The sequence below is a fragment of the Nyctibius grandis genome, chromosome 1, assembly GCF_013368605.1.
Source record: "Nyctibius grandis isolate bNycGra1 chromosome 1, bNycGra1.pri, whole genome shotgun sequence".
Taxonomy (NCBI): Eukaryota; Metazoa; Chordata; class Aves; order Nyctibiiformes; family Nyctibiidae; genus Nyctibius; species Nyctibius grandis.
This window is the reverse complement of record NC_090658.1, coordinates 27542803-27831160: the sequence shown is the minus strand read 5'-3', so window position 1 is coordinate 27831160 and position 288358 is coordinate 27542803. Positions and strand designations below refer to the sequence as shown.

Below are 288358 nucleotides of genomic sequence, written 5' to 3'. Positions count from 1 at the left end.
GGGTCAAGAGTAGAACTTCTGCCTTAGATTTTCTGCGGGCTGATTTTAGCCTGTTTAAGAGGCTGGTGGACAGAGTCCCTTGGGAGTCGGTCCTGAAGGGCAAAGGAGTCCAGGAAGGCTGGACATGCTTCAAAAGGGAATCGTTAAATATTCAGGAACAGGCTGTCCCGGTGTGTAGGAAGACAAGCCGTCAGGGAAAAAGAGCGGCCTGGTTAAACAGAGAACTTAGACTAGAACTTAAGGAAAAAAAGAGAACCTATTTGCTCTGGAAGAAGGATCAGGTAACTTGTGAGGTCTATAGGGATGTTGCTAGGTCATGTAGGGAGAAGATTATAAGGGCCAAAGCCCACTTAGAGCTTGATTTGGCTGCTATGGTCAAAGATAACAAAAAAAGTTTCTACGAATACATTAACAGCAAAAGGAGGGTCAAGGAGAGCCTCCACCACTTGCTGAATGAGGAGGGTAGTGTAGTGTCAGGGGATGAGGAAAAGGCAGAGGTGCTCAATGCCTTCTTTGCCTCGGTCTTTAATGTCAGGACCGGTTGTCCTCAGGAGACTCAGCCCCCAGAGCCTGAAGTTAGGGATGGGGGGCTGTGTGAAGCTCCTGTAATCCAGGAGGAGATGGTTAGTGACCTGCTGTGCCAACTGGACACCCACAAGGCTATGGGCCCGCATGGGATTCACCGCAGAGTAATGAAGGAACTGGCAAATGAACTTGCCAAACCACTCTCTATTATCTACCTGCAGTCCTGGTTAACTGGAGAAGTTCCAGCTGACTGGAAATTAGCAAATGTAACGCCCATCTACAAGAAGGGTCGGAAGGATGATCCAGAGAGCTATAGGCCTGTCAGCCTGACCTCGGTGCCAGGCAAAGTGATGGAACAGATCATCCTGAGTGCCATTACATGGCACATGCAGGACAATCGGGGCATCAGGGCCAGCCAACACGGATTCATGAAACGCAGGTCCTGCTTGACCAACCTGGTCTCCTTCTACGACCAAGTGACCCGCTTAGTAGATGAGGGCGGGGCTGTGGATGTAGTCTATCTAGACTTCAGTAAGGCATTCGACACTGTCTCCCACAGCATCCTCCTAGACAAACTGGCTGCCCAGGGCTTGGATGGGTGGACTCTTCAATGGGTTAAAAACTGGCTGGATGGCCGAGCCCAGAGAGTGGTGGTGAATGGGTCAAAGTCCAGCTGGCGGCCGGTCACTAGCGGTGTTCTTCAGGGCTCAGTTCTGGGGCCGATGCTGTTCAATATCTTTACAGATGATCTAGACGTAGGGATTGAGTGCACCCTCAGTAAATTTGCAGATGACACCAAGATGGGTGGCAGTGTCGATCTGCTGGAGGGTAGGAAGGCCCTTCAGAGGGATTTGGACAGGTTAGATAGATGGGCCGAGACCAACGGCATGACGTTCAACAAGAACAAGTGACGGGCCTTACACTTCGGCCACAACAACCCCATGCAGCGCTACAGGCTGGGGGAAGAGTGGTTAGAGAGCGGCCCGGCGGAAAGAGACCTGGGAGTGCTGATCGACAGCCGGCTAAACATGAGCCAGCAGTGTGCCCAGGTGGCCAAGAAGGCCAATGGCATCCTGGCCTCTATTAGGAATAGTGTAGCCAGCCGGTCTAGGGAAGTGATCGTCCCTCTGTACTCAGCACTGGTGAGGCCGCACCTTGAGTACTGTGTCAAGTTCTGGGCCCCACACTTCAAGAAAGATGTTGAGGTGTTGGAGCGAGTCCAGAGGAGGGCGACCAAGCTGGTGAAGGGTCTGGAGGGTCTGACCGACGAGGAATGGCTGAGGGAGCTGGGGTTGTTTAGCCTGGAGAAGAGGAGGCTCCGAGGTGACCTTATTGCAGTCTACAACTACCTGAAGGGAGGTTGTAGCAGAGTGGGAGTCGGCCTCTTCTCCCAGGCAACTAGCGATAGGACAAGAGGACATAGCCTCAAGCTTCGCCAGGGGAGGTTCAGGTTAGACATTAGAAGCATTTCTTTTCAGAAAGGGTCATTAGACATTGGAATGGGCTGCCCAGGGAGGTGGTGGAGTCACCATCTCTGGATGTGTTTAAGAAAAGACTGGACATGGCACTTAGTGCCATGGTCTAGTTGACATGGTGGTGTCAGGGCAATGGTTGGACTCGATGATCCCTGAGGTCTCTTCCAACCTGATTGATTCTGTGATTCTGTGACCTGACAGGGTACTTGTGTTCTTCTTTTGAGCTGTTCTGACTTACATGAATTATGGAAATAAATTGATAGTGTCTCACTACATTCCTCCTTATTAAGTGTTGAAATACGAGACAGTAACAAAAATATGTTGATTAGCAAGGTTACATTATACATCAGCACCACTTCAAAACAACTAGTATTGTTTGAACTAATCATAATACTTAAAAAAAGAAATAATCCTGGTACAGTACATAAAGCTTAAGTCTTCACCATCTGTTTCTATAATATTGGAATAAGACCTATAAAAAGCAACTTTCTGCAAAAAATGTATGTTTGTCGTTCTGAGAAAACTACAACAGAAAACAATGACCCTCACAGATCATGTCGTAAACATATCAGAGATCAACAGCAGAGCTCAAAAATGTCCAATTTAAAAACAAACAAACAATAAAAACCACAAACAAAAAACCAAACCATACCACACAGAACAGTTAAGGCAAGACAATGATCTAATGCTAACTACATTTCATCTTGCAATGCATAAATTGACGGTTTGTAAAAGTCAAGAGAGGAACTCTTCTTCCTCCATGCTTCCTTTATTTTTAGATCTTGCTTGTTCGTTTGAAGTAACAAACCCTACCAGAGGCAGAAATTGAGACTAGGTGGATCAGTAAACTGGTAAAATCAGGTGTGTTGTAGTAAACTTTTTCCTCAAACCCACACGGCATTTACTCACACCTGTAAACCAATCTTATCTTGTTGCATGAAGATAATAAATGCTTTCATTCTGTTGTTAAACAACATTCATTGTATTCTGATTTCAGCTCTCCAGCCACATTTATTTTATAGAACAGAAACACAGAAAGCAATCCTCCCACCATCATTGCATATAAGTAAAGGAAGAAAATTACTTAAGCTATTTAACAAATTCCTACAAAACCAGCTTGTGCTCATTATGCAGACATTTCAGGGCTTTGGTGTCTCTTTTTATTTAATTTATTTTCAGTTAATAATCCAGAGTGCACTTGAATGAACACCTCAGGCTAATGAAGGTCATCACCTCCTGGTCTGTTTCTGATTGAATACACAAGTACTTGTAGAGCTACTCTTCAACATCAAAGTATGCAGAATAATAGTTGGTTGGACCCAAAGTAAAATTGTTGATTTTAAAGTAACAATGAAGAAGACAAAGTTAATATCTGCCTTGCAGCTCAGAGTAAATACCTGACCTACAGGTCCTAGCATTATCTGGTACAGAAAGATCTTACACCGGATCCAGTCAGCAATATTTTCAGTGATTGTCCAGTGAGCGTGGAAGTACATAAAAACCTTTCCCTTTTAATGTTACTGGAATGCTGATTGAAACTTGAAAGCTAGGGAACACACACACACAAAAAAAACACACACAAATGAAGTCAGACAGTTTGTATTCAGCACCTTTCCAGAAACAAGCCCTGAAATGGCGAAGTCATTAGGCAAATCAATCCCAATGCACACATCAGATTCCCTACTGCAGACAGCTCTCCTGTTTGGGGTCTACAAATCGTAGAACAATTCTTTCTAAATTGCTGTTGCTCTAGGTTAGATACATCTCCAAGATCTTTGGCCCAGTAATTCATTATAAGTTGCATTAGAACCACATGCTGGAAGGTTTGAACATTGCTTTGTATTTTCAGAGTAGCTAAATAGGTGCATGTACATGGCCATTACATAGCTAAATAAAAAATTATGTCCCTGGTTTGGGAGATATATTAAACTGAAGTTGGAGCATAATTATTTGGGTTCTAAAAACACTACATTACATAACCTTATAAGCCACTGAGAAAGATGTCATGGCTATGACAAAGTAAACTAAGCATAAGCACATTTGGAGCTTTAGTGAGGAATTTGGGTACACCTTACTACATCAGAGAAAAACAGGACTTCTGCAGTGCTGTACAACTATAGCAAAAATATTATTCAAAGATGTTTTTCCTCTTGAAGGAAACTAGTTTGCTTAGAAGGCAATGCTAAAGCATGTAGGTGATGAAGCTTGTGCTTCACTCACAGCAGACTTGAACTCTTCTATATGATAAGTTGCCCATAAGTTCAAAGTATATGCTTTACGGTTTGAAAAGAACTTTGACAATCCAATTGAGTAAAGCAACTAAACATGTGCCAATGCATAGAACTGAAGCTTGAAAGCTTTACCATACAATTTCCAAACACTATTGGGGTTTTATCCTGAAATACAGTCATCGCACCTTCCCTAGCTTTTTGGTATCTCTCTCTTCCTCGAAAAAACCCAGGGCAGCATCTGGACCCCGTGCAGAAGGGAGATTTGAGCACCTCCAAATAGGCTCCACAATAACCGCCGTGCTGAGCAGAGAATTGCACACACAACACACAGCTGTCCACGGCTGAACCACAAGGAAATGCCTGGAAAGTCATTTAGATACCACCCTGCCATGCTCTGCTCTCAGGATGCTGCAGAGAGCCACCTCCACCAAGGAGCCACAGGGCCCATACTTTACTTTTTCCAAGAGCCAAGCAAAGCTCATTCCCTTCTTGCAAATCACAGCCAGAGATCTATAACCTCATTTTACCCAATAGTCCCAGAAAAAGAGTATCCTCTCAAGAAGCAGAAACCCCAGGAACAGGTCCCATCTCTGCGCAGGAGGAGGAAGTCAAACCCAAATCTTTGCCATCCTGCAGGAACATCCCAGTCACAGGGTCTGCTGTTAGAGGCATTTCCACCTGCTCTTGGGGTATTGCAGCAAGATCAACTGAGCCATGCAGGAAGCACCAGTGTTGCTAGTGAGCTAGAGGATAATTCCTACTCCCGAAGTACAGTTACAAAAAATATTACTCAAAAATAGAAGCAGGTACTGACAGAAAACACATATCATTACAAAGCCATTGTTCCAGTGGCAATTATTTGCCTGAACACATTTGTGATCTGAGGTGTCTATAAGCATCTTGGCACACATTACAAAAAGAGGTGAACAATGCATTTTGACTTGGGAAAAAAATCAGCAGCAGATTGTCGAACTACAAATAGATCAGCTTTGTTTAGGACAACCTGAGAAAAATGTTAACAGTTACTGATTGCTTCCTGATATTGGTGACTAACAACCCACATGGTTCCAACCCTATATGCTTTATTACTGAGTGGCAAATAAACATTCAATGCGCAGGTCCCCTCATCACACAATATCTTATTATTCTCTTCAGAAGGAGAATGATAAACACTGAATGAAACTGAGTAAAAGCTTCACAGAATGACAAGAATTAATTTCATTTTTTTATCCACCAAAACCTACTAGATTAGGTCTACTTTTAGATAGGAAACTGTATGCCAGCACTGGAATCAGATTGCCTTATCCCATCAGACTTAGAGTTTAAAGTGAAAATGAGCCAACTCTGGCTTCTGTTTCCAAAATAGATTACAATGTTCAGTTGTCTGATGCTGTTTCTTCCATCTTTTGGATATCAGCTAGGCAATTTACACCCAGTTCCTCACTGCAAGCAATTTTCCACTACTTACATCTTTGCCATTTTAGATGCAGCTTCCCTGACTTATGCCAGTATGTTAACAGAATCAGGCTGCTACACTACAATAACGCAAATGTTGCTTTGCTGTGTTCTGCATCCCCCAAAATACCATTGCATAGTTGCATAGAGTTTACTTATATTGTATATATACACACACATACATATACACACAAACACACCTATATATGCCTTCTGAGTATTTTTATGCAGTAATTAGTTGTATCTTGCCAATACTGGTGAAATTTGTGCCAAGCATACCATGTGTGTTTGGCATTTTGTAACATGACTAGCCCATCGTTGGCAGTCAGAGAGAGAGAGAGAGAGATTGATACTAAAGGTCATTTTTATTTATGTCAGACACAGGATGTTTCAGAAGCTTTTATGGAGCAGCTACATCTGTGCTCTCTGTGGGTTGGATGCACTCCATACATACTGCTGGAGGATAGAAAAAGCAGATTGTACAAGAGGGAAGAACTATCCTGGGCTTCATTGGAAGCTGACTACACTAAATGCTCCACCTAACCCAGCCTTTTCACAGCATCCCAGGCAGCGGGGCTGTGCAGATCACAGACATTCCTCATTGAGGGCCAAAGGTTGTTTTTTATTATCAGTTTTAATCTAATAGAAAGGTTTCACGGCATTTATTTCCTCTATAGCAAAATTAATTCTACTTGCAAAGCTTCCTCCCCCTCAGAGGGAAATAAGATGTAGGCTTGGAAGCCCAAATCCGCAATGATATTTAAGTGCCTGAGGAACTGTGCCAGAGTGTCTGGCAGGGGAAGCTAAAGAGACTTCGTTTTAAAAGGGGATATAGGAGAGACAGACTGAAACCTCAGGAGAATGATGCACTTCTTTTATCTACTGTGGGGGGAGCTGTTAAGTTGCAAAGCAAACTTTTCTGTTCTTGCTCATTTGTGTGCTTTAACCCATCATTAGTGCCATCTCCACTTGTATTTGAGACTGGCCTTTGCTGCAACTGGCATCAAGTTAGTCACAGATGCTATTTCCATGACATCAACGTCAGTGCAGTGGGAGCTGGACAGAGATAAATACAATTTGTGTGATCACATGAACAGTCATCTTCAAGTTCCTTGCCCTGCAGGACTAATAAAAATATTCTTTGCGAAAGGTACTAATATTCATCTTGCTTAAAAACAAGACACAGAAACAGAAGAAAATATTTTGAAAACCTGTGTTACTGATTATTTCATACAGCCTGTGTATTTTGTCATTAAACTGTTATTTTCTATAATTATTTCTTAACATTTTGCATTACCCATTTTATTAATTTCCTCATGTGTCTCTTTTGGGACAAATGGTATTCTCAGCTGTATTTGTGAAAACATGTAGCTAAGGAAATTACCCTGATCTTGCAGCACTACAATAGAGGACAATTTGGCGCTCTGTCTAAGGCATTATAGCTAAAGCCTGACACAATGATGGAACTGCATCAGCACATGAAGGCTGCTTAACACAAGGTACACTCCAATATGACATTTCTAATCTGCAGGTTATAACTTCACTCTAATAGTGTGTACCTTATTCAAGATAAAAGAACAAAACATTTGGTGCTTTAACACCCTTATTACAGCTGAGTTAGTCCTTACAGAAATGCTAGAAAAATAGACATTATTAGCCTCATTCTGTTGAAAAGGAACAGCTTCTAGATGTCGATGTTAACATCTAGATACATGGAGAAGACAGCACTGGAGAGCAATGAGAACACCTCAAAAAAAAAAAAAAGAAAGAAAAAATAAGTTACCTAACTTCTTTCTCATTATTTTGGAATTCAACTAAAAATTAAGTGTAGTCCAAAGCAATCTCTAAAATTAGCTTGTTAATCATCTAAACAAAAAAAAGAGTTACAAATTGAAAGATGATTCGTATTTTCCATTTTTTAGATTTGACCCTGCCCTAGCAAAGATTACTCCTGCTCAGAGTAGACTTTTACAGTAGAGCAATGGAAAGCATTCAAATGCTGGTAATGTCTCCCATATTTGTATTCCTAAAAGCTCTGCATACAGAAGTCTTTTAAAAACAGAGAGATTCATCTGAAAATATTTTAGGGGTCTAGGAGCTAAAAGATATTTCTTCAATTCTTTGTATTGCTTTCTCAAATAAATGCACATTATTAGAATCTGACATTCGTTTATCCAATTTGAAGAAGGAAGGTTTAGGAAACGTATGCTAGAACAAGCGAGTAGTAGTTCTTGTGCATGTGTTTTAAAAGCACGCAAAACCCCTTTCACTCTAGTGCCTGATGTGTTTAGGGAAATATTAGACATAATTTATCTGCCATAAGTTCTTCACTAAACAGGCTCATGCTGTGAGGATTTCCATGGCAACTACTTAAAGTGACATAAGCGTTCATTTTTGAAATTGAGAGCCCAGGGACATGGTTAGCTACAGTAATAGTACCATGTAAACCACCTAAACAGAGATCTTTTGTTCAGGGCCAAGTAAACTAACTTTCCTTTTCCTTTATGGGAACCAACTTCAGAATGATTCTCTAAGTTTAAAAAAAAAAACTTAATGTTTTCTATCAAATTTTTTACAAGAAACAATAATGCATTTACATATACACATATAGCTGAAGTAATGAGTTCCTTAAATTACCTAGTATACAGTACATCAGGTAGCCTATAGAAAGTCTACATGAAGAAGATTGTACCAGGGTCAACCCAAAGAGGCACAAAACCAGATTTTGTAGAACATTTCCAAGTCTATCGAAATTCACCTGCAAAGAGATTCCAAAGAGATGACAAGTGCTCAACGGTCATTAAAATATTTTAAAAATAAGTACTCACCAGTATATTGAAGCTGCTACACCAAATTGAACTTCTGGCATGATATACCATTAAAAAAGGGAACTTAAATTAATAAGCATTGCTCCAAAGTAAAGAAGAAACAAAAAAACAATCTGATACCTGCCTTAGAAAAACCACAAAACTGGAGCATCCAGATCCTTTATACCTGTTTCCCTTCCCTCCAGGTGCAGTCTTGATTTTACCAGGCAAGAGTTAGGGGCAGGAATTAAGCACACTCTGCCAATCCCAACCTGCAGACTCTTTAGAGATCACAACCAGCCGGCATAGATGCAATCCAAGGTAATTTATAATGGGATGAGACTGATGATAGGGAACAAGTCCTAAAACCACTTGGCCCCAGCTAACTCTTCTCAGCCCTGGTCTTCATGGCGATTGCTTGATCCAGCTGAATGTATTCATCTCACAGAGCTGATGGCTGATACCTTTACTCATCAGCTAAAGTCATACTTTAAAAGCTCTCCTTCTGCAGTATAGTGCAGTTGATATAGATTATTAAAGCTAGCTTGAAAAATAGTTTGCTTTTATGCAGTCATCTGAAAGAGAGAATTTTATATCAACTCAAGTAAAGCTCCACAGAATACGTAGTTTTTATATTCTCTTTAATTCTCACATCTATTTCCAACCTCCATTAAAACTGCATAACATTAATTTATTCAGGAAAGCTTAAGAGTCTCCTGTGGGAAGTTTTCTCCATTAAGCTGATATTACTGTCACTTCATGGAAGGCCTGAACAGATGTCTTTTTTTTTCCTATAAGGGTTATTATTCAGAGCTATGCTCGCAGAGACAGTTTCTTACAGTAAAAGTGCCTGGAAATAAATGTTCTCTGTGATATAACATCTCATCTCCTTATCCTCTGACTGGTCAACAATGACAAAAACATATTGTTCATTTTAAAGGACATTCAAGGACTCATTCATGAAAGACATAATAATGGTGGAGAAATGTATCAAGGAAGAGCAATGAGTCAGACTGTCAGCAGCCACGTCATCTGGAGGAAGCCACATACATCCAGGCTGCACATGAACTCCTTGAACAACTCTACTCTGCCTATTTTTAGCACTGAAATATACTTTAACTTTTACTCTCCTGGGAAAAAGGAAGATGGCAAGGTTCAAAGGGACTTGTCCCAGGATTGCAGAGATAGGCAGCAGAGCCTTTGCTATGGGTGCCCTTCAAATGGGACAAAGGAAAGGATGAGCTGAGCTAGAGAACAAAGGCAGAGTTAATGCACGAATTCCTATACCTGCTTATCAGCTAATGTTCTGAAAGCAGGGACTGGGCACAGAAACAACTCCATTGCCAGAGCTGAGTGGGGAGGGGATATTTATCCTTGCTGCCCCCCACAGCATATGTCACTGCCTCTCAACCTGGGCACTGGAGAATGGCATATCCTCCTTGTCTTTATTTGTTCCCACTGAGTTCGTTAAGTGCTTTTCTTCACCAGGGATGAAAATATTGCATTCCTGAACGTGCTCTGTGTACGTTTTTTACTGCATTCACTACCACATACAGCTACAAATTATGTGGATAAGACACAGTGTGGTCTCGTGTGGCTTGGATAGACATTGCTATTGCTGCATGCTCAGAGGAGGTTTTGTTTAGGATTCCCTGTCTTCTGGGAGAAAGCTAACCCTCTCTCTGCTTAGACTTGTGCTGTTGCTGGAGGCCAGGAAGGAAAAGAAAAGCTGCACAGAAGGCAAATCCCTCTGTATTTGAGGGATCAATAAATCAAATACTCTATGATGTAAAGCTCCCATGCTCAGCAAGGCACTGTAAAAACGTAGACTGAGACAATCTGTTTCGCTGAGGCTTGTAGGCTAAATAGCAAGCTAGAGAAAGGGAGCTACACAACAAGCAGAGAAAGGCATCTGACAAAAGCCTCATTAGCCCTCCATTTCCTTCACCCACAGCATATGTTTGTTTCTTCTCAGAGCTGGCATTTCCGAAGGTCTGTATCCTCGGTACTTATCCTAAGTATCCAGCAGTGAGAAACAAAGACTGCATTTTTTAACTCTGAGTTAAAAAGTTACTGTGTTAAAACTTTGCTTCTCTAATCACTCCATGTTGTGAAAATTCAGGTGCCGGGCTGAGAAAAAGACATCTAGAGTAGAACAGAGATAACTAAAAAAAAGATTCCTGCCACTTTCATTGCTTTTGTACCAAGATATTACCTCTTGATGTGTAAACATCAAATTAGCAATATCCTCAGGGTGAGCAGTAATATAGCAATCAAATAATACCTTCCAGCTATATAGCAACAACTATGTGCTTTCCTGTCCTACTGTCTTTTCCTCAGTATTTGGCTCACTGTGCACTGAGTATACTTAAAATATCCCTATGCTGTAGGCACTATTAAATTCCAGTTATTCCATCCCTTTGTACTAACTTCATAACTTTGAAGCTTATCAGCACTTGTGCTTCCATTTTATAGAGAGATCTGTATGCCACGACTGGCGGCAGTAACATGGGAGTCAGTGAGCCAAAATCATAGAATCATAGAATGGTTTGGGTTGGAAGGGACCTTAAAGATCATCTAGTTCCACCCCCCCGGCATGGGCAGGGACACCTTCCACTAGACCACATTGCTCAAGGCCCCATCATGCTATCTAGCTGAAGATAGCTCAGTATATCTACATAATATCCAAACATGGCTCTCTCACACATTCCACTGGAATCTGCTACAGGGAATTTGAAATCTGGCATTATCCAAACCAGTTTCAAAATAATCCTAATATTTCTTAGCATTAAAAAATAACTTTTATGTATGGCAATTTTCTTTTTTTACCCATATTGCTACTTTAATCAGATCAGTTTCTGCAATATTACTGTCCTGTCACTACCTCACACCTTAATATCCTTCACAATCTGAGTACGTACTTTATCAGCAGTTTAGATATTGTCTAGGGGATCTTAACTCCCATTGCAAAAAGGAAACTACTCACATTTTGGAACTGTGAGCATGGCAGAAGTTCATTCAGTAGATTGTCTTGGATTACCCTGTGATTCAGGATGCATCTCTGTTGCTGAACAGGCAGGTGCTTGAAGGGAGACTGAGAGCTATTCCCGGTCTCATCCCGCCACTCTGCCTGGGGTGTACCAGCTAGCACCCTTCAAAATTAGGGAGTACTTTGAGGGAAGAGCACTCCTAAGGACCGCTCCCTGCAGTAAGAATGAGATTACAGGTTTGTCTCCCTCCTACCTTTGCAAGCCTCTGGCATTACCCCACCATGGTTTGCATTCTTCATCACTCCTGGCATACCCTCATATCACATCCCACACCATAAAACATGTGGTACAAGCTCCTCAAGTGCACCACGTCCTCTCAGTAAACACACTATCTTTTAGGAGCTTCTCATTTAGACCATCTTGTTTTCCAGTCAAAACAAGCTTGCATTATTATTACCCACAGCTCATTTCCTACTTCACCCAGAACCACACATCTATGCATTTATCCTCTTTCTACAATGTATAAATTTACCTGACTATGCTAATATGCATAGCCACATTTGAATGAATATTTACAATGAAAATGTTGTTTCAGTGATGTGTTCCCTGTTCTCTGAGTTCAATCAAGCAAAAACTCAATGGATGTCAACAGAGTCAGTTGGGATTTTCATCTGTATAAACAGGAGCAGGATCTGACAGCCATACAAATTACATCTGTTCCATTGCAGCCATCTGTAATTCAATCTCCAAAATATTAATCAAGTTTATCTGATGTGATTCTTCCTCCATCATCAGCTCATGCTGCTTATTGCTTCTTGGTCTGTTACCCTTACACATTAATAGATTTTTATTCCCCTTAATATTTATGCCTTTACTTTAAGAGAGATTGAGTTAGATTTATTGGACAACATTTTAGTGATCAATACCACATTACCTGTACTTCCCCCCCCCCCCCCCCCGCTTTTAATAGAAGCTTTGATTTCTTTAAGTAGTTTATTTCTGCTGAAATTCACAAAAACACTACCTGCTTTGAGATCTGACAGAAATGGCTATACTATAAAGTCTTGAGAACCTGTTGATACTTAAGTTTTTCTATGGTAAAGTACTGCAGTTGCACTATCACATCATTTTACCTTACTGTCTTCTTCAGGGATGACTGGCTGTCCCACTTTTTTTCTGTGCATTTTTTCAGCTGTACTTTATATTATTTTTTCCTAGAATTAATAAACCATATAAACATAAGAATCAGAACATATGCATCTAGAGCTCTCCCCCTCTCACATCACACTATATCAAAACACTTCTACAGTCCAATCTCGGCTACTGAATCCACCTAAATATATATGGGTTTGTTTCACCACAATTTAAATTTGCAAATTCCAGATATTATGTGATTTTGAAAAAACTCCATTGAGATTCCTGAAAGTATATTTTTTCCAATTCTTGTTAGATCTCATTAACTATTCTAAACAATATTTCAATAGAAGCAAAGAAAATGATACAGGTGTTTTATATTTTTAATAAATATCCTTGACTTCCCTCTAGTTTGACCTGGAACAGTCCACCTTGTTTGATCTTTGGGTCTTACTGATGCTATGTATGGTATATGGAAATCTCTGTTTTTCTTAAAGAATCTTTTTATATTTTTTAGTCTTCTCATTACCCAGCATAGAACAGTGTACCAAAATAACAGTAATTTTTCCACAAAAATACATAGTGTATAAGTCTACAATTGCTTGAATGGGTTAACAACAACTAACACTGTGTCGAGCCAATATAATTTCCTTCTAGAAACATGGCAAATAAAGGAGAAATAGTAACTGTCATATTTTGACCCCACTAAGGCCCTAGACACTGGTTCACATAGGAGAGGAACAAATCAAGAAAGTATTGTCTAGGTGAAAATACTCTGTTGAACTTCAAGCGATACTTAAAGCTAGTTGAATAATACTGCAGAGAATTGTTAGCTGTTGACTGGCAAAATGTTCTTGCGTTCAGTGCTGTATAAATCACAGTAATCTGGATGATGTAATAGACAGCATAGGAATTTAAAACACATACAAACCCAAACCAGGTAAAATTACAGTATCCTGGAGGTCAAGCTAAGAATTCAAAACTTTCTTGGTACATTTGTAGAAAGTTCTAAAAACAACAGAGTGAAATTCAGTGGGGACAACTGAACAACAATAAACACACATAAGCACAAAGAAATCAACTGCATAAAAACATGGACAACAACTTGCTATGTGAATGTTCTACTGGAAAACATCTGAAGGTTATTGTGGATCACAAGATGAAAATGGATCATCAGCAGGGCATTAGAAAGGAAAGAACAGACTGTACTGAGATGCACAAACTCCTGAAGGAATTCCTTCCAGTCTATGGAGGACTCACAAGGATGCAGGTAAAGTCTTGCTTTCAGTTGTGAGTAACACATCTCAGGAGGGAAGTAGGCAATACATAGTTATGTCCACTCACAAACAACCACTCTGCAAAAAAGTCAGTCTAGGTTTTTTGATTAATATGCAACATCTGAGTACTTTCTCCACTACGATGGAAGAGATACTTGTTCATGAGTCTTCATATAAAGTTTATGTGTTAAATTTCTCAAAGCAGAGCACCTTCCAAAGATTCCCACAATTTCTTATGCTTTTTTTAAAACCCCAAATTTGTACTTTTAGATTTTAAAAACTTGTATATATGAGCTTTGGGAGAAAAAAAATAATTAGACACAGGCTAATTCTCCACATGAATGTTGATTTTAAGTACAGCTTAAGTACTTAAAGAGATTAGTAAAGCAGTGTCTCTGTATCAGGTGCTTATTCTTTTTGTCATTCTTCAAATGGAGATTTCAAATTAGAAAGACTTGACCTATTCATCCCCTGATACAGATACCAAGGAAGTCGTAACAGACAAGAAGAGAGCTGTTTCTACCCAACATGCTCAAGCAAAAGTCAAGAATCTTAAATGAAAATTACCTCAAAGTGGCCAAAGGACAGCCAGTGTTAATACTGAATTATAATAAAATCTCAGTAAAAGTTTTCTACTTCTAGCACTGCAGCTCAAGAGGACACAAATTACTGTGTCATTTCCCAGAAGGCACTTTAGCCTTCTTTTTAAAGGAATTCTAAAACCTTGTAAACTCCAGACAAGACTTTTTATATTTGGCCACTGCTCTGCAAATATTAAGGGTGCCTAGATATTTAAATATTTTTAGGCATGTTGATTTGACATACAGCAAGACGTAAATTATCTAATTTTGGCCTCACTATTTGGCCCCAAATTTTTGTTAAAGTAAATCTAAAGTAATGCCAGGTAAACATACAGGAATTGGTACTGATTTCAATAGCAGGAAGCTATATCAGAATACGTTTCCTAAACAAAGGACATATTTACAAAAGTTTTGTTGTATCTGGCACAATGTCTATTATCTAAGATGGAACAAGTTGCCTTCTGCAAAAATTTAAGAGTTTACTCCTTAAGAGTCAATATTGCTACTTTCAGATACTAAAAATCCTAATCACAAAACTGATTTAAAAATCATATTTTGTAAAAATAAAAAAGTATTCAAGATTTCCATTTTTACCCATCTACTTTAAGGATTAACCTATCTCATTTACAAACTTTACAGCGTTATCTCAAGAGTTAGAGATATCTACACAGCAGGAAATATGCTGGAATTTATCCCTCCCTCCCTCACTGTCTCGCTGCCAAGTATATGACTGAAGAAGAGCCGACAATCCTGGTTATCAGAATTAAAATAACAAATTGGGTGTCCAGGGTTCGAGACCATAATCTAGCCAAGATGTTGCTCCTTCCCTTTCCTCGTATTTGTAACAGTATCTGTTCCCTCTGTCTTCATAGTGAGTAGCAAAGTTGAAGAAATGAGGCAATTTTCCCTTTTTTTTTACTTATCTGTGTGGCCTCTTGCCTAACTACCTGCCTGCCACCCAGTACACGTAGCACACGAAGCCCATTTTGACAAGATGTGGACTGCTACCTTGTTATTTTTCATGGAAACAAGAGAAGGAATTTTCAAATTGCAGTGAGGGGGGATGATTACAGAAGGCACTCTTTGTAACTGCTGCCAGTTTGCAGAACTTGGGTTAGTAGAAGACAGACAAATGTATGAAATATGTTTCATCATTGAGCTCTTCTGCCTTTTCCTTATTAGTAATTAGCATGAGTAGCAGAATGTGTGCACTTCCTCAATGGAAGTAATTACTGTGTAAAGGGACAGAAGTTTTCAAACGAAAGCTTAAAAGACATCAAAATGACACAGGCCTTCTGAGTGATTTCTAGAGGGACAATTTTTTCCACTCTCATTCAAAAAAAAATCGTAACTGTATAATATTTTTTTTACCACAGTCTCTATTGATAAAAGACAACATTATAGTGACTGGGCATCCTTCCACACTGGACCAAAATTCCTGTACTGTCATGATGAACTATCACAGAAGTAACAGATATCCAGCACTGCTGTCCAGATCTTAAAGCATTTTTGCTGTCACTGATGAGTTATGTTTTCCAACTTTACTCTTGTTGATACACCCCAATATCTGTTGGAGGGACACCACAGCAGGGCATAAGCAATCCAAGAGATTCCTGGAAGGCATTGATGAAACTACCTTCTCCAAGTGATAGAGGAGCCAACAAGGAGAGGTGCTATGCTGGACCTTGTTCTCACCAACAAGGAGGGGCTGGTGGGGAATGTGAAGCTCAAGGGCAGCCCTGGCTGCAGTGACCATGAAATAATGGAGTTCAAGATCAAGCTTAAGGCTGTTCAAGCTTAGGGCAGCAAGGAGGGTACACAGCAAGCTCACCACCCTGGACTTCAGGAGAGCAGACTTTGGCCTCTTCAGGGACCTGCTTGGTAGAGTACCACAGGATAAAGCCCTGGAGGGAAGAGGGGCCCAAGAAAGCTGGTTAATATTCAAGGATCACCTCCTCCAACCTCAGGAGCAACGCATACCAACAAAGAGGAAGGCAGGTAAAAACGCCAGGAGGATAGCGTTTGGATAAACATGGATGAACAAGGAGCTCATGGACAAACAGACACAAAAAGTAAGCCTACAGAGTGTGGAAGCAAGGGCAGGTAGCCTGGCAGGAATACAGAGAAATTGTCTGAGCAGCCAGGGATCAGGTTAGGAAAGCTAAAGTCCTGATAAAATTAAATCTGGCCAGGGACATCAAGGGCAACAAGAAAAGCTTCTATAGGTACACCAGTGATAAAAGGAAGACTAGGGAAAACGTGGGCCCTGTTTGGAAGGAAATGGGAGACCTGGTTACCTGGGATATGGAGAAGGCTGAGGTACTCAACGACTTTTTTGCCTCAGTCTTCACCAGCAAGTGTTCAAGCCACACTGCCCAAGTTGCAGAAGGCAAAGGCAGGGACTAGGAGAATGAAGAACCACCTACTGTAAAAGAAGATCATGGGACTGTGCATGTGCACAAGGCCATGGGACTGTGAATGTGCATGTTCAAGACCATCCTGAAGGAACCTGAAGGTGCACAAGTCATAGAATCATAGAATGGTTTGGGTCGGAAGGGACCTTAAAGATCATCTAGTTCCAACACCCCTGCCATGGGCAGGGGCACCTTCCACTAGACCAGCTTGCTCAAAGCCCCATCCAACCTGGCCTTGAACACTGCCAAGGAGGGGGCATCCACAACTTTTCTGGGCAACCTGTTCCAGTTCTAGAGAAGTTTCAGAAACAGAGATGACAACATGATACCCAAATGCAGTCAAATATATCTGCTATTTTAAAATAGTCTAAGACTAAACAATCTCCTTAAAGCCATAGAAACAGTTGTTCAACACCATGTGCCAGGGAAACATGCTAATAAATCCAGCATTTCACCTATGGCTCAGGATCACAAATTTGAGTGATGAAGGACTTTTTGGTTTTGATAATGTGTTTTGTGTTCAGGAAGGAAGGGTAAAGCAAGAGAACTTGTGGTTCAGCATGGAGGAGACTGGGATGGGTATGCCTTGCCCCCAGAGTATGTGTGCTACACACTGAAAGAGAGCTTCAGATACGAGGTCTATCAATATCATAATTGGACACGACTCACTGATTTCATTTTGAAAAGGGCCAAAAAAAGCTAGGTACTTAATTCCCATGGAGGTCTTTGGGGAAAGAACCTCAGTATCATTGGACAAAGATCAGCTTAAAACAGATCATTTGTAAGTGGGAACAGTTTTTAGAGTAAGCTGTTGTTGAATGGTCATAGCAGATAATCGGGTTTGTGGGGCAGGGTCTCTGGCTTCAGAGTACAATTAATCTATAAATATCATTTGAGAGATGGACCATTTGCAAAATTACTCATCTGCCTCCTCATGGATGACCAGGCAAGTTATCTTTTTTTACTCTGTGTAATTAAATCGGTTAACTGGAAACTGAGTGATTCATGCTTCATACAGAAAATTTTATCACATAGTTCACCACTGATTTTTTTCCCTCCCATTCTTCTACAAAGAATTTGACAAAGCTGGACTTAGTGGATCCTTCAGCTTTTAGTTCTGTTCATAAAAAAAGCGCATGGATCAGATCTCCTGTTCAATCACCCAGCACTTACTATTGATATTTCCCAGGTAACATTAACAGCTATATGAATTCTTAGCCTTTCTGCACCTCTGCATAATGCTATATCAGGCACACTCCACAAGCTCTGGAAAGGTCTCCTTAACTACATTTGTTTTCTGGAAGGGGATTGTTCTATTAATCACAGGGACAGTTGGGCTCATGTTTTGTACTATTGTCCTGCCTGACACTGCTTTCTTTGGCTTTCATAGCAAAACATTCATTATTGCTAATGTCCAGGGAATACCTGGTATGACAGGACTTCTGTAGTGTCCAAGTGTCTCCTGGAAAAATAGCATGGTCCTGAAAGAATCCCTGTCTGCTCTATGAGTTCCCTTCCTGAGATCCTTCCAGCCTTTTTCTTCCTGCTGGTGTCTGAAAATAAACTAAATAAATGCTTCTTCCTGAAAGCACCATATGTTTGCAGCACCCACTAGAGTGTGCCTGCATAAATGTGTGTGTGTGTATAGTCCCTACCTTATACCTTAGTCAATGTATCTGACTCAAATTTTGCCATTTCAGAAGATGACAGTTAACTCCTGTTGGAGAATCTGGGGACTCCAAGTGCGTAATAAAACAGGTACAAATTAGGACAGGTCAGACCGAAGCTTTAACTATGAACACTTGTCCTGGTTTGGCCTAAACCAGGCCGATTTTCCTTTCAGTGGTTTTTACTTTCAGCTAAGTCTCCTCTAAGTAACTGTACTTTCTGAAACTAACTCCATGTTTTGCAGACAGTGTCTGCTTCCAGGACTGATAACGCTCGAAGTTTGTAGTTATCACTGAGGCACCGGTAGGGATGTTATGCAGAAAGGCTCTTGCTGTACTTAGTCTTAGAGAAACCAAGGTCACTGATGAATTCCTCACTGCTTATGAGTGAAGAGCCGAAGGGGGGTCGCAGCTGCAGGGGGGAGCAGACAGGGCAGGTGACCCAAAATTGACCAACGAGGGTATTCCATCCCATACACGTCATTCTCGGTATAAAGCGGGGGGATCACGAGGGTCTCGCTCTCTTTTCTGCTATGGCCGGTGTCCAAGGAGGACTCCGACTGTTTTCCTGCTGCCCCCGATCCCGATCTGTGCATCCCTGAATCCAGCTCTCGACCGTCGCTAGGCCCAGCCTGGGCCTTCCCGGAGCCTGCCCTGCAGTGTCGGTGGTGATGTTGCCGACATCGGGGGAGCTCGATCTTGGTTTTGTATATATATTTGTATATATTTGATTATTCCAATATTATTATTATACTTTTTTTTCATTATTATAGGTTTATTAAAACTGTTTTAACTTTCCAACCCGTAAGTCTCTCTCCCTTTTCCCTTTCCCTTTCCCTTCGGGTCGGGGCGGGAGGGTTAACAGAGAGCGTCTGCCGCAGGTTTAGTGGCCGGCCCAGCTTTAAACCGTGACAACACTGAGACAGCATCTCTCCCTCTGCTCTCCGGTTCTCTGACAAGTGTTTGCAGAGATCCAACCTATATACCATTTCAGAAAAAAATTAAAGAGGTGAGGAAAAACAATCATTTCAATGTTAACAAAGCCAAGTATCCATCCCTGGGAGGGATGAACTCCTTAAGTTGCTTGCTAACTGCCATGTTTCTAAGGAAGCAAACAGTAAATAACATGACAATATGGAGAGTCTCTTGGTGGAGCCTATAGAAGTGGCACACCCAGTATTAGCTTAGCTCAGAAGAGAGGAGTTGGAAACAATCACAGACTCTTAGCTTTCAGTTGAAAGGAGTGTTCTTTAAAGGTAGCTTCTTAGCCAGACCTCTCAATCTTAAATATTAATAATTTTACCACCACACCTCTTCCCACCCAGCATCATAGACTATAAATTGTCTCAGCATGTAGAGTGTATTTTGTAGGTGTTGGAAGTTACTGTTGTGGATTCCAAGCACAGAGTATCTGTTCCTTCAGCAAGAAATACTACAACAGACTTTAACTTGCCATACGACATGCTGCAGTGGATTTCCTATACTGTCCTGTAAAGACACTCTGTACTTCCTGAGTGAGCAGAGTTCCCTCCTAAATAAGAAAAAACAGCTGAGAGGAGATAAGAGTACGCCACAGATAACATTGCCAAACTTGCAAAAGACTGACTGATTAAACAGCCAGATTTTGGAAAAACCCAGGGACCTTGAGAATAGGACTTTAAAAATAAATCTTCAGACTTACCTACAATACATGACAGTTTTACATCATCCCATAAAAGATGTCCTTCCTTTCAATGAGACATAAAGTTTATAGGAAGAGAGCATGTCTTTTATTAGAGCAACACAGATAAACTCTGCTTGCTCTTCAAAGTAGGGTCCTTCTCTCAGTTCCTTCTGTCCACACTCCTCTCCCTCTATATCTCACTAGTCACATTCATAAACTATCAGATGTGCCAGGCACACCTCTTGCCTAGGTCCCATGTCATATCCCTGTGACCCTAGAACATAATTTTATTGGAGACAACAGTGGAGGCCATGCTGGCATGCCATTGCTTCTAATGGCACATCAGAGGCAGAGCACACCATAACATAACCCTGTGCAAGATGAGAGACAGGCAAACATGCATGTCAGCAAGAATCCCACGTAGCTGATCATGGGAGGCCAGCAGCCCATGGCATCCTTCACAACACTGGTAGCACAAAAATAAGAGAGAGATGAGGATCCTCAGCACCATCCGATTTGATGTACTGTTCCACTCTTGTGTGCTGAACTACAAATGCAGACAGAGCCCAAGGGAACTAATTAGTTTCCTTCAGAAGAGAGCTGGGGAATGAACTAACATATCCACAGGTTTGTATAAACAGGGAACTAGGAACCAGGTCAGGAAGCTGTGTTATATGACAGTACAGATATACCCATCGTCATCTGTTTTTGCAATGATATCCACTGCTGCTGTAAGGAAACAGCAACTTACAGCTGTTGGTAGCATCATTTTTTAAAGAACAGATTATGTACTAAACACTCCCTCTTTCTTTCTTATCTACCCCCACTACATCAATAAAAAAGACATAACAATTTAGTCAGATCTTGGATAGCTATGGATGGGATACAAAGGCACAAGGGATACTGCAGCAAAGGAGGAGCAAGGCACTACTGATGTGGGATTTCTTAGGAAAAAAAGTTAAAAGTAAACAAACCAGTTTGACCTAGATCCTTCTGTGAGAAGAACATTTTAAAACTGTCAATTGAATGCTACTAATATTGGAAATTGGAAACAAAATCCCTGTAAAAATTGTGGCTGGACTCAAGCATGGTGGGAGCTGAAGAATAAGGAACCATCAAGTAAATTACAGGAATCCCCACTGTGTTGCAACTGGAAGTCTGATGAGCAAGGCTGTCAAGAAGAAATTATTAATGCCATATGCAATTCACATTGTTTTATTTAATCTGGCAATACACCAGTGTATAACCAGAACAGTCTCGATCCTTACGTATTTTTGTTGCTTGTCCACCTGGTGTACAGGTCCAAGAAGATACCACCTTCCCTGCAAGCTTTGTTTCTCCTGGATCTTCAGTCATGTTTACAACAGCAATGCAACTATCTCTATCTTACAACTACTGTTATAAGCAACAAAAAACTGTTGTGTATTAATAGTTTTATTACACAATAACACTGTATTGACCCAGATTAACTCCTTATACATTTTCCCTACTGTTTAAAGGGTTTGAAAACTTTATATTCATGTGGTATTTATTTTCTCTATGGTACCAAAGTTTCATTTACTACACACAGAGCTAATTTCTGGAGAGCTAACACCACTCATTTGTTCCTTGCTACTGCTAATTTGTTCCTTGCTATTGCTAATTTGTTCCTTATCTTTCCAGAGCCCATAAGAGCACCCGTAATGTAGGAAAACACTGTACTTCTTCTCCTCAAGTCTCATTTTATTTGTTTTACTGTCTAATAAACATGATTATCACATTATTCTTCAAGTTGAGACATTTACCACATATTCACATTTTTAAAATAATTAGCTTTTTAGAAAGAGATGCACATAATCCACAAGCTGTAAAAGCTTGATGTATACTGAATATAAAGAGTCTTGGAAGATAAATTACAATGATTCATACTCCTCAATATAAATGCAGAAAACCCCACTAATATGAACTGTAAATGTTATTGAAGTATGAACTGAAGCAGTCCTATATAATTATTGTATATATGACAGGCAGAGACAGTCATGTCATGCGTTCTTAGAAAAGAGTGATCCCCTCAGGCCAAAGAGGGAACTGGCTTCTGAATTTGAGGCTTTTCCAAGGCCAAGTGACTTTTTTTTCCCCTATCAGGCACTGAAAGTCTTTTTTAGATTTAGCCCTACTTCTAGATGAAATCCAATCACACAAACACAAAGGCACAGAAATAAGCTTACTGTGAGGGAAGTTAGTTAACAATTAGATACCTGGAAGCCTCTGTTTAATAGTTGTATCAATGTATTTGATCATCTTGAAGTGTTTCATAAAACCTCAGAGGAGAGGTGAAGGACTTAAGAGTTTGTCTCCACAAAATGGCAGGCATTCTTGTAAAGTATTTAAGCCAAATTTTCAACAAAACTAGTGGGAGTTAAAGGCTCCCACCAGCTCCCAGAAAAGCTCAGCATCTTTCAGTAAACCATAAATGAGCAAGAGCATAAAATATCTTCCTTATACTGTATTTCAATGCTTTTAGAAGAGAGTTAAATATAGGCATATTGACTAGATAGAATAAGAAACGCGTGTTACCTCTGCCAGTGGTATGAAGACTGTCGGTTTGGCAGCTTCTAAGAGTATAATTTTGTGCATAGGCTTTTATCAAGAAAGTTTCCTATTCTAGATCAACAGTGGAAACGCTACACAGAAATACATGTAGTTGACAGCATCTCTGCACTTTCTTACCTGTGTGACTCATCTCTTAAAACAGAAGATATTTGATGCCTGTGAGATCCTCGGACTTTCTGCTCTGAATTTTCAGCTAGTATGCCAAATGCAACTAGTGTCAAACATACAATGGCTGCTTCTGAGACCATTAAGGTCTACTCAAATGATCACTAACTTTCAGCCAATAGTTTTCACTGAAGCTGTTGGGTCTTTTACTTCTTTCCTGAGCAGATAAAGCTATTACCAGTTTGTATAACACAGGAGTGGTCAGGACCCTCAATAAGGTAGCACAATTTATAGGGTTCTTGTGTAGAAATAGATGTGAAGGCATGATCCTAGCCACCAACAGTTCCCAAATCTAGGGCCCTAATTCTCCTGTCTATGTTTGCATGAGTCATAGCTCATCCCACTCTGGAGTTGACAATATATGTATTTCTGTAAGGTACTACATGTAATACACATAAGTATATGAAAAGGACAACCTGTGTAGGAAAAGAAGGGGAACAAGAAAATGCATAATTTTCCATCCATTTCCTTATATATTTTAATTATCAGAAAGAAGATGAAGTGTCAACCTTCCCCATCTGCCTCTCCACCCATTATTATCTGTTTTCAGCTCCTCGGACAAATCAGGGTTGGGGAAGGTTGTTTTTGAAGTGGTCAAAGTCTTTGGGGTTTTTTGCGGAGGCAATTACTCTCAAACTAAAATGCCATTGAAAGAAGCCTACAAATATTGAGCTGTTTATTTTCCCTTTCTGTTGATTAAAGTATGAGCTCATTTTTTACTCAGCTTCTTCCATACTCTTAATAAACTCATGCCCTGTGGTACTGGTGACTTTTACAAATCAACTTCTCAACTACCCATCAATCTTTACACAGAGCATTAATTTTTTATTGTTCTTGTTCTGGTAGTAATGATTTTCACTTCCTCTGCCGATTTTTTTAATCAAAAGTAATTTACAGCACTCTTCACCAAGATGAGCCTTTGCCAATTCTAAATACATCATATGTGTGTTCTCTGCCACTTGGTCAAATCACAAATTTGACTTACATGTTTTGCTGGCTTTAAATCAAGCCATATGAGGTAATAAATAAAAATGGTCCTGTAGGAATTTCCTTAACTATTTATACATAAAGAAAAAATATCAATCTTGACACAAAATGACACAAAATATATCCTTTAAGTAATTTAAAATTCTGTTTTTTCTGTAAAGTGTTTTTGCAGGTAATTTTATTATGCTTAATTGTATGAAATAGCCTTTTAAAATAATATATCTTATAATGCTTTGATCTGAAGTCTCATTAAAAAAGGAGGTTTCTTAACACATCCATATGATTTGTCACTATTTATGAAACAATCACTTTGGAAGTTATTATATTGATTATTAATAAACTTATAAGCTGTTCAGAATCAGTATGAGCCAAGGCAAACACCTACCTGGCTTTTCCTGTATGATCTATTTTACAAGAAGCAGTTCTGAAGTTCTCCAAGACCTCACGTAACAGGTGATAAGCTTTGCCAAAGATTTTCCTTTTAACATCGGCATAAGCCTCACTTTCATTTCTCTGCTGTGCAATATAGATAGGACTATTTCATATTTAACACACTGTTTTGTGTGCTTTTAAGCTCCTAAGATCCTTGGATAGTGATAGCCTTTTACTATAGGCATTGTATAGTATTTCTGATTACATCCAGTAGGAATGATAGTAAAATTATAAAAATAATACCTAGTGGATCTTCTCAGCAATAATTTATAACCATTTGCTAAATGCTCAGTGAATAATTTCCAACTCTTTTTATACATTGCTGCAACCAAAAAGTCAGCTGGTTATACCCATCTGTGAATTTTCCATGAATGTGCTTTGTAACATTGTTAATGCTTAAACATCCAGTCAATATTTGTTAACTTTTCTAAACTTAATATTTAGATTGTGTATACTCGAAATTTTTTGTATCTTGGAAGTTTTTCAGAGCTGAAAGCAAGAAATCATCTCATCCCTTAGCAGAGACATTGTAAAAATGCCTGGTTTTGTCCATCTCCGTGCTGTTTAAGAAATAGGCTGATAAGATCACAGACAGTAAGTGCTTCTTCCTTCAGACCCTGTTGCCAAAAAGCTTCAGTCTACAGGAGAGGGTTTCTTCTGGCAGCGTGTAATCTTTGAATTTTGAACAAGCTTGACATTTATATTACATAATTAGGAGTAACACTTATCTTGCTATGCTGCTTTTCCCATACGATACAAAAATCCACCATCAGAGACTGAAAGTTCATGACACTGTTATACATTTAACAGCCCATCTCCACGGAAGTATATTTTCCCCTTCTCATTTGTGTTATACAGTTATTGATTTTTATTATGGGGAATATTGCCAGATGGAGTAACGGAGGAACTGGAGTGAAAAGGTGTGTGGGAGAGGAAAGGGTGCAGGGGTGAGTTATCAGTTCCAAGGTGCAACATGAGGACACAGATTAGGCACATGACTGAAAGCCGTATTTGAAAAAGAAAAAACAAAGTGATTAAAAAAGTAAAGAACAGCCTACACTATAGTTCTTTTTTGGCTGCACACCATTTTTCTGAACCGCAGGCCCCTTTAATTGCTTGATTCAACAGAAATGGAAAAGGAGAGCAAAGCTGCAGCTAGGGTTGTAAGACCTACAGATCTATATGCTGCCTCAAGCAGCAGCTGAAACCATACTGCTATCAATCATTCATCAGGAGCAAAAAAAATACAGGCCCCATATCGTTATAATTCATGTGGAAGAATCTTTATGAAACTATGAGGACCTGCCACCAGAGTTATCTAGTTGCCTCTGTGGTATATTAGAATATATTTATTTCAAAACTCTGCACAGATTTGCTATCAGGATGGTTATACATAATACTAATATTCCAGTATTGTATTGAACATCCAAACATGCTAAGCCATATTGCAGATGCCAGTGTCTCTTGGAAAGAAGGTTCTTATGAGTAAGAATATGATGTTCAGAGAGATCACAAGAGCCCACTGCCTCTCCTATCTGCAGTACAGACATCTTGGGACCAGGTAAACATTACCCAGTCTTTTCAGCTGCTAAAGAGCTCTCACACTTACACTGTGACGACAATATTGGGTATCTATTAAGCAAGAGCTCTGTGAAGCATAAATCCTGGGAGAAGAGATAGGAATGCAAATTAGCTTGTTCAAAAAGAGTCAAGAGCCAAAGGTCTCAATTATTCCTTAAAAAATAATAAATTACGTCCATGGTCAGTTCTGTTAAAAAACTGCTGTTGTCAAAGTATTACACCAAGGTCACAATTCAGGCAATCTCAGCTTTTAAATTCTCCCTGAATGCAGAAAAGGTAGTTTAGGTATAACCTTGATGTGCAGAAAACGTATTTCTAATGAGCCCTTCTGTCTGCATACAGCCCACTAAATAAAGACATGAATAAAAAAATATTTTTTTATCAGAAAATAGAGTGGAATTAAATGGAATTTGGTTTTGGAGGGCTAAAAGTTTTTCACACATTCAGGACTTAAAGTGAAAAAAAAAAGTAATTTCAAAAGCTGAGATAGAAGCATTTTATTAACATCAGCTGTCTTTTTTTCACGGCATACAAGGAAAGACAGTAGGACTATTTTTAAGATAAAATAGTCAATCTAGCTTCCTTTAATGTTCTCAAAACACTAGCAGGATCTTCAATGATATTAAATGCTAGGGGAATTATATATTTTAGGGCTTGCCTGTGCATAGAAAATGCTTTATTCACATCCATTAGTATTGATGCAATCACAGTTGGAACAGAAGATTAAAAAAGTCATACCCAGGAAAAACTTTTGTGCCAGGAAAAAAACTGTGTGCAGACCAAACCTTCAGTATATGGTACTTATGAAGTCTCATCAGTGGTTATTTAACTTTTTTTTAGAAAAATAAATTGAAGTAAATGCATCTGCATGAAGACCTTGGTCCTAAAAGTCACCCTCATCTTTGAGAAAGCCACCTTCAGGTCTCACTGATATGTGAAGACACTATTACAGGAAGATAATGATTTTCATTAAGTGGTTATATACTCTCAGTATCAGAAGGACTGTTACAACATCCTGCTTTAATATCTTCCTCCCTACCATCTATCAGTATTTGGCAGCTTAAATGATGAAGTATGTGATTTGGAGTCTGCTGGCATCTAGAGAGACAACATAGCATAGCTAAGTATATAAATATTTAGGGAAACTGAAGTAGTAACACCGAGCTTTCTGAAACTGGTAGAGGTAAATAAAAACTAATGATCTAATAAATAATGGGAAAGCAAACTCAGGGGCACCCTATAGTTTGCTGCAGTATACAGAGGCTAGCAAGATCACAGACAGATCCAGACCAGCTGAAGGCCTTAGAAGAATCAAGGTGAACTTCCAGAGATCCTCTGGGGGTTTCTCTGCAGAGAAACAAATGTGGGAGTGCACGAGCCACAGCCCTGAGATGTGCACAGGGCTCAGTAGGGTGCAAACCCACGGAGCTGAATGCTGGCAGGTGGCCTTGTGCCCTAGGGACTACTGTGCATTCTGGGAATTCCAGATACTTGCCCGTGCCTCACCCTTGTTTCTCCTCTTGCCAAAAAAAGGGGAGAGGGAAAAAGGAATACGGCATTTTGGTTAATGGCTTTTGTGTGATGCTCTGGTAGGAAGGAGCACTTAAAAGAAATAAGAACCTGTCAAGTCTCTTACACTGAATAGTGCCCAGAGTCTCACAGGGCAGAAGAAAAGAGGCTTGAGAAGTCTGCATTAGCCAAAGTCTAATTTAGAAAGGGGAACTAGAAAAATCAATGGAATTATGGGTGGAACCAATAGCAGAAAACAGAAAATAGACTACAATAAGCAATCAGTGAGCCAGCACTTAGAAAAGCACATTATAGTACTTTCACCACAATGACCTGAGGAGGGACTCACAGAGAAAGTACTGGAATGATCAGAAGGGTGTACAATCCCTCCATAAACAAAGTAAATGAGGAAAAAAACACACAATTATTCCTCTCTTGGGCACCTACAGAAAACAAAGCAAACCAAAACAGCAGGGAACAAATAAAAAAGATGCAAAATTGCCTGTGAAAGCCGTGATGACCTCAGACTATGACTAGCCTCAGCGAACACCTGCTGTGTGGATTGCTTGGGCTTCTATTAAAAATTCAATTAATGTAAACAGTTGTAATAATGGAACAAAAACTAAACAGTAGTTATGTACAGCCAAGCCACAGTCCAATAATCCTGTTTCCTTTCTCAAGCGAAAGTCTAATAAAAACAACAAAATACTCAGAGCATCTGCTTGGACAGGAAGGGCTCATGGTGTAGCAAAGTGAGACAGGATGTGCAAGTGCTCGGTCACTGCATTTGGAGAGCACAGGCTTCAAACCCGCAGTCCAGAGACACACATATGAACAAAAAGCCACCTTTTACTCTGAGGCAGCTGCGGTTGGAACACAGTTGTGTGTCCTATACTCTTGCAACATCTAGCTGCCACAAGTATTTAGTGCATTTTTGGCAACAGGTAGGTACAGATGTCTTAGACTGCAGCAAGGGTCCAATCTCTTCCGGCAAGCCCTAAACAGGAGAGGCAGGCATTGCCTCTCTATATTCATTCACATTCCTGAATTTCTCTCCTACTCTAGGGATATTCAGCTGAGACAGATCTTCCTGCAATGACCTCTTCTTTTCTGGTCTTTTGCAGACAGAGCTCTGAAATAGGACATCAGGGGAGGCATTAACATCCCAGAGGAAACTATTTACAAGACTAAAGAACTCGAGATTAAAAAAACCCTCACTCCATAAATCTCCAAGGCAAACATGAGCTCCTCTTTGCCCTCTCTTCACAAAATACATGCAAACAAATCAACTCAAAACATAACCCTGCTTTACTCTGGGCATTAGCACAGGAGGAGGAACATACCAGACACAACCCAGCCAACCAACCAGATATCTCAGACATCTGTCACGTTGCATGGTCCAGCAGAAGGTGATCAGAACAGTTCAAGAGGCTTCTAGAAGTAAAATCTGTGAAAAATTCAAGCTATCCATAATTTTTTTTCAAAAATATAAATATTAGCTGTTGGTAGCAAAGCATAGTTTTCTAAAAAAAGATACCTTTATCTTTTCAATTCATCATGTAAACAAACTAATTCAAGGCAAAGACGCACTTAACCTGCAAAAATAAAACAAAACAGAGACAATGTTCTTTGTTTGCGTTCACAGCCCTCAGTGTGGTTTGGAGTTAAGTTTACATGGGCTTATGTTGGTGTGGTTGAAGGAAAAAAAGCAAGCTTGTCATTAAAAGAGTGTATCAAATAATAAAGCTCACATGACTGGGAACAGGATTGCTCAATTTCTGTGTTGCCCAAAATGAAGTATTCAACAGAAAACACAGCAAGAAATCAGCCATGCCACAAAAGCGCGAGACATGAGTATTATTTCTACTTATCACTATGGCTTCTGCCCCTACTCACTAGCTCCTTTAACTCAAAAAACAGAGTTACCGTATCTGTCATGGGATTAATAACTACATCAATCACATTGGAGCTTAAACTCAATTTGCTAATTTAGAGGCCAAACAGGCTCATGAGGCAAAGTCTCCCCAGCATCTCCACTGGCAGTTCTGCAGGCAGAATCTCTAGAACATCAGGGTGAATTTCATAATGCTCAGCGCTGGCACCCTTTGCAGAGCCCATGAAGCCATGACAGCTTATTTAGGGCCTGTGGGAGACAGCCTTACTGAAGCCCAAAAACAGTGCTTACTGCTTCAGAGGGTTCCCAGGGCAGGAAAGAAAAGATTGTCTCTCTGTCCTCCCCTATATCCAGGCACAAACTAAGAAGAAGAAGAAGAAAAAAAAGCCTAAGAGCAAGCCCAAACCCACCGGATTATCATGTACGTTCTATGATATATATATTTTTATAATTTAATTTCCTTATGCATTGCAACTATGCAATGTATGTGATGAAACTTAAACCAACTTGGGTCACTGTCACCCCATCTCTCTCCCACAATCAAACACATTTCAATTAAGAGGACAATTTGACATTCAAAAACTTTAACTGGGATTTATGTGCACAAAATTAATCCTATTGATTGGTGCCATGCAGGCTCTTCTGTAACTTCCTGTGTTAATTAGGGTCACCCATTTAGTGTCAATACTGGAAGAAATGGAAAAGAAATATGACAAATGTGGCTGTTTTTTACACGTCTTAACACTTGCTCTTCCTAACACTCCTGGGTAGTATATTTCTTCACAACTACTTCTAAGTCAGCAATATTGGGAGAAGAAAGAAGAATATTAGGAATATAGTAGGGCATCAATGTTACAAAATGTTCTAGGTGCCATCCCATAGATTTTTTTACGTATTCTATAAATACATATGTGCATGCTTCTCCAATGACTCACCAAAACCAATAAGAACGGCATTTTGCGTCTAAACTTTTCCCAAGATTAATTTTAAACGGTTGAGCAGTAAATATAAATATATGCTGAGCCTAGTTCTGAAGTTATTGTTGCGAATTTACATCCAGGATCTTGGTTGGCCAATGACACATTTCAGTTGAATTGTAAACATGCTCCATTTGGCCTGATGCTATCCAAAGATAGCTGTGAGTAACTGGAAAAAGTTTTGAGAAATCTTGTGTAAGCTGTGGCTTTCTTGCACGTATGGAAGTTGCATCAAGATTTACCATAGCACTTTATATCTAAAATATAATGAGACAACAACAGTTCAAAGAAAGTCAGAATCGCTGCAGGTGAAAACATCCTGTTAAACCTGATAAACTTTTGCAGGATGATGCAAACTTGTCTATTAGCAGACAACTTCTGTAACAGTTCTGAAATGTGCCATGAAAGACAAATGCTGCTGTACACTTTAGGCACAGGTTATGCTAACCATTCAGTCTAATCTTTCTGTTGCTGTTACGTTAAATATACTACTGTTAGCTCAAATTTACTGAGCAATTTCCTTTTGCTGAATCTCAAAAACATCTCAAGAATTAAATCCATACAGAAGCACTGAGCTCCAACTACCTTAGGGGCACAGCATGGACCCTGCATGCATAACATTGCGTAATAAAGATTACACAGAGCAAATTCCCACCTTCAAAGCATCATAGGCAAGACACTGTAAAAATACTGTAATTTATAAAGGTTCCAATGAAGGATCCTCCCAAAACCATGTCACGATCCTTAATTAGTTGACTAGTGAAAGATGCAAAATTAAATGGACCAGAGCACAAATAAAAATGGAGCTCTAGGAAGAAAGGGCAGGCAAATTGTTGTCTACTAAATGCTGCTTTCCCACATGAAGGGTGGTCTGGAGGTCAAGAGCCAAGTGACTTGGGTGTACCACTGTTTACATCTGGTTGATAGCCTGAATGTTGCTTGCTTATCTCATGCGCAGCTTCATGGGTCTTTGCCAATACAAGCCCTCTGGACATCACAGCAGGGAGGGTAAAGCATGGGGTACTCCCCATGATGAAGTAGCCTAAGAACCTCTTTCCCTGGCTTTTCACAGCTGTTAAGCTACCAAATTAACAGGCTTTGGAAGTTCCAAACATCCTAGAGAACTGCAGAAAGGTTTTGTAAAGGTGAAATCATCATTTTCTTATTCTCTTCTTCAAGACAGAGGTCTTAATTCACATTATATGGCATAAATCAACTTGTCAAGTTTTGTTTGTATTTCAAAATGATTTGTTTCTATTCAAGAATTTCTTCTGGTTTTCTGACAGCTGTGATATAATAATAAAAAATATAATTCTTCACATCACAGATGAAATAAGTAAGAAGTACTGTGATAAATGCTTTGAAAATAAAGAATCCTTTTCTTATTTCCTCTGACAACTCAAGAACAAGGGGATATTCCAGAAGACAACATACCTGAAATTAATGTGTAAGTACAAATTATTTTACAAGGTGTAGACATGCCTGTAAAACTCATTTCTACTAGATAGCTTCAGTTATGTCTAGACTTCCTATAAGTCTTAAGTCCATGCCCCAGTTCATACTTAAATTGAACTGTTTGGAGATAGGACCATATCCAGGCAAATGGTGTCTGCTACCCAATAGAACAAAAAGAATAAAGTGAGTGGCTTAGAAAGATTCCCTGGGAATCTAGTATTTTAATGGACAAAAGGAAAAAAAGTTTAATTAATGACAATTTAAAAAGATGTTACAACATTAAACATTCTGTTTCAGGAAACAGTCTGGTACATCTGATGAGGGAGCGCAAGACTTTCTCTCTTACCTGGCTCCTTAGCTATAGAGTCCTTCCTTGCGATACAACTTATCCTTCCTTGCGATACAACTGTTGATAGCACTTGTAGAAAGAAAGTACTGAACAGACACATACAAAGACTAATGGATGTTAATGCACTTCAAAAGGAAGTCAGATGCCTAAACACTTTCACAAATGTGACCCCAATCATTACGCTGTACTTGTTGACTAATGAATACTGATCTACAGATCTAGTATCCAGAATAAAAGAAACCACTTGTTGGTGTAGGACCGGTTATCACTGAATGAGACTGAACGAAAGCAAGAACAAAATTAATGGTTTTATTCTATATGGGTTTTGCTGGAGACCTAAAACCACTACAGTTAGGTCTTGCATGCTATGGCAATGCTTTATCTAAGCAAATATTTCACTAGTCACCCCTCTCAACAGTTTGAAGGAGTCCATCATACTCACTATGACTCATAATTTGCATATAAATATACCACATCCTGAAGTTTCACTGTACTTCCTCTGCAGCTCACTTCACAGACTCTTGGCTAGAAAACAGCTCAATTTATCAACTGACTGTGGGCAGTAGGCTTTGAGCAAGAACAACAACAACGATGATGATGAAGCCAGGAAAAGCTCCAGAACTGCAGCAATGATTAAAATGACAAGTGGACGTTATACAGTTTTGATAATTCTTGACCCTGTGCTTGGCAGTGGAATTGCTTTGAGCATCTTTTGAGCTTTTATAGGAATAGTTGGAGATCAAGCACCATATATCTATTCAGCATAACTGTTGCTGATGTCTTACTGATGATTAGTCTGTTATTTCATATGCCGTACTATCTGAAAAGAAAATATTGGATTTCCAAAGAACTTCTCTGCAGTTTTAATCTATTCATGTTGGCACTGAACAGGACAGGGAGTATTGTATTTCTCCCTGTCATCACAGTAGATTGGTTATTTAAAGTGGTTGGTCTGCCTCACCAGTTGAATAAAATATCAATACTTTGTGCTATAAAAATAGCAGTTACGGTCTGGCTTACTGCTGTGCTGCTGAACCTCCATGTTGTTGCCATGAAAGCTTTTCATTATGACAAATCTTGTCAAAATTGCATACCTGATCAGTAAGATACAAGCAGCAGTTGTATGGCTTAAAACTTCAATTTGTTCTTGATTTCTTTGCTGCTTTTTAGGCAATTTCTTCAGTATTTTCTGCATTATCTTCAAACTGAAGCAGTTGGCTGAAAGCAACACAGTCTGAAGAGCCATGAAGTGCTAATAGGTGGTGTTTTTTGCTCATTGTAATATATATATCACCTGCTTTTTTCCCTGCTATTGTTTGTTCTGATTGGCACTGTGGAAAGCATTAGAAAAACTGTTGATATTGTAGCCACGTAGTCACCTTATTCCATGCTTCAATTGCCTTTACATACCTAAACAATGTGCCTGAACAGGTATGTATTGCTTTTAAAGTCCAGATTTCATAAATAGATGCAAAAAATAAAAAACCCCTACACGTACTTAGAAAGACTCCTGTAACAGATGAAAATGAGAGTTCAGCAAGAAATGTAGAACAAAGACTGCAGTCTCTCAAAGCATTAATATTATGACAGTAGGACTACTTCAGAACTGTGTTTGCATCCCTCTGTTACTCCTGATTTTTATTTACTAAATTAAAAGGATGCTTTTGGGTTTTGGATACAATACAGCATCATGGATATATGTGTGATTTGGATACAATAAGGCATCATGGCCCCGCATCTCAAGAAAGAGGAGCATGAGGGAATCCTTGGTTAACATTTATAGTTTTTTTCCAGTAGGTAAAACTTTGGACAAGTCAAGTGGCCTCAGAGTTTTGAATTGCCTTCACTTGATTTTGTATGTATTCAGCTAATGCTTTGTTTGATTTTCTGGTACATTAAGGTTTCAGATTAAATCCGAGTTGCCCAGACTTTGAGACTAGTCAGGACAAACACCACTGTAGTCACTAGAGAGAGACAATAGCACATCCAGATGGTGATACATATCGTGGAGAAGTCGACCTGTCTCCTTAGACTGCTTCTCTCCACCTACTGATTACAGGGGAAATCTAGCATGACTCAATTCTTCATACAGAGACCTTAGCTAAATTGCTGATAGTACGTAGAGTGAATGAGAGTGTAAATGTTATTACTGCTGAAGTCCCAATCTCAGAAGGACTCAGTTTTCGTTTAACAGGAGTGGAAAAATCTTTTTAGAAGAGCTAAGCACTCTACAGTGTACCACTGTAGGTACTGAAAATCTATCCAATTGTCTCTGCCCCAAATACTTTTCTATCTTTCTTTGACAAATCCAAGTGCAGAAAACGAAACCTGTCTCTCAGGAAGCCAATGGAAGTTTTGCAATTATCTTCAATGAAGTCAGAATTTCATTTATGAAATAGAAGTATGAGATGAAAACCAAGGTATAAGAAATAGGTTTTGAGAAGCACTTTCAATAATGTAGTTTACATGCTTGACATACAAAATGAAAGGCTGGTCCAAGCACAGGACATATATCAAAAGAGACACTGAGGTATGAAGCAGAAGACAGAATAATAAAGTGAGAGCAGAGGCAAACAGATGGAGCACTGGCAGAAAAAAGAGGAGCAGGGCTTTGAAGTCATGGGACCACTCCAGACTGACAGTCAAAGACTGAGATCAGAAACTGGCTTCTCATACTGTAAATTCTGCCTTGGTTACCAGAAAAGAACATAAAATCAAATTTCCATGACTTGATTATCAAAATCTAGAATCAAGCCAAATTTCTTAATCCAAATTTGTTTCTTTGTATCTAGTGCAGAATGAACAATGTACTGAGAACGTAATGAATAGCAGATTGTGAGAAGTCAGGTCCGAGTCCATTGTTTACATTATTACCCAATCTCTAGAAAACAGCTAAATAGCAAGACCAGTTTCTCCTAGGGAGCATATATCATGTTATGAGTTATCATCTTCTTTGAATCATGCAGAAAATAAGCCGGGAGTATATCTTTATTGGTATCACTAGCTGATCCAGCTATGGTTTCACAGTATTTTCCTAAAGCAGCAGTTCCATTCTGTTAGCATTGATTAACCTCATATTAACTCAGTATTAACCTGGTATTAAATCAGAATTCTCATACGTTTCATTTAAAGATCACAGTGTTTCAATTTTTTATATGGCTGAACTCTTCCTGCCTTCATAGACATTAGAAATCATGTATCACCTCCTCCTTTAGTGATAGTCAACATTGCAAAGTCAATGAAGCAATGTTAAATTATATCAGTTATGAAGCTGGCCAAGGTTCAAAGTTAATTTAAAATTTCTAAGCTATCACCGAGCAGGCAATAGATGTGCAGCTGAAAGCATTACCACAAAAAATGCCAGCAGTAGGAGAAATATAGTTCACCTGCTTATTCTAGATCTAAATAAGTGAACTTAATGACTAGGGATGGTAAGAACAACATCAAACTTCTAGGTGTTCTTCTTCAAACGGTCATGGAAAAATAATTTAACTCTGCTTTTTTTTTAGGCTTTTTTTTTTTAAATGAGCATTGCTGCCTTAAGGGGTTTTTGTAAAATCAGTTCCTTGATAGGCTACTAGATGGACAGTGGTAGCAGACCACCAGTAATTCTTATCAGAGAGGCTTATTGTGGATATATTCAGAATTACCATCCAGTTGCAATTTTCATTTAAAAATTCCAGAAGGAAAGGCTATGCCATATTGCTACAAAAGGCTGATCTGATCTTCTTCCAACTGAATAAAATCTACCTTATGCTGATATCACAAGATTAGAGTCAGGCCCAATGCTTTAAAGGGAGAAGCTGTTTAAAAATCCTGATTAAAGCACATTGGGTTTTTATGGTTAATTTCATACCCTGCAAATGTTCAGAGCCACATGTTCAGCGCCACAGCTGAGTTCCTTAAGCCCTTCGCTTGTGTGTGGAATTAGCCCCTTCCTTTTGGGCTAAAGCAATAGTGCCGTAACATTTAATTTCATCTCATGCTATTTTTGGTAGCCAGGCACAGAGCAGAGAGAACCAAGCACTATTTTCATTTGCTGTTATCTTGTACACTACACAGTGGCATGAAGCTAACCAAAGTACAACTGATGGTATGGAATCTTCTAATATAAATTGGAAGGAGTATTTTAAACTGTTAAGAACTCCTCCAGTATGCCATCCCTGTATTTTTGGCTGTCAGCTGGAACAGAGTAAGATGCAGTGGGCATTGTTCCAAGAAGTCTGGTAACCACTGATCTGGGTTTATTGCAATTCTTGTACGTTATGAGAGTTCTCCGCCAAACACCTGTCCAAATATGTTTTCCTCACTAAATGGGTTCTTATTCTTAGCGTGCTAAGAATGTTTCTTCTCTGTAGTTGGGCGTAACTGTGCAAAATTAAAACTCACTCAACCTATCTGGGACAAAGTAGTTTTCCTGTGAATATAGATTACGACCATACATTCTGAATCACTATCACAACAGTCAATGACAGGTGCTCCAGTTATACTTAAGGATATGCCTACACTTCCTGCATTTTTTCCCTGCAAAGGGATGAACCAGCTACATTCATTGGTCCTGGTCAAGAAACGAGGAAATTTGCATGCATGTTTTTTTTGCAACATTGATTAATCTAAAACAGTAATGGAAAATATTTGTGTCCTGCTGTCAATCTATTTTGGAAGTGTCTTACACTTGCTTTGCCTTCTTATGACCTAATGCTATGAATACGAGACTCAAAAGCCAGAAAGAATAAAGACTTTTAACTGCAACACAATCCTCAGAGTTCTGAATTAATTATAAGCTTTTTACTTAACTGAGAAAGGAAGAAAGATTTCTGGGATGCAAGTTCAACTATCCTTAAAATTACATCTTTGCAAGCAGTTTGCTTCTACGACCAGGGAGTGCAGACGTGTGCTTGTGTTGCACGCAAAAGTAGTTTGCAGCTAATCCACATCTGCTCATTTGTGAGCACCCTGCAGCCTAGCCAGGATTTACAGCAGCCAAAAAGCTGCAGTGGGAGCTACTGATCCACAGAGTACGGATGGAGAAGAGGACCACTAGTTACAGCAAAGGCAAGCATCTGAGGTAAGCATAAACAGTCTTAGCATCTGAGACGCTAGATTTAGGGCCAAATAGCACTTTCCAGCTCTTGAGCCCAACTGCATGTGAGCCAGTGACATCGGGACTCCTTGTCATCATGAGATTCAGATGTACACCAGTGTCACAGGGAAAAGGAACACCAGGCAATGTGGCACTGCTAAGCTCAACTTACTAAGTGGACCAAGCGAGGGATAAGCTTTGGCTAGAAAAGCTTTACACACACACACACAAACCAAGACCCACTCCAGCTACCACTTGAGTGGGTTGGCTCAGTCTCACCTGGAGGAAGCATGACACCCACTGCAACCAGATCCAGTGTCAGGCTCTGTTCAGCGGCTCTGCACCACCAAGTAACAGTTTCGCCTTGGGTCCTCCTTCTTCTACACAGTGTTGGATGTCTGCATAGCAACATTTCCCTTGATCTCAAATATTGGTCAGTTTTATAGCCAGGATTTGGCACAGGCTGCCAATCAAATCACTACCCAGCAATATCACTGTCTATCTTTCCAGCGGTTTCAAATAATGCACTTGTATAACATGTTGATCCATGGCTCATGCCAAGGCTCAATACACTCAGTTCTTGTTTGCATTTTCTTGTCAGCTATTACTCATTATACTCAACTGTGGATCAAAGCATGGTCATGAAGGTACAGCGACAACCAACCTGGCCCCTTTTTCCTCTTGATCTTCCCTCTGACAGTCCCTCCTCCTCATGGAGGAATCGTTCAGAGAAGCAAACCAGAAAACCTGAACAAAGATGTTCCTGCAACACGCTCTGGACAGAGCTCAATTCCTTTTGTCTAGATACACCTTAGACATCCAGACTCTACTCAGAATGCCTGTGCAAACAATCAAATAGCAGACAATCCACCTATTCCAAAAGCAAGTTCCTACGTGAATCCGACCGGACAATACCCTGAGAAAGGTTTTCTAATTTGGCCCTGCTTTGAGTGGGGGATTGGACCAGATGCCCTCCAGAGGTCCTTTCCAATCTACAAGGTCCTTTCCAAACTGTTTTTCTACGATCCGCTGACATGATCTCCCTTCAACACAAGCTATTTGTTGTTGGCTTTACTGTTTACATCCTTTCAATAAGAAAGCCCTGAGGCAACCCTGAGGCAATCTGCATGTACCAAGAAGAAAGAGAAATCCTCAGCTGGAAAAGGCGTCAGGAGAGCGTACAGGGTAGAAGCCAGCTTTTGAAGAATATGTTTTCAGGGCACCTATTCATTGTAATAATTGAAGGTGTCATAGATAATAAAAATATTGGTTCTTGCTACTGGCCTAACAACCCTTTTTCTCTTTAGGGTTGCATTCAGGAACTGTAACATGTTGATTCAATGCTGCAACATATGGAAAAAAAAGCTGTGTTGATGTAATGCAAAAACAATCCATTGATCATCCTGACACCTAACAAATAACTTTTCCTCTTTAATCTGGAAATGGTGGCTGTTGCATGTGTTACTAAATCATGCTATTGCTATTCTACAAACAGTCTTTATTGCTCGGCTTTAGGTTTTGGGTGTTTTTCTTTTCCACTGACACATATTTCCAGCTTTCTCCTTCCAGGTGCCATTGTGACCTTTCCTTTACAGGGGAATGTGGGTAGAGCCAGATGAGCTACCTACAGTGTACAGTTCACACATTTGTTATTATCTACAGCTCACATGATACAAGAGAGTAAGAAAAAGTCCTTTCCCCAAAGACTAGACAGGATAAAACCAGCACGACCTAAAGAGACTATCAATTCAGAGCTGGGAATCCTGCTGGGATAAGAAAACAGTACTTAATAGATTTCAGTTCAGAAGATGACCTTTCAGCTGACTATGCTGGCCTTCCTCATCAAATATCAGTGAGATATTACATTGATTGAAGTACTTCTTAACAATCTCCCTTCTTGCAAATGATCCATGTGCAGATTTTCTATTAATTAGTTATCTGTTGCTTTTTTGAGATATTAAAAAAATTACTTCTAGGAATATAAATCAGACCATAGATTCCTTGAGAAATACTTGCCATATCATTTTACTATGTATTCACCATTTATGCTTATTACAGCTATGCAGCTGCCATGTTATCTAATCTACACATCTTACTCAGCAAAACCCAAATATTTTCCATGGGACATTCAGCTCTGTGACCTGAACCACAACTCCTTTTCATTTCTCATTACCAGGTTTCCTTCCCACATGGAAGAAAGAACCAAGGCAAAAGTCCAGAGTATGCATCTGAACCTGGAGTTCATGTTCACAACTCCCATTTAGATAGAGTTGTATCCTTTTTACCAGCATTAAATACAACTTTCAAGTCAGTTCCCTGCAACAACCACAGACTAGTCACCATTTTAAAAATAAGTATTTGCCAAGAGTTGCCAGTGCAGTTGTGTGAGTAGCATTAACATCACCAAAGACATTCAACCAGATTCTAATTAAAAATGTGATTTAATGTTTTTACCACCTTTTTTGTTTCCTTTTTAAAACATCCATATGTTTGACATTTTGTTCGTAGGAATATTCACAGAAATGAATTCTGGGTCCATGGCTGAGATGATACATAAGGAGATTAAATTTTTTTTTCAAGTGTAAGGCACTTTTAAAGGTTCATTTGAGCAAATGGATGTAAACACAAATAGCTACATTGGTTAGGGAAATTGTTTATCTAATTAACTTTGCATTCAGGTGCTACAGTATTTCTTTTTCTCTTGGTAAGGCTGGATTTCACAGCAGTGTATTGCCCCAGCAGTCCAGTGAAGAAGCTATACCACAGCTTCCTCTGACACTGTGCATGCAGAGTGAGGGACACACAGACCAACTGTTTAAGTAAATATTATTTAGAAGCCTTTGAAATGTAGAAGCAAAATAAACATAAGCAGGGAACTTTACAAATGGAATAGTTACCTACTTGAAAAGGATCTTTTTTCTCTCGCACTCCCACATACAATTTCATTGATTTCTGTGAGACTAATTGTATGCATCTGGGTTGCAAGAACCTCTGACAGACAAACACTGAGCAAACAAAATGGGTGCCTAAACTGCAGTTTTGCATTCAAAGCCAGTTATGTCTCTGCTTGCCATTCACCATGATTATTATTGTTTGCTTTGAATGTTTACTGCATTTGAAATATGTTTGAACAGCCTTGTTCTTAGTAGTTCTAAAATGGTTCTTATAATGGATTACCAAATTATTAATTCAAAGTGTCGTTGTAAATCAGCCACAGAAAACAGCACATTCCATAATTATGCATTTTGCAGAGCCTTAGTGAAAAAAATAAAAGGTAACTGGAAAAAAGGCTTTTCATTGCTTCTTTTACCTTACTTATCCACCTCTTTTAACTATATTTTCCATACTTGATCCAAAACTACAAAACTACTATGCAGGAAGAAAATGATCAGCAGACTGTCAATTCTCATATCTTGATTACTACAGTGACTAAATTTTTTATACCCACGTTCCCAGAGCTCAGGGATTATATGAAAAATTTAACAAACTTTTTGAAGTGAATGGAGAGAGTGGAGAGGCTTGAGAATATGCCTCACGCATTCCCTCACGTTTCAGAGCGCTGAATGCTTTTTGAAAAAAAGTAATGATTTTTACTGAGCCTCGAGGGATTTTTAGAAGTGTAAGTCCATTCTGACATTTTTTTTTTCTTACAGGAGTTTGATTAGCTGTTCTTCACACAACAGAAGTCAGCTATTTAAAATGCTACAGGGTGGGTCCTTAATGTGGTAAAGAGCCCAGCTCTTGTGGTGTTACACACTGGAAAGACCACTTTTTCCATTCCAGACAGAGGAATGAAATTGCCTGCATTACAGAACATTTTGCTGAAGCAACAGACCCTTTTTGACTGGTTTGTAATGGACTTTGAAGAGTGATTCGTCACAGGCCAGGACATAAGGCAGGCATAAAGTGCTGCCCACTTCTATTAGCGGCCCATGGGGTCTACAAGGAATATCTTGGTGCAGGAACAGCCAGGCCAAAACTCCTGAAGTAACCGTAAATGCATCAGATTTTGAAAAACTTTCTTCTAAAGCAGGGGGCCAGGGCAGGAAGGGCTACCAGTGTTACTGAAAACCCCATTATAAATCAGCTACCCCTGTAGCATAGCCAGAAAATGTCTGTCATCAGCTCTGGAGATTTTACCAGAGTGCTGATTCCCGTGCTTCTGTGTTACAAACAGCAGCCGACAAAGTCCTGACCAGCCATCCTGAGTGACCCACCCGAGGCACGCTCAGACACTGGCCACCACAGCAGCTCACCTGGAGGGTGGCCATTTCAGGGCGGCCATTCCTAGCTAGCCATTTTAGGGCTCCCTGCCGTCAGAGCTGTTCCCAGCTGGAAGCAGGGTGGTGAGAGGTCACGTTTCCCGCTGCCTTCCCTTTCCATTTCAACATACTGATGTGCCCCACAACATGTGCCATGCGGTGTGATGGCCTGCAACCAGGTAATCAGCTCGGAGTGCTCCTAGATACCTCATCAGATGAAGAGTCCAGCTACGTGCAGCTCTCACTGGGCCTGTATTTCTTACAGCAACAGAATGCTTTCAATTTTCCCATGATCAATACCTTTAGGTTACGTACCTGTAACTGCAACTATCATGTAGTTAAATTTATTTCAGGATACAGGAGTCTATTTGCATAGGAGCCTGCACATACAGCATATACTTGGAAAATCACCAGCGTTTTATCAATAAGGCAGCTATAACTATTTCTCAAAATAAAGTAGTCTTTGAGTGGAAGGGGGCACTTGATACTTTATTCTACTTTTAATAAAAAAGTGACTTTAAAAATAAAATTAAAAGATATCATGGGATAATTCAGGTTGGAAGGCACCTCAGACAAAAATCCAATGAACTGTTTGAGGATTTGAATTTTTGTTTGCCACTGCAATGAATATTAAAAGAAAAGCTTTATTTTTCCTATTTCATGTCTTTAAAATTCTCATTTTCTTGCAATAAGACAGGAGATATATATACAGAAGCTTACCAAAATAAAAAAAAAGCAAAATGTTAGGAGCATAGCCTGTATGTGTAAACTCAGCACTTTGCTAGGACAAGCCATTCCTTGCTTGCCAAACATACTCTGCTGAACAAAAGCTGTCTTTAAGTAAGACTCCTGTAATTTAGTGAAGAGATAATGCCGTGTTATTCAATAATAAACATCTCCCTCACATTGTCAACAAACACAGCAAAGACAAGACATTCATTTGCAAAGGGGGAAATATTCCTGCTGTGACAGAATGATTACCATGTTGTTACTGTCATTGTGTGAAATAATTGATTTGGAGACAATACTAAGTGGTGGGGGGAGAGAAGATCTCCAGCACAAAAAAGAAATACTCTTTGCCTTAGAGTAACAGCACTCATTCATGCTTCTGCCTTTCTGGTAGAAGACTGTTCCCAGTCGTTGAAATAGAAACATTTATTGGTGCTTACCAATAATAAACATTATCAGTTTGCCTTCAAATACTTTACCTTCAAAGTATTTCTTGAGTATTGATTTTCAGAGATTTAAACTGTTTCTTAAAAATGCTTAACCATTTTAATGTAGTCAATAATAAAGGAAGGAGTTCATTACACTAAGACAAAGATATTCATACAGAGTAATCATTACTTAATAAAAATTCTGTGACCTAATGTGTGGATTTGTTATTATGCATTTAATAATACCATGGGTCTTTACGGAATGCTAAAAAAGCAATTTTTGCAAAAGCCTTTGCCCCAAAGACCTTATAGTCTCGATCAACCAATTTAATGATATTCCTTGTATATCTAAAGATGGGGATAAGATGTTCAAATATTGGAATGAAACTATGTGGAATTAAGTGCATCCATCCACTTGCAGGCCGGTGGTATTTCCATGGACTAAGTTTAGGACCACATAAGACCTCTGGATTTAAAACTTAGAAAAGTAGAAAATTTGATGGGATTGTTTCATTTAATATTTTTATCTCATTAGCTTTTTGTCTACTTTTGTCTTTAGAGGAGTGTTAGAAATAAGAGATTATGAGATCTTGCATATTGTGACAACTCTATTTCTAAGGACGTGCTTCAGCTCAAGCTTGTAAACTCCTGGCTAATATCATGTCCTGGAAAAACAATTTTATGTAACATAAAAATATCTAAAAAGTTATACTTTTACCAACAGAACCAGTGCTGGGTGCAAGTTACTCATATTAAAGGCATTTTTTGACTACAAAACAAGATTTTTACCATTTTCCTAAGTTTCAGACAGTGCCTAAACTGAATTAATTAAATTCCTTTTTCTTTTTCATACAGTTTGGTTTGGTTTTAGAAGCCCATTCTTTCATATTTGTGATACAGAAGTCTTCTGAAATCAAGAAATAAATGGGGTTAGTTTCACACAGCTAGGAAAATAGCTGAATGCCTCTAGGAGAACTTAGCCTGATCCTACCCCTTCCCTCCAATTTTTCCATGCAAAGTGTAGGAAGCGCAGTAGAGGAGGAGATGACAAGCAGTTTGGCAGTCACTGTGTGTATCACCCTTGAAGTTACACTGTTTGCCCCTTAAACATCTATGAACAAAGGATAGTCTCTTGCTGAAGGTGATTTCCAGAGTGCCTATTAATTAATTCCTTTCTGTACTATCTCAGAAGCTGACAAAGAAAGATTTTTTTTTTTTCCCTGATGTGGGTTGTACACAGCCTATGTGCATCTTTGTTGCTTTCTTCTTGGATTTTTGTTGCAGTATTTTCTAAAAAATGAAACAAACTCCAAATTTAATTAAGAAAATAGCAATCCAAATGAATTGCAGCAAATTCAACGGCAGTGACAAATGTAGCATGCACTCTTGAGTAAAGTTATCCAACTTTGCATATTACCTTAAATTTTTTTTTGGCTACTGAGATGTCATTGAAAAATGTCCTCGTAGACATTTCATTTAATGTATCGTATAATGGATTAATTACTGTTCTATAATTTGATTTCATTTATATCCTCAAGTTTTAAACAACAGTAGAGTAAGAATACAGTGAAAAAATAGATATCAATTTGTCCAATGGCTTTTACTACACAATTTCTTTATTATTTTGGGATCCACATGGCCTAAAAGTTAGTTCCTGGAAAATACTGAAAGAAGTTCATGAAAGTCCTTCACTTTAATTCATTGTATGCAATGGTACTTACACATCAGGATTGTTATACCTGCATGGAATAGTCTGCAATACACACAAGCTGACATCTTCATTTAAAAATCCATTTGAAGGCAAGTGAGAAGGCAGATGCTGTTCTCCCTTACATGACACCAGCACAATTCTACTGGAATTCAGAATATTCTGGTGTAAAGGCACAGTCAAAATTCATGCAGAACTCTTGAGCGGCTGCCAAAGTCAGCTTTAGCTGGAAGGCACAGCAGCTCTTTCCCAGAGGCAGCTCTTTCTGACTGCACAGATGTGTCACCAGCAGATGGGCTACGGGATGAGCAGCTGCTCCATCCGCCATGAATGGACAGTATGAAATTTCCTGACTGGACTTCCCTCTGACAGCTGAGGTAGAAGAGTTGCTCTCCAGAACATATACTGGCATTGGTAGGAATATGGGTCCTCTTGCTCTTTTCTAGCCCTGTGAAGGTCCAAGGAAGCATAGGGACCCCAGCTGCTAGGAACTGATTACTCTGACCTAACAAGCAACACAGGTTAAACACACAAAACACATCACTACTGCAACCCTACTTGTCCTCAAAAATAAGACAACCTCTGTAAAAAATGAGAAATTTATTTAAATTTCCCACATACTCAAGTACTAAAATATGATATTCCATAACCAATCTTTGGTGATTACCACATCAAGCTTGTCTCTCCACAACATGTCTCCATTATGCTCTTGCTAATAGAGCAGGGGAAACAGCATGATCTGTTCTCAGTCTCTCTTTGCCTTGGTAAAATCTCTAATCATTTTTGTCATTACACACAAAAGTAATTTCAGGTGACTGCTTTCCATTTGCTAAGAAATGTCACAAGGGCTTGCCCCATACCCTACCTGCCCTGTCAATTCAAATTTGCTATATTAACAACACTCAACTATGGACCTCTTCTAGAACTCATCAAGGGACTGTGGGTACTTTGTCTATGGATACAAACATCGGTCAGCTAGCATGGGCAGCCAGGGCAGGCTACAGAAGAGCAAAGTACCGTGGCACATTCCACAGCAAGGAAGCTGATGGTCAAAATTTAATATTTGATCTAACCGTGGTACCTTTTTTTTTACATATTGCCCTGCAAAGCAAAGAGGAGTGTGTTGCAGAAATCAGAACCCAAAGACGGAATGCCATCATTATCATGATGACATTACAGCGTTACAGCAAATGCTGCAATTACAGCAAAGCCAGGACCTGGGAAAAGATCTTTTCATTCTTCTTGATCACAGCTACAAATTGAGCATCTAGAAACTGTCTAAAAGCTAATAAGGTTCCTAAAGGGTGAAGCAGAATAAACAGCTGCACTGGGACTGTTTAGCCTAGAGAAGAGAAGTCTCAGGGCATATCTTATCAATGTATATATAAATTCTTGAAGGGAGGGTGCAAAGAAGATGGAGCCAGGCTCTTTTCAGTGGTTCCCAGATACAGGACAAGAGGCAGTGGGCACAAACTGAAACACAGGAACATTTCCCTATGAACATTAGGAAACACTTTTTTACTGCAAGGGTGACTAAGCACTGGCACAGGCTGCACAGTGAGGTTGTGGAGTCTCCCTCCTTGGGGATATTCAAAAGCTGTCTGGCCATGGTCCTTGGCAACTGGCTGTAGGTGGCCCTGCTTGAGCAGAGGGTTGGTCAAGATGACCTCCAGAGGTCCCTTCCAACCTCAACCCTTCTGTGATCCTGTGATAAATGCTAATATAAAATGCTAATGCAAACCATAGCTATTTTACTGATTGTGATACCACAACTTCATGTCAATTCAACTTCTGTTTGTTTGTGCTAATTGATATTCCTGTCTTGTTCAGATATTAGGTTACTCATGCAGTCTGGGCAGATATGAAACTTGATGTCTTCAGTACAGTAGAGATATTGCCCTCTCTCCACTAATACAAGGAATCCTGATGAACTGTCCCCTCTAGGGAAAGGAGCAGTTCATCCAAGCTGTCCCTTGGAATTACACCAGAGCACCCCATCCACTCTCCAGTTAGAAACTCCACCCACAGCCAGTCTGTGTTGACAATGGACCTGGAAGCTCTTTCCAGCTCTAAGAGTTCATTAATTCCCTTACCACTCTCCTGTGCCATATCTGAGCCTCAAAAACAGGTAAAACAGAACCAACTGCAACAGGCATTCCTACTAACCCTCATGCTGTTAGAAAGAGATAAAAATTAACTAATTTAAAAGCACACTTAGAAGTAAAGAAAAGCCTTTACAAGCAGCTGGCACCCCTTTCCTACAAATACAGACATAATGCCCAAAGCTATATTTTCATGCAAGACATAACCAACCATTGCCATTTATTCCCCACCTTATCCAGGAAGGTCACTGGTTTCACGGAGACAAAAACTTCATTCATATTTTAAGCTCATCAAAATTCTAATTTTGAAATTTAGCAAGAGCCTGTTGAGAATGAGGTTATATTCCATCCATTGCAAATTATCCACAAACTGTCATGAGACTGCGTTACAATGGGCTCTCATATCCAGCTATTTTTTAGTCCTTGAGTCTGTTTCTGCAATGCAGTCTATGCTGTGATGATGACATTTTTAACAGCATCCTTGTGCATTCTTCAAGATGACTGGCATTGCAAACCCCAGTTTCTTTCTGCTCATCCAAGGAGATGTATCATTTCAGGAAGCACGATTTTCACAACAGTAAATCAACTTACTTAATTTTAAATTGAAATGTATTGCTAAAAAGAATTACTTTCAAGGAGCTGAAAGTTCAGTCCCCTTCCCATTCACTGAAAACAGAGTTCACTTGTTTCCTCTTTCATGAGCATGACAGTCAAGCCATGACACTGCATGTCACACTGCACAGTGGCCATTGCATGATGACTCAGATACTGCCAGTGGCCCTCTGCCTCCTTCAGAAGTTGAGAGTTTACTGTCAGCAAGTGAGACTTCCCCTCTGTTATGCTTTTGGGAAGGAGTTTGTCCTAAAGACAAAACAATGAAAGTGATACAGAGAGATCCTAATGTTCCCTTCTTGACCATGTTTGTACAGCATCACAATTATTCATGACAAAAGAGACCCCAGGAAGATGTTTTACCCATCTTTCTCAAAAACCTCTCTTACCCTCTACCAGAACATTCCTAAGTGGCTATAGGAGTACCTATAATCCAGTTTTGAAGGAAGCAGAGATCACTACCTGCAGCTACACTAGTTATTTTAAGTAACACTTGCCACTTCTTAGTGGCAAGAGCATATCTTGAGTAAGCACTTGGAAAGGGAAGACAAAGCCCTTTCTAGCTGGCATCCCCACCTCTGAAAGCTCTGAACAGAAGAGAGCAGTTTGAGACACTCTGATTTCTGGATGAGGTGAAAAATGAGGTGAGCCTCTTCAGGAGAGCTGTCTCTTCATAAGAAAGACTACATGCACAACTGCTAAAAGGTAAGAGCACAAAGAGAACAGTCACCCTTACTAACACACTTATGGTAGCTGCACATGCAAACACTTACTGAGATACTGCTTTTCTAATACAAAATAGAAGAAAATACAAATTTGAATATGATTCAAATACAAGATAAAAATGTATTTGAATCATAATCTTTAGATTTAAAAAAAAAACTTTAATAGGAACATAAGATCCCAGAGAAAAGACACCTGGCTCCAGATTCTCTCTACAGGAAGTGATAAACCAGAGAGCTTGAAGTTAATACATTGCAATTGTTTGCTTTTATGGAAATATTAGGACATATTCCAGACTTTTAGCTACACCTGTGAAAAGAAACCTAAGACACAAAGTTACACAGCCTCATGCACCACTCTTGCATCACCGTTTGCTACAGTTTGGAAATACTGGATGAAAAAAATCAAAATAAAGTTTGAAGTAAAGAACAGCCCAGAAATGTGTACCAATTACTTCTGGCAATAATTCTGAAGATGGGACATTTCATGATGGAGATGCCACATTTTCTTTTTATTGTTAAAAAATACTATTCTGCTTTCTGGTTCAGTAAGCTACTTCAAGGTAACTTGCTAGAACAGGAGGAATGCATTAAAATACAGCTTTAATCTAGCAAAAAATCCCAGAGCAAAAGTTAAAGTCAGAAGAAAAACTACAGTTGCTGTAAGTATCTAACTGGAAATACAGAATACAACCCAGATGAGAAAGTAAGTCAGCAAATTCCTGGTATGATCTTCAGCTGGTGAACAGGAAACATATTAACATTGAAATAAAAAAGATTCATTGATTTACAGCTGCTGAGAGTCAGCTGTAGATCTGACATGATAGACAAGTCTGATGGTATAAAATGGAGTCAGAGCTCTGTGCTGATAAAACCATAGAGACAGGAGTTGTTTTAAGCAGCAAAATCCAGATTGATTGTACCTAGTCCCTGACAAAGGATCTAGAGCTTGGATCATTTAAAATTGGACTGGGGCATTATCTATTGAAACCTAGTAGTAATTTATTCCTACCTTAACTAGTTTTCTGATTTCTAAACAGGAGTCTTTTAAGGGGAAGTATTCTTAGCAGAATACCTTGAGTATGGATACATTACTGTGGGTTCTACAAAAGCCCCATTCCCAGGTGACAGCCCAGAGTGAGTCCTTTTAGTCTACCTTCTCATTAACAAGTTCCTTATGGATACGAGGAAGCACAGGTCCCTGATCCCCACTGTAGTCACTGGGAGTTTTGCCTTGATCAAGGCCTATACCCTTCATATGAGCTGCATGGTTGGGGACAGTTTGTGGGAGACTCTTACTCTCATTAAATGACCATTCAAATTCCAAATACAAGCAGACAAAAGCAGATGTCTGTTTGGGCTGTCCTTACACATCTTTCTCTGGTAGCTGATTCTTTCCAACATCTCTCTTCTGTTTTGCATGTCTAGACCAGAAAGCACCCTTAACACCTGTAGCACAGTTTTTTCGGGGTTGCACTGAATTAATAGAAAAAATGATGACATGAGGAAGATGAGACCTTGCATAAGGACAATTTCCAGTTACCTGCTGCCAATTGCAGTAATGTGAAGTTCAAGCAAAACAGTCACCGCTCCGTCACCTCTGTGGCAGGGTGGCCTCTGCTGCAGGAACAACTCAACTGTTGATGATGTGCAAACTAGCAATAGTTTGCTCCAAAGGTGGTAAAGGCCTGAGCCATAGCCAGGCCATGAACTCCTCTAGTTTCAAACTGTTCTCTGAAACCCACAAAGGAGCAGAGTGACACAGCGAGCATCGATGCATATGAGCTTGGAACACAATCATGTGATTAATATATGAATAGCAGGTGGCTTTTCCAAGACTCATTTATCAAGGAACAAAGAAAGTTGCGGGTACAAGGAGTCTCATGCATACCTTTCCCATCACATGAAATTTGATTATGAGCCAATCACTTTATTCCAGAAATACGACAGCCTAAGTGAGTCTTCTTTGTGCTCTACCCGCTAGGCAGCATAGCTGCATGGCAGTGATCTCCCCTTGAGCTGGGACACCTCTCAAGGTTGCTGCTCGAAGCACAGAGACCTTTTACCAATGGCAGATCTTTGGTAAGTGACTGATAGCATCCTGAATTAATACTAATTAAACATTATTAATCCATGGAACTATTAATATTATTATAAACTTTGTATAGATCATTCCATTAGACATAAACTGTTGACCAAGACTGAGACTAACATTGGATCTAACCACACCTAAGCTCCACCAGGGAGTTTAGAAAGCAAGGGGGTCCATTCTGAACCTTGTGACTCAATGGGAGGGCCTTCCTTACCCTTCTGCACCTCCGGTCTCTGTGTGAATCATTCTAACTCGAGTCTAACTCAATTTTCCTTTGTACATTTCTTCCAGGCAGTAATTATTAATCAAGTGTACCTTGCCATCGAATCTTGTTAAACCACCGTCGCATTTACCATTGAACTTTGTTAACTCACTGTCTTACATCAATAAAATATATTGTTGAAACATATTGCTACTTCTCTCTTTTGAATAAGGTGCATTCCACTCATTCGTAACAACGCAGCAGATAGTGAATCATAGCTATTTGTCCAAAACAGTTAGAAGAATGAGCACTAAGGTCAGATTACTTTCATATGCTGGGTTTAAAATTGTCATGGTTCAGCAGCAAGTATTCGGAATAGTAAATACACTCTCTGGAAGGAGAGGCCATCTCAGGCTACACTTGTGTGCACTAATGAAGAAGAATCTTAAAGCATGCACTGAAGATCTCTAGTTGAGACTGTATCAGTCTGAAATCCCCTGCTAGGCTTTCAGGCACAGAAGATACCAGAATGCACAATTCCACTGTTGGGTTACAGAATTGCTGATGATAAAGCCTCTAAACAGAACAATGAGCAACACATATATTTGAACAGGTTTTGTTGTCTATTTTTATTTTCTGCTGTCTCCCTGATAACTAAGGTGATTACCTTCAGGAATAACACATACGGACTAAAAAAGATATCAGTCACATGAATGACCAGACACCAACAGGGAAAAGATTAACACAATCTAATCCAATTACTCCTGAAAACACAATATGCAATAGACCTATATGAAAAATAACAATTGGAATTAGTTGCCGGCTGGGGTTAAACCACGACATCCATAAAGGACACTCTTCAATATAACCACAGCCAAATGTTAGTCTGCTTCATTTGGTCTTAATTTCCCAGTTCAGAGTCACTATATAAACCCTGCCTGTTAAACTAACCAATTCTCCTAAGACTGGCTGTTTCATTTTTATAAGATCAACAAGATTTTAAGTATTCTTGGGAGCTGCTCTCAGGAGTTAATTATAGGGTAAGGAAATGGGAACATGCAGGCGTATGGCCTTCAGAGTCTGGCACAAAGAAGTATTCACTTACTATCAAAAAAAAAACAGCTGAAGATTTGATGTCCCTGGACTTTAAAAAAAAAAATATAGAGAGATATATATATATATATGAAAACTAGAAATCCAGATAATCCATTTATTCAGTCAGGTAGTTTGTCTTCTTTCATGAGATATCAATAAATAACAAACATCTAGTGAGATGGGAATTCAGTGAGCTCAGCCTACTCCTTAACTTCACAGGTGGTGTACCCAGTAGCACATAGACAGATGACGAGGTCAGCGACTAGGACAAGTCGCTACTTTTTCCGCAGAATGAAATGACACAAAAATGACAAAATTTTGACAGAATTATACTGTGCCTCTCAGGATACCCCCTCAAAGCCATTTCAGTTGTTCTGGTAGGAAACTTGGGAATGCTGGTGTTCAGACTTCCCCATTCACTGGTGTCAGACTGGCATCTCTCCTCTTCATTCACTGCCTTTAAGAATTTAATTGTTCCCATTTTAACATTTTGTATGGGGCTGTCACAAGCACTCAAGCATTAACCCTTACCCCAGCACTGAAAGTGGCTATGTAGACTGTGAGCTCTGTGGTTTTAACTCTGCCTGGCTTCAGACTGCAGTTCATGCTGGGATGTCAGATGTCCCCTCCTCATCCCACATGATATGATAGCCCAAGCTGCTTCACTCATCCATTAGATCTTGTCTTTTAAAGAAACCCTTGGAGGGGTGAGGATCAATGAACATTTGCAGTAAACTTAACAGTCCTCAAGTATTACAAAACTACTGTTGAAGAAGAAAGGAGTTAGGCCAAATCTAAGTGCTTTTAAAAGCACACCCTTGAAAGAAAAGAATACATATCTCTGCTTGCAAAATAGAAACTCCATTTAACAATCCCATCAAAAATTACAACTTTGCTTATTCCAGGAAGAAAAGGCAGAATGGCAAAGCTCTCAAAATATATTCAAAATGGTAAAGCCAAACCCCCTGTGAGATACTGAAATCCTGTGTTGCCAGTAAAGTGCTAATGGGAAGTGGTTCTTTCCCATGTGGATAACTTTAATAGCTGACTGTGCAAGGAGTATTAAAGCACCTAGGAATTAAATGCTGAACAACTTAGAAATTACACAAAGAAATGGAGAACCCCTGAAGGAGAGCTTTCCAAGAGACTGCACCACCAAAATCTCTCAGTAGTGCTAGAAGCAACACGTTTAACCCTTAGTTTGGTGGCATTTTCTACGCTGCGTACCAGAAAGCAACAACTCCACCTGAACTTTGGTAAGATTGGGATGGAAATCATACCTTAGTGATGTAGAAGACTGCAAGTCTTTTGATATGTGTGTGGGGGAGGGGAGTAAGGTTGAAGACTGATCATTTTACAGTCCTTATAAATCACTTCATTGTTGCTCTCATCAACATATTTCCACTTAAGGGAAAATAAGCAGTTCCTCTCTGCTTTTGAGCCTCTGACAAAGTACACATTTTTGTATGCTTTTGTAATCAATTTACCCATGAAAGTTCAGATCAGACACAACATCTGGTTTGCAGCAAAATTTTCCTTTCCAAAAGAAAAACTGAATTAGTCTATTATGAATCATTCAACAGTATTGATATTACTGATATGAGCTGATATAAATGTCATAAAACTACCAGACAGTAAACACAACACTAATAAGAGAAGGGGATCTAACTTTAACAATTTTTAAAAATTATTTTCATGAATGTTTGGCATTCTCAATTTTTCTGCCATCTCACCTGAATTTACACGGAGCCATCCCTTTCTTTCTAGCCCAGTATATTTTCCATTTGGTATCTCACTCCTAGACTGTATCAAATGGCTAGAAAGGGATAACTTCCTCTGCCTAAAGAGGTGACCTCACACTGCATAATCTTTACTTAGCATAGCCCAAAGAGAGAGAAAAGTGTTTTGGATGGAGAAGGTAATTCCCACCAGAAGATCCCCCTGAAACAAGTGTTAACTGAATCTGTCCCCTAGATCATACAGCGTACAACTCTCACACATGCAAGGTGATGAACAGTTTTCAAACCCCAGTGGGCAATGGGGTCACTCACCGTAATGTAGTTTTTATCACTTATTATCTGGACAATGTATTCTGCAAATTCATTTGCTGTGTGGTTTTGGTGAAAAGTTTGCAGTTTGTGCTGCACTGGAGACCAGGTGTCTGGGTAGTGAGTCAGCAAATGATAGGTCAAGTTCAAAAGCTTTGTCCAAATACAGCTACTAAGCATTAAAAATCACAGTTATTGATCTGAATTATTTCAGATTAGAGCTAGGTCACACAGAAACACAGTATCAGAGCAAGGAGCTCTTAAGTTTGCCAGAGCACATGGGCCCGCTGAGACCAGTAATGTCCATTCCCAGAACCCTCCTACCTTGCTTGAATTGAGAAAGAGAAATGCCCCAAATAAGCTTTTTTTCTTTCCTTAGTCCTATAAAAAGCTGATTCTCTGGGTGTAATTTTACCAGCTTTGGCTTTCATTTCAGGGCTTAGAATAATACTGTCTTGTCTGCATAGGCAGCCTCTGTTTCATAAAATAACGGCAGCAAAAAATCAACAGGCTCTCAAGCCCAAAGTTTAAAAAAACTCTTGGTAACGTCCCCTTTCTTCTTTGCCTTCCACTTCCCAAAAGAATCATTCACTTAATGAACAAATCATAAGCTTTTTTTAAAAAAATCAGATGGTAGGTTTTGATCTCCTCTGATTTTAAAAATATTCAGAAGCCAGAAGTACACATGGGAGCAGGAGATCTTCCCTCATCATGGGAATTCTTGTAGCAAGGGGCAGAACCATGACTGGTGATGGAGGTGCGAAATGAGTAACGCTCCCCAGCAGCAGCTCTAAATCTTATTATATTGAGGAATGTGAGGTGACTAGAAAGAGGGCAGAAGTTACTGCCAGAGGGACTTTGCAACACAGGTGCAAACCAAATTACTGCAAACAGCAGTATGAAGTTCATTAGCAATAGTAATAACGGATTGGCCTTTCCCATAGCATGCCATGGAGCACATGCTGCATGAAGCAGTGCTAATAGGAAAAGTAACAGCACAATGAACTTCTCATAAATGCACTCCACTCTGATCCAGGCACACAGGAAAGAAATTCATTGCTGACTGTATTCCAAGTTTGGGCAAGATCTAGAGAGTATCTGCCAAGATACATTTAGCTGAAAGCTAGAGGTTTGGTGGAGCAGACAGTATCAACTTCCAGCAATGTGCAGGACTCCGCATTTATATTTGTATTAATATACAAATATGTATTTGCATTTGGAAAAAAACAGCTGGTGATTTTTGATTTTTGTATTTTTAACCTGCTTGTAAATAGATACATTTAGTTTTTGTGCGTTTCATTTCTTGCATTTAAGTGCAAGCAAGCATTGAAGTGAGGCACAAATTAAAAGCAGGAGGGGGCTCATAAGAATGTATGTCACTTGAAGCTTGTTTTACTGAACGTTAGCAGGACTTAAGCTGTAATGTGCTTGTTTCCTTTTGACATCGAAAACATGCCAGCACTTCTACTGCTAAGTGCCATAATGAACTGGCCTTCTATTTATTTTTTAAATTATTTTTATCATGCACACTAGATGGTGCTCAAGTTAAAAAATGAGTGGCAACTTCAATAAACTTTTCAGAAGATTAGCAAAATACATGTTCTTTCTTTGCAGTACTTAAAACAAGAAATCAGGAAAACTGTCTATTTACCTGAGTCTCTTCCTGACTGCTGATCATCACATGTTTTACTAAAATTGTATTTCACTGGCTTTATTCATAATCACTACTGATTTTTTGTTGCATATTTATGAAATTTTTGCAGTCACTTATAGCAGCCTGCATTATTGAGAGCTGAATGAATTACGTGAATATAAGTACACAGCTACAAACAACATGGAAATACATTTTATCAGCCATCAGAAATTCAATGTCTGTGTTCATGACAGTACTGGATTGTGAAAACATTTGAAAATAGAATTATGTCTTTCTCAGTGATCATATTGGATTAACCTATTACTTTATGGAAAAGCTATCATGTTACTTGACATTTCAAACAGATAAACTGTACCAAGTATGTCACTGACCTTTATCTTAGCTGCAGTCTGAGTTTTGAGCAAATCAGGTTCTTTTCAGGCAGCAGAGAGAGAAAGGACTAAGCAATTCAGAGTTTGACACTGTTTAATACGTGTCCAGTCCTGGCTAAAGACTGATAGACCCTCCTGAATTGGCAGTGATTGAACACAAGTGGTCACAATCAGACACAGATGAGAACACAAAATTGGTGAGGAGCAGACACTGACAGCAATGCTGGATTGGTCACAGGCAGAGATACATGCAGACATCAAATCAGTCAGAAATATATAGATGCTTGAATCTGGCTGATGACATCGCATTGATTAATTTGAGATCTTTTCTACTTTTTCAATACTTTAATAGGTCCTTTTGGAAAGTTATTTATTTCTGCAAGGTTAATAATTCCTTAGGTAAACCCAGAGGCTAACCTGGGCTGCGGTCCTCTTCCAGATCTAGCTGTGCAGCTGAAGATGCTACTGACCTGAGCCATTTGTCTTCTGTGGCCATCAGAAGTTCTTCTCTACTCCCCTCCCTCCTTGTTAGCAGATTCACATGAATTCTCTTTCTTTCATTTCAGAAAATACCACACAGTTAAGCCTAGTTTTCAATCTAACTTTGAAGCAGAAAACAGTGGAGTCCATGCTATTCTGTCTGCTGAGAGAGGGCAGAACCCCCCAGCAGAGGATTAGTAGCAAGTAGCTGTTCCAGGGTGACATCTTTAGTCAGCATGGCTGTTTGCAAAGTGAACACCAACCCTACAGCTTTAGCCCAGTCCAGCTACTAGCTCCAGTTTTGGAAAAATTATGACAAATTATTCCAGAATTGCAAATCAATGGTCTAGGGAAAAGGAGGTAGGAAGCAAATTTAATTGAATTTTACAGTACTCACAAATCCCCCTAAATGTTTGCACAAAACCTGAAAGTGATCTTGATTCTTTTTATCCAACACCTGCTGCTCTGTCACAGTTCAGCATTAAAAAACAAATTACTCCAATCTGCTGGAAATAACAAAAGGCAAGAGAGTGTCAAGTGCTGTTTGCACAAAAAGAACTATGCAATAAAGAAGTCCATAAAATCATGAGCAAAGTTCACCTTTATCCTCTACAAATAACATTTCAACTTCCCTGTGTGTGTATAATGAAAAAAGCAATGTTTCATCACATACAACCATCCTCTACCTTTCAGCGTATTATCCTATCTTTTTTTTTGCCATGAAGTGAAAAGCATTTAGAAAGCTGTGAACAGAAATCAGCATGGATCTAAATGTGGGGAGACCATTAGGAGCTAGTAACCCTCACCCACCCCTTGATTCAGAGAAGAATAATACATCTTTTTCTTCCTCACATCAGGTAACAGCACATGTTCTGTAGAAACTAGTGATGTCCTCTCCTTTGTCCATCGCTAAGAAGACCCCGTATCTACTACCAGCTCTTGAATGTCTTTTTTTTTTAATATCATAGACATTGTCATAAAGCTATAAATCTAAAAAGCATTTTTTAATAATTCCAGGAGGATATTAGCACTAACCTAAAGAGCTTACAGCTTAGCCTACAATCCTACTTCAGGATTCTTTGTTGCCTTCAAGAAGATTTGCACAGATGCAGGAGTTTGACCAGAAGGCCATTTCTAGAAGCGTCATGCGACTTTACAGAGATTAATTCTACAGTTCTTATGGTGAACGTGGGATTCTTTCAGAACACAGACAGGATGAACTGATCTGCTCAGGAAATAATTTCTCTGTTTATGCAACTCCACAGTGTTATATACTGTCACCAGATTTGAACATCCAGAGAACTGAATGGTTAAATGGGAGGTTTTTGGATAGTCTGTTCGATTCTCTCCCAGGCACGAGAGAGAATTAATGGCAGAGTAAAGCCTCCTCTTTCATTGAGGATTTTACCCATAAGGAAACAGAGGGTCGGAGTACACTGTTGCAGATAGCACTTTGCTGGGTAGTCAGGCTGAGTGTCTCTGACTTTGTGATGCGCACCAACAAGTTTACACACTGGTTTTAGAACAGTATGCGTAGATTGGCCCAGATGGGCAGAAGGCTGAAATCAAATCAGCAAAATGAAAAGAGCTAGTGAATGAGATTTTCTCAAATGAACTATTTAAAAATAATAAGCAACTGCAATTGGTTCTCATTAGTGCATCATGGGAAGATGGAGAAAATCCAGAGCTAGGCAGCAACTTCATTTATGTTCTTCTACTGAAATCTTTCAAATTTAGTCCACACAAGCAGTAAACAGAAGAAAGCTACTCAGCATTCAAGTGGCAGGTCTAATTACAGGCTGGCAAGGCATGTGTAATAGGTACAGTCAAGCCAAACCCTAGAGAAGAACTCCTCTAAGCCTTAAGGAAGGGTAAAAAAGCCAAACATATTAAGATTGCAAGTCTGCAGCAAGCCCCAGTCTTTGGAAGGGACAGTACAAAACCACTGACTCCAAATATCTGAGAAACTGGGCAGGTTTAAAATATTAATCTGGACTTGAATTCTGATGATTTGATCAATATGTTATCTAGACTTATTGAGCTGCAAGTCCACATCAAAAGTTCACTGCCCTCACCCCGTCAGGTACAAACTTGTGATGTTGAAGACTATGTCATATTTCAAGTAAGATCTGAGCATACTAGATGAATCTTTATCAGTGAAGAAAAGACCAATGGAAAGGAAGGTAAAAAGGAAAGAGTGATGGAATAAAAATGGCCTTAAACTGGAAAATGAAGAAGGGGTGAGGGAGCAAAAACTTCTAGAGGCTTATAGCATCTTGATTATAATCTTCCTTGACATCATTCTGAAAAGTGACTTAAAATTCAAAGAGATTAGGGTTCAGGGAAGCAAAGTAAACATAACATGGCAGGATTAGGGTGCCTGAGCATTGGTGAAGCAACTTAGAAGGGGAGTGGATCCAAATATGCCATTAGGATCCAAATATGCCATTAAATGAGAGGGCTGGCAGCGTATTCCAGTTATGCAGGAACGGAATGGGAGTATCTCCAGAGGGCTCAGCCACTCTGAACAGTTTATTACACTCCAAACCGTAGCAGTGCCACAGAGCCTGCGTTAGCCACAGAACAAGACCTATTGTGCTATGGGTGACAGCAGCACCAGCCAGACAGGCTGTTCCCGTACTTACAACTTTACAATGAGAAGTATCAGAGTGGTCTGTAGTACCCCGTCCGCAGCCCACACAAAGGGACAGTCATCAGTGATCCAACCTTTCCTTCTCCCAGGCATTCAGCAGCAGCTGAGCCAAACCCACACACACTGGGAAGGGGAGCAGCATCAAGCTCTCCTTTCTTCTGAACATGTACAAGAAGCAGGAGAGCAAGCAGAGACCATAAAAAAGGAGAAAATACTAAGCATACCTTAACTCTGCACGTACAAATTGCAGAATGGCATCTAGTCCACTTGAAAAGGCCAATGAATACTGTGCTTACTGTTACTAATAGGGAAAATAAACAATGGGGCAGGATTAACAAACAGCTAGGACAGAGTCAGGCTCCTGCAAGCAGACCGTGCAACACAACTACCTTATGGATTATATGCATATCCTAAGGATCAAAGGCATTCAGAGTAACTTTTCTTACATTCACTGTCTGAAAAGAGATTAAAATTCTCATGCAAATCTAGACTGAAGGAAAGAAAACAAATATGGAGTCTTTCATCAATACTATAGTCTCTGAATTTCCATTGCATCTCCACCAATAATTTAACTTATTTAAAATTTAGAGAACGAGTAGCTCCTTTTTCCTATATGTGACTACTGGGCAAAGCAAACAGCACAAATGGAGGAGTCTGATGAACACAGCAAAACCAAGTGTAGTGTCCAGGGAACTGGAACGGAAAGGACTGCTTGAAAGAATGATCCTGCAATCATGGACAGTTGTACCCATGTAACAAAAGGAAATCATGTTCAGTGTCCTATTCTGTCTATCTTACTAGTTTTAAGGTTGTACACGCTTTACTTCCTTCTTAGCTTCACAGAAATCCTTGTGAAATTCCTTTGCTATTATTATACAGAATGTTCTTCCATGTGCCTAAGCAGAAGAGACTAGGGAAAGAGCCACTTTTAGCCCAAAGGTGATATGAACTGCTTCCTCCACATTAATGAAACTACTGATTCAGATTACTGAGGAGCAAACCTCCAAAGTAATAACATAGCTAACAAGCAGGGAAAAATAACCCCTACAAACAAATTAGGGAGTCATCATACTCCTCCAGGCTGACAGAGGCCTAGCTTTGGGGAGGAAATTTTGCAGTCATGAATTGCTAAATTGGTAGGAAGAGAATCAGCATCGAAATCTGGCTCTAATCCTTTTCTTCCCGTTCTATTGCCCAAAGCAGTACAGACTAAGATTTATTTTCTGCAGGAGATTTTGTTCCTTACAAGACTCTATAAGCCACTTACAAACAAATGTCCTCATCACGTAATATCAGTGCCAATTCTAGTGCTTAAGGAACATCCCAGCTACACAAAGCGGTCCTTGATTTGAATGTGTATCTCAAAAATTATTGGCCACAGTGCTTTGACTTGGCACCTAGGTTTTATCATCATTTAAATGAGTAATAAAGAGTTTTAATTTCCGTAAAGATCCCTCTGCTTAGCTTATAAGGAACACACATTTAATGTGTGTTATACACAAATAAGGTATATTTGAAGAACCTTTGGTCTTGCCACAGTGGTAACAAGTGGCTGTAACATAACAGGGTCCTAAAGCCCATGGAGGGCTTTTACATTAAGTTGAAATGGTAACAGTCACTCATCTGCTAGTTTTCTGTTGTACAAAACAGCCATAGTGCATCTGACTTCATGGAAATGTGTCATGGTGTCAAACCAGTCTCACAGAAAATGTATTCTCCATTTACAGTGTTTTATGGAAGTTCTGCATATACCAAGGACCAAAACAGAACTCAGCTCCTAGTAAAATGCCCTCTCCAATCACTTCTGCTTTCAAGTAGACAGCACAGACTTTCTTTTTTTTTAAAAAAAAAAAAAAATCTTTCTTTTTTTTTTTTTCTCACTGCTAGTGCAAGGGAAAGAAAAACGCTTTACCTATATGTCCTTCCATTGCCAAGGCTTTGTATGTGTGATCAATACCTTTACAGTGAACTGAAGAATTAAGATACTAAAGTGGTCCCTCAAGTACGTATTTCAACTAGATACGGGAAAGGCTTTACAGTCATACTTTGAAAGTGAGGAGTATCTTGGACCTCCTCCTTTTTGACTGAGACTCCTTGCAAGCCTGGTTAAAGAGATGCCCATTTCCCCAGTTCCCCCAGCAAAGGACTGCTTCCAGAGATTATCCCCTCCTTGATACCAATGCAACTCACCCAGAAGGACTAGTAAATGTAACTCTTCTTGCAAAATAAATCCAAATACCCCAGAAGAACTTGAGTTTTGCTACTTGGAATCTGCACAGGTCTCTTTAGGGAAGGGAGAGAAAAGAAAAAGATAATCCATTCTAATGCACACACTTGAAACAAAACTTAGTGTGTGGACCAAGCAGCACGAATCCACATAAATCCTGCCTTCCCCAAGACAGATTGGGGAATTAGTAGATGGAAAGAGTTGCCTTAAACAAACCTGTGAGGTAGCAGCCGTTACTTCTGTTCAGAAGCCCTTTGTATGATTCTTCTCCGAAAAAAAACCATCTGATTTACTTGGGGAAATTACTTCAGATGTTATTAAGGAAGAGGATTCAGATTATGTCCCATATTCACATAGAAGCCACCAGTTCTAGGTGCTACCAAATTAACAATATGCAAAGTTTTTGACATTAATACCAACCTGCAAAGTTAGATGGGCCAATGCACTGGAGACTGCAATGCACTGTAACTTTTAGTATTTTTTGTGGACTATGAGTCCTTTTGCCTAGCTTTCAGTTCAATCCTAAGAAGTTTTCTAGTATTTCAATGCAATGACCAATACCTCATGTCTGTGTCTCCCTGACTTTTGAGTCTTCTTTCCTCATCCCCATTTCATCTACTTGTGTCTAGCGCAGTTTAAACAGCTCATCAGTTTTCAGTCTCTTCATTATTCAACAGCCTACTGTAAAATAGGATGACAGTGTCAATGCAGAAATTTAACTTCCTGCAAAAAGGGCCAAGAGTCACAAAGTTTGTACACAAAAACACTTTAATGCAAATCAATAGTACTGTGTTTCATTCTAAGGTGATCCACATCCTCAAACACTCAACGTTGAGCTTCCCAGTTTTACTGTTCCCTTGAGAAATTCACTCTTAGTCTAAACAACAGAATTTTTAAAAGACAGCTTTTTAATGCTTCTCTTTTTTATTTAATCAATACTGTATTTCAGTACCAACTGTTAAGTCTTTATGAGCAACAGGAGCATATTCTGCAAATTTGTTGATCACTATATAGTACAACCTCAAAACTCTTATCCAAAACCCATGTATTCCAAAATTAGGTTTCCTCCCTCAACATGCAACATTTGAATAAAAAAGTCCTAACTTACTCCAAAAAATTCCACTGTGCAGTTATATAAACTCAGATCTCTTGACACCCACTCTGGCTTATGAAGACACAGGTTTATATAAAGGACCTTCAAGAGAAAATGAAAAATGAATATTATTTTGCTGAAATTTCCAGAGGATTCTAACACTTCCATTAGCATAGCAGTACACATATATAAAGACACCGTGTCCACTATATTGTACTTTGCAATATAATATTTCTGAAGGACTATAATTGTTCTCTGAACAAGGCTGTGGCATGTTATGCTGTGACTATATCAGAAACTACTACTCAGCCATTCCATTTTATTTAAGCCTTCATAATTAGGAAAGTACCTGTGTTAAAATTATATTTATTAAAAAAAATATATTTTACTTTAGATTAATAAAAAGTGCACGTTCTGTAAGTGGAGATTCTATTTCACAATTTCTACTGCTTGTTCGTTCTTCATTTCATTTTCAATACCAGTTTTTCATAACATGCTTCAAGGTTTGGACTGTAGAGGTGAAGGCTATATTTGCCCTCAATCAAAACACTGGTTTAAAAGATGTTGTTTGCATATCATCAACACATTTCAAGCAGTCTCAAGTATTTCAAAACCTCGTTTTTCCATCCTACAGAACCAAAACTTCCATTACTAAATAGTGGCCTTTAAAAATAATCTGAAAACAATATGCAAAATATTTCAAGAGAGCAGAATCACTATATAGTTGAAAACAGCAACATAGACATTTTAAACGTTAATCTTCCTACTTTTTATATGAGACCTCTGGACACAAAAAGATAATGCATTTTGCATCGTTTTCTAGCCCCGTATTTGTAAGACGATAGGCAGATTTTCAGATAGATTTCTCACTTAGCTACCAGGAAAATAAATCATATTGCAAATGCAGTGCTGATGCTGCCTAGATTCTCTTGCTCCCATCCATGGTAAGTACCAAACTTCTTGTCCTTGCTTCTGAGGTTTATGTTTATACTCAATGTCATTGTTGATGACTGATATACGTTAGCTAGTTTTAAAATAACCGCCTTGGGAAACTGGATAAAAACAGTAATGAGCTCTGATTTGCTGTGGATATTCTGTTACGGTTTACACAGGAATGTGTCATCTTTGTTCACAGCCAGCTGAAAAATCTTTAACTCAACAGAAAGCATGGAATTACATGATATTGTCGTAAGGAGTATCACAATTTCTACAAAAATTTAAATCTTTATGCCCAAACCCAGCAGGAACATGTCATCAGCTAATCTCCCATCAATGCTTTCGGTTGAAATTCACAGGTAAATCCTGTAGCCATCTCTGGAGAACATCTTGCAGGAAAGGTAAGATGCAGAGAGAGCAGGTAGAGACAAAGGTCCAATATGTGGCGTGCAGTTTCTCTGTGCACCGTGTGCATTTTAGGGGAGGGAAAGTCTCTGTGCAGCTGCATGCAAAACAGTTCAGAGTCAAAGCAGAAGTTATTCCAGCCATCAGTCTCCTCCGTGCCTTACCCACCCCAAGGGTTGGCTATTGCAACCTGTGAAATGACTCTGTCAGGCAGGGGCACGGCATTATTTCCAGTGTATCCAGATGAAGCACCTCAGCCTGAAGCTGCAAAGAAGGATTCTTCCTTACCTTGGCTATTTGATGCAAAAGATAATGGTATCAGGCAGCTGGCTGCATGACAAGGAGTCATGTTACCCATCTCTCCCTCTCCTCAGAGGGAAAGAAGAAAAAATTACTTCACATCAGACTATTACGGATACTAATACTTTTGTCAAAAGCAGAAACACACAGAGATTTTACAAAATACTGGCTAGACACCGTAGCACACTGACAAAGAAATAATTTGAGTAGAATCTTAATAAGGCAGGGTAAAAAATCCACCACCTTACAGCTAATGACACTTTGAAAATGAGTCTGCTGTGTGTGATTTCACTGATGCCTGAGGGAGACAAAGCTCTTTCTGTTCATGTTTTTCATACTTTCAGTCAAACAGATTGCTGAATAATCATGTTTTCTTTATTTTAATGGGGGAGGAAGCTATTACACAGAAGGTGTTTCCATATGTCGTAGCTAATAAAGGCAATTCTTACTAATAAGAATAGGTTGTGTCTGCTCAGCTGAGCAGAGATGTATCTGATGAAAAGCCCTCCTGTTGTGAGTTAAAAGCAGATTCCGTGGCTAGACCAGACTCGTAGGGCTGCACATTTCAGTGGCTACTGGAAAGAATTGTAAGCAGATGAATCCCAGGTCTTCTCCAATTGAGTCCAAATCAGGGACATTCACTAGGGTGCTCAGGGCACTAGAAGCACTTCATATCATAATCTCTCCCTCATGTTCACCCTTTTCTTGCTAGTGAAGGACAGTGGACAAGACCTGGATCCACCTCTCCAGAAAATCATCAGCAAGTCCCTTCAGGAGGTCAAGGTGCTTTCTTTTTATAAGAGGCTCTGTGTCACTGTCTCAAGAGCTCAAAATCCTACACAGAGAGTATGGCTAGTTATAGGCTGAGATCACAGATGCTCTTTCAGGCTGAAGCTGTAAATCTTATTGGGGGGAATAATTTTTGGGTGATCACCCAGAGGTATGAGACACCACTAACATCATTGTCTTTCTAACCACACAGCTGAGTGCACATCCACAACTGGATGAGAGCATAACATCTATACTATACTGTTAGAGCTACCTAGTAAAGATAGAGAAAAAAAAGTCTTGAAGCTCATCTCAGCTTACTATGATGTGTTCAGTGTCTGACTACCTCTTAAAAAGCCATACGCAAACCAAACCTACTGAAGGACACAACTTGCCTCAAATAAGCAACATATCCCAAGTAGGTTTACACAGCAGTGCTACACACTGGTTGCCTCTTGATTACAAAGTAGGGCAGATTGTTCACCTGTAAGTACCTGAGTAGAAAAAAGACCTGCCTCTGTTGCCTTTCCCACTTTCAGGGGGACTAACAGTTTCCTACAAGTAGTTTCAAAAGGCACATCATCTCTTCATGGTAAGTATCCACCTGTAGACTTACAAGTATGAATTTCAAAGCATTCTGCAAGACATCTTTTTATCCAGACATATAAAAATGTAGAAATTATTTTGTGGAGAGACATCTCTAATAGGAAATACTCTATTTCTTCACGTTTTCCCGGGAATGGCGTTCTGCTGGTTTTCACTATTCAGAACAGGCTTCAAGAAATGCAAAAAATACCCAAAGAAATAGGTAGATGCTTGCAAATATATAGACAATGGGACCAGTTCCTACACATGCAACTAGTCCAGCTGGATGTTCACTGCCACACATAATACTTTCTAGGATGTTAACCAAAGCTAATATGGCCAGCATTGTGAAAACTGGCCATTAATTATGGGCACTTCCTCATTCGGTCTAAGTTTCAGAACTGCTAAACAACTCCTTGTCCTCATTTCAGGGTCTGGATGCTCAGCAGTTCAGAAAATCAAATCCAAAGTGACTCAAGCCTATACCGAAAAATACAAACACCCAAAGTTTGCAGCTGTTTTTGAAAATGCAAGCCCCTCAAGGCTAAATCCTGCTCTAAAGACACTGCAGTAGTTTTGAAAGCTGCATATTTTTGTATCAAGCCACTCGAAGGCATAGACAAATGTGGTGGGTGGACTCTGCATCCGTACTCCTTCAGTGTGGTCAGTGCAAACAGTCCCTCCCTGACCAGCCAATGCTGATGACTGGGAATGGAGGGAATCGCAGGGCAATCCAGGATAGGCCTGTGCAGCAAACCAGAAGTAGCCCTTGCAGAGATGAGGGAAAACAAGGGCTGCTGTTGGATCCTGCCCAGAACACAGAACCCATCCACAATCTGTCCACACAGTGTTTCTGTCTTGAAGAAATGGAAGGTCCTGTTGTATCTGCATTCACAATTAAACATGATTGCAACATGATTATGGTGCTGATGCTGTTATATCTTCAGTGCGTGATGGTTCCTGGCTCTGTTCGTGCCTGTCTATTGTTCATGAGAGACTTTGTCTTGACAATGATTGGAGAACAAGGTGTTCTGGAAGCTCTTTTCAGCTGTGATCTGGTGAACTTCTTACGGATTTTTCTGTATGGAGGGAAGGAGGAAAAGAGGGAAAGAGGAGAGAGATGACAGAAGAGATGAATCTCAGTCTTTAACAGAAGACTCCTCAAGAGCCAATAACAAACATAAGCAAATACTCTTACCAGAGCAGGAAAGCTAGTTCATGGAAAAGAGACTTGCAGTCAACAAGAGTGAGCCCTGTCCATCAACTGAAGATGCACAGTTGTCTCCAACTAGTAACATAATTGCTCAGTGAAAAGTGAGTTGGCATTAGACTATATTTGGACAGTAACATTTAATTATATGAAATCTTGGGCCAGAATGCTCAAATGGGGAATCCTCACATGTGATATCAATACAGGAATGAAGGACCACAGAAGAACGAACCTCATTAGCACCCAAGTGAATGTGTTACCTCTGCAAAAGTGATGGAGTGGGAGCAACTGTTATTTGCACTATATCAATACTGCAGATAATGGATGTCCCGAATCTCTGGGCTTTTTTTACTAGTGCCTTTCAGGTGCAGTAAATTCACTTTAATTTTAGACTTTTAGATGATAAATCAAACATTTTAACTACAGGCAGCCATGGTTTGTATTGTAATTGTATACTTCCAAGGATAGTTAATTCTGAAACAAAAAGCTTTCTTATGTTCCAACTTCTCTGTCTCTCTACTATTATAAAACAATAACCACAATGCTGAGTGTATCCAGGGCAGAGTATCAGAAAACATAGAAATGACACACACACAGAGTAGGTCAAGAATCATCTGCATTGGCAGAGTCCTGAATATTAGATGTTATCAGAAAATTACCTGTTTTCTGAATTTGCTCAAGTCCAAAATCCCAGCTTTTGTTTAGGTAGTTTTATAAATTACAGAGATTTTGAGCTTATGGAAATAAATTAAAGCAATCTGGGGCCTCTAACACTAAATGAGACCAGGCTTTCTAATTCAAGCTTTCCAAGTGGAAAATGTGACCTGACTACAAACTACAGGGTGATGATGTGTCTACCTGCATCAAGTCTTTGAGATGGTAACTCAAGAAGTGATTTGTCCCTTTCATCTTAATGGGCTGTTGACTCTGAAACTGAAAAATGGTGGCACGTGACATTAAAAATACAGGATCAGCTTAAAATAAATTCTATTGAATACTAAAATCATAATTTGCATATTAAATTTTAAACATGTATTTAGTCACTGGTTGAGTATTCCCCAGGAATGTAAGCTTCCAGTCAAGCAACTGGGGCACAGAAGAGAACATAATCAAAGACAAAACAAAAAGCCAAAAATCAGGAGACTATACTGTGCTCTCAGAGGTCAAAGGGAGCCTGAAAAACACATCTATTTTAGTTAATATATTTAAAAGATGGAGAGAAGTATTCATTTTGGCTGCCTGAAAGCAGGATGTCATCAACATCTCATGGCCTGGAATACCAGATTAGGATTTAGCATCATTCAGTAATAAGCACAGTAAAAGAAAAGGAAACGAACTGCCAGAAAATTAAGTTTAGGCTTTTCACACAATCTCACAGAGGCATAGACTTACTGTTTGAGTACTTACTTTACATGGTCATCATAAATTAGGCCTAAAAAAGATATCCCTCTGATCAACAAGATACCTTCCAGAATGGTAAAATTGTAAAAACGTAACCTGAGACTGGTAGAAACACGTATTTCTAATATAATGAGACAGATAGGTTTTGTAAATTCATGTGACTAGACAATAGCTGTTACCCACATTGATTATTAATGGAGATCATTCCAGCAAAAGCTTACAGAAGTGGATCTCTTTTGATATATTTGTTTGCAATTGTTGTATTTATTTACAGAATGAATGTGGTCATTAATCATTTGAGAAGCCCATGGTTTACAAAAATGTTAGATAATAGTTTGCACTTTTGAATTTTTAATATGGCAACTTCATAAACTGCCAAGAAGTTCCTACTAATGAAAGCGATCTGCAGTTGACACTAAATGTAAGGACAGTAAAGTATTTGTGATTACAATTTGTGATTATAGTGTAAGGACAGTAAAGTCAAGAGATGTAGCTATTCTCATTAAATACTAGTTCAGAACTAGCATGAAAAAAAAGAATAAAAAAGGAGTCATCATCAGCATTACATCAAGCAAACCACAAAAAGAGTCAACTCTTCACTTAGTATAAATGAAAGTAGCTCTATATAGGCTGTCAGAAGAACTAAACTAGTATGCACTCTAAAAAGACAATCCAGTACTTCTATTTAAAAACAGGATTGTGAAAATGGTTCCAGAAATTAGCTTTCTAGGATATAGCTTTTCAGAAATAAAAGTGGAAGAATGGAAATTTCCACTGACTTCATTAAACATAATATTTAAACAAGCATCTCACTAAAAGCCAAAATTGTTCTTTTTACTGCAAAAAAATATAGTGATATAGAGATATAAAATAGAACTGATTCTTTACACTGAAGAATTTAGCATCTAAGTACAGTCAAGCTTTTTGAGAGGCACTGATCAGGTTTTATAATGCTTCGGAGGTTTTTTTAACACTTAAACATGCAGGTTATAATAGTAGCTGATGAAAGGCAGGAAATTCAAAGATAAGGTTGTCGGTCGCCCTTTCACTGGGAGCACTTCCACACACTCTCCTCCCTCCTCCAACAATACAGTGAATTAAGGCCGGAGTCACCTTTAATGTTCAATTTCCTGTCCCTTTTTCAGTTAATACCAGCCATATGTTTTAATTACATAAAGCTTTTATTGGTGATGGCAAGTAAATGGCTTTATATCTGTAGCGTTGATAACATCCGTTGCAATTGTTGTGAAAGAGTAATTGCCGTTTTCCCCGGCTTTTTCCTTTGACTTTTGTACTAGTGCTTGAAGTACAACGCATAACAGACTTCATTTGAAATGTGAATTAAAAAGTATTTTACAGCCTATGCATTGTATTTCTAGTCCTCCTGAGACCAAAGGTATGAGAATGAGTCAAACTTTTAATAGGTGATTGGTATGTAAAGCCCACTGTGCTCATTTTTATGTCAAATGTGATGCACTGCTGCTAATGTAGGAATAACACAGATTCTTTATGTCTGCATGATACTTCAATTAAAAGCTGCAGATAAAGGTACACAAGACTCCTGGCACCTATGGCTGACACACCAGAAGGCTGTGCTGCCATTCAGAGAGACCTAGACAGGCTGGAGAGTTGGGTGGGGAGAAATTTAATGAAATATAACAAGGGCAAGTGTAGAGTCCTGCATCTGGGCAAGAACAACCCCATGTACCAGTATAAGTTGGGGACAGACCTGTTGGAGACCAGCGTAAGGGAAAGGGACCTGGGGGTGCTAGTGGACAGCAGGATGACCATGAGCCAGCAGTGTGCCCTTGTGGCCAAGAAGGCCGATGGCATCCTGGGGTGTATTAGAAGGGGTGTGGTTAGCAGGTCAAGAGAGGTTCTCCTCCCCCTCTACTCTGCCCTGGTGAGGCCGCATCTGGAATATTGTGTCCAGTTCTGGGCCCCTCAGTTCAAGAAGGACAGGGAACTGCTAGAGAGAGTCCAGCGCAGAGCCACCAAGATGATTAAGGGGGTGGAACATCTCCCTTATGAGGAGAGGCTGAGGGAGCTGGGTCTCTTTAGCCTGGAGAAGAGGAGACTGAGGAGTGACCTCATGAATGTTTATAAATATGTAAAGGGCAAGTGTCATGAAGATAGAGCCAGGCTCTTCTCAGTGACATCCATTGACAGGACAAGGGGCAATGGGTACAAGCTGGAACACAGGAGGTTCCACAGAAATATGAGGAAAAACTTCTTTACAGTGAGGGTAACTGAACACTGGAACAGGCTGCCCAGAGAGGTTGTGGAGTCTCCTTCTCTGGAGACATTAAAAATGCGCCTGGATGAGTTCCTGTGTGACATGATCTAGGTAATCCTGCTCCGGCAGGGGGATTGGACTAGATGATCTTTCAAGGTCCCTTCCAATCCCTAACATTCTGTGATTCTGTGAAATACAGAAATGTACATAAGTACCACCCACTGGTAAGACCTATCTTCTCTTCACAAGTTTCATACACAGACTGGCACCTACTGGGTAGAAGTAATAGTTAGGCTGTATAAGGCACTTATGCCATCCTTAAATTTAATCAGGCAAACCATTTCAATGAACCAACACTTTCTCAGGATCTAAGTGAATTCCATGTAACTAATCAACTGGTGAAGCTAAGCACAATCCTGTTATGTCCAGATTTCTCAGGAATAGGCTGGCTAGCTGGTAACAAAATTTCTCATTTGTAAAACTGACTCAAAGATCCCTGCTCTATGCAACGCATTAAAAAAGCAGCAATTTTTAAACTTGAATAAAATAAAGGCAGGCAAGCTTCAGTTGATGTTAGTCAAGAATGTGTTTTTCAAGCCTTTTCTAACAGGAGTTAAAGGCATTACTTGCTTTAGCTCTGTTGATAACAAACATATCTGTCTGTTAATTCTTCTACATATAAACTGTTGTGCACCAGTCTTGCCTCCTCTGCAGTAGACTCAGAGTTGTGATGACTAGAGTGACTTTGGTCTATTCAGTTATACCAACAGTCCTTAAGAAGTAATACTAAATAAATTCAAGTTATGGCAGAAATTTTTACTGTGAGAGAAATTAATTGCACGTAAAGGCTCGCTGAAATTTTAGCACATGGCAAACCTTGTTGCAAAAGTGCATTGAAAGAAACAAACATTTTCCTATGAAGGGCAATCACCCCCAACACACACACACTTTTGAGATGTCCATAATTCCTCTTAAATACCAAGGTCCAGAAGTGCTTTTGATGCTCTGTTTCCACTAAAAATACATTCAGGACCTAATACAAACCTGGCTACAGTTTTAAGCTGAAGGGCATAGTATTATATATCATGCTCTACCTAAATTAGTTTGATATTTTTTCCCGAACCTTTCTTAGACTGATGCCATTTGAGCAACATCCTTATATACAAAGACCTAGTGCTGTGGAAATGTATTATTACCCAATTGTTGCTGGTAGCACGAGACTAGAGGACATAGCCTCAGTCTGCGCCAGGGGAGGTTCAAGTTAGACGCTAGGAAAAATTTCTTCACGGAAAGGATTATCAGGCATTGGAATGGGCTACCTAGGGAGAGGTGGTGGAGTCACCATCCCTGGAGGTGTTTAAGAAAAGACTGGATGTGGCACTTAGTGCCATGGTCTAGTTGACACAGTGGTGTTAGGTCAAAGGTTGGACTCCATGATCCCAGAGGTCTCTTCCAACCTAGTCAATTCTGTGATTCTGTGATTCTGTGAATATGTGCAGGTTGGTAGCAGGTGTAAGAGAACTGATTCCCTGGACAATCATAGTTGAAATTTCCACCTAATCTCTAGATTGGGGTGAAGTATTCTGGTACAACTTGCCAATTGTAAACAGCAACTTATATGTGCTAGGTGCACAAAATACTGCTAACCCTGGAAGAAGGTGGAGTTTTAGACATTAACTACAGCAAGGCAGGATTTTGCATTCTGGCACAAGTTTTATGTGAAATTTGCAATCAGTCTAGCCACCAAGACATTCAGAGAGGAAAAACTAAACTAAAAAAAAAAAAAGGTCTTCTAAACAAAGATTTGTGAAGTTGCTGCTGCTCCAGGGCAATGTAAATTTTATGCAATACAAATTTTCAGTGCAAGCTCAAGGCCAGTTAGCAAAACCAACTAATTAAAAAATAACCATCATTCCTTGGGGGTCATTAGACCTAATTGTCACTCATTTCCCTGAGGGCTTTTGTATCCAGAGGTACACTATAACTATTCAGTGGGTTAAATTACAAGAGGGGGCACTACCTTAGGAGGCTGATAGGCTTTCTATTAATTTCAATGGGCTTTGAAACAAAGTGAAAGGCCAAAGTGTGTGCAATGCTGAGCCTGCTCAAAGATAACTGGGATGAAGCTGCAGGCACAGATCCTTAGAAACCTGTCAGGTTACAGAGAAACTGAACGACTCACAGCACTCCCTGCATTTCTACCTGTGTGGCAATGAGAAGTATTTTATTTAACTATCTATTTGGCTTGCTGGTTTAGACATCCTTTTTTTTTTTACCTTAGCACTTTGAGGCTAAACGTTGTCCATATTCCATTAAAGTTTTAATCTAACCTCAAAATGACAGAAACTAGAATAAATATATATTTGGAAGGCAAAAGTGGGTTGACACTGATATGCCTTTTAAAAATAAGCTCCTTTGTGAAATGTTCATTTATTAAACAAATCTGGAGTTTTAATAAACATCAGGCTACTGGAAAGTAGTTGCCATGAGCCACTTAGTTGCATTATAAAACTCATACAGATGGCAGATAGAGCCATACAACCTTTATAAGGTTAAAGAGGTGCTGCTGTAGATATGCCAACATCACTTAAATGTTTTAAGAGCTTATTTTTCTCCTCCTAGCAAGGAAATGTTTTCCTTTGCTGGTGTTTACCTTCCAATTTGGCATCAATATTTACGGAGCAAAACTCTTCTCAACGAACAATAATTTATAGACACACTAGTTATAAATTACAGTGTCAAATCTTCCTAAGCAGCTTAATACAGTATTTTCAAGCACTGCACCACCTTGAGGGCTTCTCTGATGTTTTGTGTTTCAGAGCAACAGCTTATAGCTACTATGTATATATATAAAGCAATAAAGAATGTTTTTTTGAGCATTTTCTTTACTGCGAGGAAAAACCCAGGTCAAGTGTTTAAAGCACAGACTTCTATGACTGTGTCATGTCTGACCTGTTGCATGGCACAAGCCATCTCTCTGTCTCTTTCTACCTGCTGCTGATTTAAAATCTACTTGGATCAAAATCTCCTTGGAGCAGAAACCATCTCCTTGTGTGCATTTTTAAAGTGCCTAGAACAACAGGAACCTTACCCACTACTGAAATGATTTATATCCAGTTTTACTGCAAACAACTGGCATGGCTTTTGGAAAAATCATCTTGTTCAACAGATTTTTCCATGCTTTCATTTCCCCTGAAAATGGCATATTTCATTAATATTTTAAAGTGGTTTAGGATGCTAGGAGAGAAGGAATTAAAGAAGTGCAAAGTCTTATTTTCAGCATTACTATTCATTTTTCAGTTGAATGCTGGAACTGAGAAAAACTTTTAACCCCTACATTATAAATAGATGCTGTCATACAGCAGTCATCACATGATGACTAAATCTAAATCTTAACAATCAGCAAGGAAATTATCCTCCTAGTTCATCTGTGAGCTTGGTACTCACCACCAAGAGACTAAAGTTACCTACTGTAGATGGCTAGGACAAAAACAATTACACATCGGTTTCGGTGCAACGCTGACTTCTCGCAGAAGCCAGCAGCATGGAGGCCCTACTAGACTTATTTGTGGTAGGCACAGTTTAAGAAAACCCTTGACCTAGTTGGTAGGAATGATGGACACCACAGAGCTCAACAAGCAGCTCAGGACTTGCCCTGCATCTTGAGCAGAGCTTTGTTAACTCAGCAGTGACATGATCTCACTTTTACACACCGCACAGCAGTGACTACAGCAGAGGCATGCTCAGAGCCATGTTCCTCAGACAGGTTTTTCCCTCGAAGAAGGGAGAAAGGCCTGTCTTTGGATTCATGGCGTTTCACCACAGTGTCCAGCTTCATAGAGGGGATTAGAAATGAGAAGACCTAGCAAAGGTAGCTAGGTGCAATGGGTAAAAAGTAAATTATTCATACTCCTTGAAACAAAACAATGGCTCAGGCTTCAACAGACTTGTAACCTGAGCTATGGGAGAGCTGCTTTGCACCTTATCTGAAATTCATTAGCCTCTCCTTAGCTGCCATCAGCTTCAGAGGTTTTAAGGCACAAAGCCTGCTCTATTAAAGAAAGAGTTGCTTAACCTTTCCTCCCCATGAATGCACTACACAAGATCACTGCAAATCTATCAATACATAGGCACCCTGCGAATCCAAGGAGCCAGAAAGCCTACAGCTCACAGGCACAAATGCCAGAAGACCTCAAAGCAACTCCTTTGTTCTTCCTAACTGTAACAGCAGGGTGTGGGTGAATTTCTACACTACATAACTTTATAATCTATCAATAGGAATTTTCATTACCATCTAGTTATCCTGCAGAAGAATGGCCACTTTGTATATTGATTAAACATCATTTGCTATTAGATGAAAATATTACCCACATGGCAGCATATATTTTTTCCTAAGACAGGCAAGAAATTGCAGAGAAGATGCATCAGAGTGGAACGCAATGTTGCCTTCTAGTACTCCCCAAACAGTCTTCATATTAATTCACAATCCCAGCACTATCCCAGACTTCAAGGTGACAAAAATGTTCACAATATACAACTTCTGTTTCTGGCCTTGGGCTACAAGCATTAAGTGCCATTCCCCCAGCAACATTAAATACTGCATTCAAAATTTTCTAAAATATTGTGTTAACTAAATACACTTATCCAAGTTCAAGATAACAGAAAAATTTCTACTTTTGTTGCTGTTTCCAACTTTGACACACTTTAAACACACCATCTTAACTATTTCAGTATTTTATTTATTAGGAGAACTGTTTCAACACAAAACTTTTGGTATGGCTTTTTATTAGTATTTTTCATAGAATCACGGAATGGTTTGGGTTGGAAGATACCGTAAAGATCATCTAATACCAACCCTCGCCCCCCACCATGGGCAGGGACACCTTTCACTAGACCAGGTTGCTCCACTAGACCAGGCTGCTTTTTGTTTGTTTCTTTCTTTACCTTGTTCGATTACTTCAGGGTAGGTTTCATCTGAGGTTTTTGGCCTGGACACTGTGTTTACAGTATTACAGTTTATAATATTACCTGAGGCTCAAAAAAATTGACAATATTTTTCTATCAATTATGCATATACTTTTCCTGGAATAATATACGTACCAATAGAGTATATTTGGATGAGCTTCTTGGCATTCTGGCTACTTGCTATTAAGCAAAGGCTGAACACCAAAATTAATCATTCTTACCAGAAACAGTTGGAGAGCAAAAGTTCCCTCACAAAATCATCCCCTGGGGCTCTGCTCCACACCATCAATCTCTTGCATAATCAGCACTTACTCTACACACAGAAGTGCCCATGCACAATATGGATTAGAAATCTGTACTGTGGCATCAACAGAGGACAGCTTCGCCACAGAAGCTTCGCAATGATTTGTTGCTAATTTCTAAGGTCAGCTTCATTTCAAAGATTGGATTTTCATTTTTTTTTTATAGTTACGTTACCAAAGGTCTATTTCAAGTTCATTTTCTGCCACTCATCCTGCTCTCCACTCTTATGGCCAGCACTTTTCATGTCACTATCTCATAGTGCTTGCTGGACTGCTTAATGAAAAACTGCACAGCAGCCTTAAGAGTAGGTATACATCAATATTACTCAAGTTTACAGACAAAAAGGTGGAGCTACTCAGAGGCTAAGCGATTTGTCTGGTGTCTCACATCAAGCAATAGAGACAACTTAGAAATTTTAAGTGCAGATCTGTGCTTTTTCCAGTATTCTGTCGTATTTTGTGAGGTAAATATTTTAGCCCCTATCCGTAGCACAAGTAAGGAAAACAGCCAGCCACAGCTCCTTAGGTGTTTGACAAGAACTGATAGTTATCTCTGTGACTGTGTTTCACAGTCACAGTCATTACGTTCTCTTCAATATTTTACATTTAAAATGCCTACGTAGTTATTTAGCCAAGCTTTTTCACAAAAAGAGACCAACTAACATTTGTTTTTCCACAGCCTTACTTACATTAATGCCAGATGATCATGCATTTAAAAGATCTTAATGAGTTAAAAAAAAACCTATCAGAGGAAAATAATAAATTATATATAGACTAGCTCAGAATTAAGTCTTCTATCTGCAATTTTAAATGAAGAATCCAACACAGGACAATTTACAAATGAAAGTTAGAGCGCAGTTCTGTGTGAATTTTAAGACTGTGAGGATCACTGACATTATATTTTTGAACATATTCACCACAGTACAGTTTTATCATCTTCTTTGCTATTTAACTTTAACAACAGTGTCTTCACCACAGGACTTACCTAGTTTCTGTATCTGCATTCAATTATTGCTGTGTATTTCTCTGCCTTCAAATGAAATAATTCTTAAACCTGTGTCCAGCTTCTACTAATTACTATTGCTCACATAGCATAGAAATTGTAAAAAGGGAAAAAGATCTGATATTGTGCAGTATTTGAGGATTACAATCATCAATAGCTAAGATATAATGTGATAAACGTCTGTGGTTTAGAAATGGTGAGAATAGACTAATTTTAGCCCTAAACTAGTGTCACTCTAGCCTTGCTATAGGTAACAACTGTATAATTAATCTTATCTTTATCTTGTCTTTGATACAGAAGACTACGCTGGTCTGACAAGTTATCATTTTTATTGTCATTTTATATGTTTCCCAAGGCTTTGAAAGAGAAATTGGCTTCCCATAGAAAGATGCTTCTTTATAGAAAAATTTCTTCTTCTTCAAAACCAAATTGATTTTAGCTCCCACAATAGAAGATGACCAAATATTACAAGATGACACATTCCCACTGAGGATGTGGACTTAGGAAAAAGCTGAGCAGCAAGCTAAGAAAAAGCTAAGCCCTAAGACCTTCAGTTAAAACATCCTGTAAAGAGGACTGGGTACAGCTACACAAATCCTCTGCACAAACACAAGAGACATCTTGTGAAGGAAAATCTTTCAAAATGGCCAAACATACTGCAGGAAATTCAAAATTTGTCAAGAACTGTAAGAAAACAGGTTAAAAAAATTGCATGACATCCCAATTTAATATCTGACATAGAAGTAGTATTACTGACTACTCCAGCTGATGAACTGCAACTGGGAATCAGGCATGCATTTGAGATCTTTACTCAACTGGGTCTGGAAGGTCTAACGAAGTGAATGAGGTTTATGGAAAAGGTAAGTACTTATACAGGAGCTTTCCCACCAACATCTGTGTTTAAGACAATCCTTAATGCACGTACTATCATCCCCATGTTTCATTTAAGTTCCTTTTTTTCCCCCCAAGTTTCCCAAGACAATAAAATTTTGCTAAAAGTCTCATTTCAGAAATTATATTTCCCTTCCCAAATATAAAATGCTCTGGCTACTTCCGCAGCAACTGTCTGAATGTCAGATGACTTGTCAAAGAGAGCGGAGAAGATTGTAAGTGGTTGAGTAACACCTCTAAATGTGTCACTGCTCTTTAGCTGAGTCATGTGAATTAACCACATTCAAGCTCCTACCTAAGATGCAATTGCAAAATACACTTTGGTATCTAAGCCACCATAGAGAGGCAGCATATTTGAATTTCTGCTCACAACAGGGTAGGATCAGACAAGATCATTTTACAAGATCCAACAGTGTGACTCCAGGCCGCAGTAACTAGGTCATTTACAACCATCTGTTCTTAGCCCCAGTCTCCCTGTGGTCATCACCAAAGCTGTTGCACTAATTAATTTTCACCTGCTAATCGGTGGAGACACCTCTGAAACTAACAAATCACCCAGATTCAGTTAACAGCTTCTAGACTCCTGTGGGTGGCATTTCCATGAGATTTTACTACCAATAAAGGTAAAACATTTTCTCTGAAAGAAGATCCCCTGTAAGGCTTCTGACCTGCTCTGTGTACAACAGCACTGTAAAAGAATAAAGTACTCTTCATCTGATTCTTCAGGCAAAGAATAGAAGGTGCATTGACAATTGCCTCCAAATCTCCAACAATATATTTAGACACCTTGTTAATTTTGATATGAGGAGTTAGGCATCTAAATGCTTGGAGATACGGACTTAAAAGAGACTGCTTGAAGTCTCACGGGAAGTCTGTTGTGGAGCAGGGAACTGAATCATGTTTTCCCAAGTCCTAGGTAAGCACTCCAATCACTGCAACATCTTTCCCTTACCAAGTAGCTTTAAACAGGGCTAGTAGTTTACTACAATGTCACTGAAACTTCATCTTAAACTGTGAGAAGATTAATACATAGCTCCAAACTGTAACAGTTGTATTTCATTTGTTCTGAAGATCGATACAGCAAAACTCGTAATACCATATGCTCTTCAAACCTACCAGCTCTAACTAATGGCACAATTTATATTGAACTTCGGGTTTTTTTACATACATGTTTTCCATGTATATATCTATTATTCCTTTTATAAGTTAAAAAAAAAATCACATTCTTGAAATGAGCTGATTTTAGCTTCATGGAATGATCCTGCTTTTAAAAACAAACTTTTTCATTATCACAGTAGTGTTACTTTGACTTAGTAGGTGCTGTAAAATGAGCCAGAGGAAAAACTCACGTAGATAAATAGCGAAAGAAAATATCTGTAGACCCATGAAAGCTGCTCAATGAGAAACAAATGGCAAGAGATTACGATCTAATTTCTATACCACTGGTTGTGGTATCTGTATCACAGTACCTCAGCTAGAGCCCAGAGAAGTATGATTTATAAGGTGTAAACAGTGCGCAGCATTCATGAATAATCCACACTAAACAGGGTCAAAATAACAGCTCACAGAAACTATTATTCATTCTCATGAGCATGTAACAACTTTGAACCATAGCATAGAACTGCTCCTAAATTGCAGCAAGGACAGTTCCTCCCCAAATTCCCCATATGCAGTACTGTCAGTGACTGGATATGGTTGTCAGCTCACCTGTACTCAGCTGCAGCCAATCAATAAGATATTTGCAATCCTATCAGTGAGGATTAGACATAATTCTAAGGGATATATTCTGTAATCCCTGCTTTTCAAGATGTATGACAACTGTATAATACAGCAGAAGTAAAGGAACCAGAAAATTACATCCTGAGAAGCTGATTTTTGGTTAGAGGGTAGTAGCTGGTGCATCACATTCTCAGGCTTGCAGCTGATGCTCCAAGGGTGCAGCCAGGTGTCTTCATGCAGTCGATTACTGGGTCAGGTCTAATGGCCACAGTGCCACGCAGGTAAGAAATGAAAATGCACTATGCCCTGGATCCAAGTATGGTGAAGTTCAAAAACAGGATCCCAATTCAAATCAAATTGCCTCATCTTTAAGAAAAGCAGAGGTCACCCCTGCGTGTATCTTAAAAAGCCTTTTTTTGGCGCACAAATTTTTTTTGCACAGTTGGGGACAACTGAAAAAGAAAGAATAAACACACCTATGAACATTTCTGTGATATGAACTGCACATGTGCAGAGGAAAAAGGAGCAGGGCAGTTAGCACTGGAACTCTGACTTTGATCTAGACCTGCACCTGTGCACTGCATATCAGACCCCGGACACTGGAGACTTACCCCTCCGCTTTTCCCTTTTCTCCCAGCAACATGCTACAAGTGGTAACTCAAACACTCTGCCTCACCTTGTCTAAGCATTGATTAAAACACATGTGGGAGGGAGAAGGGTCAAGGGCAGGTCATTCACAACTCCTAATATTGGGTTTGGTTCACCTACATTTTCAGTTTGTTTTTAAAGGTACAGGTTAGGGTTTACACTGATAAAGCTCCAATGCAGCGAGTGCTAGCAGTATATGCAGGTGCACGAAGGGCTGTGGGCACTAGCATGACTCTTCCCCACTTTTGCAAGAGAACCAGACCACTGATGGCAAGGCAAGACTCAACGTTTTGCTGAAATTGGCTGTCAGCCTCACACTCTCTTCTTTCTCAACATGCAACTCTGATTTTTAAGCTTTTTGTGTGTGCTATGAGACATGCATAAATAAAAATGAGTGGTATCAGGTAATCATCACAGCAGTTGGGATATCCTCACATAGTACCTCAACAAATCAAGGGAAGCTTTTCCTTTTGGAGACAGAACATGAAGTGAAGAATATGAAAATTGCCTGTATAATGCTGCCACAGGGATGCCTCTCAAATCATTTTGTCAGCAAAAAGCAATGTCTGCTGGTCACAGCTACAGGTCACGTTGTAATTTTAGCAGTTGCAGTTAACTCATTCCCAATGGAGTTGCACTTACCGTGAGAAGGTTTCTAACTGCTTCAGCACTGAAAGGAAACAAGCATCGAGTCATTCAACTGCAGTTCTATATGCAAATATGCTTTTTGGCCCATGAAGGGAAAGCATATGGAATCTGCTGCTATAACCCATTCAGCCAAACATTTCCACACATTTCTTATAATGCAAATGCTGAAAAAAATTTTCATTTTCCACACAGTATTTTCGCTGTCCCTATACAAGTATGATCATTAGCATTCATGTTTATTCTGTTACAGACAGAGTACATGTATAGGAACTGTATGCACACTGCATACCTAGAAAAGTTTTAATCAACAGATACATTTCCCTTGACATCCAACAGTTATCTTACTAGTTTTATTCATCAATTATTATTATGTCTTATATAACTCAACAGATATTAAGCTGATGTATTACATTTTTATTAAACTTCTGGAGACCATCATATGAACTGTCCCATTTTTTTCAATTATTATTTAACTCCCAGAATGGTGATTCAGTATAAAGAATTTAATTTCACACAGTATAGTCATTTTCTGCATTAACCTGTAACAGGGCCTGTAATAGAATCCACATCACAGCTAGTCAACAAATGGGGAATGAAACCCAAAAAGCTTCCTTATAGCAAAGGTGATTTAGTACAATGTCCTGAATAAAATTCTTTTATGAGACTTTTGGTTGATCCTAAAGCATGCACTTAGTGCTATAAGAATCCTAGCAGCTAATATCTAAGTATATTAAAAAGAAATAAGGAGACTCCCTTGGTAAGCAGTGATAAATGTAAGGCTCTAAAGAGTGAATTTTCAATGAATTGTGTAAACAGATTTGCACTTTAGAATAAAATCTTGAGCAAGTTATTTCGCAGTAGGGAATGAGAATTCCTTTTTCATTCAAAAAGGGTAAGAATAAAGAAAAATACAAAAATGTTAAATCCAGCAAAGGTCAACATAAAATTATGATGTAATGTCAAGGTAAGTGTTCTTGAACTGTCACCTGGTTTCCTGCCTAGATTAATCCCTGCTGCGAGCCTGTGACTGAACAGAGGTGTGGAAATCCCAACTGAGCTCAACTCACACAGGCATCAAGAAGGTTTTTGAATGGAGAGTGCAGCTTGTCACTACAGGTGAAATAGCAGAACTGGGGACCACTATATTTATTGGCAAAATTCACTGAGCATGCTGATAGGTATTCAGGAAGGGGATCTATATACATATATATATATATTAAAAAAAATAGATCAATCAAGAAGTTAATACGGGTGAGTCATTCATGGCACTAATATGTAGTTATATGCAAACTCACTCTGTCCCTTCCCCGAACTGGCCAGCGGCTGTAAAGGCTGGGGTTCAGCACCGTGCTAATGTGCAGCCTAGCTTTGCAGAGGTCTCTGGGCTTGAGGAGAGGGGAATATGAATGGGAATTATGCTGGCATTTTTCCCCAGATGCACAGATACTGACACACAACAGGGGAGGAAACTGCATTCAAATAGCTACAGCTTCAAAAACAGCTGAAATGTGTGAGGATGCACATTACAACGGATATTGTTGCACATTCCTGTTATGCTCTGAAGAGCAGATCAGCACCTAGAATATGTTCCGATGTAAACTCCAGTCTTTTTCTTTCAATGATACATATGCTCACACCAAATTTTAAGCGTACCTGCAGGCACTGTTGAACTGTGGCCTGAGTGAAGGGCACTGCTCTAAAATCCTAGGGTAACTCCAAGGGTGACCTTGGAAAGCTTACGTTATATATAATTTCCAGAATTATTTTCACTGCTCTGAATACTTAGCTCCCTACTCATCCACTCCTACATGTATCTCGAATCTGTGAGCAATTAGATAAACAACAGTTACCTTTACAGAAATACGACTGCTGCTTAAATTCAGAGGGGGAAAGGATGATAATAATTTCTTTAAAAATATCTTCTCAAACGGTGCTATAGGCAGAAATACATATATTCACCTTATCTATTGATGGATAATAACATTTAGAACACTCATGTGCATCTTTGGCTTGGTTAGCATGAAACAGACTGGCACCTCATTTAGTTTAGCAGCAATAATGTTACATTTTTTGTCTCAGCTAATATCAACTGACAATTGTAGTATAATTTTTTTAGTTAAATGTCTGAGAAAATTTACCCTCTAGACTCCCTACCTGATGTTTTATAGAAATATGCGTCTTAAACCTTAATTCACTGAACAAACAAAAATGTATTAGGACAGAGAAGTGAAAATTGTTATGGATTGTTGCAAAAAAAACATTATACTAAAAATATTTTCCCTTTTGCAGGCTGTAATTATACAGAAAAATATTTTTCCTTTTGTTGTAATTAGCATGCATCTGTCTTCCATGTATTTTTAATGAACAAATACACATGATAAAACAGACCGGATTCTGATGCAGCACAAAACAAGTGCCCTAAAGAACAAGTTGTTACCTTGACTCAAATGGGGTGATTATTTCCGAACTGAGTGTTCTAACATATTTAAACACCTAATGGCTGCAAACTGGCAAAGGATTTTTTTTTTTTCATTCTATGGCAGGACTGGATAAATGGTGTGCTGCTTTTTCACAAACATCTCCTCCCTAGATATCTCTTCCCATTGCAATTATACTGCATTCAACTCTGTCATGGCCGTGCGTCACTATGTGAACTCCTATCACAGGACAGGCTGGCTGCCAGGGACCAGTGTCTATTCCCTCTTCTTCCTTCTTCCCCCAAAGAGCAGAGCATTTAATTGTCATCTTGGGCATCAGTGCATTCCTAGCAGCAGAACCAGGCAGTGCTTTCCACTTTGAGCTGTAAAGGCTGAAGGCAAGTGAGAGCAGAGAGGAGAACAAGCTACACTGTCTCTTCTACATAATATTGGAGTAAAGGTAGAGTGAATCAAAGGATCAAAGGAAAAAGTTAGAAAGAGAAAGCACACCTGAGGTAGGGAAGGAATCAATGGGGATGGGATAGTGACAGGAAAAAAAAAGAAATAAAAAAGGAAAAGCCTTGTGACAGAGAAGGAACGGATCTCATGTGAAATGGAGTTTCAAAGGATAAAAAGTTGCTGTTTCCTATTAGTCATAGTTTTGAAGATTAATGTGAGTGAGGCACTAATACTCCTTGTGTGCTGCTATCACAGAAAGAAGGTGCCTGCATATATACTGGCACCGAACCTACAGGGTTAAGCTCTTGTCAGACTGGGAACGGCTGTACTGGGCTGGCTCAACCCAGGCCAGCCCTCAAGCATTCCTTGCTGCACTGCTTCAGCTCCAGCCAGAGTGACTCAGCATGACATTTTCAGGCACCTCCTTGTCTGAGGGAGTATTAATGAGGTCTAAGTGCCCTATGTTCCCCATACCAGGAGATTTCAAATGTTACTCTCCGAACTTTTAATGATTTGGAGAAGAGCAGCAGATGTAGAGTCCTGAGGACTAAGCTCCTTGTTTACCCACCACCTTGGGTGCGGAGGGGGAGACAATGCAAGTTCTGCCTGGCTGCCTGGCCCAGGTATGGTGTCTGCAGCCATGGGAGTGGGGAGGTGGATTTCCTACGATGGGAACAGGCAGGGCTATCATGGATGAGCCATTTGCAAAGGCAGGACTCATCTCACCATACTTCGATCACCCAGAATTTAAACATCTAGTCTAGGCCAGTTGTCTGGGCTGCCTCTGAGATCAGTCAGGAGAGACAAACACTGTCAGCGTAGGACTCATCCTTTGACAGGCACTTCTCTATAATAATTGAAAAAAAAAATTGAAAATGCTAAAACTTCAAAAGGTTACCAGTCTCACTTTGAGGGTATAATCACTAGGGATTAGTCTGATACTACTAGGCTCTTTGCATCAAACAACTCTCAAAATAGTGAATGCTATCAATCTGGGCTAGATATCAGAACCTTAAGGGCTCATCACCCTCCTACCACTCTCTCTGAAATGTTGCATTCCTCATACAAATGAAAAATGAAGTGCCATATCTAATTGATCTTGAAATAATCACCAAATTGTCATGTACTAGTTATTTTGACTTCCCCAGCTGAATCTACCATAAATGGGACAAAACATGCACATTTTCCTTGGTTAGCTCTATATTTACATATGTTCTTTCTCTTCCCTCATTTTATTATTTACATTTTTGTTCAACTACCAGCTTTTCTGGGCTTGTGAAGTAATCACAGAAGTGAGGAGTAGTTTGGTGTTACTTGCTGTAATAATCCCCTTGCTTAAGCAAGATTTTAAAGGTTTTTAAATAACAGGCCCAGCAACCACAGCTTACAAAAACAGACTGTAACTTCTTGTCTTAGTCTGAATTAAGTCAGGGAATTGCCAGATCTTAAGAGGGGAAGAAAAGAACAGAGGAGCCTCCAGAAAACTAGTGACTCTTCCATGATATCAAGCTCTTGGGAAAAGCAAAAGCTCATTAAATTTTACCAATTATCTGTAAATGAAAGACTGAAAAAGACAATCATCTTAGTTTCTTTTAAAGGAAATCAACTACTAGCCTGGAAAAGATGCTATCTGCTGTATATTTCTCTCTTGTGCACTGTATATTTTTCAATTTCTGAAAATTTTAGAATATAACCTACATTGTGGATGCATTTACATTTTTCTGAATGATCAGAGGTGCCTTAAACTTCATTGCATGTGAACTACAATTAGTAACAATTAAAAGTTCTAATCTTTGCCACAGAGAAGTAGCCCTGACTAAATAAGTCTTATTAGTGAAATACTGACAATATTAGTACGCAAGAGATGCAAAGTTGGGTGTATGTTTTGATGTAACATTGCTTTTCACTGTAACGCAACCTCAAATAATAACATCAAAAACTGTTGTTCAACTAGTGGATCAATAAAATGTACTCAGTGAAGCCTCATTCCCTGCTTAGATTTAATTTCTCTTACCTGGTCTCTTCTGTAGCTATAAAGAAACCATCATCTGAAGCATCAAGCCAATTTTGCCTCTGTCTCTTGATCACTGGAATGGTGCTTGTCTTAATGGCACTTGCACTGGCCTGCAAGGCCTTACCATTAGTCATATGAACATGGGGAGCAGCATGCTGAAATCATAACAAAAAAATGGGAAAGGTATTTGCCTGAGAATAAGCATAATTCTCTTAACTAATTCTCCTATAAAGAGCAGCCTACACACAGCATCTTTCTCAAAAACCAGCTAGTCCTCCTCAACCAGTAGCTGGGGGTCAGATAACACCCTGGGCACATTGACATGTTTTATCCACAGGTCCTAAAGCTCTTCAAAAACTAAATTAACTATTGCTAATGCCATTTTATACAAAGAGAAACAGAGGCATGAATCAATGCCATGAACTAAGCAGTTCTGCAACAAAACCCCATTGATCTTAGGAGAGAATTCACATTTTCTGAGCAAAAAAAACAGCATCCCAAACAATGAATCTTGTTTTTTCATCCAAGTATGGCATTAATGTAATTTTTAAAAAAACATACTTCTCACTTCATAGGTCCTTACTGTCTGTCTTTTTAAGTAAAAGTCACTGCATAAGACAAATGATTTGGTCCTGCTGCTAACCTAAATGGAAGCAGAGTAACAAAGGTTTATATTGCCTTGCTGGTACCATGGTTCTTAGGTTTACTCACCAGTCATTACATATTATGACTGCAATATGTCTGCATTCATTTTAATACAGATAATATTAAACATAAAACGATGCATTAATTTTCCACTAAACCTTTACCTGGAATGACTGTGCAACAAAAGAGCAAGTACTTAGATCTTATGAGAGAAGCTGCCTTCTGATATATGAAAAGGAGAGAGGGAAAATAATGTTTTCTATACCGTCTATAGGAAACATTTTGGAAGAATACCCCTTTACAAATATATTAATTTGAGAAATTTGAATCTTTTTTCCCACATAATTCATTATCAGCAGGACTAACTAATAACATGATTTGATTAAAATAGATATGATAGAAGACATTATACAAAGATGAATGCTTACTCTCTCTCACATGGAGTCAACATCATGTTTTCTTAGGAAGAAGCAATATTTTCATGGTGAAATAATACCAGTATTCAACATTGCTCATAGCATTTTTGTAATATTCCTAAAATGCGCACACAGCTGCACAATTCATTGGAGTACCCTCTAATTAGGGGACCAATTCCACAGTCACTGAGTAAGGAAGGGGCTGGCAGCATCCACAAAGACTAGCAGAACAGAACAGAAAACTGATCTCTTATGTCATAAAAACATAACAGCCAAAAATAATAAACAAGTGCTTCATCTGCACAATTCTTACACTTGTATTCAATGCATTATAGTCACATTATGCCTCAACTTTCAACACACCCCAATCCATACCATTTGCTTCCCCCAGTAGGACAAATTTTATGCATTTGACAAAGAATTCCAGCATTCATTATTTTTGTGCAAATAACTGAACAATCTCCTCTATGATTCCTTAGATCTAATGTAACAAAACCAAACAAGAAGAGCAACAAGACATCAAATCTGAGGGAGTCACAGATAACTTTCTTAGAGCTAAACTATTTTCCTTTGTCTTAGAAACAAATAAGGCTTATGGTGAATTTAGTTGCTGTCACAGATAGTTAGGACTGTAAAGCTATTTTTGTAGTTCCTCTAAATATTTGTCTAAATTTTTCCATTTTTTTTATTCAGTGTCTAGACTGCAGTTTGGTTTTCACACTTTTTTTGTGTTGGCTTTGGTGAGGAGGAAGAAGTAAAGGATGTGCTACTGGAAGTAATTCAGATGTTATTTAGAATAAATTCGGGATAAAATACATAGTTTGGATGAAATTAGAAATTCATGAAAGTATTTGACTGATGATGTCTTAGTGTACAAAATGGATAGTGCTCAAAAAGTGAGTAGGAATTCATGCATGGAAAATGCTGCCATACATCAAATTTCACAGTACATCCAAACTAATTATTTTTATCTGGCAATAGTCAGTGCCATACGTTACACAGGAACATTCAAGGACTCAAAGGGCATTTTTTTGCAGTGCTTCCCCAGTCAGAAATGAGTTTAAGTTATCAAATATAATTGTTTATATCTTTTCACAGACGTCTTTCTAATACACCACTGAATGTTTCCTTTACTCAAGACAGCCAAAAAATGTTCAGGAGACATACAAGGTACAAAAAGTGCATTTCCTATGGCATAAACTCTGAGGAACAGTTAAGCCTCATGGAAAAAGTATGTGGTTTTTCATAATACTTTTTCCCCTGGCAGAGACAGATGTCATTACTAGTTCTGAAATTCTGTTTTGTCTACTTTTATTAGACCCTAACTCTTATTCCAGGCAAGAGATAACATTCCAAAAAATAGTGCAAGGGTTACAATATCATCTCATTTCTGTTGCATCATATTGGTTAGAATTTTCTCTTTTATTTTGCTTCTCCTCCAGTCCTTTCAAGATATTTGAAGAAATTAATTGCATTTCACTTAAGGAAAAAAAAAAAATAAGATCATTGTTCTCCAGTCTGTGTGCTAGAGACCACATTATCTTTAATTTCTAGTTAATCAAAACAATTGAAGTTCTCAAACAATTTAGGAATAGAAAATCAGTTCATTAGTTCCTCTCAAATATTTACCACTGTGTAGAAAAATGAGCATTCAATGCCACTGTCATACTAATATCAACACCAAGATCAAAATAAACTTTCATACAAAGTACTTGTGTTAAATGCTTCTTTTCAATTTTTTTTTTTTTTAAATCCCGCCCCCCCCCGCACACAATTACACTAGGTAGGTTATGAAAGCCTCAGGAATACTACCTGTACTACCACAGAAGCCCTATTCATTCAAAAACCCTGCATGCAGAAAGCTCCAATAATTTCATCATAACACTGCAATTAGCAGCTGGCATTTTGATTTTGACACTGTAATCACTAATAAGCTGTGCTGTGATTTTGCAACAAAACCCCTGGTATTAAGAGTCTGCATACCAGTGGCACATCACATTGACTAAGGGTGCTCTGGTTCAGGCAACATTACATCTAATAAAGATCAGAAATATTTAAGTCAGCACAGAGCTGTCTGGGAAGTGTCACCTGCTGAACAGGAGGTCTCCATGCTGCAGACTGAACACATCCTCAGAGACCTCTGAGACCAAAGGTAATCTTCTCAAGGTCTTCAACAAGGAGGAGTTTATGGGAAGACCATTTGTTATAACGTCTTCACAGCTTCACCTGACCCCTGCTAAAACATTTCTCTGTGGGTACCGTGCTCAGGTATTTCACCCACAGGTTGGATTTTTGAGAGCTGCAGGGGCATGAATTTCCCATTTGCATCCCTAAATGTTAATTTCCCAGTGAGCAACTTAGACACCTCCAACGTTCAATGAATGCAATAGTCCCTTTCACAAAGAAGCTGCATAAGAATGTGTTTCTCTCTGCCAAATCTTCTGGAAGCAGCAGCACTCGTTCAATCAGCTACTTAACTGTAAATATAGGTCTTTCAATACAAGGTGCACCAGGCATAAGGCTTTGTTGTGTCTGAGAAACAGAGGAATTAGCTTTATAGCATCACTCTACACGTGATATGTGCTGTAGTGGGTAGCCACTAGTCCAACAAAGTTTGGATGCTATTCCAAAGACACCCACAAAGACACTCCACAAACACCTTATATTAAAGTGGCAACTTAAGACAGCATCTTTATTATGGAAGGTAAATCTCGTATCTCCTCTAGCTCCCAGATGAATTTCAAGCACAAGGATATTAAGATGCATGTTGGAAAGTCAAGAGAAGAATCCTGTACAAATTCACAAATGGGACTCAGATACCAAATCGCAGACGAGGTTCCTGGCTATAAGTTTCTCAACTTGTACTGCGATATAAATGGCCAAGCATTTATTCATTGAGAGCCACTGAAGAGTCTGAAAAGACATCCAGCTTTGAAATAAATACGTAACACCAATAGGCATTATAAGTGTAAAAACTAATGGTGAATGTTTATGCTGTGGCTGAAAGAATGTTTCACTGGATTATCCTAAATTCCTAAATGGACTTGAATTTATTATCTCTTAAATTCTTCCTCATCCTTTCAAAATGGAAAAAATTCCCATTGCCTTAAATTAGCATTTTTAGAATTTTTGTCGCATCTTTAAATCAAATCAATACAAACAGAGCAAAAGCAGCACACTACATGGAGAAAAAAAATATCACTAGAAGAAATCAGGCATGGTCAGATGATTGGTAATAATCCATATTAATTAGTTCAATATATTTTGCACTGACCTCATTATACAGGATATAGTGTAAAACAAGTGTTGAATTACATTAAGTTTAAATCAGGTATTGATTCTGTTTTGCCACACCTGGAGTGTTCTTACTTGCAAAGGCATTAGCATTATACCTCTAATAAGCATCAAGGTTTGGGAATGGTTTAGTTTACTTATTCATAGAGATTTGAGATGAATGCAAAAATTACAAAACACAGTCTCCACACAGCATGGAGTCACAAACATTGATACTGGCGTGTAGGCACACATCCATTTTGGGTATAGAACTTCATGTAAGAAACCCAAAGGCTATTAAAAAAAAAGATATTTTCAAACAACAGATCATACACAAGAAATTAACCAAACAGTCAACACAAGTATTACTTTTGAAACTCCTGATTTGCTATCAAACCTTTCACAAAACACCTAGAATAGACATAACACTGAAAATCCAAGTCAATGACTTTTCTGTGCAGGGGGAGAGGGGGAGTGGGGAAAAAAAAAAAGACGACAGTTTACTTTCCAAAGCATCTGGGCAAAAATACTACAATATTTATACCCTCTGTATTTCATGGAAGTTACACAAAAGCTGAATAAACCATGTCTTTAAAAGTAGCATTTTTAAGTAAATATTTACTTACAGAAATCAGTGATGAAAGACTAACCTAGGTGCCTATCCACAGAGTAAGAGGAAATTTGTTTCATAGTTAAAAAATAGATAATCCTTGCCCCACCGCCCCAGACCCTTAAAAATTTTTCTAGTTTTTTATTTTTATGAACAAGAATCTGAAACAAAAAATAGGGAGCCACCATTGTATTTAAATACAGAAGAATTCCTGTAACATTCTCAGAAAAACTGCACTTCTTTTTCCTTAGCAAACTATGCTCTATTCCTCATTGGCTTCGATCTTAACATAAATCTGAATCTTCAGAGACAAGATCAGATTTAATGCCTTACTTACATTATTCCACCACCTATAAATGAAACTTAAAAGGAATTCAAATACTTCACCTTGGTAAGACAAAAGCTTTTTTACGTCAAAGCATCGGAGGCAGTATACAGGTTTGCTGCTATACCTCTCACATTCTGACTAAAGATCATGCTTTCACTTTTTACCTGTTACAATATCAACCATAATAGGCAGAAAAAGGAGACTTTATTTCAGAGTAATTATTCAAAAATGGATCTCAGCAGTATTGCTTTACTATGTCCATATTGAATAGATAATCTCATACTGTTTCTAATGCAAGGAACAGTACATTTTCTGGCTTTACTGACATATTCTACCTACTCATTGGAGAGTAAGAAATTTTCCATTACACATTCAGTTATGCTTCAGCTGCAGAGAAGAGTGGACAGATTGTTATAACCTTTTCACACTAAACAGAATACTTATTTTCAATTGTACTTTATTTAAGTGCAATGGACAATTATTGCACACTGACTGCAGAACATAAGTCTGAGTGGTCTGAGTTGTCAGCAGAGAGGTTTGGAGAGGTTCACAATAGAGGAACCTTGAGAACAGAAGTTATTTAAAAATTCTCTTATTTCTTTAAAATTTGGCCATGTTTTGGTATGAGGACACATAATAGGCAAAACCCCCATTTCTTTGTGTCAGTTTTTAGAGCTGGTTTGATACATTAAAGATACAAAAGATACAAAAAGAGACTGACCAAATGTGTTATCTTCAGAGTAAAATCAATAGGAAAAAAATAAACAGAATGAAGAGTGAAGTTTTCACCAGCTTCAGCATTAACCTCTAGCTCTTTTCCTGATACCAATGCAGAATTTAAAAAACATTGAAAAATTTTTCAATCCCTTCCAAAATTTTATAGCAGAGGAATACACTTGAATACCTAAGCATCTTACTTTGAAATGGGTCAATTCAAATCAAATTCACAACAAACAAGGATTACATCACATCCTGTAGAAAACAGAAACATCACTTTTTCTAGACATATCTCTACTATTTCGAAATTTTCTGATTGGTAGTCCTCACCTATTTATTATCCATTTGCACTGGATTATTAATGACTATTGATGGTAAAGGCAATGAACTATATTTACCCTTTGGCCCCTGTTGAATCAAGTATCTGTGTGGGAATTTACAAGTCCCACAAACGCTGCTTTTTTCTTCTGAAAAAAAAGAAGAGGTAATAAACTTGAAGGGACACCCTGAAAACTGTAGGAATAACACCAAACAAGCTCACATTATGTTTTGTTGGGTTTTATTCTAGAATTTCAAAACTTGCCTCAAAAATTGGTCTTTTTCCAAAAGTGGATAGCTCTCCCCCCACATACCTACAGGATAGGCATGAATCATTCCCAGTCAGAGACAGGTTTTCTTTATGTGACTTTTTTTTAAGTCCTTATCTAACTTTTAATAGGACTTTGAAACAGAAAGATACTGATAAAATTTCTCACCCTATAAAAACCCAAGACAGACACTAAATCCATTAAGTTATGCATAAAGCTTTTTAATCTAATTTTTGAAGATGTATCGGTCCATTTAAACATTTCTCTTTTTCTGGAACCCAAAATATCAAACTCAAGGTAACCGGCCTCACAGGAAAGTGATGCAAGAAATTACTCAGTGTATGCCTTGAAGTTTAAATGTGCTCTGACAAATGTGATACACATAAAATGCAAAAGATTTTACCAACATTAATTTGACATAATAAAAAAATCAATTAAACATAACACACAAAATTGTAATTTGATTTTCACCTATTCAAACTGACAGCACTGCTACTTCTTAAGCTATTCAGCCTCACATCTTTTCCAAGGTTTCCCATGAAATGTGGCGGCAGACAGACTCGTTTTATCTCTGCAGTGATACTGGACTTTATAAAAAAGCATGCCAACGGCTTAAGACACTACTATACCCACTTCGTTTTCAAAGGAAAAATCACATCTACAGATAGATTGATACCTATAATCTCCTCTATACTTACCATTATTGTTCTCGTCGTATGGCTGGATGATTCTGGAAAACAAAAGAACCACAGTGTATTAGAGTATTGTCTTTATCCATAAAAGCCCTATTTTCTGATGCTCACCCTGAAGGCTAAGATGCTACTGATCAGAAATGCAGAGATTGGAAAGATTTCTCATGAAACAAGCATAAGAATCATCACTGGTCCTGAAAACATACAGCACACTATAGTATGCTGTTAACTGCACTCATTCTCTTTGCTTAATTATCCTCTTCTGCAAGAAAATATAAAAATGGAACTAATTCATAATTCATGTTTGAAGAAGTGGGTTTTTTCATTTTGCTTTTAACTTATGGCATCATTTAACACAGAGGATTAGCTCTTCAGAAAAAAATACAAATAGTATCAGCATAATTCAGTTACTATTCCCATTTGTAAAAGCTTTATAAAACTAGACAATCCTTTTTCTGAGAATTTTGAGATGGATCCTCAGTTTGAAACTGACAAAGTATATTGAGAAGTGTAACATCCAGAAATCTTAATTATTCTCTCCTATATGATAAATCAGGAGTCAGTCAACTGAACTCAGTTATATTTATATCAAATTGCCAAGGAATCATGACGAGGCCAATAGCTAACAGATTTCTCCCCACTGTTTAAATTAAACTATGTTTGCTTCGCCCCAGCCCCGCCCCAGACAGAAATCTCACCCTCTTTGGATTTAAAATGCTACAGTTGTCATATTACAGCTGTGTTCTCTTTCGAAGATGTATAACTTCGGTAACTAAACATCCTCCTGACCATTTTAAAAAAAAGGGCAAGAAAATTCGTTGCTGATCTATAGGATGCAATATGATGCTACTAGCATTTTCACAGACTTGCTCAAAAATTTGGGTAAGACATCATATCGGCTGTAGTACACAGAGTTCTTAAGGAAGAGACATTTAGCAACACTACATGCAGTTCTGGGTAAAATGTACACAATTCTGCATGAATTGAATCAGCAGAGTCAATTCTGCAAGTGACATAAACATACAATAATTACAATGTTCTTACCTAGGTTCCAAATTGCGATTCTTATGGGTGTCCCAACTGGCATCACTTACACAAAGATTTCCCCAAGGTTTTTGTTATTATTAAAAGTAGTATTATAGATTAAAAAGACACGAGAAAGAAGAGCTGCACATCTCTTTCTGAAAAAATGGTGATTACACTCTCAAACTGTTGTTTCTCTTTCATTTTGGTGAGTCATCTTAACTAGTCTGAAGGTATAGTTCAATCACTGATAGAAACAAAGACAAGCCATTTTAAACATCTCAAAACTATTTAGAAACCTCGATCTGGTATTCAGCAGTAATTCCTGTATCTAGTTTACATTTACATTTGTACAAGTCTTCATCCTTAATCAAATCTAATTTAAAAAAAAATATATATATCAATACACGTATCAATAACTTCCCATTGATGTGTTCTGTAATGTGAAAACCTACCTAAAGCCACCAATATTTTAGTTGTGAGCAACTCTCCCAGCCCCCTTTCCTTATCTTTTTTTCACGCAAAAATTATGATATATAAAAATAGATTTAGGTCACCAGTCCTCCAGGCAAGTTTTAAACTGGTAGAATAAAAATTAAATACTGTGACAGACTATTCCTGATACGTGAATATATTTGGCACTCTTATAAAGTAAGAGAAGATCACAGTAGAGTGAAGAATTCTATAATCTGTTCAATTTTTATCTTCACAGTAAAGTTATTTTTGTTATTACAAGTTTGTTTATTTTTTTGACATCCCAGTGAAATAACATTTCAGGACCTGAATGTTCCTGACAAAACCCAGAGACTGCATTCATGGAGGTATAACCACCTGAATAACTCTTGAGACAAGGACTCATTCCATTTATAAGCCCAGCTACCCAGAAAAAAAACAGCCTATCTCTAAGAGCACAACTGCATTTCATGAGGAAACCTCAACTTAAGCAGAATAATCAGGTTAAACAAAAAGGATGGGGCTTCGTCTCTTGAAATATAGAGAAGATACATTACACAGCACTTCCAGTCACCCCCAAAAAGATCAAAGCAAACAAACAAAAATCCATACTTTTAATACTCAGATACTACAGTAATAAAACCTTCCACTCTTACTCAGAGGTATGCTTTGGGCACAGCTTTATATGCCAAACCTATAAAAACTATGCTTAGCCATGATTGTCCCAAAATACTCAATCACGCTCTCAGTTCCACAGACAACTGAGTGAAAGAGAGAGTATCTCCCTAAAGGGAACTGAGGAACAGACAAATGTACCTGGAGGCTGTTAAACAGCATATTTTTGAAGAATACTTTACAGACGCTCTTAATGCAATGCCATATCCAGGATATTACCATATTGATAACTTATTAATAAAATCAAGAAAAGAAGAAAGATCTGTTGTATTTGAAGGGTAATATCCCTGTGTTATATCGTACAATAAAAACATTCTCCATTTTTTGCATATCTTTTTTTTAGCTTTTATTGCTGTAGATACTGAAATATCATCTAAGTTGCCAAACATCTTTTAGAAAGACCTGAGTACATCCATAAATAAAAAGCTAGGGAAAGAACTGTTTAATAAGTAGACATAGTCAAAAGATTCTAGGATTCAGCAGAGACTACCAATTAAGGCGCTGTCGTTACACAATTTAAACTCTTACATACTCTGGCACCCAAATATTCAGATTTTAGAATTGAGGAGACACTGATTTCTTCCAGAAAATAATTACACCCTGATTTGGCAGGATTCTGACCAATGTTCATGCATGAACACACACCAGCCAATTCTGTCGAAAACTTTGCTTTTAATTAAGGCAGCTAAGGAAGAAAGCCTTTGCTTCCCATTAAAAAGGCAGTCATGCAGCATTCAAAAAGGCGTGTTTTACAAAAGGTCTGCACACCCATGCAACCTCCAATGCAGCCTGAGGGCAACAGAGCTTATTTAAAAACCACAAATGTCTTGGTGTTCAACAGAACAGAAAATAAAACTTTGGATTTTCAGTTTTATCTGCCAAGTTTTAGAACGCCTTAGGGAATTTAAATAATCAGGCTTGAATTTCAGTGAAACTGGCACCAGTGGACACTTGGTTTATAAATGCATGCTTATAGCAAATGATTTTGTGCAAGGCAATAATCCATACTTGCACTTCTTCAGTAGAAAGGGAACTCCAGGATACAGAATGATTCTCCCCTTATGGCCAATGAAGTGCTAGTGAAGTGGATTACTCCACTTTAAACAGAAATGGTCAGACAACATCACTAACAAGGGGTTTTCGTGATCTGATGCGAGTAAATTACAGCAAATGTAACTTCAGTACTGACAAGATGTTTTGAAGTTTTATTATTGTGGACAAATTGACGCACCAATGGCAGAAACTGCCCAAGATGCTCGTATGCTCTTTCCACAACATATTTATTTGAACTCAAATAGAAATGAGTAAGTTGTAAAAAGAAATTTCCTCACATTAGAAAGTGTCTCCCCCTGTTTACAGGCACTAGGTGACTATAAAATTTCCCACTGTAAAACCGTTTAAGGCTAAATCAGAAAAAGCCCACTGCTAACGGATAGTGCCAGCTACAGAACTATTTCAAGTTTATACATTATTCCCCAGCAACACACTTTTGGGTTTTTTTTCCCCTTAAGGGTTCTTCAAGCCAGGACAGAAACCACAACCTTAACAACACTCCAGTCCTTTTCCAGCTATTCATGTGCTACGTTTATATGTGCTATTCTTTAGTTCTGCTGATAGGAAACTTAATTATCTGATATTCATCTTTCTCATTAACACACATTAACAGGATCATCAGCAATACTAGTGGGTGAAAGGTGCCCTTTTCTAAACCTTCCAGAATAAATACTCTTCAAGATAACGTCATTTAGACATGGAAAATAAAGGCAGACATGCAACAGCAGAGGTGTTTAGTCCTAGTAACACTCACAGCTTATCGTGGTGCATGAGACTATAAAGAACCTTTTCACCCAGGACGGTCCACCTTATGAGACAGGCTGAGAAAGGAAGACTGTTTCACTATTTCTTCTCGAGTTATGAATATTTTCATAACCAAAATAATTGTTTTATTCCAACCGGTTTGTGGCCGTGGAACAAGTGACTTTAAGTGTTACTTCAAAAGTATTATTAGAAAAATATATATCTTGTAATCATACTAAGAATGAGTTTGACTTTATTTGAGGAAGACCCTTAGTCTCCCAAGATTGAAATTTGAAACACCAGAGAAACAATATACAGACAACAAAAGCAAAAAAGCACAAAAAACGTACAAAATGCTCACAAGGCATTTTCCCCAGACACAAGAACGTTCCAGTTACACTGCCTAAGCACTTTCTGAAGGTGCCTTCCATATTGCATTATGTAATAAAATTGTTAAGAACTATTGCTCTGTAATCACAGCTTACAAATTAACCAACCTACTTGACAGTAATCATACACAGACGCACTTTAAGTGTGAGCTCCAGATCTCGCATCCAGAACACGTAATTCATGAAGTAATACACTCCTAATCCTGTTATCCAACAGACAGGGTTATCTTTCTGCAACTTTAATTCTTTAAAATAATACTAGGCAAAAGTAGTGATTCCAGGAATTAGGTTCTGGTTATCTGCATTGTGTTTCGAATGTTAACTTGATTATAGTGTTTTCTTATTGTTCACTATTTAAGAGATGATTTATTCTGCCTATTAGAAAAGCCAGTGGCAATTTCATGCCTACATGTTACCTGTATATAAAAAAGAAACACTGATTCAGCAGCAAAAATTGGGCAGTTCACCATGAAGTGCCCTTTCCTCCACCTGCGATCCCACATAGCTAGCTCTTTCTAACCCCTGCTGTTATTAAGAGTTATCAGAGGTACGTGTTACACTGGTGAACACAGAGATACAACGCTATAATCTTTTCATAAGTATTCATTTCCTTACTACAGCAAAATGTAAGTCATGTCTGGCTCACTCAAAGTGGTGCATCAAAGCACGATTGTGATTCTAATCTTGTGGTTCTTCTGAACCAAATGTAGGCAAAGCAGCCTTGTAAGTCCAAAGATACATTTTAAAGGAAAGGAAATAAAAGCAAAAATCCCCTATTCAATTTCTAGTATACTTCCACCCTTGGAAATAACTCACATTTCAGAAGATATAATAGGCCTGAGAACTACAGTTGAATGGATATTGTATTTTGACTTTTGCAAAACAAAAGCGATCACTGTCTATATTTAAAAAATCCACAACACAGTGATATGCTATGCTAATGCTTAGGAACAGTTCCTTCTCAGAGGAAATTCAAGGAAGCATGGTTTTGCAGGAATGGTTTTGCTCCTCCCAAGTCCTCCTGTAACCAAATTCATCATAGAAAAGTCACACTGCTTACCTTTACCCACTGAAAAAATACTCTGCAATTTGAGAAGTCTTCGGACACAGAATGGAAGACTCTTATTTGTAATTAAAGAACTTCAAATACTTGGGAGATAATTGTAATGTGAATTCAATGTAGGCAAATGATGACTGCACATTTATCATTGCAAGATAATAATTTTCTCAACCTTAAGAAATTCTGTGAAAAAAAGATATTTCTCTTCTATTTTTTTTTGGACAAAAACAACACAGATTTAAATATTTTTCTCCTTGCTGATTATTTTTCATGTTAGTTCACAATGTCATTTGCATCACTGGGGTTGGAGAACTGAAGACCAAAGTGGGGAGGGTGGAAATCATCAACTCGTTGTAAATGAACTGAAGGAAAACAATGTTTTACAATTCAAAAATTTAAATAGAAAAAAAAAATGGTTTGAGACATGCAAACATGAGATGTAGTAGCTTATTTCTACATATGATTGACAATGTCAGCAGTAACACCCTGGGGTAATTAAGGCCTGTATCATTTTCCAGCTACGTAATTTGGGATCTGGAAGTTGTCACTAGTTCAGTTCATCATCTCCAGTATCATCATTTGTACCTCTGCAAAAACAAGTGAATATACTGACACAGAAATGCAAGCTTTAGAGTGTTTTAGTTTTCTACTAAATATTTAAAATGATCGCTTCCAATTGGACAGTGAAAATAGACAGAAATTGGCTACTCTTGTGCAAGTTGCAAAAATCAAAGGTAAAAAGGTTGTTAGGTAAATCTCTTTAGAGTCAGAGATGGCTTTAATGACTCTGTATAGAACTATGCGTGACAAGGCTCTTACCATAAACCATTTCATACCATGTTATAAAGAAATATCATGTCATGATATAAAGAAATGCTCTGAGTAATATACATCGGGAAATAACCAAGAGTCATAAACACCATTTTCCTAGTCCTCTGCTTCTCCAGTAAACGGCAGTAATACAACATCAATTTTTCCACTTTCCATGCTCACATTTCCATCAATATCAGCGCACACATTTCAGTAAGAGATCTGTAGCCAAATATTTCAAAACATTTGCTGGCTACACCAAGGACCAAAGCTAGAATGCACATGCCCAAAGTAAATTTCAGAGGAAAAACTGGAACAATATGGCCATGGAACAATATATAACTTTTGTTTCTCACTTTTGGGAAAAGTGGGTATACACAATTCAACATTAATCTCACTTTGTGTTTCAGCACAGAAGAAATGGCAAAAGTGGATTCACACAGTAGCTTGTTTATGACATCTCATTTCTTCTCTTTCAGTTGGAAATCACTGGTTTGCAAAATGAGGTTTATAACAATTTAGGTAGATTTATAGTTTATTAATATGTAAGAGAAAATTCAAGGTTTTATTTTCTAAAGTAATGGATCGCCAGACGGTTTTTGGTATGCATTCCATGCTGCTAGCCTGCCACCACAGTAGAACACCTCCATCTCTGCCAAAAAATAGTATAACAACCATCAGATACCTTTGAGAAAAAAACACAGCTTCCTCCGCTGAGAAATTCCATCCTACAGTGAAAACTCCTTCCTTCTAATATACCTTCACATAGGGTTATGTGAAGTTAATTATAAAGAAGCACATATTAGAACTGTTTTCTCTGTTTCAAGAAAATTTGGGGCAGGAAAGGCTCCAGGTTCCCTGCTTGTCAGTTAGGCAGCTTATATTTTCATGTGTTTGTCAAAGGAAAGTCTCAAATTCCGCATGGAAAAACAGGAGTGAAATATAAGCCTTTCTTCCCTGCTTATCTCCTCAACAACCAATACTATGAGTCATAAGGAGAGAGAGGATTGACCAAAAGAACATCTAAGAGAGAAGGTGCATTTTTTGAGGTCTTTCTCCCTTTGCCAATTGCTCATGTCACTTTCTCATCTTGCTCTGCCAGAGATGTGCAGGTTCCTAGGAAAACTGACCCAAAAAATGCTGTCTCATTCTTAGATACAGCTGCATACTTCAGTATAATGAGGAACAGAAATTTGGCTGTTGAAAGAATCCTCTTGAAGGCATCAGGACATCTCAGCCTGAAATACAGCATTAAAGGTCTGGGAAGGGGAAGAGAAAAGTAGGACCGGGGCTGTTGATTAAAGTAAAATACCTTATGTAAAATACCTTTACCTCATCTTTCCAAATATTATATGGAAAATTATCATCACTCAACCTGCCAAAACAATAGCCTGATGTGTAACTTGACTACTTGGATATACTGTTACTACCAGTTAAGCAGCTTGTGGGTGAAAGTAATTGCTCGCAATGTTTTCAGACACTGTAATTTAAAGATCAGATTCAAAATACCTACAAAGCACTTAACAGCCACACCTAAATCTTCCCATCATCAACTCCAGTCATAAAACCAGATACACATAACATTCTGCAATGCCGTGATTTTCTGAAGGCAGAGTTTTCCCATTTGAAAGAGACTGTCTTCACTGCTGAGAACCATTTAAATATCTTGTGTTGACTTCCTTTTCAGCAGCAATGGAAATTCTGCATCTCAGAACAGTTAAAAGCACCAGCATGCATATTACATGAAAACTCCCCAAAGTACTATGATTTTTTTCCAGAATGGAAAAAAGTTTTCTGGCATTTTTCATTCCATCCTACAGAACGCGAGATTTGCTGTTGTTTGAAAATAAAAGGAAAAACACTTTTCTAAGACCATCCAGAAAAAGTCTTTCTCCTACAGGGAAGGACACAAACAACCACAAGACCTTCTCTCTAGTTACAATACACAATGCTTAATTGTAGAATTTTATTTAGGTCTATGCCTTATACATGGGTTCATGCATACAACTACAAGTATATCTCTCAGACATTACTGACTGACACTCATATCACTTAATAGAAAGGTATCAGAGCACAAACCCCACCAATTAGACACCACCTGGACAGGTTAGATAGATGGGCCGAGACCAACGGCATGAGGTTCAACAAGAACAAGTGTTTGTCTTACACTTTGGCCACAACAACCCCATGCAGTGCTACAGGCTGGGGGAAGAGTGGTTAGAAAGCGGCCCAGTGGAAAGAGACCTGGGGGTGCTGATCGACAGCCAGCTAAACGTGAGCCAGCAGTGTGCCCAGGTGGCCAAGAAGGCCAATGGCATCCTGGCCTCTATTAGGAATAGTGTAGCCAGCCGGTCTAAGGAAGTGATCGTCCCTCTGTACTCAGCACTGGTGAGGCCGCACCTTGAATACTGAGTCCAGTTCTGGGCCCCGCACTTCAAGAAAGATGTTGAGGTGTTGGAGCGAGTCCAGAGGAGGGCGACCAAGCTGGTGAAGGGTCTGGAGGGTCTGACCTATGAGGAACGGCTGAGGGAGCTGGGGTTGTTTAGCCTGGAGAAGAGGAGGCTCAGAGGTGACCTTATTGCAGTCTACAACTACCTGAAGGGAGGTTGTAGTGAAGTGGGAGTTGGCCTCTTCTCCCAGGCAACTAGCGATAGGACAAGAGGACATAGCCTCAAGCTTCGCCAGGGGAGGTTCAGGTTGGACATTAGGAAGAATTTCTTTACAGAAAGGGTTATTAGACATTGGAATGGGCTGCCCAGGGACGTGGTGGAGTCACCATCTCTGGATGTGTTTAAGAAAAGACTGGACATGGCACTTAGTGCCATGGTCTAGTTGACAGGGTGGTGTCAGGGCAACGGTTGGACTCGATGATCCCTGAGGTCTCTTCCAACCTGGTTGATTCTGTGATTTATGAAGATATAAATGTGCTTCCTCATCATTCTCAATAAAGACCGAGCAATAGTAGTCAGAAATGACAGACTCCCTCATCCCTATCAGTTGGACCAGACCCTTGCTGGAGGTGTATCTGTGGAAAAATGAAGGGGGAACTTGTGCTGCATTGGCCAAAATCAAGACTCAAGCCAACGTAAGACCTCCCTAAGAAATGCTAATCATGTTCTTATTTATTACTCTTAAAAGCATTAAACCAAATACTAATGATGTCTCCCATCATCTCCCCCAACTGCCTCATAAAGGTATAAAGAAGTGCCATTTCCATACCACATTGCTTTATTTCTGAGCCAATAATAATTTTGTTAATAACAATTTCTGTCAAAATATGGCACTCAACTCACCTAGGCAGTAAGACTGACTTTAAATATGCCAATCTAAATACATATTTATACAAGCCTCAGTGACATTTACTTGAATGCTGTAAATTATTGTATATCTTAAGTAAACATATTTGTATGGCTTCTTTACAACAACTTTCTAATACTGTTGGAAAAAAGCAAACCTGAACATGCAGACATTTTTATGTCAATAACATTAAGATTATGAAAATAGCAAGAGATAAGACTTAATATAAGCCCATTGTGCTCATTTTTGTTTGCTCATTTCATCAAAGCATGCACTGAAAGACAGAATATATCATCTCCATAGCAGGCTTTCTGGATACTGTTAATTGATACAACGCAATAAATTCAGCAACGATCAATAGTATTTTGAAACCAAAAAAGCTTTTTAGTATATTTATGGTAACACAAAAACTCCAGAGGTTGGCAAAACCTTTCATTGCACAGATAGCATGCCGTGGTCAGTGCAATTACACAGAAACCACCATTTCCCAAGTCAATCTGGTCACTGAGTTTTTGCTGTGTACTGAAGAGAAGCTGGATACATACAGCCCCAAAAACATATTTGATATTTACCCATAACCAGAGAAGGGGTTACATGGCAAATATTAAAGGTAATTGTTTTTAAGTCAAAAGAAACAGAGGACCTGTGCTGTTGAGAATCATTACTACTGGTTTGATTGTTTTAGAGAGTTTGGTCTTCCTTTCATTTTATTTACACTTTGCAGGCTTTTAACTAAGGAGAGGGGCTAGGATAAGAACTGAAATAGCCATTTTTAAATACTGAAATAGACATTTTTACACTAACAAAAAAGTTATTTAGGATATATGCTTTCCAGTAAGTTATGTTTTCACAGAAAATAGATAAGCAGAAATAATTATCTCCTAAAGCAATAACTTACAGTTCTCAATAGTAGTTTTTCAAATTAGATGTTATTTTGTGCAAATTGCCTTAACACAGTCAGCTGTTTGATACAAACTAATCAGTGGAGCTAATGACTGGTTTTACAAATTGTTTACTTTGAAGAGAACATCTGTAGTAAGTGGAAGAACAATTTTACAGACTTCCAAGCATGCCTCCTTACAGGGACATCATTATGATATTTACCTTGAACTTATTGCTACAGGCTCCTCTGCAGTAGAAATGTAACATCATCTTTATTTCCACGTGAAAGTCATTCATCACTCAAAGCTCATACAGAAAGTCCAGTCTAATGGCCAGCATTGGGGGTCGGGGCGGGGGGAAAGCAGCCTTCATTCACAATCCCATGCAGTAACTACCAGACCATCCCCGCAGAACTTCACATTCAAAGATCGCGGTGGAAATGCAGCATTTATGGCTAAGCCAATTAATGGCATCATCTTTTCTTCCAAGTCCCATGGTTGCCATCTTGGTCCACTGAATAGCTTGTGTTGACATGACTGTTACTTGCCTACTGTGTAATGGCTGCTTGCACACTGAGCAAAGTGATCCTCTCTTCCATGTATACTAAATATCCACTTTTTGTCAAAGTATGTAATGATTTTTATCTAGATACTATTAAATGTACAGTAGATATTTTCACTTCAAGATACAAATAGCGTTGGCAATGACAGAAAAGCATGATCATTATGGGATGATGATGGATAATGGATCAAGTCTTTCTTCCTGTATTTGGAATCTTGTTTCTGTTAGCTTGTCTAAAAAGAGAGTCCCTCTTACTTCTACCTCGACCTGTTCTGTGAAGCACGAAAACAGACAGTCACCTCTTTTGTGCAGATTATGTCCTGAACACTATTTCAGAGCCTAACTTCTTTCAGATTTCTAATCTCAACAACCTTATTCAATTACAGAACAAATAAACTAACAGCTTACAGAAATTACATCTCACAAAAAGACAGTTCAGGAAACACATCCATCTCTTTTCAGTGCAAACAAATGATACCCTGCTGGATTCTCCTGTTATTTGTATATGAGGTAAAACTGCTCATAGTTCCAATTGAAAATCTTTGGTTTTTGTAACAATTAAAAGATCAGTAATACAGAGTCACTTTTCAGAACAGAAAATAAAGATTATTTAAGAAAACTTAGCCTTACTCACAAATTTCCATCATTTTATTTTGCAGCTTTATATCTGATTACCATTTGCACCATCCTGTAATGAAGCGGCTGGATACCCCAGGCTTAAAGATCACCTCTGGCGCTGCACAGTGTACAGGAAAAGCCTCTCCTGTACCTCTGTGACACCCCTTTTCCTTCCTCCTCTGCAAGTGGTATAAATGCAGGGACAGTCTCTTTTTAAAGAGCTCCTGCCTTCCACCGGTCCTTACTGCCAGGACTAATTCATTCTTATTTTAACTGACTCTGTAACATGGTCTTGGGACGCAAGACACCAAAAGCTATCTTCTATTACCAATCACACTGTTGAAAATCCAGATTAAGCTGTGTTTAGAATTCACATACTAGCAAAGAGATTGGTTGTAAACCAGCAGGTCCAGTATTTAACAATTCAGCTATATATCAAGTAATTTAGCACAGAGTAATTCAAAAGGTCTTGCATATGCCTGCAAAATATTTCTTCAAATAAAAATGCAATGCAATAAATCAAAATACAGCATTAGTTGCATCCCTCCCTTCACCAAATTTGTTTTATCCCTTTCTTGTCGTTTTATACAGAGATGAAGGATTATTAAGAAAAATGGTAAAAATAATTTAACAGATGGCATTAATATACCCATGTTCAATTAATAAGCACCACCATTCATTGCATTAAGAATCAATGCTATAAATATGCTATTCCTATCTTGCATTTCTCTTGGTCTGTACCCCCTCATTTAATGTCATTTCTTAATACTGTATTCCCTACAGAAAGGTCATGAAACGTTGTTATTTCAGGTCCACAGAAACTTTTGCAGTTCAGAAACTTAAAAAATATTTCTTTCATATTCCTTCACATACCGTCAAGACCATTATGATGGCTGTAGTTTCTTTTTCCCAAAATACTTAGTGAAGAGTGATTGGAGGGTGCAAGCAGTCGTTTTGCACTTGGACTTTGAAGGCTTGATGTTGACCTGATTACATTGGGTTTCACTGCAGGATGAATCTCTGTTTGAGACAAAAGAGAAAGAGATAGAGAGAGAGAGATTGTACATACTTGATTTTCAAAATAAATAAATAAGAGTCTATTCAACATTAAATTTACATTTAAATTTTTAGTGAAAAGACAGGAAGTTTCTTCAGCACGAGTTTGCTTACTAGACCTTGAATAACAATTCAAACGTGAGTCTTCATACCTACAATTCTTCCAAATAAGAAAAATCTATTTTACTTTAGATTACCTAAATTCAATACTATGGTGTAGATGTGCAAGGATTTCAGAGATTAAAGAGATAATATAAATCAATCTGAAACAGGTCTGTGTTTGCATTTTCCTACCATTTTGAGGTTTGCACTGGAGCTACACACCTACAGCTTTTTAAGCAAGCAAATAAAAGCATTTTACTATAGTGAAATCACCTCAATACCTCAAGCTATTCAATATTTTCTGTCACAATAACAAGTTGCAAGGGATCTTCCCAAACACAAGTCACCAGGTGCAAGAAGTCAGGGAGCCAGCCACAGCAGGGTTCTGAAGCTAAAACTACCTCAAAACTGCAGTAGGAACACAAAAATCTGCACAAAAAGACTGCGCTGGGTTCCCCAGGTACTGCCAGACTCCCATACAGAGTCACTGCCAGGAGTCTCAAACATCCCAGAGTATCTAACACGGTTCACAGAGTAGGATTATTTTCGAGAAGGAGGAAGGTGGGTAAGAGGCAGTGAAACACATCTGGCCAGCACACTTCAGGGTGGCAGCTGCTGTGTTTGCCAAAAGCTGATACAGTGGGATGGAAATGTCTCAGTTATCTGCCAGATAAAAGTGGCAAAAGGAAGCCTCTGTAGAGTCTGCTTGGCCTTCACCAGGAATTTGCTGAAGCAATTAACTTATTCCCATCACACATTTGGGTTCAAAATGCCACCACCGTTTATGTCCTCGGACAGACCCAAATTTGCGAGGGAAGCCAGACCGCCCGAGGGCAGGTCCCCAGCCCTCCGACACAGCCACAGGGCACCAGCTGCCGCACGGCGCAGGTTGCGAGGTGCTTGCAGCCCCATTACAGCCAGCCACCTGATTGCCTCACGGAGCAGAAGAGACCTGTGGGCTGAGAACGTGAGGGCAGAGGGGCTGGGAGATGGGTCAGGAGAGTCAACTGTCCAAGGGGAGTAAGAAAAGATGAAAAAAATTAATTTTGCACCCCCTGAAGTGAAAGTGCTCCTTTCTGCTTTTTTTTTTTTTTTTAAATAAAATAAAGTGTAAAAGTTGGGAACATGCAAAATCTGAAGTGAGGCCAGGTATCCAAGGAGGAGGCCCTCCAGCCTCTGCCATTCACCGCTATCACGCAGGAGAAACATAAACCATTGCACAAAGTCAAAGTCCACTGCGATAGCGGATTTTTCCTCTGTCACAAATGCCAACGAAATGTGATATCCGAGCGCCCGCCTGCCCGACCTCCCTCTCTCGCTCCCACAGCAAGTCTTCACATGCAGGTACCCAGTCCACCCACCCCAGCTGGCCACCGGCCGTGGCTGCAGGGAAGGCTGGGGGAGCGCTGCCGTAACAGTCCCTACAACCTTCAAAAGGCAGAAATAGAAAGGCAACATGCCAACCAGTTTCATCAGTATCAAAATGGGTGGAAAGAAGTAGGCTGGCCACAGGGACTTGGGCAGGCTGTACTGGGAACAGCATGCCAGGAGGAGACAGCGCCTACAGTTCTCATGTTTGAAAAGACTTTGCTTAATTGTTAACCACTGGTTTGGTCAGAGCTTGCAACCATACTCTTAAAGCATGAACACCCTCATCCAAGATGCTTCAAGAGGGTCAGATTAGGAAGAGCAGAGAAGGGTAATGCACCAGTAGGTATTAGAATAGCACAGAGCACAGGTAATTGCTTCAGGGCAGTCCTGTAGATTCAGGTGTGTGTGTATGAAGGCCAGTTTGATGTCACCGATCTTCTCCCCAGTTACTTAGATGAAAGCTGTTTACTGCCACGCACTGCAGTACTCATCTGCTTTTCATTTAAAAGAGTTTAGGAACACCAAGCTCCCAGGAGATTTCACAGCATGGCCCGTTTTTCATGCTGTAGAGGACAAGCATCTATTCTGTGTTTTTACTAAAATGGGAACAGAGGCATGCTTAATGTTATGAACACTACTGACTGCTACAGCAAAACTTTCAACTGAACAGAAAGGTTTGCACTCTTTGCTGAAGATTATTGGAATCTGGATTCTAAAACGTTCATTTGGCAATCTTTTCCAATTTTCTGAAGGAAATGATTAATTTTGAGGGCTACCACCACTAAAATATTATGTGATTTGCCAAAGAGCTGCAGCAGCATCCACAATAATCCCAGCAGCTGGATCAACATACGAGAACTGGTAAACTGCTCTGTCTACAGTGCATAGGAGATATGATTTTATATTTTCAGGATGAGCAAACAGTTGAAGAAGGAAACATTTCCTTCCTTTGACTTTTCTTCAGTCTGGAAGTCACTAATCCTCCATTATTTTACAAAAAAAGCTGTCCTTTTTCTGCAGTAGAGAAAGGGAGCAAGACCAAACTCTCCTTTTAAGTTCTAGAAAGGAAACTTAATCAAACAGCCAGGACCACCTTCCAATGGACTGAGTCCTTCCTGTGGAGTCTTTACACAGTACACTCACACATTCCCTACATCTAGACTTGCTTCAAGTATTCGCATGCTTTAGATGAGCACATTCTAACTAGATGCTTCATCACCCCTGAGAGAGGTAATGAGGCATTTCAGGGGTTTTGTCTGAATTATCTTATCCCATCATATTATTGTATTATAGAACAATAATAATTAGGTATCTTTTATTTCCTGCTATTATCCTTATTCTATTGCCTAGTACTTCACTGAAAATCTCCTAGCCACCTGCACCTTCTGCTAACTCAGAAAACTAACTGTAACGTCCAAAAAATCCAAATTATCCCTTTTAGCCACACAACAAATAAACAGTTGGCCAGATTCAGACTATATGTTCATTTCTGAAATACAAATAAAACAGGAATAAGAATCAATACTTGAACAACCTATTAGGAACCTTTATTATAGGACCAGGTTGCAGCTTCAAATAAGTAATTAGCAAAAACAACTTTAAAAACTTCTATTTCCACTAATGTCACTACGGTAAAAAAAAAAATAAATTCAAAGCAAACAAAGAAAAGTCCAAGTCTCCTACTGAGTCACTTAAATAAGCATCCTGGATTCCACAGGTGCTTAAGCAGCTGCACCTCTTTCTCATCTCATCCCCTCAACATGCATCCCAGCTGGAAACGTTAGCCTGGTTTCCTCATAACTAGGAGGTAATATAGGACATTTAATTAGCCAGGGGTTCCCCTTAGGGGGTTTGTTTAGTAAGCACAGTGATGACTGAAGAGATTAGAGGGGATTAGCCCCAGCTCTCTAGAGGACAGGGCCTACTTTTAATGCTTAACCTGCCTCACCTGAGGAACTGGCAACCAAGAAGCAGAACAGGGATAAAGTGAAGCAATGACCCAGGATGTGCAGGGCACTGAAATCCTCTCTGCCTTACCAGTAGGGCTGGAAACAGTCGTGCCCTGAGAGACACAGTTAACTGTATGCCAATAAATGTCTATGGGAATGGCATGGAAGGAATCTTAGAAATAAAATAAATACCTCCTGTATAAACTATGACATGATAGTTAATGCTAAATTTGATGAGAAAAATAATGCAAGCATTACTTATTCACTGGAACATGCAAACAAACGTCCCAAACAAAAAACCATCATAAACTAGATTAAAAAAAACCCCACCAAGCTAAATGGCAACCCAAAAGCCATTTTCTAGCCATCCTCATACACCTAATTCAGATGCGTGTCCATAATTACACTGGGTACGCTTCATAACATATTATTTACCTTCCCCTGTACTGAGATACCTTCACTTCCCATACAGTTAAATGCTAAGCAGACTCTACAGATACCTGGTATATTTTAGCACTGTTAATCTTCTACAAACCCTTCACCTAAGTACACATAATGCTGTCTGACACTGTTCATCCATGTACTCCCACTAAACCTACAGACTTATGCTCCCAGAGGTACCAAGACAACCCCTCACCAACTAAACAACGTGGCACTAAAAACATGCAGTTATCTTCTAAGATTACACACGTGGCCATTTCCTCTTTTGACTACCCAAACAGGTTCAGCCAGATGAACCATCCATCTCCTGCCAGATTGCCCCGCTCACAACCACAGCTCCAAGTCAAAGCTGTCCTTTCCTCATTCACTCGAATGACAACAAATGTAATGCACACAGCTAGGGTGCCTGTAGGAAATTGTCACTGTTTTTTTTTCTTAAACTCCAGGGTAGGAGGAATCAAAATTCAGTGAGAGTGGGCATTAATTCTTCTGAATTCTTCAGTTTTCTGAAGTTTGGGTTTTGTTAAATTCAGTGTTCTAGGAGAACAGTTACAACCACTTTAATAGCTGATTTCTATTTCAGTAAGTCAAGAGACTGTGTTCCAGTACAAAAAAACCTCATTCATTGAAATTTTGAGAAAAACATTTAGACTGAGTTCTGTCCTCAGCTTTACTTCTGTAGAATGGGATTAACAGACTGCACAATTATTCACTGCTGCTCTGATCAATGGATTGATTTCTATATTCATTTGAGGATTAATGTAAAGCATCTGGGGTATCCCATCTCTCAAACGATTACGTAAATATTTAATAGTCAGTGGTGGTTCCTTGCAAAGAGGACTACTTTTTTTTTTTAAATAAGGAATCACAATTACCAGAATTTCTCCTCCCCCTATTATCTTATGCGAGTACCTTCACCTCCTAGCTATGATCTCAGTACAGATTTCATTGTATCTTTTAAAATTATGTCATCAAATTAAGAGATGAGTGTCTCGTTGTGGCTCCAGTCTGCTCCTTTCAAGTACATGGGAGCATTACAAGTGGATTCAAGGGACACAGTAGAGTAGCACTGGGATACTGAGTACCTCAGCTGCTCCTTGAGTGCTTATTTATTTAGACTACCACAGTATTTTTCACATTCTAAATTACATCAGGTTTCACTCTGCCATTTAAAACTAGTATCAGAAGACCTTCTGCCTACATCCTGCAAGTTCAATCATCCAGTTTTGCAACTGATAGCAGACTAGAATTTTTATTAATTTATTAACTTTATAGTTTTCTTTTTACTAGAAGCATCAATCTCTCATTCTATACATACAGAATGTTTAAGTATCAGTAAATACTGAATGTTCAGTTCATTCATTTTATCCTCTGGAGGCAAATACCCACCTAAATACCCAATGATACAGGACAGTGGTTTTCTGGTGCTTTTGATCTTCAGAGGATTTCCAGCAACTTCACAATGTCGATCTGCATCTGAGAATTTTAAAGAATGAAACTCAGTTTAAATATTCTACCATTACAAATATAATTAGGATGCACCAACCATTTTCTGACTTACATTTTTACAACAAATTTCTTTTTTCTTTTTTCTTTTTTCTTTTTAGCACATGTTCTTCTTTCTTTCATCAATGCTCATAATGATAGATATTTAAAGGCAGGCCATGTCCTCATTCATGCAAGTGATGTTATGATTTTTTTTTTTAAGTTATTGTAAGTTCTAACACAAATCTGATTGCATTTTTTGCCTACAAAGTCTTTTTTGGAGACACTCAGCTAGGCAAATGAAACACAGATGAAAATATGAATACTAAAATAAAAGCAACTCTGGTTATTAAAAAGAATTTACATGGAATTCTGCATTGTTTTCTACAAGCTTGTCTGGCCCTAAATGGAGTAATACAGAGGTAAGAAGGATTTAAAGTTGGGACTACTGATTTTGGTCATGTATTACTCGCATGGTATGGTGATTTGTATCATTCTTAATAAGTAAAACAGAACACGTGGGCTGTCATGGCAAGACGAAGCTTAAAAAAACCCCAACCCCTGAAAAAAAACCCTTTACTGTAAACTTTTGAACAATGTAGTCAATTGTAACCACGTATGACAGAGCTCAAAGGTCTCAAAGATAGGAACTTCCTGCAAAGTAAATGAAAATAAGCAGGTCAGTAACTACCTTAATTTGATGCTAAGACTATAAACTCACAACTCAAAAGACACTGTGAATACAGAAGCAGAGCATCTGTCTGAATGCCCTCAACACAGAAGTGTTACTATGAAGAGGTTCATGCTTAAGACAGCAGAGTCAATCAATCTAAGGCAAAAATTCACAAGACACTAGGTTTCATTAAATAGTATCAAAACTACTGGAACTATACTATCTTTTTTCTAAACTACTCAGAATGATTAGGTTATCTGTCTTCCAGAAGCACATAAGTAATCCCCATATAGGGCTTCCGGTACCCCTAGAACACAGGTATTCTGTTTTGTACAAAATTGCATTCAGATGTCGATTGTGTAGATTTAGAATTCCCTCACGTGGAATTACTTTCCACATATACATACATACATACATGTACCCCTTTCTTCATATAGGTTTCACATGTGCATATGCAGATCTGCATTTTCTAACAAGCTTTACAAGAGCTAGGTGTTATAAATAGGTTATAGTAACTGTAATTCCACTTTGGCTGCCCCTTGTGTTTTACCAAAATAGTCCTGTTTGTTTCATTCCAGCACAAGATACGGAGTACATAGGCACATGAAGAGGATAAGACACTATATAGAACAATTTACATTTGAGAAAAAAAAACAAAATTTACAATTTCTTTATGTATTCTATCTAGCTATGTGCAAAAAACTTGTAGGTCATGAAACCACAGCAATGACTAAAGTAAGTATTTCAGTATGTTCGCAGTTTTTAATGCAGCAGACAATGCACAACTTAGTTCAATACATTAAGGAAACTACTTGAAATTCTTACACGTAAGCATAAATGGTAGCTGGTAACTAGGAAGCCCAAAGGTTCAGAGCCGTAACACTGAGTACACAAGGTACTTTTTTATATTACCTTAATTACAAAACATACTGTTCTCAGTGAAAAAAACGCATTGAACCTAGTGCCTGGAATATTTTTAATATTCCACAACACTTGGAATATTTTAAGTGACAGAGTAAAATGATGAGTCTCCACTGTCTCCCTTAGTAAAATAAGCACAGACTATACAGTGAGTATTTTATAGTTACGTTGGGAACGGCAAAGCATCCCCTAAGAAGTAATTAGCAAGAAAATTTTCCATCTACATGTCTTCACTGTAAAAAAAGACATTGAATTATGGTGAGATATTAATATGCTGACTGAGAACACAGACTGCAAAGAGAGCAAAATTTCCATGCTTGAGGCAAAGCATGTTCACCAAAGATACAGAGTGGGTATTCCAAAGCACACCAATCTATTAAAACAGTTAAAAATGTTTAACAGCAGCAAACATTAATCCACAATATGGTAATCCCATGAAAAATATAATACAGCTTATTATCTTTATGCACTACATACAGAAGAACACAAAGTTAGATGTGCATCGCTGACAAGTGTAAAACCATAGAATAAAATTTAGGTAGGAAATTGTCAAAAACAAAATTAAAAAAAAGGTCCTAAAATCAAATATGGGCTTCCACATGAATGCTAAAAATATTAGTAAGATCAGTGAAATAGTGGAAGCTATAAGAAATAAAAATGTATTAAAAAAATTGGAGTATTACATTTGATAGTATATTTTTTCAAACATATCAAAAGCAGAAACTTTGCTAGTGCCTGTAGCAATAGGAGATGATCAAAGTGTGAGGAAAATACAGAAGACAGATCAAGGCATGGCAGAAAAGCTGAATGAATTTTCTGCAGCCATGTTCACTGTAGAAGAACTTAAACAGGCTCACTTCCAAAACCCTTTTATGAGGAAAGTCTGAGAACTGTGTCACATCAAAGTGTCCATAGGAAATGTTTCAAAACAAACTGGTTAATAAATAAAAACTAGTTAGGAGGACCAGCTGAAATTCATTCAAACAAGAAACTGCTGAGCATGTGCACTACTGCTGTTTAACTAATGCTTAAACTGGTCTTGGTTCAAAAGGACAAAAACATGGCAAATGTGATAACATTCTTCAGTAAGTAGGTCTGCAGACTGGCAAAAGGGTTGAACTATTAATAGAGGCGTACAGTTATATATGGAAGCATCAAGGGAGCCAACAAAGACCTTGTAAAAGGAAAACACGTTTAACGTATTCACATTATTCAGTAGTGTGTCCTTGCAACAAGAAGGACAACCGCATACTGGGCCTTACTAGCCCGAGTGCAGCCAGCATGGTGAGGGAGGTAACGCTTCCCCTCTACTCGGCCCTTGTGAAACCACATCCAGACCCTGTGTCAAGTTCTGAGATCCCCACTACAAATGAGATACAGACATACTAGAGAAAGTCCAGCTATTGGAGAGTCTGGTTTGTGGCTGGAGTACAGGATGTACACAGAGAGTCTGAGGGAACTCAGTCTGGTCAGCCTTGAGATGAGAAGGCCAAGGGGAGACCTGATTGCCACCTGTAGCTACCTAGTGGCAGAGCATAGAGAAGACCAAGCCAGACCCTTCTCAGAGGTATGTAGGGATAGGACAACATACTATTGCTGTCTGTGGCAACAGACACAAGCTGAGAGATGGGAAAGTCTTGTTAGATGTAAGGAAAAGATTATTTACTGTGAGGTTGATCAAACACTGGAACAAGAACTCAGAAAAGCCATGGAGTCTCCATCCTGGAGATAAACAAATCTCATCTGGACAAAAGACTCTGAGCACTTGAGCTTTGTGCAGGAGTGGGATTAGAGACCTCCAGAGATCCCTTCCTACCTACACATCCTGTAAACCAGTGACTAAAAGTGTCACAGGTCTGCCAGGATCCTCTGAAGGAATCGTGACACATATACATGCAGCTGATCTGGCATCCAACTTAGCATTTCAATTAGCTTTTAACAAACTGTGTCACCAAAGACCGTTGCTGTCCAGCTGTTACAGGGTAAAAGAGAAGGTTTTTTTTCAGGCATTAGCACCTGATTAAAATTGTCTATCACAGAATCTATGTAATCCCCACAGGATCTGTGCTGTTCAACATACAAAAGATCAGGAAAAGAAGTGATCAGAGTTAAAAGTTTCCTGACATGAAATTACTGAGCATAATCAAAGCTAAAACTGATTGCAAAGGATATCAGTAGCATCAAGCAATAAATGTAAATTAATTCTTAAGGGGTAAAATGACTGTAACATACAGATATAACAATGGATTCTACACCACCACCACGCAGAAGAAAATTCATGGAGTCAGTGTCAACAGCTTTCTAAAAATATCTAGACAATGCTAAAGAGTGGTCACTTAAAAATAAATTAAAATAAGAATATTAGAAATTATGACGTAGGAAAATAGAAAATATGTGACACACTCTAAAATGATAAGAAACCTGTATCTTGAAGTGCATGTAATTTGGGGCACCATACCCCTAAAGAGGATACAGTACAATGAGAAAAACTCCAGGGAACAACATTACGAACCACAATGTGCAATGGATTCTTTATGAAGTTTTAAACAGACCAAGTTCTTAACCTAGAAAAGTGATGACTGTTGTGGGTATGACAGAGGTCAACAAAATCAGGAATGCTATGGAGAAGATGATAGTGAATGATGCCTGATCTTTCAGATTTTAAAGGGGGGTTTTTAATGTTTTCGTTTTTTAAACTAGATTTGTAGGTCTCAAGCTTAGAGACACTTTCATTGGGGAGTTATTTCTCTTTGACATTCCATCATATCTCTATCAAAATTCAGATTATCTAATGAATATGCCGTGGTCTATGCATTCCCTGAATTGTATTCTTAGAAACTTTGGGAAAAAATAGTGTGCTCTTTTAATTATTTTACTGGCTACTAAAATCTGGCACAACCTGTGTTTAAAGATAACAGTAGAGAAAACATTTTCATCCTAGATGCAGCTCAAAGATCTTCCATAACTATCAAAATCAAGGATGTAAAACATTGTTTGTGAACCAATACCCATAAATGTTACCCACTTCAGATGAATGGGTAGTTTTATGTCAGTAAAACACAGGCTGTTATGTTTACAAAGACAAATCAGTAACATTTTGCATATTCTACTTAATTTTCATTGTTTTATAAAACCAGATCGTAACAAGCAAGTACTGTTCCAAACTTGTTATTAAATCTGTAGATTTAAAAGTATGTTAACTTTTCATCATGAACAGCGTACCCATTTCCAGATAACTATATATATATTATACAGATAATATATTACCATCCACTGAAAACATTTTGACAATCACGTCTACACAGACGGAGTATAGCTACTGAAATTTAAATTACTATAAATACTGCATATAGTTATATTGATAAAACTATATCCAAGCGGGGAGGGGGGGGAAACCCTCAAAAATCTTCCTGTGCTGAAGTAATAAGGTTCACAGATGCACGCTCACTGCCATGCATATAGCAACATGCGTGTAAGCTGAAGACAGATCCAATCTTGTCAGTGACTCTCTGGAGAAGAATGCCCACTTTGGTTTCCTCTAATTAAGAGACCTTCCATAGACAGGACAGTTCTGCTTCACTTTCTAAAAACATACAAAACATTTCAAACTAAAAAGAAGGTATTTTGCCTGATTTAGAGCATGGGAATTTCCTTTTACTGAAACAGTTCACCAATTCTGATTATTCCTGAAAATCCATCAGACAAGTTTATTGTCAACAACTTCAGCAAGTTTATTATCTTTAGGCAGAACAAAGTCTGAGATTTCCACGATGGGTTGTGCTCCTAGCAGGAGATGCCATGCCTTCTCAGCCTCCTGGTGACCACCCCTAGATTGAACGAGGATGTAAATGCATCGTCTTCACTACCTCCTGCTGGAATCTGAGCAGGGGTCATGCTATATGTTTCATTAATGAGACAAATCTAACTCCATGCACTAACTGAAGGAAGGAAGAACATAAAATAGGACTTTGTTTTCTGCCAGTGGATGTAATGGGCCGAGGGAGATGATGTGGGTGGAATTACAATAATAAAAACGCTCTGAAATCTAGTTTCACCTAAAAGATGGTTGGGCCTGAAGTTAGCATTCTCAGAAGCTTCCATGCTCCTCCAAGACAAAAGAATTATCTGCAGATGAGTTCAGGTGGAATGCAAAAATCAATTTATTTTATAAGCAAGCTCTGACTGGCTTGTTCAGATTTTCTTTCTCGGAACTGGGAATTAGTTTCATTTACAACCTGGCACTTCAAAAAAACTGCATAAGACCAATAAGACATAAAACCCGGTACGCTGCTGGGGTAAATGCCCTACCATCCTTCTGTCTTTAGATTTTATGGTTTCTGAGTGTTGGTATGGTGCCCACTGCAATATAGTTGTGTAATGCAGTTAAGTTTTCAAGCACTGGTTTGGCACGCACAAAGAGTCAGGCGAGTCTGACAAAGCATCTAAGCAGTCACTAGATACTAGTTTCAGCACACCAACATGGAAAACAAATCCCAAATCAATTCTTGGATGTCCTAACCATCTCATGCCGTATTCACATCATGGGTGACCTGCTACTCTGGCCAGGTTATCTAAGCATGACTGTAACACCTACACAGACATTCATTCAATATTGTAATTACTCAGTGGTATTCAACATATGAAATCATTACTGTTAATTAAATATCTCATTTAAAAATTAAAAAATTTAAAAATTACTTGCATCAAGCTATCCTTAGAAAAGGATTCAAGGCATTCTCAGGAAGAGAAAGCCTATTTAGTTCTAACATTAAACCTACAGATTGCACTGAACACAGGTCACCAGATACTACAGGAACAAACTAGAAAACAATTTTTTTATTTACTTACTTACTAGGCTTTACTGGAGGAAGAATATGACAATGCAGATAGGAGCACTGTACGATTCCACAGAGAGAAAGATTGCCAGAAACAGAATATCTGCATGTGTGTATATATGTGTGTGTGTGTACACACAGAGAAACGTGAGTTAAAATAATTAAATGAGATGTAATCTGGTTTCCGCTATTATAAAATAATTTGAATGTTGTGTTCAAAAAGCATTAACAACTGTGACTTTTTTTTTTCCAATCTATGTTAGGTCTAATCAGGAAGCATCAGCATTCAAAAAGACAAAATTGCAAGGTCCAAATTTTGCTTTAAGCAAAAAGAATAATGAAAGACAGAGACTACGAGGAAAAAAAAAAAATTCTGCTCTCAACGTTAATCTGATGTGGCACTTTTTCATTCAAAGAGGAAGCACTCACAGCACTGCCAGTCTGATACAAGAATTACTATTTCCTGCTGAAAAGCTCAGCTTTTCACTCCTTTGTTTTAAAGCTGAACTGTGTATGTAACACTTGCTCTAGTATAATGATTAACAGTTCGATGAAACTTTTTTTTTACCCTCTATTTTTTCTCTTCCTTAAACAAAAGCTTCATGCTTCTTTTGAATTGAGTTACTGCAGTGAGTGAGAAGAAACAGGCATATGGATAAAAAGATTCAAGTGAACTTCTAAAATTAAATTTTCTCCACGATTCAGCAGAAATCAGTGCCAATTACATCAATTAAAAGGTACAATTAAAATATAATCCTAGTCCAGCCTTAGACACACTTCTTCCATAAATTACAACCCATTTTATTCACACAGTGGACATATGGTTTCCTTAAATCTGAAAGCTGCTCCTGACTTGCACAGCTTTGAAAGACGAACGAAAATGGCCAACAGGATAACCAAATAAATAAGACAAGGACAATGAACAGAAATATTCACCAAGTTCTGGATGATTGCAGAAGTAGGTGAAGAGTTTGTACGTGAAGAATGGCTGGTGTTAAAGTACATAAAGGGAAAATAATTACTCATAACCAGATTGTAAGCCTCCATGGAGTAAAATTCTTATAATCGACACTGACATCATTGGCATCCCAGTTAAATATGCTGGGAAAACATTTAGCGTTAATCTAGGCAACATGGTTATAAAACCAACATCTAATATTCTAAAAAGGTCTCTTCAATTCTAATACAATTGACAGTACGATTAGCCAGCATGGCTCATCTTTGAGTACCAAGTGTCTGCTCCAAGAACTGTGTCTGTGGAAGACCGGGAAACGTAACCAAACAGCAGGAGCAGTAAAACAACGCGCTCAGCACAGATAAAGACCTGCTGAACTATTCAGTGACTTTGCAGCAGAACTTACACACATATGCACATAAAAAGACTTACTGTTGCTACCCACAACTCCTCATAACCTTTTGTCATACTACTAGTGAATTTATCAGTTCTTTATATTTTGGCTATAAAAAAGAACAAGCATAATATAGTTTTTTTTTAAAACTAAAATTTAAAACTGGAACAGACAAAAAAATGATGCAACTATGTAATAATAAACATAGCTATCATCACCACAGTAACAAAGGGCTGTATTACAGGCCAGATTTAAATTCTTATGTATCCTCAGCTCCTTATTCCTTGACCAACCCCAATGAGAAAAAGTAAAGCATGTACAGATCTATACTTTCTGCTCAGTGAAAGAATAAATGAACAATATAAAAGCGAACTTCTTTCACACTGCCTAGTAGGAAGCATGTTTATGCCATGGCATTGATTTCCCCTCCCTGCCCCTAATTTTTTTTTCATGACAATTTTTTGTACATGAATGAGGTAACAGTTATTAATTTTTTAATTCATTTGAAATGCTTCCCCAGCCTGAAATCTTTTCAAGGCAGCGAGACTTTATCCAATGTGTTGGTGATATGCTGAACAAATGAAAAAATGAAAAGCAAAAGTGTATAGACAAGAAATGTTTATTGAAAAAGAAAATAAAATTAAAAGACAAAAATGGGTGGGAAGCACAGCACACAGAACTAAGAATTAAAAAAACATCTTACATTCTGCCTTAATGGCAGCACAGTTAATAGGGACAAAGGGACGTCTTGCTGCCTGCCGCAGCCGGAGGGTATTTTTGCAGACCTGACGGGCCAGTTTTGTCCAACACGTTGTGTGAAGAAAGAAAGCTTGACGTGTTTTCACTGCTGACTTTGGACTTCCAGTGTTACGAACTGGAGTTCCCTGTGTGGCCTGCCGGGACATGTGAGTTCTAACATGGGATTCCTACAAAAACAAACAAAAAATCATACACATACGTCTGAATTACAGCATTAAAATTATTCACAATTTGGATAAATTCACAAGGCTAATCAAATAAAACACGTAAGCACTATACAAAAAAATGGGGCTTACGTATAAAGCTGTAAAACCCAGAGTAAAGAACTTTGTTGTGAGTGGATATATAATGCCATTCTAGATGAGATACTGTACAGTCATATTAACATTTTATAGATAACACACCATTTGATTGACAAGATGACATTTGTCCATAAAAAATGCATGACGTGGATGTTTGTTTATCTAAGACTTAGTCAAATAAAGACATGGCAGGACCTACACACTGTTCTACTTAAGACAGGAAAAGGATTAATAAATTGAGTTTTGTAATAACAAAGTTGAACACATACATAAAAAATAATTCTATTAAATATTCAAATCACAGCAGTCTTGTGAAAGCACCACATTTCATTCGTGGAAAGTTTATCTACACAATCCTACCTCTGTAGGTTGGCTGGAAGACAGTTTATCTTCATCTGTCTGTGTGGGCATTTTCAGGCCACCATATTTCTTCCAATAAATCCAGCAAGATGCACACAATCTACACTGCATATTAGGAGGACCCCAAGAATACCATTGGTGAGACTGCGGAGCTAAGGAGGAGAAAACAGCACAGGTAAACTGGCGCATGCCACATTCAATATAATAAATCCAAATGCTGTAATAGATAGCTTTATGTGGCCATAATATATGGCATTATAAGAGCATTATATGGATAAATATTTAATATATTTGACATGGAAAAAATACAAACTTGAATTTTTTGTTGATTTATTTTTTTACAAAAGCACCCCAGAAGTCAGCTCCAGATGGACATTTTGAAAATGCCTCCCTATTTAATTTCAGACCAGGGACTTCGTATTGCCAAGATGATATTTTCTTCCAGGGGACTACCAAAAAAAAAAACCCTTATAAACACTCCACTATTTCTAGTCTTACCCTGGAAGACAGGCTTATTAAGTTGCCTTTTACTTATTAGAATTACTTAAGAACTGGGTTTTTTGCTCAAGTCATGCAACGCGAGTACTTATAAATCAAGATTCATCTAAGAAAAGGACAAGAACATCTCCTATTGACCTTGTAGATGCGTATGTACCTTTATCTTGTGCGTGTGGAGACTCAGCAGTAAACACTATTTTAACTTTTTTTCTTTTCTTGTAATCTTTCTCAAGAAAACTATTCTTTAAAAAACGTGATTTGAAAAACAACAAAGTATATAACTGGAACTTCCTATGTACAAAATATGGTTTCAATTTAATTGGTGTTTAAGAGACAGGCAGCCATAGCAATGATAACTGAAGAACTCTCATATGGTAGGATTTTTCAATTCTTTCTGTTTCTGGATTTTGTTATATCTACTCTCATGTAACCTATGTTGAAGGCTGCTACTTCAAGTCCAACAAGGACCATGAGAAACACAGAAAATACTACAAAAAAAAAACAACATGCCCTCCCTTTGCTCCCCAACAAAAACAGAGTGGGGGAAACAAACCCAAAACCAAACAAACAAAAACACTCAAAACCCCTGCAGCCTTACAGGAGAACCAGAAATTAATTTGAATTCAGTATTCTGAAGGTAAAGAAATAACATATCAGTGTTATCATATTATATTACTTTATCTTTCTGTACTTTCTGAATGGTTTTAAAAAAATCATAAAGTACTTTTGAATATTGACATTTAATCAATATATTGAAGCCAGCTCTAACTTATTTCTGCCACACAAGTCATTGAAAATTATCCTCTACAGCATGCAAACAAAAGTACAAACATTTGTTTTTAAAAAACTGCAAGCTAAGATTAGCCCAAGCTCATGAATTATTAAAAAAAATAAATAATAGATTTACTTACTATAGCAGCTTTCACAAGCCCGACCTATTAGCGAGGCCTGCGCCTGATAAGAGGCTCCCGTTGCTCCATTGACTGCAGCAGGTTTCCCATTGTTGCTGGATATCTGATTGGGGTTGGGTTTATTGCTTTAAATTAAAAAAAAAAAAGTTATTTTACTAATCAATTAGTCAACATGAAAACAAACAATCTAATTCTGGAATTCTGATGTGTGGTGACATCTGTAAAATCTGCTCTAAACAAGAAGACTATTTTTTATACTCTTCTAGTATTTTCTGCACTGTAAGAGACTTGCTATGTACAGAGCTGCTTTGATACTCAAATTTACAGATCTTTGTAAAATGCTCTCATATGGTCTAAGCAACTTGGTAAGCCAGTAAAAGACCAAGTCTCAGAGTCAAGCATTAACAAAAGCCTGACACAGCACAGAATTTAAGAAGGGGGTTAGAGTCAACAGATAAGGCTTTACAAGGTGAGGCTGCACTTCGGGTGAAGTGCAACAAGTAAGAGTAGTAACACTGCCTATACTACTGCAAGGCTGTCCACCCTAAAGGAGGGTCTGCTGCCTCCTATCTCAAGCAGAAGTACGTACCTTACCACTAACTGGAGTAAATGTCAATGTCCTATAATTGTGACAAAGATCGCCCATATAATATCAGGTTGTTCTGTCTGGGTTCTGTCCTAAACTACTTTCTCTCTGAGAAGGCTGAAGATCTGGCTTTCAGACTTTTTTTTGTTATATTATTATACTGATTATTTCACCAACTAATACTTCAGTGAAGTAGGACTTTACAGGTCAGTTAATGCAGAGAGAATAAATATACTCCTCTCTAGGTTAAGTATAATATTTCCAAAGCTCCAGCTTTGTGGGTGTTAATTACCCCTTTGACAAGCTACACTCTCAATACAATGCAAGGCTGGATACTTTGATGCCCAAGATGATTATTCATTACTTTAGGTAGCATAAAATATATTCAAGATTAATTAAAATGACTAACTGAAGAAACCTTTTCTGTATCAAGTCTCTACTCTAAACGCCAGCAAGTCTTGTCTCCTGCTTTCTGCTTTTTCACTATATCCAATGAGACACATTTTCACAATTTCCGGATACTCTTTATCAAGTACCTTGGGCTCAAGGTACAAGAGAAGGGATCAAGAGACAATTGTCTCCCACATTATGATCTGTTGCTTAGTTACTCTTCCAGAGAAGCCATGAATTGAAAGGGAGTATGATATTGAGGACACAACCTTGCTTTTACAGGAAATACCTTATGATCAAGTTCAAAAAGGTATTCACCTCTGAGATTCAATTCTACTCAGATTTCAAATACAATAAATCAGTCTTGTAACAGAGTGCTAGCAATCCATGTGCCCATGAGTGCCCTAGATTGCACAGTTATCAAAGACTTGAGAGGACCTACCAGTCCTCTCAAGACAGTAAGAAAGATAAAAAATGCAAAAATCCTACATTTCAAAACACGTTTTGTCATCCAATACAACTAGTCCCTACTGTGAACATATTGGTAAGAGTCCTGAATTGTCCACATGGACCAAAGAAATAAAATTGAAAAAGCATTATGTAAAGACTGAGCATCTTCCACTTTTCCTAAAGCAGCCACTTCCCTGAGAGGGTTAGGGAACACTCACACTAGAGTTTTCAGCTTTTTTTAAAAGGTGTCACTTATTAGAGACTTGAGCTTCAAAACTCACAACATTTCTTCAGAAATGAGATTAAAAGACTGAATTTAATAGTCTGCTCTTTGTACTATTAAATCTGTTTAAGAAAGAAAAGTCTGTATAGAAATGAAGCTATTGTACGCAATTTACACAAGTCATCAAAAAGACAACAGCGGATTTTCAAAGTATTTCATTCGGTATTCTAGTCTTCTGTTATGCAAACACTCATAACAATGGGAAATTCACATATATGTAAACTGAATATATCCACAGCAAGCTTAAAAGAATGTCATCTGTAATCCTTTCTGTTCTCATAATCTTGAGGAAATTATGAATATGAAAGAGAGATTATATCTTGTTTCTGTAAACTACATATTAACAAAAGCAGATATAGCATTGAGTTTAAATCTAAAAAAAAACAGATTAAAAACCCCTCAGAGGAAACCAGATTTCATTAATAAGACTTTTTCAAAGATAAAAGATTTTGGGCTGTGTGCTACCTTTAATTTACAGCCAGAACACCTCTTGTCTCTAGCTGAAGAACAGACTGTAGCAGCAAGATAAAACCGTAATGGGAAATTATCTGATTTTATGTCACTACTTTAACAACGGCTTCTATTTTGAAATATTGCATTTACACAAACATGAAGTGTTGTGCTACAGGAATTCAGAAGCAATTATTCTGCAAAAACTGCTTTTTAAACGATAAGGCCCTTCTTGCATGAGAGCAGTCCACATAGCACTTGATCACCTTTTGTACAACTTCTCACCACTCCAGCACAGGCAGTTTGCGGGTCAAAGACAATGGGCTCAGTTAAGCGCGAAGGTTTCACTTACCACAAGAGTTTGTGGCATTTTCTGATTATATCTCTGTATATTCTGTTCGCATATAGCAAATATTCAGAAAGTAACCATTAAAAAGACTACTGAGAAAATATCATGCATGTTACTGCTTCGATTTTACCTGTACATTATTCAACAAAATGACTTTATTGTTATACTCACTAGGTGGGGATGTATACTTGCTTCAATTTACTTTCTGCTTCAGCCGCTTTCAGACGTTTCTAGTTGAAAATTTAACACATTAAAATATTTTATTACATTCAAGTATAAGATTTCATAAAACTGCACACAATCCATCTTTAAATTATTTCTATTTTGTGATTCCACAAGAGCCTCCAAAACAAGTATAGAAATCTACAAGATTAAAACCATGAAAAACGAGTTCTCTATTTTTATTAGTTTGAAATTATAGTGTATTGTCCTCCTCAGTAAAACTCATAGGCCTCACATATGACAACAAAATTGTAAAAACGACAATTACAATTTACATAAATTACATCTATATAAACATGTATGACATTGTGGCTAACCCTCACTGCAGAATAAGTAGAAAATAAATTAATGAAATTGCACACGATGAGTTCCTCATCAGTCATGTAACTCAATACTTCTTGTGTGTTCTGTCAAGCCTGAGGCTAGTATTTTATAAGCAGTGTAAGGATGGGGAAGAGTGAAGTTCAGTGACTGTTAGAAATAACTAAACACCTTCCGTTAAATGCTGTCAAAACTGTAGCTCGGGAACACAGCAGTAGCAGGACAGCTACGCTACTATCAAGGTAGTCTGTGAATTTACTAAATTATTACTTTCTTCATACTTGCAACAAACTCTAAACACATTGCACTCAAGGTAGCAATACTAACTTCTAAGATGTTGACAAGTTTTAGTTATTGTCATATATTATACAAGTAACTAAGACAATTTTTTTCAGCAATGGCACAAGAAATATAGAGTTCAGAAGTCCACTGGTTATCTGAAACATTTGTCCGTATGTAAAAGATGAAGGAAAAAAGATTATATCTCTGCTCTTCTTGCACTCAAGACATTACTTCTGTTCACTTGGGGGGGGGGGGGAGGGAAGAGAAAAGGAGTTGAAACAAGGGTCAATTTTATCACATAGTAAAAAAAAGGTGGGGGGAGCATTGATATCCAGCAATAATAAACCAACACCACCTCCCTGTCTCTCAGGATTCCCTGTTTATCAGGGGTTTAAAACTCAGTCGTCCATTTCTCCTACAACAGCCAATTCTCTTCTCTGCTATACTCCTATTTTCTGATATCCAGTCTTTGCAAGGTTCACAATCCAGGAAAGTATTTCCCACCTTGAGAAAAGTACCATCAAAAGACTCTGCCCTGAGAGTCTCTTGCCTGAGCCATGAGGCGAGTTACAGGGTTACTGGTTGAGTAGACTGAGCAAGCCTCCTCACGTTAAGCCACTGCTCTTCTCCATTTCAGAAAGTTGCCTCTGTGCTGTCCATCACCATAACTCTCATTTATAAAAACTGCATTTTTGAGGAGCAACCTGTGACAAAGAGACTCCTAAGCAGTCCATGTCACCACAAATTAATTCCCACGCAATATGAGAGCTCTCTTCGATTTATTTCCAAGTAGGTTTTCTTTTTAACTGTTTTTTTGCTCTTCCTGGGTGCCTAGTTGTGTTCAGAGCTACAGAAGTGACTTCCATTGATATATCCGGTGCAGCTGCAGTCCTTCCCCAGCACCAGGCTTGGCAACACTGCACCACCTTCAACAGGCCCATAGCAGAAATGCAGACACAGTATGCTCTGCCTGCCTAAGTCAGTTTTCACAAGGGCAAGGAGAAAGAATAGCAGCAGCATGCTCCAAGTCTCAAACTGACAGTTTTTAATCTGAGAACATTTCACAGACCCAGCAGAAGACCTCTCCACAGTGAACTCTTTCTGCTTAACAGCTTCAGGCCACAGGCTTTCCACAATTGTCTCTTTTTCCTTTTCATACTATACCCAACAATATAGAATTTGTTTTCAAATTGAAAAAGCACATGAGACTGCAGGTCAGCAGGTAACATGCCTTCCACAGAGGTTCATAACAAACTGGTCTCATTCTACAAGAACGAATAAATCTCACTGCACACCTAGCCAGATCATCAGAGCAAAAGAGAAAAACACAATAAAGAGCAAGAAATCAGGAAAGTAGCCTTGAAGCGCTACCAAAATGTAAAGGCATTTGTAGGAAGCTGTATTAAGCCCTGATGGCAGTGTCAGTACGAAGTGACTATATACATTAATTAAATTTTAGCATACTTTTAATACTGGCACAGAGGTTGTAAGGAATGCAATTTTAGCAATTGCTTTCCACCTTTATTTATTAAAATGAATGATAAACTGCCTTCTACAAAATAAACACGCAATGCCATTTCAGTATAAGCTATATTTTTATGCACTAAAACTATGCTTAACATTGCTCTCTAAAAGCTGCAGAAAATGTCACAGCCTGAACTCACACTGACTGATCAACTTCTAAGTACCGGAAGAAAAGAAAGGATGCAGAAACAAAACTATCAACAAATAGTTGCAATTTCTGAGATGAAACCTCCACCTGTTGAAATTTAGAGGATGAAAACTGGTAAACTGTAAAGGCTGGAAACTGAAATTGAAAGCATTCAGACAAGAAGCAAAACACTAGTTTTTAACTGTAAGGGTAATAAATCACTGGAGCAATGTAACAAAGAGAGCTGATGTTTTTCCTGAAAAAAGTATTTACATCTGATCTTAAACAGTAACTATTTCAAACAAGTCTTACAGACTGCATTGCAGGGGAGGTCAAGCTACACTAACCCAGCTTTCACCTGGGCTCTACTACTTTTAATCAACTACCCTTGAAACTGAATGTTATTTAAGAACTTTTTTTATTAACATCAACTGACAAATATCCCAAGAAATGACCATTTCCCTACATTAGTACTGTTTTCAACAGTGGAAATAAATAAATGAGAGGGAAATGTAATATACTGTTGTAGTACAGTAATTTAGTTATCCTTACATATGTTCTCCCTTTTTCTGTTGCAAAGTCTCAGTAAAAGTCTTTTTGTCACCATGAATAATGAGAACATGTTTCATTCTGTGGAATGAGCCACCTGGTCTTCCTCAAACACTATGTAATGTAGTGGTCATGAAAAGTGCCATATCACCAACAATGATTACCCAAGGCCTGATTTAGTTTTGCAGAACAGGTTCAGCACAGACTGAGAACTTTAACACAGCTATTTCCCTTCACCTTGACTTGAAGGGAACATGCTCTGAAGGCAAGGCAGCAATGGTATCTCCACTGCCATTAAATCACCACCTTTAGTTACCATGCAAGCATAACATTTAGTAGTAATTATGACAAGGAAACTTTTATTATCCCTAACACAATGCAGCCAATTCACACAAAGAAATACAGATAATTAAAGAGCAAATTTTCTTATTAGATCACACTGATCTAGAATTTAGAGACTGTATTTTATGCATAAGATTCAAGTATGTACATGGACTTTTTTGTCTTCCCATTCCCCCAAGCTGCCCTACCCCTCAAGCATATTTAGAGAAGAATGACTCTGAAATTGCCACTTTCTTACTGCACGTATTTTCTCCCTGAAACCCATTCATTTATCGCAGCTTGTTCTTGTGGGGAAAAAAAACCCTACAGATACCATTTTTACTGAACTGCATTATTTTTACCACTCCAGAACAAACTAAACAAGGGCAAGATGAAGTTCTGATCTCTCATTAGGAATGATTTCAGAAATGTTAACCGGGATAGAAATGAAGTATTTGGCCTGCACTGGTTTTGTTACTGATGATCATTCATAACCTTGAAAGATCATGTCTAAACCATAAGGTCTACGTGTTTTTCCTGTATGTAAGGCTAAAAACCTAATCCTGCGAAAGGATACACAAACTCAACACATCATCACACACCTTGATCGCTGTAGCAACAGAATCCCAACAAAGCCCTAGAGGTCTTTAGAAAGGGAGTCTCAGTTTTTTGCCAGTGACTCTAGATCAAGCATTTCAGAAAAATTTCACAGGAAAAAAGATCAGTCTCTGAGCAACCTAAGAGTGTTGACAAAAGTGAATCTGCACTTCAATTTATCCTTACTCCATGGCTTTCAGTATCAATAAAATCTTTTTATCTAATTCTTCAAGATCATCTGTTGCCCAGTCCTTTAGAGCTGACAAACAACACAGTAAAACTCTGCTGGCAATACCTTTCTAGGATAAAGACTAACAGTGCAAAAAAAGTGTTAAAAGTGTTAAAAGTGAAATGAATGGTGACAAACCCAGAAAAACACACCTTTATACACAGCATATTATTTTCTATTTGTATTATCCATAAAACTTAAAGGTCCTAGTGATAGTCCAAGACTCTGCTATGTGATAAAAGACTTTTCCCTTACTTTCCATACCCTAACAAGATGATGTAGAAACACTTTCAAATAAACCACAACAACCTGAAGCAATCATCCTTCTGACACACTGTAACAAATTTTGGAACAATTCCAAAGATCCATCTAACAACAAAGCTGTAATCATTACAGCATAAAATTTATTTTCAACACGCTGTACATAACATCGCCACTAATTATGCAGCAACTAAAGCAGCTACAAACCTAAACGTTAAATCATAAATTAAAATGGAGTATTTTAAAATATTTTATATATCTAAACCAAGGACTAAATATATTAAAAGTGCAATATATAAAAAGGACCAACACCGAAATGTTGCCTGAACCTGCTTAAAACATGCCAGTGTCAGTACCCAAGATAATCTTACTACGTTTCTGCTCCAGATCAACTCAAACAATTGAACATTCCATCAGAAGGATGAACACATCCACTGGAGAATGTTCTCAATTGGTTTTTAAATCCTGGTGTCAAAGTAATGTTTTATCACGGAGTACCAATAAAAGGTTCATAACATTAGCAGCCACTTTAACACTACGTATTTTTCCTTTTCCTTCAGTCCCACTCACAGCTTCACAGCCTAAAGCATTTGCTCTGCAGCCCATTTCCTTCTTATCCCATGCTGCGGTAAGAACCAGGAATCACATTGCTATAAACCAGCATACAATACAAATGGCTTAAAAAGCTCTTCACAGCTATGTGATGTACAGTAGGCATCAGAGGATTTGCCAATGCACCCTGTGAAAAGCACAAAACCACTCGTCTATAGCCTAAAATATTATTATAGGCCTCCCACCATATTTCTTTTTAAGAACACAAACAGATTTTTACGCTTCAACAAGTTCAGAATTTTTAAGAACATGGCAGACTGGTTCATGCTGAAATGGTCATTGAATTACCTGCTGCACATATCTGTCAGTGGTTTTCCACATGTAATAATACTCAATGATGCTAGTCAGCGACTTCCAAGGGAGCTGAAAAACATTTGTTACAAATTAAAGCGGTTCCGAGAAATTGCAATGTCCGCATCTTATTAAACACATGTTAAAATCAAGTATAGTTGATACATAAATACTAAAATGTGAATCTATTAAACAGCCACATTAAAATCCATATGCAAATGAATACATATTACTACTAATAATACACAACCTGTCCTTATAGTTAATGAGGATGCAGAATTACAATATTACACATCCAATTGTAATTCTGTTTAAGCCGTACAGTTAAATACAGTGATCAAAACAGAATCCAGATTTCCATCAGGAAACACAGAAGGTAATATCTCTATTATAAAGTGTACAAGATTGAGAACAACATCAGGACTAAAATAAATCATCTTGACAAGACTGTGTTCGAGTCTCATGGTAATTTTACTCTTAAAAACGACAATGGTTACTGTACTTATTTCACAGGTTTTTCAAGTCCCACAACAACTCAGTCGCTCATACAACACCACTAGTTTTGCATAAACCTCCACATACTCTTGACCATTAAGCAAGAAACAAAAGGATGCCAGGGGCAAATGCTACTCTGAGCAACAAGCGTGTTACTGACAATTAATATTTCACAAAAATCTCTGTGCAAACTTAGGGCAATTGATGACGATGATTATTTTGGGTGCACATGTTCATTGGCAAAATAAAAATGTATTAGCCTAAGTTTTGGGGAGAAAATTAAGCATATAGCAGCCATTTCTAATTACTACCAAATAAATCTATTTAACTCCATAAATTCTTTATATAATTTAAATTAGTAATTCTCTTACAAAATTCATGCAATTTTTCTTCATAACCTGGAAAGATGCTACTATTTTGCGCATGGTATTTTCTAGAGCCATGCATTAACTCTAACATTCTCTGCTTTCCAGAAATAAGGATGATTTTTAGGAAGTCACAGAAAACACAGGTGTGGAAACTTTATCTTTCCATCCTTACTCACTCACTTTGGGGCTTTCTGCATGTCTCAAGACAGAAGAACAGGCTCCTGAACCATTAAGTTCTTAAAACAACAGAGGAACACTGTATCAAGCTGTCTCTCCCTGCATGCAGGAGCTTATAGCCAGTTTTTCATGCTGCTTGCTTGCAGACACTTAAGAGGAAATGAATCTGGCTCCCACGTCTTCCTTTCAGGAGTTGCGATTCAGGTCCAGACTCAGCTGTGAATTCTTTCTCGGGCAGTGTACCACAGTCAGTAAATCCCTGTCTATTTGCATTTAATTAAAAAGTAGCAGTGTAACAAATGCATAAGCTGATGTTCCAATAAATAGCAACACAATTCGATTTACTAAAATCCTTTTACTTTCTCAGGTAAATCATGCCTTAAGAGAAATCTGCCCAAGAAAAGGCCAGTGACAAGAACATGTGTTTGGTGTGAGGTGACAGATGAGCTGCTTCTCAGTCTCTAGATCCATATTCTTCCTGGCATCCAGATGAAACACTGTCACCCCAACTACCTGCCATTGTCTATGAGTACATTTTAGTGTCTCCAGATTTATTTTCCTTCCTGAACACTTACTAAGACATTCATGCTACAGATTATGTTTGACACTTCTTTAGAAAATACTTCCATGTTTTAACCATGATTGTGACTCCCATATGTTCATTCACTCAGTAGACATCTACAGTTAAAGAAAGATAATTAAGGTGCTTGGTCTGGATAACTATAATCCTTCTACACTTTGATTCACAACTCAGAAAACCTGTTTGACAGACTGAGTATGACTATCCTGTATTCTCTTTACCTACATACCTAAAGGACAAAACACGGTAGAGGCACAGGAATTTTCCAGAGGTTGCTCTCAACTGCCAGAGGAGCTGTGAACAGCCACAGAATAATGTCCTCTCATTACCAAATTTTATTAAGCACTAATTGAAAGAAGCAAAATTACAATCTACATGACGTTTTTGTACAAGAAAATCAGCAGAGGTGTCAGCAGTACAAAAATAGGGAGAGGGAATTTTCAGTTTCTTTAGTTTCTGCAGAGTAAAAATGGACCACTCAGATCAGACCAGCATGAAAAACCTAGGATTATAAAGTATCTTAAAATGAACATGTTATCTTTAAGGCATGTTTCCACAATTTTCTGAAGTTAGAAAACAGTTGCTCCTGTTTTCTATACACAGTTCAAGTCTGATTACCAATGCCTTTCCTGCCATATTTGAGTCATAACAGTCATAAATTTGTGAAAACTGGTGATAATGAAAAACTAAGAATTAACAAGCTTAACAACTGTGTCTTACCATTATAAAAATAGTTATATTTGGAGAACATAAAATATTCAGTCTTCTCCCGTTCTACTACCCTGGGTTGTGAAGTAATTCAAGTAAATCAAGTAAATTCAATTAACTTAAAAAGTTTAGGCTGATTAGGATTCACATAGGTTCTTAAAGACAGCAGAATCTTAACAAATGAGCTCCTACAACAGCTGATGAGACAACAGCTGATGAAAATGATTATTCAAAGGCTAGACTGGTAATTTGATAACAAATGAGCTGTCTATTAAAAAAGGTAAACTCCTTTACACCATTTAATTTAAAATAATTGTCTTGCTTACTAATATTTAATGTTTACAGCTTAATGCTTGAGCTGCAGATTGAATGTCGAATAATGCCAGTTCTTACTAATTGCTGGAAAAGTAAACGAGCCTGCCCTTCAGAGAACTCTCATACAAGGGCTGCAAGTGCAGCTGCCATGCCTTGCAAATTCAGGACAATTCAGAAAAGGCAACCTCTCTGGCATATGATGACTCAGGCAGGTACTACATAACCCTTCTGCTTCAGGAGACTGCTACCAACCACCTTCTGCCATGTGACTCGACAGTCTTGCCTGTGTTGTGGCACCACTGCATGACTGCTTAGGTTCAATTTTAATCTCAGGCACTGTAGGATACAATTTTTTCATTAGATCTTACGTGGACGCTCAAAACAAGTCAGCACAGACACTACCAGTGCTTAGCTTCTCTGTCCATGCTTTTACATCACAGAGCAGTTCCTTTTCAATGACTAGCCACTGAAGAGAGGGATGATAATAGATACATGCATTCTCATGGATAACCACTGCTTAAGCGCTACAAATTTACACCTTCCTCTCTCTGCAGAAACTTTTCATATATCCATGATCTAAATCTCGAAGGACTATTTTAGATGATTACTTAAAACCAAATGTTTGCTTTTAACTCCCTGTACCTTTAGAATGCGACACGGCAAGTGAGAACACAGAAATTTTACTCTAGAGAAATCAGGATATCCCAACATGACACAATGATTAATCTAATTGAAAGCTTCCAAATTACACAGAATGAGATCAAGATTATCTGCACTGTTATCAATACTATATAAATGGATATGTAAAATAGAAGTTCTAATGATGTTTTAAAAATGACATGACTTCTCCAAAGGTTAAAAAAAAAAAAATTACTTAAGGATAGACAACATCCCCATTCTAACTAAATGAGACTATAATTAGTACCCCCTATCTATTTCTGCTGCACGCTGACTGATCAGTAACGTGCCCTCAGCAGGCTACGCAACCCAGTCCTCTAGATATCCCTGTGCGTGTCTCTCACTTTGGGAGGAGGGCAAGGGAGAATATCTGTGTTTTGGGAAGGAAGATGCAGTGAAAGAGGGAGGATATCAGGAGTCTACTCTAGATAAAAATTGAACATTTTAAAGAGCTTCTAGTAGACTCACTCAAGTATCTAGCATTTGAACGTTACAAATGCATAAGCGATTCCTGCAACGTTACTTCACTGTATCACTTTAACGTATGCATATCAACAAAATTACATGTAACGTAACATAGAAATAATAAAGAAAATAAAAATACTACATAAATGCCAGAGAAAAGGCTTAGCTATAATTGGTCACAAATTGTGTTGGGACTGTAAACAGCCAATAAAATCTGTAATATATGCTTTGGGCATTTTGAAAAGCTGAACACTATATATTAGGTAACATTTAGTTAGAAGACATAGCTACTGAACTATTGTACAATAACAGCTGAGGACCATTTGTCTGTATGAGAAATAATAAGGAACTGTAGTTTACATTAAGATTTCAGTTCTAAAACTCTATAAAATATTCTTTTCCACTAATAGCGTCTCGAACTTAACAGTTATTTCATCCATGATGCAATTTGCAACTTTATGTGATGAATGCAGTGAACATTTTCTCCCTTAGGAATCTCAAAATTAAGCATGAAGATATAATACACCTGTTAAAAAGTCAGTTCTTCAGAAAAACAATATCCTTCCCTTCCCACCTTCATTCAATTATCTGTTTCATTTCAGAACTGTGAAAGTGAAGAAAAGACAGCTTCGCTCAGTGCCAAGACTCCTCCCGCTGTCCCACACTCTGTCTTGGAAGGACTTCTACATTTACCATACAGTACCGTTTTCCCCTCACAAAGATTATTAATAACATCTGTAAAGATAAAAAAATCTGAGCTCTCGGTGTTGAGCAGAATGAGTTCTTGTGAAAATGTTTCAATCAACTTCAGTCTTAAATAACGGAATTCTTTTGGCTCAAATCCTAACCTTTTCACAAAGCCTAACTTGAACTTAGCACGATAGAGGCAATCTTTTCCCTTGAAAGAAACAGGCTCTTCAAAAAAATGTGCAAAAAAAATTTGCAGACAAATTACTAGCAATTCCAGCAATTGGTGTTAGAATAAATTTCTTTTAATTACTCTGCATTAGAATTCAGCAAATTAAAGCCTTGCTGCTTTACAGTCTGATGCTTCAGTACCAAAACGTGTAGTTAGAACATATTGAAAAACATTTCCTTTACTTTTCAGAAGTGCCAAAATAACTCCCTGTAGTGCACTTTAAAAGCTATCCGAGTATAAATTTCTCTCTGCTAACCATAGAAGGAAACCCCAAGCTTTCCACAAACACTCAGAGGAGCCAGCCATGTAGCCACTAATGAATTTCACTGGAAATTGTGGAGAAGTTCTGAAAAGCTGCTGGAACTTTTTCAGATGCTTGTAAAATCCTTCTAAAAATCCTTATCAAAACACATCAGCATGAGATATCCTACCTGGTATTAAACCATTAAACAGATCATCTTCTGTCAACATCTTTCCAAAGAATGGCACCGAACAAGAAAGCATAGTGACGTGCATCCAGATAAAATGTATATGTATATTAATTACATATACCAGCTACACAGATTTCTGCTATAGCTAATCTTCCAAACCTACAGAAAGCAGTTATGCTCACCCATGCTAAAACACATTAACAGAAAAGTGTACTACTTTGGTACTTACAAAGTCCTGTCGAATGTCATTGAAGTCCTTGCCATACTTTTCCAATGCCTCTTCAAATAAGCTAGCTTCTGATGCTGACCACTCTTCCATTTCATCTCTACACAAGACAGGCCCTCCAAGTGGCACTAGAACACTGATGGCACTGCTCAAATCATAGTTGTGTTTATGCAGTGTATCCATTGCATGAAACTAGCAAGAAAAAGGAGAGAATAAAAAAAACTTGTTTAAATAGACAGCAGTCTATTTCAGTTAATGCAAATCCAATGTATTATTTTCTATAAGCCATGCAAGAAGCCTCAACTAATGCTAAATTTAGAATCTATCTTGATATCATAGGTTTTCTGCTGTGGAACATAAGGAGAATAAATTGTTTATTACTTAATTTGGGAAAGGAAATTCCTCAATAAAATGTTTACTAAAAATGACATTAGTTTATTAGCTCCTGCAAATTACTAGCAAACATTTCTAGAAAATCTTTAGTTGGCAGAAATTGGTTCCAAATAACCCAATAGAGACAGCGGCATATATTGACTGAGGGGGCCAGTTTCAACTAACAGAAGTTCTAAACAGTAGCTAAATAGCTGTCGAGACATCTGCGTGCTCGATATTCTCATTGCTGGGGAAAGAAGTCATTTATTGTTTTCATTATCATCATACTGAAAAACAAGCGAGATTTTTCTCCCTTGCCAAACTCTGCTGTCAGAGATGGGTAAATGAGGTTTCTTTGGTTACTTTGCTTTCCTTTATAAAAGAGGAAAATAGAAAACGAACAAGTTATATCATTTCACTTCACAGCTAACACTGAATGCTCACACCACTAACCAATGATGGGGAACATGAAAAGTAGGCAACGACATCACAAATCCACCTGCAGGGAAAACAAGCAACACAGAAGAAGCCTTTCTGACTCAGCGTTCCAAAAGACCCCATCACCACAATCTTAAATGGTTGTGCTGAAGGAGGTATGAGAGGTATAAAGTGCAATAATCCCATGCGACTGTGTAACATCAGTCTCCCACCTTTTTGTCCCACCACAGCGATGAGCATGCAATCTCTCACACAGCCCTAAACCCATGAGAGGGGGCACCGGAAACCTTTCAAGGAAGACTCTTGAATTATGTGTCAGTATAGCACTTATAGAGCAATTCCAGTTGAGCTTCTGCATACAAATGTACCACAAATAATGAATTCTCCTTATCTTTTCCCATCTCCTATGAGTGGCTAAAGTTTTTCTCCAGCTTTCAATATAACTCTTTGAAAGCTATCAAGCACAAGATTCTGGAACTGTTTCATCTGCAAGAAGTAATGTCATTATTATCCTAAAACACGTCATTTTACTTCTGGTTCAAGTCGAATTCACCAGGTTCAAGTCAAATTCATCAGCCTTGAGAAAAAGCTATTGTTAACATGAAGTATTCTAATATGGAAATATGTAACAATGTCTAAAATCCGTAATCTTCAGATTAGAGAATGTAAAATGAAACCACTGGTTTATTGCTTATCATTCAGGCAATGAGTAAACCAGGCCTAAAGATCGACTCTTACAGTATATGTGTAACCAAGGTTTAAATCTTTGTTTAAATTGCAGCCCTTGTGGAAAATCAGTACATACCGGGCATTTTCCAAGCAGCTGCTAAATCCAGATCTATTCACCGATACCAACTTTCTTAAAAATAACAACAGAAGTTAATAAATCAGGATCATGCTCCTGTCTTATGTTCATTTTTCCATCTATAATGAACATCTTATTCCATAAAGCTTTTTTTGTTATTACTAAAGAAACAGCAGCATGGAGCCGGGAAGAAAGGGAACGACAGGGCACACTGCAAAAAAGCTGTAACACACAGTTCTCAAAACAGCTACAATTTCAGTAGTCAGGTAAATCAACCAGACTGAACTGCCTCCAACAAAGCACTCAAACTGGAAACACAGTATGGATTCTATAATTCAATAAAATATTAAGCATGTTTATCTTAGGAGCAACATATATAGAAGTCTAAAAAAATACATTAAAAAGTTGTCCTTGAAAATGCAAAGGAAAAACCTGTTTTGAAAGCTTCATTTTGAGGAGACATCCAAACCCAGATTTACATCCTTACAGTAAAGTAGCACAGGCTCTTCTGAACCAGCCCACCACAAGCAGCAAGTGATTCCATCAACCTGTTTTGCTTTAATGGCTCTCACTGTCAGTGTATGCACTACACAATGTTCAGGAGTCTGAAACAGAAAGTCTTCCCAGTTTCTTTCTCTTCTCAGAGATCAATTTTCATTATAAAATAAAATACTGCCTCTGAGAAGGCCAGAAATGCAAGTTTCAGTTGGTTGGTTGTCTCACAAGTCTTTATCACTGTAAGAAAAGAACATTTCCTATCCTCTAAGAAGGTAAACACACATTGTTTCATGTCTTTCAGTAGGGTTTTCTAAAAGCATTGGTATCCTGCCTTGTCTCATTACCTTCCCCATGTTTTCAAAATAAGGAAGCCTGAAAGTAGCCTTTCACTTGCCGTTAAGCTGTAAGACCTCCCTAATGTGTACATCCACTGTGAATTTACTCATGTTTATAACCTATGCATTTATTATATTTTTTTTTTAGCATCAGTCTGTTTACAGTCATCTTTAATTGAAACATCTAATGAGGAATACTGGAAAGCCACAGGTGTAGTGTACAGAAATCCCATTAATAGCACTTCAGGTGCAAGGGTCATCTGCCTTGCATTAAGAATACAGATAGTATAATTTTCTTGGTGTTACGCACCGACAACCCTTCCAAAGTTCTGCAAACGTCTGTACTAACTTTAACTGCTGCTCAAAATATGTTCCAAATTATCATGGGAATGTCTGAAAGAATAACTACTACAACGATAAATATGTCTTGTCTTTACTCAGAAGGAAGTACATTGCCAAAGAACGAAAGAACCGTTTTAAAAAGCTGAGGGGGTAGGAAAATAAGAACAGACAGACACAATAATTAAACCTGGGGTGGCTCCTCCGGTGCCTCATTATAAGAGATGCCTTTCATTAAGTGTAATGGAACTTAATGGATCGTTTGCTATGCAGAAACATTTATATGGCACTCAAACACTAAATGTATCCCTTTATTAGTAGCACTGCACATGTACTTTCAAACAAGAAGAAATTGCTATAAGGATGAACCTATTCTATTAATCACTGAATGCAGTAAGAAGGATGCGCAATGTGTGGGATTTATTAGAAATTCTTAATCCAATGAAATCTTCATAAAATGAAAAATGTTAAACTAAAGAAATATTTTGATGGAAAAAATAAAGCATTTAACATGAACAGAATTGCGCTGGTAAGGTCACGTCAGCAAATGTGAAACAGAAAACTCATTTTGAGTACTACTGAAAACATTAAATTTTGCCACTGCCTTTACTACACTACCATAGTCCAGACTAAACCAGTTTTGTGTTTAATAGCCTTTGACTACACCACAAAATGTAAGAAATTAAATATTCTTCTCATAATACTAATGAATATATTTTATCTGGAATATAAAAACTGCCCTACTGAATCAGACCAGTCATCCATCTAGCCAAGCATTCTGTCTCTGACAGCAGCACTAAGGGATGTTACTTAGAGAAAATATGCAAGTAAGTCTAACCACAGTCTGAGGTCAATTCCCATTTCATTCACCAGCATCTACAAACCTTGGAAATTACAAATATTAGCCTGTATACCTCTCCTTATTCTCCTCAGTTCCCATTTATGGACCCATGGTCCATAATTTTTCTAACTCCTTTTTTTAACCTGCTGATATTATCTGTTCCACAAAATTTTGTGTAACTAAATTCCAAGAGCTCTCCAGCCACTTTACAAAGCAGTAGCTTAACTATTTTAAACTGATCTGTTAGTTTCATCAACTGTCCTCTACTTCAAATAAGTATGTGATGAATAGCAGATCTACTTTAGCCTTAACTATCATCTTCATGATTCTGTACACAATTACTTAAAATAACAAACAACTCCTGCTGTCATCTTTGGAAATATAAGTCAAACTTGACTCTATGAAACAGTAATATTTTTTGTTCTCACACAGTTTTCCTGGCACACTTTTACTACTGCAGCACATCTTGTCATCTCAGCTGATATGAATATACAGACAAAAAACTTTAGTCTGCAATTGATATATTTTTAACTTTCTCTAAAAGACACAGATGCTTACATTGCAGTGAATACTTTAACAAACTAAGGAAACATCCTAAGGATATCTTAAGTAAGACAGACACATCTATTAAGTATGAAACATTATCTAAACAATTTTCAATCAGCTTTATTACCACATACTTTAAATCACACTATTGATCAATTATACTGAATGAATCCCTATTGTATTTAAATAGAATTCAGCTAAAGTCAAGTGATTTACATTATGATTACAAGGGCAGCACCAATATGCTTACAGAAAACACACAGGATTATCCACCATCCACACATGCACCTTGCACACCGGTATTTAAAGGGAAACACATATCTGGAGGACAGGGACTCTGAAGTAATAGGTACTGTTGAATTCACAGATACAAAAAAAGTTGTAGGGTTTTTAAGAAGTCACCTACCAGTGTGATGTCTCGGGAAGCAGCAGCTGCGCTCATGTGTAAACTAGGCTGCCTGACAGAACTACTGCAGTCCAGTGCTCGAGCAAACGTGCCAACCGCACTACAACAGAGAAACAGTAGACAGTAAATGCATAGAAAGGTGTAACCTCTTTTTTATTATCAGACTATGCTATATCTATAAAAGTGTCCTTTTAAAAAGAAAAGTCACATACGGTCACTCTTGAGATTTCAGATCTTTGCTAACAAAGGACAATTTGATAAAGACAAATCACCAAACACTGCAGTAAGAATTCTGATCTTCTCCCCAACAAGTAACAACCTACATATAAGAACAGCATGGAAACAAAAGATACTCAGAGAATTCTAATGTACCAACTTTTTAATGTACTAATTTTTTATTAATTATGAAGTCAAAGATCCTACTCAGTTTGGGTTTTACAACCGTGACTATTATTTCTAAAATTAAAAAGCCACAACACTGTTTAACAAATTATAATACAATTTAAAAAGAGGGTTCACCATGTTCCCATGAGAAAGTGAATAACATTTTATTCACTTCAGTAATGCATGTCTACTACTTCTATTAGCGAGGCAAAAAAAGCATATTAGCTTAGTCTAAGGTACTTCAAAATCCTATTTCTGTCACAGGTTTTAAGTAATAATGAAATAAATTCGTCTCTCAGCCTATTTAATAAGTGTTCCAGCATTATTGAAATGGTCACTTTTTCTCCAAACTTGTACCTTTTTTTAAAGTTTTGTTGACGAATTGTGTATGGCATTTCTTATACTTACCAGAGCAACAAAAGATAAGGAACAGAGACGGAGAATTAGTGTGATAGTGACTGCTGTGAACTGCAAACTTTTCTTGGAAACACATCTATACATCATGCACAGTGAAGGGAAAGATGTGTATAAGAATGTGACTGGGCTCAGCATATCATACAGGAAATGAGCAAAGATGCCGTGACACATGAGAAAGGCTACTAATCAATAGAACAGAATTTGCTCCAGTACCCTTTGTTGAGTAATGACTCTTGAGATGCATTGTGTCACTATGATATTAAAAAAAAATTATTTGTTGCAGTTATGACATGATATAAGTTCTTCTAAATTCAAAGACCCAATTACTCACCTAACATTTTTAATACAGTCTAAGCCTCTGGACTAAGGACTGGAGCCTCATCAGCAATTACACTCCACACAATTTACAATAGCAGAATTATACCAATGAGGAATGTCATCGACAAAGATCAACACACTGCAAGTGTCACATTATTGTGTACTAGAAACCCGATATGCAACAATAAAATAACACAGTGTGCATCAAGAGTTTAACTCACTAAGGTGTATTATTGATTGTGGAGGAACTGGTACTAACATCTGTTATTGCAATTTTATTCGAATCTTAAAACATTTAATACTGAACGCATGTTTCAGTACTTGCTGCCAAAAACTTATAAGACAGTTAAGATTCAACAGCAATGATTCGCACACTCCAGATAATAACTGCTTAAATTTCTAAAGGCTGTGGAATAAATAAGTTATACTCAAACATTGTTCCACAACCTATTTTCTTTTTTAAAAAGTTTGGCAGTACATAAAACAGTATTTGTCCACAAATCAGTCCCGAGAATAAGGCTCTATTGTGAACACATTTCCTGATAGTCAGTCAACCCCTTTAAACATGTTGGCATTGATAAGGGTTATAGCTAAACAGTCTTTCCTGTGATCCTTCTGTCACTACTGTTCAAACCAGTAACACAGCATGTGGCATGACTGTATTTCCCTTCTGCTGCTACCTACTAGCTTCTTATCTTCCTTTTGCATTATTAACACTATTTTCTTTTGACCATACTTCTAAAACAAAATCAGAGTATGCTACGAAAATTACAAAGAGTATGTCCTCACAAGTCACTCTCTAGCACATCAAACTTTTCAGGCTGACTTCCAAGCCCAAGCATATGTGAATTATATTGCCCAGTATGTAAAGTCAAAATTAAGACACAATATAAAGGTAGGTTTATTTCGAATAAGTGATAAAGAGGTAAGAATTGATGCACTAGTTGACATCGCTTCCAGTGCTGTACTGAGTATGAGAGGATCGCAACCATCAGTACGTGACTGCAAAACAAATAACCACCATAAAACGTAGGCAGTGTGCCATTTTGAGGGGGAGATAGGGCTGTGTGTGTCTCCAGCTATATGTTCTAATCAGCCTAACTGCCAGTTCACCTCTCCCTGGAAATTTTTGAAAAACAGTAAATTTTTCAGACAATCCAATAAGTGTAGGAGTTCTAGAGCATTTGGCTGTTAAATAGTAATTAGTCTCAAAACTTAACAGTGATATACAGTGCTCTGTATAATCCAGTCATGCAATCCCAACCCAAATTCAACATTACTTTCAGAAATCATTAAAATACATTATTTTTATGTTTTTCCATTTAAAACACCGATACGAGGAATATATTGATAACAAGGTCAAACACATCCTTTGTCATTTTTCCTTGCATGATGTTTTTTCCTAGTAATACCACCAAAGAATTATTTTAAAAATGTTAAAAAAAAAACCCAAAAAACAAAACAAAAACAACAAAACCCCTAACCAATGTCCATTTCCAGAAGATATACTATTGTCTTCACCTACCTGCTACCAAAATAAAACTCAGTATTAAGCCAATGCAGGCTGAACAGCCAGACCCTAACTACTCATTTTTTCTTTTAAACAGACTCTTTAATGTAAATGTTCCATTAAGTTGGTAGAATCCAAAAAATAACTGTAAATACTTAATTGAAGGTATATTTAATTCATTAATAACAATAATAAACTCAGTAACCAAAAAAATGTGCTCAGCAAGCTAGTCACAAATTAGTTATTCAACAAGTAATTAAAGTACTGAGACTTCAAAGAGAAACCAACTCTCCCCACACCTCCCAGAATAAGCTAAAGCCAAAAGGCATACACACAGTGAATTACATGGGTGGCAGAGAAATGGACAAGAATGATAAAGAACTGGTGATATCAGCAGAGAGGATCACTCTTTGCACAGGCTGTATCAGCAAGTAGGTATAAGAGCTTTAAGGGCTAGACCAAATGATCCAGTGTCACCTTAATTAGGTTTTCCTTGTTTTAATTATCTTAAAGACCAGAACCAAGAACAATCTCTCAAGGAACTTATAACAGAGATCGCAGCTGACAACTGTACAAACATAAAACAATGAAGATAATCCGGTGCCAAGATCTAAGACTATGGAATAAATCCACAAATTCAGCAAAACTCAACAATATTGATGTCCAAAAAAACCCTGACATTGAACACTCCAGGAATGAAGTAGTTCATCATCATTTGGTTGTGCCTGTGTGCCCTACATTCAGGCAAAACTTCAGATTAGGTATTGAACACAGAAAATACATCGCTCCAAATTTCTTATAACTCAAGTCTAAGACATTAAAGGAAGTAATTGTTTACTTTTTTGCATAAGATTAGTCTTAGTGGTAGCCACGGAAATGGTGAAGCAGCAAACGCAACAGACTGTCATAACACATTTCTACAGATTGAATTGCTCATCAGTAACTAGTTTTGAAAAGGGATGTTATTTACCGAAGAAAATCTGGGACCACTGTGATTATAGATCAGGATAAAAATAGACACTAGTCTCCCCCATAGCAACAGCAGTCCAGCATCAAATCAGATCCAGAAAGTTCTGGATCCAGGCCAGTAACTCTTTGTTGTCTTCTACCTTGTATTCTCGAAAATCCAGCTGAAAGATCCTTTTTAATCTGAGAATGTTTATTTTAAAATTGTTCATTCTTATACATTGTTTCTCTGTTTCAGTGAGACAGGATGAGTAGTGGGTATACTCTGGACAAATCTGTTTAAAGCGAACCACCTCTGTGCATACATGAATCTGTAAATTCACAATTTTGAATCTGCAGATTCACCATTTTCTTCACATATTTGCGAACTAATGAATGAGACCTACGCTTCACCTCAGAGTTAACGTTTTTTAATAAAGTAATTAAGTGGATCTTGGTGGTTTCCTACATATTAGGAAAGCTTTTTGTTTTCCTTATTATTACATCAATGTTCCCCTTCACTATGAGTTGGAAACAGTCCTAAAATATGACCTCTTAGACTGCTAGCAATAACAGCATTTTACAAACAGCCAATTAATATCTGATTGCTCTTTAAGAGAGTTTCATGATATTTAAAATCTTGGAAAGAAGAAAAAAAAAACTTCTTCAGTGGAGATACATGTCATCAGCACAATATTAATTAAAGTTGAAAAATACCCCTGAGATTTTTACTACTGGATAATGCAAAATGCGACACAAAGAACGTATTCATAGTAAAATGATGCTGTTCCAGAAGACACATTTTCCCTGCATTTCTAAGCAACTGTCTGTACAGCGCTATGCTTCATTATTGTCACTTCAGATATTTAGAGCACAAAGGAAATGACACAATAAACATGAAAGTCCCCTGCCACTGTTCTTTCTCTGAAAGACTCTCAAAGTTAGGGTAGGGCATGGCATTACATATAATGTCCCCTACTCACCACAACTAACCTTCAGTTTCATTACTAAATGAATAGAAATGGAACATATGTGAAATCTTTATTATTCAACAGAAATAGAATCTGATACATACAAGCAGTTTAATTCACAGGATGTGCTTTAAGTGATCATCTCTACTCCATCCTGCAATTTCACGGTCACAGAGGAGATTTACAGCCCCCAAAAGGCAGGTCCATGAAAATGCTGCTGCAGAATGTTTTTTTTTATAATGCAATAGATGAAAATTCATAAAAGATGCAAAAAGAAATTCATCTCCAAGTCTGAATTAGTTGTTTTCAAACGAATTTGGTCAAGAAGCAATATAGTAACACAAAACGTACAAAGGAATAAACATGTATTGCCCAAGCATGACAGGCAGGCAGAAACAGTATTTTTGATACTCCTAGTAAACTTGATGTGAACATATTTTTCCTTCTTTTACTGCCAAACCATCTGCCTACCATTAGATGCTGTAATCCACCTTGCTAGCAAACATCTAGTTCTGCGAGTGCAGTATTGGCATCAAGATTTTTCACCATCTTTACCGCATAATTGGATGTTGCAATTCTGTCATTAAATTCATTACCTCTTTAATGAACTCCAATTCCTCTTACTTCTCACCACCTAAAGAGAATCCAGAAGTACACTAATACTGAAGCTTTCAAACCAGTGACTTTTATGTATTTATCTTCACTGATGAGCTTTGGAAGTATCGTCTACTGCCACTGACTACACTGAATTATCTTGCAAGAACAGAGTATTACTATCTGAGCACACTTCTAAATGTTTTTACTTAAAGTTCTCAGTTGATGAGTGTACTCTTTTCCTCAATATGATGAAAGACACATTGAGAGTTGAAGCTGCATTGTGTTCCGTTCCTCACTCTAAGATAAATTCGTGTAACAAATAAACCTTTATGTAGCATGAGCACTTATAACTAAATCAACAGTAACCAACAGAAAAATTAATATAATCACTGTCTTGGAGAAAATGGAATAAGTGGAAACAACGTAGGAAGGACCAAGCTCCAATTCAAAATGATTAATACGTAATTTTCCATTCTTCTGTGATTTTACATCAAAAAAGAAGCAGGCATTCAAATGAAGAGAAATTATGTTAGCCAGAGGTATGCAATGCCATTTTAATTTCAAAGTAATCAAAGAACAAAATTTTAAGGTAGAAACGCAATGCTTTAAGGCTATTTTAATTAGTCTTCAAAACTCTGGTTTAGTTGGAAATAAGCTGGGACCACAGATGTCTGGAAAATAGGATGATTTAGGGACATATTATTTCCAGAAGACTATGTTGATAATCTAGTTAGATGAAGCAGAATAAAAACTAAGTTGTTAACTGTTTCACTGCATCATAAAGTACATAAACAGAACCAGAATGTATCAAAAACTTATCATGTAATGAACTGTTGACCAAATCAGCAAATAGAAAGAAAATGAAAAGAAAATGAGTAAGGTCTATGGCTCTCAGACTGGAGCCCACAACTCCTACCACTTTCAGTCTGGTCAGGACCACTTCTGACTCCTTGACAAATTAAAAAAAAAAAAAACAGGACTATTATGTTATACACACAATAGGAAAGCTTCTATTTCCTAATACTATGCAACTTGGACCAGAGTTAGAAAGAGAACACAAGATCCACAAGGAAATAAAGTCTCCTTGTATATTACGAATGATTAAGACTGATGACTGGAGAAAACAGGGTGCATCTGTATCAGTGTTCTAGTTCAAATTAGGAATGGAGTTTCAAAGCAACTGTCCCCAGCATCTTTATCTACTGCACTTCAACCAACACCAAAATCACAGAATCACAGAATGCTAGGGATTAGAAGGGACCTCGAAAGATCATCTAGTCCAATCCCCCTGCCGGAGCAGGATTGCCTAGATCATGTCACACAGGAACGCATCCAGGTGGGTTTTGAATGTCTCCAGAGAAGGAGACTCCACAACCTCTCTGGGCAGCCTGTTCCAGTGTTCGGTCACCCTCACCGTAAAGAAGTTTTTCCTCATATTTATGTGGAACCTCCTGTGTTCCAGCTTGCACCCATTGCCCCTTGTCCTGTCAAGGGATGTCACTGAGAAGAGCCTGGCTCCATCCTCATGACACTTGCCCTTTACATATTTATACACATTAATGAGGTCACCCCTCAGTCTCCTCTTCTCTAAGCTAAAGAGACCCAGCTCGCTCAGCCTCTCCTCATAAGGGAGATGTTCCACTCCCTTAATCATCTTCGTGGCTCTGCGCTGGACTCTCTCTAGCAGTTCCCTGTCCTTCTTGAACTGAGGGGCCCAGAACTGGACACAATATTCCAGATGCGGCCTCACCAGGGCAGAGCAGAGGGGGAGGAGAACCTCTCTCGACCTGCTGACCACACCCCTTCTAATACACCCCAGGATGCCATTGGCCTTCTTGGCCACAAGGGCACACTGCTGGCTCACCATCATCCTGCTGTCCACTAGGACCCCCAGGTCCCTTTCCCCTACGCTGCTCTCCAACAGGTCTGTCCCCAACTTATACTGGTACATGGGGTTGTTCTTGCCCAGATGCAGGACTCTACACTTGCTCTTGTTACATTTCATTAAATTTCTCCCCGCCCAACTCTCCAGACTGTCCAGGTCTCTCTGAATGGCTGCGCAGCCTTCCATTGTGTCAGCCACTCCTCCCAGTTTTGTGTCATCAGCGAACTTGCTGACAGTGCACTCTAATCCCTCATCCAAGTCATTAAGGAATATATTGAATAGAACTGGTCCCAGTACCGACCCTTGAGGAACTCCGCTAGATACAGGCCTCCAACTGGACTCTGTCCCACTGACCACTACTCTCTGGCTTCTTTCCTTCAGCCAGTTTACAATCCACCTCACTATCCGATCATCCAGACCACACTTCCTCAGTTTAGCTGCGAGGATGCTGTGGGAGACTGTGTCAAATGCTTTACTGAAATCAAGACAGACCACATCCACAGATTTACCATCATCTATCCACCTGGTTATGTCCTCATAAAAGGCTATCAGATTGGTTAAGCATGACTTCCCCTTGGTGAAGCCATGTTGACTGCCCCTAATGATCCTCTTATCCTTGATATGCCTAGAGACAGCACCAAGGACAAGTTGTTCCATTACCTTTCCAGGGATGGAGGTGAGGCTGACCAGTCTATAGTTACCCGGGTCCTCCTTCTTGCCCTTTTTGAAGACTGGAGTGACATTCGCTTTCCTCCAGTCCTCAGGCACCTCTCCCGTTCCCCACGACCTTTGTAGCATACAAACTGGATTTCTGTTAAGTTAAACAGTAGTTCCACATACTCATAGATATTTAGTCCACAGGACCAGATTAGAGCTAGCCTAAAAATAAAATTGCTCAAAACGTGCCTAGTGTGGATGTTAGGTCCTCAGCAGAAGATGACTAACTTGTCCAGAAATCAGAGGTAGCAATGTCAGAAAAATCTATGGCGATTTTGAAAAAAAAGTGTAAGAGTACTTCAGTGGAAAGATCCTTAACCCTGAGCTCTCTAAGTGGTCTTGCTTGACTATGGATTTCTAGACAGGTTAGGCATGTTCTTCTACCTTTATATCAAGTAGATTATTGCATACTAGGGCTTAGTGACAGGCGCAGACTGACCAAGCATATAAACCTAGAAAAAAGGCCTCTTGCTCCCGAGATAGTAAACAAACCTTGTAAGATAGGGAAAGCTACATGCCCTAGGCCAAATACAAATGTTCTCACAAATGGGCAACACAAATAGAAAAAGAGAGTGTTTAACCACCACCTAAAGAACCAACAAAGCATGCCTGTGTGATTGAAAAAGCTCAAGCCCACAAGGCCAAAAGCAGCTCTTACTTCAGCCAGAGCAGACTGAAAAATTGAGGAGAAATACTCGATGCCTTTGATGCAGCATGTAAAAAAGATCATATGAAAATGCTTTTAAAATTTCAAATACAGATTGCATACACACACTTAACCAAAATAACATACAGGAAAGCATTTTGGAAAAAGTTCTTACTGTCAGAATTTCAAATTTGCAAAACTAAACATAACTTCCAGGAACCAGAGAAATACCATTCTCACTGGAAATCCAGCAGGCACAGCCAATGCCCAGTGAACTGCACTTAGTCCACAGCAGAGTATCTTTTAAGTCTGTAAGCACAGTTTAATGGATCACAATACCAACTCCACTGTTACTCAAGAAGCTTTTAATGAAAGCCTTTACATACAAGCACACAACATACTGAATTTAAAGCTGCCACAATCATCACAGGAGAACTGTTTCTCCAGAAATGGGTGAAAATCTGTCTCAGAAGTACTTGATGCAACAGAAATGTCATCTTGCAGTCTATGAATACAAGTATATTGGAGCTTGGAAATAGTTTGTCAGTTCAAAAGCAGCTTAAAAAGATGAACTGGGTTTTGTGGAAGAACAACAATAAAGTGGTACCTGAGTAAAATGTGATTACAGATGGCCATTAGCGACTGCCTATCACAAGATCTTGGACAGCTACAATTAGTCAGCTATGACCGAGACCGATTCCCTCCATAACAGAAACGATTTTTACAGAAATTTATCAACTTCTAGATAAATGCAATCTTGGTCAGGGCACAGCATTGCAAAGGATGTCTTAAATAAGGGGGCAAAAGAGAGAAGAATGTTTTTCTCTAAAAATTTCATTTATTCTCTGTCATTTATCCTCTGTCACTTCCCAGCAGACTGCTTACTGGTACACTCCTCTGGAAACATTTTCAGCTTCACAGTATACTACTTCAGCTCCCCAGAGTGGCTGCAAAATGGGGAGTGAATAGATGTGAAGGCAGTGAAGGAACTCTTCAAAAACGCAGGTAACCTTCACACAGTCGGTATTTTTAAGGCTTCCTATCCCCGTAATGGTCTGTCCATATATATCCAGGTATTATACTGCTGGTGACAGAAGTAGTTCTTTTTTCTGGGTTCAGTTCTATGGAGCATCTACCAGGCATTGTGATTATCTGAATAGATGCATGTTCACACCTACACCCCTGTGGCTTGCTCAGAAATTCAACAGGGGCAGGCAATTTTTACTGCTGTATAGAAAGGATAGATCACTACAAAGCCGGGGAGAAAGAAGAAACCCAGGTGGATCAGCACCTGAACTGTAAAACAATAAATCAGCAACACATTTCACCATACACATAAGCTGGAAAATATAAGCAACTTCTTTTTCTTTATCTCCTTCCTGAAATGCTTTGTTCAAAAGGGAGAAAGAATAAAGAACAGAAACTGGAAACAACGTAAAAGGATTATTTTCTTAAGAAGATTTGAGACTACACTCTGCAATCAGGTTACAGTAAATACAGGAGATGGAGTGATTCAGGATGAAATCCCTACATTAGCTGTGATTAACAGTTCTCTGCCATCATTAGAACAGTACTTTTGTACTGTAAGTATGAATTATAGGACAGATGAAACATGCTGTATCTTATGAGTGCAGAGTTGTCCTTCAGTAAGAAGTCTATAGAGTTTCGAATTTTTTTTTTAAAGAAATTATTTTTAAAGGTATTTATGAATTCCAAGGGCTTTGATGTTCCTCATAAATCTGTATAATCATGTTAATTTATAAAATTGAACTAACCAGATTTTTTTCACTAATGAAATGCATCACTTCAAAACTTTTATTTCAACATTCATCCAAGTAATTGCACTGCATATTATTCACCTTACACGCAAATTGGGCAAGTTCTGCATCCATTTCATTTTTTAACATTTTCTTTGTTTCTACTCTTAACTTTATATTACACTATGAAATTCCAAGTACTATAATACAAGACTGAAATATTAGCACTGAAATCCTGTTTCATTTACTCTGAGGGGAAAACAGACTGATGTCTACATTTAAAGTATCAAATTCTACTATAACCTGAAATACAGGCAGTGTAGCATTACTCCAAAACCCACTCTCTTTTTCTCTCTTCTGTACTGGTAGCTTCAATAAATATGCAGAAGATTATGATCTGATTTTCTCTTTTAGCTAACTGTGGGAAAAAGAAGGGCTAACAAAATGGCAAACAAGTTGAGTAACACGATATAGGGGAATAAATAGTCAGTAGGAAAAGGAAAAGGATTTTTTTTTTATTAGAGGATTTTAATCTTACCGTGCTACAACTAAAAACTGGTCAATCTGACGGTCAGTAAGGGGGCTATCTGGATCCCATACTTTTACTTCCAGCTTTGCCTGTTCTCTGTCATCTAATTCTCCTGTCAAAAGGTAGATGGGACAAAACACTTATTACTCACAATGTTTTTCTCTGTGTATTTCTTCTACTATTTTTAAAAGAGACATTGTACATTTTTAAACACACACATACAGTACTTAACAATCAGCAGTTATCCATTTAAATTCCATAATGCAGCATCAGTAAAATAAATATCTTCCCTTAACATCAGCATTTCAATTTAAGGAGGTATTCTTAGGAGGTTTAGTATCAAAGACCTTTAATAAAATGTGTTCATAAATTTGAAACCATAACGTAAGTAACTAGTGGTTTCTTTAAATTGCTTCTCAACTATGTTAAAGTTACCGTTTCACTTAAGCCATATTAAAATTAATTTTACACTTAACCAGACTTAGCAATTAAATTCTGTCCGATTTGCATTCTATGCCCCCAAAACAAAAGTCATTATGAAAAAATGATGTCTACTACATTTAATTACTTTACCTCTTGCTCTCAGCCACTACATTATCTATATTGTTAACACAAATCATACTCTGAAAATTGCTGTGTATGTTGACTAGTTATATCCTCTTATACAATATTGTATCAGGCACAGAAAGTTACTATATACTACATCATGATTTCCCAACTGCATTTGTCTGAACAGAGCAATTTGTGTATATGCATGTGGTCAAAACAATGGTCGTGGTTTCCGAAATTTAATTTGCCCTGTATTTGTACTGCTTGGAAGAACAGTGAGGTGTGAAGATGCTACACTGATTCACATTCATATGGAAGCCTGAATCTTGGCTTGACTGCTACACCAATAACTTCTACTGCAAAATGAGAAACATTACACAGGCTGATTAGGCAGGCCACACATATTCTACCAGTATGAGAAGTTTTACCTGTGGGATGTGGTCAACACATTTGGGGCCACAACAGATAAGAAGAGTAAAGTTAGATTCACTGTCTTTCTTTGGTATTTTAGAATACAAGTGTGTTCTTCCTTCAGTGAACATGTGAAAAACTCCAATGTTTAGTCGGATGCCAGTACTTTTATGAGCTACTACAAGAATAAAAGCCTGTTCTCAAATACAGTCATTCCATTTCCTTTGAAAATCTAGGCTGTGTAGGTACCTCTCTGAGCACACAGAAGATTACTTTAGTCTGTGTTATTTCTCATGACTTAATGAAAATAGCCAGTCTAAACACGCATAGTATCATCAAGACATGAAATAACCTGTACGCTTAAGAGTATGAAAGCAGACTGCAAACTAAGCACTAGCTTTTCTGAAATCTGATCATATATGGCAAGTTTCTGTAGCACGCTCGTTCTTGAAGGAAATGACAATGTGGTATTTATTTATCCCTACTAAATACATAAGTTAAAACTGCACTGTGCTGTCTGGTTCATGTTTCAGGAACAAATTTCACAGTCACATTCTCTGAAAAAACAAGTAAATTACTTTCTTCTGATACACAGGCAATAAAGAATTGCCTGCCTAATGGGACTTATGCTTCTATTTTAAGATAATTCAGACCCAGTACTGGAGACAAACTGTTGATTTCTTGGGTAGGATTTTAGGCCTATAAACTTATTCAATGGACTACACACTTATCGATACGTTCATTTTTTCCATCTGTGACAGACACATTGTGGGTGATGTTCTACATTTTATAAATAATCTCTGAGCACTTCAATCTGTTAATATATAGTTTTTAAATATATTTTGTGTTAGTTGACTCTTTCAGGACATCATATCCTGGAGATCAGAATTGCAGAAGTATGACAAAATCCAATACTCAGGCAGGGCATACTTCTCACAAAACATCATACAAGCACAGCACAAGTATTTAACCAAAACACATCATTCTCCTGAATCATGTTTGCCAAAAGATGGAAAAAATTGCAATACTACACGTCTTACTTCAATTACAGGTAAATAAACAATTGCTACTACAAAATGTTGTTGTAACTGTTAATAAAGGTACATCTAAAATATTGCCAAAAAGCATTTCGTAATGGCAGTAGACATAGACAGGATACAAGCAACAGCATATCCATACCAAAAGACTTCAAGCACATATAATGTAATATTTGCAATATTAAATATTACTGCAACAATGGCAGACAGAGGTTTCCAGAAGATATGTAGTCTCTGACAAACTGCACTTACAAAAAATGCTTCATTACTCACTTTCCACTTAAATGGCAGGATATTATCATCTATACAGGAAGTAACCTAACACAGACCAAATCATGGAGGCAGTCAAGTGGTGCTGTAGAAGTCTTTGAAAAGTTGATTTCAGGAACAAAAATTTTGCTTACTTCCTTTGTGCTGAAAGAATCAGTATAGGAGGATCACATAAGATAAACAGATCTTCTTTCCAGAGGTCTTTCAAAACAGTAGTTATAAAAACCCCTCCGTTTCCCTTGAGCTCTCTCCATAGTTAATCATGCCTGTACCTTATACTATAGGATTTTTAACATAGCAGATCCCTTTAAAACTACAACACAATTTCTCATAACACCTCTACATTCACCCTTTATAGTGCTGAATTTGACACAGAACTTTAAGACTTTCAAACTGAACAGGTATCAAAGTTGCCATAATATTCATTCCTCATACTGCAAACTCCAGGACGTAAATGGAATGGGGGAGTTTAAACTTTTAACATTTTCAGTGTCGCATCTGAGAAGGTTCTCAGGTTCTCTTTTACAAGCGTTACCTTCCATCACCACCACCAACATGCCAATTACAGCTTCTGAAAAGTGCTAGGCTATTTTTTGGAATGGCTGGTATGACATACCAGTGTATCCAATTTATTTTGAATGCTGCTTATAATTTTATTATAGCCAATCTAATCCTGAAGATTAATTTTAATGGAAAACATCAGCAGATGGCCAGAAAAATGCCTGGGTTTCTCCTCGTCTATCATTCAATGCCTTACTTCTCATGGTTCTCTTTTAATAAAAAGCAAAATGTAATTTTTAAAAAAGAAAAAAGAAGTTCTGTATTTCAATAAATCATTTTAAACAAAGGAAAGCATGATCTGCCCCTCAGCAAACAACTGTAAGAAAAATTTTACAGAAGTAAATCAAATGCAACTTTTAACTGAATGCAATTAAGATGAACTACAAGAAATTAAAGATCTACTTAGTTTTTTAGACTTCACTTCCTGCAGATAAATACCCCCAAGGTAATTAGTACATTAGATTCAGCATGATTCTATGTTCTTCTTATAACATATCCAGCTAAAAGAAAATAACTTGCAATATGAACATTTTCCTAGAGCACAATTCTCTTAATTTTACAGGTATATAACAATGCTGCAATATTGTGCTTTTAAGAGACTGAAATATGAAATCTACAAAAGCTGGATTTTTTAAAAACGGTTTTCAGCGAAACAACGCCAATTCCACTTTTAATGACAGTTGATGAGGTGTCTGACTAAAAAATAGCCAGGAGGACAGTTTTCAGTGACGTCACTTGTCATGCACAATGTCTTATTTTTGTATTTTGCATAATTTGCTCTATTTTTCAAATATCTTTTTATTCTCCTTTTCAAAGAGTAATTTAGCAGTCACTTCAATCCAAACATATAAACTAAACACCTTCAATGCTCAGCTTTCTGAGTGAATCCATCTTTCGTGATATGCAAAACAGAGGTACCAGCTGCCAGATCCTTAATCACATGGGACAGGAAATCTGTAGTTGTGATCTTTTCGGGCATAGTAAGAAGGCAGACATATCCATGGCCAGCAGTTGGACACCAGACCAATAGTTTGTGCCTCAGAGTTCCTTCTACTATGGAAATTCATTCAGGGCTTGATACAATCTCTTGAAATCAGCCAGGAGTTTGGACTCATGCATTAATTACCCAGACTCACTAGACACCTAAGCACACAAACACAAAGGCATTCGTAGATGCTTATATTCTTAAAGCTTGGCACATATCTAAGTAGTAAATTAGAGTCTTCATCTTTGTGCTTCAGTTTTATACCTGTGAAACAGGAATAGCTCTTAGCTACACTGCAAGGATGCAGAAGAGAGATACTTGTCAGTTCTTAGCCTCCCTTAGTCCAGTTCAGCTTGCAACAGAATGAAACTTCTGTTACTGAAATATGCCATCAGATTTAGTAGATGCAGCATTTAGCAGATTTTTGTCAGAACTGTTGGGCAGTATACTAACTGCAGGTAATCTTAAATGTCTTTTTGAACATGGCTTCATGTGCTATATAACGTAAAAATAGGCAACTAATCACTGAAAATGAGGTTTCAATTCATGAACCACCTTCTCATGCTGCTATTTCGACTGCCTGTCTGCAGACTTTTTCCTCTCATTTATAGATGAGAAAAACAGCATCACATTGGATTTTCTTGTACTGTCTAGCTACGAACAAAGTTCCAGACATTAAGCCTGTCTGTCTAAAGTAAAATCTGAGCTTTCTCCTTCAATGAAAAGTTCATTAGTTCCCCTCTAAAACAGTCAGCATATTCATTCTGTATAAAATGAATTATACATTCATACACAGAAGTTAATCACAAAACACCAAACAGCTTTTGGCAAACAACTGACGGTGGGGCATACACAGCTTATCTGAGAAAGCAGGTTACAAAATGTTGAAGTAATTGCCACTGGGAAAAGGAGTTTTACATGAAGTATAGGAGGAAAGACATCTTTCAGATGGATGTACAAACTTTATTTACTGACACTTAATGAGTTCAACTCTCCATAAACTGAATTCACGGTAAACAGCTAGCTGACTGTTGGTCTTAACTAACAGAAATCACAACCCTTCTCACTATAAAAGCTCTGCAGACATAGAATTCTTATTACTAATTTTTATATATTCTTTTTTTTATGATTTGTGATTCTCACCAGTACTGATAATCAAAAATCACCCAGAAAAAAATTCAAAAACTTACACTCAGCTCTGCAAAAAATAAAACTGAATTATGTGCAAATAACTTCTCTGATTAAAGTAACATAAGAAAGTTCAGATGATTTTAAAAGTGTAGGCAAAAGGAAAATTATCTGTTTACCTTTCAATTGCAGAACAATTTCCCCCCTTAGCTTGCCTGACAGATGTATATTCATGATTTCAATTAGTCATTCAGATAACAAGTTGTGTATTTACACAAATCTTAAGGTAAAACTAAATTTATTAACATAACGCATGTATAAAGACTAGAAATGAAAAACAGACTATATAAAGACTACATGTATAGAGACTACAAATAAAAGATATCAAGTGACACAAACCTATTATTTGTCTACAGCAATTTAAACTGCTACTGAGTATTTTTCAAGCCAATAAAACATGCATAGTCCAATCTCCTCCTATCCTCTAGAGCTCGTCTATAAAAAAAAAAAATCAGTCATTTTTCACTCAAAAAATCCCTTTTGAATTAAAACTGCCTCCAACTCCAACGACTTCAGAGCTCTCTCAGTGCTCAGCAATGCAGTGCTTATAAATCAACCACCGATGATCAAAAGACAAGACCTCACAAAGCACTCAAAAAAGCTTTAATTCATCATGTTCTAAATTCCTAGAAATAAACAGAAAGAATTACAACTGGGCTCAGAATAAACTGAACTGTAACCACGCAGTAACGACAAACTTTTCTATAATGCTGAACCAAGAACAGCTGGCTTATGGGAATGTCCAGTGTTGGAACAGATGAACAAATAAGGTTGCCTCTTTCCCAAAACCCTGCAGAACAGTATGCAAAAAGGAACTTCCACAGATCGGAGAACATGGAGGCATAATGTCCTAAAATCATACCATTCCTCACTTTATAGTCCTTACATTAAATCACATTTAGGTAGAATCACCACTGTTAAAGAAATTAAATAATAAAAAGTCCTTCCATTTTAGCTTTTTATGGCAATTCTAAAGGCAATGACCTAAATTAATATATTGCATAAAACTACAAAGTCATCTTCAGTTCAAAGGCAAGGATAAGTATTCAACTAATGAAAAGATACCCGAATTTCACCTTTATTTTGGAATTGGCTTCTTGTACTCCTTTGATATCTCTGAATAAACCTGTACAATGTGACTTGCACCAAGATTCCCCATCCCTCACCCCCACTTTACATAATTTTTTTGGTTGGTAGACACTGTGCAGCAGTCTGGCACCTATTCCAATCTGAATATAGAAAGACTGCAACAGTTTTTCTGAATTCTTGAAATAACAACACATGAGGTAACACAGTTTTCAGGAAAGCGTAGTGAAAATGATTCTGTGTATAAATAATAACGGTACCATACTACATATGAATATTAATAATATTGAAAATTCTTATTTTGGGAAAAGGGATACTACAATGCACAGATATTGTATTCTTCAAAGAAACCCCACTAAATTTAAACGAAATCTCTAGTCCTGCATTTTTTTTTACATAAACTTAATGTTATGAATATGCAAATTCCCTTTGACCACAGTATTCTAAAGATAAATAGGGCTATTCATTTGCATAAATTTAAACAAAACATACAGCTTAGAGAAGAACTTTTTCATTAGGATTAAATGTATTTTGACTTATTCAAGTGTAAAAAACACATTTCGACTGCATCTGATATTTGTTTTTCATCTTCTCCAGAATAAACTTAAAGGAAAATCAGACTTACAGTAAAACAGCAAAGGAAACAAAAATGTGAACTTACAATAAGTCCATTTAGGCAAAGTTACTGAAGTAGCAAAAAAACAGCAAAGTCAATAAACCCTAAGATGCTGCTGCCTGAAATGCGATTTGAGTGCTTACTGTGATACATTATTTGGGATAATAAGCACCTACACAGCATATAACAAATAAATGTATCCTTCATAAGACTGACTACCCGACAGAACTCATTTAGTATTTGAACAATCTCAGCCAAGGCTCTACAGCTATTATCAATAAAGAAATCTTTCCAACAGCAATGCTGCACAACCTTCCACACCAACGCAGCGCACACCATGCCTAAGTCTCCTCAAGAACCTAAAGACAGCAGGAAGTCACGGCTCTCTTGTTATGAAGACTAAAATTCCAACTGACTTCTCTTCAAGCATAAAGCACACTTGAGAAAGGTAGACCTGCTTTTATAATTCGGGACACGGGGAAAAAAAAAAACGACCACTCCAACAATCCCCAAGCAGAACAACCCAAATAACTCACCTCAACTCGTGAACAGTAATTGCTAAACAGCACAATTTCCAACTCTTCTAATTTATCATTTGACTGTTAACACAGAAGTTGAGAATGATCTGAGAATTGAAGCTCAGAAATTCCCATTACCACATTACATAAGAATACTATATTGTAGGTTTAGTAAATATGTAAGAAAAGAACAAACTTAATCCATGTAACTGCTTGTTTGTTCAAAATTATATATGTATTAATACCCCAATGAACTGTATCAAAAGGGAACAAATATTTTTAAATAACATTATTGAAAAGAATGTTTTATTTCATAAAACACTGTTTTATAAGGCAAAGCTTCCAAATACCTAATTGAGCTTCTGTAGTATATGTGGCTGCAACCCTAAACTACAGTTTTCCCTTGCATCTGCAAGGTTAGGCAGAAGTAAATGAAGTCTTTACCAAAAAGCGGCACAAAGAAGCCATTTACATGTGCTTTGTTTGTATAATTTACAGTAAAACTGGTAAAAGTCTACAAACATGCATTTAATGAGGCCGCACCTTGAATACTGTGTCCAGTTCTGGGCCCCGCACTTCAAGAAAGATGTTGAGGTGTTGGAACGAGTCCAGAGGAGGGCGACCAAGCTGGTGAAGGGTCTGGAGGGTATGACCTACGAGGAACGGCTGAGGGAGCTGGGGTTGTTTAGCCTGGAGAAGAGGAGGCTCAGAGGTGACCTTACTGCAGTCTACAACTACCCGAAGGGAGGTTGTAGTGGAGTGGGAGTCGGCCTCTTCTCCCGGGCAACTAGCAATAGGACAAGAAGACATAGCCTCAAGCTTCACCAGGGGAGGTTCAGGTTAGACATTAGGAAGCATTTCTTCACAGAAAGGGTCATTAGACATTGGAATGGGCTGCCCAGGGAGGTGGTGGAGTCACCATCTCTGGATGTGTTTAAGAAAAGACTGGACATGGCACTTAGTGCCATGGTCTAGTTGACATGGTGGTGTCAGGGCAATGGTTGGACTCAATGATCCCAGAGGTCTCTTCCAACCTGGTTGATTCTGTGATTCTGTAATTGCCCAGCACATAAACCACTAACTCAGCTCCCCAGTAGAGAGACTGGCAAGACTGATGTAAAGGATTATATATTATATTATATATTATAATCCTATATTATATATTATAATCCTACTAAAATTTGACATGAACAATACTGTAAAGAGTATTTTACTATTTGTGATTATCATGCATTTGACAGTTGATTATGAAAAATTTACTCCACTGAGCTTAATAACAAGAAAAAACATCTGTAAATTGGACAAGTGACTACCATACGTAAACTTGCTAACCCTCAGGAAAGAGCTCCTTCCTGTTGAAGGTATTACCGAAGAACTTTTCATGTTAACCCAAAGTCAAAAGTGCAACCAACAGAAACTTCATTTGAGATCAAAATGTATTTGAGTACACTTAAACAGGAGTTTTATTCTGGTGTATTACCTTTGTCGAGATTCATCTCATCTAACCTTAAAAATCCTCTAATCTATTTCATATACCCATCTTCAGCTGAGATAAATCAAGTCTAGGCAACATTCTTCTAGTCTGACCATAAAGGTAAGTCTTACTGGGTTAGCACAATCACACCTTTTCTGTCTCGTATTCTATTCCAATTTCCACAAGTAGGAAACTCCTGAATCTGCTTGTTGTATCTTTTGTTACACACACATTCTTTCTGCAAACTTCATTAAAATAGAATGCCATCATCTTTTAGTTGAACCAATCGCCCTCAAAGATCTCTCTGCTTCTGGCATATTCTGACTGATATTTTGAAATTATCATTTATTTTGCTGTTAACTTACTACATTTTCCAACAACTTTGAAGTTTCAATGCATTTCACACTGAAACTGGTGGAATAGATTTCTACGAGGTTCCTACGCACCTTCATAAAGCAAATGCAAGTGAGGGATAAGTGCTTCCTTTTATCCTTGCTCCTGAAGGTAGTTCTGGTAGCAGAATTTAAGCTTTACTTTCTGCTGTCTAGATCCCAGTAAGGTCATCTTGAATTGACAGGAAATCTGGTTTTAGACAACAGACTATGGACACCCAAATTGCTGTATGTAGAACAAAAGAGATGCACAAGCAACTACATAAACAAGTTCCTCCACCTGATCCAAAAAAGTGCTTTAAAGTTGACAGCTTCTTCCACAAACATCTTTTCCTCGCATGCCAACATACAGCTCATGAAAGAGCCTAAAGCTGCTGCTGTCGTCACCTTCTGTGTTCACAGGAAAAGCAATTCTTTCTTTAATGACCATACCTAAGCAACTGAGTTTAAACTAAATCCACTGATTTATTGTTGCAATTGCAATTTGGTTCACTCACAAAGGAAACATTAACTACTTCAGGACCACATGGCTTCAAAACCATCAGCCCTCATGATTTCTTAAAAGCCAGTCAAAAACAAAAGGCTAGACGTACACTATTCGTGAAATACTAAACTCATGAAAAAAGACTCAATATTTTCTGAATTTTATTTTCTAAGAACTACCTGTTGTATTGTGTCCAGTTCTCACATCCAGCAAGTGTCACAAGACTGATCGCTTAGCACAAATTACAAATCATATTTTCTGAAAATTGATAGGACACTAAGACACAATATTTATTTATCCTGACAAACATTTCTCATAGCCCCACATTATCTGTCTTCAGAGTCTAACAATTGTATGGCTCTCCAATTTTTAATACTTAAATATTAGAATACAGAATATTCTAAAAATATTTAATTTTGCCTGATTTTTGTCTTCTCACAACAGAATGAAATCATTGCAACTACCTCAACACTAACAGAGATAACCCAGCAGACAGGCTTTTGACAAGACAATCAGTTGCGCCATTCAAACAGCTCCTGCAGGTCTCTGGCTAATATGAGTGATTTGCAATTTAAGCAGTGGTTCTTCCAATAAATGGAAGTATTACGTACCATGAAGTAACAGGACAGATCCCTCCTCATGAGATTACAGCTGGGTTCCACTATTCTAAAACATATTTTTCATTTATTAAATGAAAACAGAATTTTACTGTATATAGGAAGCATTTAAGGAACCAGAAAATACAATACATTGAGTCTAAGCATCCTGTAATTTCATAACGTTAAAAACCCAAACAGTGTGTAGATGAGTTTCTTATTTGTCTCTTTAGTTGTAACAATTTTTAAACTTACAATCCTGGAATTCCAATATTCCCAAACATTAACAGGCTTAAACTCTGAGTTTAATAGTTTCTGTCTGGTATGTCTGGTCTATTAAAAACAACGTGCTCTTACAACTCAGCTGCAGTAAGAAGCAAAAAAACAGAGAACACATTAGGAAATAACTCTAAAGGAATTATTTTGTTCTTTTTCAAAACAGAGACAAGTTTTAGAAGTTTTGCATACAAGTTCTCTGAACATCACCCAAAATTTACAGCTTAAATTTACCCAACAGCTCCCCTTCTTCCTATTAAGCACTCAGCTACTTGAACTCTATTAATTCTAAAATACCTTGCCTTCAAGAAATGGAACTGACTGCACAGCAAGTGCTATTTCTAAGCGCTCTCTGGATATTTTCAGATGTGCAAGAGGGACTCTGGGTTTTTATACAGATACTTTGAATATAGTTTATTATTTTATTTATTAAAAAGAAAAAAAAAAAAAAGCTTTGAACAGATGTCTTTCCTACGGGCTACTTCTTCATTTCAGAGACTCTAACTCCTCTTCCTCTCTACATCACAGTAATGGGGCAGTCCTCTTCCCTGCCAACTCCAAACTCCTTGTACTGCTTTAAGTGGCCAGAGTACCTAATTGTGTCAGATTCCTGTTTCAAACACTTCCCCAGAACACAGCGGTCTCCTTTTAAACCTAGATACAAGAAATAAGCAGCACTGGGCTAGGAACAGGACTGTAGCTGGGAGGAGACCGTTAGCATATGAAAAATTCCATGCAGCAATACACAGACATTCCCATAACACTGACTCTAAGATCAGTGCTCCAGGTTAACTAAAATAGGGATTTGCAAACAGTTTGCCACTACTGGTGGCAGCACTCAGTTAGGACTAGCTGTACTTAATACTAACAGCCAGTTCTCCAGATAAACCTAATCATTCCCCACCACACCTGTCAACCTCTTGATGCTTGTCTCCTTCGATATACCTCTGCATAGAGACTAAAATCTCATTTCCCACCAACTGCGAATCAACTCTAACCCTTCACGCATCCATCACCACATTTCCCACTCTGACGTGCCCCTGTTTTGCCCAGTGATCTCCACAGAATCACAGAATCACAGAATGTTAGGGATTGGAAGGGACCTCGAAAGATCATCTAGTCCAATCCCCCTGCCGGAGCAGGATTACCTAGACCATATCACACAGGAACGCATCCAGGCGGGTTTTGAATGTCTCCAGAGAAGGAGACTCCACAACCTCTCTGGGCAGCCTGTTCCAGTGTTCGGTCACCCTCACCGTAAAGAAGTTTTTCCTCAAATTTAAGTGGAACCTCCTGTGTTCCAGCTTGCACCCATTGCCCCTTGTCCTGTCAAGGGATGTCACTGAGAAGAGCCTGGCTCCATCCTCATGACACTTGCCCTTTACATATTTATAAACATTCATGAGGTCACCCCTCAGTCTCCTCTTCTCTAAGCTAAAGAGACCCAGCTCGCTCAGCCTCTCCTCATAAGGGAGATGTTCCACTCCCTTAATCATCTTCGTGGCTCTGCGCTGGACTCTCTCTAGCAGTTCCCTGTCCTTCTTGAACTGAGGGGCCCAGAACTGGACACAATACTCCAGATGCGGCCTCACCAGGGCAGAGTAGAGGGGGAGGAGAACCTCTCTCGACCTGCTGACCACACCCCTTCTAATACACCCCAGGATGCCATTGGCCTTCTTGGCCACAAGGGCACACTGCTGGCTCATGGTCATCCTGTTGTCCACTAGCACCCCCAGGTCCCTTTCCCCTATGCTGCTCTCCAACAGGTCTGTCCCCAACTTATACTGGTACATGGGGTTGTTCTTGCCCAGATGCAGGACTCTACACTTGCCCTTGTTATATTTCATTAAATTTCTCCCCGCCCAACTCTCCAGACTGTCCAGGTCTCTCTGAATGGCTGCGCAGCCTTCCATTGTGTCAGCCACTCCTCCCAGTTTTGTGTCATCAGCGAACTTGCTGACAGTGCACTCTATTCCCTCATCCAAGTCATTAAGGAATATATTGAATAGAACTGGTCCCAGAACCGACCCTTGCGGGACTCCGCTAGACACAGACCTCCAACTGGACTCTGTCCCACTGACCACTACTCTCTGGCTTCTTTCCTTCAGCCAGTTCACAATCCACCTCACTACCTGATCATCCAGACCACACTTCCCCTGTTTAGCTGCGAGGATGCTGTGGGAGACCGTGTCAAACGCTTTACTGAAATTGAGATAGACCACATCCACAGCTTTACCATCATCTATCCACCGGGTTACATCCTCATAAAAGGCTATCAAGTTGGTTGAGCAAGACTTCCCCTTGGTGAAGCCATGCTGAGTGCCCCTAATGATCCCCCTGTCCTTGATGTGCCTAGAGACAGCACCAAGAACAAGTTGCTCCATCACCTTTCCGGGGATGGAGGTGAGGCTGACCGGTCTATAGTAACCCGGGTCCTCCTTCTTGCCCTTTTTGAAGACTGGAGTGACATTCGCTTTCCTCCAGTCCTCAGGCACCTCTCCCGTTGCCCACGACTTAGCAAAGGTGATGGAGAGTGGCCTAGCAATGACTTCCGCCAGCTCCCTCAGCACCCGCGGGTGCATCCCATCAGGGCCCATGGATTTATGGACGTCCAGGTTGCTTAATTGGTCCCTGACCCAGCCCTCATCAACCAAGACAGATTCCTCCTCTATCCTGACTTCTTCTGGCGCCACAGGGGTCCGGGGCTCCTCAGGACAGCCTCCAGCAGTATAGACAGAGGCAAAGAAGGCATTCAGTAACTCCGCCTTCTTTTCATCCTCTGTCTCCAGGGCCCCCACCTCATTCATCAGTGGGCCTACATTGCCTCTAGTGTTGGCTTTACCTGCAATGTATTTGAAGAAGCCCTTTCTGTTGTCCTTGACCTCTCTTGCAAGGTTTAATTCCAAGGAGGCCTTAGCTTTCCTAGTTGCCTCCCTACATCCTCTGACAACAGACTTATAGTCCTCCCAAGTGGCCAGCCCCTCCTTCCACGATCTGTACACCCTCTTCTTCCACTTGAGTTTGCCCAGCAGTTCCCTCTTCAACCATGCAGGTCTCCTGGTCCCCTTCCTTGACTTCCTACCTGTTGGGATGCTCTGATCTTGAGCTCGGAAGAAGCAGTCCTTGAATGCTAACCAACTATCTTGGGCCCCCTTACCTTCTAGTACCCTGTCCCATGGGATTTCCCCTAGCAATTGCTTGAAAAGGCCAAAGTTGGCCCTCCTGAAGTTCAGGGTTGTGATTCTGCTAGCTATTCTGTTCCTGCCACATGAGATCCTGAACTCTACCATCTCATGGTCACTACAACCTAGGCTGCCCTCAACCTTCACCTCTTCAACCAGACCCTCCTTGTTAGTGAGGATCAGATCCAGCAGCGCTCCTCTCCTAGTTGGCTCATCCACCATTTGCATCAGAAAGTTATCATCAACGCACTGGAGGAACCTCCTGGACTGGGGATGGCTGGCTGAGTAGGCCTCCCAGCAAATATCAGGGTAGTTGAAATCCCCCACGACATGTGACTTCCCAGCTCCATGTGACTTGCTCAGCACTCAACATCCTTATAGCAGGCACTATGAGAAGACCCAGATGAGCTGACAGAAGCTGCTGCTATACACAGGCAATTAATTAGCATTAAAACATTCTTATCAGGCACTTCCCACTGTTCAGATAAGCATGTGCACACTGATAGTTGTGAACAGCTACCACTGTGATGCTGCCCAGGAAAACATAGGTTGGGAATATTTGTGCACCCAAAGACACCCTTTAATCACACGAACAACTTAAGACAAGTGGAGAAAGTTCAGAGTTTAACTCCCTCTACAGTCTATTTTCTAGCTGCTGGTTTTGTCCTAAATCTCAGAAATTACCCCATGTTTTTACAAGACAGAACAAAATTTTTAAAGCTTAGTAGTTGCTCTGTTGACTGAATCAGACTATGCATGTTACACTTTTTCTTATATTGCAGTATGATAATCTAATTATACTGAAGACTTTCTGGTACGTATTAATGCTGTTAGCCTAACGTTAATGTTTGCACTTCCTAATTTTTGGGTGTTCCTTTTATTTTTAGACTGAGATTTGCTAAAAGCTCAACATACTGTCTCAAGCCTTTATGGAAAAGTCAGCTGAAACTGCGCATGCTAATGGCAATGACTGAACACATACAAAAAGTTATCTACTACCCAGAATCATCACTGGAGGGAAGGTGACTAGGCAGCAGTTCAAGGTTTCTCTTGCAGCTTCTCTTAATGCAAAATGACTGTAGGTAAGCACAGACAAAGATGTGGCCTAAGATCATCTTTGAAGTGCTTTGATTAAACGACTGTTTACTCGTGTGCATGTTTAATAAGAGTTAAAATTCCAGTCCCAACTATTTCTCTACAGATAAATAGGCAGGAGATAATGCCCAGGATAAAAGGCAGAAGACTGTGGGCTGAAGCTCATCAGTATGGTTGTTAAGCTGGAGTATTTTAGTAGGATCAGTTCAAATCAGAAGGGATCTCAGGAGGTCTCTAGCCCAACCTCCTCAAAGCAGGCTCAAGTTGTGAGGTCAGACCAGAAATTATCCACTTGGGTCTTGAAATCCCCTGAGGACAGAGAAAAAACAACCTCCCTCGGTACTTGCTCTACCACCTGACCATCCTCATGGGAAAAAAAAATTTCTGCTTAAGGCCATTCTGAACCTCTAATTTCAAGTTATGTCTGTTTTATCTCATCCTCCCACTATGCACCACTGTCAAACCTGTCTGTCTTCTCAACAACGTTCCTCCCGTCGCTGGGGGGCTGCTGTTGGTGTCCCCCCTTGAAGCCACCTCTTCTCCAGGTTGAAGAAGCTCAATTCCCTCAGCCTGTCCTTGCAGGACAAGTGCCCCAGCAAGTGTTATGGCCTCCACTGAACTTACTTCAGTTTATTAACAACTTTCCCATATTGGGGGACCCAAATCTGGATGCAGTATCTAGATGTGATCTAATGAGTGCTCGGTAAAGATCACTTTCTTTGACCTACTGGCTAGGTGCCGGGTGACACAGCTCAATGCTGTTGGTCTCATTTGCTGCCTGGGCACACTGCTGGCTTACATTCTCTTGCTGTCTGCCAGCACCCCAGGGCCTTTCCCACAGAGCTGCTCCCCTCAGCCCCTTCGTCCCCCAGTAAATTTCATACACTTATGAAATAGATAAGAGTACCTTCGTATGCTATAATTCTCCCTTCATTTAGAACAAAATTGAAGTTAAATCTCAAGCCATAGGAATAAAACGGTCCTTGTGATTGAGACATGCTACCAAATATAGGGTTAATTTTTTTTTTTTTTTTAAAGTCTTGTCACTCTTCTTCCATCCCATATTTGCTACAAGATTGTCCAAATTTCAGAGGGTATTCAAATGACTAAAGTTTTCTCAGATAATCAATAGAGTCAAAAGGTCTATAAACTACCTAAGGGTTTAAGACCTTGGCAATGTGATGTTTAAAAAGGGAGCAAATAAGAGAAATTAAAGTTAACTGGTAGCAGAAAAATCAAATTAATTCTCTGCATTTATGATGACTGGACAAAACTGGAGAGGTTCACATGCTTCATGAAAGACCTAAAAGAAGATCTATCTCAAAATGAAGCACCTGTAGGATAGGTTACAGAACAATTATACAATATGAACAAGTTATTTGCATATGGACAAGCATCTTCTCAAGATTTCTACAGGAACTCAAGGATACAATAGCTGCTAATAGTGACACGTCAACTCACATCCATTTGTGTTACCTAGGGTGTGAAAGAGGGCACGTGGGCTAAAGGGAAAATGTGGGGAACTAGGCACTGTCAAGGCTCGCAGCTATACTAGCCCAATTAGTGGAAGCCCAATACTGGAGATAGGCCCACATGCCTTTTATAAAGAAAAATCACACCTCACATACTTACTGAAGTTCTGCAAAGAAATCATAGAGATACATAAGGAAGCTCAAGGTGACAGCCTAATGGATTTCTAATAGGCTTTAAACAAGTTTTAAGAAAACTAAGAAGACACAAGAGACGTGATTGTCTGCATGGATAAACAGCTGATGGTCTGATTCAGCATGGTTGTTCTTACACTGGTGGACTAAGTTTTCCTGAAAATGCCGATTTCAACATTTAAACATTTTACATTGCCTGACGAAGCACTGCTCTACCAAATCCTGGTACACAAAAGGTTCATTCATTATTGCTTGACAAAGCAAATGTAACATCAGAAAATTTATTTCAACAAATTACACTTATTCTCTCATTTCCTTTAAAATCATAGGAGGCAGTTATTCCAAATTTTTTTTTTTTTTGAAAATACAATTTAGTATTTTTTTGTTTGGTTGGGATTTTTTTAGTCAGATAATTACCCTAAATAGTTTCACTAGACTTACATATCATGACCAGAACACAGTCATGATAGAGTTCTTTATTAGATTTATTTAGAAAATATCCCTTGCTTCAGAAGTTTTCATTGAGCTTTGACAGACAGGGGAACAATTACTGACCTTTGTTGGCCTTGTCCCAGTCTTTCCACCTGATTCACAACCCTATGAATAAAAAGTAAGCCACTACTTAAGAAATTACTGATTTGGCCAACGAGGTTATTTTAAACGCTTGGTTTCCATATCTATAATACCACTTTATATTTGTTTAGGTAAGCTGCCATGCATTTCACTGTGTGACAACTACCACTAGATGTACAATAGTATACATGAGGCAGAAAGACTAGTGCAGGCATATGAGAGAAACATGTTTTTTAATGCATTAAAAGAAATCCTGTGGAGCAAAAAACCCCCACTTTTTCCTAGTTACTCCCATTCTTAAGCATTATTCTACTTCACGAACTATATCCCTAATGCTATGCTGGTACTTTTCTCTCTCTCATTCTCTGCTTTCTAGCCAACCACATCACACAATCTGTCACTGCATCAGTTGTTCCACTACTGAGAAATATTGGGGTACTTTGTTTTGTTTTTTGAACTCACTAGTTGCATATTTTGTAATCTGCTGATCAAATACAGCAGATGGATGCACCAGACAGCAGCTTCTGGCCATCACATGCAGAGAACCAGGTACCTTGCTCCTGGACTGTAAAGTAGGGATGCTTGAAACAAGATACTCTTTGTCCAAATGCATGCTTTGGTTCTCTGAGATAAATCTTTCTATTCTTGCTTTGTACAGAGGACCAGAATGCCCACACTGGAAACAGATTTCAAAATAAACAACTGTTATATTCACAGAATAAGCCACTGGAGAATGTGGTGCTAAAAGCAGAGAAAGTATCTTCTACAGTCTCCTGTTCTCAACTGTAATAAGAGCAACTGAAGAGACTCTCAAGATCTTTGAACTAGAGTCTAGAAAGATGGAGCACTTGGTGCTGGGGGCGGGTAGAAGGAAGGGTTTCACACAACCATTATATCATTCAAATCTGACAACTTTGATCATAGTTTTACTCTCAAAGATGCTTATAACAAAAGTCATAAGAGACTACTGGAAGAAATCTGGTCTGGTCTTTCTCCAAAGTTATAGTCTTCACTAAATGTGTAATCTAAGCAATTTAGCTAAACCACTACAAACAAAAGCAGCGTAGATAAACAAGGCTTAGGCATTTTCAACCAGATTCAAACTTTGTGTATATTTGTTTACTGTAACTGCATAAAGGATTTATGATTCACTGTATCTCAAAGTGGAAAAACAGTTGGATCTGTAATACTTTATTATGTATCTTGATTTTAATAAACCTTTTAGTCTTTTAAAAAGAAAACATTATTTTTATTTCAAAAATTAAAGAGAAATATAAAGATAACCAATTCACTCACAGGGCAGGATAGAGAGGAGAAGGTATGCTGCATTATCCAAAGTTTGGCCTAAGCACAAGGTTTTTGAGTATGTTTCATTCAAGGATGGAAAAATGGTAACATCAATGCAAGAGGTAGGGTAGAGGATCTATTCCCACAAAAAAAATGCATATAGCTCTCCAATAAACACTAAAAAAAACCCAGGCAGTAGTCTATTCAGATAGAACATAAATTATCACAGTATAGAGAAAATGCAAGCAATTTGAATTTTTAATCTACTAGAACACATCAGTGTGTTTACATCAAAATAATTTAATGTTTATAGAAGATGTGGGCTTTCACAGTTCAAAGAACTTTTTCATTTTTCAGCCACTTTGTGACTGGTCTTCTGAAAGCTAATCTGAACTGGCATGTTTTCAGTCATTTGAATTAGATCTACACGCCAGTAACTTTTAAAATAAAATAACTGATGGTGTGAGAATCTTTGATTTTTCTAAATCTTTTTTTTTTAAAAAAAAGGCTTTGGGGATGTTGTGCAAACATAAAATATGCCTATCAACAACCCTCAAAAAGGTATATACTTCCTTTACATTAAAACTGGCATGACAGATTTTACACATGAATAAAGTTAGCAATGCTTTCTATTTTATTATGTAATACTATTACTACATGGCATAAAACTTAATTTTTCTCAAATGATCCCTAACTGACTCAAAGTTGTCTAAATTCTTTCTTTTAATTTAAGGTGATTGCTTTAGTCCTCTAGTTTTAGAGAGTCATACATTATGGCATAATAATTTGGACGTACAGTTCATTAGGCACTTTTAAAAATACAGGACAAAAAAATTATTTCACAATTCAGAAATCTTCACAGAATCCCATATTTTCCAAACATATCTATTTTATTCTACTAAATTTAAACATTGGTTTGATTTTTTTTCATGAATAAAAAGCTTGACAGTGAACGGATTAACTTTCAGGCTGTCAGCTTACATAAAGACACAGTAACAGTTGAATCATCTTTTTCTTCTCCTTGGAAGTCAGAAGGCTATGGAAACATTTAGATAACAATCAGTCAAAAATACAATAATTCAGATATTTTTATCCTCATAAAAAAACCCCTCTTTTTTCCACTAGCCACTGGAAGTAAGTGCAGATTAATCCAACTACGTTGCCGAAGAAGTTCTGAGTGTACCACCAGATCTTTGGTTTGTGGCCAACTTGGTATTTCTGAACCTTAATAACTGATGGGCTATTATTGCCTACTAAAGACAGCAAGAAGACTGCATCACTTACTGCACTTTGGGTATTAATGGGGAGTGAGAAAAACAAGACAGTAACACACAGTGAAATCCTGTCTTCATGATGTAAGAGAAAGTCATATACTCATTTAACTGAATCAAGGATTTAATTCAGAAAGTTAAGCTCCAGAAATTAGTAACTTAACTTTTAGTAAATACAGTATTTAATTTTAGAAAAAAATTAAATAAGTAACATTACCATGGGAAAAATATTTACTTTATATGTAGTATTCACTATTCCATAATTAGGCTCCACCTTTAGTAACTTCAGTAGCAGAATTCAGTAGGAAAAGACTTCCTGTCTGGCAGACAACCCCAGCTCATCCTGAAAATCCAATAATCCAACCAGCTACTTTGGAAGCACATCAGTACTTTCTGGCTACTTGATACACACATTGAGACAGTCATTTTCTCTTAGTCCTCTGGGAAGCTTTCCTCTTGAGCATACGAATGTCTACATAACTATTTGTTTCCGCATGACAGGCACATTTTATAGCAAAATTAGCAGCATATCATATTCTAGTCATAAGCTTGTTCTGAAACAAGTCTGTACACCTTATAAACAAATCTGGAGAAGACTTCTTACAGTTTATTTCTGGTTATTAAAAGAAGAGTCAGAATAATAATGCAGGTGAGCTACTAAACAACATCCATCGTAAAATAATCTGCCACTTGCCAGAAATCAAATCATTCTTGTTTTATACAGTTTATTAAATAAGCTTTGTAGAAATAATATGTGTTTTGTACAAAAGAAAAAGTATAGCAGAAAAAAAAGAGCCCATGCTGAATGGAAAAGACACCATTTAAGGTTACAAATATACATATTTGGGGCATTCAGAACTCCTTTGACTTAGTGCAAGTAATATTCCTGTCACATAATCTTTTCTTATTAAGGAATAAATACCAAGATTCTTGAAAATAGTATCTATGTCTAGATACTTCTCAGGAAACTTCATTTTGTTAGCACTCAATGTAGAGTGCACACTTCACTGAGAAAACCAGTTCATTTTAAAATTTACTAAGTAAATATAACTGCAAACATAACACATAGCTGCTCATGTCTCTTAAATAACATCCAAACACTAAACAAATATTGTAGTTGAAATTTAGTTTAAAAGAATAAAGTTCCTATGCAGCAAAAGACTATGCATTGGGTAGTTGTGCTAGGTTATAAATAAATAAAATTAAATTTTAAAAATACCAGTGATTTTAAAGATATGCCAAGACTTGACATATTTGTTTCAGTTCTGCTACAAAGATCAACAAGATGCTTTGATGGAAGCCATTTTAAAATAAGATGACACAAAGACACACATTCTCTATGCAGAGTCTGTTTTAAAAGGGAGAGAAATAATAAATTTTTCACTTATTTTGTTACTATGTTATTGTTCTACAAAATGTGTTGGTTCTCAACATCCTTCCACCAGGCCTATATCAAAGAACTAACTGGAAAATACAATTAAATAAAAAAAAAAAACCAAAAACAAAAACAAACAAAACACTGAATGCCTAAATTGTATTATGCACAACCTTGAAACGGACAATGTCTTTTCAATAGCTATTCAAGTATCCTTCCTTTCTTTCTTCATAATATCTACTGCTATTCGTCAATTTTCTAAGACCTACTATCTTACTTTCTCTGCCTCTATGCTGATTAGTTTAGTTCAGAAAGTCAGCTTAAGTAATAAAGCAAGATGAAGATTTTTGACTAATCAAAGATCATATATTTACCTTCTGCAAGCACGTCTGGCACATCTGCTTGATATCTAGGCCCCACTCTGATTTCTCCCTTGTCTGCTAAAAGCGTTTTCAGTGATGGATCATATACCAATGAATAAAAAAAAGTATCCTAAAAAAGAACACACATTTGCAACAGCATAATGATTTTTAAAATTATGTTTGTAAATCTGTATCACCTTTCATTTGGAAATTATTAAAGTAACCCCCGTCGCACACTTTTACAAAGCACCAGTTTGGTACATTAATCCTTATTTTAAATAATGCAGATGTTTCATGAGTACTTTTAAATGGCTAATTGAAGCTTCTCTCATTGCTAGGAGTTATTTCAGAACACAGCGATAATGAAGAGATTCATAGACACAAATATATCAATGGATTTGAGAAGAATTAATGTTAACTGCTTTTGGAATTTAACATGTTTCCTCTCCTAAATACCGCTACCATACTGACTTTGCATTATAAATTAGTCTCAAAAAAGCATAAACCACTGTCAGTGTCTGAAAAGGGCTTACACAAACATACTATTGGCATATCTGGTACAGTCACCTGAAGTACAGGGCAAGTCCTGTTTTCAGAAACATTTTTACCGATTTTCAGTGAGTTTGGTGTAGAAATTTAAAAATAAAGACATGTTAATTTCAGCTAAAAAACCACTGTCCGCCCAATGTTATATTAAGACACTCCAAAGAAATATATGGTTATTTTGAAAGGTATTTTGCAATACAATTATCTTTCAAATTCTTGGGGAATTTCCTTCCCCTCTGGTAAGGCTGGTAAGCACCCTAAGTTCCTTCTAGAAAAATGAAAGGTGAGGAGACACTTCCCATACAATAATTCAGAGCCCTTAAAATTAAAGTCCTATCCTAAGTTGCCCTCTGCAGGAACCTCTCTTGCTCTCTCTGTCCATTGACTATAGAAGATTCTTCTTTCTAGAACACCTCTAGGGGAAAGGAAAAAAAAAAAAAAGAAAGAGAAAAAAAACAGAAAATAAAAGAAAAAAAGCCACATGAATTCCCCCTTAAGTATTCACTACAGGAAAAAGTCTGTACATTTTTCTTTTGTAAGATACCATATGAATTACTTCAAATTAAATATTTTCCAAATACAACCACATTCATAATAAAACCATCATTTAAGAGTCTCAATTAGTATTTATACAATAACACTTGTAAATTCCATGTTTTCATGCAACGTAATTATTCTAACTTATCGTTCAAGAAAAGATTTTCAAAGTATTGTTTGTTCATTTCTTAAAAATACAACCATAAAAAACCATAAACCCTTCCCAAATGGAAGTCACATATTACCTCTTTCTCCAGGTATGACAGCACAGACTCTGTCTCATTCAGGAGCGCAACACTGCATTTTCCCCTACACAAACATAAGGAGGAATCGTTTTTATTAAAAGTCAAAAAGTTATTTGCAAGAAAGTGATCTAGACGTTCTTTATAAACTTTTACATTAAAAATACAGTAAAACGCACTTTGCCATACCTGTACGATATCAAAATTCACATCAAAGCAATAAAATGAAAGGCTGTACTGACCCAAGCACTTAAATACATAAGAATTCTGCAGAACTGGGAAATAGTTTCAGAAATAGAGAAGCAATGAAAGAACGAGATGCACTATGGTAAACAATAAATACACGTACAATTAATAAACAGGCCTGGTTGAATGAAACATCACCTCCGAGTGACTCACCTCCACGAAGTTCGGTGCCTAATTTGAAAACAAATAACCCAAACTAGAAACAATATAAGGCTTTACCGATGGCCTGTAAAAGTTCTTTCTTGAATTAAATTACTTCTAATAATTAATCATGGAATTTATTAATTTCTTCTATGGTCACATTAAAATGCTAACTACCACATTTCTGTGCAGGTTGCCAGGAGAAAGCTTCCCATTATTCACTAGTGGTACAAATCTGCCCATGTATAACCCATGTAGATAACGCAATAGGAGTTTGACCTCACTACCCCCACCTCTTTTCGCTCCCCTCTCTCTCATCCCCTTCTCCCCCAACATCCCTTTGGCCTCAAATTCCTCTGTCTCTGACTTCTCTGCAAATAATCTGCAGAATATAGTATTTTAAGGAAACACACATAGCTGTGGATGAAAAATGTTAAGTATGCTGAATCATCTTGCTAGCAACTAGCATTTTTATGCTATCATTTTCAACTGAACTACCATTTTGTAATAATATATGTTTATTACCCCTTAAATACATTACCTTGTATTTCATGCACCTATTTTACTCAATTGCTATCGGTTTAGTCGGTATTTACCAGGAGGTTCCAGTGGCCTTAGATACATGGCTATAGGACCCCTGCCCAGAACACCCTTCTCCCATGGAACAGACCAGCACACAAATATAAAAAAGATAATTGTTTGCAGAGATTGCCTTGACTTTAAGATAACACTAAAGAAGTTACTGTAAAAAGCATCGTTCATTTCAGTGGATGTTGACTGTTAAGATCAACCATAAGCATTAGATGCCAACTGTTAACAGCTGATCATTAAGCGAACATACCCAGCTAATGTCTTATTCATTACCATTGCACATCACAGGAAATTGGGTTAAACCGCACATTAAGTCTGCAGTATATAACCTCCTGAATTTCTCTTCATCTCCGTATTTGTCAGGAGAACCACACCACCAAAGAGAAATGGTAGGAATATGAGCTAGAAAAATCTGAGCACAATACACAACAGCAGAGGAAAAGACTCCTGCAGTAGAGAAGTAGGAAACCTTCTCTATATCCGACCATACCTTTGGCTGGTTTTTGAAGCTTTTGGCCTTGATAATTCCCAAACATTCACTTCTAAAAATTAATGTTGTACCACAAAGTCAGTTTGTCAACTTTATTTTAACAGTTTTCTTTCTTTTTTTTAGTGTTAAAAGCTAAACAGTTTACGTTTCCCGTTTGCTTCTATTCCATACACCTCTAGTATGCTCTCTCTCCACTACAGCCTACCCTTATTTAACTCCAATTACTGCAGAGGCATTCCTTCACTGTCACTGCGACTGTAAGAGTATTCTATTGACTGACATTATACCTTATTGCTGGTAATTTTAAAAATTTCTTTTTATTTCATTAAGAGACAAAATTAATCCCCCCAGCATGTCTTCTAAGTGAGTGAATTGTTATTTGATGTTTAATTTATTTGTACACCATTTTAACCATCTAATGGCTGGAGTCACGCACACAGGTAACATTTTATATGCATATGTTATATCTCACATGCAAGGACTAGAGTCTCAAAAAAGACAATACTAGACATACAGTAGTGGATACCACACTAAAATGAAAAAAAAAAAAAACACAACACATTTGAAAACAGGTAAATTACACAGAGTCAAAATTAGAAAAAATTATCTATATTACAGTTACCAGTTTCTATAATCTAGAAACCTGCAATACTTACTACAAATGATTTAGAATCTCTACCAAATGCATAAAAGCCTACCATTTATACACCTCCTCTTTCTCTGTTTTTCCATCAGAGGAAAATTCTCTCAGGCTATTGTAAATGGTCTACTGGGTTGAACCAAGCATCTAGCTCATTATATTGTCTCTGGCATCTCTCAATTATGGATGCCTGGGAACTAACTTAAGTGAATACAGATTTGCAGTGATATGTCCCTAAATATTATCCAACCACTACTGCACTTTTCACCGTTTCTTCCAACATTAATAATCAAAATGCTCTGGAGAGAAAGTTAATGTGGTTTAAACCACATTATGACAAGACTTGGAGTTCTTTCCCTAAGGCATATATCTAAAAACCCAGAGCTTCTCTGGATTTAAATACAGTATTCTCCTCCTCACAGTGTTCTGGAACTTTGTTCATTAATGTTTTTAAACAATTTCAGATAATTGGGACAGATGGAGCTATATCAAATAAAGAATCAGTATAACAGGATAAAATCTGACTATTCTAACCTAGACAGAGAAAAAAAAAAAAAAAAAAAAGGGGAGCTAGCTACCTACAGAGACAAGTGAAAGAGAATATACACTGCATTTACCAGATTGTAATATCAGTTACACACCAAAATAAAATTATACCCTCTTTGCAAAGACACTAGGATTTCTGAAAGTTTTGAGTATTATTGAGACTCGTAGAGTATAATGCCATAGCTTCATTGTTCTATTGGTGGAGTCTCCTGCCTGAAATGTGTCACAGAAACTAACCAAACTAAGGTAAAATACAAAGAACTACCCAGCTTTTGTGAAATGAAAAAAAAAAATTTAAAATTGGAGAGTTGTCTTATATTTATTCAGATATGAAACATTCTTCCTCTCATCTAACTCTGATTCTCTGATTTAAGCTATATTCCTCCACCAAGCAGCATTCTTGACTTAACAGGTATCAACAGGGTGAATTACTAGTAAATAGCATCAGAAGGTCTCAATGATGTTAAGATTACATAACTGGTTTTGACCTTTTTCTCAAATTAAAAATATTCAGAAAAATTATTTTCACTTCCTACAGAATTTGACAAAATTTATCTTGTATGAATGTTGAGGGAAAGTTTCAGATCTCTGCAATAGACAAAGAACCACAAACAAAAAAGTAAGTTAGCTTTTATGTCTTCACTTACAATTTAATTCTGATGAGACTAAATTGTCCCTTCAGAATCCTTTCTGCTCTTAGATGTAATTTGTATTTAAACTGGTCAAAAATAAAAAGTTCTTCCACTGAGCTGACAACAATCCAACAAAACTTTTTACATTATTAAATCAGTCGGCAATAAAAAGTAATTTAGAGATCTTGCAGTAAAAGGAGACAACAAAGCTTGCCTATACACATGCTCATGTTACCAGTCTCTATGATATAAACCGCTAAGGATTCAATTGCTTCCCCTGTCCTAGGAACCAGAGCTACAACTCATAACTGGTTTGTTTTTTTTTTTTTTCTTTCTTTAAAGCATTAACCATGTGAAAGCTGTCTTCACATGTTACACTTTCCTTCGTTCTCATTTGTCAGAAGCTCTTGTCTGCTTGTAAATTTTTTATATGTTTCAGGTGACTCCACCACTAGATTGACAATATCTGATCATTTACACCCATCAGCTAAGCGATGCCTAACCTATTTCTCCACACCTACAACCTACTCCCATAGTTTAGTGAAGCCCTTCTGTTACAATATAGAAATGAGATTCAAACACTTCCCACAAAAATACTCTAAAATACTGCTTTGGAAAAAATGCCTTAATGATTTTGAAGAAAAGGATTTCTTTAACAGCCCTAGCAGAAAGCCAAGACCATATAGTCCCAAAACCAAAACGCTAACCATCTACAACTGAAACAGCAAAGCACAGAGACGCTAATAAGGATTACAAGGAAATGGCAAGACATACTAGTCATCATGGTATGTAGAAGTCTCAGTGCAGTAAACATAAGGATTCCCCCCCTCCCGCCCTGTTTTGAGGAGCTATTTTTTGGTTTTGGTTGTGTGGTTTTGTTTTTTTTTTTCTGCCGAACAAAGAAAAGGAGAAAAAAAAGAACGAACTAGAAAATAAAAGGCAGCTTTGTGAAACACTCATAGATAGGACTGTCTTGGACAATTCAATAAGGAGCTAATGAAAATTAACACTCCACATGAGATGTCAGTTAGTATGAGAGTCCTGAAGGAAAGATTTCAAAGAGCGTAAGCAGAGATAGGACCTAATAGGCCTTGAAAACTAAAGAGAAAAAAGTGCCACATTTGAGTGAGACCCAACGGGGGAATGAAAAACATGTGGGAACAATTCAGACAAGACTATGACAATGATCAATATCGAGAACAGAGAAGTACAAGACTGCCCTTATTAACCTGTTCCAATGAAGACACAAGACGATGATAACCAGCTCAAAAATTTAAGCTGTACAAAAAAAAGTAGTACCAAGGCTATTATACAAGACATGTTATGAAAAGATTTCAATATAGCCTGGTTAAACCACCTAGAGCAAAACATCAAATTCTCCACAAGATATACTTAATGCATATCTGGGGGCAGGAGGGGGGAAACAACAGAATTCTTGTTTGCACTGTCTGGGTAATTGTCCTTTAGTAAGTTTTTTCTTAAAGTAATCAAAAATATAGTTTCAAATCTTTAGCAAAATTTTAAAAACTGATGCAAACATTGAGCTTTTAAAACTACCAAAATGAATCGAAATCAACAGCAACTGTGTTATCTTTTAAAGTCCTTGTTAGTTTCAGCACAGGCCCTACTTTTAAACCAGTGGAAAGCTCTACAATTCCTGTTCTGCTACTCTTGCGGGCTATTTCTTCCATGTTTTCACCAGACAAGTAAGACAGTCCATGAGATACAAATCTTATTTTAATAAGGATTTCTTGGGACAGGATGTATGCAAAGAAAAATTACAGAAACAGATTGCAAAAGAAACAAAACACTTAGTGCCTGTTAACCAGGATAAACCATAGGAGTGGAAAAGGCAGCCTCAGGGGTATGGTATCACATCATGTAAGTTTCCTATTATAACATAGATGCAGTCTGGGTGAGATTGATGCAGTGTAAGAACTCTCAGAACTCACTGCTCTGGATTCCCATCAAGGCAATGAAACTTGAAAGTTGAAGAAAGAAAGTAATATATGCAGGCATGACCCCACAGACTTTGAAATTCTGCTATTAACAATTATTAATTGCCCTCCTGAATATGACAGAATGATGTTGGGTAATTTTGTACAGATATACGAATTGTCTCTTCCTGATATTCATCAAGAAACATTGGTCCCGCAGTAGAGATCTGGAACACAGAAGTGTGAGTCACTAGGTAGGCAGTCTGAGAATAAAATAACAGGAAAGAATATTAGGAAATATTATCCTGGTGACAAAAATCTGATTTCATTTTAACATATGCTGTTAATTCAGTGACAACCAGAGATCAAACTACAATGAAGGTGCATAATGAAGAGGGGTAGAAAGGTTTTGTGCAGCAGTAGAACTCGGGAGTAACCTTTCCCATATTTGGCATAAAGGGCAAGAAGGGGAAAAAAAGTACAGATATTGAGTAGAGGAGGAGTGAGCTACCTTGAATAAAAAAGGTTTTTCCTGAACCGTCTTAAATGGGAAAGTGTTTCGAAGATTTCCAATCAAACCACCACTTTGAGCCAAGTCTTGATCCCTTACAAGCAGTCTAAATTGCAATGATGACCACCAAACCACAGACTAGGAACTGTGGAGTCCAAAGAGCTTCTGCTAATTATATCAAATTGATTCCCCAGTTACGGGAAGCCAATACTAAAGAGTACTTGTGTATTTTTACTTTTAAGCACAGTTTAAGGGGCACAGAATGACACTGACAGACACGTACCAAAGTCTTTATAGCAAATTTCAAGTTGTCCAGATTGCAAAGACATTTACAACTGGAGAGCAAGCTATTGCACAACACTAAAAACAAGGGGGAAAAAAGCATCATCATAGTGATTTAGATCTGCAACAGACCCCTAACCAGAGTTTGACTTTTAAAATATTCAATAAATACCTAGAATTGACAGAAGAAGGATCTGCATTGTATTGATTTGTACTTAACTGGCTCAAGTTTGGCTCTGCTCATTTACAGAGCCATCTCAAACATGGGAAAAAAACAAGAAACAAAAAACATTTGATAGGTGAATACTACTGGGATCTATGTCTCCAACAAAACGATACCAATCTCCCAAACATGACAAGATTGTGTATCTATGGCCAAAAGATAGATAATAAACTTGGTACTACCCGATCAACAGATTCTTGATCAAATAAAATTAAAAACAGAATGTACAGTAAATTGATTTATGTACATCTAAATGAACCAGTAAATGCCAGGCATCTAAACATATGCACAGATCATATGGATGGCCCTGGCTTTTTATGCTGCATGTGGCTTTTAGTCAAAAAATTCAGAGTTTTAATCTTAATTAGAGCTGGAGCGCTGATTTTGAGCACTCTAAATTTGTAAGATTTAAAGGCAGTGTCTTGGAGCAATCATACACAACTGACATGAATTTAAAAGTAATTTGTAGATAATGTTCAAATTTTTTGCATATTCTTAAGGTTCCAACTTTTATATAGTTCTCACCACTGTTGTCTAGTCACAATCTAAACAGGAAAAAGCATTCCCAATGGGAAACACATTTACAAAAGACAAAATCAAAGGAGACTACATTCAGTAACAATTTACACAGTTTATATGTAACTACTACATTGTTAGGTGAAGACCCAAAGCATTCACCAACTCTACAAGAAGATCTTACCTTAATAGTTTTAGAAAATGTTGAGGTAAATGTATGGATCTACGAATGTACACACATTTGAAACAAGCTTTAACACAGTCACTTAAAACTGGATTTCCACTAATATTGTTCCAGTCTACATTACTGACTAAATCTGGTGTTCTGTAGCTGAAAAGAGTCTGCAAAAAAAAACCACTGAGTAGAAAGTACAATGCACTGAGTGCCACAGAGAGAGATAAATGTTTTCTTGGTCAGGGCACAATAAAACTACATGCTTTGATATCTCAAAATCAGCATAACCGTATATGTACTTTCTATAAACTACTGTAGGAAACTCAAGTAATTCATATTTTTCATGCTAAAAAGTAAAAAAAAATTGTTAGCTTTGAGCACAGCAGCAGCAATGCACATGTACTGAACAAAAACACAGCAGGCTGGTTAGGAATGATTTTTCAGTGTGACATTACAAGGTCGCCCAGCTCAGAAGCAATGCACATCACTCCATGCAACTGAACTTACAAGTTTTGCACCATATGAAAGACTCCTACTTTGTAATTGTGTCACTACAGGGAAATATGTACTGATTTTCAGGTATTTAAGTGACAACCTTCCACCAATACATACACTTTTTCTTATACTGTTACCAGTATTGGCTATTGACCGCATCTCAAAACATGATTCTGGCCTAGACTGAATTTTCATCTTAATTCACGTAAGAATTCTCCAAATTCTATTGGAAAAGAAAAACAATAACAAAAAAAAAAACCAACAACAACAACAAAAAAAAAACCCAGACATGCTTCAAAAGTCCCTTTGCTCTAAATAAACTCAATCCAGAAAGGAAGAATTCCTTTGTTAACCATCCAAATCATCAGGTAAGCACTTGCCCATGCAAAGTAGATTCACTCCTTATCCAGTCTGGTTTATGCCAGAAAATAAATCAGGTTTATAAGGCTCAAAGTAAGCTTTTAGAAATTAGTTAAAATTTGTACCTCACATATCTATATATACACAAACATATATACAAGATATGTAAATGTATACACACACACACCCCGCCCCGTTTGCCACACACTTCTAGTTTGCCAAGAACGCCAAAACTAGAAATCCTGAGGTAATACACTAAATCCTAAGGTGCCACGACTTAAAAAGTCAAAACATTTCTTCTATAAAATGACCTGCCCTGTCTGTCTTGAGCTTCAGACCATTTGGTGTTTTTTAAATGAAGGAATCCCACATTCAGAAAAGATGTATTTCTCTACACCTTAGTTGTTTGAAGCAGCAGTATCAGTGAGTTCTGATGAGATCATGAAGAAAGCAGAGCATAAAGAAAGCTGTATGATAAAACTGAGTCATTTATTATGCATCTAAAAAGCATCCCACTCTTATAGGCAGTTTGTAAGCACAGCATGTTTTTATGAACTGCACCTACTTATGCTACTTTTTCTGATACGTCTACAAGTGTCAGCAACCAAAGTCACTTTCGTCTACCCAGGAGCCAGGGGATAATTTAACAATAACAACAAAACAACCCCACACACAAACAAACAAACAAAAACAAAACAAAAAAAAAAATCACAAACACAAAAAACGACCACCAAACAAAGAAAACCAAAACACACCAAACTTTATAAAAAATAAGACACTCTGTTCTGGGCTACATTACTAATCAGAATGATGTCAAAAGATACAGGGAAAAAAAGAGAGTAAAAATGTATTAAAGTAATACAGGGAACAATTTCAGAACTGAGGGAAACCAAGATTCTTATAGCTTAATACTTTAGAAGTTTAAGTACACTTTTTTGTATGCTTACATGGAATAATATGCAGAGGTTCCAAATCTCTCGATAAAAATTAAAGAACTCATCTCATGATCAGACTATTTGGAAGCCCTATAGTGTCACACGTGCACAGGCATTCTGCAAAAATATTCACCTTCTCCCCAGGCAAGTTAATCAGCTTTTAATAAAATGATCTTATGCAATCACAATCTTTAAAAGGCTCATGAAGTCCTTTCTGTGTGGGAAAGGAATAAACCAAGCCAAGAGAATCTTAAGATAGTTTGGGGTTTTCTTGTTTGTTTTTTTTAAATAAAGGGTATATATGAGAAGGATTCGTAAGTTAGAAAGAACTGAAGATTTCAGAATCAAGAGTTCAGAAAATTTTTCTGAATTAAGGCCATAGGTATATCAAAAGCTTGAATTTGCTGCTTATGCCAAGCAACAAATATAATCTTCTAAGAAATACAAGAAACACTTAGTTCATCCAATGACAGATTAAATAAATACTCCCCATTAACAATCAGGGTGTAGATTTATCGCAGTTATTTGAATAATATCCATAATGGCAAACATGCACATAATGCACAGGTATTATACACAGCTACACTGAGTCCAGAAATCAAGCTCAGCAAGAATTTCAGCATCTTGAAATTGTGTCTAAGGAAAGCAAGAAGTACTCAGTGAAAACACAGTCTCCAGGATAAAAAAAAAAAATAGTTATTAAAAAAAGTACTATGTGACCAGAATCCTTGCACTTATGAAAAAGTAGAGCGGTACTAACATGTAATTAGCAACTAATAAAACTATAAAGAATATGGTAAATTATCCATCACTGGGAAATTTTTCAACCAAGCATGGATGTCTCACTGAAATATACAATTTAATTCAAGCACTGACAGTTTGGATAAGGTCAACAGCCACTGCACAAAACTGTGTGGCATGAATCAGGTAAAAGAGCAATTAAAGAGGTCACGACAATCCCGTAACCAGTCTTCTTTCGTGCCAGGGAAGGACTCTCAAAAACCTGTATTGAAACTAACTTACCAGAAAGATTTTTGAACAGAAGTTAGCAAATTTCATTTTTATTTATTCAAGATAGATATTTGTCATGCTACCATAACTAAGAAAGAACTTTGTCAAAGTAGTAGTTTATTCTTTAACCCTAACAAAACCCCACACAACTGTATCGACCAACTAAATCACCAACATGATAGCAACCAAATATAATTATACATTTGAAATCCTCTTTCCCTTTCACAAATAGCCATCACTCTCTGGAACTTTCCTCCATTCTCAAGCTGTTATGACTTTAGTCAAATAGTCTATGTACAAGCCTCTTTTTACTTTGCATAAATGAGGTTATGTTTTGGGTTTTTTTTAAAGGGAGGGGTGTTATTGCAGTACAGAGCAGCCCAAAAGATTCACACCTGATTTTATTATGACAACTGAGAATGCTTGGCTTATGTATGATTCCAAACACTTGAAATAAAATAATAATAATCAACACAAAAAACCACAACCCCAAGACCGAAACACAGTTATTAGCAAACAAGAACGAAGCAAAGATAATGAAATAGCAAAATGAACCCTGATGGATGAATACATTTTTCTACACAAATCATATGAAGTATCAAATTTAAAAGCAATTACAAATGATCTTGGAAGTTAATGCAATCTTTTACAGCAATCTAAATGTGTTTATCACCTATTAACTCTTGAGATCTTAAGAATGAAAAATAAATTGAAAGCACAAGTCCAATAACCCCGTGCATCTCTCCAACAAGATAACCATTTGCAGATTTTTATACAAGGCACCCATTTCACCACATGCTAAGTTTTATGGTGAATTTTACAACACTGGCAAACAATTTCACCTTTATGATAACTCACAACATTTTTTTTTTCCCACTGTTCCTTCTCATGACTTTCCAAAATGCTGTATTTGGTAATGCTCAAATCTCTGAAAATCCAAGTTAAAATACACAGCACTGAGGCTCAACTCAGCCCCTCTCTGGGACTGGCATTGCTTACAGGAGTCATCTGCATGAATTCTGGGTGCATTCACTGTGTGACATTAATGAAGGAGAGTGTTCAGTGAGTCTGGCTGGCTGCATAACCCTGTTACAAGGACATCTGGGGATTACAGTGCCTGGCAAAACCGCATCTGTAACATGCAGGAATTAGGAAGGAAGGAGATAATTCACTGGAGGGGTACTACTAACCTTACACATTTGAGCAGATAGAAGAGGGAATAGTTTCACATGTAATTTGACAAGTAAGCACTAAGGTAACAAGCCTTGTCTTTGAGACTCAAACTAGTAAATCAGCTTGTACTGTACCACACGCCATCACTCCAGAACGGTGCTGCACTGAGCTGGGCAATTATACCTTCTAAAATACATTCCACTGCAGCAGCACTGTGTCCACAAGGCAGCATTGCCACATTTAATTACTACTACACTACCTGCTTCTAATTATTTTCTAAATCTGGCCCTTTTTTTTGGTGCCAAACCTTATACCACTCCCTAAAGCTACTAAAATGGCACAGTGACATCTAATGTAAAGGCAAAACAAGATGAAGTCTAAAAAAAATCCCATTCTTTATAACAACACAAACTGTATCTCAAGAGAGTTAATGTATATAGCAAAATAAAAAGTATAAGAAGGAATAAAACTATATTTCAGGAATTCAAAAGCAAACAAATTATATCAGAATTATTCATAACTCAACATTACAGACCAAAGAGCTTCAGAATTAGACTTGCACAAAGAAATCTAACCTGCTAAAATAACTGCAAGGCATCTCAACTATAAAGTAGTGGCACTGAGGAAGATATATAAATGAGACGTTTCTGTATTCATAATTGTGAATTAGAATAAAAGTAATCTGAGTAATGTAAAAATAGCAAAGTTAAGAAAAAAGACAAAACAAAAGCAGTAAAAGTATATAAGCAAAAATTAAATAAAAACATACCACACCAGGCAAAATTATTTTATTCCCTTAAATTACAAGCAGAAAGGCAACCAAACTTAGTTTCTTTTCTTGGCTGAAGATGTCAGTAAAAGTTCAAGATCTGTAGCTGCCAAAAGCAGCTATAGATGGTTCAGCCTCCTCCATTCTCTTAAAATCACTTTTAGCTTTCTCTTCTTCCTTCCAAAGGGACTGAACTTTTGTATTTTTACTCCAGAGAACTGATCATCGTTCTCCACTCTACTCTACTGTACCATTTATTTTCTCCCGTAAATCCAATTGTTCCTATCTAGGGGCTGAAACTGCAGGTGGTAAGAGCAAAGGCCCACAGAATGGAGCTACTCAGACTTTTATTGCATGAGTATCTGCTAGCTTTCTACATGGAGATGACTGGCTCGGCAGACCAGTGACAGCACCGAACGTCGCCTACCTTGACTTTAGCAAGGCCTGCAGTGTGTTCCATAGTGTCCTTTAACCAGATTGGCAACATATGGACTAGGTAAGCAGACAATAAGGTTGGAAAAAAACTTGCTGGACCAACAGCCTGAAAAGGGTGTAGTGAGTGGCACAACGTCCAGCTGGCAGCTGGTTACTGGGGGCATCCCCCAAGTGCTCATAGTGGGGTCAGCAGTTTAACATCTTCGTTAACAATCTGAACGATGTTAATTGAATACACTTTCAGCAAATCTGCAGTTGACACTAAACTGGATTTGTTCACTCTTAAGGTATGATGACTAAAGGGAGAAAACCTACTGCTGTCTTCAATTACTTAATGAAAAGATACATAAATAAGACAGAGCTGGGCTCCTTTCAGAGAAATACAGTGACAGGACAAGAGGCAGTGGACAGCAAGTTTCAACAAGGGAAATCCCAATTAGATGACAGGAAAAAAATTTTCTCCACAGCAGTGGTCAAACACTGAAACAGATGCCCAGAGAGGCTGTGGAATCTCCATAGAATCACACAATGGTGAGGGTTGGAAGGGACCTCTGGAGATCATCTAGTCCAACCCCCTGCCAAAGCAGGTTCACTTAGAGCACGTTGCACAGGGTCGCGTCCAGGTGGGTTATCCATCCCTGGATATTCTGGAGTACTGTTTGGAGAAAACTGGAAGAGTACCACCTTCTACCCTCTTTTACAGGACAAGCTAACTAATAAAAGTTATGAAAATTACTGAGAAGCATGGAATCTGGACATTAATATAAGGAATACTTTGCAGTGTATTTTCCTTCTTGTTTCTTCTTAAAATAGAGTTAAGATTGTTAAAACGTCATTAGACTACATAAAGCTTGTTCCAGAATTCATCTGGTAAAGGTCATAGCAACACGTGACAGCACAGCCCTACAGCATTCATCTGTTCTGAAAAGTAGATACAAGTCATCACTCTCCATTTGCCTGCTGTGCAGTGCAGCATGTACTATGAATTCACATGTTTTTCTGGCTTCTTTGTGAAGTGTGCACTGGAGAATCTCTATTGTATTTGCTCCCTGAGTTGTCAGGTGAGAAGACATTTACAATACTTCTTCTGTGTCATCTTCTCTCTACAAAGAGAATACCTTATTTCGATACCTAAATGTCAAAGTAAAGGAAACTGCACAAGATTATTATCTCTATGTTATAGCTGGAGAAGCAGAAATTTGACAGTTAAAAGACTTTCTCAAAGTCAGAAAACAAGTAGCTGAATCAAGCACAGGAAATTAATACAAAAATTTCCAGCTTCTACTTTTTATGTTGGCAGTGAGAAAGACAAGCCACACATTTGCCAATGAGAGAGAAAATACATATGCACATACAAAGTGTTTCTCCTATTGGAGGATATACACTTTTTTGTAGCTTTAGTCACTTATGGTCTGAAACAGCTGAGGGGAGCTGGATGTAATAAGAAAATGAAAATTCCTTCAGAATGCAATGTAAGAGCCCTTGTTTTACCCTTACTACACCCACCCCCTGTCACTGTGCTCTTTCTTTTCCATTCCTAGGTACATCATCCCCCCACACCCAAAAAGAATTTGCTTGACTGCTAAAGAGGGGATGACATAAGTGCTTATATCATTTACAGAAAGAAATCAACAAACCCTTTTTGAGCTTTAGCAAGCCTCTTCCTACATTAGCATTAGGGGAATTTAAAACAATACTTAAAATGCTTTTGCAACATTTAGCCAAACTCAATCATGACTTCTTCACATTTACTGAGGTAAGTTGGGGTAATTTTGTTTTTAAATGCGTGCAGCCATAAACTGCACATCTGACCACTGAGTCACTGTCTCCTTTCCAAACCCATCTGTGGCTTCCCTGGGCAGACAAAACAGTCAAAGTTCCTCTGGCCAGCACAAAAAGAATTAAAAAAAAAAATCTCTTCCAAAGTAGGAACAGACTGACTTTATACCACATTATCAACTGATGCTCTAATTTGCAAGCCAGAGCTCTGAGACTCTTGCCCCTTCCAAGGTTCAGACATGAAGTAACAGGAAAAAAAACCCAAAGGCAGTTCCAAAGCACTTCATGGGACAACCTGGCACAACTCAGTTGTGATCAATCACATCCTTTTGCAAGATAAAGGCTGAAGTGTTCAAGCAGGTGGGCTACTAGCAGGCAACCCACCTCAACAGAATATACAGATAAAAGGTATTTACTTTTTCTTACCTGATATGCGTTGCTGGAAGGGACTCATACTGGCGAGAAAGGAAGAGCTCTCTATGCTTCAACTGATGTTTCTGTTTATCAGTCAAGTCAACCTCAATTGTAGTTTCAGACTCTTCTTCAACTTCTTCTGCAGAGAAGCAGAGCGTAGGTCGACATTAACTCTGTTGCACAACATCATTGCAGCCGTTTCACTTGACATCCCCCCCACCCCTTTGCAACCTCCCTCAGTGTTTCAAAGAAAAGATGAGTTTAACAAGACTACAGTTTATGTAACTTGACAGAATATTAAGTATTTTGAATTCTACGCCTTCTTCTTAAACTCTTAAAAAATTATGCTCCTCTCCTACTATACTACGCATTGATGTCTTTCACACAGCTGTAAGAACAATCCTGACATTACTCATTTCTTTTTTGATCTTCTGTCATCTGTTTTTTTTCTCTGAGGGCGCTTCTTGCTTGCTGATCAGTTCTGGTTTAGATTTTCTATTGCTGATATTGGTATTACTAAAACTTTTACAGAAGTCCTGGGGAAAAGCATACTTTCTATGAACAGAAATTTACTAAAACACAATTGTAGTTTAAGACTACCAAATCGGACTCTAAGAAAACTGAAAAAGTCTACTGCCTTCCATTACGTTAGCCTTATTAGATACTGACAACAACACAGTTTACTCCCATATTTAAAATAAGATTTAAAATTATTTCTATTTTAAGCAAGACAGCACTATTTAATCTAGAAGATAGCATATATATCAGCCAGTTGTAAATTATATAGTTTTTTGAAGGAGGGTTTCAGTTGAAAACTATCTTTTATAGTTACTCTAATCTGAAATCCCCTAGTATTACCTCATATATGATAAAACCAAGGAAATCATTCCCTTTTAAAGATTTAAAGCAACTGTAAATTGGGAACATAAAGGAAGAAATAAAAGTCAATACTAGGAAGCGTCACATACAGAATTAAAGAGCAATGTTTACAGTGGCTGCTAACATGTCATACAATGACAGGCTCTCCAAAATGGCTACCCTGGGATCTTCATGGCCGAAATGTGCCTTCCTAATGGATTCTTGGGACATGTGGAACTTGCATCTATACGTCCTCTAGCTTCCCAGAAAGGACAAAAAGTCTCTGTGAACACTGTATGCAAAAATACACTCTAATAACTTCTCTAAGATTTGGCAATTTTCTACCTACTAAATTACCCATCAGCTGCAAAGCTAAGTGTACTTTATAAAATATGTCTCAGAAATTAAACAACGAAACCTCAGCATTAGGTAGTATTTCACGTAGCTACCTACAACAGATCACCTCATCTGCTCTTCCAACAATAACCATTTTTACATATGATCTACAGACACTAACTCAAAACGAAGTGTGCCTGCATCCTCATGGCAACCACAGTTCTCTCCAAATGCAACACTTTATTATTTTATTTTTTTTTAATCATGCCTGTGTGTAGCTCATTTCACTTCTAATAGTTCTTTCCACAAAAGTGATAAAACAATACTCTCCGATATAACCAACTGCTTCAAATCCAACTTCATCCACTTTAAGTCTGTCTTGCTGTAGACCTCCCCAGCCACCTTCCTTGTTTTGGCACGTTTTGTGGGGACAGAGTAAGAAAAACAAAAATGAAAACAAGACTCCCCCCAGTCTCATCCGACACCCCACAGCCTCATTTGACAAATGTACAGGTTCAAGTCAGACCACAACTCAGTTCAGAATTATTCTGGCATCTATAATACTAACAGTAAATAAAGCTTAAAAAAATCTGTGCAAAGGCAAAGCATTTTTTTAAATAAGCAAGTAACTAAAGAAAAAATAGACATTAATGTTAAAAGGTTTATGTTTCAAGCAATTAACAGCTATGACTGTTTATTGCAGTAAGTGACCATTACAAGCTACAGTTGTATTTCAAAGTTCAAGCATTAATATTTCTTCTTAAAATACCAAAACATGCCAGCGGTTGCTTTATTGTTTTGGGGGTTTTTTTGTTTGGTTGTTTTTTTAATAAATGTACTGCTTGTATTCTACAGGTCCAAAGTTCTCAGTTGGCTATTTATTTCTTCTTTCCTTCCTGAAAAATACCAAAGCAAGGTAACCTTGTGTTATAACCATCTGAAAACTGCAGACAAAATACAGTCCATTAGAAAGCAATTCAGGCATCCAAACATAGGTGTCTGGGACCATTCTAGATTGATATATTCAAAACACCTGACTGCAGATATGACACAAAACACAGGAGAATATGTGGCATTTTAAAGTGGCTGCAGGAAGCCAGAGGTGATACTCCAGAGAGTTTAAAATGGCTTTAGACACCTATGCTCAAGTATCTTAATAGCTCCCTCAGAGTAAGAATTTAAATTAAAAAATAATTTTTAAAAACCCCAAAGTTTTACTCATATATCTATTGTACTAATGTTACATAAGCCAAGGAAGTGCTGATCCAAGAGCCTGAAGCTGAAATTAAATGTCTCTTCCACATATCTCTTAAAACACTCCAAACCTAAATATGAAACAATGTAACTTTTCTTGTTGTATTTTTAGAAATAAAACATATATGTGTTACTCATGATGATCTGACAAGCTCAGTAATAAGTAGAACAAACCATGGCCAGACACAGAATAGTTCCACTCTTAACACAATATAATTTATCACCAGGATAATTTCACAGTTTTCTTCTTCAGCGTTATAATATAAAACCAATCCTAACAGTAGGATTAGCATTTAGTAGAACAAGTAATAGTTTGCCTCAGCAGTAGCACAAACCTGTAGCAGGGAAGGAAACACTGGACAGCATAAAGAAGTGAGAAAACTAAATTTGCTTCACAGCAAATACAAATACAAAACCAATTTGCTTGATGGCAATACAAAGAATTCTGCATCTGAACAAACCTTTAGACAGCTGCTTTTGAACCAGGTTTTTGCACAGATCAGGCCTTAACACCTATTAGAAGAAAAGCGGTGACAAACTTCCAGTACTTTTAGAGATCTCTTCACCTTTCCGACTCAGATTTGCAGCACATGTAAAATTTAATTTGCCATCCAAGGCAAGATTATTCCTGTCAAAAGGAGTGAAATGGAAGGTACCTACAGGAAATCATAAAGTAGCACTAAGCTAAGCACATTTTCAGCACTCAGGAAGAGAAATAAAGCAATGGCTCAGAGTGAGTAAATATTTTAATGGAGCAATATGGTGATGGCATACACAGGCCCATTGTTCCAAGATCAGAGAGAAAACAAAATTCAATTTAAAATTGTTCAGCTTAAAAATATTTTGAAAGTCTTAGGTATGACTACAAAGATGAATACATCAGTTTTTGAAAACAACACAATCCCCTTTAGGCCTTGGGCGAAGTTTAAGATAATGCTGTTTTGTAGTACCTCTCCTGGTTTACAAGAAATATTTCATTATTTAAAGGAAAAATCCTGGAGAGCAAAAGCAGGCATCTCCAGTGAGCTTTTAAAGCTTTAGATCTATTAATTATACATGGACTTTCTAATCAGCAACTGTAAATACTTAATCTGATCCCGAATACCAGAGTGATCTGGTGATACTTTCAGTGGCAGTGCTGCAGACTTACCCTTTCCCTTTTTCCCTCCAATGTAAATAAGACTTAACTGACTCAAGAAGTGGATACTGAGAAGAAACATAATTCTCGCTCATTTTACATATGCATCACTGCTTTTAAAAACATGATGAACTTTTTTTTCCTCTTCCATTTCATTTGTGGGATTCATTGTTAGAAAATGGTGGTGTTAGTGAGCCTGAGAAAAAGAGACAACTGTCCATGCCACCTAAGCTTTGTATACAGTGTCTTTGTTTATAGTTAAGTAGTGTGATGACTCAAGCTTGCCACTAGGAAGAACTGCTTGTTTTTACAACTAAAATCAAAATAAACCGAGGGCAAGTCTCTAGAAACACAACACTCCCATTTAATATAAAATGGTTCAAAAATAACTAAAAAAAAAAATCCTGAAAGACACTTAAAGGTTTAAATGTGACTCAAACCACTCTATAGTTAACCATCAGCTAGTAAACAAGTTAAATTCCTCTAACATATTACTCTTCCTTAACTAAGTCAAAATAACCCACCATGCGTTCCCCTTGTCTACTGCAACAGAAAGTAAGAGAGATTGATTTAACCGCTGAAGGCTGTCTTCAGGGAGAAGGAGTAAATCTTCAGTTTTAAAAGGAAGAAGAAAGATTTCCCTCTATTGCCACCAAACTGCTGACAGCGTTATTTTCAGCTAGAGGTTGGCTGGATCACAGAACCATGGAAACACAAAGTAATTCAGGCTGGAAGGGGCCTCAGGAGCTCTCTAGTACAAACAACTCCTCAAAGTAGGCTCAGCTGTGAGGTCAGTCCAGGTTACCCAGAATTTTATTCAGTTGGGTCCTGAAAACCTCCAAGGACAGAGACCACATAACCTCTCCAGCAACTCAATCATAGTGAAAAAGCGTTTCCTTATATCTAACCTGAATCACTCCTCTTTCAATTTAGTCACTGCAAGAAGTCCAACTCCATCTTCTCTATAACCTCCCCATAGGCCCTGGGAGTCCACCTCTTCTCCAAGGTGAACAGGCTCAATTCCCACAGCCTCTCCTAGCAGGGCAAGTGCCCATCATGGTGGCCTCTGCTGAACCTGCTCCAATTTAGCAGCAACTTCCCTGCATCAGGGGCCTAAAACTGGATGCAGTACCTAGATGTGATGCAACAAATGCTGAATAATCAGGGAGGATAATCACGTGCCTCCAGTTACTGGCTATGCGCCTGGTCATACACTCCAGGATGCTGTTTGCCAACTTGGTTGCCATGGAGTTGCTGTCTGCCAGCACCCCAGGGCCTTTCCTGCAGAGCTGATCCCCCAAGCCCCTCTGTCCTCAGCCTCTATCTCTGCCAGGGGCTCTTTCTTCCCAGGTGCAAGACTTGGCATTTGTCTCTGCTGAATATCTTCAAGTTCTCAACAGACCATTCCGCCTGCTTTCTAGGAACCCCTGACTACCAGCACTAAGCCTCAAGCATATCACCTGGTCATCCCCTCCAGTGCAACGTCACCTGCGAACATGAGGGTGCACCACATTGCCTGCTCCAGTCACTGATAGAGACGGGTCCCCACATAGATCCCTGCAGGACTCTACACACAATATGAACCCTTAACCACCACCCTCTGATTCAGACCATGCAATTAGGTTTTTTGTCCACCTAGTTGTCCCTTAATCCAGACTAATTCCAATTCCTTGGCCTAGTGCGCATACCAAAAACGCTAGTGCTGGTACAAAAAGAAAAAGCAGGAATGAGACAAACTGGGAAGACACGATGGGAAAAACTAAGACCACTCCTTTCAACAGCAGCATGGACCGACACTGAACTAAATCAGCAGTGTAACCAAAAACTGAGGTGCATTAACTTCCTATCTCTCAAACTTAATTGCTTCCAACTTTGAAACCATATCTCAGTTTAGCTGCATCCAGCTTACGCAAGCTTAGATGGAGAGATTTAAATCACTACCACAATCTGCGGAGTTACAGCAGTTCCATTAAGTTTGTTAAAATACCTTTAAAATTGTATTAGAACAGTGTAAATTTCAGTTCAAAGAATGCCACTAAGCCTTACTTTCAGAACAGTTTCTAAACTTCTTTCCTTTCCTGTATATCTTGTTCTTCTATACTCAGCCTGTATATCTTGTTCTTCTATACTCAGCCCAAAAACTATATACATCATAGGTATAGGTATCACCAACGTATTTTAAAACCTACAGATAAAAAGCTGAGAATGCTGAAGAGAAGCAAGTTTACCACACACATCAAAGGAAAGATGGCTGTGCATAAGTCTCTTTTAAGCTTATCTGGTTGTTGCAAAAAAATCAAGTGTGCATTTGGCAGTTAGATGCTACACCAGTAAGAATTATAAATATAGATTTTGGGGGAGAGGGAGTAAATATATTTACTGCCAAATTAAGTACAAAAACTTTAAGTCTAACCATCTGAACAACTCTATTCAGACTGTGAATGAAGAGCTCTCTCAGGTGAGCAGTTGGCAAATTTGCTCATCTGCTGAGGCTTCCTGCCACATGTGTTGTACTGACTTAGTTGTGATATTTAACCCCTAGTGCTGCTGTAAAGCAGTTTAATCAACTTTGTGAGCTAGACTATGCACGGTTATACTGTCAATTTGACTGAGAAAGTGTTTACCAAAGCCGAATTAATTAGTTTTAGTTACACCACATCTGTTAGTACAACGTTCAGATGGTTGTTAGAATATAGAACATCATTTTTATATTTGCTGTTACTATCAGATATGATTAGAAATCTAAAGCACATTTTACACGGTTTATGAGAGGTTTACGGTTTATGCTACATTTAGGTAGCACACTGCTATGTAAAGTGTGAATCTGAGCAATTTTGCAGGTAGAAAAAAAAAAAGACTGATCAGTTGTGTTTACAGGGAACAGGTGTACTTTTAATTCCTATTGGAAAGCACAGATATACACGTGGCCTCAAAGGGGTTATCCAGTTTTCTTACACAATGATCCAGGTGATCCTCCCACACTACCTCATCATTTTTTTCTAAAGGAGGTCACAAAACAAAGAAATAATTACACTGTACAACCATTAAGAACCAATATGCCACACCTACTCTCCAATAATAAAAATTATTTCTAAAGTCATGCAGAAGGTTTTTTTGAGTACTTTCAAGTAGCATGTTACAATAGTAACAATTCCCAGGATGACAAGTCAGTTATAAGCAACTGGGTAACTATCCAATGTTTATCATAGGCCTGTAGCAAAAATATTTAATGAAAACTATCACAGTTTTCATTACCAGAAAACTCCACCTTCCAAAACTTGATGGATGGGTTTTCTGGGTAACTGGTTTTGGAGATTTTTGAGAGCAAGGAGCTCGTGGGTGGAAGGCAGGGAAGGATTACCTTCATACGTAGTATGAATCATGATGTGCTACCTCAGTAAATGTATCCTAATAAATTAAATGTGACATGAATAAATGCAAGAGTAAGCACAATAGTTTTTAACTCTATTATTCAGCACTGCAAACTAGTTTATGACAACACTAAAGAACAGAAGGGTTCCACAGAACCATGAAAACAATGCCATGCAGGCAATGGTGGAAGAGCTAGAAATTCTGTATCATAAACCTCAGCTAGATTTTTCCCCTCTCTCCCCTTTACCTTGTTTCTGTCTCACCTATTCAAATGCAAACTCTTCCAAAGGAGAAAATGACCTGTCACACAAGAGCTCAAAATGTGTTTGGTCATGCGTACACCTGTATGAACTGTAGCAACCTGTTGCAGGATGTGTGAAGCAACAGTCCTGTGCAGTGTTTCTTTAAGCAGCTCATTAGTAGCAGCAAGCAGCAGACTCAAAATTGTCCCACGGACACAGCTATTTGCAATATGATGAATACTATCAATGTTCAATTATCGGGATTCAGTTCATCAGCTCAATCAGAAGCCAATTAGTAATTTTTCCAAAGTGTAAATAGGTTTAGAGCTGTGGTGGGAAAGAAAGTGGAAAGTTCTAGTTCTAACCTCAAATCCAGGCTGGCAGACCACCCCCAGAGCAAAAGTGCACATGCAGAATGTGACACTGCCCAAGAAATCATTTTTTAAATCTACCACCTGGCTCAAGAAATACAAAGGCTATGTGCAACAATGTAACTTGCATGAATAATTATTAGACTTGATTTTGAGAAAAGGGAGACCTGTATCTTCCATTTTGATGAGACTGATGCTATTAACAACTTTTCCCATCACTTGGATTTCCACTATTTCCATACAGATCTCCTGCTCATATCATCTTGTTAAAACAAGATGGTCTTTCCTTTAGAATAGGCAACAGGCATGCCTGATCTAGTTAGTTAACAAGTTGTATAGTTGCCTCTCCTTAACAAAATGCAGTGTAAGTATTTAAAATAAACGTATCATGTAAAAAAACAAGGACACCAAAAATATCTTAAGTTTTCTGTAAGAACCCAGAGTCCACATTTAAGATCTACGCTGGCATTTTCTTTCACTGTGTGACACTGATAACCACAGAGCTTCAGAGACATAAACTGCTTTCTAACATACAATTCTCATGCTCAATAGCAGGTAAACAGCTTCTCAAAATTTGTTGGCAGAGATGTAAGTGCTTGTACAATCTGTGCCTTTTTCCTACCCCTACTCAGAATGGCATATGATTCTGCTTATAAAACACAAATTATTTATCTTCTACAGTATCTCCTTCCAGAAGGGCTGAATTTTGTCTGATTTTTTTCAGGAAGGAAAGAATTAGGAAAAAAAAAAAGAAAGAAAAGGATTTGTATACCCTGTTCTTGAATGAGCTTAACCAAGACACATTAAAGCTCTACACAGGATTTCAAAATGAGAAGAATGTTATCCGAGATAACGTCTGCTCAATGCCAGCATGGTAAGAAAGCTTTTCTGTTTACAGACTTGACGAGACAAGCAAGAAGAGAAGTTCATTCACTCTTATGGTCTGTGTAAGACTTAAAAAAGATCATTTTTTTCCATCTTCAGCTATGGTAGAGATTTATCTTCCAGGGTAGATGATTTCCTTGATGCATGCACAGAGATCTTAAGATCCTGATTAACAGGAACTATACATATGAACCGAGAAAAGTATAAAGAGATATGAATATATGTATCACTTAAAATTATTAAAATATTTTAATTTATTAATTCTGATGCCAGTGGGAAAAACAAACAAACAAAACAGCATAAGAATAAACAATCACATTGTATTAACTAGTCAAATCTTCAGCACATATGCCATTTTTCTCTTTTTTTAAAAAAAAATAAATGGAAATAAAGGTCAAGTAAATCAATGATGTTTTTCGTTTACTCTCAGTACTTTGTTTTGTAGACAACACATTCAAACACCGTGTCTGTTACAGTATCAAGTAAAATATCAAAAATCATCATTTATTCACTGTGTACATGTTAAACATTTGGTATTCTGATCCTAGCTTTTTTCCCTCCTATTAAGAAAAAAAATTAAAAACAAAAAAAAGGAAGAGCATTACGAAACTCTATAAAGCTAGCCACCCTTTGAATGCAAATATAAACATAAAAGCTGTCCATGTATCAAAGCCCTTTTTCTTGTATGATACTTGGCAACTGAGTCCTTGGCCCCTTGAGGCCCTACTGAGAATAGCAGCAGCAGGATTTCACTCCTCACAGCAGAATCATTCAAAATATCTGGCCTAAAGGAACTGTCACACAGCAAAGGGCCACAGCACCCTGTAGGATGAGGTTACAGGTCACTGACCCTGCCAACAACTTCTGCACTGGTTTCAGCCAAAACAAGGCTGCACTTTTAACAGAAGAAACGGAAACATGACTCTCTTCGGCGTTGCATATCACTGTCACAATCCTTCACAGAAAAAAGAACAGACAAATGAAAATTTAAGTCTATCACTGGGCATATCAAAAATGGGAAGACTGCTAATGCAGTTGTGCTGGTTTTTGATAGATGCTTAACCTGTTGTACAAGTAGAAAACACACATAACCTCTGGATGTATGCACACATAGTGCTCTATGCATAGCCCAGCAACTACGCAATCTGCACAGAGAAAACATCTTATGTACTGTGATAAACCTGCAAACAAGTTTTAGATTCAGACGGTGGGTGACAGTCAAAATGAACTACTTAGCTCCTCAAAGTCTTTTAGTAATTTGATAATGTCGAACAGGCTTTTACTGGAAAAAAAAAAAAAAAATAACGCACTTCTTACCAAGTTTTGCTCATGGAAGCGATGTATTCTATGTTAGTACAAAACATCTCTCTGCAAGGATCCTTGCAGAAGCACTTGTGTAGCACATCAAAATCAGAATCAAAGCAGGTTCACAATACAAATCTTCCCGCGTTCAGACAGAGTTACAAACAGTACTCGAGAGGAAAAACAAAGTATTGACCAAACAGACAAATCACATCTCCAAATAGCATGACTGTTCCAGCCACCCACACTCTTGATACTCCACGTGGTTTGGGGCATGTCAAACTCAAAAGGATATGGGCTCAAAGTTACCTTAAATGTTATTTGTGCAGGCTACATTTAACAGAGTTTACAGACAAACCACAGAAGTACTTTACATATTAATCTTATCTGCTGCTTCTACCTTCTCCATAATACCTCACGCCATATATATACTCAGCACTGCATGAATCAGCATGGGTAGGAAGCACTACATTCATCCTCACACAGTGCTCTGCCCAACCTAATAAGCCCCATCTCTGTCACCATGTGTGAAGTTACAGGCAAGCACGAGTATTACCAAGGACAACTATTGCAGACTTCATTCTACTGCATGATATAGATATTCAAGAATTACTGCTGGTAAGCCTTTAAACCATCAGGCCTGATCCCCGATTCGTGCATTTAACTGCCTCTGCATGATGGGAAAAAAAGTCTTTCTATATTAATAGTGAGTTTACATCATTCAGATTTGCAAATGATATAAACTACTGATTCAATTAGACTATCAGAGAGCTCCGTGAAGATGTAAAACGCATATCTAATTGGAGCTTTACAGATAGAGATAACCCAGCAATGTTTTTGTAGTCTAAAATTTATGCCTCAGGTGCTTTGGAACAGTGTGGGTGCACTGGGGAGAAAGTGTTTAGAGTCACTTAAAATTACAAGCCAAAAAACAAACCCAACATAGAACCACCTGAGATTATGGAAATCTAGGAGGTGCGGAACATCGTATTTATCTTCATGAGACAAAAAATTTTGATCAATAGTATCAATTTAGATGTTACTAGTATTTTGGAGGTCACGAAGAAAACACTGTAGGATCATTGGGCTGAACAATTAACAAACATTAAGGAGACAAGTTAGCAGCTGAGAGATGACAGTTATGTGTTTTCCACAAATCAAAAGAAACCCAGAACAAGAAGTATGCATGTACTTAAACTTGACCACGGGCAAATGAATCCTAAGGAACACAGGGAAACAGAGAACGCACAATGCTTTGGCAGTTTTCTGAATGCTGTCTCCTTCCAAAAACTCAAACGTGAAGAATTTATTTTTTGAGTAGAGCTCAAAAAAGTGCCACCTTTTGTACCCCACTGAGTCCCTCCCTACTGAGGAAACATACAAAGTAAATAATTTCAGTAATTAAGTAATAAAAATAAAAGCTGAATTTCAGATATCTATTAAACAGTTTTAAGCATAAATATGAACTGATACTTCGCAGCTTTCCACTCTTTACAGCCAACTCATGGAGTCAATCCAGATTTTGGGTTTAGTTTGTTTTTACATTCACAGAGATTGGCAGCAATGTGTTCAAGCCTTTTAAATTAAGTGTTCAGAAAATAAGAGTTTTGAATTTAAAGAAAAAATCCAGGTACAGCTTCCCAAAATTATAAATTTATTCTTAACAGGTCAAAAGACGAAGCTAGCAGTTGCTAGCTAGTTTGCTAGTTCATGCAAAGATTCAGATGCAGTTACACAAACTAACTGCATAGACTGGACAATATTTTTATGTGTGCAAAATCCTACATACCCAAACACAGACCACATATACTCACGTAAAAAGATGTATTTATGCAAATTTTCCATCACAGCTAAGAACTCCTAATATTATGAACTTAGTTGGCAATCCATTCACTCCATTAAGACAAGATCATTAACATTCACAATCTAACAAGACATTCTGCACCAAAGGAAGAGTCTGAACGGCCACGGCAGTTAGTAACTCTAGAAGATACTTAGAGCTGACAGTAAACTGGTTAATGAGACAATATACAGTAAAGTTAACTACTAATTCTAAAATGTCATTCACAAAAAGAAGACTCAGATATGGTCAGAGGCAAAAAGCTCCTCATTACTGATTCTTTATTGCTTTTACTGCTGAGGAAAAAAAAAAAATTCACAAGTATGCAGTTCTTGCACAAAAATCAAATGAACAAAACGCATAATTTATGAGACTACCCAAAGCATCCTTGAAAAGGATAATTGGGAGGCTTGAGACAAGTTTCTCCTTGGTGACAAGGATGTAATTTTGGACAAAGCTTGCTCTATTTCAGTAAGTTCTGAATTTTTTCCCCCTCTCCAAATAAATTACAACTGAAGGCATTCTCTTAGGTAAATGAAGGAAAACATCATGTTCCCTTGTTTCAGGAGATAAAAAAAGTCATGTCTTCCTCACCAAAAAAAACCAAACCTATTCCTCAAGCTCATTTTCAGTGAAAGTGATAGTTATGCTAATATAAAAATACCTTAGCATAAAAGCTACTCTGCCACTGATTAAAGAATCTGTTATCTGTATCATTCTTAAATGGTCCTCCTAGGGAGTGTCTCACGCACATCACAGACTTCAGGATCCCCAGAAGCAACATAACATACTTTAATTTGCTAGTGCTTAGTTTACATGTCTCTTAGTTGACTGTAAATACATATAACATGTAAAATTCCAGTCTCGAGCAAGAGAACCCACTGGAACTCCTTCTCCTAAACTTTCCCGGCTTACTATATTTAGTTTTGTCTCTGTTCACCACCCATCTTCAAAGCAAACCCAAGTGTGTTCTGATGGCTTGCTCAGAGACACGGACTTCTGAAAGACTCATCTTTTCCTCAAAGAGGGAAAATATGTGAGATCAAAAATAATTTTCTCCTAATTCTTGGATACTCACTGGGCTGGCGGGGGTGCAGCTGGCTGGGTGGGTGGACACTGACGACAGAGCCAGGGACACTAAGTTGCAAACAAACACTAGTTTATATTTACAGAAGCCTTGAGATTAAGAAGGTGGTATCTCACCGAACCAGTTACACAAGTCTGCTCACCCACTCCTCAGGCATATCTAGCAGTCAAGCCGCCTTCTTCCTTATAAATGCTCCAAGAGATTCTCCTATCTTTGATTCCCAACTCTGCCTTTCCACTCCTTAGCTCCTTTCCCTCTTGTCTAACATCCAGAAAAACGGTATCCTTCATCACAGGGTAATATCAACAGATCTGTTTTCTCAACAGCAAGCATTTCTCACAAGTACAATCAAAAAACAAACTGTAACCTAAGAGAAAACCTTCCAAAAGCCACTAAACTCCATGGAAGAGTCACTTACACACTACTGTAAGAGACGCAAATCAATTGAACTCTTGAGCTCTAAAGACTGCTTTTTTTTTTTTTGCGCACACATGACCATAAATAAGACCCAGAAGGTTTTGTTTCTGTTTTATTTGTATCAAGACCAATGCCATACACTGATGATCTTTTCATACAAAGAACCACCTGCTAAACAGGCAGCTCTTTAAACTTCAATTCCCTCAAAAGAGTAACTAAGAACTCTCTATGCCTCTGAGCATCCTTTCCTGCAGGATGGATCTCAATCTCTACTAGCGCTACCAGTAAAGCAAATAAACTGTCTTAATTCATTCCCTGGAAGTTGTACACAGCATACAACAATATAAGCATTCACCATGTTAAAAAGAAAACCAGTATTAATTATTTCAACATTTAAAATTAGGAAGGTGGAGAAAATGGGTTTGTCTCTCACATTCGTTTGACAAAAGGTGCTTCTAACTAAACATAGGCTGTGGGTACAACAGGTGTTCAAGGGAACTAATGGGACCAAAAAAAAAAGCCAATTTAAGTTTTCAAATAAAATCTCCAGTCAAAAGATACTTTTTATGTTAAGACATATGATTTGAATTAAGTAACAGGAGAAGTCTCTCATTGTAAAGTGATTTTTCAGAAAAGGGACTGTGATTAAAGAAACATCGTATCCTTTCTGAATAACAGCTTTTTAGTTTGATGTGTAAGAACTACTATGATGAAAAAGAACCACAACAAAAGAAACAATCACCAAGTTTTTGGGTGTGTTATCATCTGATTGGACAAAAATAACCCAGTAATACTACATTAAAAATATTCTGAATTATACTGAATCAAATATGTAACTAAGAGAAAAGAACACTGAACAACACAGAGTATTTTAGGCATTTTACTCTGGAGTTCTTTATTGAACCCTCAGGGTCTCCACACACACATAATTTTTTTCTTATAGACTGAATATCTGAATTGCCCTATTCCTGTTTTACTTCTATCTACACTTGAGAAAAATACTAAAAAATGAAACTTCCCAAGTTTTATTTCTTCAACTGTCAAAAAGGGCAGGAAACACTCTCATGTGTTTTTGCTGGACTTGAGTTACGAACACCACTATGCAAGAGCAACCATATATTAAAAAACCTGATGACACATGAGGGGCCCCCAACACAAGATGGACATGGACCTGTTGGAGCAAGTCCAGATGAGGGCCACGAAGATGATCAGAGGGCTGGAGCACCTCTCCAGTGAAGACAGGCTGAGAGAGGTGGGCCTGTTCAGCCTGGAGAAGAGAAGGCTCCAGGGAGACCTTATAGCAGCCTTCCAGTACCTGAAGGAGGCCTACAGGAAAGCTGGAGAGGGGCTTTTTACAAGGGCACATAGTGATAGGATGAGGAGTAGCGGTTTTACACTGAAAGAGGGTAGATTTCAATTAGATATTAGGAAGAAATTTTTGACTGTGAAGGTGGTGAGACACTGAACAGGTTGCCCAGAGAAGCTGTGGATGCCCCCTCCCTGGCAGTGTTCAAGGCCAGGCTGGATGAGGCTTTGAGCAACCTGGTCTAGAGGAAAGGTGTCCCTGCCTGTGGCAGGGGGGTTGGAACTAGATGATCTTTAAGGTCCCTTCGAACCCAAACCTTTCTGTGATTCTATGAAAGGAATTCACATTTCAGTTTTGTATATCTTTGGGAATATTAATGAGTAATCTGCATTACTATTAAATACATTAAACAATATTTCTCAAGTTAAGCTCATTTTCTTGCCGTCTTCCATGCTACCTGCTAACCTGTTGCTCTACTGAAATAGAATGCTTCCCAAAAATCAGATGGAATATTAACAGCTTCATTCTCTTGGATGCATCTGGAGTGTTTGGCAACTACTATGATGCTAACGTAGACTGATAATATGCAAAATAATTGTTATTTTTCACAAATTTATATTCACAAATACAAAGCATCTTTACATAAAAGAGAGCTCCACAGCAGCAGAATTGCTGTGTAAGATCAAACCATTTCCAGGACTGTTGGAACATTCTTGATATTAATATACAAAATAAGTTCTTAAGATTTTATTTGTAAGGCGCTTTGAGATTTTTTAACGGGAGCTATAAAAATGTACTGGTATATTAAACAGTTTTCAACAACCTTAGTAAGAACTTCTAATAAGAGCATTACTTTACAGATAAAGAAACTAAAGTACAGAGAGAGTACTTGATTTGTTTCTGATGACAATACATCAGTGAATACCAAGGTCAAAACGGAGTACAGTCTCCAACTGTTCAACAGGAATCACTAGCAGGACTCCTCCTTTCTTCCTAGAAATCCAGCGTGTACAAAAAATCTGCAGCAGAAACACTGTTTTGAAAAGCAATGTGACGTGAAACATGACTATTCAAGAGCTGAAGGCTCAGAAAAGTCCTAAAAAAAAGTGCAACTATGAGAAGTAAAGCCAGTAAGTGATCTCTACAAAGAGCAACTGAGATTGAAAAAAAGGAGATTTTGACTACAGCTACTGTAATCTAGAAAAATCTCAGTTCTGCCTTTGATCTCTCGGTCACTGAAACCAATATGCCTCAGATTTTTTTTTTTAAATGACTCCTGTCTCATTGACAAGTGCATCAATTTTGTTAATGAGAAAAAATACATAGTGCCTGAGCTTTATCATAGGCCAAGAAAAGTTTTGGGCATTTAGTCAGGAGCTTAGCACACCTAAGTCAAAGCAAGCTCTCTTAATAAATCAGAAGACAAAGGCCTCTAACAACAGGAATTTTTTTTTACATCCTCCCCCAGGTCGCTGACTAGGCAAAAGCTGTTTGAGGAGTTGCAATAAGAGAATGACTTCAGACATAGTATTGCATGATAGCACATGACCAGATAAAGAATTTAAAATGTAAAGAACTGAAAAAAAATGGCATCAGGCACTCAGGCCACCCTACTCAGCTTCAAGAAATAATAGTGCATAAATCCATTACAAAAGAAGGAAATACAGAAATGGAGTCCTTCGCTGTAACCGAAACCCAGTGTTGGTACAGAGCTACTATAGTCCCCCCTTCCCAGTTATTAAAACCTTGCCCTGAAATATTTACTTCAACTCCACTTTAGGCAAAGGATCATCTAAATTTTATAGATGCAGCTACAGTTTGCAATTTCTCATTCAATCACACCATTTGGTTAGGAAGCACCTCTATGCCACCCCTTTATGTCTGCTTCACCCATTTTAATGAGCTGAGTGTTTTTCTCCCATCTCTCCAAGTTCATTTACTTACGTACTTCAGTTGTCTGTTGCAATAGCTCTTGTACTGCCTGCAGTCTTCTATTCATCTATTTTCCTTCTTTTCCCCATAAAGTAAGCCTTACTCTGCTGCACAAATGGCCCCCTTGCAATAACTCTATGGTAATGGCTACAACCTAAGAGCGAGTGGGCGTTAACACTCCAGCTGAACTCCCCTACTCAGTTCAGGAAGCTACATAGGATCAAGAACCTGACCTTGGCCAGTACTTTATTTTGGCTTTCAAGTTGGCCTTATCATAAACTCTTATATTATAGGAACAGAAATCAAAGAGGGGAAAAATGTTATGTCTTTGTCCTTGTTTAGACTGCACCCAGGGCTAAAAAGTAAACAGTTTTTCGATCACCCAATGTCCCTTCCCCAAATGATGAAGGGAATTGGGAAAAGGAGGGAGACTTGTAGGTTGAAGTTACACAGATTTAATGAAATAAAGAAATCAATATAAATGACAACACAAAAGAGACAAAACTATACTCATCTACAGAGCACCAGCAAGTTGCTCCAGGAATCACAATCGCTGGAAACCAGGAAGCGGGAGAAGAGGCAAGGAGAGCAGGAAGAGCTCCCCCTCTTCCCAGCAAACCCTCTCTTTAATAGTGAACTTGATGTTAATGATACAGAATACACCTGTGGGCCAGCCATGGTCAGCTGCCCTGGATTTAACTGCTAAGGGCCTTGATCACCATGGCTGGCCACAAACTGAAACAAAATCCCAAATGAAATCAGGACAGTCTTCAAGGGCCCATAAAACATTCCAAACCCCCGGATTTCAGTCACTACAGTCAGCTTACAGAACTATTCCCGGATCTAGACTGACATCATACATGATGCTGGTAGACAAATAAAAAAGCTCATTAATTAACTTCCACCAGAAACAGCAGAGAAAAAGCAGAGGAAATGCAGTTTCCTCACAGGTTAGTGTCAGATGCTTTAAAATCAAAGGAGCTCCTCTGTATCCGAGTATTTTAGAATGGTCTAAGGAAAATTTGATTTTTCCCTCCCAATTTCTTTTTATATCCTGCAACTTTTGTGACGACAACTTAAACAAACCAACCTGTCAAAAACCGGCATATTGACTCTTTACCAGTGGTGTCACAGATCTACCTCAGTTCATTTTTACCAAACGTTCTTTAAAATTGTTTTGAAACTTTTTCAAGTTATCAAAAAGTTGTCCATGAAGTTACAAAATACTTTTTTATGAAGCTCTTTTCTTCTCTTGTTAAATGGGACCATACCTACATCACAAAATGCAACCTTCAGAAATTGAAGTGTCACCCAAAAAACCCAATCCCCACCTACCAAAACCTTCAAAAGTGCGTTACTCAGGACAGTTTTCTCTATCATAAAGCAAAAAATACAATTGCTAGCAATATAAAATGTCATTAGAAAAGATCAAACAGATCTTACATTTAAAAGACTTCTCTAGACACGTACACTGGAGTAACCAGTGACTGAACTAGAAGTTCCATTCCATAAGAAACGCATAATCTTCTAGCATTTATTTTATAACAAACCAGGCAGAAGTGATAAAACATTCAATTTTTAAGTATACAAATATTGTGTTTACATACATCATATTTTTAAACAGAACACTGTTTAGTTCTGTAAACAGAACAATATTCCAGAATCAAAATATTTAAATTGATTTGACATTTAACTACAACTGCTGCATGAGCTGTATGAAGATCCAGGAAAGCAATCCTTCACTATGTGCTGTCCCCTGTAACTGTAACGTGTATCTCATAAGATAACTTAGCTGTACAGATTCCACAGATTGGTCAGAAAGAAAACATTATGTACAGAGACAACATCCACAGAGAAACCTAATCCATAAGAACACTGGGTTAGAAGACTTACGACCCGTGAGACACACGCATTCTAAAGATGCTTGTTTAATCAGCTAGAAATTATATTTCTGTTTTCTCGCTAGAAAACAGCAAGAGAATCTCAATAGAGAAAACATGTTGGAAGATTCTATGGTGCTTCTACTGACACCAACAAACCCCTAGTATGCTATAGTGGAAGAGCAACAGACCGTCAACAAGTCCTTTATATCAAAGTGCTGACAAAATGGCAATCTAAAACTCACAAAGGAAATAGAAAACTCTTATTCACTTTTCCAGATTGAATGATGCCCACAGGAGTAACACACCCTTTTCTAAAAAATAAACCAACCAAAAAAATTTACAAGATTCATGTTTTTAAAAAATCAAATTAAAAAAAAAAAAAAAATCATATTTCCAGTAAAATTGTTATCCTTTTCATCCTTCCCTGATGGATTCACCCCTCCATTAGACCCTCCATTAGAAAAGAAAAACAAAAAAAATGTCCTGGAAAGCTTAGTGAAGCTCACTAAAAGTTCTCTGTTTCTATACATTTCATATAGAAGAACTCAAAAGACTATAATGATTGTGGCGGCAGACTACCATAGAATAGGTGACCAATAATTATAAAGCGTACCCAGTCATATCAGAAAACCATTTAAATAAATCATTCCATTAGAACATAAGCATGACGTATCTTCCTTCTTTAAAAACCAAGCTAGTACTTCCCACTACGTACTCAAATCACCTCCACTTCTCTAGGACAAATGAAAGAATAAGACAAATGCCAAAAGCTGGCTGTTTCTCTTCACTAATGGTACTCGTATGAATAAAATTATCAGAATTTCACGTTAAACAAATTGTAAGGTATTTTTTTAAGCGCCTAATTACTCCATCATATATCTGCACACAAAATATGGCATTGGGTAATGTCTTCAAAGAGAATTCATTCTAATAAATTAGAGAACAGAGATTTATAATCCCTACATCACTTATTCACATATTCATTTTGAAAACTCAAGTATTATTTATAATCAAAATGCTATTTAACAGTATATGGCAAGAAATTTACTGGATGTTGGCATATTTAACACTTCAGTTATTTACAAACATGAGTGCAGTACTTTGCAAATAATTATTTTCTCAAACATCTCAGTTTTTCAGGTTCTGTTTTGTCTTCAGAATTATGTTTTTAATTATAAAGTTATGGAAAAATATCGTATTTCAGCTGTAGACCAAATGGCAGCTATCAAAAAAAAAAGTGAAGTTCATGATGAGACTTTTCCCTATTACCACTTGTTGCTTTTCTGAAAAACCAATGAGATAATGCTTACTGCTGTTTTACTGATTAATATCTACATTTAGCATAAATGCACATAACAGGTCTTTTACAATCTCCAGTGATTTTCAGTCTCCAATGATACATTTCATTCTTCACAGTAAGAAAGCATTTATGTCTAACTCAAAAAAGGCAAATCAAATCACGGACGCTCTTAAGCTTAAATTGACTTACACCCAAGATTTACTTTTGACATAAAAAAGTATAGCTGTATCTTCCAGATGAAAAAAATATATTCTTTTTTTTTTCCAGATGGAGACTTTCAATCACTTTAATACAGCTTAAGTACTGGAAGCAACTACTAGGAGCAAGGCCAGCATCAGATAATGCTAAGCATCTAACTGGATATTAATTAATGCTTAATATAAATATATATTCCATATGCCAAAGAAATGCAATTTTAAGTAGCTACAGAAATTGAACAGGCTGTTATGGAAAGAAAAATGTCCTATACAATCTACTTACTAGCATGCTTATCTGCAAGCATTATAAGGCTGTTGGAAATATCTCTTCGCCTGTAAAAACACACCACTTTTGCTTCCACGTTTCCATTGGCAGTCTACAAAAGAAAGATAAATCAAGTCAGAATGTATCCTTCCTCAGCTGAGTAATACAAATTAAATGCTCCCTGCTTGCAGTTTTCCCTCATATTAATAGCTCTTATATGATCAGTCAGGCTGAAATCAACAGAATTACTCAAATAAGTAAAAAGTTCCAGACACAGGCCAGTATCAATTTCAGATCAGATCACAGTATTGATTATAATTGTTTAGTCCTAAGAATTTATATATTATTCAGCTGTTTAGAGATGCAATGACAGTATCATATTAACATAAGAAACCTTAAGAAGTATTAGAAGCTTGTGAACATTTCTTTCCAACCCAGCTTTAGACAGAAATGTATATTTCAAAGTACTCTGGCATTTTTTTCGGAATCATATTTAATGTAACATGGTATATTTGAAAATTCTCTGCAGCTTGTAAGATGAAAGAGCTATTTATTAGTTCACAGCTGTTTTCATGACTCATTACAAGGATCATGCTCTTTAGCCTAATAATGTAAAGAATCTACTAATATTTGAAGAACGGTACCCTCTTTCTTGTTATGAAAAGTACAAAATTAGTTCATTACCTTGAGTTACTTATTTAAAACTCAAGATGCAGCACTGAGAAGTATCACATTTTAATTTGCTTACCAAAAAAAGAAAGCATCGTCTCTCCAGTAAAAAGATAACCGAAGTATTTAACTACATATTTGCATAACATCTCCGTGTTTGCTCAATGCCTTTAACACATGAAAGCACATAATTCACAATTAAGATATCTGGACTATATCCTCAAAACTGTCTTTTAAAAAAAAAAAAAAAAAAAAAATCAATACATGACTCTGCTCAACCATCCAGGACCAAAATTAAATTACAGCAATGCAGTTTAAAGATAATAAACATTACATTCAGAACTTGATTGGAATCACTTCAATTACTGTAAATAAAAAAATATTCTTCTCCAATAAAAGTCCAAAATGATTTGCCATGCACAAGTTCAGTGGATGTTGTGTTGGATAGCACTAACAGGTAATGTGGTTGATGTCTGCTATGGAGTAGTGTTATGTTCCATTAATAAGAAGAAAACTGTTTGCAGGTCACCAATTTTTTAATTTACTTTCTAACCACAGAAAAAAACCCCAATCTTTATCATTATTTACATCACGATAGGCATTTTGATCATTAACCTTGACATAATGAATCAGTAAGTTTTAATACTTCTTGATGGAATAGTAAAAATATGCCATGCTAAAAAAACAAAACAAAAAAAAGCACACCATTATTAGTAGTACAAGAACGAAAAAAAAAATCATGCTTTCCCCAAAACGACACTCTGAAAAGCCTCCATTCTTTATAAAAATACACTCAGGATAGAGACAGAGAATATCATCTCTATTTCTATTTAAAAGCCCATCTTTCATTCACAATTGTCAATAAGCAGAGCAATAAACAGCCACAGAAGTCACATATTCTGCTATTTGATCACTGCAAAGTCTCACTGATACCTACTAAGTCTTTACACATACATCCAAAAGCAGACACATTACATGATCGCTATCATTCCAGATGGATTCCCAGTGTCATCACCATACAGAGAATTAAGTTCATTCATTTTCTCAAGCGTTCATAGGATCTGTTTGCAAATTTTTACAGCAGAGTACTCCTGCTCAGGAATGATCAACTGGGTGTTCCCTTAGGTAACAGGGCAGAATTACAGGATATCACATAGCAAGATTTCAGTAACTGAAACATACACAAAATGCATCGCCAATCTCAAAAAATTAAAAAAAAAAACCAAACAAAACACAACATCAAAATAAAAACCCACACACCCACGCAATTCTACCACAATAGAAATCTTATGGGATGGAAATCATTCTCAGTTTTTGAAAAGTGCACTGACTGTTTTCAAAGGTTAAACGAGAATCTTAGATACTTGTGTACCTTGTTAAGTTCCTCAATTCTCCTAATGAGATATGGATTGCTGGAAGAATTTTCAAAATAAACATAATCTGCAATGAAAAAAAGGAAAGATATTGAAATACTGAAAAATAATACATAAAAACATATCATTATTAGGGCAAAAGCTTTCTTCTAAGCCTAGAAGCTATTAAAAAGCTGGGATTTCTCAGTGAATGTTAAGACTGATTTCAATACTGAGATTTAACATAACTTGTTCCCAAATTCTGGTTGTAACTGCACATGTGCTTTACATGTGCTTTAACAATCATGCAGAAATAAGGTTAAATGCCTTGTGTTGGAGCTTGCATTGTAATTCACTAATCCACACACTTCATAAATCTTGATATAAAAGCGGCAGTTTCTCACAATCAATTAGGGAAGATTTAAGAATCGAGTGATTTAGTGATTTTCTATATTACGGAAATATATATTTCTGTAAGATACGCTACCTCACATTTATTATCAGGTGCTGCGGTAGTACAGTTGTCCAAGAGAGTAATGTGCATTTTACAACACTTGCTTTTGTTGTCATCTCTGTTCAGTAACATGCAAACTCTATTAAGCAATAATAGTCACGAGGTGACAGTGAGGTTCTTCCAGGACAAAAACTCTTATAGCATCATTAATATAAAAATATTTTCATAGAGTATGTAGAAGTTTACTCATATCCTGAAAGCTGCTCCCATGTAACATACAAAGAACTGACAGGGCAACGTATTTCCTTCAATTTCTCAAAACTTGTTTTCGTCAACTGAGAAAGTACCCATCAAATGCTAACCACACTTTACATTTGACATCCGACTTCTGCACCATGCGCCTTGCAAACTTTACAAAAATTGGGTGAGGGGACCATACGGTCATGTAATACTCTTCTGCAATGCTTTGACACTACATTAGAGTGAAATAAAGCCTCAGGTAGCTCATTTAACTGTAATGAAAGAATATGATCTCTGGATATTGTTCACAATTGCTTATTAAGATTACAACGAAAAAAATGAGAACTGATGACCTCAGAAGCAAACCCTACCCAGATTCCAACAGCGCTGCTCAGAAAAGGATTACTCTCATGAGTAAAGGCTGATGGGATTACAATCTAAATGCCCTAACGAAGGAGCATGCAGATGGACGATTTGTGGATATTATCAGCATATCTCAAAACAGAGACAGAAAGAGATTCAAACTAACTACTATCACCCCTCATTTCCTTCCATCTTCTCTCTCACCTCAGGCTGCTGAAGAGAGAGCAAGAGGAAACAAGCCATTTTTGAGCACCAAGTACTGAAAAACCTAACTTGAGCTGAGCAGTGCACCTGAGCCGCAGCGCTAGGAACACAGCCACGTTCAGGCCGTAAGGGAGGGCAGCGGAAAGTTATCGGTGTCTATTTCCACAGGCTGGGGGTGGGAAGATAAACGTTTGCCGTGTTTTTTACTACTTAAGTGCCCCTCTTCGCCCAGTGCCAAGCAGTCGTGTACCAGCGCGCTCCTCGGGGGTCACGTCGGTAAGCAGGAAAGCCAACAGAAACCCCCGGTTACACAGCCGGATTTATTATTTATCCCCGGGAGACGAAGGAAGGCGCAGAGAAACCCCGCCGTTAAAGGGAGGGCGCGGGCGCAGGGGAACGGCACGGAGGGAAGCGCCACCGGGCGCCCCCCGGGGAGGGCGCCGCCGGAGCCCGCCAGGCCGCAGCGGTGGCAGGGCTGGGCCGAGACAGGCCCCCGGGCCGGGGGCGCACGGCCCCGGCAGGCCGCCCCTCGCTCGCCTGGCGGGCGGGCCAGCCTGCTGCGGTGCGCCGGCTCGGCGGGTGGCGGAGCCGGGGGCCCGCCGGGCGGCCCCTTCACCGCTCGCCGGGGAAAGAGACGAGGCGCGAAGGAGGCCATGCCCGGCCCGCACCGCGGTGAGGGGGCAGGAAGCCGGCGGCGCCGCTCCCCCCTTCCCCGCGGAGGGCGGCGCTGCCCTTCTCCTCCTCGGCGGCGGTAGGGGCCGGCCTCCCACCCGGCGCATACAGCTGCCGGGGGAGGAACCTGCGTCCTCCCCCTCCGCCCCGCGGAGGGCCCGGCGGCTCCTTTGCCGGGACCGGCTGCCGTCTCCCGCCGCCCACCCGGGCCTGGCCGCCCCGCTCGGGGCCACGGCGCTGGCCGCGGCAGGCAAAGGGGGCCGGTCCGCCTTTCTTCACCCCGGCGCGGGGCGCACAGCCCGCGGCTCGGCTGGGCCCCCCCCCCCCGGCCAGGCCCGTCTCCGCTGCCGGGCGCAGAGCCCCCCGGCGCCGAGCCGGGCGCTGCCGCGTCCCCACATACCTCCCACTCGGTACATGTTGGCCGCCATGTCTGCGCTCTGCGCCCTCCTCCCGCCGCCTCTGCCGGGCCGGGCAAGGAGGGAGCGGCTCCCGCGTCCCCCCCCCGCCCCGCTTCGCCCCCACCCTGCACCACCCCTCCCCGCCCGGGCAGAGGACGCAGCGCCGCGCCTCACGGGGCCGCCGCTGCGGCCGTTTCCAGAGCCGCGCGGTGGGGAAAGGGTTAAACCACCGCCCCCACCGCTTCCCTCCCTCCCCCCCGCGCACCGGCCCCGGGGCGGGTCGCAGGCTGGGGCCGGCGGGCCGACCGCAGGTGGGGCGGCCCGAGCAGGGGCTGGGGCCGCGGGCGGGCGTTCGCGGCGGGGGCGGTTGGGGTGCGCGGCTCCCCCGGCCCCGCGGGCGCTGAGCGAGGTGCCTTACCTCAGAGCGAGGGCTGCCCGCCGTGCCCCGAAGCCCGCCACATTTTGCGGGCTCTCGCCGCTTTGTCCCAAAACTGAGGAACCCTGCGCTGCCTGGAAGAATGGGGTAACCGCTTCTTCCACCTTCTCTCCGTCCCCCTCTGTTTTATTTGGTGGTTGCCTCTCCCGCGGCGCCGTTTTGACCCCTGCAGCCGAGGGATCTCTCCCCCCTAGAAAACTCCTAGTAATAACTCAGAGAAAGTTTCTCACACGTGTGTGTGCGCAGCACCTGTTGGTGATGGATTTGGCGGCTCCTTTGTTCTCCTCCGCAGCGGGATGCAGCCGGGGAGAGCGGGCGGCTTCTGCGACACCAGCAACCGGTGACCCCCTGAGCTGCCCGCCGCTGGGAGAAGGCAGCTTGCTAGCAACAGGCAGCAGAAAGCATCTACGAGAGAATAAAGATAAATCTAGCAGCTCGTCTCGGAGTCAGGAAGCGTTGAAGAAGATGCTTACAAATCGTCTGACGAGAGGGATGCTTCAAAAACATCAATATTGATGTAACACGAAGCCATTTCCCCATGTTTATATACAAAGTTCACTCCATCACAAGCAATCCATACACTTTACAAATTGATCCTGCTGTGGAATGCTTCCTTGGGAGAGAAATGCTTTTTATCATTTTCTTGCAAGGAAGGTGATGATTTATTGTTTGTTTCATGCCCTGGACTTTTACGCATGTAGCTTGAGCATGACCAAGCTAACATTTCACTTCATCCTGCACTGCAGGGAAATGTGTTGATTAGGAGGAGGACCAGCTTCCCTGGTGTTTTAAATGATCGTATGCTCTCTTCCCTTTCCCCTTTTAAGTGAATCTAGGACTATTAGGTTAAGATTTCTTCTACTTTCAGGGCACATTTAATTTCCTGAGTGACTGCTTTGTGTCAAATGGGTAACTGAGTACCAAATTCCTGAAATATGTGAAGTAAGCATATGATACACTGATTTAGTCTTCTTTAATAAACAGCAACACATTCATGTATTGAAAGGAAAAATCTGAAGTCTTCCTCTGTTTTGTCTCCTGACAAGAACATCTGTGGGAGCTGAAAAGAAAGTCTGCAGAAACTCCTCGGGAAGTAGCAGCTCTATCCGGCTGGTTATTTCTAGAGGCACAATAACACTACCTTAGCAGAGACCTAAAGACAAATAGCTAGAAGGTAAATGGGGTGTTATTTTTACTCCTGTGGCTCACTGCTTGGTAAATGAAACAGGTTAAACTTCCAAGGCAAGAGAACAGTTAATTTAAATAGTTCGCTTGTCTCAGTCATTATCAATTAAACAAAATGCCTCCAAGCTCTTTTCCTCAGCTTAAGTCTGCACTTCGACATTAGAGGGATTTCCCGCACTTTGAAGCTTACAATGTACCCTCATCCAGCAAGGAGTGTATTTTGATAGAAATAGACTCTCACTTCCATCATCTGAAAAAAAGGCAGCTCCTGAAGATATGGAATTTGCCTCTTAAAAACACAACAGCACAGCCCAGGAAAGGCCATGGTCCCAGCCTGCCCTTCCAGGTTGACAGCCTGAAAATAGTAAGAAAAAAAACACCTTTATTTACAGTTGCCTGACTAAGGCGTGCATCACAGATCAGATAAATAATGACATTTATATACCTTAGTACTGAATCACTGGGCTTTATTATTCACACTAGTGCAGTTCATATCGCTACAGACAGCACAACCTGATACTGTATGGTGTCATGCTGCTGTATTTGCACAGGTTAAAGTCACTGCTGCAAGCTGAGGGAGGCAGTGGGCACAGCTAACTGTAGTTGGGTACTGAGTTGCAGGACTGGCAGTATATTTTACTTTGATGTAATGCATGCAAAAGCCTGGATATAGTTTATTTTCTGTGCTATGTCAGGGCATGGAATGGGAAAAATTAAAGTTATGTAAACATCTTCATTTTTCTACATTAAATATAATGGAAAACTCTTGTTTCAACCACAATATTGTTGAGAAAAAAAATTCAGATAACAGCTTTGTCTAAACCTGGTAAAAGAACTGCATTCAGCTACAGACTGAGATTACTTGTGCTGTTTGAAAGAAACCACATTTCTGTGGCAACTTAAAGTTGCAAAATAGATTATTCTTTTTAAGATACACTGATTACCTGAGAACGTAATTTAACAACTTTTTTTTTGTTGTGCCATCCTGAGCAGCCCATCATTCCTTCTCATATTCCTCAAAAAAAAATAGCCAAGAAGAAAATACTACAGTATAAAGGATCATTTTAAAACAGACCAGGTCCCTGGTCCAGGCTCACCAGCTGCCCCCACAGGGAGCTAGATGAGCAGTACTGAAGGAGGCGGAGACAGGTGCTAAGAGCAGGGCTGCCTAAGACCTTTCATGGTATTACCAATACAGTGTCTATTGACTTGTCCAGGCCACCCACACCCTCTTTTTGGCTTTCTCACTTTAGTATCATCAGATGCATCTAAATCATATATATTAAATAAGCATTAATCTGACTGGAGCAATACAATTTTCTTACTGTATTTTAAAAAATGCAATGATGAAATATATTTTTTTATTAGGGATAATACAAAAAGTTTCACTTTATCTTCATAGGCAATTTAAGGGTTCTTTCTCATGTGTGGAATTGGTTGGACAAAGGAAATGAGAATCTGCTATCAGAGAATTTTATTCCTGAATTTTCATTTTTAATTCCCTATCGCTTTTCTAAGACTAAAAGTTGTGTTCAGCCAGTGGCAGAACATTAGCTCAGAGTTTTTAGGACAAATCCTCAAGGATTCTTGCATCAGACAGAAAACCTCCTCACTACTGATTCTCTTTTCCCACTATTGCAGAGCAAGATGGAAGTTTCAAAAAGCTCTGACAACCTTATCACCTCAGAAAGCTGCAGAATAAGGGAACTTCCCTTGCAGCTGTCGTGCTGTTTTGTGTCCAGAGAACTTAATTTCAAAGGCTCCAGCCCAGCATCTTCTCTGGGTAATAAGAGCCTGAATCTAACAAAAAAAAATAAAAAAAATGCCAAATCCCACAAACTTGCTCGAAAAAGACACCAGTATTGAAGACAAATCTTCTTCCTAAATTTCTTGCTTAAGGATTAAACTGACAGTTCAGAGGTCTGAAGTAAAATACTTTGATAGAGGTGTGTTTAAGAATGGAATATTTGTGATCTTACAGGTAGAAACATCTTATTGAAATCAACAAAATCATTGGAGAAGAGAGTTGCTTAAACCTTAATAGAAGGTGCTCAGCTCCTGGCAGAGCTTTCATAGAGACTCACCCTCATGCTGATGCAACAGAAAGGAAAAGGCATTTAGACTTTCCCATCCTTGGGCCATACTTTCAGGACCTGTCTAACTCAAAGTGGCTGAGCCTAGGGTTTCTTTTTGGCACGGGCAATCTGGAAGCACAGTAAACATTCATCAGTTCAAGTTTGAGTTCACACCAAGGGGACGTGGCTCCCTTGCTAGTAAAACTTTGCTACAACGAATAAGCAGGCTGCATGCAGGTAACTCATGTAAAGAGTTAAAAAAAAATACGAAGGATTTTACAAATGATCATTTCTTATCAGCCTAAACTCCTACTTACACTGCGAGTAATTCACCACCACAGGGGACTTTGGTAGTTCACAGACTTATCCTGTGGCTCAAAAATAGTGTGTAGTCTGTAAAAAGACACTTTCATCTAGTGTGAACAAACATGCCAGCTAATACAGCTGCACATTGATCAGACTGACTTATAGGCAGCAAAAACCACAAGCACATTTTTTTTTTCCTACTAGTGCAAAGACACACCATAGCTTGCAAAACCTCATTAATGAATTTGTAGCAGAAACAGAATTCATATTGCTGTCACTTAATTAGTCATCAAAGAAAAACATTTTTCCATGTCAGTACTCATGGTTATATTTATAAAAACCTTGGATAACTTCCATTTTGTAACAGACATTATATAATCTTTTTTAAATGTAATTTACAGGAATATGAAATTCAATGTTTATTATTGTAAGCAATAGAAAATTTTAGATGCCTCTACTGAAACAGAAACTAGGTGCAATCTGTAATAGATGCTTCCATATCAACTTCTTTATAAATCAGAAAAAAAATCCCAACCCTCTCACAAGAGAAAATCAACTTCTCTTGGCATCAGAAATAACATTGGCTTTTTTATTGACTCTGTGATCAGATCTCTCAAGAAACTCTTCACTAAATATGTCACTATTTTCATTAAATACAATTTAAACAATAGCTTAAAGTTAATTGCTGAATTATCAGTAGTCTGCAGATTTAGATGTTCAGTCCAAATCTTTAAGTTGTAAGAATACCACTAAATCAATGTGCAGAGAAAAATAGTGCTTATGGCTGCCAACAAGTTATTATTTGTGTGGGTAGTGGAAAAGAGATATTTGGTAATGGTTATTCAATAAGTATCATACTATTATATAGATAGATGCTATAGCCTACCATATGGCACTGCTTTGACACCACACACAATTTCATTTCCCATAAATCATACAATTGAATTAAGGACTTGTTTTGTGCAAAATAAGTCAGATCTGGACCTTTATGTACCTGTCTTCTTGTTCTGACTGAACTTGCTTTAATGAAAACCATTCTATTGCAATGGAAATAGTACTATAGGTTTGGTGGAGAGAGTGAGGGAGGGATGGTAAAGTAGCATTCATTATTAATCTGCTACTAAAGAAGCTACTAAAGAAATCTGCATTTCTTCCACTCCACAGGCATAACTCTCACAGTTTTTGATAATAATCTGAGTAACAGAGTAAAGATCTTATTTTCTAATCAGATTTTAAAAATACAAGAAAATTTGCCCATTTAGAGCTTTTTTAATAGCTACCAATTTATTTTGCAGCTCACATCCTAGTGGAAAAAAAGCCTACAGCTCTAGGATTCCATTTTGTACCCCATTCTGCCAGTTTTAAAGATTCGAGTTCACATCTTGTTTCTGTTAAAGTCAATGTGAGTTTTGTGGTTGACTCCAGTCGGGCTAAGGTGAGACCATTATATACCTTTATCTTTGACGTGAGTTTGCAAATCAGAGCAGCTGGAAGCACGCTGGAGTGTTGCATGCATCTGCAGCACTCCTAAATGAAGCCATTTTGGTCTTGAACACAATAATACTAGATAGACATTAAACACACCACACTGGATTTACTCTTTATCTCTCCCTTTCTCTCAACTGATCTATTTTTCGTGCTAAACACCTGCTAAAAAGCTGTCAAAGGTGCTTAATGACACATATTTAAGCAGAGTACAGTACATTCATCTGAGCAGAATTAATTTAAGTCAAGGACTCAGCATCTGTTCAGTTCAGTTTTTCTGGGGATTGGATGATTACGGGCAAGCAACACCAAAGCACAATTTATTGATCAAATGTACCCTCAGTCCCTTACTGTGTCTCTAAAAGCTGACTTGTGTTTCCATTACAGACACATTTGACCTGAAATTCTCAGGTACTGTTTTTACCTTCAGTTTTGAAAATCAGAACAATTTCTTTAAGCAGGTAGCAAGTCTCCAGGTCAGTGCAGCGATAAGACGGTCACTCATGATTCTGTTAGTAGGAGGAAGTTCACTTCTAAAATGGCTTGGTGAATTTCAGGGACACATTTATCAGTGGTATACTACACACACCTTCCTCTTAAATCAGGGAAATTGTGCCTGCTTATACACAGTAAATTTAACTTTGTGTTCAAGTGACCTTTATTTCTAACAACAAGAGGTATCACAGAGGAGGTCAGTTTGCCTGCCTGAATAACAGGCTTCTGACTAGATGACTTGCTTTCAAAATCAGTCTGGGTACCAGTGAGGAAGAACAGGAGCACTCTGCAGAACTGTTATACTGTTATTTTGGAAAGTATTGGCAGTCACTTTTAAGCGAGTGTTTTACCTAGAGACAACCACAAACCTGGCTGAAGTATTTTCTCAGGATGAGTGGAAAAAACAAGTAACATACCTTTAGGTAGCCAAATTACTGCAGGTAGTTAAGAGTTACCACACCAGGCAATAGGTGATGACACAAGAAATATTTTAAGAATAAGAGGCTTCCTAGTTGCAAAGCTGGCATGTTTTTTTGTTGTTGTTGTTCAGATTTTTTTGTTTGTTTTAAATCAGCTATGTGTTATGCCTGGCAGGAAGAAATAAACAGTTTGAAAACCCTCTTCCCCATAGCCCACAATGGACTGACAGAGAACACTCGTGTACTCAGAATACCCTGAGTATTCCCACTGTATGCAAGAGAACAGGAGATTTTACATATTTCCTAAACAGGACTACAGCAAGGAGCCTAACTTTGGATGTCATATGAACTGATACATCCTGCAAGTTCTTTAGTAATGGCTGTTTGTGCCAAAATAGACACAACAATAAGCAAATTTGTGCCAAATTTGGCTCTTTGTACCAAATAGGCACAAACAAAATACTGAACGTATTACCTGCCTCTGAAACATCTATATTCCGTAAAAATCTCCTTGCTATTGTAGTTAAGTCTCTCCTCATTGTAGGGAAGGCATATACGAATTCTGCTGATAGGTCTGTCATGTCCATGCTCAGTCTGTCAAGTTTTACGCTTCTCCCTAGCACATTGAAGATTTTTGGCTCTACAGTCTTCAGGCCCATTTAACAGATGAGCCTCTCACTATTCTTTAACCTCTGCAACTAGACTCTTTTGCAGCTTGGGTCTCGGTTACAGCTAGGGATGGAACCTGTAAAATCTGGATACCCAAGATTAACAGTCTGCAAGTATCTGAGTTTTAATATTCTACAATATTGTCTAGAATACCAAGGAATATTTTATGTGCTTATAAACAAGTTGTTCTTATCGTTTATATTTCAATATAAACAAAAAAGCAGGGTGCATCAGCCCCCTTCTCCTTATGAAGCTCGACTGGGAGGCAAGAGTACAGCACATAGCTGAGACTCACAAACACAGAGAGACAAAATTGAATGTTTCCATTCCCCTGTCTTCCTCAAAGCTATCCAACTGACTACTCTGAACTAGGGAATCTGCAATGAGAACTGCTAGGGGAAAACACAAATTTTTGTTCTTCAGCAAGAATATGACCAAAGAAGTGTCTTTTACAGTATGCTCTTTGAAATAACCTAGATTCCTTGATCCAATGGTTCTGCCATACAACTCTGAAAATATTTCAGGGTCCATCCTGCAAGTTCTGCTTTGGGACAGAACTCAAAAATTCCTTAACAAAAAGAGACACGCGATAGAAAGAAGGAAGGAGTCTTGGGCTCACATGCATACAGTGTGCTTGTTTTCCTATTCTTCTAAACACAAGAATAAGCCAGGCTGGAATAACCCCCTTTTATAGTGCTACAGCTGCTGTCCCTTTAGGGATCTGTAAAAGTTTTTAAACTAATGCATATAAACAGCAATTAAAAAAAAAAAAAACAAAACACAAGCCAAAAAACAACACACAACAAACCAAAAAACCCCAAACAAACCACAACCAAAAAAACCCAAAAATTAGGCAGCAAGTTATCCAGGACTATTTTCGCTGAAGCCAGTTTCTGAATTTCACCAGAACAACAGCGAGCAGCCAGGTCAAAGTACAAACATCTGTGTATGTGAAATGCCCAGAAGACATCAGAGAGAAGATAAACACAGCTCATGCTGCTATACCACATATACTCTGAGTCTCTGCTCATGCATGTTTCTCAGATCTCCTTCCAGAAGTTTTGGTCTTCTTCCCAAATGAAGACTCATATCCCTTTGAGGACTGGCTAGGTCTGTAAATAAGCAGTGGAAACATCCAAACCCATCACTGTAGGGCTCAGTTCTAGCAGGCACTGAATGCCATCTGCTTTCATGAACATCAACCAGAAGATACATAATGTACAATACAGGCAGAAGGCCCTCCAACTTTGCAGTGCTGGAGAGTACTATGTAAGTTCTTGTAATAATTATTCATAACATCAGTTCCATACAGACTTCTCCATGAAAACAGTTGAAAACAGTACACCATGACATGGAGGGCGAAATTGCAATAAAATTGTCCTAGCCATAGTGACTATCAGGCCTTTCAGAACATGAGATTTTTAATGAATATTTTAAGAAGATTTCATGTTTTGGTTGGGTTTCTCTTTAGTAGTTGCCCAACATTTTGGGACGAGGAAGGTTATTTACAATTGTTTGATGAATATTTTTTTCTGAACATGAGTCATTATGTGTTTGGCTATCAATCTTTTCTGTTTAGAAAAGAAAATAACAAATTATTGAATATAGCATAGTGATCTGTTGTGATGGGAGAAGCAGGAGGAGAAGGTGTTTGGGCAGGGGTGTAGTGTTGCCTTCTATAGGGTGGAAACTGGATGCCATCGAGTTTGTACTACTTAGTAGTACAAGTAGTACTACAAGTAGTACAAGTACATTTTACCTTAGCTCTTTAGCAAGCTTAATAAAATCTATAAAGCATAGAGTATGTTAAGTTTATGTTAGTTCTACCTTTAAAACTTGAAGTACACTGCTTAATAGCAATCGTGACTTAAAGGTGACCAGCCATTTTTAAAGGCCTTTTACAGCTTTCTTCATACATCAAAATGTAAAAATGAATGTATTAACTTGTAGTTTAAGCCTTTTTTTTTTTTTAAATGGGACAAACTGTGTTGCTCAGCAGCTTTCTTACTCACAGATTTCTATGATGGAAGTATCACAAGCACTGAAAAAAAATATTTGCTGCTGTATTAGTTCTTAACAAATTCAAATACATTTCTGAATGCAGTGCACAGTTCAAGAACTTCATTGTTCAGGGATGAGCTGCTCCCTACAAACACCAGAAAACGCCATTACACTTTCAGCAAAATTATTTCCCCACCAGAGAGGACGAAAGTAACTACAGCTCTTCACGATCTTTCTGGAATTGTGTATTAAATTCAAATATTCACTTTCTGTTGGAGTCTGCTGTTCTGCACAACAAAAAGTAATGCTGCTGTTTCAGACACGCCAGTCTTGCAATCCCCTCCGAGTACAAAACTTCAAGGCACAGAGAATCCATCATGTCACCATTCATAACTCTAAAATTTTCTCCATCACTATTTCCATTACCAGCCTCTGTTCCAAGGTTTATAACTTGGCAGTGAGAGTTCATGCTAGGCTGAAATTTGTCCTGTGAGGTTTAAGGAACCCAAGAGCTATTTTATTTTTTACTACGGAATTACTTCTCTGGTTGTAGGAGACAGAGAGGATTGCTTTTATGTCAACAAAATAGGCAAAGAATCTAATGCCTGCAAACAGTTGTACCAAGCAATTTGTCTACGAGAAATAATTTTTGTTACTCAGAATATCTGTCTCTTGAGCCAGTTGACCTAAATGGTCACAATTTCTGCAATGCAGATTCTTTTTAATGGAATTTATTAGCTGCATGGTAAAAATCCCTTAAATACAGTGAATACGGGAATACTAGGCAGACCATCAGTATTAGTGATGAAAATTTTTTATTTTATTTGCCTACAGAGACTCAGAAATACCGAGCCATAATCAATTCCCAGTCACACCACCATAAATTCAGAATAACTCTATGGATACCACTGAGTTAATCCACAGGAATCACAGCCTTGGGGAAAGCAAGAGAACTTGGTTATGCGATTACAAAATTCAGCATTAGACTGAATCTTTAAGGCCCAGCCCCATGAAAGGGAGACTGCGCATCTATCTGCTCCGTTCCCAGTATAGGATGGGAAACCACACACTTCAGGCCAGTAACAGGTCTGCCAGACGTCCTCAGCATGCTGGGAGGAGGAATCAACAGTACATCTCAACAGGCTTCCTCCCACAAAGATGCCAAGAAGTGAGGGGTTAGGAATCACAGCTCCACAAGCTTGCCGTCCTCTCTGCTTTCAGGGACTGCTCCTCTGGGGATAGCAGAAATGTAAGAGACACTAAAAATCAGCTGTAGGAGTAGACAACCTGATTATGTATTTCGCAGCAGCTGAGTATTTTTCACATTCTGTCAAGTCACTGAAACGTTGAACTTGAGAGACAAGGAGCTTGTAAGGAATGTTTTTTCCAAATAATCTCTAGAAATAGTAAAACAGAGCACACCAGGCTCTGGCACATCCCTAATTTCTGCGAGGATCCAGGCCACAGCAACTGTACATATCTTTGAATGGGTGACCACAGCCCTCCAAAATACTCTCCACACTGAGTGAGGAGCTCCCACCACCCTCTTTTCCGAAAGAGGCACAAGATGCTTGGGGCTAAGAGGGGAGGATGAACCCATGACTCATTGAGTAGGACACTCAAAAGTAGGGCTCCTAATACAGCTCCTGGAAAACAGAAGCACAGGATGTTTTAAATCACTATTTGGGTTTGGAGGGGTTTTTTTTGTTTGGGGTTTTTTTTGGCTTTTTTTGTGTTCCGTTTTGTTTGGGGTTTTTTTTAAGGCTCCTTTTCCCCATTCTTTTGAAGAACAAATAATTTTTAATATATTAATTACAAGAAGTGTTAGATAGAAGACACAGAAAAACAGTGATATAAATTGGTGCATTAAAGACAGATCTCAGAATCAAAGACATAACTATAGGAGGAAAGAAATCAAACAAACAAGACACTGCAAACATGAGATGTCTGTTCCCAGTTTGAAGTCTGTTTGGCAGCACAAATGTTTAAACAGATGAAATTTCTAAAAGAGAGAGAAGAAAGAAAGGGAGTCACATTCAAACCTGCTGAGGGAAAAATACATTGATGACCTGATAACAATATTCTTCAGAAAATTAAGGAAGCAACATGGTCTTAAGGTCATGTTTTGTGGTCTTCAGCATAAGATCACAACAGAAAATGATAATAATAATAATAACAAAGTCCAAACCCCCAAACAGAAGGAAGCTCCTCCATTCTCTGTGGCATACCAGAATGCTGTAGTCTATGGGGAGAGACTCTGCTAAGGGTAGGAGGCTTCTGAAACAAGCTTATAGTTGTTACTGTCATTTCCCACCTTTGAGAACCAGGGCAAGATCATATTCATTCAAGTGCAACACAATGCAGTGTGTCTCATTAAATTATGTTAATGTTTTTGGAAAAGACATGTACGAATTTCTTATTACTACAATTTCAAGATTACTGATGTCTCCTGCCTTGTTTGTGCAATAGTTAAAAAAAGAAAAAACAAAACAAAACAAAAAACAAACTCCCATATATCAAAGGAAAACATGATTTAGAACCTGAAATGAGCAATCTATTTTATTCTGTCTTTTGCAATTGAAAGGCACATCTACAAACCTGCCTGGGCAGCCTAACGTGCAAAAACCCAGTCATAGTGAAAATTTACCACATATCTTCATCAGAATAAATTTGCATAGCTCTGCAGACAGCATAAATAATTTGTTTCTTAACCATAATTTCCAGGAAGGATCTGGTTTATCATCAAGATTGTGACATTTTGGTTTTCTGCTATATCCAGGCTACAGTCAGTCCTAACTTGATAGCAAAGTTGTGCCAAAGTCACTCCAGCCTCAGCAGTTCGGTTCCACAGTTTATCGCAGCGGGAAGCAGGGAAATTAGGGGATGTCTAAATTGCTAATGTCGCTTGATTAGCTTTACATCCTGCAGGCACATCAGGAGCTGAGTGAGAGAGGTAGTGGCCATTACAGCAATGCAGATGGCCCTCTTGCCATTTGCATTTCAGCATAACACAACTGTTTTTAAGCTCTGCAAAGTCCACCAGCAGCACTAACACACTCCGTGATGGCAAAGGAATGCACCTTTTTCAACTGCAATTTTGTCATGGATTTGACACACATTATAGAGGAATACCACTGGCAAACTACTACTCCTCTGAATCCCACTCCTCCCTCCCCAAGGAGTGTGTCGGGAGTCCACCTTCCCCTCCTGTAATTAGCAGGAAAAGAAGAAGTAGTGAACGTATTGCAGCTTTCCAAGAAGTGACTCAGGAACTGTGACTTTAGTGACACTTGACTTAAAATGTGGGGGCAAGTCTGCACATAGGTAGGATCTGCAGTTGCCAGCGGAGATACAGAAGTGTGTTGAAATAGGCAAAAATGTGTTTAAAAAAACCACACGAAATTAGTAATTGCACAAAATGAAGCTATAGTAACTTATACCAGAGGACAACACAGCACAAAAACTGTACACAAATGTTTATTTTTACAGTGTGAAAGAAAGAGAAGTATTTTCTCATGCAGTTGTTTAATCTCAAGAACCAGATTCTCAGAGATTTTGCTAAGAGATGATCAATCTACTGGATCATTCTGGTGGATTTTGTTGCAAGTATTCGCACCTGATCCAGAACATCAGTTGTTGAAGTCTTGAAGTAATAGTTGAAAAATACTGTCAGGAGAAATAGGATACCTTCATAAGATGAAGGCAGAGAAAGACAGACTCATTCTGGCTGTAAGAGACATTTCAATCTGTGTAATGGAGATAATGATATGACACTTTCACTTCCAATTCTGGAACATAATCCAGTCTCTTGTGTGATTTAGGAAGGAATCATTGGAAGTAAGGGGTAAGAAGTTTCTGCTCCTGGAAGCAGACACCAACTTGTGCGGTACAGCAGTGAACTCTGGGAACATCTGTGCAATGTGCTTAGATGTTGACAGTGATTATGTAGGCACCTGGGGATGCCTGTATACAACTGCTTACATGCAACCCAGTTTAATGTAACCTTTTCGCTAGAAGCCAGAGTCCCCTCCAATATATTGCAGATAAGTTACAGAAAGTACTGAGGTATCTTTAGCTTATTTCTGCACAGCCATGAAAGGCAAGCTGCCATTTAACATCCTACATGGTAAACTCAGGCTGGAGTGGCTTTATTGGCTTCCCTGTAACTGTAATGGAGCTATGCTCCAGTTGTTCCTGAAGCTCCGATAATGCAAAGGTTTTAACACCTCGTTGCACTGCTGAACCAGGTCTGCCTATGTCCTGAGGAAGGGTATGAGCACACCGCACTCTCCAGTGCTGCGAGAGGCTCAGGAAAAGAGGATTTTTACAGAGAGGTCAGATCTCATTTTCACCAACAATCAAAGGATTTCTTTGTGAACAGAACACAAGACACTACTGGTTTATTAATTTCAACTGGATAAGCATTTGACTTCAGATTTAGTATTTTAAGAACCTGAGCATCATCTTAAACATTTGCATAACTATTTAAAACTTAATCTAAATTAGCAAGCTCAATAATTTTTATAAACCGGTATAGTCAACAGGAAGAGCTTCTGGGACTTCTGGAAGAACATGTAGGATTAAACTAAAAAGATGAATCATTATTTTTAGAAATAAAAATCTGTATGTAAGGGGGAAAAGTGACTGAATTTTGTAAGACCTGATTCTGCATCATTTATTGTAGTTTAGTACAACGGAGTGGTCAGTTGTTAACAATGCAGCATTTGAGAAGAGCAGTATTTAAGAAGGAAATAATTCCCTACTCCTCAGGAAACAAGTGAAAGGGTTTTCAAAAATGCCTTATTTAACTTTGTTTCCTCTGAAGTGTGAAGCTTAGAGCAGTGCAATAGCAAGAAAGAGTTTCTAACTCTCCCCTGCTTCCCCTGAGAGCTTAGATACATAAAACGGAAAAGTATACTATTTCTCACTAAGGAATAAAAGAAATCAATGTATTTTTTCCAGAAATTTCTCTTCAGAATATTTTTTTCCACAAATCCAGTAAAACCCTACTTGTGGGTCACTAACTCACTGTAGTTAAGTCTCACCTAATTAGACCTCCAGACTTATCACCTCATCTAAATGAGCAGGCAGGGCTACATGTGCTGCCTTCAGTGGCTCTGCAGAAGTCTCCAGCAGTGGGATTTCAGAGTCCCAGCTGTCTGAATTCCCAAAGACCATGGGTAACTCATCAGGGCATCTGTCCTGAATCGCAACCAATTTCTTCCTCTTCCGAGAGCATACTTTGGACTGACCCACACAGATGGCTTCTCCAAATCCCAGTATTTCTCTCCATCTTCTCTGCAGTTTCCCTTTCTCTTGGTAGGCGTTTAGAAAAGGATCTCACCCGTGTGAAAACACATTCCTGTGTTGTAGTCTCCTGTGAGAATACGTTCATGCCTTTGAATTCCCCATTAGCAATTCTCCTTTTAATCACCTTCCTCAGGCAAGCAAAGTCCTTCTCTCTGTGCTTTGTATCTGCCTGCCTGGAGTTCAGATGTACTATACTGGTTTACCCCAGCTAGTAACCATCTCTGTCCAAGAGGGCTTCATTTGATTCAAAGATCATTGAAATTTAATAGCCTTCAATAATTAGTCAGGTACAAGAAGTTTTGCTGGGATTTTCTCAATATGGAGATGCAGGACAACAGAGAAGGCAGTTGTCTCTCACACTAAAAAAAGCTCGCAGTCTGGCCTACAAATACATCAAGTCTCCGGTATCAAATCTTAGCTGTTCACAGCCAAATTTCCCAAATTGTTAGCATGTTTCATGAAATAAGTTAGTCTAATTATAAATGTCAACTACAGATTGTATTCTGTGCACACGTATATATATGTGAATACCCAGCTCCCTACTAAATGTCATTCATCCACTTTTAGAAACATTCATATTCAAAATTATTCAGATTTTTATAAGTGTCTCAGTGACAAGGGAACTTGTACTCTTATGTCAGGTGCCACTGACAATCCAAACAGCATCTGTCATTAGACTGTTTGGTAATTATATGTGGTAATAGGCTTATCTCCTGAAAGGTTTTCTACATAGCCCACAAGTCACACTGAAGTAGAGGGGCTTTGGTGCAGAGAAATTTGATTAAAGAAAAAACATCTATTTGAAATAATTTTTCCCCAAGACCTAAACTAAAGATAAATGCAAACCATAGTCCATCTGTGCACGCAGAACCTTTTGAAGCATTTGTTCTATTCTTTATGTATTGCCTCTTTAAGTAATTAAGATAGATATGACCAAATACAGTATGTTTAATATAAAAAGGCATCAGGTTTGTACCCCCCTCACAATTTTGTGTTACATACTGTCTACTCCCTGGCCAGGAAGATCTTTTTGATCTGTGTTTACAAGTCTATCATTATGGCAACCTGCTCCACAGCTGGAGTTCCTACGTGTTGCCGTCATAAAAATAACAGAGATTCCCAACAGAAGACACCCCACCAAAAGCCAATTTTGCCTGCCCTGAAGTCAACAGCACCCAGTAGCTACCTCAGTAGCTCAGAATCTCATCCTGAGTTATGAAAAATGCCTGCCATCAAAATATACCACTTTGGTCACATACAAAATGCAAGTAAAGAATCTCGTTTTCTAAAAGCAAACATAGAGCTGCACTCAAAACACAGAGCAATGGTCTCAGCGCGAGGCCAGAGAGATTTGAAAACTGTAGAAAATATTTCAAGTTCATTAAGTACCCCTGGGATGCAATAGCACAGTGCAAGCCATGAAAATTAATGCGGACACAAAGTAAGCTATTTTTATATAATGACTATTAATTGTGAAGTTCTTCCTGGGCAGCAAATGATAACAACTATAACACCTGGAAAAGAGTAATTGCTTTGATTCAACATCCCAGCGTGAATCTCTAGATCATAAAAAACACCAAACCAAAGCAACCCCCCAGCCACCTGAATGCAACTAACTACTGAAAGAGGTCTTTATTGTATTTTAGATTATTAGCCAGCTCAGTCCTTCTAAAGATTCACTTTAGACCCCATACTTTGCCATACTCTCTACTAATTTCTGTGTTGACCTATTTAAATGGATTTATTGGCTCACTTGTTTTTTTACTAATTAGGTACCATCTTTCAAATCAGGACAGCTGGAACTTTCAAACACACTTTTTTTTTTCCCACAAAAGCATTTAAAAAGGTCTTTTTCTTAATATATTACTAAGCATTCTGCTTACGGTCACACAAAGTCTTAAGTGTTTTGTCTCTTTCAGGCTCTTCATCCTATGTTTTCAAATTTCTTAAGACTTCAGTCACGAAATTAAACACCAACAAAAAAGGTTACAGTCACTGAAGTTTCCTGGAAACTAAGACACATACCACAACCACCACTGAACTGACACTTATAAATTCTGAGTAATTCCCATGAAACAATGTGAATTACCACAAGTTTACTATAAACCAGCTATTCCACAACTGTAATGGGGTGACTAATCTCAAAATGCCAAAAATCAGAATATTTACTGGAAAATTACAATTCCTGTCTAAAATCTGAGGTTTTGTTCCTGGTAAATTGCTGCTTCTGGTGTGAGAAGGTGTTGTTTACAGCTATTGACACCAGCACACTAGAACAAATCTCCTCAATTGAAAGTCAGTAAATACAACTGAAATAACTAAACCCGAACATGCCTGACTACAGAGGAAAAGAAAACATTGCTGTTGTCAGGTTAGCTTTGCTTACTTTGAATGTTTGACAATGTTATTCTGAAGGAGGGAATCATTGTATTCTATATTGAAAAGAAACTGAAAACCAGAAATAGAAATAGGCATCAAATCAATCTTCATCAAGTGATGCACTTTAGAGTCTGACTCTTGTCAACCCAGCACTTTACCTGTTCTGCCATACAGCTTCACAACGCAGCACATGAAGCCTTGTTAATCTTGAAATTATTTCTAAAACATACACTCCAACCAATATTTCTATACAGTTAGTAAATGCATGCCTTCAGGCCATGTTATTTGTACTCTCCTCTGCAAGCTCCCTACGAGGAATGGAGTGAGTTAAAATGTATGGAGCAGGAAGCATGACAAATTGCAAAGCCAGAAGCACCTGGATAACCCATTATCACTGTCAGAGTGCTAGTCAGGCTTTGCTATTTATATAGCTATAATTTGCTATATTTTTTTTAACAGATATTCTAGTAATTGTTCCTGAAAGAATGAAATACAGAAGCATACACATCAAAGAAAGGTGAAGAGGTTTAAAATACCGTTTGTTGCTTATAAAATTAACAGGCAGCCGAGATACGTTAACTGAATGCAGCTGCTGGAAGCAAAGACCTTTCCAGCTATGTGAAAACAGACACCAGCATGACTGAAGAGAGATCAAAAATGACCTTATTGTGGAACAACACGCTGGCGTGTATACTTTACTACATTTTGTAACTGGAGTTTCTGTGGGTTTCTTGTCTCCTCAGTAGCTACACAGAGAAAAATGACTAACCGTGACCTCTAGTGGCTATTCTGTGGAACAACCGTAGCAGAGCTTGCACAATTTCTCTTCGGGGTAACAAGCCTCTCTCGAAGTATTTTTTTTAGAAAGATGATAAATACGGTTAAAATAATACTGCTTAATCTCATTATCCTTTAATTTTTACTACATAATTAGATGACTGCCCATTTCTTTTGATATACTTAAATGTGTCTTACAAATCTCAGCTGAGAAAGTAACATGGCAGGAACAATGACAAAAAAAACCCAACCCCAACCCATAAGGACAAGTACGTGTATCTAGAGTGACAAAAAACGGGGATGGCAAAACACTGGTTTAACCTGGATGTTTTTTACAGACACAGCACTTGAGCGACAGATCTTTGGCATGAGTTTTGAAAGGATAAACCCACTTGCCCTTTCTCCTGACAACTGGAGGCACATTTGCACCTGGAAGCACCTCACTGAGAGGGAGAGCTGTATCTTGGGTGATTTTACCCCATGATGCTACAGATGTTAATAAGCCTAGAAAATACCTCAGCCTGGAGAATCGTCATATTAGGATAAAAAAAAAAAAAAAAAATCAGTAGTGGAAATGAAGAACTCCCTGTACATAATGCAACCAAATGAAATCAAGGCTTTAGAGAGCAGACAGGGTCGTGCCCGCTGATACATGTTTTAATGTTGTAGATGGGTGTAGGACACAGGAACGTAGGAAGCTGCAGTAGTACAGACACGAGAAGGAGATAAGTAGAAGCAGGGAAGAAGCTCTGCCTAAGGCACCTGGCTCTTCCTGGTGTCCGTACACTATGTGAGGGGGACAGAGAAGTGTCTCCTTATCCAGATGTGCACGGGGGGCTGTGGGGGATAGGCTCTGAGAAGAAACCTGCGTTTCGCAGGGAAGCCCGGCCGCTGCGGCCAGCCGGTGACCCGCACCGCCAGCCGTGCCGGGAGCCGCCCGCCGCCCCGGCAGGAAGGGCCGCACATGAGACCGGAGCGACGGGCGCTGGCAGGCGGCTGCCTTGAGCAAGGAGCGGATGATGTGGTGCTCAAACGCTTCACTTTCAGCCTTTTGGGGTAAAAGCGCCCCCAAAGCGTTACTTAGGTTTGGTGGACAACTTCGCCCAAGTGCCGCTTCGCGGGGCGGGCAGCGGGGCTGGCGAGGACGGGCTCTCTCCCGCTGCAGCCGAAGCCCTGCGCCCGGAGGGGTCCCCGAAGGGAGCGGAGCCGGAGCCGGGCCCGGCGGGGAACCCCGCGGCACCCCCCGCGCTGTGCTCCGCCATGTGCGCGGGCGGGGGAGGAGGCGTGTCCCCACCCCGCCGCCGCACCGCCTCCCGCTCGCCTGCGAGCCGGCACCGGCGGAGCGGAGCGGCGCCGGGCGCGGAGGTCCCCGACCCCGCCATGCCCGCGGCCGCACCCCCGCCCCGGCGGGGCCCCGCGGAGGCGCCCGCCCGCCGGCGCTGAGGCCTCGGCTGCACCTGCCAGCGGTATCGCCGGGGAGGCGCGCAGACCCCGCCGCGCCCCGTCTCCTGCGCGGCCGCTGGGGCGCCCGCAGCGGCGCCTCTCCTGCCTTCCCTCCTTCCCCGCCCGCCCCGTCGCCGAGCGGGAGGCGCCAGCGGTGCGAGCAGAGCCGGAGCCGGGGCAGCCTCCGCTGCCCGCGCTGCCCGCCGCCCTGCCCTGCCCTGCCCGCCCTTCCCCTCCTCCGTCCCGCCCAAGCCATGAACTTTGGCCGCGGCCCCTCGGTGGTGTTGAACGTCGGGGGCACCCGGTACTCCTTCTCCCGGGAGGTGCTGAAGGATTTCCCGCTGCGGCGGGTAAGCCGCCTGCACGGCTGCCTCTCGGAGCAGGACGTGCTGGAGGTGTGCGACGACTACGACCGGGAGCGGAACGAGTACTTCTTCGACCGGCACTCGGAGGCCTTCGGCTTCATCATGCTGTACGTGCGGCACGGCCACCTGCGCTTCGTGCCGCACATGTGCGAGCTCTCCTTCTACAACGAGATGATCTACTGGGGGCTGGAGGGCTCCCACCTTGACTACTGCTGCCAGCGCCGCCTCGACGACCGCATGTCCGAGACGTGCACCTACTACGCGGCGGAGGAGCCGCCGGGAGAGGCGGCCAGCGGCCCCGAGGGCAAGGGCCGGCGGCCGCCGGGAGCCGAGGGCGGGAAGTGGCTGGAGAGGATGAGGAGGACTTTCGAGGAGCCCACGTCTTCCGTGGCCGCCCAGGTCCTGGCCACCGTCTCCATCCTCTTCGTCATTGTGTCCATGGTGGTGCTGTGCGCCAGCACCCTGCCCGAGTGGCGGGCGGCGGAGAACCGCAGCGTGGAGGAGCAGAGCAGGTACACAGCAGAGTCAGTGAGGGAACCCTCAGGGTAGGAGGATCCTTTATTTTCCCGCTGTCCGGTCCCCGTGTGTCCCGTCCATTGTGTCCTGACCCTCGTCCTGACCATCCATAGCTGTAGCCGGCGCAGATCGCCTGCGCGCCTTAAAACCCCAGCCCTGAATTGGGGAACCGGGGGGGGATGTGGGGGTGTTTCGAGGGAGCGGCCGCTGCGCTGCAGCTCCGGCTCCCACCGGGCTCTGCCGGGCGGCTCCGAGTGCAGGGGAGGGGGCGGGAGCGTAGCCCCGGGCCAGCGGGGCGCAGGGAGCAGCCGTGCCGCCGGCAGCCCGGGGCCGGCAGGCAGGCTGGGGTCTCGGGCAGGCGGGCAGCGGAGCAGGTGCCATCGGAATAGGGCTCCTCTTCTCTGTAAGGGTGCATCCTCCTTTGCAGGATCTTGGAGCTCTTATTCTTCCCCTTTTAGGAGCCACGGGACTCCTTACCCACATAGAGAAGTTCAGACACTCAGAAAATCGTATTAGGCCTTACGATTGTGGGGGAAAAAGGACATAAAACCTTAAAAGAATGCAATTCCCTTCTCTTTTCCTTTAGGAAAAGCACAGTCCTGTATGTACTCTGCATGTATTCCTACAGGTCCTTCTGCTGGAGCACATCCAGTGCCTGTTACGGTTCTGCTTTTGTAAAATCTTGTATGTGGGAACAGCCGTACCCCCGTTCCTCTTTCCACCTCAGATTCTCTATGTGGAGAACACAGGAGATGATCAGACTGAGCATTAAGCTCTTGCAAATGCATCATGTAAGCGCCCCAGCGTATGAGTGTAACAGATGTTTACATCTCCTTTAGATAAAACGTGTGTAAGCACACTAAACATTGCAAAACAGTTGCAGAAACCGGAGCACGGGGTGTAAGGCTCAATCCCGAGCCTTACGATTAACAACAAATCATTTTTCATCTGCTTTGTGACCTCAGTTCAGGGTTACATCCATGCGACTCTGCTGACTTCAGTATCATTGCTCACTCTCTTCCCTAGAGAACAGAATCAAGAGCACTCTGATAGGATTTCTGCCATAAATAAGACTGACATAAAAAGGAAGAAGTAAACATTTCTTGTATTTGCTAGCTTCTCCCTTCTTTTAAAACAGACAGGATATTCAACAAAAAGTTTTCAGCTTCTGCTCTGCTAAAGAGGCCCTACAGTGAAATCGCAGCCTTGTCGTTATGAAATCATCATCTTTTACCATAGAGTTAATTGGAATGTGATATATTATATCTTAGTAGCCAAATTAATTCCTTGGAAAGTGTTTCCATAGTTTCCATTAGCTTAATGGAAAGCTGCACCTGTATTTCTGATTGTAGCTGAGCCAAAGAATTAATTGTATGAACAAAAAGAAAGCAGGTACCGATTGAGAAGCTGTTGATTCCTACTTAGATTCAGGTATGTCAAAGTTGCTCTTACTCGTTCTTCCAGTTAAAAAGCCTTACTTAAACTTTGCAAGGTTATTTCAAAGGGTGAATGCTCTCGGTGATCTTTTTGTGAGGCAGCAAATTGCTTAAGATACCCCCAGTAGACAGGGGAATACAGATGCAACACCACTATAGCACTAACGACATCGGTCGCGTCTTTGTTCACGTCTTCATGGTGTGGGAGTCAACAATTTTTCTCTTACTGAAAAAGTTCAACTTGAAGAGGAACAAGGCATAGGACATGCCATTTTTCTTTCATAGTGCCTTTGTCTTCAAGAACATCTGTATTATATACACACATAATTTTACTCTTCTGAATGAGCACATATTGTATATCAAGTATTTGAAGGATAAGGTCCTAAATACTTGTAAGGTACAATGTAGCCAAGCACTTCACAGGGCAGTGAAGGCTGCTTTTAAAACCAGAAAGACCACTATCAATGGCAGGGTGGATTTCTTCAGCACTGGTTGTCATACTGCGTGGAATTGCAACAAAAAAAGAGAGATAACCGTAAAAGTTGTGGCTGAACAGTTTCTGACCATCTTTTTGCAAAAGTCTGTCGCATGTAAACACCGATACAGGCTGGTTCATTTCACGTGTGACTTAACCTGTGTGCTCTCACTGCACAGGAACTGATAGCAATTTAATGGTGAACGCATGGAAAACAGATACCGATGTGTTCCTCTCTGTCCACAGCTGGTCACCTGCTGAGGTGGCCTTGTTCTCTTATGGGAGCTGCTCCTTTCGTTATTGCATATGCTGCATCATGACTAAAAAGCCTGTTATAGCTGGGAAAAAAGCTGTGAGCTACAGTTGCTTTTAAGTGAGTGATCCAGTTTAGTTACAACTACTTACACATGCTATAGGATTTGACCTAATATGCCCAGTTGTCATCTGACTTTTTTTCCCTATATTTATTTATATTTTATTTTCTTTTGTTTGTAGTTATTTTGTTTTGAATTACTTAGGTTTTCAAAACCTAAGTAGCTAAGTGTCTTATTTGAAAGTCTGACCGCAGAAATCACACAGCAGCATCTGGGATTGCGTACTCTGGAAGTACTGTCCATCTTAGGTGAGAAGGCTTTTAAAAATCTGGCCACTGGTTTCTGATACATTTAAAAGTTTGAAGCCAAATTCTGTCTTTTGTTTCTTAACCAAGTTTCTTCATCGAAATAAATAAATTCTATCTTACATGATAATATAATAATTTTTGTCAAGAGAAATTGTGACATTAATGCTGTATGCAAGTGAGTTTTGACTCACAAGACACTAATTACTAGTATGAAGACTTTACATAATTCTAAAAACATATTTTGAAAAGTTTTAGAAATGAAAATTGAATGGGCTTATCTAGAAGTCCTTAGGCTGTAGATTTTGGATGTAACCGACTATTCAGATCAGCATAAGCCACTGCTTAGAAGAGGCGAGAACTACCTCATGAAATTCAGCAACCTTGATATTTTTAGTGTCTCACATGCTTACTAATAAAAACTTCATGTCCTTCGCTCGATGTTATGGTACAGTTCAGAAATGTGCCACATGGATAATTTCTGTGGCTGAACTGTGGGACCCGTCCCCAGAACGGCTTTGGGCAGCTGTAGTGAAATAGCTCTAGCAGTGTGTCTCCAGCTTACCTGGACATCATCTCTAGAAGTGAGGGGGTCACTAACTCTGTAATTTACAAAATCAGCCCCTTTAATGAGGTTTGCAGTGAGGGTTACTGCAGCTGCCAGCTAATACCAGCTGTGTTTGTTTTTCTTGTATGAACACCTCTTCACCAGGAGAGGAATTGAACCCACCAAACTTTTCTCAGAAAGCATTACGTTCTGAGCATTGCGTTGCCCGCACTCTCAAAGGGTGAACAGCCTACAGATACTTCTGATCCTTCGGAGTAACACCCTTTAGAGGGCAACAGAGAAGTCCCCAAGTAAGCCTTTTTAAGGAGAGAGCGTTGGGGAGTCTGACCTCTGAATTTCACAGATCTTACAGACACTGACAACATAATTCCCTGATTTGTAGAGGGATTGGCTTCCCCAGGTCCATTCTCAGGATGAGGGATGAGTCATTAAACTTCTTGCAGTTTAAGGTTTTTGCTCTCTTCCCTGCATTGGCACATTTCACTTATCAGAGCTAAAGATTTGCACAGTTTAGGAGCAGACAGCAGGGACACCTGTCTCCCCTTCTGTTGCTTTTGGCAATTGCAAGTCATCTTTGCTCTCCTCTGAGCTGTGCCAGCAGATGCATACTGCGAGTCTCTGATCAGGGACCTGTCCATAAACTGATCGTAAGCATAATCTTTTGAGGAGAGCTTCTCAAGCCTGTAATAGGAAGTCATTTGAAGCTGCTTGACTTACTGCCAGCACAGTTCTATCTACCTGCCTTTAACTCTTTTTCTAACGCTAAATACGAGTAGCTTGTTAGCACAAGGGAGAGACTGTTGCCCCTTTTCCACTTACTAATCATTATTAAATTTGTATTGAAAGAATCATTTGGTTATCAAGCCTATATGACTGCTGTGTTCTTAAGCAAAAGCAAATAAACACAGTAACTTTGCCAAACAGCAGCTCTCAACAGATGACAGTGGGCTTTTTTTCATCTCTGCAAAACATCAGCTTAAAAAGTTGCATTTGAATTTGAGACACACAAAAATCATTATTCCTTTATGGTGGTGGAATTTCAGAACACCCGAATGCTCACGCCCAACATCTGTTCAAAAAAAATTAGAATTTCTTTCCTGAGTAAGATCTAACCTGAACACCACATTTTTTGCTAAGTTAAAACAGTAGGCTGAAGGTAAAGAATGGAACTACAGACCTAAGTTAAAAACATGGACGTGGATTCTTGTAATGAATGTACGAGCTTTTTGAAAAATATATGTACCACAAAGAACAGACGTGTATCACTGCCTGGCCACAGGAGAATCTTAATGAACTCAACCAGGGCTTGGTGCCACTCGTGTTCAAAGTATATGGAAAATATGCTGAGAACCTCAGGGCTCGAGATGTTCATATCCAGGTATCCCCCGAGAGCTGAGAGAGGCATTTGCCACTTCCCATGGGGAGTGCTGGGTCATTACAGCCTCCTACATAAGGCACCGGAGTTTAATGCATCAAGATGTTTCATTGCTACCAAAGCAAGGACAGAATGGAAAAAAGCCAGCAAGGTTTTTAATGCAGGGAAACGAGCTGTTCAGTGGCCCTTACTCTACAGTTTTTACTGAGACAGAAACCCTGTTGATTTAAAAAGGATTAAAAAAAAAAAAAAAAAAAAGACATTTGCTGAAATGACTAGGAGTCTTCCCGAGCAAGAATTTGATCATTCTGGCTACTGCTTGGATGTTTTTCAGGTTTTATGTGCTTTACATGGAAATAGGCTTTAGCAACAATTTAACAGATCGGTGCTGAAAGCCTTTAATCTTTAATCCTGTCATATACTGTCTTTAATCATATCATCCGTTTTCCTCATGTGTCCCGTTTATGTGTATGTTTTATTTACAAGCGCAATAGATCATAGTGCTACTAACGATGATTTTGGCTAGATTTCAACCAACTCACCAGGGGATATTGAAAGTATACAAACTGGCATGCTGGGGCAAAGAATAATGCTAAGTTGACATATTCTAAGACATTCACAACATGATTTTTTTAGTAATAATAAACTAGTCTTGTTAGTGATTGAAAAAAATAATTTCTGAAGGGGTTTAACTCATACATAAAATAGCTTATTCTGAAAGGAAGTTATCAGATGGAACAAAAAATTGAACAGTGATGGGATTTAGTAGAAACGAGGCTCACGAAGGCTTGATTTTCCATTTGTGTAACAAAAGACTCATTAAAGCAATCTGGAAAGACTGTTAAGTACCAAGAGGCTTAAAATTTTAGGAGAAAAACCCTCTTTCATGTGCTTAGGTCTGGGACAATGAACAGTAAGTTTGAGCAGAAATAACCTGTAACTGAATAAAAATTAGGACTTAGTATTTTCTCTTATTATTTATAAATTTTGTGGGAAATCTTCAAGGAAACACTTCATGAATTTGTTTTTAATTTCCCCTCTCCTTTTTGAATACCAGCTATTTTGAAACTGAACTAATGGGGGAAAAAAACCCAACCGAAAACTGTGATGGAAGTTTATAAAATAGGTGCTGCATTTTACCAAATAAAGCTCATTATTAATTATATAGTTACAGATTTTAATACACCATTATTCCAGGAATAGGCAATGAAAGGCAGTCTGTCCTGTGAATATGCAGCAAATATTTTAAGAATTGATTACAGAAGATACAGTAACGTTAGTCTTCTGAATGTACGCATTTTATTTGACTTTGACTTCATACTCGGTTCTCTTAAGGACTAACTGTTAAATTTTCTTTCTTTATTAGATGTTATTTATCCATTAACAAGGTTAGCTATAACAATAAGTCACTATAAGGAGAGGGAGACTTGATCTGAAGGTGGAAATATAGTATGTAGCTCCAGATTTCTCCACAGGCCAGAGGTTTCTAGTTCTCACCAAAACACTTACTTTTATGTGATCCACCAGGACTGCTGTAAACCATCTACACAGGCAAAAAGGAATGACAAGAGAGGAAAAATGATAAATGTTTCACTGGTGGCTAAGAAGTAAGGAGAGGAAATAAAAAATATGGGACACCCTTCTTCATTATCTTCTCCCTAGCCAGGATATGTATAATTGTTGAGAAAGAAGGATAGATATAGAATGGAGAAAGGGAAGTGCAATGTATAATGGAGTGGCAGTAATGCATCTCCCACTGTCTTGATCTTGCTTTGTCATTTTTGCATCAGTGATGGTCCTTAGCTCTTTTCAGGTCCGTTCTACAATAAAAGGCTTCTTCAGTCCTTCCTACCTAAGTATAACTGATTTACAGTATCTCTTGTGCTAGGAACTGCCAGAGTAAAACAATGGATTGATCACATTTCATGGATTTTTACTTGCATAACCATTCCCCAAAGTTATACCAGACCACTGAATCAATGTCGATTCACAAAGACTACTTGTACTGAATCACCATGACCAGGACCTAACTTCCTTAAATCTCAACTCAGAGATAATCTGCCTAATTTGTGACAAAATGGAGGAATCACATTTCCAACATTACCAGGGCATCAGGAGGAAACACTGAGTGCAAAAGCTCTAAATTGTATAATTATGAATTGCTTTTTCATTTAAATGCTCCATGTCATAGGATACAAGCAGCACTACCAGAGAAATCTCATAAAATGTAATGAAACAGAGTCTGTTGGAGTTGTTCAATATTCCTGGCGACAACGGTCTATCCAGATACAATTTTTCTTTTAATCATTACATGATATCTCAACTAGCCAACGTATAAGTACATTCAGATTTTATCAGTGCATCCATTACCACGATCTTGCTGTTTGACTGATTTTTCTAGGGAAAGTCTTAGGTATTTCCTTATCATGTGTAAAAAGGATTTAAGAGAACTTACCCATTAACATTTTTTTCTTGACTTTTTTCAACGTAAAGGAATGACAATCCACATTCATACAATAACTTTCATATATTCATACATGGCTTATGTTTAGAAGACATGATGATCTGAGCATTTTTGAAAATAAATTAAATCTGCATCTAAGGTAGTCATCACTCACTATCATTATTAAAAGCACTAGTATTTTCAAAAGCTTAATTTTTAAAAGAACACATAATTCATAAGAGCAAGCTATTTTTGAAATTCACAGGTCTTTCCATGAAAAGGTGCTGACATGAACAAGTATTTTATAAGCACTTTATGAAGAAAGGCCACTTGCTTACAGAACTTTCATTGTTATTCATGAAACAAGAAAACCAAGGTCTGATTCTATGTGAATAACTAAGTAATTAATTTATGTTCACTTAAATTTGCTGTGTCTGGAATTACAGTATACCTTACAACTTTACATCAACTGACTGTTACTGTTTCCTCCATTTTTTAGTGTAAAACTAAAGTGAATGAATGAATGAAATGAAATTAATAAAAAATAAATAAAACGTTATGACACTTTAATGAAAGTTAGTTTATAGAGTCCATTAGTATAATTACAGCAGTTACAGAAGAACATTGTCTTTCTAACAGGCTGTTGTCTTAATAATAACAATAGCTTTCAGAACTAGTAAAAAATAATGCAGATGTGTTAGGGAAGCAAAATTTTAGGTTTGAAATGACAGATTATTACTTGCAAAACATTATTACATTATGTTTCTACAGACACTACCTTGTTAGGATCCCTGCAGTAGTAAAAAAGCTCTGGTTGTAATGTAGTATTTTCAAATCCCCAATCTCACGTCAGTTTGGTTTCAGACCTGTTGGTATGAGAATGCATTGGTGACTGGCTTTTTCTTTGCTCAAACTGTTGGTGAAAAAAGATAAAGGAAAGAGGGAAAGATTAGTTCCCATTACCTCCTGTATTAAACAAGTGAGCACAGTCTGAATTCTTAAGATGGGAGATTTGAGACTACATGCACAACAGTTATTAAATAATCTTACAGCAACATTTTCATCTTGTTTCTGCCTTCCACTGGTTTCAGATTGAGATATTGATTGATTCTGTGATTCTGTGATTCTCAAGTCTCATTCACTGCACTGGTACTTGACAATATTTAAGAACATACTGAAATCACCTTCCAGAATTTTTCTTAAGGCCATTATTTCTATTTGGCAAGTAGGTGATCTTGCCTATTGCTTTGGTTACCTTGACATTTTTGCTGCAACACAGTTTAGGTGGAATTACATTTAACACAAAAGAAAAAAATTCAGTAATGCAGAGCATAGTGGTAAATGGGAGGACACAACTTCATTACTTTGTGTACCCAATGATGAAAAATAAAATACCAACTGTATTTAGTGGCAATTCCTGTAAAGTTCTGAATATAGTTCTATGTAAGCACCTGTTTGGGATGCATATCAGGCTGGTTTAGATTGGTTCCTGAAGAGCCAATTTGCATGAATTATCCAATGCAAAAGCTGATTTCTGCCTAGTCCATCTTCACTTCCATTTTAGTTTAGCAGTCTGGTTCTATACCTTGCTGTTCACAACCAGCCAGTTCACTGATCCATGGTCCTTGGCATTCCCAATTGGATCAGGCCTCACAGATTTAAAACAAACACAAAAAGGAACAAAATCCCCCAAAACCCAACCAACAAAAAAAACCAAAAAAAACCCCAAAAAAAACCCTGTTCCAGATAACGTTACACATTCCCATCAGTGGCATACCATTTCCTGTAGGGTTCCAGTTGTGTAGGCGTATTAGCCCAGTATTATGACCAGTAGCAATCTATAATTCAAAGAAAATGATCAGTGAGTGAGTTCTTAGCAATGATCAGTTTAAACTCCTCTCTAGATCCTCAGGTTAATTGCCGAAATCTGGTGCTACATGCGCAGGATAATAGTGTGGCTTTCTGTTTGTCGTTTGTGAAGGTCTGAGTGTCAGTTCGGAAATATCTGTGAACAAACCAAACATCCACTAAAGCTTTTGCACAGAACATAAATATTGTACTTTGTTTCTTTTGACAGGATAATTGAAGCTATCTGCATAGGCTGGTTCACTGCAGAGTGCATTGTGAGGTTCATCGTCTCCAAAAACAAGTGTGAGTTTGTCAGAAGACCTCTGAACATCATTGATTTACTGGCAATTACTCCTTACTACATCTCTGTTCTAATGACAGTTTTAACGGGGGAAAATTCGCAGCTTCAGAGGGCTGGAGTCACCTTGAGGGTCTTAAGAATGATGAGGATTTTTTGGGTGATTAAACTGGCTCGTCATTTCATTGGCCTTCAAACACTTGGTCTGACTCTGAAGCGTTGTTACAGGGAGATGGTGATGCTACTTGTCTTTATCTGTGTTGCTATGGCAATTTTCAGTGCACTTTCCCAGCTTCTTGAAAATGGGCTGGACTTGGGAACAAAGAATAAGGATTATGCCAGCATTCCTGCTGCTTGTTGGTGGGTGATCATCTCGATGACCACGGTTGGTTATGGTGACATGTGTCCCATCACTGTACCAGGAAGGATTCTTGGAGGAATTTGTGTGGTTAGTGGCATCGTTTTATTAGCCTTGCCAATCACTTTCATTTACCACAGCTTTGTGCAATGTTACCATGAGCTCAAATTCCGATCCGCTAGGTACAGTAGAAGCCTCTCTGCTGAATTCTTAAATTGACCAAACTTGCATTCTGTTGTAGTTACTTGCTAAGCTTTGTCTTAGAAGAGAATGGTGGAAGGTCCCTTCGCGTGTCCTCCTTGACTGGATGGTCCTATGGAACAACATTCTCGCCCGCCTGGAGAAAGCCCGTCACCATTCAGACAGAAAGGATGGCCATCTGCCTTGGGCACCTTGCAGGGAGAGGGAGTGATGTTTCAAATTTGAGAGAACAAAATTGACAAAAGAGGATTCAGAAGTCCTCACCAGACCATTTTGGTCTACAGTTTGCCTTTCCACACAAAAGCAGAACAAAAAATGGGCTTAACACTGAGATGTGTCATTCCCATAATAACACCCTATACCATTCTAAGCAACGTGTAGCAGAAGTTTTTCAAAGACTTCGATCTAAATGCTCCATTAGAGGCATTGATAACTGCTTGCCTGAAGTATCTCCACTTTTAACTCAGATAACCCAATTAGATACTGAAGAAGAATCACTGCTACTTTTGAGCTTCGCAACAGAGTAGAGCTGGTTCTATAACTCAGGAAAGATGAAGAGTATAGGTCTGCAGGGCAAAAAATCTTGAGGCCTGATTCTGATCTTTGATGAAGCACACAAATCTTCTGTAAAACCAGTGAAGTCAGTGGCATTGCTCTGAATTTGATAATTTAAAGAAGTGCAAGAAGTGCACCTGTGAATGTTGTAGCAAGGACTTCCTTAGCCACAATTAATTTCTTCTCTGGAACCAAATTGTTAGTAGAAGCAAGTGTTGTACTTTAGAAAGATCAGCATAAAAAATCAGGCATTGATAAATATATTTTCTGGTAGCTTAGTGGGGAAGCTATCCAAATTTTCCGTACATTCAGTTCAACTCCATCCACCTGAAGTTACACACACATAAGCATAGATTTTTTTTTCCCCCATTTAATTAAACATATATATCATAGTGAAAGTTCTCTAAGACAAATTCTAAGATTCCATCACGTGAAACAGCCTGGACAAAGCACTGGAAAACAAGTAGCTGCTCCCTGTCAGATGAGACTCTTCATCATCTCTATCTGCAATCCCTACTGAAGGATACACTTTAATGGCAGTTTTTAAAACAGTAAAAAACAGTTAAAGCAGTAAAAACAGTTTGTAAAAAGCCCAGAGCATACCAGAGAAAGTAAAATCCAGAAGTGTGAGTTGCACTTGGCAAAATGGTATATCCTCCAATGTAACTAGAAAATTAAAATGCATCAAGTTAGGTTCTGAAATATTGTTCACTACATTTCTTGTGTAGTACTGCTTAATAGCATCGTTCAGTATAATTCTGAAAGGCTGCTACGTAGAAATGCGCAGTTAGATACTAAAACACATTAAGGTACAGCTTTACAAATTTGGGTACCAATACACATCAACAGGGAGCTTTCTTATTAACATGGAAGTTCAGAGTCGTCAGCATAGTTGAAATTGGTGTGCTTGCCTGAAAATACCGCATTTACTATTAGTGTGCCGTAGAAGCATCTTTTATATACATATTTGTTAAAAGCTTTAGAAGTAAAACGAGTACCACCTAGAAAACACATCTCTGGAATTGTTCACTCAAATAAAAGTACCACATTGGTCAGTAACCAGTACATTGAAGGCTCTACCCTGAGACCTGAAAAATTCATTATCATTTTAAGTGGTCTTTGTCTTAAGTAGTCTTAAAGAATTACATTGCAAAGACAATTTTTCTGACACCTGAAGAGAATTTTAGTAGCCTTCTTACAGACAAGTTTGACTTCTGCTTCAATAGTTTTCCAAGACTACGTTATTAAGTAACGTTACAGCCATACCTCTGTTCCTTGCCACTGACGCGTTCTGGTGTTCAGAAGGTTAGCTCTGTAGTTCCCAGTACTACTATATTTATGCCTTTTATATTAGAATCATGTCGTTCAGAAACCAGCTCCAGCATTGCACAGAGAGGTGAGTATGAGATAAGCAAAAATTTCTTCCTTAGGTGAGATTCACAGCTGACGTTAGCTAGGCAAGTTGTGACTTCAGAGACACTTAGATGTTTTACACCAGCGGAGATGCTGGCTCTGTGTTCCTGCATGTGTACCTTTATATATCCTGCATATATTACATATTATAGTCAGTCGAAATGGTTTTTTTGCTCGTCACAAAAAATTTCCTCCTTGACAAAATTGAAATTTCAGGCCTAATCCAAACACAGCTGTTGAAGAACATGACATTTTCATCTTCTAATGAAAAGTTTATTTTGACAATATCAAAACCATTTTCAAGGAGAAAATAGCTCTTTTTTATATTCTGCTCCAATTTTTTTTCCATTAAACATAGGTAAAAAAAACCCACATAGGAACTTAGCCCTATGGATTTTCATATGCTGTTTTTAACACTTGGGAAAAATACTGTTTTTCATAAAACTCCTTAAAACTTAACTTTGTCTTTTGTCCGTATATTGTAGTTAACCAAACCAATACTCTGAGATACAACCCTCCTCCCACAAAACGCCTAAACCATCATCACGATGACAACAGTTTGAAATCCACACAGAATGTGAACATATTTTAAAGTATGTTGCAATCTTTATTTCAAGACAAAATAAAATGCATTTCAGCACTACCTATAAATCTAATGTTTAGATGCCTGTACAAAGGAAAAAATATAAATTAATGCACATAATAACTTCTGAGTACCAATTTGCACCGTGAATCATTTTGTATAAGCAATTAAGGACAGAAAGTTTTCAAAGATCCAAGCTATATGTGGTATACAAACAAAATGTTTGATCCTTTATAAAATGTTTTCCAGCTGAAGAATCCTTTCCCAGTGTAAAAAGATTATCTAATGAAAATAATCGTGAAAAGGAATGTCTGTAGAGATTATCTTAAATTGTACTTTTTTTTTAAACAGCTTATGTTCACTTTTTATATGGCAAAATGTGAACAGAATGACCTAATGTATTTTTTAATTTGTGTTATAATAAAATATTATTTTGAAACTGCTCTCTATATAAGTCCACTAAGGAGACATACTGGGGTGGGGTTTTTTCTTGCTTTTTTATTGTTGTATGGTTATCAGTGTGTAGACTTTAGTTTCCTTAGAAACCAAGTTGAAGTAACGTGATCTCAATGGTAGCCTTAAAACAGAATTTTGTAGTAAGTAAATAGGGTTCCTGACTTCTAGTAATATATGTCATCTTATTTTCAATGGACCACTGTTTTTTTAGTGAAACTTTAAAAAAACTGAATTATATGTGTAGTCAAAAATAAGCATACTTTTAAACAGATTAAACTGTTTTACTAAAAGTTTACTTGAGACCAAGTTTTACGCAGACATGAGATGCAGCGCTCTATTTCGAAATACAGCATTTCAAAGCCAAGTGAAGACAAGCTGGCTCATTTCTACTCATTGCCAGTTTGAACCCTATACAACAAAATACTTCATGGACAGTACCTCTTTCAATACCAAGATGAAATACAAATATAATAAAACTGGGGATAAATGAAGACAGCTTATAATTGTGATCCAGCCTTTCTGTTCATCTAAAACTAAAACCAATGCCAATGAGTTTTGAACTGCCATTGTATGTTTTGATGACAACAAAGGTTAATCATACATTATACATTACGTTCAATCCTTAGGACTGACCTATTGGGAACTATATATTGGCTGCAGTCCTTCAAGGTACTGCATGCCATTTAAAAGCATTTGATCATTAATGAAATCACTGGAATGGAAAGCTGTCTAGTGTACATTTTCCTTCTACAGTTCTACATGAAGCACCATCCCAAAGATCACAAAGAACCGAGCATTATAATTTCCCTTGATGTAAGACTTGGAAAAGATACTGTCTTGATGAATACCTACCCCCCCCAAAAAAAAAGATTAATTTGATTGGTCATTTTAAACAGTTTTATCAGCATAGGGATCAGCCATTTAAATATGTGATACTCATTCTTACTGTATGGCTTATCCTGGTGTACATAGGAGCAAGTTTGAGGAAGGCAGAAATCCTGTTAATGTAAGATTCATATCTTGATACCCATGTATTTAAAGGAAAAGGTACTGAGTTTTCATATCATGTATGCAATTTGTGCCCGTAAAGGAATCGGTCTTCAGCTTTTGTAGCGTTCAGCCCTCATGTTTCCAAAATAAAACTGAAGTCCTTATGGGTTCAAACCACTTGTCTCTTCCCCTCTGGGTAACGACTACAAAAATCTTACCCGATCTGAACGTCTGCCAGGAAGTGGTCATGTGCACACACCAGCCAGCTAAATTCAGCAGCCAAACCAGCCAGTTTCCTGGGAACCAGCACAACGAACAAGGTCTGCTGTGCTCTGAATTTTCTCCCACCTAAGAGGTTCAGGATAAAACTGATTAAAGTTTGATCATTTGAAGTACCTTGAAAATTTTAAATTATCCTTTCAAATGAGCTTCTAAGGAGACATTTGCTGGAAAATTAAATAAGCTACGCATAGCAAAAAAGATTATATTGCTTTATAAAAAATGTTTCGCTATTATTTTAAAAAAGGAAATTGCTTCATTTTCTGTTATTTGTTTGTAAAAGCAAACATGCAGGTCAGTAAACGTGATGCTAGTTAAACTTGCTATATAAAACAGATCCCCGTTGAAAATAAGGAGACTTAGTGAGAAAGGTCTTCCAGGTTTGGTAGAGCTGTGACAGTTTACACTAGCTGAAGAGCTGCCCCAGCCCGTATGGAAGAAACAACAAAACACTGGTTTCATAGTGAAAAACTAATATGATGTATGGCCTGTGAAGTGCAACACGAAGTGGGGAGTATCTTTTGCAGATGACAGGATAGGTTAAGCATCAAGAAGGCCGCACAGTGAGCAACCAAGACTGACAATATGCTTGACAAGAAATTTAAGAGCTACAGAAGAAGAATATAAAGCTTTGGTCAAATTAATGAAATGTGAATGCTTGCAACTACACATTTTAGACTCCTTGATTCTTTACAAATGCAAAGGTTTATAATTTTGTATAACATTAATTTTATATATTGTTTGCTTATCTGTAAAGAAAAATGTATACGATAATTTGAAAAGGTAATAAATGTGGTTTTTTGATGTGAATACAGAATTAGATGCATAAAAATTACATAATAAAATTTGCTGGTCATGTTGCTATATTTCATGGACTAGTGGTCAAAACACGAATGTTTATAAAATGTGTTCTTTTTAACAAATTAATTCTGTGGCTATTCATACTGGCAAAAACTTTTCCTTTTAACAATTTTTGGCTACTGAGAAGTCTGCCATTTAGAACTTAGGAGTTTTACTCAATAGAAAATTTGAATATTTGATCCAGAAGTTAGTCTGAGACAAAAAATAAAGTTAAACCTACACAGGGTTACTCTTCAGCAACTGAATATCTATTATAATTATGGACAACAGAACTGTCAAAACAAAATGAAGAAGCAGACATAAAACACATACATTGTTTCTCAAGGATTATTTATAAGAACAAATCTGGAAAAATGGATTGAGTTTGGCTTCAAGTTCAAGGTCTGAAGAGAAAAATCTTCTTCAAGGGAGTCAGGCAACCAGCAGTGAATAAAAGCTACCTAATATGACTTTTGCTTTGTTTTAGAAAAGCTATTTGTCATCTGGGTTATGGAAGACAAAGTCTTGGATGTAAATGCTAGGTTACCCTGAACACAAGACTAGGGACCCTGAAGCTCATTTGCTTCCCTCTTCACAGCAGACTCCATCTCCAGCACCTCCATCTTGTTTTCTTAGACCTTTCTCTTTCTGCTTTCACCTGATCCTCACTGAAGGAGCATTAAGGTTAAACATTAACATCCAGGGACTGAGGCTGCTGTTAGCTTTGCCTTCTTTTCATACAGACTGTCCCATTCACATTTGAAATGCAGTTCAACTCCAGATTAGATAGCTGAGAATAAATATCCATACATTTCTGTCTCAGTGTAGGATAAGAAGCTCTCTCCTCCCCCACAATAAATGTCACATATAATGGGAAGAAACAGTCATGCAAAGCAAAGCTATTACAAAGCAACACAAAATAGCCTAAATCATCCACATCCCACCCTTCATCTACAGTGTTATCCTGGCACCTCGCATCCCACAGCCCATTGAAATCCACTCACAACTCTGCAGTAAAGGTCACCTATCTGCCTTTGGCCACCTACTCCTGCCAACATGAGTGGACCTGACAGCCGAATTGCCAATGGGATGTTGGAGTTACAGATTTGTACTTCTTTACTTTTTGGTTGATTACTCTAAATTGCTGTTTCTACCAATAAACTGTAAAGCAAACTGACCAAGCTTGGACAGTACATTTTCACTGGCTGGAAATACTGCTGCTGGAAATACTTCCACCAGCATGTAAGAGTCATGCTAGAAGCAACTAAGAGCCTCAGAAACTCGTAGGCTTTCACTCTAGTATTAAAGATCCCAGTTTAAGATCCGTAAGAGGAATTAGTATTTTTATGTTCCCTGCTGTGGGGATTTATCCCTACTTAAGAGTCCAGGATTGTCATGCTAACTGAAAGGACATTGCAGAGAGCAGGTGGAAGACTAATGAAAAAAGGAAATGGGGCAGAGGGATAGGGAGAGGTTAAAAACACTAAATCCAACAAGGCAAAAAACTCTTGAGACAGTAATGAAGTCCTTTCTAAGTGACTCACCAAAACCTAAGAACATGCAATGCAGATAACTCTCAGACACTAAACACCATAGGACTTTGCTGTGCTTTTCAGCCCTCTTCGCCATCTCTGCTGCTATCCTACCATACCCTCCCTGAAAATACATCTCTGCTTTCTTCCTTTGCCAGACTTTTTCCATCCAACTCCTTTCCTCTTTGGTTTTTACCTTTTTCCTAGCTGCCCCATTTTCTTTCTGCCACTAGCCACACTGGCAGGCTTCTGCGCTGGCACCAAATATTTCTGAAATCACAGTGCCAGCCCACTGTCTGCCATCCCATCCTGCCCATTTTTTTTGTCCTACTGTCATTTCCATAGGTACATGCTTATATAAATTGAGCATCCTGCCCCTCAAGGAACTGTGCTAAAAAGCAGTTCTCCAGTCTGCTCATCCCTGGTAAGTGTAACCCAGCAGAGACCTGCCTCCTTTGCTAAAAAGAAAAGCTTTCACCTATTTGTTTGGGTTACACACTGTGACAATAACTTGTATTGCCAGCATCTGTGATTTACTGTTTCCCTCTAAATGTTTTCTGAATGTGCCTGCTCGCAGATGCAGTCTCTCAGATCAGGAGAATAAAAGAGAAATTGGCACCGTCTCATCCCATTCAGCAGTCGCTTCCCTTTCCGTCATGTGCTAATGACTACCATAAAGCATAGGGCATCCACAGAAAGGGGATCCAGGGACTGCAGGCTACAACTCAAAATACACACAAAAGCAAACAGAGGGCTTTGACTTAAAACCTCCCCAAGAGTCACATCTTTTCCTTTCAGAGATGACCACTGGAAACTTCCATGAAAATGTGTCATCTCGGCATGAAGGGTCCCTAACCTAGCCTTTAATCGTGATAGCTGGGACAGTAAACACAACCTTTTGCTGCTTAACACAGGCTAAAATTGCAGTTAGCACCACATCAGCCAACTCCTCGCACTCTAAGGCTAACGATAACATATGCAGCAAACGCTGCTGTGTTCAGCTCCATAACTTGCGCTCCCAAACTACATCTTTATCCATTTTCTCCTACTATTTTAAAGCAGGATATACTACAAACAATACTTACTACTTTGCTTTTAAAAAAAGTATGAAACAAAAGCTCAGCTAAAGCACCATAAGATAAGCACTACAGTACTTGATTAGGCATTTTCACTGCTCAAAGGAGAGATACAGATCTCCTGAATCAAAAGATGTTCAGCCTGAATGTTACAGTTCAGAGGGAAAACTGGAAGTCCATTGTAGAAACCTGCAGTTATTTACCAGTAGTCATAAACAATCCATAAACTCCCTACTAGGTCTTTTATTTCCTCCTTGTCTATTAAATGTGCAAATCATATTTTATGATTTCTTTTTTTTTGTAACCAACTTTAAGAAAGTTATTTAAGCTTTAAGGCTGCAATCACCCAAAAAGGAACAAAAGGGAACACACATAAGTATTGTTCCAAAGTTCTAATTCGTTTACGTGTGAATCAAAGTCAGCTCTTAGATTACATTGAAAATATATGGGACCTTAAGCAAAATCTTTTTAGTAGCATTTGGAAAATGTTTCCCTTGTCTCTACCCATAAAACTTTCCTGTAAGGCAAGTGTGTAGATCTCACTCCTAATTCATTTCTCCCTGAAGCACTACAAATATGATGCTATAATTCAATAACCTAGTGAAAGCAAAGAACGAACTTGGAGTAATTTGGTTCCCATTATTTTAGTGTAATGTCTACACTATAAGGCAAGTGTTTAGCCAGTGCTAAGAAGCTTGAGTTTGTAGTTTCAGATTATATTAATCTGATACCGTCTGTTTGGTGGCAACTGGATCTGGGACAAGCAATTTAATGGGGTCAGAGTGGTGCCTCCAGCAATCGTGAGGATGCATAGAAGCAAGTTTCCATTCTGCCTTCAAACAGTGAGAAACAAATACTGTAGTCTAAAGGAGACAGGGAATCCTTCAGGAAACTATAATCACATCAGCTCCACACTGCAGAATCTAAAAAGAGAACTACATTGGAGAGGAGAAACAATCAAGAGTATGCAAAGTAAAAAGCAAGTAAAATCATGGTGCCAAATCTCTGTTTCCACATCTGCTCACCACCCCTTTTCAGTTCCCTCAGGCTGCATATAGGATATTTAAGAGTGCATAGGATATAGCACTCTTAAATGAACATGCCTGCACCACCAATGGTACTGCAAGCTCTGATACTCCCTGAGAAAACAGAACTCAGATTTTGCCATTGAAAAAGCCCAGGCTCCTATATATCGAGCCAAATGAAACTCTCTGTTAGCAACTGGCACCACAGAACCTATGCAAGACAAGGGAGCCAGATACAGTTCAGCAAAATTTACTGTGAAAAATCTTTAGGAGGATGTTGTCAAAAGACATGTTTTCAACAAAAATTTTTACTCAAATGGTAAGTGTGGTCAGCAACTGAATCATACTGCTTCCATCCACGTACACATACCTGCACTCACACGGGTCATCTCTTGCTTGGGAGGAAACTATAAATAGAGATGCAAAGCACAGTATGAAGAACTCCAGTCTAACTATAGGCTTTGTAAGGCTGTTTATGCTCTGCCAAAGAAAAGTTCCTTCACAATGCAGAGGCAGATGTTGCAGGCAGCATTTACTTGGAGGGCTCCCTATTTCTGCCACTATCCAACCCTGTAATGTGCGCAAGGACTTGGCTCAGGAACAGTTCCTTTCAGCTTTCCCTGCTGTTATTCTTCAGAGCATACTCCAGTCCTGCTTTCTGCAGAGCTCCTACTGAGCATCCCTCTTCCCCTCACTCTGGACTTTATCAGTGTTCTCCACACTATTACCTAATCTTCTCAACTTCCTTCTGCTATGCAGGGAAACGCTGTGATAAGGAGGGAGATAGTTCTTTCATCTGTTTGTACTCCCAGTATTACAGTGTCCCTATTCTGATGGCAGTAAGAAAGCACAGACAGGTATACAACAGCTGACAGAATATTTTAAAAGGAAAAAAAATATTTATAATGCAGCAAGACAAAGAAGAAATGCATCAAAAAACCTGCAAGCCTTCCTGAAACGGATCTGAGTTACGCTACCATATGAAGAGATAAAACCATAATAGTTACATGCTTATAGAATGTCAGTGAGACTACAGGATGCTGCAGGAAAGATAATTAGGAGACTGTCAGTTGTAAAGGTATCACAGGATAACGGTTTCTGCTGCTGGAAGAATACAATCCTCAAAAATAAATGTAGTCAAAACTATGCATTATTTTCAATGCAGGAGACACTGATCTCATGGCAGCAATCTTATTTTTATTATGTTACCTCTGATGTGCTAAATGATCCATAAAACAAGAATATTTCCTATGAGAAAGATTTGTCTAGTAACCAGACAGTTGACATTAGTACTACTAAATTTAAGCATGCTTTTTTTTTTTTTAATCAAATAGAAACCCCGAGTACAGCCTGCTGACAAATAATGTGGGCAAAGCTGTGCCTTCTGAGTGAGTATGGTAAGAGTTCAGCCAGCTCTGAATGGCTTTATCCCATGGCAGTACTTGGAAGGGCTTAGAGGTAGTAGCTGTGAATAGGCAGGCATTGGGATCTAGAAAATCCATCCTCACATCCCATCTTCCACAGTTTACCAGGTTGTGCCTACTGTGGGAAGCAGTGGAGACGAGAGGCGATGTGCAGAATGATACAGCTGATGCTGAAGACCCGACACCCACACCATACACATTTGCGGCGGGGGGGGGGGGCGTTGCTACTTCAGGCTAGTTCTAGTCTGGTCCTATTGTCTGAGTGCTCATTAGCAACTGGAGCACATTAGGTGTGTTCCTTAAGTGCATCTTACAGTCGACCAGGAAGTCCAGCTTCATCCAAAAAGATATCCCATCTGTGGGCTTCAAGCCTGCTCAGTGATACAAACCAAAGCACAGGTATAACTTGGAGGTTCACTTGAAAAGCATATTTCTGATTAAAAGCTTCCCAGTTGAGTACTTCTGGAGGAAAGTTCTCTTTTTGCTCCTTATATTTCCGTTTCTCCTCTGTAACGTAGTGGAGATCTGTCATTTTCAACCTTTGTGGATCCGCAGAACTGCAGCCATTTCACTGGAGCTGCAGATGCAGGCTTTTCTTAGACTACATCTTGGCTGAGTACTCATGGTGCACTGCATGGTCCTGGTTTCCTATTCACTCAGTCTAGAGACTCAGCCAAAAGCTGCAGTAGTTTCCTTCCCATGGAAAACTGTGTCCAGGAACAAACTGGGAGATGACTCTTCGGCTCTGCATCCTAGACATATCCTTAGCTAAAAGGCAACCAAAAGATTTTACAAGACATGTCTAGTGCTCTCACAAGGATGCTTAGATGTAAAGCACTGCTACTTGACGGCACCCCCTTAAGAATTATTAGCAGTGATCCTCTGGTGGAAGAATTGCTGTTATTCTTGTTTCTTTGTCCTGAACAGCATGGGTTCAATGCGCTCTATCAAACAGGATTGCCTCAACATGTACCTGTAAGTCACTTTGCACTATGTTGAGGGTGGAGCTCTAACTAACAGTTTATACCTTCTTCAGGAAATTACAGCTCCGAAGGTACCAGCTTTTGAAACCTGTTACCTATGATAGTTGTTACAGAAACTCATCATGTGAAACGAGGCTTTCATCTATTCACGTTCCTTATATCCTGAGGTGTGAGACAGGAGTGGTAAAACATGATCACATGCTAAAACATGAATAAACTGACGAATTTTTAAACCCAAGCTCATGATTTTTGAACAGCTGGTGTTGGCAATCCTGCGTGTTCATTGATTATTGCCTTCTCCAAGAGTAGATACAGTGCAGTGTCACTGTTGGGAAAGGGTAAATTAAGCCCAAACATAGCTGTATAGAATGTTCTGAAATGTGACTGATAATTACTAAAATTAGGTACGAGTGACTAACAAGTGGGCGCTGGACCAAGAAAACAAAAGACTTGGGTATTTAAGTCAAGCCACCTGGCATAAATTGCCCCATGCATTTCCAAGACAATTGTGTTTTAGTTGTTAATACTGAGAAACAGTGCATGGGATCTTTGCTCAGGCTATCACAATACCCTACTATCTATCTGCTTCATACTATACAAATGTACAGAGAATTTCCTCTAACACACGTGCAGAGGAAGGGTTTTTTTTGTCTATAAATCTTCTTGCCTTATTCAGGGAAGTTTGTTACAATACTGCACTCAGGATGTGGTTGTCTCTGGACTCCTGTCCGTGGATTTGAATATGAGAAGGCTGGCAAGAAGAAATGAAAGACAAGGACAATGCATCATCCTCCCAGTATCTACAACATATCTGAGAAAAATAAACTTTTTCTGTGGACTGTTGACTGTTTGAGAGAGGGACACTTATAGCCTAGGGAGGGAGAAGGAAGAGGTGAAGGAAGACTTTGGCAGCAGTGTGAAAACAGAAAAACTTGCAGATACATTTACCTCTTGATGTCCAGAGAGACTGCTCACTTTATTTGGGAACTTATTTCACTACCTGTATAATGTTTAAAGGAAAAGTTCAGGAAGAATAAGATACTGCCATCATGAGATTTCCCTTCTGGTTGTAAAGGAAAAAATATGTCACAGCAGAAAGCAGGCAGAGAAACTTCAAGCTGTGGTTGTCCCTATCAAAGTCAACAGCATGAGGCAAAGTATCCACCTTCAAGTACAGCATTTCAAAAGTGGGAAGTGTTATAAGCCATAGAGATGGGGCCTGGGGATTTCAAGATTACTTTCTCAAAAGTAGAATAAATAGGGCTTTTAGGTCATTATTATTTTACTGACAGCCAACACTGATGTCTCAATCGGATGAAAAATTTACCCTCGCTTCTGCAATTCTGAAGATAAAGGGGAAAAAAGCAAACACAACAAAGCTGAAAAGTAGTGAAAGCAATACTTACTGTAGGTTCCTATAATGCTTTTCACATCTGGAGACTGGAGGATAAAAGATTACTTCATTGCTAACCTGGAATAAACCATTACTTTCACAATTTCCATTCTGCTTTTATGCAGGTAACACATAGCTGCAGAGAAACGGTCTACAAAAAGCATAACTTACTGCCCCAGAAGCATTATTCAATCATTAGGCTTTACAATAATTGGATCATCAGGTTTTCAATTCCTTAATTTACTTTCTCAGACAAGTTCTGCCTGAGAACCTGGAAAGAATACTATACATACGTAACAAGAGGCAGATACCCCCAATAAAATTCAACACCTTTAAAAAGATTGCTGATCCCCATCATACTACAGTCAACACAATGCCCTTATTGCCAAAATTGCTATTAAGTAACTATTACTATCAAGTATTTCACATGTAGAAGCCTTATGTCAAGACAAAGACGTGCCCATGAAACAGAAGTGAAATATGGATTATTTCTAAATTAATAGAGAAGATATAAATGTCTGCCTCTTTAATCCAATCTCCCTCAGAAAAAAAAGCAATAATTTTGTTATGAGAAAGACACATAGTAAAACTTTGGTTAAATTTATATTAATATTGTAACTGTATGAACAGTTTTAAAATTAAAAACTATTTTTATTCATTTTCAGCATTGTTAAGTCTATCAAAGAGAAATCTCTTAGTTGACAAGAGCAGTGTATTTCCAAAAGTCATCTGTGCTGTATTCAGTGCAATAAATTCAGGTACGGGTTTTAGAAGTAACTACTGCCTTATTCTGTGCATTTCTTTCAGTTGATAACATGATTCAAATGGAACATGTTTACAGTGTCACAGTCTCCTGCATTAATAGAGCTTATGCTTGGTGATCATCTCCTAGTTTGGGGGGGTTGTATGTATTATTTATACACACACACAGAGACACACACAAAGCAAATATTAAGCAAATGCGATCTAGTGCTCTTAAAAATGAGTACTGCATAAACAAAACATAAGTGCACACAGCAATTTCATGTTCTAAATCCACCCACACAGTTGTTCTCAGCAATTCAAGAACAGAGCTGCATGGGCAGATTCACAGAATTTGAGTTACAGACATCTGTGCTGAAATAATGATCAGCATATGAAGGTTTTGTTCATTAAGCAACAGAATAAGGTCTTGGTTTTTTATTTATTTTATCCTCAAAAAGCAAATAAATACACAAAAATCACAACAACAACAAAGCAGCAGAATAAACTCAAGGTATTCTGCTTCTTTCATTCACTCCCAGAAATCTACTCATCTAGCAGCATAATCTTAGTGCTATTCCAGGAGAGAGCCATGATAAACCAACATGTATGAAATCAGTTACCTTAAAAATCTGGAAAAAAATGGAACAGATTAAACTACAGTGTAGCCTGTAGGGTAGTATTGTCTTTAGCTGCTGCTAATACTACACTGCAAATGAAGTATAAAGTAACAGACCAGATGCAGAACTACCAGTCCCCATGAATTATTCGTCTCAGTGCCTAAAACTCAGAGCTCAGCTTAAAGTTCAACACAGGAAGCCTTTTTTCTTCCGGGACACTTTGTTTACATTAACTGTACATGTTTTTATGGTCCACAAGGATGCCCAGTTCTTCTTTGAACCCTGGTAGAGTGAGTGGCCTCATTTTGCCCCAATTACTTCCTATGGCAATAAGTTTTACAGTCTAATTACCCATATGTCAGAAAGTCTAATAAGCAAAGCAGTCTTGACAAAAGTCTAGAGATTACAACAGAAGATGGACAAAGAGCCTGAAGCAAAAACAAGTTTCTTCCTTTAAAGGGAAGAGTTTATGCTATTGATTTTACTTTCCTTTTCACGGAATGTCCCCATGCTCCTGTGTTACAAGAACAACAGCAGAAGCTTCACTTGTAACTGTAATTTTATTCATGTCATCCTCCCATGCATCTCTCTTGCAAGGGAAACAATTCCCCATCTTCAGTTTTCTGAGCTAAAACAACAGAGAGACAGTACCTAGGTTACGTTTCAACAGCTTGCAGCACAAAGTTTCACAGCTTACTTTTAAGCACTGAAAAAGGGGATATATTTGTACATTTTTCACAGCCTCCTTGGAACTCCAGGGCACAAACCCTTTCTTTCTGCAGCTTCCAGTCAATATTGAATCATGTCTCAAGAACTTGATTCAGGAGCATCCATGAAGCAAGAACTAGTTATACAATCGCATTGTCTCCATGCCACAAAACCTGTGCTCCTCTGGGATTATAACATGTACTGATATTGGGAAAAAATGTAGAAGAGCAAAATTTAAAACAATCTTAGTAAGCAAGCTTGCCAACCATACCTATTTCTCCTGGCAAATACTGAAATAGCTGGACAGAAGGAGCTAGAGGGCATCTGCAAACAGATATGCCCAGGGAAGGTTCCAGAGTAGTTATAATACCAGCCAGATCCCATGGATTTCAATAGGTCAGGACTGTTACCACAGAAACCTAGCCATGATTCATAGCATTTCTTTCTAAAAGAATATGTATACCCCCTCTTCAGGGTCTTCTGCTCCATTACAGACAGATTTGTAATCAAACATAACTTCTAGTTTAGTTTTCTCAGAAATAAGTAGAATCCTGATCAGCAAATTCTTTTCTACCATAAATTATGCAGTACATGTTCCCGTTCATTAATACTGCCTAGTCTTGAAAGCTACAGGGATTTCACAATTCCTCCTGTAACATTTACAAAATATTTCCATAAATTTCCTACTTAGTGAGCAAATAACATATCCTCTCCAGTTGATGTTCCTAACACAGAGTCAGAACGTCAACTCAGGGCATCACGTATGGAGCATCCAGCTGGTTCTCTCAATGAGAGGACAGCAGAGACTGAGTTTGTGGAATTGAAGTCTCACCAAGAAGAAAACCCGCCTCCAGGGCAACAGGCACAGATAAGAACTGGTGCAACAAGGACCTCTGCTTCTGGTTCATAGGCCTGGTCTCACAAGTAAATGGACGCACAGGGCTCACAGGGGCTTTCCTCATTACTGAGCAGCAGTTATCCTGTATAAGACACGTCTGTTCAGAAGGGGATAAATCCAAGAAGACTCAAGGCTCCATTTTGCTGCCACCAAACTCAAATTCTAAAAACTAAGTAGAAGGTGTTACACGGGTGGGTAAAGAAATCATATCATACGTATTTTTATACGGGTATTTTACTTTCTAAAACATCTCCTATGAAGAGATCTTCTCCCCATTTATAAGCAAAGTATGTTTTAATAGTTTTCACTCAGCGCATGACTACAGATATTTTTATAGCAAGCATATCTGCAAAACTCTCTGTGGGACTCCTAACAGGCAATACTCTAACTGGTGCAGGTCACCAACGAGTAAACATTGTCAACAATGATCCTTTCTTTTTTAATAAGCCCTCAGTATGTTTAATCTTAACCAACAGTAGGTGTCAGACTCCAATAGCAGCAGGATGCTCCGGATTACTAACAAGATCTCAGCTGGCAACTGCCTATGGCCCGAGGCACGTACAGAAGCCAAGCCACCACTCAACACCTACAGGCCCTTGAGCTTAAGCATGGCAAAACCCCACCGTGTTGTACCTTCAGCCTTAGGGCTGCTGGACTTCTCAGGAAGATTCAAGTCACAACAGAAGCAGCATCACATCCTATTCCCCTAGCTCACGAGGCTGGTTTCATTTAACAAAAGTCTTATTCTATGAAACAAATTATAGATTTCAGGTGTTTTCAAAAGACGGTGGGAGAGAAGGGAATCACTTGATGGAGACACAGAGATTAAGTTCCAGAAAACAATCCCGCTGCTGCTCCTTGTTCGTTTCTATCAGAAAACAAACACTCCAAAGCGAGCCGCCACCAAAGCCCGAACACCCCGCGCCAGGCAGCAGAAGGCGCACACGCCGGCCGCCCGTGACCACCTCCGCGGCGGCAAGGCGGCGGCCTGAGGGAGCGCCGGGGCCGGCAGCGCTCAGGAGGGGAAGGGCGGGCTAGCCCAGCGCTGGGGGACCACCGCGCACACGATGCCTGTTTCACCCGTGCGTGTCTCCCCCCCGACCCGCCCGGCGGAGCCCCACCACCGACCGCCACACGCGACGATACCCGACCCCGGCCCGCCCGCTGGGACCCCCCGCTCCTCCCCTCACAGCCCTCCCTCTCGCTGGGGGCGGGGCCTCGCCTCCTGCTTGCGCTGATTGGCTGACGGCAGCCCCGCCCCCCCACACCACCTGCCGCGAGCCTGCATCCCACTGCCGTTTGCCCTTCGGCGGGCAGTGGTGCGCACGCGCACTGTGTCTCGGCCTGTTAGGGTTCCTGCCCGTTGCCTGACTGAAAATTGCCGCCAGCTTCATTCTAAGAGCGGCAAGCATTCGAAGAAGAGAGGCGTTCCCACTGCTTTAGTAAAGACTCGTGTATTTCGACGGATTTTTTTTAATCTCGCTCCTTTAGGGACTTCCCGCGCTCACCGCTTGCAGGCGTTCGTGGCGGTGGTCTGCGAGCCGGCGGGCCCTTGCAGGTTGAAGCGTCGTAAGAAAGCCGGCTGGGGCCCTTCCGCGCGAGCCGTCGCAGCCGGTGGGCCGCTGGTAGCGCGCGTGCCGGGGCGCTCACCATGTATTACAAGTTCAGCGGCGTCACGCAGAGGCTGGTCGGGGCAGCGGCCTCCGCCGCCTACAACCCCCAGGTAACGGCGCCGCCGCCGCCGCCGCCCCGGGCGCCCCCGCGGCCGTGACCTTCGCCGTCCTCTTCCTTATGGGGCGCCACTCGCTCCCTAGAGCCGCTGGGGGAGCCGCAGCTGGGGGAGGCGGCAGAGCTCGGGCCGAGCCGCAACCGGGGGAGGTGGCGGGCGGAGGGGGGTCGTGGGGCGTTGGAGTTGCCGGGCCGGACGAATGCATGGTGGTGGGCGGAGGGCGCTTGGCTGCTGCTCCGGTGATTGCCTCGCTTGCCAGCCCAGGCCTCCCCGGTGGCGTTCATTTCGCTGGGGAGGGATTTGCCGCCCCCTCCTTGCGCATCCGCGGGGCACCTGGCGAACCGGGCCCGTCGGGTGACCTTGGGCAAGGCGAGACGCTTCGTCCTGCGGTGCACCCCGTGGTTCGGTTTTGGGATGCGTTGGGCACAGCAAGAAATTAACACGCTTTCATTACGTAGGGCTGCCTCTGGGCTGGAACGGTGGCTGGTGGTGGTTTAAAATCGCAGCTGGCAAAGCCAAACAGCCCTGCAGCTAGTCCCCCTTCTCTTGTCTGTGCATGCAGAAAAACTAATTACTGAAAGCATTAAAACCCTTACTAGAGAGAACACACATCTGTATGAGTTTGTTCAAAGCAAAATGAAAAACAGCTTTTCCTCTGTATGATACTGACTTATTTACTAAGTGTGTACAGATTAAAGGTTGCATTAAATAGGCTTATACTTTGCCTGCTTTATCGTTAAAGTATATGGTTAATTCTGTTGGAGTCGAGAGGAGCTGAGGGAGGGGAGAATGGATCTTGGTGACATCAGCCATTTCAAGACATTAAAGAGTTGCATATTGGTAAAAAAAAAATCACAGAACTTGTTTGCTTTTCTGTACATCAACACAGATTCCTACATAATAAAAGGAAGATTTGTAATGTGATTGTCATGGGACAAATGCAGCATGGGTGCTATACCGTGTTCAAGTTTCTGAGTAAACTTCGAAAAACTTAAGTTCTTACAGTTTAGTAATAAAAAGAAAAAAAAACAACAAAAAATCTGGAGGTCAATGATTGGAGGAATGATTTTTTTTAAAAGTCAAGCTTCCAAAGAACTGCCTTCAGAGAGCAAACATTTCTGATGTGACTTGTGTTTTTTAAGGAAAAAAAAATAGATAGATGCGTACAAACAGAAATGAAATCAAAGTTATGGTTTGTCTTTTTCTTCTTAAACTCATTAATAAAAAGTAACTGAAAGACACTACATTCTTGAAGATTAATGTGTATTGTTGTGATACGCAAACAACTTTCTAATTCATTCTTTCTTAGCCTAATTCTGTTAGCAACCTACTTTACATTTTTGCTTACCTGGATGTCCTTGACTGTGCAAGTTTTACTTGGAAAAATCCAGTCATCATCGCAAACAAGAATATTGTATTAAGGTTCTGTAAGGTCTCAAGTTGTTTTAAGGGGCCCAGAACAACTACAAAGCTTTTAATTTTGAATTTTTTTTAAGTTAAGATGTTATAGTTTAGATGTATAGACAGTTAGAAAGGTTAAGAGAACTGGATGATCAGGCTTAGCATAGTGGTTGATGGGTCGTACTCTGCCGGGATGCTCATAACAAGTGGAACACCGCAGTTACTGTGGGACTTTATCAGTTACCTGGAGCAGGCAATAGAACATACGCTTGTAAAATTTACAGAAGACATCAAGGCAGCGGCTCCCAAATGTTTGAAGTAGGCCTGACATTCAGAGGGACCTATCTAGAGTGGAGGAATGAGCTGACAGGAACACTATGAATTTCCATGAGGAAAAAGGGCAAATTTGTGCATGTGGGTGGGAAGAGGCCCTGGCAGGGATACAAGCTGGGGACTGACAGGCTGGTGGGAGCAGCTCTGTGGTAGAGACCCTGGACGTACTGGCAGACAGTAAGCTGTATGTGAGCCAGCAGTGTGCCCTGCCCGTAAAGGAGGCCAACAGCATGCTGGGCACTATCACCGTGGGCATAGCCAGTAGATGAAGGAAAGTGACGATCTCCCTCTGCTCAGCACTCATTGGATCACATCTAGGTGCTGCATCCATTTTTGGGTCCCCCAGTAGGGGAATGTTCTTGATCAACTGGAGCAAGTTCAGCAGAGGTCACCAAGATGGTCAGGGGGGCTGGAGCACTTGCCCTGTGAGGAGAGGATGAAGAAATGGGGCTTGTTACACCTGGAGAAGAGAAGGGGGAGGGGGACAGGTGCCAACCTAAGACCAGCCAGCCAGCACCTACAAGGAGTTTATAAAGACGATGGAGCCAGGCTCTGCACAGGGGTGCTTGGTGGGACAGCAAAAGACAATAGATATAAGCTGGAACAAGACAGATTCAAACTGGTTATAAGGAAAGACATTTTTATGCAGAGAACAGTCAGGCAGTAGAACAGGTGCCCAGGGAGGTTGTGCAGTCTCCATCCTTGGAGGCTTTCAAGGCCAGACCAGACAAAACTGACAGCAACCTGGTCTCACCTCAGGACAGCCTGCTTTGAAGAAGAGTTTGGACTAAAGAGCACTAGAGGGCCCTTCCATCCTGAATTACCCTATGATCTTAAGTAAACATTGAGGTGCTAGTGGCTTTCTGGTATGGCAATTTCTGTCCCAAGATTTTTATCCTCCTCTTTCCCTATCACTCTTTGGAATGATTCCTGGGTAGCTGTTGAGGGCACAGGGAAGACAGCGGAATAAATAATATGTTCTAGTCTAAAAGTGTGTCTGTTCATTAAGAGTATGTCCAACAGCCACTTGTGCTAGAAAACACTCTTGCCACTATTGCAGTGTTTGAGGGACTTCTTACCTCTTCAACACATAGTTATAGTCAAAGAATAAACATTAATTGAGACTTCATTTGTGTAGAGGAAAGCAAAGGCTAGGGTTACCATGGTGGGGAAAGGGCTTCAAGTAAAGTACCTCCTTTCTGGAGGGGTGTAGCGTACAGCACTATGTATTAGTCGCTAGGTCATTGTGACTATTTTTCTGCAAATAACGCATCCTTTTTTAGGACCTTAAAAGAAAAGCCCCAGTACAGAAATCTCTCGTAACCACCTGGAGTGAAGTTGTCCTAAAGACAACACTCTTGGCTTCTAGAGCCCACGTTGTGGAGTATTGCTTACCTTTCGGTTCAGCAGGCTCCATCACATTATAACAATCGTCTCATTTTAAGTACATCTTTATTTTTTAGGGAATAAAAAGGCAGAAGCAAGAGGGGAATACAGAATTCTCTGTTATCTCACATTCTGTTCATGAATATTAGGTATCTATGAATATCATTGCACTAGATTCAGAAAAACACAATAACTTCTGAACTCTTGACATCTTGTAGATTAAAATGCTGTAGTGTCATATATCAAAATTGGTTTGTAAAGGGTCTATGCGAAACTAGCTTCACATATAGGTATCATTGCAGATAGGAGAAAAAAAAAGTCTAGATCTCACTACTCTGCTCTGCAAGGCAGGAAAGAGAATGTCCAAGGAATAGAAATACTTTTCTTCTAGAACACTGTAGTGATTTCTTTTTAGGTCATCATAGGGCATTGTATTTCATTTCAGTGTAATCACTGAAATATTAAAACCTAATTTTTGAGAGAATATAGTTGAGAAAATGAGATTGTATCCAAGCAGGAGCATTTAACATAAGTCTTATGAATATTGTCTTGCTTTATAAATGGATTTTTTTCATATTGATGAAAGAAACACTATCTTTAGTATTTGGCTCACCATTCACACAGCTTAGTCCTCAACTGTGGCATGTAAATGTGCTATGCAATAGAATAGCTACATTTTAAAAAGTTACCTTCAATCCCTTTTTACAATGTTCTTAGGCCAGCTTTTTGGTAGAGGTTTTTTTTTTTAGTTTGATTCTACTCCCAGGTGGCACATTCAGACACATCAGTCTGATAGAATTGCTTGCAATGAATAGAGATTAAACTATGAAAGGAATCATGTGATTAACTATATGTTAAGTCCAAAACAAAGTCAATTTTTTCCTATTTATTTCATTGCTCCATTTAATAAAACCGTAGCTCAGCATGTAAAATGGTTTGCTTTTTATGCTTCTATTTATCTTGATGTTTCTGGAAAAATGAAGACATCCTGTGATTCAGATTCTGCTTGGTCAAATATGCAGTATAATAATTCACTCTATTCTGTACTGTTACATTCTGATGCTTCCCAATGGAGTATTGTTCTGATGCGGGTTTAAGCTTATAGTGGGCTTGCAAAATATCAGTCAGAATGTATTTTAGAAATTCTTTTGCTGACAGTAACATAACTAACAGCTTCTACTAACAAAAAACCCTCTTAGTTTGAAACCTGTATTGTTGTTTCCATCTTGGTCTTAGCATTCTTAGAAGACTTAATTTTGCATTTAACAAAGTTGTGTAAAGCAGTATGAACAATTTAGCCTGTATGACTAAATGGGAACTTTCTCAACTAGTGCAGGTGAGGAGTCAAATAAGTTAAAAACTGCTACTCATATTTAGGAGGATAATGACTGACATAATTTTTAAAAATACAATAAAAACTATTAATTCAAAGAGTTGGCTTATGTTTAAAGTGCAAATAGTGGGACCAGTTTCAAATGCCATCAGGTGAAGACAACTATGTGAACTTTTACCCAGTTCAAGTCTGACCATGACCCTAGTAGAAATTTAGTCATACTACCATATCTTTACTTGAAACAACTTACTTTGCTTGTAGCTATTTAAAACCCCCACTAACCACAGATCTTTTGATTTTAGTAGTTATTAATTGCTTGGAGTTTGTTGAGAAACTCTAATGGTTAACCTTTTATGCTGTAGATGATTCTTAAAATGTACACAAAATCACTTTTACTTAAGTGTGTCATCCCAATATAAAAAAAGCCTGAAGTTATCCTACCTAAAAGCATCCTTGTGTTAGTGGTAACATATTTAACCTCTTACAATGAGGTATGTTCTGCTATGAAGGACCTGCTATTTAGGTTAGAAGCATCTAGGTTTAGCAAGTTCATAAAAGTTACTTCAATGCATGTTCTGGAATAATAATTCTCACCTTAACTTTCCTTCCTGCTTCCTCTTTTTGTTTTGGTCCTTACCTCAGTTTTCTCTGCTTTCTCATTCTCTGATCTGTTTGAGCAATTCCCCTAACATTTAAAGACTTAAGTGTGGTGCTATCTCCATGAAACTGTGCTCCAAATCCTGGACTGTTTTGTGCTGTCACGAAAATGTAAATCTAGCTTGGGAATTCATGCTAGCAAGGCATAAGTTTGTTTTAACTTTGAGCATGTTGGCCAACCAACAGACAGATCGGGTCCTAAGACCTTCAGACCTCTGACAAGAGAGCAAACACACTCTACAGAGGGGTAGGCAGAGAATTTTGTTAGGTTTTTTTTGGATTAGCTACATGTCCTGACCTTACATTGAGGACTTCAGCGTTTGACAAAGTCATTGCTGTAGTGTGCTGATGGGATCAGCTGATGTTGACTCTTCTGCACGAGTAGATCTGCTGTACTTTGTCCAAAAATTGGAAGAAATTCCCGTTAATGTGCTTAGGAATAAAAGATTAACACCTTAATATAAGAAGAAAAATTATCAACGTGAAACATTTTCTTATGAAGCATAGGTCAAACGTGTAGAGGCATTAATTCCTCAGTACTATCGTGAGTGTAGTGAGACACTCATGTTACTAAATAAACCTGCAGTTTTAGTCATGTTAAATACAAGTGACAGTTAAGGGTCATTTAAGGTGTCTTAGTGATTGGCTTAAAAAAATGATCCATACTGAAATTCATATGTGTAATACTGATGATTTCTCTTCAGCCACACTAAGCGTAGCAAGCAGCTGGGTGTGAGATAAAGCACTTGCCACTTCCAGTAAACGCAGACAAGTACCCAGGTGGAACAGCGGTTGCATTGATTTAGCTGAGCTTGGTTGGAGCTGAACACAAGATTCACAATTCATGGATGGAATTCAAATAGAATTTTATGTTAGGGTGAGGGACCCTGATTAATGCAGTGTCTGTGTTAGGCAAACTGAACTGTCTCTCTTCTGCAGCATGTGTTTTGTTGTACTCTTTCCTGAAACCAATGAACTGTATCAATGATTTTTATTTAAATTGCCATGTGATGTTCTTAACTGGTGCCATGCTGCTTTGGAAGTCATTTACAACAGTACACAGATGATTATATGAGTTTTCTGAAATGGTTTCATTTGATTTCATGATGAAGTTCGTCACTTGAGTCAGGTTTGAATCTCCTATTGCTCCAACAGAAGGGGATCTTATAACTATCTGAACAGGAATGTATTTCTAAAGTCTGAAAAAGTATGCGATAACTTAGTTATTAACACGACTGATTCCACTATTCTAATAGTAATCTGTAGCACGTGTCTTGGATCCAGGTAGTATCCTGTAGAGGCAGGAGTTCTAGCGCTAATATTAAATGGTAGGTCTTGCTAATCACATTTTTAAGCTCCCTGTCTGTAAGTTTAGGAATGACGAAAGAAGTATCTTTATCGTGGAACTGCTTGTAGTAGTTTGCTGCTTACTCCAACTCTCAATATTTACAGTTTTTATACGCTACAGATAGCTCATGAAGTAAAGCGGACATGATCACAACAAGCAGGAATTGCAATGATCTAGTAACTGTTGAGGTGTTCTAAAGACTGCTCCTGAAAAAGTTGGGCCCTCAGAAAGGCAAAAGTGAGATTCAGAAGTGGAAACTCAAAGGAAGATGAAAGATGCCCATTGGCTGCAATACTAACAATCAAGAAGGCAAGACAAGTTTTGGAGAAAAAGTCACCTGCACATTTGGTATAAACATCTGTTCTATAGTTCTTTCTATCAAATCGCCAACCTTTTAAAGACAAATCTAATGAAGTACTTAAAGTTCTTATAGACAAAAATACTGGTCCAAAATTGCTTTCTTCAAGTACTTTGACGTAGCCGATACTTAGCCTTGAATATATAGCCAATAACTTCCTCTGGCTCATAATAGTTTCTTAGATGCTTCCTTCTTACTGGTGTGACCAGAACTGCTAAGTCTTAAATAATTCAGTACTTGCCCTCTGCACAAGCCTCTTCAGTAGGAGGGCACTTGAGGTTACTGAATGTGTCAGAAAATCTAGTTTTGGCTGATGTCTTTCAAAACTTAACCAAGAAGGTCACAAAGGGATTCTAATATTCATTCAGGCACAAGAGAAGTGGGAAGCTGGACCCATGTCTTCAGGATGGAGCCCTGATGACCATTCCATAGGCTATTTTGGGATGTTGGGAAATCTGGTCTTTCTCTTGAAGATGCCTGTTTTAGCAGAGAATTTAGAGAATTTACGTGTGGAAGAACCATGTCTGGTCTATGGCAGGCATAAGAGAAAAAGAGTGCCAGTCTGCTTCCAGCTCAAAATACTGTTCAGGCAGTTCTCTTAAATACAAATTGCATCAACTAGTCCTTTGAACAGAAACTAGAATTCCAGTGCAGCCTTAACTTGACCCATGGAGAGCAATTACTGCTTCTGTTTGTAATGAAAACCTGGTGCATTAACCTACTTGTACAATGCTTTTCATTTCTGTGTCAAGTTAGCAAAAAAAATTAGAGTAGTTTCAGGAGCCAATGTAAAACATCACTACCATGTGTCCAGGCATGACTGTTAAATCTAACTATAATAATAAAGGCAAGGAGGCCACCTCATGATGGCTGTGACTTTGTGCACTTAATCTTATGTAATTTTTAATTATGACAAATGTAGAGTACAACCGTCTGAACTGAAAGGAAATTAAGTTACGCTGCTGATAGGGAGTACATTGAGGGGTGGGAAGTTGCAGCAGCCTGTGAATTATAGGGTGTAGTTACGCCTGCATAAAATCCACCGTGTCAGGGCTTCTGGAGTGTCCTTGAGCACTACTTACTACTTTTGTATGAAACAAGTGGTCCTAACTCTTTTCCCCCCCCACCCCCCCTTCAAACTATACATCCAAATTATTTAAGGCCCAGTTATTTATGGCAACTACTTGCAGCATTCAGGAGAAAGAGTCCATTGAAGTCTCCTCACTCTGTTTGACCCAAGCATCAGGGATTCCCTGCTTCTAATCGTAGTACTCAGACAGAGCCCTAGATAATCTGACTATGGTGTGTGAAAAACAAGCAGCAATTTGGAACAAGTACCAGCACAGAAAAACTTACAATAGCTATAAATTTGTAATGTCATGAAGAAATCAGAAAGGAGGCTTCTATTCTCCTTGCTAAGCCCTGACCCAAAGTTGTAGCTGAGAAATGAGTGAGCCAACAACCTGTCTTTCGCTCATTGTCACAGGTCTTCATACCAGATAAATATTCTTTGTAATGTATCCTTGTAATGACTGGCAGTGTGCCTGCCTAACGTGACAATTGGTATATTTGCAAGTGTTATATACCTTGATATTTTAATCTTTATTTATGCAGGGACTCAAACCAATAGTTTCCACTGAATCCCCAGCTCTGGTTTTTGGGACAACAACTAAACTTGCTTCAGATTTACCAGCAACTGATTCTTTCTTGGGTAAAAACAAGGTGCCAGACCTACAGAAACTTTTTCAGGTAACGACAACTTTGAGAGTGACTTAAAGAAAACTGGAGAGTGGGACATATCTTTCCATATTTAATGTGGCTAACTACTTTTGTCATTCTACAGTATCAAAATTTTGTAAAGTCTAGTTAAAAAGTGTCAAGTACAGTATAACCTGTATACTTGTTCTATACTACAAGGTATATAAGCCTTGTATAGGAAATACAGAAAGCAGGAAATCCAGTAATATTGCCTGTCCTTTCGCTGGCTTCAGAAGATGTTTATTGTATTATTTGACTATTGGAAGCACTTTCCATCTGGGAATCCAAGTGTATGCCTTAAAGCAGGTCTGGAGGAGCAAAGCAGATCATTACTGTTTTGTATATAATAATCTGAATATTACTGAGTCTGTTTATAATGCAGTATAAGAAGAGCACAGTAAAGTTTTCAAAGCCAGTTTGTTAGCTATGCAATTTCTAAGCGTGCTAGGGCTTTTCATAAAACAAATCAGTTAAACATTTTTTTTTAAAACGTCAAAAATGTGCTTTGTATAATGTACCCTTTTCTCTCTTACATGCCACCTGCATTTGGAATGTGTCAGTCTGAGTTGGTGAATAACCTTTTATACATATCTTTTAATGTTCTTTTGTTAGTGACACTTTTCCCAGCCAGGTCCTCTTTAGAAACATTTCAAGATACATTCTTTCTGCCTGCACTTAACAGCTTCAGCTAATACAATTAACTTGCCTTTGCACTTGTCTTGCTAAATGAAAAACACATAATACACTTGATAGTAGGTAGCCTGTTTGTCAGGAGGTTTCCCTCATGGAATTCTCTTAATTTACCTGAGGTAGCTTGTTCCTTGTGGCCTTGGTATGGGTGTTCATTTCTTTTTTTGTTTGTTTTCTTTTTAAACTCTTCCCACAGAAAGCAGATGGACTGCCAGTACACCTGAAACGAGGCGTTCCAGATAAGCTGCTTTATCGGACCACTATGGCTCTAACAATAGGCGGGACTATCTACTGTCTGGTAGCACTGTACATGGCCTCACAACCAAGAAACCAAAAGTAAATGAACCACAACTCATGGGACTCGTGACACTTCTCTGAAGGACCTCCTGCATGTATTTCTGTGCACTTGCCTTAATTCTGTGATCATATAGGGTTCATTATTCAGATCAAATTTCTTGGAGAAAATATTTTTAAGTTGGTTGCCTTAAGTGTTCTAGAAATCAATATAAACAGACTTAAAGACATCATCTTAACATATGGTTGTAGCTTTGCATTTGTTGTCTTGCAGGAATGTATGAACAGTTGGAGAAAGTTAAGCTTTTCCTTCTTTCCCTCCCCCAACTTAAACAATGTTAGAGGGAGGACAGGACAAATACTTTGTGGGCTCTGCTCCACATTCCTTAGTGGGAGGATGCTGCTGGTTTCCAAAACAGTAAAAGCAAATAATTAAATCATTATAACATACTGGGAACCTGTTTCTATCATACACAGCTCATTTTACTAAGCAGGTGGCAGTGGAACTTTTCCAAATGCTGGTATATTATTAAGTATTTGTACCTCTCATGGTAGGGCAAAGGGCTTATCTCCTTGGAGCATTCAAAGTGGATTTATTCCATAATGTTAGCATCACTGTATGCAGCAGAGTGCACCAGTATTGTAGAATCAATTATACCAGTTTTTGGACTTTCATTTGTGAAACTATCTTATTGTGCAATAAAGATAACTACATGAATAATAAAACAGGCAAGTCTTGAAAGTTTCAGACCACTTCATCTGGCCTGGTAGTGAAATAAACATATTGTTGCACTTTTGTTTAAATTCAACTTGTAGATCTCAAACCAGACAATTGATTCAGCTACCATACTGTAATCTTTTTGAGATGATAATCCTCTTAAAACCCTCTCTCAGAACTCATTGGGTGTTTAACTATAATTCATGGTGAAACAGGTTACTGTCATAGCTCAGCTGTGTATTACTTTCAGTGCACGCACATGTCTATCAATGTACACACACGCATGCACTCATTTCCTTTGCTATGTGGGTGAAAGAGAGAGAAGCCAATAAAACCCTTTATTTATTCTCTTTCCCTTGTAATATCATAGCCTTGAACTGCTAGTTTCACACAAGTCCTCACAGAAAGCATCCTATAATTTGATAGATCCGCCTTTGTCTATGAACGTCAAGTGTTCGCTCTTGGTCACCCAGGCTCTGGATAAGCATGAATTCACTGGCCTCTGTAAAGACTCATCTATCCCAGAACAGTGCAGAAATCACCTTCCATGTAAAAAAGAAAAAGAGCTGATAAAGGAACCTAAAATTCCCATTTCTTTAATAGTTTACTAAAAACATTCTGATTTTTTTTTTCCAGTCAAGTTATATCACAGTCATTACTGTTTCATAGGAAAGAAAATAGCTGCATGTACTGTGATTTCAGGTTTCAGTCAATGTTGGTATTTCGGGATGGGAGAGATTAAGTCACTGAAAAAGAAATTTGTAAGGACAACAAGACTCAAAGAATAGCAGAGAAAATTAAGTTCTCCAGGAATTGACAGCTGTGTTGCCTCTACTGATAAAATATTTTATCCTCAGTAGCCCATGCTTCCATGTCACTAAGAATCTTTTTAGGCTGTTAAATCCCATTTGAAAAAAAAAAAAAAGAAAAAGAGAAAGAGAAAGAGAAAGCAGCATGGTAGGTTATTGTCCGTTTTCCCTGAATATCATATATTAAGCACTGCCTACAAGAATCTTCTAATAAATGATACTTTGCACACAAACTTGACAGGTAGATATTCATGAGGATGATTTTTTTTTTTTAAGAAAAAAAACAACTATTTTTAGAGTTCACATAGAAGATAACAACTTCCTGCTTGTTCCTAAGGCAGGTGTGGATAAAGTAACTAAATTGTTATCCCATAGCTCATTAACCAGTGGAAATACTCTTTCCAAGTACTTATGGAAAGAACAACAGAGACATATCACTCAGGTCCAGCTTTCTTAAAGGGAACTCAACTGGGAGATTGGGTTCATGTATTGCTATAGAGGTCATGGTTGGAGCTATGGATATCAGAATTGTCTTCTTATTGCCTTGGGTCTAGCTTTTTTCAGCTCTTTCTCACCAGCTAAAAACACGTGTGCTAAATGGAAAAGAAAACACCGTCAAATTTTGCAAATAACCAGATACTAGATAATCCATTGTTTTCTTTGTTTTTGCAGTGTTTGGATTTTTGAAAAACTGTTTTAACTTTGCCTTCTCAAAATAGCTGACCCAGTTGAAGCAGGGTGAGAACACTGCTTCAGTGTGTCAGATTCGCATCCCTGGTTCAGTTGGAGGTTAAAGAACAAAGAGGCATTGCTTGTCTGCAGCCATTGGGCGGGGCTCCAGTGGCAAGAAAAAAGAGGAGACTGCATTTCTATATTCCCACAGCAAAGTGCTCTGAAGAACAGGAAAACTTGCAAGCTGTAACCAGAAGGTTAGGCTGTGGCAGCGAAATCTTGCCCCTTTTGTCAATTATTTTTGAGTTCATAATAAAGAAATTACCACATGGTAAATCCTTTTTCTTCCTAGGTAAAAAAGCTCTGTTCAATATTTATTTAAAAATATTTCTGTTGCCAGACTTCTATGAGGATTCAAGAGGGTTCAGATGTTTTGAATTACTGTTTGTGATAGAGAGACCTAATCTTATTCTTAAGTCCTCAAGAACACCCTTATCTTTAAAAGAAATAGTCTGTCCCTGGCCTGATGTTAAATAAGGTGTTAAGTAAGGAGAACCAGGAGTGAATTGCAACGTCAAGAAGTTGTCATCCCCAGAAGTAAGAATCTGACTTGGGTACCACAAATTCATTATATGTGTGTTATGTTCCTTTTTTTTTTTTTTTAAAGAATGTCTCAGTTTTGTCTCCATAATTTTTGGAAATTATGCAACCTACCAGCACCAAGGACTAAGAAAACAAGATGCATTTTTTAAATGATAGGTTATACTCTAGTGTTTTGGCTTGAATGCACAGTAGAGAGTATACTCTAATAATCTCTCATACCCCAAGGTGCTGGATTTGGAAGGGAAAGCAGCTGAGATGTACATTACTTAGGAACAAAATTATCTCATGGATAATCATTCACCCCCCCCATGGCATTATATTATTGTTGAGAGACAGTGGTTTTCCTTCTTAAGTGATCTCTCTGGCAACATGAATTCAATAGTTACATCTTTGTAATGGTTTTTAAATAAGATCTCCTTCCCTACTTTTTATATGGGAGTAGCAGAATAAATGCACGAGAAGACGTTGATAGTATGCACGTATGTCTTTCAGCTACTTTCAAATAAAAGTATGTTAAGAGGAGGATTCCTCCACAGTATTTCAGTATGACCAAACCGTCTCAACAGGCTTTTGCCTTAACATTTTAAATTGTAAATAGACTGATCAGTTTTTTCCCCACTCCTGTCACAAACCATTACCATTACCATTACCTTAAAGTTTAAAAAATCCAAATGTTTTTACATAAAGAGAAAAAAGTGCATGTATTGGGTAAGTTACATGTAAAATCATGCTAAACTGTTCTAAAAAAAAAAATTAAAAGCTACCTGCGTTTTATGACATAGCATACTAACTTGCTTCCCTCTCCAGCCCTTAACCTCAGTCAAAAGTTTCACAAGAAGCCAAAGCGTGATCTCTGTTTAAAATGGAAAGTGAGAAGAACTTTCCTGTGATCTAAACATTAATTTGAGCAATAGGTATGAAAAACAACCTTTTAAGTATTTTGCACATTCAGTACTAATTGCATCTTAGTTTATTAAAGATTATTTTATTAATTTGAATCAATTCCAGTTAGCTGCAGTGCAAGTGATGCACAGATTGCTAAGAAGTGTATTTGCTGTGAAAGGAGTACAGGCGTGCCTGTGGATCAGGAAATAGGGTATACACTATCAAGTATCAGTATGGCATCTCACTAGTACCAGATCTTATCTCCTGGTGAACAGTCTTGGTACTTCTTATATGATCCCAGACCGCTTTTGGGCATGGCACTAGACAGAAGGAGCCATTTTATTTGTACATCCCAAAAGACAAGAAACTTGAATTCAAGGGTCTATTCCTCACCCCCCACCTCCGTCCCCCCGTCTGTTGCAGATGGCCTGTGTCTGGCCTACAGAAGGCCTCTGGCTCCAAAGAGAGATGATACTGCGTGCTAAAACATTTTTCTAAATTACTTTGCCCAGTGGATCCAGTGCTGCAAAACTAGGGGAGTGAGAGGGAGGCAGAAGTACTTTGTCTCACTTCATGTCAGCTGCGTACCACCATCAGTTTTCTCCCTTCCTCACTCCCACATTTTTATTCTTAAAGACAATGAAAAGGTTTCTAGTTTACTTCATTTTTTCCACAGCATTTTTAAAATATTCTGTGCCACAAAAGGAATGAAATTGTTTCTAACTGCTTCAAGAGAACTCCTGAAATATTCATATCAGAAAGTATACATTTGTCACATGTATTTGTATTCTGCAAGTTGGAATAAGCCCTGGAAGTCCTTTGTGAAGTACACGATCCTGTCAACCCAGCAACTCACATCTGCTCCAGGTACACAGGTAAACCCCTTACTACAGTGGCAAGTCTTTGAAGAAGGTGTTATACAGGTTTGCAAACGTAGGGGGATCAAATGACTTGCTGCTTCCAAGCACCCAACTGCATTTCAGAGAAATATAGGAAATACTTCTTGCATGCAACATTCTTACACTTAAGCCATGTTACCTCAAATGTATATTGTACACATTTTTGTATGTTCCTTGCAATTCAGTGACACGCATCAATCTTGCTATTAATTGCTTACGGTGTGGTGCTACTTCAAACATCTTAGATTTAATCTGATTTCATCACTGAGCTCTAATTTTGAGCACCCAAAATTAGAAATTCAGGCATTAATTATAATGTGTGTCTGCTACAAAACTTTCAGTTGAGGCATAGAGCAGAGACAGCCAACAACATCCATAGCAGAGTTCAGTGCAACTTGCTACTGTAAACCAGATGTTCTTCCAACCACGCAAAGCCGTCCTTAGTGTTTTGCATAGTTCCTCATGTAAGGAAGATCCTCTGTGTAATCTTTAGCCACTTACCTTCTTGCAAGAGAAGACTGAGCATCATCTAATCCACAATATTGCACAAATGCAAATTGCGTCTTCCCTTAAACCAAAACTGTAACAGCACTTCTTTGGAAGGAGGCAAGGAGAGCATGTTTGGAGGAGTGGAGAGGTTGTTAAGTGTCAGTTCCACCAACTTGATCCTGACTTGTAGTCAGGAGAGCAAAATTAATGAAAAGCAGGTTTTCTGGCATAAAGAGCAAGTGCTGCTTGTTAAAGCTTATTCTTGCATAGGCCTAAGGAAAATGTATTAGTCTTTTAATTGGAACTGATTAAGCAAGTCTGCTCATATGCATAACAAAAAACACACTTCAGCATAGTCATTGTTAGCAGCATGACCCTGCAGAATTAACAGGAGTCAAGACTTCAGGTTTTCATAAAAATACAGCAGCAGCACCAATGAAACCCTACATTGCAATAAAGCAGACTGGAGTCCACATAGGTTCACCAAGATGTGGATAAACCAATTAAACAGCTCGTACCACTGTGCCCTTCTTGCACTCTCTTCAGAAAAGCATACTTTAAAAACAGACTGAAAGGATGATTTCTGGCAATCTCAGAGACTTGCCAGTTCCCAGAAATTCACCTGGAGGCCTTTCTAAAGCTTTGTAACAGCTTTCCATGGCCATTGAAGAATGGCTTGCTAGACAAAGGTCCAAACTTTTGTTTAGACGTTTTCCCAGCTATGCAGAGCCTGATAGATAACACGTATCAGGTCTGCCTGCAGAGAAGCTGTGTATTTGATCCCTCTGTACCACAACATGCAGAAAACATATCCAAGTGTGACAATATTAAAATGTTTGAATAATTCAGAGAGGCACATGCCCTTCAAGGAATTTCTCTCGTGTGTGTGGCATATTTTTACTTTCACTAACCAATGGGTTGTAAGAAAACCTCTGTAATGCGGATTTCCTGGATTACGGACTCAAATCCCATGTTCTTTATTTAGTTGTATGGGATAAACTGAACTGCATAAAAATAGAAAAATCTGTCAATAGCAGCATTAACCATAGTCATCCCTTCTCCCTGGTTTGCAGCCCCTCCTTTCCAGGAGTGGATGTCAGTGCCTGTGCTTTTGCTGCCACTGTTTCTGGGAGCAGAAAGCAACAAGCAATCATGCACCTATTCACAGTATGATTTTTCTTGCTTCTAGAACAAGGGTGATTGGGTGGCCGTAGAGTAACCAACTTGTTTCCATGACACCAATTCCTTTCTTTGTGGATGCAACAAAACAGCAAGATCTGCAGTTTTCTCCAAGATTGTAGTGCCTTGCATGCCTGACTGGCCTAAGGAAGGCAAGATCTTCATGAACACTCTGTCTGGTCAACAAACAGGCCCAGCTGCCATGGCTGGCACTTAGGGACAAGTGGCAAGAGTAACGGGGAAGTGATACTTGGGGACTCTGGAGCTAAAGCCATCAGGACTATGTGAAGAGATAACCAGTGAAGAGCACCATCTAACACCAGCAGGTCTACTGGGAACATCACCTGTGACCTTGTGTCAGATGGTTATTCCATATATATACATGTATATGTGTGGAGGGGTTTCTGGAAGAGAATGGTCACCTCCTGAGCAAGATGTAAAAGGCTGCAGGAAATGAGGACCTGGCTGCATGACAAGAATCATGTAGCAGGGGCCTATGGACTGACCTTGAAGAAGGAACGTGAAGGTTGTTTGCGGTTGAGTCGACTGGAAAGAACTGGTATAAGAGGAAGAAAAAACTGTGTACATGACTTGGATCAGAACCCAAAGAGGATGTACGAGAAGACGTCAAGGAGCGTGGACAAAGGGCTTTAACAAATCATAAGCATGCTAAGGGAGCGTGATAGCTACTAATTACCAATCATATACGAGTAGGAGCGTGATAAGGAGATAGAATTGCTATATTAATCTGTGCGTAATGGCTAATAAACGGCATTTGCATGATCACAGTGGTTGTGTAGCAGTGTCCTGTAACCTCCGCATCAACATATATGTGTACACTATTTCAACTGTAAGTTTTGGGTTCCATGTTTTCAAAATTCAAGTTTCACGAGCTAGATGACAATCTATTGTGTGAACACTTGTATATGCCCTTTAATTTGTACATACTGTAAACCCAAATGACCATCTGATACACACATTTCATCAGGATCACTGGTCTGTGTTTATCTTTTTATCTCTGTAAGTTTTAAACGGCTGCATAAGAGTCTTCAAATGCTAGATCAAGCCCAGACTGCTCTTCTAACTTCCATTGTTTTTATTAGATATTTCCACTAAGCATTCACTGAACAGAGCTATATAGTATATGACCTTGTATGAACAGTTCTGCTCCTAATGACTGAGCCTGAAAGTTGCCGAACTCAGCGCATGAATGAGTGATTGTGTGCTTTATTTCTCAGGAGTAACACAGATATGTGTACATGGGGCTTGCAGGTTTAATTCTGTATTTCAGTTGCACTTCAAAAAAAGTATATTTCCAAGGGCAGCAATAAATAAGCAAACAGAATCTAGTACCTGTAACAAACATATTTTGCCTGGTTTGCACCACTGACTCGAAGAAATTAAACTATGCAAGACTCCAGCAAAACCTATCATCACAAGGCAAAGGAGAAGTTAAAAAAAAAAAAAAGTATGTTTTTATCTAACCTGTTGAAATCCACTCTAGACAACTTAGAGTTTAACTATTACTGCACTGTCTACCCTGGATTTTAACATACAGTAGGCAAAAACGTACTACTACCCCTTTTTCTAATTAAATAATTTTTTCAGTTTTACACTGTGAAGAGGTGCATGACTGCTCTGCTAGAGCTGTGAATGCTGCAGACACGATGGTCTAAACATGAGCCAGCAGTGTGCCCAGGTGGCCAAGAAGGCCAACAGCATCCTGGCCTCTATTAGGAACAGTGTAGCCAGCTGGTCTAGGGAAGTGATCGTCCCTCTGTACTCGGCACTGGTGAGGCCGCACCTTGAGTACTGTGTCCAGTTCTGGGCCTCGCACTTCAAGAAAGATGTTGAGGTGTTGGAGCGAGTCCAGAGGAGGGCGACCAAGCTGGTGAAGGGTCTGGAGGGTCTGACCTATGAGGAACGGCTGAGGGAGCTGGGGTTGTTTAGCCTGGAGAAGAGGAGGCTCCGAGGTGACCTTATTGCAGTCTACAACTACCTGAAGGGAGGTTGTAGTGAAGTGGGAGTTGGCCTCTTCTCCCGGGCAACTAGCGATAGGACAAGAGGACATAGCCTCAAGCTTCGCCACGGGAGGTTCAGGTTGGACATTAGGAAGAATTTCTTTACAGAAAGGGTCATTAGACATTGGAATGGGCTGCCCAGGGAGGAGGTGGAGTCACCATCTCTGGATGTGTTTAAGAAAAGACTGGACATGGCACTTAGTGCCATGGTCTAGTTGACATGGTGGTGTCAGGGCAACGGTTGGACTCGATGATCCCAGAGGTCTCTTCCAACCTGATTGATTCTGTGATTCTGTCTCCAACTCCCAGCCAGCCTCCACTGGAATCCTGCCTACAGACTATCCACAGCTTGTGAAAAGTTTCAAACGAGTGGTTTTCTATTCATGCATTTTTATGTGAAAATTTGCAAGGATCCTATATGCTGTCATTTTTAGAGTCAGCTTTGCTAGTACACAAAGTGTGAGGCCCGAAGTAGAAGAGGCCTGCCTGGTTGCCATGTATCCTCTTTTCTGGGCAGAATCAGAACAAGTCTTGTTTCTGGCAAGATATAAACTCATTTTTAGGTTGTATTTCCATAGTCTTCACAATATTATCAGCAGAATTTCTCTTATGTTGGCTCAAGTTTGCATAGAAACCTCCCCAAGTTTAATTCCTACTGCCTAAATGGATAAGGTACGTATGAAAGAAGAAAGTCCTTTATGTTTCTGTTAAAATGGTCTACGACAAACGTTCAAGATTAAGATGAAGGGCATTAGAAAAAAACAAAAACCCAAAAACACACAAAAGAAAAGGCCTGGCAGAGTTTCTGTCCATTTTTACAGATTATGACAGGAAATCCCTACAGTTTTTTCCCCTCTGAAGACTCCTTTCACATTTCATTTCTCCTGATCAGAAAGATCAAGTACCAGCGAACAATTTCATTTTTATGAAGCAGTTTGTAAAAAACCCACATCTCTGCAGCTCCAGACACAGGACTCATGCTGACTGACGTCAATGGGACGAACTGTGAATTTGTGACAGTATGTGTGACCAAATTTGATGCTCTTTAGGGACCAAAAAGTTAATGGGACACACAGAGTATAGGTCAAACTAAAAAGCAATTTACTAAAATTGTCCTTTTACCATACAAGGTACCCCGTGTAAATCTGTGTTGTCATACCTGCCTACAGAAACAGATACAGTTCTGATTGTCCAGTCTGCAGAGACGATATAACCTAGAGGCTGCAAGATGGTTCACGTTGCTGGGTTTCAGATCTCCCCCTTGGTTTCTGTGATGGGACCATAGCATTTAATAAAAGCACTGTTTGCATTTACCAAACACTGTGTTACAGCAATCACCAAAAGTATCTTTTTTTTAAAAAAATAATATAAATAAAGTTACAGGATTTTTCACTGAGTACCAAGTAATTTATAAACCTTCAAAGCTGATTTGACTCCACCCACAAGGATAAACTTGCTGATCCTGGTCCTACAGCCGCCTTCTAATTTGTTTTATTTTTCACACTTGATTTTCCCTGTTGTAGTAAAAATAAAGAGTGCAAAAGCAATATGAAAAATCTATCATTGCCCAAGTGTGCAGGAGGAGCAAGAACTAGTCTTGTTTAAGATTGGAAGTTCCTTACAGTTATTTCATAATGTATTTCTATAGATGCAAAGCTCCTTGAAGTGTTGCATTGTATTTTGGATACAATACCATTTACAATTCTTGATTTTGATCAAATTCCTTTTGATTTACTGACAGCACTCATTACAATACACCCAACTGTGTCACTGAAGCCAAATATTACAGTCCTTGTGAATTTTGGCTGGAGTTTCACCTGAGTGATGTATGAAAGAGGGTTGCAGAACCTGATATAGAGGTAACTGCACATTTGCTATAATTTTTGCAACAAAGAACAATTTATGATTGGACACACTGGAATAAGTCTGAAGTGTATTAACTTTCTTAGGTTTACTCTGAAACCACTTTTATCTCATACGAAGTCAGTTATCTTTTATAAGGTACAGCAGCATTTTTAAATAGCAACAGCACTAACAATTATAAGCCACTTCACAGTTGTGTTTGTGGTGAGAAGTTGCGTTCTGTGAGCCAGAAGAGACCATCAAATCTGGCAGACTGAATTGCCATAGTCCATCACCTCGTCACTATAAACTTTATTTTTGTAGAATTTAGGACAATCTCTAGTATTAATTACAGTAGCTCCATTTTTACAATAGGCAAATGCAAAACACTCCTCTATTTCTAGCTATTTGTATCATTTTGGTTACAAATCAAATGTGAGTTACCCCATTAATCCTTCATTAATAGCATTTTGTTAGGAACGAACTATGCAGCATATTCATTTCAATACAGTAATAAAAGTCTTGAAATGAATTTCATGGCATGCACAAGACGAATTGTAAAAAAAAAAAAAAAAAAGGAAAAAAAAAAAGAGGCCTGGTTCTCACTTATTTTATCTTCTGGAATTGTTATATCTGTTCAAAGTAAACTTAGGATAACAACATTTTATTTCAGTGTCCACATAGGGGTAAGACAAATTCCGGGGCATTTCTATTTCAAGTTGATCTTAAAGCAGTCCCTTCAATTTGAAACAAAACGTTCTGATGTCCGGTAATCTAACCTTCAGAAGTTGTTAACTTTAAACTAAAAGAAAGTACATACTGTTTCTGAAGCTTTAAATGGCAAAAAAACCCCACCAAACACTAGAACTTCTGGAATAAAACCATCACATAGAAACACATACACTATTTCTTTTTTTTCCTCCTTTTGCAGATGAAACTATTCACTGAATTTAGCCCAAGCTTAAGTATTATTTAGCTTCCACAGAAACTGACTCCCTTAACAGAAGGTTTTTAAGAAAACAGAAAAAAAAAAAAAACCATCTGGCTCTAGTGTAAATGGCTTGATGATGTTATAACAAGAGCATTTACCCTTCACAGGGCTAAATACTAGGGCACAAGCACTAGAAGAGTGTACAAAGCAGAAAAAAAATAGGAAATCAGGACAGACACTAATTTTATGGCTAATTTAGCATAATGAAGACTGTAAGAAAAAAGTATGGAGAAAAAAATTGAGTAAACTATTACAGATTTTAATAAAACTAGACTAGTATACATGAGCTGAAACATAGACTCCACTTCAGAAAGGCAAAACTGAAAGCGGCATCGAAATAACAGAAATTATATAAATTGTGACACTGAATTTCCTTGCAACGTTTCCCTAGAATGTCCAGACTATTATGCAAAGTCCAAATAGCTATACTTCTTAATGTTCTATTAGGGCTAATACAAATAATTACATTTACAATGGAGACATTGGTCTAGGAGTGGATGGCAGAAGGCAAACCTTCCATTACAGACCATTAAGAGTTCTGCATGAGCAGAAGCTTATTTCTCTCAAAAGACAACAAGGGTATTCGGACATCTCAGTGAAGAGGGTTATTTGTTTACAAGTGTTTCTCAGACAAACATATGCTGAGCCCATAGACTTCAAGATGAAAGGGTCTGTGGATGAACACTTTAAAATGATTTGATTTTTATTATTTAGTGGAACTTTGATGACGCAGAACACTCAAGAGTTTAATAACACAACATAAAGCAGCATTTTCTGTCTGGTGCTTAAGACTCAATTATTAATTGAGTGACTATACCGCTTCTAGCTAGAATGATTTGGAAATAATTTCTGATTCCTTGACCTCTGTAGAGGTTTTACCCTAGCTGTTGAATTTTAATATTGCAATGTTTCATGTAAACACGTTTTTCTCTTCCTTGTTGATGTCCTGTCCTTCTCCACTCCAAAAATATGGAAAACTTAATAAGGTAATCATATCTTTGAAATATTTTCATTTGAGAATAAATATCTGATACTAATGTGATATATTTGATGATAAATATCCGATACTAATGCAACATAAGATTATGCCAAGACTGACCGCCACTTTGAAAGGAACACATAGCTTCAGAAAAACATTTCCGAGCACTTAAAGGGGACATGAGGCATTAAGAGAGAACAGAAATGAAAGTCTGTTTTACAGAGGGCAGTATGAAAGGGAAACACAAAAGGCTGGCAAGATGGAATATTCTCTTTGGCTTTCTTTCATTCAGACATTTTCATTGTTGTAATGGGAGCTTTGCTGAAAATCTGCAGTATTTTACTATGAGCCCTATCGATGTCCCTACCCAACTCTGACTTAGTCCTTAGTCCCAGTGAAGGACTATGGCCCCTTTTAGATTATTGAACACTTGCAGTTCAGCTTCACAAAGGAAACAATAAGCATTCAGCACTTGACAGGATTGCATGATTACTTTGCCCAAGACTGACCTTGGGAATTTATCTTGTTTGAAAACCACGAGGAAAGCTCAGTACCTGTTTTGAGCAGCCAGAACACAAAAGTTAGGGCACAGACTTGTGAACAAGGCTTTGATCTTTGAAATATAAAACCTGATTTGTTTCAACACACAGTTGTACAGAGGATGCATATCTGCCTTATGATATCACTGTGCCCAGGATTTTGTTTTCTGGGAGTTCTTCTTGTGTCAAAACTAAATCCACATGATGTACTTGAATAAATCTCTATTAACTAACCACTTAGGAGAGGATATTTCCAGCCAAAGCTGAAAGGGCGTACCACATTCATTAGGGAGTGTGGAAGGATGCACGTAAGACTGAAGACAAGCTGCTCTGTGTGCAGCAGAACTAGTAACGCCTGCTCTTCTGTTAGCCATGCCTTGTCTCTCAAACTTGCCCCTTACCCTTCAAGGTAACACTTATCCTAGGTCTCCTTTAATATTTTAATCAGGTAATAGACAACATGCAGATAATCTGGAGCCACCACAGTCTGACAGACAAGATTACAGCTGGCAAATTAGCCCCGACAAATCACAAGCAGCAGTGGAATCCTGCAGCTTTTCCTGACACTGGGAGCACAAATCTCTCAGCTTTCTACTCTGTAAAGGCATCAATTTTTAAGAAGTTTACAGGTATTTAATTTTCTGTAATTTGAAGGAGCTCAACAAACAGGTTTAAATCCTAATCAGTGGGGGACTGATAGATTAAATCACGTATTGTATAACTGACTCGCTATGTTGCATTAAACCTTATTGTTTGATAGGGTAAGAGAGAGCTGCAAATGAGCCCTTTGGCCAAGGCAAAGAGGAGAGAGAGCAGTGCGTCAAGACACTAATACTCTGTAGGAGTGAGAGTGCTGGCTAGTATAACTTGTGATGGCCCATAGGACCCAAACAACATAGCCAAGTTGGTTTGTGAGCATGACTGTCCTCTTTGGGGTGCTCTGACTGCACTGTGTCAGAGGTACCGCATTACTATCCTTATCTGTCAGAGTACTGTAATTAGCTGTATCTTCTCTCAGGCACAGTATTGCTACAAGGTCTTGATTTTTTTTTTTTTAAATGAGGCATTGTAGTCAATCTGCAATTCTATACTGCAGTGTAAAAGTGCATTTCTGATAACTATCAATTAAATATCTGGCAGAAAAACCCCCACAAACCTGAAAATTATTATTTGTCTCGGGTAAATATGGGAACCTCGGGTATTAAGCAGCATAAAAAGGGAGCAAGAAATGGGTTTTGCCCTAGAATACTTGGTGGTGAGCCTCATCTTTGCAGACAACAGTACAATTCACTGAGGCACGTAGCAGACAACAGCCAGAGCATTGGAAAACCCTACTCAGTGCATGCTACTACATCTAGAGTACCGTCGTCACTAACCAATATTGAAAATTGCTGTGCTGCAGTAAAATGCTGTTTAATTAATCACTTAATCAGGACAAGTGACATTAACAAACACAGTAAACTGCATCCAACTTTGTGGGTCATCAACCAGTATTTGTGTTCAATAAAATAATAAAAAGATTTAGCAAGTTGCCGTCATGCCTTAGGCATATCCTTTCCTCACAGCATTCACCATGTACCATGCAGCACCATTCCCTAGCAACACCAACCATTGTTATTAGCAACTTAAGTCCCAAGGTTATTAGTGAGCTATGAACTCACAATACTGGAAGATAAAAACCTCTCATACTTTTATTGCTCTCACTCACCAGCTGGTGTTTTAATCATAATATGTTGTCTCATTAAAAATCATTACATTAATTCTGTATATGATTAGAATCTGCAAAACCTGTTGCACATTGCTTCAAAAAAAAAGTCAGCTTCCTATATTCTCTGAGTGCTTTCAGGTTTATGTTAAAGCCTTTCCTGAGGAAAGAATAGAAAGGAATAGCAATACACACTAGGATTTTCCCTTAAGGTAGAAACAAAGCCTGTGAAAACAAAGGTCTAAGCAATTAAAGTGGGCTGTATGCTGAAGCCAGCTTTGTGCAGTTGTAGGTGGAAGGCAGGCGGACTGCCTAAGTTTTGGCTTTAACCACCAGGATCTGACCTCCCAGCACAGTGAAGCATTTTTCCTCCGTTTCCCCCAGCACAGTGGTGCCTTAGCCTTATTCTCAGAAATGCTTGTTGTTGGGCTGGTATTTGCTACATGGGACCCACATGTCCACTAGGAAGTTTTTAGAAGTTCATGAATTGCATTAAAAAAAAGTAAAAGCATTGCTGTAGAATATAATCCTTCAGTCCCTGGAAACACAGTTGAGGACTGCACCCATCTGTTCCACAAGTAAATTAGAGTAAGGGAAGACCTTCAGCATTGTTGTGCTCTACGTTTTGCTGGGTCAGCTACAAGCCAGGTCCCTCCTCCTAGATGAAACTTCTGCTTCACCTTGTTCTATTTTTCACCCTCCTGATTAGCCTGTTTCTGCTCTTGTGCGAAGTACTTCTGAACCAATTTACTGGGGCTCCAGTTTGGGAAGAACTAGTTTTGCTGAGAAATTGCCTTTCCTGCCCTTCAAGACTTGATCTCAGAGCACTGCTCTTGACGGATATGGCTGCTGCACACAGCATGGGATGAAGCAGGGAGGCCTCATTCTCTCAAGGTGCAGATTCAAATGCACAGGATGTCCAAAATGTCTCCTCTCAAGCTCTTGAGCACTCTACTTGTGCAGCATTGCTGTCAAATATGGCGCCGATTAGATGTCCTTTCCCCCACGACAGGGCTGCTAACTCACAGCTCCACAGACTGCACTGAATCATTGTCTACACAAAAAGTAATGAAACAAGTCAGGACAAGGGAGGTTTCCTAACAGCGAGGATGCGGACGTTCAGAAGCCATGCGGTGAGCACTTCTCTTTAATATGCAAGAAAACTGCTACTAAAGAGAGCCTGGACTGTTTTCAAGGGGATGCTCACCGTTAAGGGGAAGGTGAGCCTGCAATCTGACCTTCTCCTAATTTCAGTTACAGACAATATACATAATACCCAGTTCATTCCAGCTAATGTCAGGATTGTGAGTCCTACTGAATATTTCTCTTTTTCAGTGAATGTGGAAGGAATGGGAATTGAGACTGTGAAGGCCTTGTGTCACTCCCCCTCCTGCCAGTCAGCCTTCAAAAGGAAGCACCATGGCTTCCTCCCGAAACTCTGAAAAGGACCAGGAGACAAATAAGGGTGCCTCCAAGTCTCAGGTCAGGCAGGCAGAGGAGGTAACCTCGACTCACCCCATTTGGGAACCATTTTGCCTTGAAAGATCAGTGAGTTCATCATGAGTCTCAGTCCCACCATCCCATCCCCTAGGCATGGTCCTGTTTCAGTGACAAGGTGGGATTATAGCTGGCAGACTGGTTTATGGCCAGGCTGGTAAATTCACACAAACTCCCACTTGTTGGCATAGATCAAGCAGCTGAAATACCACATCATATAGTACTGCCAGATCCCTCCCTTCCATTACAATCTCACCAAATGGTACCACTGGTATTTGTTTGCATATGGAGATGTTCTGAATCTTATCAGTCCAAACCACGGCATTTCTCACTACCAAGCCTTCCTCTCCACTCCTGACATTTAACACTTGCATATTGTCTTCTTGAGGTAGCAAAAGTATTCACTGAGCAGAGATGTCTTCGGTTTTGCTGCTTTTCTTTCAGAGGCTCGAATTCACAGAGCCCCCAGACTGTGGTTCACTGTCAACCCCTCAACACAAACTACAGGATTATAAATTCCCCTGCAAATGGAGGATGGCTGTCCACTGGGACCAGGGGAGTTCCTAGGGCCAGCACAAGGAGGTGGTCTCAGTGCAATTCAGGCTAATCCTGTGTTTGCAAGGCATCTGAAAAAGAAGTTTCTGTCTCACCCTCGATGGCAGTCTCATCCTCACATCCCTTCCTTTCTGTCATTGAGCCTTAAGCAGAAATCTTCTGAAGATATTTCTAAATTAGCTCACCAGTCGTTCTCTTATTCAGCATGCAGCAGCAACTTTCTAATTAGCAGCTATTCTTTCACTGTAGTCTACACTCTAAGACTCATTATTCTAAATTTATCTACAAATTGAACAGCCCTCTTTCCATCTGTAATCAGGCCAGGTACTAGCGTGTTCTAAATCCTTCCTCATCTGACTACATTACTGCTCATTAATTTTCTTCCTTAGTGTTTTTATTCCATCATCACAGTGCTGGGTTGTTGCTGACTATTGACACAAACAACTCCAGCTAAACAACTCAACCCCTGTATGTCTAGTCTTTAAAGGCAGTAAAGTAGAATCACAGAATCAATCAGGTTGGAAGAGACCTCTGGGATCATCGAGTCCAACCATTGCCCTGACACCACCATGTCAACTAGACCATGGCACTAAGTGCCATGTCCAGTCTTTTCTTAAATACATCCAGAGATGGTGACTCCACCTCCTCCCTGGGCAGCCCATTCCAATGTCTAATGACCCTTTCTGAGAAGAAGTGCTTCCTAATGTCTAACCTGAACCTCCCCTGGCAAAGCTTGAGGCTATGTCCTCTTGTCCTATCGCTAGTTGCCTGGGAGAAGAGGCCGACTCCCACTCCGCTACAACCTCCCTTCAGGTAGTTGTAGACTGCAATAAGGTCACCTCTGAGCCTCCTCTTCTCCAGGCACATTTATGTTCACATCTGTTTGTAAAGCTGAGTCCTGTTCATAAAAGTACTGTGTACCACTATGTAAGAACACCGGCAGAGAGGATTGTACAAACATTTCTAGTCTAATTTCAGTTTTAAATTACTTTTTTATCCTTATTTTTCTAGATGGAACATGACAAATTTCTATCTGAGGCTGCATTCAAGAAACATGAGCAATAGATGGTTAAGACAAGAACTAAAGACAAAGGAAGAAAATACACCTTCTCCTAACAGGAGAATATTGAAACGACAAAAAAAAAAAGTCCAAAAAATATTCCAATATGAAATATGATATACGGTTTGAAATCTGAAAAGAGAGACACTCAGTGTACCAAACCTCTTCACTATGTGATGAAAATGAGTTGTAATTTGTGAAATTTAAAGTTCCAGAAACTCTGCCCCAAAACATAAGAAACACATTCATATCAGAGGTCAACAGAATCCAGACCTGCAGTCAGAATGGCTTGCTCTTTCTTAGTCCACTTTTCTTTCTGCTTTGACACACCTTGCACACCCCCTTTGTGAATGTCTTGTGGCTCCCCTTCTGGCCCCTCCACTTCTTGTGTTTCTGCACCAGAGCCCTACGCGAGCAGAGGCACATGGGCATAGCCAGACCTTTCATGCCCAGCAGCTACATTGTTTTTGGACACATCTTTCCCTTGCGGTGTCTTCATAGTACCCTTGTCATATAAACAGCAAGGGTGTACAAAAATCCAAATGCAGTGATGAAATGCAGCATGAGCTGCATAGCTACCCCAGTGATTCTTTCAGTTAACACCAGATTGTGGCTTCACCTCACCTCGCCAAGCATTTTTCTCACCATCCTACCCAGTTTAAGATTCAAATTTTGTATCCAGATCTAGTGTTCAACAAAGCCCTATTGATCTGCAGTTTTCTCAGAAAGTCACTCCATGAAACAGAGGATGGGTCCCTGCTGTGTTCCTTGCCCAACTACCCTCTGAACTAGAGCATCTGGCCCCCTGCAAAAGGAAATCAAACTGAGACCTTTCAGGCTGCAATAATTTAATCTCCCCTTCCCAGAAGATGCTGAGAGCAAGCAGGAAAACACTGTCCATATACCATTCTCAAAGGCACCAAAACCCCTTTATGAAGGTATAATTTTTTCTTTCTGAAAGCTAAATAACACTGAGAACAGACACTGTAACACTGAAGTTTCTTCAGGCTGACAATTTTAAATACTGTTTCCTCCAATCTTCACAGACTTCAAATTGAACACTTGTTTATGCTTCCAGTGAAATACCATTATTTTTAACTGCCTTAAAATGCTTCTTCCAGTTTTCATACTAAAATTTTCCAACTCTTATACTCTTAACCATATAATCTATTATAGCTTTTATCTGCACACTAACCACTTCAGGAGCAATCTGTGGATATCCTAATCCTTCCCTTTCTAACACCATAATCTCCTGATCTCTAATCAAAAAAAAAAAAAAAAAAAAAGATAGATTTGCAAAGCTGTTCTGTGCCTCCTGTTCCATGTTAGCAGTTGCTAAGTCACTTTGCAAAATTATTAAGCAGCCGAGCTTTTCTGCTCTATTTGATGTTTTTTTTTTAGGTTGTGCTCCCCCTGTTAACCTTCCTCTGTTGCTTCATTATGCACCATTCATTTCTTCAGTTCCTAGATTAGTTTCAGAGTTCTTTATTACTCCTTGGCATAGCTTGCAATACTTTCCCTCAGTGCCACATTTACAACTGGCATATGACGCTTTATTGAATTAGACCAATGTAATGTGAATGCAGAATATGCATTTTCCAACACTTTCTAAGTTTTTTTTGTTGTTGTTTTGTAAATGACAGCAGATTAGAGGGATTGCAATTATACCAGACAGGACACTTATATGAAGCAACCTTATCTAACATGGAAGTGAGCCCTGCTCAGAGAACGAAGCTAGACTACATGGTCTCCAGAGGCCCCTTACAACCTACAATTTTCTATGACTCTAATTCCAGTCTTCCCCTTGCCCAGTTTTCTGCCCAACTTACTTTTTCCTTGGATCCTTCTCCTACCTTGCCACCCAGTCTTGCTTTCACCACAGGCAATATCAAGTCGTTCTCAATAAGAGTACGTGCCCACATATTGATGAAGGGCTATATTCACAATACAGCAATTCAGGTTCAAATCTTCCCTGCCTACAGACTCACCCTATTCTCTCATGTTCCAGAGAAATGCTCTCAATATCTGCCATAGGCTACTCAGTGGCTTGCTTTCGATTTCTTGATGCACTGTCACTTTGCACGGACTGCACAACAGGAGCCGACACTGAGGTCTACCTTCTCCAAGGTGAGTGCTTTCACTACAAAATCATGCATGTTCTCACCCTCTGGTTTGCTCTTCATCCTCTTCTAGGTGAATACTCGACTACTTCACTGTGTTATATAATAGATTGGAGGAGAAGAGATTGTGCTGTCACCTTTCCTTTGTTTTTAATAAAGAGTTACCATAATTATTATGTTTTAATGGTGCGCACACACACACACACACACTACAGTCTCTGTTTAAAGGGAAAAGAGACCTCCCTTCCTTGTCTTCCTCCTAGTTTTTCAGATAAAGCCAAAACTTGTTTTCACAGCTCCAGCAGAGTACACACTGATCATTTTTCTTGCATGGTTCCAAGCCAGTGAAACAACACTGGTAGCTACTTTAAACTTCATTAATGGCACAAAGAATAACACTTGGATATTTTGTAACTTAGAAACTAGTTATAAATAATAACTTACTTCTTTGTTCAGTCAAACAGGAAAAGCAGTGACTAATGCAGAGAGGCTGCCATTTTTACATCTACGAGAAAATGCCAGATAGGAATAGCAATTGCTTGTACCTAAGTGCTTCCTCAGGGCCACTTCTAAGAAGCGACAGAAGGTCACGGACTTATGTGTTTCTGCCCTGCTTATTAGGCCAAGTATGAACAACAGTACGTGTGGGGCAATGAAGGAGATCCTGCAAGCTTGTGGCTTCTGCTGCATTACGTAATTCAAAGCTTTCAGCTGTCCAAGAGGAGTTCATAAGAAGGCAGGAGTCACCTCCCTCTACCTCTGCAGATCCAGCCCAACACTTATGCCCCGTTCTTCAGAAGCAGTGCTGTCTCACCCAATGTGCAGGTATAAGGGTGCAGGACAGCAGTCTCTGTTACAGCTTTAGGACACTACTGCCAAAGAAATAGCTGAAAACTGAGGCCATGGTGTGAAACACAGCTACGACCTGAAAGTTTCACAGAAATATCTGAAATAAGTATTAAACACTTCTTTTTTTTGGTGGATGAATTTCTTCAGTACAATCAATCAGATGAAGACTTTGAAGGAGTGTACGAGAACATAAGTGGGAAGCTAATGAGTGAGCAGGGTGGTATTACCATGCTGCAAAGTGAATGTTATCTCTGCACTATGAAAGAAGCTAAAAATGATACCTGCCAACTATGGAACTTTTGCTGTTTGAAGGAGTAAGAGATTAAATAGCTTCATGAAATGCCAGAAGAGATGAGTAATTATTCAGTGAGGCACCTAGACCAGATTAATTACAGTTTGGAAAGAGAAGTCTTGATAGGGATGTTTCTGCAAGTTGGCAGCAGTGAAGGAAAAGCCTTCATGTTCTAGGTAGCCAACAGAACAATAATAAAATAAACAAATAAGAAAACCCATCACCACCACAACAAAACAATAAAGAACAAGCAAGCAAGCAAGCAAACTCCTCCAAAACCTCACGCTGCAGGAACCATTACTTCATTAAGAGGATCCAAGAATAATTTAGCAGTGTCCACTCTTTCTCCTCTAAGCCAGGAAATACAGCTCATACATTTTGGGGTACTTTTGAGGTATCTCAAAATATTTTGTTAGTAGAATATTGAGTTTTATTCTTGCCCTTAAAGTAGTGCAACAAAATAAATCAACAACTATGCAGAGTGTGTTACAGAAAATTTAAATCCAGAAACTATGAAGGGGAGAACCTTGTGTGATGTCAAGGAGATATGAAGGATGCGATTCCCTTGAGATTTTAGAAGAAAAGTATTTTAATTCCTCCCTCCCCTCCTTCCTTTCCATAAGGTATAAAGAGATGTTAAAGAAGCTGAATTCTCTTCTGCTGGGGAGAAACCTACTGTACCATAGCGGTCTCTCTGTCTGGAGATATAAAGATTACTTGGAGACTATTACACTAACCTTAATTGCAGTGACTGACAATTGCAGTAACAGAAGCCCTACATCACCATGTATTTTATTAAAGAAAATACCATACACTTCAAGAGCACATGATTTCCAGACTCCTGGCCTGTCAAAATTAAGCATCCAGAGTTTTCACAAGCTTTTTGGTCTTATACAAGCAATATCAAAATACACCATTATACTTTCTTTCAGAATGAGCTCAACAGCATTTTGCTTCTAATGAAAATAAATACTAAATTTAAGAAGCACCCCAATTTACTGTCATTTTAATTAATTCACGCACTCTGAACAACTATCAGCAATTAACTTTTTTCCAGCAGCACTATATCACACAGTATTAATGTCTTAAAGCTAATGCAATTTTAATACCTTTACCCACAGAGGTATAAAATTCACTTTGGCTCATCTGAAAATCCCTCCCTATGCTCAGTCTCCAGACAAAATTCAGCTTTTCAGCTCTCCAAGTCTAGTTTCAGGCA

At 38.8% G+C, this 288358-nt stretch overlaps 3 protein-coding genes and 1 long non-coding RNA gene across 8 annotated transcripts; 2 read left to right on the top strand and 2 right to left on the bottom strand.

Annotated features, from left to right (window-relative positions):
• Window positions 1-65658: 65658 nt before the first annotated feature.
• Window positions 65659-210247, bottom strand: MTA3 (metastasis associated 1 family member 3). The gene is made up of 19 exons (XM_068398164.1): window positions 210153-210247; window positions 207840-207907; window positions 205817-205910; window positions 185826-185952; window positions 171516-171579; window positions 170200-170317; window positions 148945-149047; window positions 138260-138359; window positions 133683-133871; window positions 128315-128389; window positions 123153-123211; window positions 120474-120598; window positions 119065-119216; window positions 118347-118569; window positions 109770-109856; window positions 104335-104481; window positions 91903-91934; window positions 84629-84783; window positions 65659-65794 (listed from the first exon to the last, which is right to left on the bottom strand). The coding sequence occupies exons 1-19, from the start codon at window positions 210178-210180 to the stop codon at window positions 65659-65661; spliced, it is 2082 nt and encodes a 693-aa protein (XP_068254265.1). The 5' UTR covers window positions 210181-210247.
• A 19137-nt stretch (window positions 210248-229384) lies between these two features.
• KCNG3 (potassium voltage-gated channel modifier subfamily G member 3) lies at window positions 229385-239650 on the top strand. Of its 2 annotated transcripts, none has more exons than XM_068409739.1 (2): window positions 229385-230007; window positions 239005-239650. In XM_068409739.1, the coding sequence occupies exons 1-2, from the start codon at window positions 229385-229387 to the stop codon at window positions 239648-239650; spliced, it is 1269 nt and encodes a 422-aa protein (XP_068265840.1). The 2 variants fall into 2 exon arrangements, with proteins under 2 accessions (XP_068265840.1, XP_068265833.1); XM_068409732.1 differs by having other exon boundaries at window positions 229385-230040.
• LOC137668318 (uncharacterized) lies at window positions 237477-256239 on the bottom strand. Of its 3 annotated transcripts, none has more exons than XR_011048922.1 (4): window positions 255782-256239; window positions 243848-243977; window positions 240791-240853; window positions 237477-239823 (listed from the first exon to the last, which is right to left on the bottom strand). It is a non-coding gene; the product is annotated as an uncharacterized lncRNA (long non-coding RNA). The 3 variants fall into 3 exon arrangements; XR_011048921.1 differs by lacking the exons at window positions 237477-239823; window positions 240791-240853; window positions 243848-243977 and adding exons at window positions 249568-250573; window positions 252195-254170; window positions 255083-255230; XR_011048920.1 differs by lacking the exons at window positions 237477-239823; window positions 240791-240853; window positions 243848-243977 and adding exons at window positions 249568-250573; window positions 252195-255230.
• A 243-nt stretch (window positions 256240-256482) lies between these two features.
• COX7A2L (cytochrome c oxidase subunit 7A2 like) lies at window positions 256483-267177 on the top strand. 2 transcript variants are annotated; one of them, XM_068407895.1, is made up of 3 exons: window positions 256483-256871; window positions 265308-265442; window positions 266338-267177. In XM_068407895.1, exons 1-3 carry the CDS (start codon window positions 256800-256802, stop codon window positions 266479-266481), a joined length of 351 nt encoding a protein of 116 aa, XP_068263996.1. In that variant the 5' UTR covers window positions 256483-256799; the 3' UTR covers window positions 266482-267177. The 2 variants fall into 2 exon arrangements, with proteins under 2 accessions (XP_068263996.1, XP_068263988.1); XM_068407887.1 differs by lacking the exon at window positions 265308-265442 and having other exon boundaries at window positions 256668-256871.
• The last annotated feature ends 21181 nt before the right edge of the window (window positions 267178-288358 follow it).

Coding starts and splice junctions, on each gene's coding strand:
- KCNG3 (XM_068409732.1), top strand. CDS start 229,385: ATGAACTTTGGCCGCGGCCCCTCGGTGGTGTTGAACGTCGGGGGCACC. Junction 230,041..239,004: donor TCAGTGAGGGAACCCTCAGG/GTAGGAGGATCC, acceptor TTCTTTTGACAG/GATAATTGAAGCTATCTGCA.
- COX7A2L (XM_068407895.1), top strand. CDS start 256,800: ATGTATTACAAGTTCAGCGGCGTCACGCAGAGGCTGGTCGGGGCAGCG. Junction 256,872..265,307: donor CCGCCGCCTACAACCCCCAG/GTAACGGCGCCG, acceptor TTATTTATGCAG/GGACTCAAACCAATAGTTTC. Junction 265,443..266,337: donor ACCTACAGAAACTTTTTCAG/GTAACGACAACT, acceptor CTCTTCCCACAG/AAAGCAGATGGACTGCCAGT.
- MTA3 (XM_068398164.1), bottom strand. CDS start 210,180: ATGGCGGCCAACATGTACCGAGTGGGAG. Junction 185,953..205,816: donor GCTTGCAGATAAGCATGCTA/GTAAGTAGATTG, acceptor GCTTCTCTGCAG/AAGAAGTTGAAGAAGAGTCT. Junction 84,784..91,902: donor ATACGACGAGAACAATAATG/GTAAGTATAGAG, acceptor TTATGATTTCAG/CATGCTGCTCCCCATGTTCA.